At 46.1% G+C, this 288,358-nt stretch overlaps 1 protein-coding gene across 1 annotated transcript; it reads right to left on the bottom strand.

Moving 5' to 3' along the window:
• Positions 1–60,508: 60,508 nt before the first annotated feature.
• LOXL1 (lysyl oxidase like 1) lies at positions 60,509–229,744 on the bottom strand. The gene is made up of 7 exons (XM_069222225.1): positions 228,025–229,744; positions 112,155–112,263; positions 78,412–78,549; positions 73,599–73,755; positions 71,308–71,403; positions 67,937–68,052; positions 60,509–61,553 (listed from the first exon to the last, which is right to left on the bottom strand). The coding sequence occupies exons 1-7, from the start codon at positions 229,193–229,195 to the stop codon at positions 61,547–61,549; spliced, it is 1,794 nt and encodes a 597-aa protein (XP_069078326.1). The 5' UTR covers positions 229,196–229,744; the 3' UTR covers positions 60,509–61,546.
• Positions 229,745–288,358: the final 58,614 nt, after the last annotated feature.

Raw genomic sequence — 288,358 nt, forward strand, 5'->3', positions numbered from 1 at the left:
TACTTGACAGAGCCCAAGAGTGCTCCTTTCTCTGAGATGGAGGGAGTGTTAGCTGCTCCACTCTGGGGCATCTGATGAATAGCTCCAACGAAACATCAATGGACCAGAAAATCACAGACAAAATGGAAGTACTTCAAACCCAGCACGACTACTGGTTTCGACAGGTGACACATACATATCAAAACGAAATCAGGGTTTATAAAGCGCAACTACTTACCCATAAGGGTCTCAAGGTAGTAAGGGGTTAGGTTCTTAGCTTCAGTTGAAGAGCCAGGTTTAAAGGTCCTTCCTGAATTGGGGTAACGAATTTGACTGCCTGAGGTGCAGGGGCAGGGTGTTTAGCTCTTTGCCGCAAGGTAGGCGAAGGATCTCCCACTAGCCGAGGTCTTCTGTATGTGGGGTATGGTGGCTAGTGCTTGTTGAGAGAAGCTAAGAGGTCCGGTGGGGCAGTTGAAGGTGATGCAGTGGTTGAGGTAGGTGGGTCCTAGGTCATGGAGGGCCTTGTATGCGTAGACATGTAGCTTGAAGTTCATTCTCTTCTCAATAGGGAGCCAGTGGAGGTCTCTTAGGTGATTGGAGATATGTTTGCGCCGAGGAATGTCCAGAATGAGTCTGGTGGAGGCATTTTGGATGTGCTGTAATTTCTTGAGGTACTTCTGGGTGGTACCAACATAGAGGGCGTTATAGTTGAGTTTGCTGGTAACCAGGTCATGAGTTACAGTTTTGCGGGAGTCTGTTGGGATTCATTTGTAGATCTTCCGGAGAAGTCAGAGTGTGTGGAAGCAGGAGGATGCGACTGAGTAGACTTGGTGGGTCAAAGTGAGTGATGAGTCAAGGATGATGCTGAGGTTGCGTGCATGGTTAGTTGGGGTGGGGGTACCGAGGGTTGATGGCCACCAGGAGTCGTCCCAGGCTGGTGTCAATGGTCCCAGGATGAGGATCTCTGTCTTATCAGAGTTGAGCTTGAGGCAGCTGTCCTTCATCCAGGCGGCGACAGCATCCATTCCATTGTGGACATACTTATTGGCAGTAGTGAGGTTTTCTGTCAGTGAGATGATCAGCTGGGTATCGTCGGCGTAGGAGATGATGTTCAGTCCATGGTCCCTGACAATAGATGCAAGAAGAGCCATGTAGACGTTGAAGAGTGTAGGGCTCAGGGAGGAGCCTGGTGGAACTCTGCAGCTGATCTCCCTAGGTTCTGACAGGTAAGGCGGGAGTCTGACTCTCTGCGTTCTGCCAGACAAGAAGGAGCGTATTCATTGTAGGGCCTGTCGGAGTTCGGTTGCGATGGATGTGCTGGCCTTGCTGAAATGTGGTGTGGGTAGGGGTCCAGAGGAACTCCAGAATGGATGCTGCTCATGATGGTGCGGGCCTCATCTGTGGTGAGGGTGGCCCAGAGGTCAGGATCTGTAGTGGTTCGATGGGACGGATCTGGGGGTGTTGGAGTGCTTGGAGGGTCTTGGGTTAGAAGCTGTTGTATATGTCTTTGATTTTCCAGTGCAAGAAGTTGCCTAGCCTGTTGCAGAGGTCTTGAGATGGAGGGATGCTTGCTATTTCTGACTGGGGGTGGCAAATTATTTGACCACGGTGAAGAGCTCTTTGGTGTTGTGAGCGGTGGCACTGATGCGGTCCTGCAAGGCGGCTTTCCTGGTGACTCTGATGAGGTGGTGGTGGGATTTGGAGGCTGCTTTGAAAGCCTCGAAGTCTTCCGGGGACTTGCTGTTCCTCCATTTTTCTCTAGCTGTCTGCAAGTGCGCCTGGAGTATGGGGGAGAACCAGCTAGCCTACTTGAGGGTGGTGTTTAGCTGGGGTCTGAAGGAGAAGTGCTAGGGTGTTGATGCATTCGGAGATCCATTGGTTGAAGTTCCTTGCTGAGATGTTAGCGTCTGCGGTGGGGGCGACATGCTGAGGGTGTTTGAGAGCTGTTCCTCAGTGATACAGTTCCATTTTCTGCTTGGGTCTTCAAGCATGTGGAGGTGAATGGTCGGTGAGGTGATGGTGAAATGGATGCAATGGTGGTCAGTCCAGTGAAGTGTGGAGGTGTTATCGATAGTGATGTTGTTGCTGGTGGAAAAAATGACATCAAGCATTTGACCTGCGATGTGTGTTGGCGAGGTGACCAGTTGCCTTAGACCTATTGTGGCAAGGTTGTTGTAAATGGAAGCAGTGTTGGTATCGTCGCTGTTGTCAATGTGGTAGTTGAGGTCGCCTAGGAGGAAGTAGTTCGAGGAGGCGAGAGCGTGAGGAGAAATGATGAAGTTGACGATGGAGCTGCTGAAGCCTGGACGGGGCCTGAGTGGCCTGTAGATGAGGGTGCCGCAGAAGGTTGATGGGTGTGGTGTGTATCTGGAAATAGAGGTGCTCTATGAGGGGGGAGTGTTCTTTTGTTTCTTTTGCATTGGTTGTCAAGCGGAGGGAGGATTTGTGTATGATGGCAAGGCCGTCTGGGTGAGAAGGCCGGTCTTGTAGTCGTTGGGGATGGCGATGTCCGGTGCAGATGCTGGGTTTATCGAAGTTTCAGTGAGAAAGGTGAATATAGTCCAGTAGGTCCCAGATTTCTCTGGCATATTTGTGAAGGGAGCAAATGTTGAGGAAAATGCAGCTGAGACGCTGCGGGTTGGTGTTTGATGGCTCCACAGCAGGAATGTCTGGTGCTTGGTGTAGGACAAGGGTGCGGTGGCAGTGGAGGCAGGAGAACAGTCCACGAGTGTCGCTAGGGTGATGTGAGATGGCAGGCGGCAGATCTTCCTTTGTTCAGTGCTAGGAGGGTCTCTACGTTGTAGTGATGGAAGGTCAAAGGACCAGGATTCGAGACGCGGGGCGCGGTCCAGGTGTGGAGAAGGGCAGACCAGCTTGCCTTTGGAGTGCCATCAGTTTTGGTCGCACAGCGACCACCATTCAGAAGGGGAGGAAGGAGGGGGGTCGGGAGGCAGGAGGGTAGGAAAACGCTTTGCAGGGAGGGTGTGGGGCAGGGCCACGCGCAGCAGCAGCGCGGGGAGAGTGAAAGGAGAGAGAAAGAGACGAGAAAGAAAGAAAAGTGAAAATAAATGAAAATGACAGAAAAATAGGCAGAAGTAAAGAGAGACAGCAAGATACTTACATGCAGATGGCCACTAGACCACCAGGGATGAGGTGTAGGCAGAAGCCTGCGGGTGGAGGTGGGCTTCAAACTAAGAGTCAGACAGGCTCTCAGTTTGCTCGCAGCAGAGGCAGAAGCAGCAGCAAACAGGTGGAGCTGCACAGAGGAGGGCGAACAGACGCTGACCACGAGCAGTCGCCATTAAGAAAAGGAGGGAGGCTGGGGTCCTGTCGGGGGGAAAGCGAATCACCCCGCTGCACACAAGATTTTATCAGGATAGGAGTATGAGTACTTGTGTGGAAGGCTCCACTCACTAACTCCATGCAGAATCTGGCAGCAACAGCATCCCCTGTAATCACACTAGCTCATCACAATTGTTCTGATGATAGTGAAGATCCTGAGGCCCAGGGACACGTGCAAAGGCCAAAACCCACTATTAGGCCACATCATTCACGCAGACTGAATGTGTTGTCATTTTGCTCTTACAAGGCATTACTGTTGACCCAACAGTGCTTTCTGTCGTGCATGGTGTTGTTTTTGAGGCCAGCCTGTGTTGTGCGGGTGGGGGGGGGCTGTACTGAGCGCTCATGTATCCAGAAATGAATGAAGATTTGCACATATATGGCTATGTGCCATGGCAAGGTTGTTATTATCGATCAATCGGATCAGTGCTTTAAATGGGCCGGTATACACAGGTGCTGAGTACCGGCACTTCTGATTTTTTTTTATGAACTTTTCCAGAACTGAGGAGAGTACAGGTACACACTTGGGCATGCCGGATTTTTGGCAAAACAGTTTCTTGAGTATGCACGGTACACACTATCATGACAATTTGCGTGTGAGAAGCCACTTCTTTAAGCATGACTCATGACCTCACCCTCGACACTGCAGAGTGGCAGAAAAGAAGGGAATCCCCTTTGAAGAGAGCCATTCACCACGGTGCCCACATCTTCAGAAAATAGAGGACTGGACATTTTCAGGCAGGACCCCGTGAGGAATAAAGAATAGGTTTGTCGAGGAGGCCATCATCAGGCAGCCATCGTTAGCCAAATTTGTTGCAGGACTCCTTCCATCTGGGGTGGTTCCTCCTAAAAGGCAGAGGAGTTTCAGCCCCCCACCCCGCTGCGAATGCAGCAGGCAAACACAAATAAATAAAATGGTATAGTAATGCCATTTTAATTTGCCATGCCTCAGCGAGAGTGTGGGTTTGAATCCTGCTGGGTCTACAGTGCGCATGTCGAATTGCCGGCTGTCTTGCGACGGCCAGCCCGACATGCGCGCTGTAGGCCCAGCAATCCCAGTGCTGTGAAACAGCCACGGGATTGCTGGCACAGGCCCCCAGCCTCAAAATGAGTGCTGAGTTAGCCTGCGCTAACCAAACCTGGAGCTACTCTCATGCTGCAAACAGCATGAGAGCGGCTCCAGGATTGATTAGATTTATGTGACGCTGGGCAGGAATGAAATCCTTCTCTTTCCTGCTCGTGGACACCATATTGGAGGGAGAGAAGTGCTGCACCGGGAAAAGCTGCATTGGTGTTTCGTGCGCCATCACAACCCTCAATATTTTGCATTGCTAGCCACCACTGTTTCCATCAAGAGCTAGAAAGGACTGAGTGAGTCAGGAATGTATTCCTGCTCCAATGCGACCCTGATCTCTTGAACGCACATAAGGACTCCTACAGATCACATGAGGTCAGGGCTTTAAGGGGCTTTGAATTCGTCCAGCACTAGTGTCTGTATTCATGTCCCCTCCAGGTGGCTGTCACTCAAGGCCGGCTTTTGCCCCAAACTGGAAGTGAGGAGTGGGTGTTTAAAGGGAAAACGGGATAAAATAAGAAACAGGGAAAAGGCACTGACTAGACCATGGTGAAGGATGGTGACTTATTTTGACTGCAATACAGAGAAAAGAGAACAAAATACCCTCCCGGAGTGCAGTGGTGCAGTTGTTATCAACTGGTTGTTTTGAAAATATATATATATATATATCTATATATATATATGCTAATTTTAATGATGATTATATAGGTAAGTGTGTGAAGGAGGATGCGGTTGATGAAATATTGACAAAAGAAAATGTTGTGTTTAGAGGTGAGCAGAGAGAGTGACTTTGCACTTGTCTGTGGATGTGAAAGGCCACAGCGAAGGGGATGTGAAGCAAGGATTTTGAAGGACAGAGTAAAGGGAATTGTGAAGACAGAGATCATATGAGGGATAGAGGATTTCAGAAAACAGGTGTAACTGTCTACCAGTAAAAAGGGCAGATTGGTATTGATTGACACATTCCAAAGACCACTACCTATTCCAGACCTTACTATTGTCTAATTCAGTCTCACATTTCCAGAGTTGAAACATTTTCAATTTTAATTACTCATGACAAAATTAAACTGCCCACGATAGTCATAATTGTATGGCATCTGTTGCAAAGTCATCTTTTTGCCCTGTTCATCCCCATTTTTTTGTTGCTGACTGGTGCTGATGATAACTGACTCTGACTGTGCCCTGGACTCTGTTAGCCAGACCCAGGCCAGTGCTTTGTTAAAACACACACTTGTATTAGAATACACTAGGTATTAAGGTACCCTTTCAATTGTCCTGACAGACCCTGTAAGTCCCTAGTATATAATGGGGCAAGGGTGTACAATCTACCTATAATCCCCTATATAATAGGGCATGGAGATTAGAGGCCCAGCAGAATTTCTGAACTTGCATGTGTGCACTGCTGTGTGCTTCCTGTCCTTTTAAATACAGACCTGCCTTGCAGCCTGTCTTTAAAAGTTACATTCCTACCATTTGCATGACAGCCCCTGTAGGTCCCTAGTAAACAATGTGGCAAGGGGGGGTGCCAACTACCTATAAGACCCTCATACATAATAGGGCATGGAAGTAGAGACCCAGCAGAATTGCTGCCCTTTGCATGTGGGCACTAATGAAGGTTTTCTGTCATTTTAAAATGCAGCCTGACTCTGCAGACTGCATTTACATGGAAATGGTGTCCCAATTCGACTTTGGTGCTGTGGGCACTTTAAATGTGATGATCTACCTTATTTTCACATATTAGGTACCCCCAGGATCTCCCCTAGGTATCCCAGGGGTGGGGGGGGGTCATGTAACCATAAGCAGGGGTCTTATAAAAGATGTTTTATAAACCCAGGTAAGGGAAAACTGATCATTTCATTTCCCCCCACTATCGATATTGGCCTTCATAGGCTATCATTGCTATATGGTATTTTCATGGCAATAATAGTAAGGAAAAGCGCAGAAAAAGTAATTCAATGACTTAAAAGATTTGTTTTGATAAATCCAGCAATTTGACATTGGTGAATTTATCACAACTTGTACAGAAAATAAGTTATAAGGCTTTTCTTTCTGTAAGCCAAAATCCAGCCTTCTGACTGTCCCCTCTGATTGGTCAGTGCTAACAGGATTAGTAGAGCTGCTTGATTAAGTGATAAGTGGCTGTCCAGAGGAGAGCATATCTGGTGAAGGGCAGCTCGGGGGCTACAAAGGGAATACATGAGCAGGGGGAGGGGTAATAAAACATACAGCCTCAAAGGAGAGCAAGACAGGAGAGAATGCCAGATCACCTAGCCCCCACCTTCTGGACCCCTCAGCCAGATACTAGGCTTAAGGAAGGAATTTGCAGATGTTAGAAGGAGGAGAGCTATGGAAATGAGCCACACTGGAGGATGATTTAGTCAGCTCCTAGTTTCAGACATCATGGATTTTGGAATAATTGTGCTTTCTGAGGCAGGAAGATGCCACACTTTGCAGGAAGTGGTCATGCATCTGGGCGTCACTCTGCATTCTATTGGTTGGGCGCCCCCCTTCCTGATGCCCAGGAGCTGGGAATAAATATGTGAGAGGTGCTTAGCCTCTCAGATCTGCTGCCTGAAACTACAAGAGAAAGAAGGACTGCCCTGTTGGGATCTGGATATGCACGCTTGGCCTGCACTTCTAAGTGAACTGTGCCTGCTGCACAATCTGGTACTTCAGCCCTGGGGACGGTGCCTTGCTTCAAGAAGGACTCAGGAGTAGATTCCCTGCAGCTACAGGTTAACAGAGCTTCACCTGCATCATCCCCAACAAAAGTCCCCAGCCTGGAGTGCATCCGGTGGACTTTTAAGGATTTGGCCAGGTGCACTGAGGGAATTGTGGTCCAACTTTCCAAGGACCATCCAGGAGATTCCAGACCCTTGGATTTGTGTTTTGGACCTTCTGTACCTGCAAGGAGCACTTCAGGAAACGCCTCCTGAAGATTGGAAAAGTTTGGAGAATTTTAGTAAAATTGGCGCTTTGTGTTTCTAAGCACTAGTAAGTGTTTATTCTTCAAAAAATTCATATCTCCGGTTACAAGCACCCACCCGGAGATTCCAGACTCATGGATTTGTGTTTTGGACCTTTTGCACCTGCAAGGAGGACTTCAGAAACACCTCCTGAAGTTTGGAGAATTTTGGTAAAGTTGACACTTTGTGTTTCTAAGCGCTAGAAAGTGTTTATTCTTTTAAAATTCATATCTCTGGTTCCCTACATTGGATTTTTGTTGTTTTGGTGTCTATTTACTCATACACATATAACCTATTTTTATAAATTGGTGTGGGATTTTTAGTGTGTGTTTTGTCTCACATATTTACTGTATTGGTGTTTTTGAATGATTTACACTCTTGTCTCCTAAGTTAGGCCTGCCTGTTCGGTCATAGCTACTAAGGGTTGAGCAAGGGGCTAATTTACTGGGACCTGTACTGAACCTATATTTGGTTAGTGGCCTTAGTGCCAGGGGTACGTTCATAGTTACCACTGCCAATAACCCACTTTCCAACAGCATCACAATTCAATTTAGTTTTATGTGCCATTTGTGCAGAGACAATATGCACATATGTTAAATATTAAAGGAATCCTTTTGTATATATGTAAGGGCAACAAGTATACTCTAGATATAACAGGAATGTCTGTATCATGCACACCAAGAAAATCTGGATCCTATTAAATTGATTTACCATAGCTCGCCCCTAGCCACACCCGCTAGCCCGCCGCCTAATTTGGTGAGTTTATGTTTTTTCCATTTAAAGCACTGTATCGAATCCATACATTACAACCTTAGTAATTCTTCGTTATGTAAGATAGTAATTATATTTTCTTTACTCCTCAAAGTTTATCGTTCCATTTTACGATGGTCTTAAGCTTTGCGAACAAATATTTGAAAACGCGCCTTATAGTCCCCGGTTGTCGAGGATATTTTTGAGTATTGTTTAATCAAAACCACTAAAATGTTTAATACACAAGGGGCCAGATGTATCATCACGGCCCTTTGCGAGTCGGAAATAGCGATTTTTAAGAAATCGCTATTTCCGACTCACAAAGGGCCATGTATCACATTTGCGATTCGGTAATAGCGATTTCTTAAAAATCTCAAATGCTATTACCGAATCGCAAATTGCGATACCGGCCCCTTTCGCAGCTATGGGCCTGGTGGCCCATAGCTGCAAATTTTTTGCATTTCCAAAATTGCGATTTCTGAACCAGAAATCGCAATTTTGGAAATGCGAAAGCCCAGGGTGCTGGGGGCCTAAGGCCCCCTCTGCTGCACCCCAAAAATGTTTTGGGGGACATGTAAGGTGCACACATGCCAAAAGGGCATGTGTGCTTTACATATTCAATTTAAAAATGCATTTTAAATGCATTTTTAAATTTTGCACCAGGTTACCACCTGGTTTCATTTCATGGTATTTTGCATGTGCAAAATGCCATTCTGCGAAAAAAACGCAATTTGCGATTATTTGCAGCATCGCCTTGCGATGTGGATTTTTGCGAATCGCAAATTGCGACTCTCAAAACCAGGTCGCAACGCAAGAAATCGCAATTTGAGCGATTTCTTATTTGTGGTCTGCGAATGCCTTTCATGCATCGCAGACCACTTTTTTGCACTTGCAAACGGCCGAATTTTGCGATTCGCACCGTTTGCGAGTGCAAAAATATTTCATACATCTGGCCCAAAATCACTGTAGCCTGCACATCACTACGAGCACGGCCTAGCATTCTCCCGAAAGTCTAAAACACAGATGCTTACTCATGATGGCATCAGCCAGGGAAAAGCACGTCGAGGAGTTCTTCCTAACTTTTAAGATCCCGAAAACATTAAGGCCCGTATTTATACTCCGTTTGCGCCGAATTAGCGTCGTTTTTTTCGACGCAAATTCGGCGCAAAACTAACGCCACATTTATACTTTGGCGTTAGACCCGTCTAGCGCCAAAGTATGGGCAAATAGCGTCATTTTTTTGCGTGAACGCCTTCCTGGCGTTAATGAGATGCAAGGAAGGCGTTCCCGTCTAAAAAAATGACGGCGACGCAAATGCGTCGTATTTATACTCCCGGGCAAAAATCACGCCCGGGAGGTGGCGGGTCAAAAAACCTGCATTTGCGCCACTATTTAACGCCTGGGTCAGGGTAGGCGTTAAGGGGCCTGTGGGCTCAAAATGAGCCCACAGGTGCCCTCCCCTGCCCCCAGGGACCCCCCCTGCCACCCCTGCCCACCCCAGGAGGACACCCAAGGATGGAGGGACCCACCCCAGGGACATTCAGGTAAGTTCAGGTAAGTATAATTTTTTATATTTTTTAATATTTTTTGGGTGGCATAGGGGGGCCTTATTTGTGCCCCCCTACATGCCACTATGCCCAATGGCCATGCCCAGGGGACATAAGTCCCCTGGGCATGGCCATTGGGCAAGGGGGCATGACTCCTGTCTTTACTAAGACAGGAGTCATTTAAATGGCGTCTGGGCGTCGAAAATAATGGCGCAAATCGGGTTGAGGCGATTTTTTTGCCTCAACCTGACTTGCCCCATTTTAAGACGCCCTAACGCCATTTTCCCCCTACGCCGGCGCTGCCTGGTCTACGTGTTTTTTTTCCACGCACACCAGGCAGCGCCGGTCTGCTAGCGCCGGCTAATGCCATTCCATAAATACGGCGCCCGCATGGCGCTTCAGAATGGCGTTAGACGGCGCTAAATTTTTTGACGCTAAACTGCGTTAGCGCAGTTTAGCGTCAAAAAATATAAATATGGGACTAAGGGTCTGTGCCGAGCCAGACTGGCTCAGCCTACGCTAGCCACGCAACAAAGGCCCATATTTATACTTTTTGACGCTAAACTGCGCTAACGCAGTTTAGCGTCAAAAAATTTAGCGCCGTCTAACGCCATTCTGAAGCGCCATGCGGGCGCCGTATTTATGGAATGGCGTTAGCCGGCGCTAGCAGACCGGCGCTGCCTGGTGTGCGTGGAAAAAAACCACGTAGACCAGGCAGCGCCGGCGTAGGGGGAAAATGGCGTTAGGGCGTCTTAAAATGGGGCAAGTCAGGTTGAGGCAAAAAAATCGCCTCAACCCGATTTGCGCCATTATTTTCGACGCCCAGACGCCATTTAAATGACTCCTGTCTTAGTAAAGACAGGAGTCATGCCCCCTTGCCCAATGGCCATGCCCAGGGGACTTATGTCCCCTGGGCATGGTCATTGGGCATAGTGGCATGTAGGGGGGCACAAATAAGGCCCCCCTATGCCACCCAAAAAATATTAAAAAATATAAAAAATTATACTTACCTGAACTTACCTGAATGTCCCTGGGGTGGGTCCCTCCATCCTTGGGTGTCCTCCTGGGGTGGGCAGGGGTGGCAGGGGGGGTCCCTGGGGGCAGGGGAGGGCACCTGTGGGCTCATTTTGAGCCCACAGGCCCCTTAACGCCTACCCTGACCCAGGCGTTAAATAGTGGCGCAAATGCGGGGTTTTTTGACCCACCACCTCCCGGGCGTGATTTTTGCCCGGGAGTATAAATACGACGCATTTGCGTCGCCGTCATTTTTTTAGACGGGAACGCCTTCCTTGCATCTCATTAACGCAAGGAAGGCGTTCACGCAAAAAAATGACGCTATTTGCCCATACTTTGGCGCTAGACGGGTCTAACGCCAAAGTATAAATGTGGCGTTAGTTTTGCGCCGAATTTGCGTCGAAAAAAACGACTCTAATTCGGCGCAAACGGAGTATAAATACGGGCCAAAATCTCTTAAGCGAAGAGCACTAACCTTCGAACTGGCATAACCTCTCCCACACTTAGGCCCCAGTTAATGAAAGAAAATGACGATTTTTCTAATCTTCCTGTGAGACGGGCTATTTATTACAAGCTGCTGGCCCACAATCGCTTGGGAGCCATTGGGTTTGCACTGTCTATTCAACTAAAGAACAACTCAAAATACGTTGGCTGAGGGCTTATGTTTCACAGGGGTAGAAGAGACGGCCAGGGGATGCTGACAGGCGCTCCCCTCCCCTGAGTCTGGCTGTCACCGGCGGGCGTGGGGCCCAGACTGCACCTTGGCTTGCCTAGGACGCGTTCAGTACCTGCAGGAATGTTTGGAGCGGCTGCCACATTCCTGGCATGCCGGCTCCGTCTCTGCCGTGACCTGCTCCGTGGAGCCGGGCTTGCCGGAGAATTAGTTTCTGACCGGCTTCCTTCGCGTTTACGCGTCTGATCCTAGAGGGAACCGGTTCTCAGTTCTGGCAGAGAGACCTTGGATTGTGCTGGGGGTGGGGCGTACAGAGCACAAGACACAATCTGTTTGACAGACTGTTTCTTACATAAAGTGAATAGGTGACCTAATTTTGCCCATTATCATCTCTCGCAGGTGCTAACCCCTGACGCTGTGGCTTCTGCTGAAGGCCGGTCATTCCTCTGCAGATTTGATAGGTGGTGAACAGGGAGAGGCCGATGGTACAAGGAGGCTGTTCATTTTGGTGCTACTGATAGCGAATACGTCGAGATCCATGGACTTTATAGTAGTCTAGGCTGTGCTAGCGGTAGGGGGCAGGGAGGCTCTAAATAAAGCGGCCAGAACACCAGGGCCAGCTTTAGGCATGGGCAAGCTGAGCACCAGCCAAGGGCACCTTGCATGAGATGGCACATGGCACTTACCTATCAACTTAATTTTAATCTTAATTCCAGACATTGTTTTCTAGACTCTGTAAATATTTTTAACCTCCTTTAGTAACTATAGTCCCTCCATTGCTTATTCTCCCCCTCTTTCTTCTTACTGACCAGTGGCCCCTCACCTCTAATTTGGTGCAGATGATCAGGAAGGGCGCGAGTAAGCTTTCGCCCATGATGCTATATGAGCAATGCCGCCCTGTACAACACAGTCAGGGCCTCATTTACTAGAAAGTGGCACAGCGCAGCACTGCGCCAAAATTGGCACTTCAGAAACGCAGGGATGCGCCATATTTAAAACAATGCAGTGCACCCCTGTGTTTTCCCTAGCACTAGCACTAGAGTTGCAACTTTGGGCCCGTTTTGGGCTGATGCTATCTACATTGGGATTAATTGAGCTTGAGAAATCCTACTGACAATGAAGTTCTGGATCTTGCAAAAAGCATTGAACGATCTTTAATTTCCTCTAAAGTACTGAATCCTGAAGCCACCAAGCGTTTTATTGTTGGCTCCACTTCTGGACAGGATGTTAACTCACTATGTACAGTACAAAGTAAAGGAAAACCTCTTGGAGCAAAAGGAAATATAAAGAGAAGTCCCACAAGGTGTTAAAGATGCGATCAAAAAAACGCTTAAGCAATTTAGTAGGGTGTCCTGCCACAGGAAAACTGTGTGTTGCTTGTAAAATAGTGGGAAAGGTTCAGAGTGTATGCAGAAGCAGCAAAACACCTATTCGTATTAGCAGTGTGAATGTTGAAGTTGAATTGAATGCTGATTCTGTAAATAACTTTTTTACTATTGAATGCAATGCCATTACCACATCAGTCAAAGGACCCACATGTGATGCTATTATTGACAATGTGGTAGTACAAGTCATGGCAGATTCAGGGTCAGCGATCCCTACTTTACGTGATACTATTTTATTATTGTCGTGTAGGTTCTCATTATCCTAATGAGACTACTGGATTCGGGCGGCAGAATAACCTGTACTGCGGGGACTGAGTCTGATCCCACACCATGTGACACCTGATACAATCGAGTGATAACAACAGAGAAGTTAATTTAAGTCAGGAAATAAGTAGTGAAGACAGAAACAATGCCAACAATGATTCTTGTTCTCTTTCAAATACTAAATTGACAAGGTTGAGTATGATCAAACAATTCGAAGATTATGAAATGTGTTAATGTTCATTACTTATTTTTGCAGATGCTCAATTTTCTTGTTTTGCAGAAGAGTTGTTATCTTTGGTAGTTATTCAAATTTTTTTGTTGGGGGGAGAGGTGATGTAATTTATTGCATGTTCTTTTAGCAGCTTGAGCGTCATTTCCCACTCAAGCTGCTTGTGTTCTTTTGAAAAATGTTTATTTATAAATACGTCCCAAGATGGGATTCAGGCGGTTAACGGAGATTCGAGTATTTGGCCAGTGCGTCTGCGAATCGAAGCTGGCTGGTCACTTTCTGTCGTGGGCGAGTTTTGAGGAATAAACTTCCATATTTTCCAGCTGTTCCAGTTACATTATTTTTCATTTAATCTCTCTGAAGAGTTCAAAAGACCGATGGTCACGTATATGCTAATGTAAACTAAAGCAATGTAAACTAAAGCAGCTCTGCACACATACAGCCAAGGCTGGGTAACACCACTTTCGCATTCCCATATGATTGAGTTGATGCCAGAGCTGTAGGGCCTATTTTCTCCCCACATCCTTTCTGAAATCCTCCATCTGAACAATGTCACATGTCAACGTTTTCCTGTTCAGCACCAGGTTTTCACTCTCTGCTTCAGTACTTATGTCTTTTCACCAGTGCAAGAAATTAAGAGGATCCAGCCTGATCATGTATCTAGTAGCTAATACTGAGGTGATCGAGCCAGCATCAGTGAAACTTGCTGAATTTGTCCTGGTGTAATTTGCCAACACTGGGAATCATTGAGCAGCACAAATGTCCCCTTGGCCTGGCCATTGGGGCCAGCACCGTACAGGGGACCCCAAGACAGAGCCCACGAGTGGCATTGGACCACAAAAAAAAAAAATACTCACCCGGACTTATCTCCGGCTGTGTACCCCATCCGTGGGTGACCTCCTGGTGTGGGTAGGGGTGGGTGGGGGTGTCCCTGGGGACAGGAAAGGGCACCTGTGGGCAATTTCCATTGCCTCCGACTATGGAAATCTGCCTACAGGTCCCCTTACACCTGCCCAGACCCAGGCGTTAAATAATGGCACTAAGCAGGCTTAGCGCAATTATTTAAGGCCCTCCTCCTCCGTGCGTGATCTTTACACAAGAGGATAAATAAGGCGCTAGGGGCCTTAGAGGCATTTTTTGCCTGGGAACGTATACCTCGCATCTTATTGAGGCAAGGTAGGTTCCCGCAGGCAAAAAATGTCTTTAACTCCAATATTTTGGACATTTCTAGTGCCAAAATACAATATATGGAGTTAAGTTTGCACCAGATTTGCATAAAAAAAAATGACGCAAATCTGGCGCAAACAGTATAAATATGGGCCTAAATCATGCAAGTGTGTCAATCAATATAAAAGGAATGATACTTAAGACAAAGAGGTTTACAAAGGTGCATAAGTCACATATCACCTGCACTGGTATTCATTATATGTTAAGAGTGCATGGTCTGGAGAAACACAAAGTCAGGGTTTAAAACATCACAATGATTGGGGTCATCTATGCTAATTACACTTTATCAGTACCCTAAAGCACCCTTTCTAGCAACCCTAAAATGAGGAAAGATTGAGAAAAACAATAAGGTTCTAAACCTGTGCACTTCAGTTTTCCTGCAGACCTTGGATGCTATATTATCACTCCCTGTGCTACATTAGAAGGATTGCGATTTGTTAACTCTAAATAGCAAAAGGATCCCTAGGACAAAAGTAGTTACTGACTGTGCTATCAACATAAAAATACAAACCTGTGATCTGCACGTGACACGTTGTGCTTTGAAGAAGGTGCATTGATCCTCTAGCCTACTTTTTTAGGAGTCAAAACTGTGGCTACACAAAACACATAACTCCGGCAAGGTCATTAACAACCAGTTTAATCCTACTGTTGTAGTAGCCCCCGAAAACTTCTGGGAACATGCAGCCCAGGCTCAGCAGCAAGCTTTACAACCCAATCGTCTGAGTTTGGCTAACCTCAATGGTATTACAGTAAAGAGGATTTTTTAAAATGAGAGATTATGGTGGCTCACCTAAAATAGGGCAGTAATTAGTAGCACTTTTGTACGCTAAATGAAGCTGACTGCCCTGCGACCCTGGGGATGGAGTGAATGATACATATTTAAATTATGAGGCACGTGTCATCGCCTTGTGTGAGTCTGCAACACTAGTCTTGACTCTGCAGACTCTGCAGCCTCAGGGCAGGGGATAAGGACTGGTCTTGGAGGTGGGGGACGGGCGGCTGAGGAGGTGTTGTGGCAGGCCGAGAAATTGACAGGTATGGTGTGACTCAAGTATTAATTAAAGGTGGTGTCACCTCACTTCAAAAAGGGAAGCACACAGGGCTCAATCAAGCCCCAAAATTAGACACCTGCCAGTTGAGTTGTTAAACTGCACAACTGGGAAAAATGCTGCTCTAGAGAACACACAATTGAAATCATGCAGTTCTCTCCATGGTGTTGACTTGTGATTGTAGCTTCTTGAGAAAATTGTCTATGATGATCACAAGTGGTGTGGTATTTGTTAGAAATGGGGTCTCTAGATGGCAGTTGGTTTGCACCTTGTCCAAGTAGGGACCCTCACTCTAGTCAGGATAAGGGAGATACCCGCTCAGATAACCCCTGCTCACCCCCTTGGTAGCTTGGCACGAGCAGTCAGGCTTATCTCAGAAGCAATGTGTAAAGCATTTGCACATAACTACAAAAGGACACCACACCAGTTTTAGAAAAATAGCCAGTATTTATCTATATAAAACAAGACAAAATACGATAAAAATCCAACATACAGCAATAAAAATATGAATGCTGCAAGATGTACTTAACAATACAGTTCCTTGAAGTCGATAACTCCACCTGGGGCTATCACGGCGTCGTGAACAACAAAACCAAAAGTTCAGGCTGGCCTCGGTGTCGCGGGCCAGCTGCGGTGTCGGCAAGACCCACAAACAGTACCTTGGAGTCACAGGGCGGCGTGACCCTCGCGGTGAGCTCCAGAGAGTGCCGTCGGTTCCGGAGTCGGTGCAGGAGTCGTCGGGCCCTTGAAGTCATGCACCTCGGGGATCGAACTCCGGGCTGATGAAATCAGGTGCGCTGGCGGGGATGGCGTCGGGGCTGCGGTGCGAAGCGGAACAATGCGATGTGCGGTGCCCACAGGTCACGGTGCAGGCAACGGCTCATGATGGCGTCCAGCGGCGTCGGTGAGACCATGGCTGCGGTGTGAAGCGGGGCGGTGCAATGTGCGGTGTCCAAAGGTCACGGTGCAGGCAGCGGCGGCGTCGTTGCGGAAGCGCTGTCGTCGGTAGGCGCAAGCCAGCGGTGCGGGATGGGACGGTGCTTCGTGACCCTCACGAGCAGTGTCCACAGGCCACAGTGCAGGCAAGGATGCCTGGTGACGACACTGGAGCCGATGGTGCTGGCGTCGGTGGACCGGGGCTGCGGCGCGGGACGGGACGGTGCTTCGTGCTCCTCACGAGCGATGTCCACAGGCCACGGTGCAGGCAGCGCCGCCGGTGTCAGCAAGAGCGACGTCGTCGGGGATGCGCAGGCTGCGGTGTGAGCAGGTGACGCCGGAGTGCGGGGCCCTCAGGTCGCGGTGCAAGCAGCGGCTCGGTGAAGTCGTCCGATGACGCCGTCGGGGAGACCAGGGTCGCGGTGCGAAGCGGGGCAATGCGACTCCGTGCGGCATCGGCAGGTCACGGTGCAGGCCAGTGGCGTCGTTGGCGGCGTCGCAGTGGTTTCTCCTCTTGAACAGCACAAAACACACAGTTCCCAGTGCTGCAGGTCGAGGAAACTGATGCCTTTGGTGTCCCTGAGACTTCCAACAGGAGGCAAGCTCTACTCCAAGCCCTTGGAGAATTTTCTCAAGCAGGACACACAGCAAAGTTCACCCTTTGCACTCTTTTCAGGCAGAAGCAGCAACTGCAAGCAAGTCCAGCAAAGCAACACAGCAAAGGGACAGTACTCCTCTTTCAGCTCTTCTCCTGGGCAGAGGTTCCTCTTGATTCCCGAAAGATTCTATAAGTCTAGGATTTTGGGTCTGCTTCTTATACCCAGTTCTGCCTTTGAAGTTTCCAAACTTCAAAGCAAAGTCTCAAGTGTTGGCAAGATCCTTCCTTGTCCAGGCCAGGCCCCAGACACTCACCAGGGGGTCGGAGACAGCATTGTGGGAGAGCAGGCACAGTCCTTTCAGGTGAGAGTGACCACTCCTCCCCTCCCCTCCAGCACAGATGGCTAATCAAGATATGCAGGCTACACCCCATCCCCCTTTGTGTCACTGTCTAGAGGAGAGGTGTGAACAGCCCAACTGTCAAACTGACCCAGACGGGGAATCCACAAACAGGCAGAGTCACAGAATGGATTAAGCAAGAAAATGCCTACTTTCTAAAAGTGACATTTTCAAACGCACAAACTTAAAATCAACTTTACTAAAAGATGTATTTTTAAATTGTGAGCTCAGAGACCCCAAACTCCACATGTCCATCCGCTCTCAAAGGGAATCTACACTTTAATCAAATTTAAAGGTAGCCCCCATGTTAACCTATGAGAGGGACAGGCCTTGTAACAGTGAAAAACGAATTAAGCAATATTTCACTGTCAGAACATATAAAACACATTACTATGGGCCTGATTCTAACTTTGGAGGACGGTGTTAAACCGTCCCAAAAGTGGCGGATATACCACCTACCATATTACGAGTTCCATAGGATATAATGGACTCGTAATACGGTAGGTGGTATATCCGCCACTTTTGGGACGGTTTAACACCGTCCTCCAAAGTTAGAATCAGGCCCTATATGTCCTACCTTAACCATACACTGCACCCTGCCCTGGGGGCTACCTAGGGCCTACCTTAGGGGTGTCTTACATGTAAGAAAAGGGAAGGTTTAAGCCTGGCAAGTGGGTACACTTGCCAAGTCGAAGTTACAGTCAAAACTGCACCCACAGACACTGCAGTGGCAGGTCTGAGACATGATTACAGAGCTACTTATGTGGGTGGCACAACCAGTGCTGCAGGCCCACTAGTAGCATTTGATTTATAGGCCCTGGGCACCTCTAGTGCACTTTACTAGGGACTTACTAGTAAATCAAATATGCCAATTATGGATAAACCAGTCCACAGTACAATTTATATGGGGAGCACATGCACTTTAGCACTGATTAGCAGTGGTAAAGTGCGCAGAGACACTAAACTAGCAAAAACAGAGTCCAAAACCAGGAGGTCAGAAGGCAAAAAGACAGGGGAGACACGCCAAAAAGCTGCCAGGTCTAACACATGTCCCCTCCAGCTAAGAGTAGGGGGAACTACCCAATCCCTGGGGGGTCCTCCTCACTAAGGCTGAAGAACCTGGACAGACCATCAGCGTTGGCGTGTTCTGTGCCAGGGCGGTGTTCCACCATAAAGTCCATCCCCTGTAGGGAAATGGACCACCTCAACAGTTTTGGGTTCTCACCCCTCATCTGCATTAACCATCTGAGGGGCCTGTGGTCAGTCTGAATCAGGAAGTGAGACCCAAACAAGTAGGGTCTTAGCTTCTTCACTGCCCAGACCACAGCAAAAGCTTCCCTTTCAATTGCACTCCACCTCTGTTCCCTGGGGAGTAGTCTCCTGCTAAGGAAGACTACAGGCTGGTCTTGGCCCTCTTCGTTTAGCTGTGAAAGTACTGCTCCCAGACCATGCTCCAAAGCATCTGTCTGTACCACAAACTCCTTGGAGAAGTCAGGGGCCAGTAGCACTGGCGCCGTGCACATGGCCTCCTTCAGGGTGTCAAACGCGGTCTGGCACGCCTCAGTCCAGATCACCTGTCTAGGCTGCTTCTTGGAAGTCAGTTCTGTCAAGGGGGCAACAATGGTGCCATATCCCTTGACAAACCTCCTGTAGTACCCGGTGAGGCCTAAGAAGGCTCTCACCTCTGTCTGGGTCTTGGGGGGTGCCCAAGCCCGAATGGCATCAATTTTGGGTTGTAGGGGTGCCACCCGGCCACTCCCTACCTGGTGTCCTAAGTACACCACCGACCCCTGCCCTATCTGGCACTTACTGGCCTTGATAGTGAGGCCTACGGCTTGCAGTGCCTTCAACACTTCCCAGAGGTGGTGCAGGTAGTCCTCCCAACTGGAGCTGAAAACAGCAATGTCGTCAAGGTAAGCGGCACTGAAGTTTTCAAGCCCTGCCAGGACCTGATTGACCAACCTCTGGAAGGTGGCAGGGGCGTTCTTCAACCCGAAGGGCATGACACGGAACTGGAAGTGTCCCTCTGGTGTTGAGAACGCTGACCTCTCCTTGGCCCCTTCAGTTAGGGCAATCTGCCAGTACCCAGACGTTAAATCAAACGTGCTGAGGAACTTGGCTGCCCCCAACCGGTCTATGAGCTCATCAGCTCTGGGGATGGGGTGGGCGTCTGTTTTGGTGATGGTATTGAGACCCCGGTAGTCCACACAGAACCGAAGTTCTGGTGTGGCACCAGGTGCAGCAGGCTTGGGTACCAGAACCACTGGACTGGACCAAGGGCTGCTGGAGCGCTCAATCACCCCTAGAGCCAACATCTTGGAAAACTCCTCCTTGATGCTGACTTACACTCTGTCAGCCAACCTGTAAACCTTGTTTTTCACAGGCTGGCTGTCCCCAGTGCCCACATCATGCATGCATAGATGGGTGACCCCTGGAGTGAGTGAGAACAGAGTGGCAAAGTGTTCCAGTAACTGGCGACACACTCTGCTGTTCTAGAGTCAGAGAAGGGGAGAGGACCACGCCTTCTACTGACCCATCCTGCTCCTTGCTAGACAGGAGGTCAGGGAGAGGTTCACTCTCCTCTTCTGTCCCATCATCTGTAGCCAGAAGCATGGTTAACTCGGACCTCTCAAAGTGAGGTTTGAGGCGGTTCACATGTAGAACCCTCAAGGGGTTCCTAGGAGTCTGCAAGTCCATCAAGTAGGTGACGTCCCTCTTGCGCTCCTTCACCTCAAATGGCCCTGACCACCTGTCTTGTAGAGCACAAGGCTTTACTGGGGGCCATGACCCACACTTTTTGGCCAGGCTGAAAGTCAACCAGAGTGGTATTCTGGTCATACCAGTGTTTCATGTCCTCCTGGCTTGCCTCAAGGTTCTCTTGTGCGAGTTTCCTGAAGCGGGCGGTCTGGTTTCGGAAGGCCAGCACTAAATACATCCTGGGGTGGCTTCCTAGGAGCTTGCTCCCAGCCCTCTTTTACCAGACTCAGAGGTCCTCTGACCGGGTGCCCATACAACAGTTCAAAGGGGCTAAAGCCAACCCCCTTCTGTGGTACTTCCCGGTAGGCAAAGAGAAGGCATGGTAATAGGACGTCCCACTTATGCCTCATGGAGTCTGACAGACACCCAATCATGCCTTTCAGGGTTTGGTTGAATCTCTCAACCAACCCATTACTTTGGGGGCGGTAAGGGGTGGTGAATTTGTAGTTCACTCCACATTCCTTCCACATGGCTTTTATGTACATGGACATAAAGTTGTTACCCCGGTCAGATACCACCTCCTTGGGGAAACCCACTCGGGTAAAGATCCCCATCAGTGCCCTGGTCACAACGGGCGCTGTCACTGTCCTCGGAGGGATAGCTTCCGGGTACCGAGTGGCATGGTCCACCAAGACCAGGATGAACCTGTTGCCTAGGGCTGTCTTGGGGTCCAGACGCCCCACTATGTCAATGCCCACCCGCTCAAAAGGGGTGCTCACGACAGGAAAGGGTTGGAGGGGGGCCTTACATTTCCCTCCACTTTTGCCACTTGCTTGGCAAGTCTGACAGGATCTGCAGAATGCATCAGAATGTTTTCTCATCTGGGGCCAATGAAAGTGGGTGACAAGCCGGTCAAAGGTCTTGCCTTGCCCCAAATGTCCTGCCAGAGGCACATCATGAGCCAAACCCAGTAGGAAGGCTCTGAAGCGCTAGGGTACCACCAGCACACGGGCTGCCCCAGGTTCATCAACCTTAGGCTCGCTGTACAGGAGATCATTGTCCCAGTATATCAGGTGATCCTTGGGCTCAGCACCAGCTGCCTGGTCTTCGGCCTGCTGCCTAAGACCCATGAGAGTAGGGCACACCTTCTGCTCTGTGCAGAACTCCTCCCTGGTGGGACCCCCCCTCTTGCTGCCAATGGGTCAGCTCACGTAGGTCTCCCAGTTTAGCCACTTGTTCCCCTGTAGGTGCTGGGGCTTCCCCCTCAAAGTTAGCCTCCTCCCGGACTGGGGGAACTTCTGGGGCAGGTTTCCCACGCCCCTTGCCCTTTCTCGTGGCAGTCACCTGGGCCACTGTTTCAGGCTCCAGGTCTGTCTGATCACCCTGATTGTCTGCCATGGACCAAGTGGTCACGCATGCCCACTCTGGCAACCCCAACATCCCCAAGTGCGACCTGAGCTCCACCTCCTTCCACGCGGAAGTCTCCGGGTCGTTGCCCAGCAGACAGTCAACTGGCATGGTGGGACTCACAGCTACCCTCAAGGAACCTGAGACCCCTCCCCACTCAAAGGGAACCTGCGCCACCTTACATTGGCGCTCTGAGCTGTCCACTGAAACTACTTGGTGGAATACACCAGGGACTATGTGCTCTTCAGACACCAGGTGACACCGGACCGTGGTCACACTGGCTCCAGTATCTCTGAGAGCCTCTACCCTCTGCCCATTGATGGTCACCCACTGCCTGTATTTTTTTGTGTTATCAGGCATTAGGCTTCTCTGAACCATCTCACCGTCCACTAGTGAGACAAGGGTCATTTCTGTGGGATCCCCACACCCCCCTAGGACCACCTCCTCCCCAAGCGCTACACTGGCCAACCCCTTTGTCTGCCCACCGCTGGGTGGTGGTGTCCACTTGGGACACTTGGGATCTCCCTTCATGTAACCGTCCAGGTCACAAGCAAAGCACTTACGGTGCCCTGCCTCTGCAGGCTTTCCTGCAGAGGCCCATGGTTTCTTATCTCCTCGGGGTGGGATTTCTTACCCGGGTTACTAGATTGGGGCCCTTTGGAAGACTCCTTTTGTTTACCCTTGTCCCCCCACTCTGGTGCTGGGAACCCTGCCCACCTTTGGCAGAATCTCCCCCATATACCTTTTTGTGGACTCTGGTACTCACCCAGAGGTCCGCCTCCATAGCAAGCTTCCTGCGGTCAGTCAGCCTGCTATCAGTCAAGTGCTGGCGCAGCTCTGCAAAACACAGACTAGACAAGTGCTCCCACGCAATTAAGTTGTACAGCCCCTGAAAATCTGTCACATTACTGCCCTTCACCCAACCATCCAGTGCTCTGCACAACGAATCTACACACTCTAACCAGGTCTGGGACTCAGTTTTCTTACTCTGCCTAAACTGATCCCTGTACTTGTCAGGAGTGAGACCATACCGAGTGAGAAAGGCCTCCTTCATGTCAGCGTAGGTGAGGTTGTACCCCTTACCCAAAGCTAGCAAAGTGTCCCTCCCCTCCTCTGTGAAGTGGTTCCACAATCCTGCTCCCCAATTCTTCTCAGGGACCCCATTCATGTGAATGGAAGCCTCATATCCCTGAAACCACCTCTGTATGTCATCTCCCTTCTTGTATTCTCTCCCTTGGTTTTTAAGAATGTGCACAATTCTGTCTGACTGCACTGAGGAATTGCTGCCACCATCCTGGCTGGACCTGCTCCTCACATCCAGCTCTTTCACTTTAAGCTCATGGTCCAAAAGCATTTTTCTTTCCTCCAAGGTTCGCTGCTCCCTTTGAGCCTCCATTTTTAATCTCTCCAACTCAATCTGGTGCCTCCTGGCTTCCCTCCTGTCCTCCAGCTCCTCTGGAGGCAGCCCTTTTGATCCACCACTGCTTCTTGGCACAGGGGGTAACTCCCCCCCTGGCAGCTCCTGCACCCTCAGTACATCTTCCCTAAGATTTGTGTCAGTAGACTCTCCATTTGGATCCTCAGACTGCCCACTGGCAGTTCTGGCTGCTACCCAGGCCCTCAGTGCCTTCTGTAGCTCCTCCTTTTTGGTGAGGCCTCTGATCTGAACTTTGAGGTTTTTACAAGCTACCTTCAGTTCCTTCATAGAATAGGTTTCCAACCTATAATCCTCAAAAACCAAATCCTGGGATGCAACTGAAGATGCTCTTGATTGAGACATGATGTTGTTGGGGTTCACTTGAGCTCAAGATCAAAAATAGGTCAAAAAGAAGCAAATCAAAAACAAAAAGAATTGTATAGGCACGTAATGGTCTGCGATATGGTAGTAGTGTACACCAATCGCTGTAGGTCAGGTGCAAATGCAAGTCCTATCCTCACCGCTGACAACCAATGTTAGAAATGGGGTCTCTAGATGGCAGTTGGTTTGCACCTTGTCCAAGTAGGGACCCTCACTCTAGTCAGGATAAGGGAGATACCCGCTCAGATAACCCCTGCTCACCCCCTTGGTAGCTTGGCACGAGCAGTCAGGCTTATCTCAGAAGCAATGTGTAAAGCATTTGCACATAACACACAGTAATAAGTGAAAACACTACAAAAGGACACCACACCAGTTTTAGAAAAATAGCCAATATTTATCTATATAAAACAAGACCAAATACGATAAAAATCCAACATACAGTAATAAAAATATGAATGCTGCAAGATGTACTTAACAATACAGTTCCTTGAAGTCTATAACTCCACCTGGGGCTATCACGGCGTCGTGAACAACAAAACCAAAAGTTCAGGCTGGCCTCGGCGTCGCGGGCCAGCTGCGGTGTCGGGAAGACCCACAAACAGTACCTTGGATTCACAGGGCGTCGTGACCCTCGCGGTGAGCTCCGGAGAGCTGCATCGCCGGCGTCGGTTCCGGAGTCGGTGCAGGAGTCGTCGGGCCCTTGAAGTCACGCACCTCGGGGATCGAACTCCGGGCTGATGAAATCAGGTGCACTGGCGGGGATGGCGTTGGGGCTGCGGTGCGAAGCGGGACAATGCGACGTGCGGTGCCCACAGGTCACGGTGATGGCATCCAGTGGCGTCGGTGAGACCAGGGCTGCGGTGTGAAGCGGGGCGGTGCAATGTGCGGTGCCCACAGGTCACGGTGCAGGCAGCGGCGGCGTGTAGGAAAGTACCATCTTGCCTGGCATGTTACCCCCATATTTCACTGTAAATATGTTGTTTTAGTCTATTTGTCACTGGGACCCTGCCAGGCAGGGCCCCAGTGCTCATAAGTATGTGCCCGGTATGTGTTCCCTGTGTGATGCCTAACTGTCTCACTGAGGCTCTGCTAACCAGAACCTCAGTGGTTATGCTCTCTCTGCTTCCCAAATTTGTCACTAACAGGCTAATGACTAAATTTACCAATTCACATTGGCATACTGGTGCACCCATATAATTCCCTAGTATATGGTACTGAGGTACCCAGGGTATTGGGGTTCCAGGAGATCCATAATGGCTGCAGCATTTCTTTTGCCACCCATAGGGAGCTCTGACAATTCTTACACAGGCCTGCCAGTGCAGCCTGAGTGAAATAACGTCCACGTTAATTCACAGCCATTTACCACTGCACTTAAGTAACTTATAAGTCACCTATATGTCTAACCTTCACCTGGTGAAGGTTGGGTGCAAAGTTACTTAGTGTGAGGGCACCCTGGCACTAGCCAAGGTGCCCCCACATTGTTCAGGGCAAATTCTCCGGACTTTGTGAGTGCGGGGACACCATTACACGCGTGCACTGTACATAGGTCACTACCTATGTACAGCGTCACAATGGTAACGCCGAACATGGCCATGTAATATGTCTAAGATCATGGAATTGTCACCCCAATGCCATTCTGGCATTGGGGAGACAATTCCATGATCCCCCGGGTCTCTAGCACAGAACCCGGGTACTGCCAAACTGCCTTTCCGGGGTCTCCACTGCAGCTGCTGCCAACCCCTCAGACAGGTTTCTGCCCTCCTGGGGTCCAGGCAGTCCTGGCCCAGGAAGGCAGAACAAAGGACTTCCTCTGAGAGAGGGTGTAACACCCTCTCCCTTTGGAAATAGGTGTGAAGGCTGGGGAGAAGTAGTCTCCCCCAGCCTCTGGAAATGCTTTGATGGGCACGGATGGTGCCCATCTCTGCATAAGCCAGTCTACACCGGTTCAGGGATCCCCCAGCCCTGCTCTGGCGCGAAACTGGACAAAGGAAAGGGGAGTGACCACTCCCCTGACCTGCACCTCCCAGGGGAGGTGCCCAGAGCTCTTCCAGTGTGTCCCAGACCTCTGCCATATTGGAAACAGAGGTGTTTGTGGCACACTGGACTGCTCTGAGTGGCCAGTGCCAGCAGGTGACGTCATAGGCTCCTTCTGATAGGCTCTTACCTCTCTTGGTAGCCAATCCTCCTTCTTAGGTAGCCAAACCTTCTTTTCTGGCTATTTAGGGTCTCTGCTTTGGGGATCTCACCAGATAACGAATGCAAGAGCTCACCAGAGTTCCTCTGCATCTCACTCTTCACCTTCTGCCAATGGATCAACTGCTGACTGCTCAGGACGCCTGCAAAACCACAACAAAGTAGCAAGACGACTACTAGCAACCTTGTATCGCTTCATCCTGCCGTCTTTCTCGACTGTTTCCAGGTGGTGCATGCTCTGGGGGTAGCCTGCCTCCTCTCTGCACCAGGAGCTCTGAAGAAATCTCCCGTGGGTCGACGGAATCTTCCCCCTGCAACCACAGGCAACAAAAGACTGCATCACCGGTCCTCTGGGTGCCTTCTCATCATGACGAGCGTGGTCCCTGGAACTCAGCAACTCTGTGCAAGTGACTCCCACAGTCCAGTGACTCTTCAGTCCAAGTTTGGTGGGGGTAAGTCCTTGCCTCCCCACGCTAGACTGCATTGCTGGGTACCGTGTGATTTGCAGTTGCTCCGGCTCCTGTGCAGTGTTCCAGGATTTCCTTTGTGCACAGCCAAGCCTGGGTCCCCGACACTCTAACCTGCAGTGCACAACCTTCTGAGTTGTCCTCCGGCGTCGTGGGACTCCCTTTTGTGACTTCGGGTGGACTCCGGTTCACTTTTCTTCTAAGTGCCTGTTCAGGTACTTCTGCAGGTGCTGCCTGCTTCTGTGAGGGCTCCCTGACTTGCTGGGTGCCCCCTCTGTCTCCTCATCCAAGTAGCGACATCTTGGTCCCTCCTGGGCCACAGCAGCATCCAAAAGCCCTAACCGCGACCCTTGCAGCAAGCAAGGCTTGTTTGCAGTCTTTCTGCGTGGGAACACCTCTGCAAGCTTCTTCACGACGTGGGACATCCATCCTCCAAAGGGGAAGATCCTAGTCCTCTTTGTTCCTGCAGAACACCAAGCTTCTTCCAACAGGTGGCAGCTTCCTTGCACCCTCAGCTGGCATTTCCTGGGCTCCTGCCCACTCTCGACACTGTCACGAATCTTGGACTTGGTCCCCTTGTCTTACAGGTACTCAGGTCCGGAAATCCACTGTTGTTGCATTGCTGGTGTTTGTTCTCCTTGCAGAATCCCCCTATCACGACTTCTGTGCTCTCTGGGGGTTGTAGGTACACTTTACGCCTACCTTTCAGGGTATTGGGGTGGGCTATTTTTCTAACCCTCACTGTTTTCTTACAGTCCCAGCGACCCTCTACAAGCTCACATAGGTTTGTGGTCCATTCATGGTTCGCATTCCACTTTTGGAGTATTTGGTTTGTGTTGCCCCTATACCTATGTGCTCCTATTGCAATCTACTGTAACTTTACATTGCTTGCATTACTTCCTTTTGCTATTATCTGCATAATTTTGGTTTGTGTACATATATCTTGTGTATATTTCTCATCCTCATACTGAGGGTACTCACTGAGATACTTTTGGCATATTGTCATAAAAGGAAAATGTCACTTACCCTGTGTACATCTGTTCGTGGCATTAGTCGCTGCAGATTCACATGCTGTGCATAGTCCGCCGTCTGGTGTTGGGTCGGAGTGTTACAAGTTGTTTTTCTTCGAAGAAGTCTTTTCGAGTCACGAGACCGAGGGACTCCTCCCACTTCGGTTCCATTGCGCATGGGCGTCGACTCCATCTTAGATTGTTTTCCCCGCAGAGGGTGAGGTAGGAGTTGTGTATGCTAATAATAGTGCCCATGCAATGGAATAAATACGTATGTACAAAATGAAGGTTTAATGTAATATATTTACAAATGTACAAATGTTCAAGATCTACTTCTAAACGGCTGCAGATACACATGCTGTGCATAGACTAGTAAGCAGTTATCTCCCCAAAAGCGGTGGTTCAGCCTGTAGGAGTGGAAGTAGTTTGAAATAAAGTTCTTAGTACGGCTTGACCTACTGTGGCCTGTTGTGCAGATAACACATCTACACAGTAGTGTTTAGTAAATGTATGAGGCGTAGACCATGTTGCTGCCTTACATATTTCGGTCATTGGAATATTTCCTAGAAAGGCCATAGTAGCACCTTTCTTTCTGGTTGAGTGTGCCTTTGGTGTAATAGGCAGTTCTCTCTTTGCTTTAAGATAGCAGGTTTGGATGCACTTTACTATCCATCTGGCGATACCTTGTTTTGAAATTGGATTTCCTGTATGAGGTTTTTGGAAGGCAATAAATAGTTGTTTTGTCTTCCTAATTTCTTTTATCCTGTCAATGTAGTACATTAGCGCTCTCTTGATGTCTAATGTATGTAGTGCTCTTTCAGCTATTGAATCTGGCTGTGGGAAGAACACTGGTAATTCCACTGTTTGGTTTAAGTGGAACGGTGAGATAACCTTTGGTAAGAATTTTGGATTTGTTCTTAGAACGACCTTATTTTTGTGTATTTGAATAAATGGTTCTTGTATGGTAAACACCTGTATTTCACTTACTCTTCTTAGAGATGTGATGGCAATGACAAATGCAACTTTTCACGTTAAGTATTGCATTTCACAAGAATGCATGGGTTCGAAAGGTGGACCCATGAGCCTTGTCAAGACAATGTTGAGGTTCCATGAAGGAATAGGTGGTGTCCTTGGTGGTATAATTCTCTTTAGGCCCTCCATAAACGCTTTAATGACAGGTATTCTAAATAGGGAAGTTGAATGAGTAATCTGTAGGTAAGCAGATATTGCTGCGAGATGTATTTTTATGGAAGAGAAAGCTAGATTTGATTTTTGTAAATGTGGTAAATATCCTACTACATCTTTTGGAGATGCATGCAATGGTTGGACTTGATTATTATGGCAGTAACAAACAAATCTTTTCCATTTACTTGCATAGCAGTGTCTAGTGGATGGTCTTCTAGCTTGTTTTATGACCTCCATACACTCTTGTGTGAGGTTCAAGTGTCCAAATTCTAGGATTTCAGGAGCCAAATTGCTAGATTCAGCGATGCTGGGTTTGGATGCCTGATCTGTTGTTTGTGTTGTGTTAACAGATCTGGCCTGTTGGGTAGTTTGACATGAGGTACTACTGACAGGTCTAGTAGTGTGGTATACCAAGGTTGTCTTGCCCATGTTGGTGCTATTAGTATGAGTTTGAGTTTGTTTTGACTCAATCTGTTTACGAGATATGGTAGGAGAGGGAGAGGGGGAAAAGCGTACGCAAATATCCCTGACCAATTCATCCATAGAGCATTGCCTTGAGATTGCCGGTGTGGGTACCTGGATGCGAAGTTTTGGCATTTTGCGTTTTCTTTTGTTGCAAATAGATCTATTTGAGGTGTTCCCCAAATTTGGAAGTAAGTGTTCAGGATTTGGGGGTGAATTTCCCATTCGTGGACCTGTTGGTGATCCCGAGAGAGATTGTCTGCTAGCTGGTTCTGGATCCCTGGAATAAACTGTGCTATTAGGCGAATGTGGTTGTGAATTGCCCAATGCCATATTTTTTGTGTTAGGAGACACAACTGTGTCAAGTGTGTTCCCCCCTGTTTGTTTAAATAATACATTGTCGTCATGTTGTCTGTTTTGACAAGAATGTATTTGTGGGTTATCATTGGTTGGAATGCTTTCAACGCTAGAAATACTGCTAACAATTCTAGGTGATTTATATGAAACTTTCTTTGATGTACGTCCCATTGTCCTTGGATGCTGTGTTGATTGAGGTGTGCTCCCAACCCTGTCATGGAAGCATCTGTTGTTATCACGTACTGTGGCACTGGGTCATGGAAAGGCCGCCCTTTGTTTAAATTTGTACTGTTCCACCATAGAAGCGAGATGTATGTTTGGCGGTCTATCAACACCAGATCTAGAAGTTGACCCTGTGCATGTGACCATTGTGATGCTAGGCACTGTTGTAAGGGCCGCATGTGCAATCTTGCGTTTGGGACAATGGCTATGCATGAGGACATCATGCCTAGGAGTTTTAATACCATCTTTGCGTGTATCTTTTGTGTTGGATACATAGCTTGTATCACCTTGTGAAAATTTTTAACCCTTTGTGGACTTGGAGTGGCTATCCCTTTTGTTGTGTTGATTGTCGCTCCTAAGTATTGCTGTGTTTGACACGGCAAAAGGTGTGACTTTGCATAGTTGATGGAGAAACCCAGTTTGTAAAGGGTTTGTATAACATAATCTGTGTTGTGTGAACACTTTGTTAGCGAGTTGTTTTTGATTAACCAATCGTCTAGGTACGGGAACACGTGTATTTGCTGCCTCCTGATATGTGCAGCTACTACTGCTAGACATTTTGTAAAGACTCTTGGTGCTGTTGTTATTCCGAATGGCAACACTTTGAATTGGTAATGTATTCCTTTGAATACGAACCTTAGGTATTTCCTGTTCGAGGGATGTATCGGTATATGGAAATACGCGTCTTTTAGATCTAACGTTGTCATGTAGTCTTGCTGTTTCAGTAGTGGTATTACGTCTTGTAACGTAACCATGTGAAAGTGGTCTGATTTGATGTAGGTGTTTAGTGTTCTGAGATCTAATATTGGTCTCAGACTTTTGTCCTTTTTCGGTATTAGAAAGTACAGTGAGTAAACTCCTGTGTTCTTTTGTGTTTTTGGTACTAATTCTATTGCATCTTTTTGCAGTAATGCTTGAACTTCTAGTCCTAGAAGGTCTATATGCTGTTTTGACATATTGTGTGTTTTCGGTGGGACGTTTGGAGGGAGTTGGAGAAATTCTATGCAATAACCATGTTGGATAATTGCTAAGACCCAAGTGTCTGTTGTTATTTCCTCCCATGATTTGTGGAACTGGCTTAGTCTTCCTCCCACTGGTGTTGTGTGAAGGGATTGTGTGACCTGTGAGTCACTGTTTATTTTGAGGGGTTTTGGGACCCTGAAACTTTCCCCGGTTTCTTGGGAATTGGCCCCCTCTGTATTGGCCTCGAAAGCCACCCCTTTGATATTGTCCCTAGTAGGTAGGTGGTCTTGTTTGTGAGGTGCTGGCTTCTGTGGCTTGACCTCGAAACCCTCCTCTGAAAGTTGTTTTGCGAAATGTGCCAAATGTGCCTCTGCCCTGCGGGGAATAGAGTGCGCCCATGGCTTTGGCTGTGTCAATGTCCTTCTTTAATTTTTCAATTGCAGTGTCCACTTCTGGGCCAAACAATTGCTGTTCATTGAACGGCATATTGAGCACTGCCTGTTGTATCTCAGGTTTGAAGCCAGATGTGCGCAGCCATGCGTGCCTCCTTATTGTCACAGCAGTATTTATTGTTCTTGCAGCTGTATCTGCTGCATCCATAGAAGAACGTATTTGGTTGTTGGAGATATTTTGCCCCTCTTCAACCAATTGTTTCGCTCGTTTCTGGAATTCTTTGGGGAGGTGCTCGATGAGATGCTGCATCTCGTCCCAATGGGCCCTGTCGTATCGCGCTAGGAGTGCTTGCGAGTTGGCGATGCGCCACTGATTTGCAGCTTGTGCTGCAAACCTTTTCCCAGCTGCATCAAACTTGCGGCTCTCCTTGTCCGGAGGTGGTGCGTCGCCTGATGTCTGCGAGTTGGCTCTTTTACGAGCTGCTCCTACGACTACTGAATCTGGTGTCAGTTGTGATGTAATAAAAGCAGGGTCTGTGGGAGGTGCCTTGTATTTTTTCTCCACCCTTGGAGTTATTGCGCTGCTTTTAACAGGCTCCTTGAAAATCTGTTTAGCGTGCCTTAGCATTCCCGGGAGCATGGGAAGGCTTTGATAATGGCTGTGGGTGGAGGACAGGGTGTTAAAGAGGAAGTCATCCTCAATAGGCTCCGAATGTAGAGATACATTATGAAATTCGGCTGCCCTAGCTACCACCTGTGCATATGCTGTACTGTCCTCAGGTGGTGAGGGTTTAGTTGGGTACGACTCTGGTCTATTGTCCGATACTGGAGCATCATAGAGGTCCCATGCTGCCTGATCATCCTGGCTCATGGTGGTATGAGCTGGTGATTGTGGTGTAGTCTGTGCCGGTGATACATGAGTTGACTGTGGTGGAGAGGGTGGTGGAGTTACCCTTTTTACCACCTTTGCTTGTGGTGGCTTGTCTTGTTGCTGGAAGTCAAGTTTCCTTTTCCTTCTGATTGGGGGAAGAGTGCTGATTTTCCCTGTACCCCTTTGGATAAAGATCCGCTTTTGCGTGTGATCTACCTCTGTAGTTTGTAATTCCTCCTCAAATCTGTGTCTTTTTAGTTGGGAGGACAGTGATTGTTCCTCTGAGTAGGAACTGGTTTTTGGTTCGGTTGCCGGGTGTTTTGGCACCGAAACCGTGTCTTTAGTTGTTTTCGGCTCCGACGAGATCTTTCTCTTTTTCGGTGTCTTGGCCTCTCGGTGCCGACCATCTTCGGTGCCGCTATCTCTGTGCCGAGCAGCTTCGGTGCTGCTGTCTCTGTGTCGAGTAGCTTCGGTGCCACTATCTCCGTGTCGAGCCTTTTCTGCACCACTCTCTCGGTCCCGAGAGTGTTGCGTGCCTGTGTCTCGACCTGAGTCGGACGACTTCGGCACCAGCTCGCCCTTTTTCGGTGCCGATGGACGGTCACCTACTTTATGGGTTATGCCATGGCCCGTTGGCAGTGGCGTCCCCTGGGCTTTGTCTGTTTTCTCGTGTGATCTTTCTTTCGACGTCTTACTCACGGTTGGTTGATCGTCGACGTCGAATTCTTCGGAATCCGATTCGCGGATGGAGAAAGTTTCTTCTTCTTCCTCCTCCTCGAACCCTTGTTGTCCTGTCGGCGTGGAAGCCATCTGCAACCTCCTGGCTCTTCGGTCCCTGCGTTTTTCTCGACCGAAACGCGCGACAGGCCTCACACGACTCTTCCTTGTGCTTGGGGGACAGGCACAAGTTACAGACCAAGGGGGTCATTCTGACCCCGGCGGGCCGGGGTCGGCAGTAGCACCGCCAACAGGCTGGCGGTGCTCTGCCGGGCATTCTGACCGCGGCGGTACAGCCGCGGCCAGAAGCGGAAAGTCGGCGGTGTACCGCCGACTTTCCGCTGCCCATGGGAATCCGCCGCTGCGCCGCCATGGGGATTCCGACCCCCTCACCGCCATCCTGTTCCTGGCGGTGAGGGGTGTCGTGGTGCCCCTGGGGGCCCCTGCAGTGCCCATGCCAATGGCATGGGCACTGCAGGGGCCCCCGTAAGAGGGCCCCACTTTGAATTTCAGTGTCTGCTCAGCAGACACTGAAATTCGCGACGGGTGCTACTGCACCCGTCGCACATCCTCCACTGCGCCGGCTCCATTCAGAGCCGGCATCCTCATGGAGGGGTGTTTCCCACTGGGCTGGTGGGCGGCCTTTTGGCGGTCGCCCGCCAGCCCAGTGGGAAACCCAGAATACCCGCAGCGGTCTTTTGACCACGCAGCGGTATTCTGGCGGTTCCCTCCAGGCAGGCGGCTCCCGCCACCCGCCGGGGTCAGAATGACCCCCCAAATGTTGGTCTGTATAAGGATATTTACTGTGGCATTTAGGACAGAATCGGAACGGGGTCCGTTCCATCAGTGTCGATGTTGCACGCGGTCGGGCCGACCAGGCCCCGACGGGGGATCGAAAATACCCCGAAGGGTTACCGGAGCTCTTTAAGGCTCGGTGTCGATTTGCCCTAACTATCCCGATACCGAACGAAACAATACCGACGAATTTTCCGTTGATTCTGACTAACTTTCCGACCCGAAACACGGAGCGAAAAGGAACACGTCCGAACCCGATGGCGGAAAAAAAACAATCTAAGATGGAGTCGACGCCCATGCGCAATGGATCCGAAGTGGGAGGAGTCCCTCGGTCTCGTGACTCGAAAAGACTTCTTCGAAGAAAAACAACTTGTAACACTCCGACCCAACACCAGACGGCGGACTATGCACAGCATGTGTATCTGCAGCTACACATGCCACCGAACATAAAGTACCTTTATTTTTAGTATATCTGTGTATTGTGTTTTCTTATGATATTGTGCATATGACACCAGTGGTATAGTAGGAGCTTTACATGTCTCCTAGTTCAGCCTAAGCTGCTTTGCCATAGCTACCTTCTATCAGCCTAAGCTGCTAGAAACACCTCTTCTACACTAATAAGGGATAACTGGACCTGGCACAAGGTGTAAGTACCTCTGGTACCCACTACAAGCCAGCCTCCTACATTGGTTGTGCAGCGGTGGGATAAGTACTTGTAACTACTTACCACTTTGTCATTGTGTACTTTTCATAAGAGAATAAAATACAAAACAAGTTCAGTGTATGTACACTTAACCAAAAAGTTTTGCTTTTCTCCTCTGACACTTTCTACTAAGTGCTGAAAAGTACTCTAAAACGTCTAAAAAGTTTCTAAAAGTTTGAAAAAGTTTTTTTTCTCTGTTCTTTAAAAAGTTCTGAAACTTTTTTCTCACTGTCTCTAAACCTTCTTCTATCGTGTCTGATGTAGGGGCTGCTCTTAAAATGGTCAATACTACTTATGACAATTTAAATTTGAAGAGCCTAAGGAGTCTCTGCCTAGATAGAGGTTTAGTGATAGGAAAGAACCCTACAAGAGAATTTCTATATAACATGCTCATTGTGAATGATGAGTCCCTAGCAGGCACTTCAAATGAGAAGTTAATAGATAGCTCCCATTCTGACTCAGAGGAACTCCTTGAGGGAGGTGGGGAGGGTTCTGTTCCAAATCTGCCCCTTAGCAGACCACCTGCAATGCTGGTAGGAATAGAAGGTCCCATCATAGTAGGGATGTTTTGTTCCTGGATGCCAGGTTGTTAGAGTCCAAGCAGTTAGGGACAGATCTCCCTCTGTTGTTTCCAATTTATCCTCTGTGTCCAAGCATTCCCAAGCCACCCACCCTGAAGACAACATGTTAGAAAGGGAACTCAAAAAGTTGAGAGTGGAAGAGACCAGACTGAAGCTTAAACAGCAACAGCTGGCTCTAGACAGGGAATCCCTAGACATGGAGAAGGAGAGACAGAGATTGGGGTTTGGACCCCATAGTGGCAGCAATAGCAGTGTTCCTGATAGTAATCCTGTTAGAGAGCATGATTCCAGGAATCTGCACAAGATAGTTCCCCCTTACAAGGAGGGGGGTGACAACAAGTGGTTTGCTGCACTTGAGAGGGCCTGTATGGTACAGGGGGTCCCCCAAAGGCAGTGGGCTGCTATATTGTGGCTATCTTTCAATGGAAAGGGTAGGGATAGGCTCCTTACTATTAGAGAAAGTGACGCTAACAATTTTACAGTTTTGAAGGATGCACTCTTGGATGGATTTGGCTTAACCACTGAATAATACAGGATTAAGTTCAGAGACACCAGAAAAGAGTCCTCACAAGACTGGATAGACTTTGTTGACTGTTCAGTGAAGGCCTTGGAGGAGTGGTTACATGGCAGTAAAGTTTCTGACTATGAAAGCCTGTGTAATCTTATTCTGAGAGAGCATATTCTGAATAACTGTGTGTCTGACTTGTTACACCAATATCTAGTGGACTCAGATCTGACCTCTCCCCAAGAATTGGGAAAGAAGGCAGACAAATGGGTCAGAACAAGAGTGAACAGAAAAGTTCATACAGGGAGTGACAAGGATGGCAAGAAGAATGATGGTAAGTCTTTTGACAAGGGTGGGGACAAAAGTAAAACTGAGTCTTCATCAAGCCCACAAAAATCCTCTGGTGGGGGTGGCGGGTCCAAATCCTCTTCAAATCAAGTTAAAAGCCTTGGTGTTATTTGATTAAAGTCAAAGGCCATTGGACAACTGATGCCAGTTGTCCAAAGAAAAACACCAAACCTCCCACCACCACAACCCCTACAGCAAATTCTAGTGCCCCTAGTAATAGCAGTGGTGGTGGGAGCAAACCTACTAATAGCCAATCCAAGGGAGTAGCTGGGCTCACTTTTGGTAATTTAGTTGGGGTTGGTCTTGTTAGGGAGACCACAGAGGCTGTGTTAGTCTCTGAAGGTGCCATTGATTTGGCCACCTTGGTTGCTTGTCCCTTTAATATGGATAAGTACAAGCAACTTCCCCTAATAAATGGTGTTGAGGTTCAGGCCTACAGGGACACAGGTGCCAGTGTTACCATGGTAATAGAGAAACTGGTACACCCTGAACAACACCTACTTGGTCAACAGTACCAAGTGACAGACGCTCATAACAACACTCTTAGCCACCCCATGGCTGTTGTGAATCTCAACTGGGGGGGGGGGGGTACTGGTCCAAAGAAAGTTGTGGTTGCTTCAGATTTACCTGTAGACTGTCTACTAGGAAATGATTTAGAGACATCAGCTTGGGCAGAAGTGGAGTTGAGGGCTCATGCAGCAATGATGGGCATTCCTGGGCATATTTTTGCTTTGACAAGGGCTCAGGCCAAAAAGCAAAAAGGACAGGGTAACTTGGAGCCTGGAACAATGGACCAAGTGCTCCCTAAAGCTAGGGGTAGCAAGGGTAAATCCCTACCCACTATCCCTCCCTCTACAGATGATTCTCCTTCTGAGGAAGAAGAATATCCTCCCTGTGCAGAACCTTCACCAGATGAGCTGGCAGCAGACACTGCTGAACTTTTGGGTGGAGGGGGGCCTGCCAGGGAAGAGCTGAGTGTGGCACAGCAATCCTGTCCCACATTAGAGGGTCTCAGACAGCAAGCTGTCAAGCAGCAAAATGGGGATGTCAGTGACTCTTTTACTGGGAGGACAACCTCTTGTACACAGAGGCAAGGGACCCAAAACCTGGAGCAGCCAGGAGATTGGTCATTCCCCTGCAGTACAGAGAGTTCCTCCTAACTCTGGCACATGACATTCCTTTGGCTGGGCATTTGGGCGAGATCAAAACATGGGAAAGGCTTGTCCCCCTGTTTCACTGGCCTAGGATGTCAGAAGACACAAAAGATTTTTGTAAGTCTTGTGTGACCTGCCAAGCCAGTGGCAAGACTGGTGGCACACCAAAGGCTCCCCTTATTCCACTACCCGTGGTTGGGGTTCCCTTTGAAAGGGTAGGGGTTGACATAGTTGGCCCCCTTGACCCTCCTACTGCTTCAGGCAATAGGTTTATCTTGGTGGTTGTGGACCATGCCACAAGATATCCTGAAGCAATTCCTCTAAGGACCACTACAGCACCTGCAGTGGCAAAAGCCCTCCTGGGAATCTTTTCCAGGGTGGGTTTCCCAAAATAGGTTGTATCAGACAGGGGTAGCAACTTTATGTCTGCATACTTGAAGGCTATGTGGAAGGAATGTGGTGTAACCTACAAATTCATCACACCTTATCATCCACAGACTAATGGACTGGTAGAGAGGTTTAATAAAACTCTCAAAGGAATGATAATGGGACTCCCTGAAAAACTCAGGAGGAGATGGGATGTCCTGTTACCTTGCCTCCTTTTTGCTTACAGGGAGGTACCCCAGAAAGGAGTGGGCTTCAGTCCCTTTGAACTCCTCTTTGGGCTCCCTGTAAGAGGTCCACTAACACTTGTGAAGGAGGGTTGGGAACAACCTTTAAAAGCTCCCAAACAGGACATAGTGGACTATGTACTTGGCCTAAGATCCAGAATGGCTGAGTACATGAAAAAGGCCAGTAACAACCTTCAAGCCAGCCAAGAGCTCCAAAAGCAATGGCATGACCAGAAGGCTGTTCTGATTCAGTACCAACCAGGACAGAAGGTGTGGGTATTGGAGCCTGTGGCCCCAAGAGCACTCCAAGACAAATGGAGTGGACCCCATCTCATTGTTGAGAAAAAGGACGAGGTCACCTACTTGGTTGACCTGGGCACTGCCAGGAGTCCCCTTAGGGTGATTCATGTCAACCGCCTAAAACCCTACTATGACAGGGCTGATCTCACCCTGCTCATGGCAACAGATGAAGGACAGGAAGAAGAGAGTGACCATCTCCCTGATCTCTTCTCCTGCACTGAAGAGGATGCTCTAGTGGAGGGAGTAGTTTTGGCAGACTGTCTTACTGCAGAACAGAAAGACAACTGCATAAATCTCCTAGGACAGTTTTCTGAACTCTTTTCAACTGTGCCAGGCAACACATCTTGGTGTGAACACACAATTGATACTGGAGACAGCATGCCTATCAAAAGTAAAATCTATAGGCAGCCTGACCATGTCAGGGACTGCATAAAACAAGAGGTTCAGAAAATGCTTGATCTAGGAGTGGTTGAACCTTCTGAAAGCCCATGAGCGAGTCCTGTGGTGCTTGTACCAAAGCCTCACTCAAAAGATGGAAAAAGGGAGGTGAGGTTTTGTGTTGATTACAGAGGTCTCAACCAGGTAACAAAAACTGATGCTCACCCTATACCCAGGGCAGATGTGCTCATAGATACACTGGCATCTGCCAAGTATCTAAGCACCTTTGATTTGACTGCAGGGTATTGGCAGATCAAATTGGCTGAGGATGCTAAACCTAAAAATGTATTTTCAACTATAGGAGGGCACTACCAATTTACAGTGATGCCCTTTGGTTTGAAAAATGCACCTGCCACTTTTCAGAGGTTGGTGAACACAGTCCTGCAAGGGTTGGAGGCTTTTAGTGCAGCATATCTAGATGATATTGCTGTCTTTAGCTCCACCTGGGATGATCACCTGGTCCAACTTTGGAAAGTTTTGGAGGCCCTGCAAAAGGCAGGCCTCACTATCAAGGCTTCAAAGTGCCAGATAGGGCAGGGAAAGGTAGTTTATCTGGGACACCTGGTAGGTGGAGAGCAGATTGCACCACTTCAGGGGAAAATCCAGACAATCATGGATTGGGTTCCCCCTACAACACAGACCCAGGTGAGAGCCCTCCTAGGCCTCACTGGGTATTACAGGAGATTAATTAAAAACTATGGCTCCATAGCAGCCCCACTTAATGATCTCACCAGTAAAAAGATGCCTAAAAAGGTATTGTGGACAGATAGCTGACAGAAAGCTTTTTAGGAGCTCAAACAGGCCATGTGCTCTGCACCTGTCCTAAAAAGCCCATGTTACTCCAAGAAATTCATTGTTCAAACTGATGCATCTGAATTAGGGGTAGGGGCAGTCTTATCACAACTGAATTCTGAGGGCCAGGATCAACCAGTTGCTTTTATCAGCAGAAGGTTGACCCCTAGAGAAAAGCGTTGGTCTGCCATTGAGAGGGAGGCCTTTGCTGTTGTCTGGGCACTGAAAAAGGTGAGGCCATACCTGTTTGGCACTCACTTTATTGTTCAGACAGACCACAAACCTCTACTTTGGCTAAAACAAATGAAAGGTGAAAATCCTAAATTGGTGAGGTGGTCCATATCTCTACAGGGAATGGACTATACAGTGGAACATAGACCTGGGAGTACCCACTCCAATGCAGATGGACTCTCCAGGTATTTCCACTTAGACAATGAAGACTCATCAGGTCATGGCTAGTCTTATTGTCCTTCGTTTGGGGGGGGTTGTGTAGGAAAGTACCATCTTGGCTGGCATGTTGCCCCCATATTTCACTGTATATATGTTGTTTTAGTCTATGTGTCACTGGGACCCTGCCAGGCAGGGCCCCAGTGCTCATAAGTAAGTGCCCTGTATGTGTTCCCTGTGTGATGCCTAACTGTCTCACTGAGGCTCTGCTAACCAGAACCTCAGTGGTTATGCTCTCTCTGCTTTCCATATTTGTCACTAACAGGCTAGTGACTAAATTTACCAATTCACATTGGCATACTGGTACACCCATATAATTCCCTAGTATATGGTACTGAGGTACCCAGGGTATTGGGGTTCCAGGAGATCCCTATGGGCTGCAGCATTTCTTTTGTCACCCATAGGGAGCTCTGACAATTCTTACACAGGCCTGCCAGTGCAGCCTGAATGAAATAACGTCCACGTGAGAAGTGTGGCTCAATGGTTAGAGCGGCAGACCCTGAAGCAGAGATCTGGCTCAAGACCAGGGTTCAAGTCCCGCTTCGGCAGGTCTTGGGCTCAATTCCCCTTGACCAGATAATTCTCGCCTCGGTGCCTAATCTAATTCATGGGTCCCACTCTGCAACTCTGGGCAATAGCTTGCTTAATCTCCACAACGGCCCCAACAGCGCTTGGATGCCTGGCTTCACCCTGGGGGTGCTCAGGAGTGGGCGCCTCACAGGGAAAAGCCAGGAGGGGTTCCATAGCGGTATGAGTACAGCGCCTTGAGACCCTAACGGGTGAGTAGTGCGCTATACAAGTGCTAATTTACATTTACATTTACAGCCATTTACCACTGCACTTAAGTAACTTATAAGTCACCTATATGTCTAACCTTCACCTGGTGAAGGTTGGGTGCAAAGTTACTTAGTGTGAGGGCACCCTGACACTAGCCAAGGTGCCCCCACATCGTTCAGGGCAAATTCTCCGGACTTTGTGAGTGCGGGGACACCATTACACGCGTGCACTGTACATAGGTCACTACCATTGAACAGCGTCACAATGGTAACTCCGAACATGGCCATGTAACATTTGTAAGATCATGGAATTGTCACCCCAATGACATTCTGGCATTGGGGAGACAATTCCATGATCCCCCGGGTCTCTAGCACAGAACCCGGGTACTGCTAAACTGCCTTTCCGGGGTCTCCACTGCAGCTGCTGCTGCTGCCAACCCCTCAGACAGGTTTCTGCCCTCCTGGGGTCCAGGCAGCCCTGGCCCAGGAAGGCAGAACAAAGGACTTCCTCTGAGAGAGGGTTTTACACCCTCTCCCTTTGGAAATAGGTGTGAAGGCTGGGGAGAAGTAGCCTCCCCCAGCCTCTGGAAATGCTTTGATGGGCACGGATGGTGCCCATCTCTGCATAAGCCAGTCTACACCGGTTCAGGGATCCCCCAGCCCTGCTCTGGCGCGAAACTGGACAAAGGAAAGAGGAGTGACCACTCCCCTGACCTGCACCTCCCAGGGGAGGTGCCCAGAGCTCCTCCAGTGTGTCCCAGACCTCTGCCATCTTGGAAACAGAGGTGTTTGTGGCACACTGGACTGCTCTGAGTGGCCAGGGCCAGCAGGTGATGTCAGAGGCTCCTCCTGATAGGCTCTTACCTCTCTTGGTAGCCAATCCTCCTTCCTAGGTAGCCAAACCTCCTTTTCTGGCTATTTAGGGTCTCTGCTTTGGGGATCTCACCAGATAACGAATGCAAGAGCTCACCAGAGTTCCTCTGCATCTCCCTCTTCACCTTCTGCCAAAGGATCGACCGCTGACTGCTCATGACGCCTGCAAAACCGCAACAAAGTAGCAAGATGACTACTAGCAACCTTGTAGGCAACAAAAGACTGCATCACCGGTCCTCTGGGTGCCCTCTCAGCACGACGAGCGTGGTCCCTGGAACTCAGCAACTCTGTCCAAGTGACTCCCACAGTCCAGTGACTCTTCAGTCCAAGTTTGGTGGAGGTAAGTCTTTGCCTCCCCACGCTAGACTGCATTGCTGGGTACCACGTGATTTGCAGCTGCTCCAGCTCCCGTGCACTATTCCAGGATTTCCTTCGTGCACAGCCAAGCCTGGGTCCCCGACACTCTAACCTGCAGTGCACAACCTTCTGAGTTGTCCTCCGGCATCGTGGGACTTCCTTTTGTGACTTCGGGTGGACTCCGGTTCACTTTTCTTCTAAGTGCCTGTTCAGGTACTTCTGCGGGTGCTGCCTGCTTCTATGAGGGCACCTCGACTTGCTGGGCGCCCTGTCTGTCTCCTCATCCAAGTGGTGACATCCTGGTCCCTCCTGGGCCACAGCAGCATCCAAAAGCCCTATCCGCGACACTTGCAGCTAGCAAGGCTTGTTTGCGGTCTTTCTGCGTGGGAACACCTCTGCAAGCTTCTTCACGACGTGGGACATCCATCCTCCAAAGGGGAAGTTCCTAGTCCTCTTCGTTGTTGCAGAACACCAAGCTTCTTCCAACAGGTGGCAGCTTCCTTGCACCCTCAGCTGGCATTTCCTGGGCTCCTGCCCACTCTCGACACTGTCGCGACTCTTGGACTTGGTCCCCTTGTCTTACAGGTACTCAGGTCTGGAAATCCACTGTTGTTGCATTGCTGGTGTTTGTTCTCCTTGCAGAATCCCCCTATCACGACTTCTGTGCTCTCTGGGGGTTGCAGGTGCACTTTACGCCTACCTTTCAGGGTCTTGGGGAGGGCTATTTTTCTAACCCTCACTGTTTTCTTACAGTCCCAGTGACCCTCTACAAGCTCACAGAGGTTTGGGGTCCATTTGTGGTTCGCATTCCACTTTTGGAGTATATGGTTTGTGTTGCTCCTATACCTATGTGCTCCTATTGCAATCTACTGTAACTTTACATTGCTTGCATTACTTTCTTTTGCTATTATCTGCATAATTTTGGTTTGTGTACATATATCTTGTGTATATTTCTCATCCTCATACTGAGGGTACTCACTGAGATACTTTTGGCATATTGTCATAAAAATAAAGTACCTTTATTTTTAGTATATCTGTGTATTGTGTTTTCTTATGATATTGTGAATATGACACCAGTGGTACAGTAGGAACTTTACATGTCTCCTAGTTCAGCCTAAGCTGCTTTGCCATATCTACCTTCTATCAGCCTAAGGTGCTAGAAACACCTTTTTAACACTAATAAGGGATAACTGGACCTGGCACAAGGTGTAAGTACCTCTGGTACCCACTACAAGCCGGGCCAGCCTCCTACACGGCGTCATTGCGGAAGCGCTGTCGTCGGTAGGCCCAAGGCAGTGGTGCGGGATTGGACGGTGCTTCGTGACCCTCACGAGCAGTGTCCACAGGCCACGGTGCAGACAAGGATGCCTGGTGACGACACTGGAGCCGATGGTGCTGGCGTCGGTGGACCGGGGCTGCGGCGCGGGACGGGACGGTGCTTCGTGCTCCTCACGAGCGGTGTCCACAGGCCACGGTGCAGGCAGCGCCGCCGGTGTCAGCAGGAGCGACGTCGTCTGGGATGCCCAGGCTGCGGTGTGAGCAGGTGACGCCGGAGTGCGGGGCCCTCAGGTCGCGGTGCGAGCAGTGGCTCGGTGAAGTCGTCCGGTGACGGCGTTGGTGAGACCAGGGTCGCGGTGCGAAGCGGGGCAATGCGACTCCGTGCGGTGTCGGCAGGTCACGGTGCAGGCCAATGGCGTCGTTGGCGGCGTCGCAGTGGTTTCTCCTCTTGAACAGCACAAAACACACAGTTCCCAGTGCTGCAGGTCGAGGAAACTGAAGTCTTTGGTGTCCCTGAGACTTCCAACAGGAGGCAAGCTCTACTCCAAGCCCTTGGAGAATTTTCTCAAGCAGGACACACAGCAAAGTTCACCCTTTGCACTCTTTTCAGGCAGAAGCAGCAACTGCAAGCAAGTCCAGCAAAGCAACACAGCAACGGGACAGTACTCCTCCTTCAGCTCTTCTCCTGGGCAGAGGTTCCTCTTGATTCCCGAAAGATTCTAAAAGTCTAGGATTTTGGGTCTGCTTCTTATGCCCAGTTCTGCCTTTGAAGTTTCCAAACTTCAAAGCAAAGTCTCAAGTGTTTGCAAGATCCTACCTTGTCCAGGCCAGGCCCCAGACACTCACCAGGGGGTCGGAGACAGCATTGTGTGAGGGCAGGCACATTCCTTTCAGGTGTGAGTGACCACTCCTCCCCTCCCCTCCAGCACAGATTGCTAATCAAGATATGCAGGCTACACCCCAGCCCCCTTTGTGTCACTGTCTAGAGGAGAGGTGTGAACAGCCCAACTGTCAAACTGACCCAGACGGGGAATCCACAAACAGGCAGAGTCACAGAATGGATTAAGCAAGAAAATGCCTACTTTCTAAAAGTGGCATTTTCAAATGCACAAACTTAAAATCAACTTTACTAAAAGATGTATTTTTAAATTGTGAGCTCAGAGACCCCAAACTCCACATGTCCATCCACTCCCAAAGGGAATCTACACTTTAATCAAATTTAAAGGTAGCCCCCATGTTAACCTATGAGAGGGACAGGCCTTGCAACACTGAAAAACGAATTAAGCAATATTTCACTGTCAGGACATATAAAACACATTACTATATGTCCTACCTTAACCATACACTGCACCCTGCCCTTGGGGCTACCTAGGACCTACCTTAGGGGTGTCTTACATGTAAGAAAAGGGAAGGTTTAAGCCTGGCAAGTGGGTACACTTGCGAAGTCGAAGTTAAGTCAAAACTGCACACAGAGACACTGCAGTGGCAGGTCTGAGGCATGATTACAGAGCTACTTATGTGGGTGGCACAAACAGTGCTGCAGGCCCACTAGTAGCATTTGATTTATAGGCCCTGGGCACCTCTAGTGCACTTTACTAGGGACTTACTAGTAAATCAAATATGCCAATTATGGATAAACCAGTCCACAGTACAATTTACTTTAGCACTGATTAGCAGTGGTAAAGTGCGCAGAGACAATAAACCAGCAAAAACAGAGTCCAAAACCAGGAGGTCAGAAGGCAAAAAGACAGGGGAGACACGCCAAAAAGCTGCCAGGTCTAACAGTATTGTTGTGGATGGTGGACTTGCAATTGCCGATCTTGATTGAGTCCAACCACGACTGAGCTGCTAGTGATGACTGAGATGCAGAAATGGGATGGGGAGGAATTCAGTTTTGGTAAGGTTTAGCTTTGATCCCACTGCTGGGATTTTTCTGTAATTTGCAGGCTCCAGATTTGATTCTAGAGATGGGTAACATTTCAGAGAGGGGTAAGTCAGCCATTTGTCCTCTGCAGTCGTTTTAATGACTACCATTGTGGGTAAGTAAAACACTAATACCTGTAGCATGCAGCACACTGAAAATGCAAGCCTGTGGTGATAAGCAGTTTATTCTAGTCTGCATTATAATTATTAGTCCTGCTATGGGCTTGTGCTGAAGTGGGTGTCTGTGCCATCTTAAGGATTTGTGGGGCCCCGGGTAAGATGTATTTTGGGACCTCTTGTACAGAACAACTTTTAATTTATTATAATTTATAACCAATGTCAGCTCATTCAATCCCTGATACCAAACAATATTGAATTGTAGTAAACTTACGGACACACACAAACAGAAGAAAGCTCCAAACATTCCTCAAAGAAAGCCTGAACAAGCATTAATAAGGTGGCTCGATCTAGTTCGGTTTCCAGCATAATATGTTTTGTGGAATTATTGTCGACCAGCCCGTTCTTCTTATTGTAGGAAAGGCTTGTTAAGTATGACTTGGCGGATATGTAGTGGACTAGTGCATAATAATAATAATGTAAGGCAAATGCCCATAGCGCTTGATATTGTAGCTATAATTGCAGAAAAATCATAATCACAAATACATCCCCCTCGCAACTGCCATTTTAGTGGCAGCAGTGAAAATCAAAGCACTGCTCCGATAAATTTCACCATTACATTAGCTGAAATGTGGTAATATTCTTCATTATTTCTCTTTTCCTGACTTTTCCCTCCTCTTATTTTACCAGGAAGGTCCTTGGAAAGTGAGGGCTGTGGGCAGTTGCCCACTTTGCCTATGCCTTAGAATGTCTTTGGTGAGCGCAAGACTACTGTAAGCTCGATAGAGACCACCAGGACCTAAGTTGCGTCTGTAGAAAGGGCCAAATGAGACCATGCCACTGTTTAATTTACCCTCCCCTCCTTCCAGCGAGGCAAGGCCAATGCGGTCACACAGATGGTGTCCCCAGCACCCTTGGAATGTGCACATTGTGCTGTAGCAAACAGTGCGCATTCCAAGGGGGTTGGTTGTGGGGACCTGCAGCACTGCCTTTTCGCCAGCCTTTTCATGGCAGGGACCCTGCCTTGAAAAGACTGGTGGAAAGGGAACTCGTGATCAGCACAGCAGTGCTGAACCCAACACCACTGAGGCTGACCACAACTTTGACCACAACCAACCCATCGGGATCGATGATCCTGGCAGTGGTCGAACTGCCAGGGTCGTAATCTGGTGGTCAGACTGCCAGGACTGCGGTGGTCTGACTGCCACAGCGAGTTTGGCGGTCGCAAGACTGCCAAACTTGTAATTAGACCCTAAATCTGACTGCTTAAAAATCCAACGTTTTCATTGGTTTTGCACTGTTGATATTTGTTATTTAATGTTTAAATTATTTATGATGTTTTAACACATTTCATTAACTTTTTATTCTTATATTAGTTTTACATTTTAAATTACGTTTGATATGGTCTTATTATATATGTATGTTTGTTAATTTTTATTTTAAGTTATTGTTATTATTTTCAATACTTTAAAATAGTTATTTTTAATTATATGAATGTTTTGTACTTTAATATTTTTAATGAATGACATCTAATATTAAACATATGAACATTTCAATACACTTACCTTTTCTGTTTTTTGGCAATATTCTGTTCCGCAATATTTTCGACACAATATTTTGGGAGTTTACATACAAAGTATGCAAACTTGATATCTTAGTTGACAATATTTTTGAAACAATATTCTTGTGTCACTATATTTTTGTTAAACATATTTTGACATACACCCTATTAGTGATTTCAGTCTAAAAATGTGTGCCAATGTATACATAGGCTAGAGGAATTTAGTCGTAGGGTTGCAAAGATATAATTTCAAAGGAGGCTATGGATCTGTGCGGTGAGGTGTGGGCAAATGCACAAGTGCAATAATAGAGAGTAAGACAGTCAGTCATGCAACTGTGAGTAGGCTACACTCAAAGCAAGGCATGCAGAGGATGGAGGCTAATAACGAGGATCATTTGATAAAAAGAAAGTAGAGGAAACACTTAGTTTTAAGTGAAGTTCAATTGTACATGCAAGGTATTAGGAATATAAAATCATACAAACAAGTCTTTTTGAGATAATGTGCGGTCTGAGGACCTAATACAGAACAAAGTAACATTATTTGCATTTGATTTAGCATATTCTATTGTATCATCTGTACCAAGCTCACCAGTCCAACGTGGGACGCCCAATCACCATTCCAACTGGATAACATGCTGTTGGGATGAGAATGCTCACTGCATAGTGTACAGCCATGTTTCCCCTCCCCAAGTACCCAAATGTGAATATCTGGCGTCCTAGTTTTTGAATTTGACCAGAGCCACATGCTAATTTAGTGTGTGTGTTTGAAGGCCCGGGACTGTCCTGTGACATCAGTAAGATGACACAAAAAAAACGCTCTTATTTGGTGGACAATGGACTACTGCCCCTGTCATGGGTTTAGTATGTAACACAGAGGTGGCAGCATAGCATGTTTTGTGAAACAATACTTGTGACTACGGGAGAGGAGGTCTTCTGGCGCACGCCTGAAAAGTTCAGCTTCTATGTGCAAGTTACAGAAGCCTTGGAGAATAACTAAAATGTCATCCAACTGTATGTTTGACAAGATTACATAGGGATGGAGAGGTGTTCTGTTTTATGTGTGTGACTGGCCAGAATTTGGAAGACATAGAGGTAATCAGACCAAATGGGGTTTACTAGCAAGTAATCACAACATTAATGTTTCCTGCATTGGACTGTATGGATACTTTTGAGAGTAACAGCAAGAATCTCTCATTTTTTTGTTTTTTACTGAAACTATGGTAATTGATCCTCGTGCACAAAAATGTTAAGCTGAACACATACATGTTGACATTAGTTCCTGCGTGGTAGGCTGTTCAGCCATGACTGATACGGTACTCTGGCTAGCAACACTGGTTAGCCGTTTAATGGCACCAAGCTTGCAGGTCCGGGCATCTGTGCACTTGGCAGCCATAGATTTTTAGATGAGCCGGCCTTTTTAACATTTGTCGTTGTTCAAAATACATGAGGGACACATTGTGATGTAGTCCTTCTATTTCTAGTGTTAAATTAACAACAATGTACGTTTTCCTTGTTTGTATTGGGGTCGATAGAAATAGAACCTTTCTTACGTCCTGGCCTGCATAGTCAGGCCTAAACCTTCCTTTTTAATACTTGTAAGTCACCCCTACGTTAGGCCTTAAAAGTCCATAGGGCAGGGTACATGGTATTAAAAAAATGTAAGACGTATATATAATGTTTTTCATGTCCTGGAAGTGAAAAACGTCCAAAGTTGTTTTTCACTTTTACAACATAGGTTAACACTGGTTCACACAATTAGCTTTAATAAGTTCAGTTTGGGACTAGTTAGAAAAATGGTTATTTGCTCATTTTAATAGTAATTGTAATTTAAAATCCAACTTAATGGTTAGGCTGGAATTTATCTTACTATTTTGGAGATGACACGTCTAGAAAGTTTTCACTTTGCTGTGTAAAACCAAAAGGCTTTTCTGCCAGTGTACCTGACCTTTGATGACTGCCCTGTGGTGGATGTATATTTCTCCCAGACTGTGGACAGATGGTCCTGAAAACGGGAAGGGGCCTCCTCTCTTGATAGGATGGCTGGGGCTCTGCCCTGCCCCTTCTTAGGGCTTATAGGATGCCTACTTTGTCACTAGCAGATGAAGCTTACACCTAGGCCTGCCACCCCTTTGTCTCTCTAGTTAGGCAGGCACCAGACTTAGACAGGGTTAGAAAAACTTACCAGAACTGGGTTAGGGAGTGGACAAAGGCTTGTCCACCACCCACAGGCTGGCACTGGCCATAAAAGTGTACCTCACAGACCTTAGCCAAAGCTGATTGACATCAAGGCCTTCCTGGGCAAGGACTCTGATGTTCTCCTGCTCGGAGCTTTTCTGCCTTCGTTAATGACTGTCCCCCGGACCCTCCTCTTCAGCCACTCACTATCATCAAGCCCTACTTCGGATCCCCCTTGCAGCTTGCTCTGCTGCCAACCACTTTTTCTCCCCAACAGTTTCTTAGTCCAAAGGTGAATTTTCCGCCGGGATTAACCTGGTCACTGCATCTAACCCATGATTCATCGTGGTTGGCTTTAACTTCATGTCCATATAACGCCGGTTAGCACTTTATGCTTTTTGGCACTATTTTTAATTTATCTCCACTTTCACTTATTGGATTTTTGACATTTTAGTGTTCTTTTATTTATTAAAATGTACTCTATTTTTCTAAATTGTTTTGGGATTTTTCTTATGTTGTTTTCACTTTATCACAGTTGAGGGCTTCATAAATACTTTACACATTACCTCTAAGTTAAGCCTGACTCCTAGTAGTTCACCCTGATGAGGATCTCACCCTCCACAACTAATACTCCAATTTCTCAAAGGAAGGATTAAAGTAAAGGTCAAAGAGGCAGAGGGGCAACCACAATGCTTGGAGAGATAACAGGCCAAATGAGATGGTCCCTTGGATTATAAAATTGCTACTGCCCAATCAATTTGATAAACCATTTTCTTTTGTACAAGGATACACATATTCAAAATATCAAGGCAAATGCAATTATTAAATGGCCATTACACTGTTTGTAAACCACGCTTAAGAATACTTTATATCAATTTTCATTAGAACATCGGAATGCTCTGAGCTTCATTGAAGACAATGAAGTAGCTCAGGGCTATTAATGGCTGATATAAGTCTTCTGCTCCAATATTACAATGCCTATCTTTCAGTTTTTCCCTTTTTAATTTAGAACATTCTACTGAAAGTGGGTGAAATGTTCTAATAACCTTATAGCCATTGTGCCTTGGGTTGTAAAGGTTGTTAAAGGCCCACTCCCTTGTTATAATACCCTCGCCTGTGGCTCGAGCCTATAATTCAGGTCAGGGCCTTTAACAGTCAATATAATTCTCAGCAGGAGGCTATACAGCACTATGTGAAAGTAAGCTGAAACACATGGCCCACATTCTGTGAACAAAATAAACCTGGTGGAGGTAATATTTCTCTTGCATAGATCTATGACACAAATACATTACTAAATGCCCTAGATTTATGGCGTTCATGCTCTATCATTGTTGACTTGTCCCCTCCAGAAAAAACACTGTGGAACTTAAGTAGGAAGGCCAGTACATCTGAACATTATTAGGGTGACCCCTGTATTAACAGGAAAATAAGGACCACAAAATGTGCTCTCTACAAGTCACGAGTGATTTAGACTATGACTAGCCTCCTAAATCTGCAACTACTTTGGATGCTCCGGTGACCTGAGAAAATAAATGTCTTTGTATATATTAACTGTACAGATCCTAATAAACCCCATAAAAGGATTCCGATCACCTTATCAATAAGCTCTTGTGGACATACAGCTGGAGATTATGGACTACCAGGAAAAGCCAATTTTACAATTAGTGTTTTAGTTAAAGAGAAATCCAATTGTTAAACAAGTTGCAACAAACAGTATTCCATGGTGGCCTCATGGCCTGGCCTAACCACATGATACTTTCTGCTACTTGCAGCTTTTCAGACAACACCAAACTATATTTGGGAACTTTTAGTGCAGCTTTAAACAAGTTAGAGACAAAATCAAATAATCCATCATGCAGAGTGCTGTTGAGCTGATAGCAAAAGTTGACTTAATACATCATACAAAACCATAACGTCACCGTTTTGGTATGCAGGCATGGTATACATCTATGACATGTTCAGCCAGTCCTGTTTCCAGTCAGTTCTCTTTGCTTTGTGGTGCTGGTAGTTCAGGTTTGCAAAGTGACCTTGTGCATCATTGCACCCCTGCCATTACCCATGTGCATAATTTGATTAACTAAGTATTGAGGCCAGCTATGACTGGTGTTACTGCAAGATAACTGTCAATGGCCACTGTGAGCAGGATGGGTATTCATTATGAAAGGCTACATCGAGCAGGCCTCTGCTCTTCACTGGGTACTACACTGCAGTACGGACTTGTGCAGGGAGTGCCTGCTACAGGAGAGTCCAGAGGATTCAAAACACAAACTTTCCAGATGAGGATGGCGGGGTACCAGGGACAGCTCAGGTGATAAAGGAACGTACAGGTTGTGACTTCACACACAAAAACTTTGGGAAGACTGCCCCATGGGTCAGTAAATATGAAAGAAAATAGTGCCAAAGCTTTAGTCTTTTAAAAGCAAAGTGAGGTGAGCAACAATACGCTGGGGGAACAAAAACAGCAAGGGCAAGAGAGAGAAGAATAAAGCACATGTGAGGGGGGGGAGAACACTTGCAGTCTGGAGGATTGCCTAACCCAAAAGAAATAAATAGTGCTTGAAAAGCAAGCAGTGGAAGCACACAAGCCAGCAAATCAATAAAGATGGCAAAGAGGATATAAGAGATTGACAAGCTGGGGCACGAATCAGAAGCAGGTAAGTGAGAGAGACAGGAAAATCAACCAATGTTAAGCAATCAATGAGCTCCAAGCCACAATATGTCTTTCACACCTAGATAGTTGTGCTATCTGGTAGATCCGACCTAAACAATGTGCACCTTTAATTCTACCCACACCTTCAGTATATAACAACCTCTCATCTGAAGGCCATTATTACTATTTAGGCTATATTAAAACATTTTGGAAATAGCAAGTGTAGATACATGGTTGCACTTCTCATAATACAAGTGTGTTTAACCCCTTCGCTGCCAGGCCTTTTCCCCCTCCTGTGCCAAGCTTTTTTTTGCCTATTTGGAATAGTTCTCGCTTAGGCCCTCATAACATTTTGTCCACATAAGCTACCCACACCAAATTTGCGTCCTTTCTTTTTTTCCCCAACATCCTAGGGATTCTAGAGGTACCCAGACTTTGTGGGTTCCCCTGAAGGAGGCCAAGAAATTAGCCAAAGTACAGTGAACATTTTTTTTTTTTTTTTAAATGGGGAAAAAGGGCTGCAGAAGAAGGCTTGTGTTTTTTTCCCTGAAAATGGCATCAACAAAGGGTTTGCAGGGCTAAAATCACCAGCCTCCCAGCTTTCAGGAACAGGCAGACGTGAATCAGAAAACCCAATTTTTCAACACGATTTTGGCATTTTACTGGGACATACCCCATTTTTACGATTTTTTGTTCTTTCAGCCTCCTTCCAGTCAGTGACAGAAATGGGTGTGAAACCAATGCTGGATCCCAGACACCTAAACAGTTCTGAAAAGTAGACAAAATTCTGAATTCAGCAAGGGGTCCTACTAGTGTTTCCTACATAAAATAACAGCTGAAATAAAAGAATATTAAAATTGAGGTGAACAAAACAGCCATTTTTCTCTACGTTTTACTCTGTAACTTTTTCCTGCAATGTCAGATTCTTGAAAGCAATATACTGTTACGTCCGCTGGACTCTTCTGGTTGCGGGGATATATAGGGCTTGTAGGTTCATCTAGAACCCTAGGTACCCATAGCCAATAAATGAGCTGCACCTTGCAGTGGGTTTTCATTCTATACCAGGTATACAGCAATTCATTTGCATATAAATAGTCAAAAATAGGTATCAGGAAAACCTTTGTATTTCCAAAATGGGCACAAGATAAGGTGTTGAGGAGCAGTGGTTATTTGCATATCTCTGAATTCTGGGGCGCCCATACTAGCATGTGAATTACAAGGCATTTCTCAAGTAGACGTCTTTTTTACACACTGTCTTATATTTGGAAGGAAAAAATGTAGAGAAAAACAAGGGGCAATAACACTTGTTTTGCTATTCTATGTTCCCCCAAGTATCCCGATAAAAATGGTACCTCACTTGGGTGGGTAGGCATAGCGCCTGCAACAGGAAATGCTCCAAAACACAACGTGTAAACATCATATTTTTCTACAGAAAACAGAGGTGTTTTTTGCAAAGTGCCTACCTGTGGATTTTGGCCTCTAGCTCAGCCGGCACCTAGGGAAACCTACCAAACCTGTGCATTTTTTAAAACTAGAGACCTAGGGGAATCCAAGACGGGGTGACTTGTGGGGCTCTCACCAGAATCTGTTACCCAGAATCCTTTGCAAACCTCAAAATTTGGCTAAAAAAACACTTTTTCCTCACATTTCGGTGACAGAGAGTTCTGGAATCTGAGAGGAGCCACAAATTCCTTCCACCCAGCGTTCCCCAAAGTCTCCCGATAAAAATGGTACCTCACTTGTGCGGGTAGGCTTAGCGCCCGCGACAGGAAATGCTCCAAAACACAACGTGGACACATCACATTTTTTTACAGAAAACAGAGGTGTTTTTTGCAAAGTGCCTACCTGTGGATTTTGTCTTCTAGCTCAGCCAGCACTTAGGCAAACCTACCAAACCTGTGCATTTTTTAAAACTAGAGACATAGGGGAATCCAAGACGGGGTGACCTGTGGGGCTTTCACCAGGTTCGGTTACACAGAATCCTTTGCAAACCTTAAAATTTGGCTAAAAAATACCTTTTCCTCACATTTCGGTGACAGAGAGTTCTGCAATCTGAGGGGAGCCTCAAATTTCCTTCCACCCAGCGTTCCCCCAAGTCTCCCGATAAAAATGGTACCTCACTTGTGTGGGTAGGCCTAGTGCCTGCGACAGGAAATGCCCCAAAACACAAAGTGAACACGTCACATTTTCTCAAAGAAAACAGAGGTGTTTTTTGCAAAGTGCCTACCTGTGGATTTTGGCCTCTAGCTCAGCCAGCACCTAGGGAAACCTACAAAACATGGGCATTTCTGAAAATTAGACACCCGAGGGAGTCCAGGGAGGTGTGACTTGCGTGGATACCCCAGTGTTTTCTTACCCATAATCCTCGGCAAAACTCAAATTTAGCTAAAAAATCACATTTTTCCCACATTTCTGTGTGGGATCACTGCACCGGGACAAATTTCCTACCACCCAACGTTCCCCTCAGTCTCCCGGTAAAAATGATACCTCACTTGTGTAGGTGGGCCAAGTGCCTGTGACAGGGAAGAGCCAAAAACATGTCAAAATTGAGGGGGAACCAAAGCGGGTCCAAAAGGGCAGTTTGGAAAAAACATTTTTAGACTGACAAGTGGGGCTGAATTTCTATCGGTATAGATGAGACAATGCTGGGTGGTAGGAATTTTGTGGATTCCTGCAGATTCCGGTAGGTTCCATCACAAAAATGTGGGATTTCCAGCAAAGTTGGAGGTTTTCAGGGCATTGTGGGTAAGAAAATGGTGCAGGGTGCATGTGAAGCACACCACCCTGGACTCACCCAGATGTTTAGTTTTCAGATGTGTCTAGGTCTTGTGGATTTTTCTATATGGCAGTGTCCCAAAGTCCAAAAAGTGCAGCCCTCACCATTCCAAGTGGGACGATTTTGAGAGTTAGCCAAGCTCTCATGGCCCAAATGTAAAACCAAAACCCCAAATAATCAAATGTCCACTTGATATTTTAGTGTGCGGGGGAGAGCTGAAATACTGTTTCCCCCTTCAGTTGGGGTGGGGGCATAACCATGCCCATACTGGTTGGTAGCCACCACCCCACAATTTTTTTTTTTTGGATTCCCTGGCATTTAGTAGACTTCCTGCCCCCCGGGGTTGGATCGGGGGATATTTGCCCCATCTGCCCACTGGTGGGCAGAACAACTTTGGCCCCATTTATTTGCGGTGGGGGTATGGCCATACCCCCACCCTCTTATTTTGAAAAAAATCTTCCCTGGTCTCTGGTGGGCCAGGGGGGCAGATGGGCCTTCCAAAAATAAGCTGATCTGGCCCCAAGGGGGTAGATATGGCCAACAGTAATGTGCCCCCATGGGGATCGACCTTTGCCCAAGGGTCTGCCCCCCCCAAACAAAACACACACACCAATCCCTGGTCCCTAAGTGGTTTCTGTCCCACGGGGGCAGATCGGCCTAATAGAAATAGGCCGATGTACCCCCAAGGGGAGCAGAAATTACCTAAAATAAATTTGCCCCCCAAGGGGAGCGACCCTTGCCTAAGGGGTCGCTCCTCTTGCGTGAAATTGGCGCAAAAAAATAAAATCCCTGGTGCCTAGTGGATTCTGCCCCCCTTGGAGGCAGATCGGCCTAATAAAAATAGGCAGTTCTGCCCCCAAGGGGTGCAGAAATGTCCTAAAACAAACCCCCCCCAGGAGAGCGACCCTTGCCTAAGGGGTCACTACCCTCAAGTGAAACTGACAAAAAAACAAAACCCCGGTGTTTAGTGGTTCCTGCCCCCCTTGGGGGCAGATTAGCCTAATAGAAATAGGCCGATCTGCCCCAAGGGGGGCAGAAACGGCCTAGAATTAATTTTGCCCCCAGGGGAGTGACCCTTGCCTAAGGGTTCGCTCCCCACATATAACAAAAAAATAAAAAAAATACCTGGTGTCTAGGGGGTTTCTGCCCCCACAGCCAAAAAACAAATTGCCCCCCTGGAGGGCGGCCCTTGCCCAAGGGGCCGCTCCCCTTATGTGTACATATAAAAAAAAAAAAACCCTGGTGTCTAGTGGTTTGCCTAATAAATATAGGCAGAAATGGGCTAGAATTTTTTTTGCCCACAGGGGAGCGACCCTTGCCTAAGGGGTCGCTACCCACACATAAAAAAAAACACAAAAAAAAACAATCTCTGGTGTCTAGGGGGGTTTCTGCCCCCGGGGGGGGGGGCAGAAACAGCCCAAAAACTTATTTCCCCCTGGAGAGCGGCCCTTGCCCAAGGGCCCGCTCTCCTTATACAATAAACAAAATAAAATAAAAAATGTTATAAAAAATATCATGAGTGATGTAATATGTGGGGTAATAAACAGTGCATGGCTAACTAGAACTGGTGAATTTCTATGGTTTTTTGTGAGTAAATTCATATCCTAACTATAACTTCCCTATAACTTTTGTTTTTTTCAGTGAATTTCTATGATTTTTAATGTAAAGTAATTTTAATTACTATACGTTAATCCAACCAATGTAGTGCTGCGTGCGGCAGGGGTTGGCTGCAGGTCCAGGCATGTGGCCAGGCTCTGCGGCCAACCCACCATAACTACCTAACCCCGCACCATGCACAGCCTTTGGCCGTGCGTGGTGGGGGTGTGCTGCAATGCCTGACATGCAGCCAGGACCTGTAGCCAACACCCTATAACCTCCAAATCCCACATACATAAGTCTCTAGGTGGGTGTGTGAGTGTGTGCATGAGTACCTCAGTGGGTCTCTCAGTCGGTGCTTAGGTCTGTGAGTGGGTGCAAGAGTCTCTGAGTGGATTTGTGAGTGGATGCATGACTCTTTGAGTAGGTCTGTGAGTGGATGCATGACTGTCTCAGTGGGTCTGTGAGTAGGTACATGATTGAGTGGGTCTGTGATTGCGTGCATAAGTGTTTGAGTGGGTCTGTGAGTGGGTGCATGAGGGTCTGAGTGGGTCTGTGAGTGGGTGCGTGAGGGTCTGAGTGGGTGTATGAGTGAGCACTTAAGTGTCTAAGTGGATCTGTGAGTGGGTATGAGTGTCTGAGAGGTATGTGAGTGAGTACATGAGTCTCTGAGTGGTTCTGTGAGTGGGTGCATGAGTGTGTGTGTGGATGTGTCAGTAGTTCTGTGAGTGACTCACCACAAAGGAACCTCACATGCCCTTTTATCCAACAAGATTCTGCAGTATTGCACAAAATATCTACCCATGTGGAGTTCATTCTGCCTCCTTGGGTAAATGGCCAGGTCGTTTTCTACAGTACAGCTGCGTAATGGAGCACAAGGAAATGTCACTAGTGACCTTGTGTGTGTTTGGCAATGTGATTGTTCTTGGTGCGTCTTTCTCTAGAATTCTGTGATAACATGAATCATCCTATAGAGAGGCCAACAAAACTATTAAGACTTAAATCGCCACCAAACCAGGGTCCTTCCTGTTATCTGTATGACATAAGTGCTTCTTTGTTTTGTGGCGATGTCCTCATATTCTTTGGATTTAAGAACATGTCACCAGGATTGGCGGGAAATGCACTGGGGGCCCTTTGGTAAGCTGTCCATCATCCTGGCAAGAGGCAGGAAGACCTTTACATACTACTAAGGTAGACAGTGCGGGACCAAGCATGCGCAGCTTTCAGGTGATTTGAACATTTTCATACTCAGGGGGAACAGAGAGGACCATGGGGGGCCCATCCTTGTTCCCTCTGCGGATTTCGGCCCTGGGGACCTTATCACCCAAAAGCCCTCCACTATTCAATCGGGGGCATGTGGCCCCCCTCCTGCCAACCAATTTCAGCCCCATGGACCACATCCCTGGGGCCCACCACTATTACATGGAGAAGGGGGCCGTGCTGCAACCTTCCCTGGCCGATTTTGGCCCTAGGACCCCATCCCCTCAGGCCCAGCCATCTGTCCTAGGTGCCCCGCAGGACACCCAGTGTGTAATGGGACCGCAGGGGTGCCTGAAGACCCAACGCAGTTCCAGCCATCTCCTTGCCTCCTGCCGGAGCATGATTGCTTTTGCACACAGGGAGCTGCTAAACATGCAGCTTCCTGTGTGCAAAAGCAATTGTTTCATCTCTTTCCCTGCCTGCATAAGAAAGAGAGGAAACCTCTGCTTCCAGTGGGCTAGAGCACTTGCTCTCGCTCGCTGAAAGCCAAGTGTTTGCTCTAACTTGGCTGGAGCTGTCAAGATTCCTGCCAAGTAAGAGCAAACAGCTATGTCCTGGCGGTAGGCACCCCAGTGCATATCAGGAGCCGGCCCTGGGAGATGGCTCCCAGGGCCATTATTGGCTCCACGAGGGGGGCTGCGTGGCCCCCTCCAATGTTTAAATAGCCCTGGGAGGGGTGCTCCTGGGGCTGTGGCAGAGGGGAGGCCCGTGGGCCTCCTGCATTCATTTTACATTTGGCCACGGGGAGCAGGCGGACCCCTAGGCTGTGAAGGAGGCCATGTAGGCCTCCCCCATTTGAAATTAATGTTTTGGCCCAGGGAGATGATGGTCCCAGGGGCGTGGATGTGGCTGTGCACCCCCCCTTTGCATATTTCACTGTCATCGCCCCGCGGAGTTGGCGGTCCCTATGGCTAATACAAGCCCTAGGAGGGGGCTGTTAGACCTGCCATCCTGGCGTAGTCTCCCTTGTCTTTTTTGCCTCTGCTTCCTGTGTGCTGGACTTTGTTTTTGCTGGTTTTGGTACTCTTGGCACTTTACCACTGCTGACCAATGCTAAAGTGCAAGTGCTCCCTCTGTAAATTGCATGTGTAATTGGCTTTTCCATTATTGCCATATTATAGGTTCACGTTGATTTTGATGCCCAGCGATGATGTGTATGAAATCCAGCTGCAGGGTGATAGAAAGCCGCGCTACATGGGGTTTGTGTCATTTTCAGCAGCTGCAAGTGGGTGTTGCGTCGTTTGTCCAGCCATGATGCAGGTAATGCATCGATTTCCCAGCCGTCATGCAGGTGGTGCGTCAATTTCAGCCGCGAGGCGGATGGCGCATCGTTTTCACAGCTGTGTTGCAGGTGGTGCATAAAAATTTTCCCCACAAGGCTCCCTGTGCTTGGATTTCAGTCCTTGTTCTACCAGCTTCACCTTTCAAGGGCCCAGGGACTGGATATGGCACCACTTGGCAGGGCAGGAGTCTCAGCAGAGAGTCCAGGTGCTGGCAGAGGAAGCCGTTGACGGCCCTGAGCCTTTAAAACTGGAGGCAAGCTCAGTCCAAGCCCTTGGAGAGACTTCACAAGCAGGAATATACCACAACATCCAGTCTTTGTCCTCTTTCAGGCTGAAGCAGCAACTGCAGGCCAACCCTGCAAAGCACAGTCACAGGCAAAGGGGCAGTACTCCTCCTCCAGCTCTTCTCCTTGGCAGAGATTCCCCTTGGTTCCAGAAGTAATATGAAAATCAGGGGTATTGGGCCCACTACTTATACTCTTTTCTGCCTTTGAGGTAGGCAAAATTCAAAGGAAAGTCTCTGTTGTTCACAAGCTCCTGCCTTGCCCAGGCCTGGCCCTAGACACTCACCAGGGGGTTGGAGACTGCATTGTGTGAGGACATAAACAGCCCATTCAGGTGTAAGTGAGCAATCCTCCCTCCACTCCAGCCCATAAGGCCCATCGGGACATGTAGACTACACCCCAGCTCCCTTTGTGTCACTGTCTAGTGGAGATTCACACAGCCCAAGTGTCCGTCTGACCCAGACAGGGAATACACAAGCTGGCAGAGTCACAGAATGGTTATAGCAAGAAAATGCCCACTTTCTAAAAGTGGCATTTTCAAACTGACAATCTAAAAAACAGTTTTACCAAAAGATGTATTTTTAAATTGTGAGTTCTGAGACCCCCAAACTCCAACTTTCTATCTGCTACCAAAGGGAAACTGACTTAAAGGATATTTTAAGGCAGCCCCCATGTTAACCTGTGAGAGAGATAGGCCTTGAAACAGTGAAAACCGAATTTGGCAGTATTTTACTGTTAGGACATGTAAAACACATCAGTAAATATCACACCTTTAACATACAGTGTACCCTGCTCATGGGGCTACCTAGGGCCTATCTTATGGGAACGTTACATGTATAAAAAGGAAAGGTTAGGGCCTGGCAAGGGGGTACACTTGCAAGGTCTAATTTGCAGTTTAAAACTGCACACACAGACACTGCAGTGGCAGGTCTGAGCAATGTTTACAGGGCTACTCATGTGGGTGGCACAATGAGTACTGCAGGCCCCCTAGCGGCATTTGATTTACAGGCCCTGGGCACCTCTAGTGCACTTTACTAGAGATTTACTAGTAAATGAAATATGCCAATCATGGAAAGCCAACCAACAATACAGTTTACACAGAGAGCATGTGCACTTTAGTACTGGTTAGCAGTGGTAAAGTGTCCAGAGTCCTAAAGCCAACAACAGGCCAGAAAAAATAGGAGGAAGGCGAAAAAACATTGGGGATGACCCTGCAAAAAGGGCCAAGTCCAACAATATCTATATATAGTATAGATGTACACATGTACATTCAAAGATTTAAAAATTTTAAGCAAGTTTGAACTCATGTATTACTTCAAGCAGTTGCTACTTTGCAGTGAAAAACTGTTTGACAAATTGTGTGCGGCAAGGTGCTGTGTCTAATTCAACAGCTGTGGTGATGGGGCCCACAAGGGAAGGCGGACGGGACAACTGAAGCTGCGGCACGGCCCTGTCTAGCCCCCTCTTGAGACAACTACCTGCTTCAGACAGATGTGTGCAGTCTGGCACTCACAGGGTTAAAACTAGGTGGTGCCTTCACCCCTTCATCGATAAAATGCGGGCGTCTGAGCTAGGTGATGGCAAGATCAGTGGTTAAATAAGCAGTGGGCTGCCAAGATGACAGAGCGTCATATAAGTTCTGATAATCAATTATATTTTAGAAAACAAACTAACACAAACAGGGACACTTCCTAGGGACACTATCTAAGTTACCATAAGAAAAACTGCAACACGCAATAATATAAAAAATGTGTTTTTATATAGCACTTTGCAATGCTGCCTCTGTCCTTTGCTATTAGACCTATGAGGTCCATCAAAAGTGACGCATACTTTAAAAAAAAGAAAGAAACAAAAATGACTGTAAATGGGCGTTGTAAAATGAGAAGTGCGTTGTAAAATGAGTCGCTGGCTCACCATAGGTGAGCAAAACCGATAAGCTGTGTCAATGTTTGTTCTGACAGATTTCACCACTTTGCTGTTTATGTGCCTACAGTATTCATTTTGCATGTATAAAAGTTAACACATCTATCTGTGCACTTCTAAAGTGCTTCGAAATACATTTTGCGTAACAGGTGAATCGTTTGTCTCTGTGGTTTGGAAGTGCTTTAGAAAATATTTGGCCTGAAAAGTGCTGTCCTTGGCAGCTTGTAAAGTTCTTTGTATGATAAGTGACACATGCATCAGAGCTTGTTAAGTGCTTTGGGACAAAACTAGTACGATGGGACTGCTGGTGCCTAAGTACTTTGGAGCGCCGATTATATCAAAGTGATTGATGAACCACTCTTGATTCTTTTAAAGTGCTTTGGGATACTCGTTGTATGAAGGGTGGTATGCATGCCTAACTACCTTTAAAGCGCTTCTGTATACTTTGTATGAAGAGTGCCTGTAACGTGTGCAGGGGAACAGTTGTAGAAAGGGCGAGGCACTTATATCTGTAAAGTGCCTTTGGACACCGTTTGGATTGTCTTGAGCCTTTCTACAGGCCTTCCAAGCCCTTTACCTTACATCTTATCTATACCCATTCATAAAGTGCTTGGGGATCTGCTAGTAAGTACTGTGCTGTCTTTCACGGTGCATTTAATGTTAGGGCAGACTTACAGTGAACGTGTCTGGCAAACCATAAGTTTTAAGTGTCAAGGGTAGTGTTTTTGTGAAATTGGTTATGGTGTTTGCTTAATGCGCTGTGAAAAAAGTTCCTGTTCACCTCTTAGTGTGTCTGTAAGGAATAGAGTCTCTGTAGTGTTGAATTAGGTCAGTTGTGCTTTTGGATATATAGATCCAATAATTTTATTCAACCAAAATCATCAATACAACAGAAATAGACATGAAAAATGTTAGGAAAAAGTTACATATACAAATATTAACACAAACCTTTCAAGTTGAATAGACCCTATGTTACTTTAAACAGTATCCTAGTTTGAAGTAGTCTGGTCTCCTCGGCGTAAGGTTTCAAAGGAGGGCGGTTAGAGAGCCCCCATCTTCCTAACCTGCAGTCTTCAGTCACCAGAGAGATGGCCAGGATGGAGTGATCCTAAGGCCCCTGAGAGATTAGCAGGAATGAGTGGTCCTCAGCCCGGGCAGAGATGGGCAGAATGGGGTGGTCTTCAGGACGCAGATTAAAAGGATGGATAGATGAATAGTCCTCCCCCACAGATAGGCGGGAGTGGCCTTTGACCAAGGAGAGATGAGCAGAGTAGGTGTGCGCTTTAGGCTGCAGAGAGGTGGACAGGGTGGACTGGGCATTAGGCCGCAGAAAGGTGGGCAGGATGGGGTGGCTCTCAGGCTGCAGAGATGGCAAGTTGGAGTGGTCTTCAAGTCGCAAAGAGAGGGGGAGAATAATGGACTTCAGGCTACAGAGAAATGGGCAAGAGGCAGTGGTCCTCGATCTGAAGAAAGATGGGAAGAGTAGGGTGGTCCTCAGACCGAAGGGCAAGATAGAGTGGTCCTCAGCCCTAGCGAGACAGGCAGGAAGGAGCGTTCCTTAGGCTCCAGAGAGAGTATCAGGATGGAATGGTCCTTGGCTCCGACAGAGATAGGCAGAATAGGGTGCACTTCAAGCCACAGCGATATGGGCAAGATGAAATGGATCTCGGTTTGCAGAGATTGGCAGGATGAAGTGGTCCATGGCCCGCAGAATGTTGGGCAAGATAGAGTGGTTCTCGGTCCGCAGAGAGACAGGTATTAGAGTGGTCCTCAAGAGATGGGCAGCATGGAGTGTCCTCGGCCCGAAGAGAGACAGGGTGAAGTGGTCTTGTGAATACAGCTCAGCTTTTCCTTTCACTCACGGAGATCAAGACCTGCAAGAGAAAAATGTATAATGTGAAAGAAGATCGTGTCTGGTTCTATACTTTACACGTCTAGTTTGGCTACAGCCTGTCAGGTCAGGCACACCAGGCTTACAACTTACTTCTGCAAAAGACACACACTCATTATCAGTTTGTTAGAAAGGGGAAATTAGGGAGATAATTCATGTTTATATTTGGCTTACATAGTCCAGAGAGCTTAAAGGAGGGGTGGCTGCCACGTTTTCAAGTGCCAGAGTCATCCTAAGCCAAGCAAAGCACAGACTTGGGATGAGGCCTAGAAATGTGAAGGGAAACTCTGTCTGGCGCTTTGAATGAAATATCAACAGACAAAGAGGGTTCATGGGTAAGTGACTAAGTGCAGAGTGGAATCGTGCTCATGGCAACTTGTATAAGATCTTCGAAAAAGCAGTGTACTAGGGTTTTGTGCTAAAATCAAGGCATAAGACGATCTTGTGGTCCAGATTAGAGCATGGAAAGTTTCTGCATGAAAGCAATGTCCTAGGGGTCTGTGCTCTGCTCAGCGATAGGGTTTCATAGGGTCCTGTAACCTAGGGTAAATTTCCCTGAGCATCCGCAGCACAGAGTTCTGTCCCCAGGGAAGCATGTCTTGATGCATTAGGCCACACAGGCTTCTGTATATAGAAACATGTTCTGATGTGTCTCTGTTAGCACACTGTAGGTCTCTGCAAAACATTGAACTGGAACTTGAGCTCTGATTTAGAGTGTCTTTGCACTGTGTTTCTTGGTGTTTTATGATTTTTGTCACTGGAGTAGTGTGCATTTAGTCTCAAGCTCTTGTAGAGAATTTCAGAGGGCCCTTTGCTGCAGGGCTTGTTTTACAGTGTTAATGTACACTGGTGTAGCGAGACCTTGCATGTCACTGTGTGAGCACAAGTGTACTGGAGTGCCCTTGAGCAGAGTCTCCTAATGTGTTGTGGTCCTAAGCAGAATATTCTTCAATCAATCAATCAATTATAGATTTGTAGAGCGCAGCTAATCACCCATAGGGTCTCAAGGCACTGTTTGTGGGTGTGCTGCTCAGTCAAAGAGCCAGGTCTTGAAGTCCTTCCTGAACTGCTTCAGTGATGCGGTCTGCCTGAGCTTGAGAGGTAGCGTGTTCCATGTCCAGGCTGCTAGGTAGGAGAAGGATCTTCCTCCTGATGTGCTTTTCCAGATCTTGGAGACGGCTGCAAGGGCGAGCTGGGAGGAATGGAGATGTCTGTTGGGTACGTAGAAGGCGAGGCAGCGTTTGAGGTATGCAGGTCCTGTGTTGAGCAGTGCCTTGTAGGTGTAGAGAGGAGTCCAGGATGATGCCCAGGTTTCGTGCATGGTCTGTGGGGGTGTTTCCCAGAGCGGTGGGTCACCAGGAATCGTTCCAGGCAGAAGGGGTGGAGCCAATTACGAGGATCTCTGTCTTGTCCGAGTTGAGTTTGAGGCAGCTGGCCTCCATCCAGGCGGCGACTGCTCTCATCCTGTTGTAGAAATCTCTCTTGACCTTAGCAAAGTCCTTGCACAGAGAGGATCAGTTGGGTGTTGTCGGCGTAGGAGACTATGTTTAGCCCGTGTTGTTTGATGATCTTGGCAAGAGGAGCCATGTAGACGTTGAAAAGTGTCGGGCCGATTGAAGATCCTTGGGGCACTCCGCAGCATGTGTCTTTGGGTTCTGGTGAACGGCAGTAGTCTGACACTCTATATTCTTCCGGTGAGGAAGGACCTGATCCAATCCAGAGCTTCAGATCGGATGCCAGCGTTGCACAGTCTGTTGCAAAGGGTGGAGTGGGAGACAGTGTCAAATGCAGCGGAGAGGTCAAGAAGGATGAGTGAGTCTGTGCCTCAGCAGTCTAGTATGATGCTTATGTTTTCGGTGATTGCTAAAAGTGCGGTTTCAGTGCTGTGGTTGCTTCTGAATCCATATTGGGATGGATCTAGGATATGGTGTGTCTCGAGGAATTTGGTGAGTTGCTGGTTGGCGGCCTTCTTTGTTACCTTGGCTGGGAAAGGGAGCACAGGGATGGGTCTGTAGTTCTTCAGCTCCCTAGGATCAGCGGTTGGTTTCTTGAGTAGCGGGTTGATTTCAGCGTGCTTCCAGTCTGAGGGGAAGGTGGTGGTCTAGAATGATCAGTTGATAGTTCAGCAGAGTTCCGGTGCTATGGTGGTGCTGGCCAGGTTGAAGATATGATTAGGGCACGGATTTGAGGGTGCTCCACAGTGGATGGAGTTCGTCAGTCTTTAGGTGTCCTCTTTGGTGATGGGAGTCCAGGAGTTCAGTATCTGGTGAGGTGCTGGATTCGCGATGGTGAGTGGTGCTGGCGGGTTTTGGTACCTGAAGCCTTCGTAGATGTCCTGGATTTTTCAGTGAAAGTGAGGTCTTTGCAGAGGTCTTGGGAGGGAGGGATGGAAGAGGTGTCTGCCTCGGAGTTCATGAACTCTTTGATGATGGCGAAGAGTTGTTTGCTGTTGTGAGTGCTAGTGTTGAGGCGTACTTGAAAGGCATCTTTTTTGGCGGCTCTGATGTTCTGGTGGTGCGTGGTGACTGCATTCTTGTAGGCTGTGCGGTCTTTGGTTGATAGCTTATCCCCCATTTCCATTCCAGTCGTCTGTAGGAGCGCTTGGATTCCTGTAGGTTTGCTGTAAACCATTTAGGTGTTTTGCTTTGTTGATTTCCTGTTGTTTTACTTAGGCGGGCTATGCTGTTGACACAGTTCGATAGCCAGCGGTGTAGGTTGCGTGCAGCTTCATTTGTGTCCGCTGCGTCCGGTGGGAGGAAGTGGTTGAGAGCGTTGGCGAGTTGTGCTTCTGTGACTTTTCCCCAGCGTCTGCCAAGGGGCCGGAGGGCGTAGTGGTGTGCGGTGTTCTTTGTGTAGGTAAAGTGGGCACACTTGTGGTCTGTCCAATGGTGTTCGGAGGTGTGGGAGATGGTGATGTTGTCCCCTGCTGAGAAAACGGGGTTGAGTATGTGTGCCGCTCTGTGGGTGGGGACATTGACGAGTTGTTTGAGGCAGAGAGTTGTGAAGTTGTCCAGGAGGTTTGTGGTGTTGGGGTCATCGTGGGTATCAAGGTGGAAGTTGAGATTGTGGAGTAGGATGTAGTCAGAGGAGGTGAGCACTTGGGGGACGATGAGGTCAGTGATATCTTCGCAGAACTGGGGTCAGGGTCAAGGCAACCTGTAGATGAGGGTGCACGGAGGGAGGTGTTTGGGTTGGTCTGAATGTGGAAGTGTAGGTGCTTGTGTGTTGACTGAGACTGTGACTCGTTGGTGGTTGTCAGGCAGAGGTTGTTGTTGTCGACTTTGGCAATGTCTTCTCCAGGCCAGTTGGCTCTGTCCTTGTGGATGATTTTGTAGTTGCCCGGGATGGCCGTGGCGATGTCTGGGGCAACGGTGTGGGTGATCCATGTCTCCATGAGGAAGGCGACATCCGGGGCTGTTGAGTCAAGGAGGTCCCAGACTTCTACTGCGTGCTTGACAAGGGAGCGTGTGTTGAGGGGTATGCACTTGGGGTGGCGGTCCGTGCTTGGCGCGGGAGCAGGAGGTGGTCCTTGGAGGGTGCTGGAGATGGCAGGGGAAGAAAAAGGTCCATGAGTGTTGGTGGCAGGCTGAGGATCTTCTTGGGTTGAGGGTGCGTAGAGTCCTGGCGTTTAACCGGCTGATGAGGCGAGAACCAGGGTCCGTGGCGCTGGGCACGGTCCAGGCATGAATGGGTGAATATGAGTTTGCCTTAGGTGCGCCTTCGGCGCGCCAGCAGCGCCTTTAAGAAGGGGAAGTAGGCAGGGGGTCCGGTAAGCTGAGAGGCGGGAGGGCGGGAAAAGGGCTTCACTGGGGGTGGGGCTGTGGGGGCAGCAGCAGCGGGGGGGAAAATGCTGGCCAGAGAAGGGAGAAAAAAGAGACAAGGGGAGAAAAACGGAGTTTAAGACAGAAAAATAAAAACAGAAGTAAAGGCAGAAGTAAAAGGCAGAAGTAAAGTGAGACAGAAGATACTTCCATGGAGATGGCCACTAGGCCACCAGAGATGAGGTGCAGATGGGAGCCTGTGGGTGGAGGTGGGCGTCGAACGGAGAGTCAAGCAGGTTCTCAGTTGGCCCAAAGCAGAGGCAGCAACAGGTGTAGCTGGACAAGGGAGGGCAAAAGACGCTGACCAGGAGGTCGAGGCCCACCTCCACCCACAGGCTCCTGCCTCCACCTCATCCCTAGTGGCCTTGATTTTCGTGATGTGGGCAAGGTATGCTTATCCTTTTTGCTGTTGTTTCTTATGTCCTGTAGCACAGCATCATATAGCCTTGTGCCCCATAGCAATATGTACCCACAGCAATATGTAACAGATTTTTGTGTCCTAGACCAGAAGATCATACTGTATTACACACTTGGTTTTTAGGATTTGTACACTGATGCAGATTATCTAAATATTCTGCACTCTCAGTTCAGTGACATTCTCGTAGTGGTTCAGTGACCACATTCTTGTAGTGCGCTAGACCACAATATATTCTAGTGTTCTACTGCACAAGGGGTGCCCTCCTTTTGTATCTTGGTGCTGAAAATCCAAGGGAGTTGTGACTGGAGCCTGTATTATTGCCTGGACCAAAGCACCCTAAACCCCCATGCCTGGAAGCAGAGTATCCTAGTGTCTTATTCATTGATGAAGATAACCCCAGTGTATAGAGTTCTTAAGCGGGCTACTCTAAGGTTTTTATCGCCTGGTCCAAAGAATCACAGGACCTCATGCTCAGACATACAGGCCCTATTACGACCTTGGCGGGCGATTGGACCGCAGGGCGGCCGCCAATGCAGCCGCACTCCCGCTGCGGCCATTAGGAGATCCCCGCTGGGCCGCAACACAGGAGCCGGCTCCAAATGGAGCCGGCGGTGTTGCGGCCGTGCAACGGGTGCAGTTGCACCCATTGCGCTTTTCACTGTCTGCGTAGCAGACAGTGAAAAGCTGCATGGGGCCGTGTCAGGGGGCCCCTCGACTCCCCGCACCGCCAGCCTTTTCCTGGCGGTTCAAACCGACAGGAAAAGACTGGTGGTAGGGGGACTCATAATCCCCTGGGAAGTGCTGCTAGCAGCGCTGCCCTTGCGGATTAAATCCGCCGGGACCAATGTGGTGGGAAACCGCCGGTCCCAGCGGTGCGGCCGCAGTGCTTTCGCTGCGGTAGTAATACTGTGGATTTCACCGCCAGCTTGCTGGTGGTGAAATCTGCCACAACAACCCTGGCTGTCCAAGACCGCCAGGGTTGTAATGAGGGCCACAGTGTCCTAGGGTCATATTCCTGGGTGAAGAGTTCACTGGATGCTGAGTCCTGGAACAGGATACCCTAGCGTCTTAACGTCCTGCAGCAGACATCCAGCAAAGTTGGGATGTTCTGTGGTGTTTTCCTTGCCACAGAGCGCTGTATCCTAGAGCACGGTGTCTTAGGTTCTTCTGCCGATATTGGACAGAACCCTTCACATATTTATATTCCATTGGTCTTGTTGTAAAGTATCCAAATTTTGCCTCCAAGAAGTCAGCCTATCTTCCACTGTTTGAGAGTTTTCAATGTAGGGTTACTAACCTTTCCTCTTAAAAAGAACCATGTTGCACTGTGTTTTGATGGGTACGTAAATCAACACTGCAAGCTCCCCTCCAGGCCCTCGGCTCCTTGATAATGTTAATTATTGGCAGGTCTATGTGATTATACTGCTAAACATTTGTCTCATGCATGTGTAAGGTAAACAACTTCTAGATGTCCTGCAACCAATGAAGCAGAATCTATGAAAACCTCTAAAGAATTTTCCGAGTTCACTTGGTATCTGTATCATAGTGAGGTAACTGCAAACACCTGTAGCTGACTAATCTGTTAGCAGTGGGCTGGACTACAGAGAATTCTACAGCTCCTGCATAGAGATGCAAACAACATCCTCTCGTTTGACTCTAGAAGGTAACCCACATGACCACCTGGATGGCAATCAAGGAGCCTCAAGATGCCAGAAGGCCACATTTATTGCTTTTAGTATTGGGAGAGTCATCTGATTTCTGACACTGATATTTGACTCAACGTGTCTTTGGGAGCTTGTAAGGGGTCTGGTGTCTTCTTATAAATCCTATTTTTTGAGAATGGGATGTGGCATGATAAAACCACACTTACTTTTCATATGGGTACCTGCTGCCTGTAGTGATTGCCACACACCTAATGAGAAATGCGACCAGTTGGAGTGGGATTAACAGTTTAAAAGACAACCTGCACCAGTGTGAAAACTATAGGTAACAGAAAGATCAAAGCACAAACATATCCCTGATAATGCATGCATGCTAGCACTACTTGTTTCACTACCCCTAGACCATCGTCCACCCTCCAGCTCCAAGAAAAAATGAAAAGTGGATCAACCCCGCTTAGTATCTTACTGTGTGATTCGGCAGTTTGTGGTGGACACAAATCGGCCAGTGTAGTGGATGTTGCACCGCACCACGTTGTTGGTGAAGTCTGACTCAAGCACAAGGTACTTGGGGTTCACAACCACCTGAGGAAGACAGGAAAAATAACATTAAACATGACTGTGCCATAAATCACGTAATTTATTGTGCAATGTATACTCCTGTCTGGATGGCTCTAAGACAAAATACTGCCCATCTGAGGGGCATCTCAGAATATCTATTCCCCGTCCTGCTGTTGGAACTAATCCTACTATTTTTGGTGGTCAGTTACTTCCATGCCAGCCAATTATTCGAGAAAATCAAATTGGAGGAATGTGCTTTTTCAATTACTGAGAAACAATAGCATATACCCGGGGTCACTGGATCCAAGTACGCATGGACATCAATTTACAAGAATGCCAGGTTTAGAGAAAGTGTCATCACCTGTCCTTTGACCTCAGGTGATGTTGATGGTAGTGACATCAGAAGCCGTTTAACCTGGTGATATCACAGAAAGTGATATCATGTGACATTTGATACCCCCATGATCCCACAGGAGGTAGCACTGCAAGAATGTGGTTGGTGCCGTCTTGGAAAGGAAAGCATTTGACATGTGGCTAGTTACTTCAAAGTGATTTGAAAATCTGTAACAAATTCAAATGAAATGCTCTATAATCAAACAAATATTGCTCAAATCCTGTTGAAAATGCTCCTGTATACATTATCAATACTAGGGGTGTGCGTAACTCGTGTAAAATTACGCATAATGCTACGAGGAGCACAACCCAATATTTATTGTCATTATATTAGAGTAAAATGCATCCTGACACTATAAATCAGTGCTACATGCAACAGATCATGAACAGCAGCAGCCACTCACGCTAGCTTAGTTTGTTGTTTCTGTACTCCGGTGGTGGAGTTTTTGCTCCAAATTACTCTTAATTATGCGAGTGGGCGCAATCATGTCATTTTGGCAACTTTGCATCACAAGAGTAATTTAGAATTACCGAAATTACTCTAATTACTGCAGCTTTATTAAAATTTCGTCCAGGTCTACTCAATAACAGATAGGATATTTAAATCCAGAGTTGTGATAGTGCAGCAACCATGTAGAACATTTTAAATAGTATACAGCAGGCAGAATATTGATTTTACCAATGCATTGAGTGACACTCAAACTATGAATTTACGAAACTTCATGCCTCTTTCCACACTGTCTTGATAGTGATGCCATTAGTGAACCAAGAGCCAAATCAGTTGTCATGTGTACCCTATATCTGGCCTTGGTTGTTATTAGAAATGGATCATGTAGGCCTCTGTCAAGTGTGTTACTGTAGTCAAAGTAGGAGTTAAGTAGCGAGCTAACCATTGTAGGTGAAGTGATTTAGAGATAAAAAAAACGGTAGGGTATTTTGGAAGATTGTGGAATTCAGTATGGATCCCAGTTGGGTATTTAGGCTAAGATCCACACCCCAGAGCACTTCTGACTTATTAATCTTCATATGTATGTGTGCCTTTTCTCCAATTAAGGTAGGTGGGGGGCAGATAGAGGGTGGATTTTTTTGCAGATGGGGCTACCTCAAGACAATGTTTTATATCTTATATCCATTTATTTTCAGACTTGTTTTGTCCATCAGTACTCTATTGCCTGAAGGGCTTTTTTGTTGTTGTGAATTGGTTTTCTGTTTCTGTGACTGGGAATTGAAATGTGTGTCTTCTGCATATGATGGAAAGATGGATTTTAGTTTCTTTGTAAATCCACCATATAGGCCCTAAGAATGGCGGTTAATGCCGCCTAAGGGTGCCAAAAGTCCGTCACCACAGCTAACATCCGTCCTCCATAATATCACCACAGCTGGATTTCCACCACAAGAAGGGCAGAAATCTGGATGTGGCCATGCTGGCGGATGGTGTTAAGGTGGCGCTGCTACCACCAGCAGCGCCACGCCAGTAGACTGCCGGCAGCCCTATTATGAAAAATAATACGACCTGGCGGTGTTCTGCCAGAAGCCCCCTGGATGCAAGTAAGTGGGATGGCGGTGGGGGATGTGTGCATGAATGTGTGAGTGTGTGCGTGAATGCGAATGTGTGTGTAGTGTTGTTTGCGTGTGTGTGTGCATGTGTGCGAATGCGTGTACGAATGGAAATAGGAATGCATGTCTGCGTGTCAGTGTGAATGCGTGTATGGTTGTGTGCGTGTATGAATGGGTGCATGCATGTATGAATGCGTGTATGCCTGTGTGAGTGAGTGTGTGAATGCGTGGTGTGTGCCTGCGAGTGTGCGTGTATGGGGGGAGTGAAAGGGTGGAGCATGAATGGGGTTGGGGGTTGTCTGGGGAGTGTTAGGTGGGATGGTTGGGCCTCCTACCAGTGACAGGAAAGGAATTCCCTGTCACTGGTAGGGTCTACCACCATGGTTCATGAAAACCATGGTGGTAGGCAGCGTCAAAATGGCGCCGGCGGTACAGTAGCAGCCGCCGGGTTGGAGAGTGTTATCTCCGGCCCGGCGGCTGCTACCGCCATTGCGGTCGGTGTGGTATATTGGTGGGTTGGCTTCAGCCAATGTCATAATGTGGTGATATGTACCGCCAGCCTGTTGGGGGTTCTACTGCCACAATTCCACCGACTGCTGGGGTCATAATGACGCCCATAGTTTGTATAAATTAAGAATAGAGCTGGGGATTGAGGAAGACTTAAGGATACATTCACAAGTTCAATCTTTATTGGCTAGTCCAATTGACGTATGTGATTTTTCACAATAAACTATACATTGCCGATGGAAATAAAAAAGGAAATTCTTCTAGTTAAACAAAAATGCCAAATTAAACCAAACGAAGCAATTGCACAAAAAATATTCGGGAATAATACTACTGTGCAAATGCAACATGCAGCTTCCTGCATATCATCAATGTAGTGAGCTTAGCTGTCAACTGGGTCGGACTGCGGCAGAAAATAGATCCAACTACCAAAAACAAAAGTGACCCTCATTAGCGAATCAGATAACTGAAAGTGGCCCACGTTTACAGTACATGTCAGTGCAGTCTGAACTTGTAAAGAGACGTTGTAAGTGTGTTTAGAAAGGTATGGGAGTCTGCATGCATTTCTGCTTGCTAAAGACAAAATTTGTGGTAACATCAGAAAAATCAACACTAATTACCGGCCCACCAGACTATATAACAGTCTCACAAACAACCAAAATCTGCCCACACATTAACCTCTCAGACCAGGCCTTATAGCTCTGCTAGACTGCCATATGGACCAGTCTGACCCTGGCTGACCACCAAAGTAACTCAATCAAGAATAGAAAATAGAATTCTCAGTTTGTCATGGAGTCAACAGTAGACCACAGTTAACTACTGTACCTTCAAGATGTAGTTTCCAGGCTGGACATCAGTGATATCGATCCATTGACAGTCAATGTCAGCATTGTACGTGTCATAGCACCCGGGGCTCAGCCCCTGTGAGAGAAAAAAATGAAAAGTTGAAAAGTTTCTCCTTTTATAACTTTGAGCTGTGAATATAGCTTAGAATGTCAAGGAAACGTAGAATTCTACAATGTCTACATTCCCTGCACCCATGTATTAACATGCCTAGAAGAAGAGTATGACAAGGACCTTGAGGCTCTAACGTGTGTAGTAGCATGTCTTTTTGGGTGAGGTAGCTTGTAATTCTCTCCAGTTATGTATGTGATCTGTCTGAAAAGGAAATGGTCAGACTGCAAGCAAGGCACCTTGGCACATGAGTGTCCTCCGAAACCACCAGTGCTAAGGAGTAACTACCATGAACAGAAAACTGAAGATACTGCTTCAAATCCATAAGCGTTGTTTGAATGTCAAGTCACTGATGAACCAAAGAGGCAACAATGTGAAAACAGGAATGCATCTACAGGTCACCTTTGGCAATAAGCAAGGGAAATCAGATGTGTGTATGCCTTATCATACAAAGACAAAGGACAGTGAACTAAGTTTAGAATATATCTGGCAATCAAAATTAAGATTTCAGTGGACTATGTAACACTGGCAGCAGCAACCTCATCAGGCCCGACCTACAAATAATCAACAAGGAAAGCACAATATGCTGAGCATTCTCTTGCTGCACTTCCTAGCATCAAGATCTCCTCTCTCAGCCAGATCCATGCTCCATCCACCTGATCTTCAGAAAGAATCTGAAGTCCTTTCACTTCATATAACATCACACCTACAAATATCCCTTTGTACAACACACCCAAGCTGGTAATGTCTCTGATCCAACTTACATCCCGTCCCTCATCTTGATTTTCTGAACTCACCACCCCACCCTTACACCTCCACCCCTGTTGCTCAGTTAGGCTCATATTAGATCAATCATCTTGCATACATTCAAACATACCTAGATTAACACAAAAACTGACTAATTAGCTATTTAAGTATTACATTTCTCAATGAAAGATAATGTTTGTCTATAGACTTTTTTTAATTGAAATGTTGTTTTATAATGAAACTTAGCTCTCAATGAATTAATTTTCCACTCATCAACGGCCTGTCCTTAAGTTTACTGAATGGGAGTATAAGATTAATGCTTAAAGACACAAGTGTTCGGGTTAACCTCCTGGTTCAGATTCTTGATTCAATTTTTCATATGAGGGTTTTTTTTCCAGTGGAAGAATGAGACTGACACGTAGTGCCTCAACTGTTCAGGTTAACCTCCTGTTTGAGCCTCTGCATTTGATATTCAATAGGATGCTGCGCCTGCTGGGAATGGAAGGCTCCTGGTCTTCAAGCTGAATTACATGTATCTAAATGGTAACAGAAAAGGCTTTCATTTGGTTACTGGATGAAGTATTTGCATTGCAGCCTGCCAGGTCAATCTGTGTGACAATCCTTTGTAATATTATCTACAATAATTTCTTGTTAGCTCCTTTAGAGGCTAGGATAGGAAGCACATTTTGTATAGATGTGGCCATCACTTGGTATGTTTTTGTTGATTCTGTACACTTGACACACTCGCAGACACATACAGCCCATCCATCGCATTACCTATAAGCACTGAGGGACTTCCTTCATACACAAGATGTGCAAGGTGTGTTTTCAAACTAGAATTTCAATAATCCCATCAGGAAAGTGACAACGGTAAGCTGAACATACTGATACATCTTAATGGGGAAATGCAGTCTCATTAATTGAGCATGTGGCATGCTAGCCAGTCACAATACTGGAAAACCAATTACCTGAATGACATACACAGAGGTGATCTACAAATAGGTGCTAAGTAAAGGACATTTAGCAGGGTGTATGATGTGCAGGTTATTTAATAAAGGGTAAAAAAGTGTGTACCTGTTACCTGGAAATTGGACAAAATCCCTTTAAAGGGTGGCATTTGCAGGCACCCTGTCTGGCATCTGATAATCAGCACCATGAACCTGAAGTGTGATATGCTTTCCCTGTTGAGGGGCTTTACCCCAATGAGATGTGAAGGTCTCCTGTTTGGATATGTAATGTGCATGCTCTTTAAGTAGATACGATGTCCAAAGTACTATAATACTACATATGTTATGTGAATACCATTTGCCTGGGCGATAAATCAGCAGGCAACATCCCTATTTGTGAGAGGAGGTAGACCCTTGTGTGTGACATGCAGACGTCTCTGTAGGCTGGGCGCCTTGCAAGCCACTCACCTGTGTGTGTGATGTGCAGGCATAACGTTTCAAGTTTCCAAAGTCACAGGTAGTATCCTCTAGGCAGAAACTGGCCTTATGTCCTTCAGCGACCTTCCTCCCTGTTGTTGCATCAAGCAGATCGTAGTGGCTAAACTCGTCCATGCTGTGATAGTGCCTAGAAGATTGAAGATGGAACGTAACTGTACACAATAGGATCTCTACAATAAAATAATGATTATATAATAGCATAGGTGGAGCAGGATGTTTCCTTTTGCATAACAGCAGAAGGAAATATCCTGTACCATAGATTAAAACGTTATTTGGCACCGGAATTCTAGCATCATCATGGTGCTTTTCTACTCCTCTCTTCGAAGATTTCTCATGCCATACCCCTTAGCCCTCCTCTATGAGCAGTGGTATTTCAATCGGAACTCCAAGGGAAAATCTTATTTTGATCTGATTTGATTTGTAGTAGTAGTGCAGAATGGTGTAATAACGAACAAATTAAATACATTTTCACGCAAATTCCACTAAAACAAGAGCGACAAATATCCCCCCCCCAACTCCTCCTCCAGGAATGATACATTTCCAGTGAGATTAAGGGCCAGATGTACGAAATTCTGTCATTGCGACTCGCAAATTGTGAGTCTGAGCGACTCGCAATTTGCGAGTCGCAATGCCGGATGCAGGATGGTGTCCCTGACACCATCTGCGAGTCGCAAGGGGGTCGCAAAGGCCCACCTCATGAATATTAATGAGGTGGGTCGCAATTTGCGACTCCCTTGCGAGTCGCAGCACTCACAGGGATGGTGGCCTGCTGGAGACAGCAGACCACCATGTCTGTGACTGATTTTAAATAAAGCAGTTTTTAAAAGGAAAACGAGATGCATTACAAAATGAAAAATGAAACGTTTCAGTTTCATTTTTTCAGAGCAGGCAGTGGTCCATAGGACCACTGCCTGCTCTGATTTTTTTTTTACAAGGGCATTCACAATGGGGAAGGGGTCCCATAGGGACCCCTTCCCTTTTGCAAATGGGTTACCACCAGTGTGACACTGGTGGTAACTGCGATTGCTTTGCGACCGCGTTCGTGGTCACAAAGCAATCCCACATCGTGCTGCGACTCGCAAATAGGAAGGGGAACATCCCTTCCTAAGCCTTTCTACAGCTGGCCCTAAGTGCTACATTTTGCTTATTTTCATATTTGGAAACCCAAAACTATCGCCCATAAATATTTCAAAGCCAGGAGTAGAAGGACCCAAAGCAAAGGAGACATAAACGCAGGAGGCATCTTACATGCACATTATTTAGCGAATCCTCTATTTTTGGGCTTTACAACAAAGTTTCCATTTATTCATTATTTGTCTTTCCCAAAATACATTGGTTTATAAGAACAATATATTTTTTCTAGCAAGTGGGGCCGATGGAAGAGGCCACTGCTAATGCTGCTGTTGCAGCAAAGAGATTGTGTGGATGTAGGGACAGCAGTATAGAAGGTTGGTGTAAAAAGGCCACCATGCACTTTAAGTGATGTTGGTGAAACACAAACCCTTTCCAAGGGGATGTGTTTAGAATGTAAGTCCTTCAAAAAATCGCTTGCCAGATACTTGTAGACTGAAGTCCTAGAATAGCATCACTCAATGCGTGTCAGAAGTAGGGGGGCATTAGCTAAATAAGCATCACATACGCTTTTAACATGCCACCAGGTCTTTTGTGCAACACCCCTCTCCCACCTACAAATCACGTGCATAAAATGGACTAGGTGTATATGTGTGAAGGGCAGATGGAAATTTACCATGCACTTGCTGTGTGTGGGATGCGACACAGCAGAACAAATGTCACTTTTATAGCATACACTTTGTGTAAAAGGATATGCCATGGTTTAGCCACCATAACTTTAGAGAGTGGCAAATCACTGCTCACTTTGTGAGGGTGCTCTGCCTACCTACTTCCTGGATCTTTGAGAAGTGAAAAGGAAACAATGTTAATGCTACAGGCCACTGCATTGGTTGCTTTTCATCTAGAGGTCAACAACCCTCATACAATGAAGAGTCTGCAAATATGGGAACACATTTTAGTAAACTAGCACCAGAAACCAGCATTGACCATCCAAAACAACTCCCAAGAGCCAGCTCACGCTTCTCGCAACAGAATGGTTTACTAGGCAACAGTAAGTTGATCATTTATTAATTTATATCACTATTTATATAGCCTGAAGCACTACTATAGAACAGTGTTATCCAAGTGTGTTACAAAATGAAAATATAAATCAATAAACACTGTGACACTTAAGGATGCAACACAAAATGGCATGCGCATTCTGCATATCACTTCTTCATAAGGCTGTTATAAGTTGCTGCTAACGTAGTGCTATGAATAGGGCTGTTTACAGAGCAGTTAAGCTGCCAAGTGCAAAGCTAAGCCTTGCAGTTTCCAAGCAGACTTACTTCCCACTTGTAAATAACATAATACTTCTATGGCAAATGTCCAAATCCAAGCCATACAGTGACAATCTTCACAGACTTGGGATGTTAGCAGGTGGCGGATTACCTTTTTTAGGAGGCACACCCATCATCAAGTGTTTCCCTGTTTTCCTCTATGCATTATCTGGGACTAGCTCTTGACACTGGTTTGTTTTATGCATTGGGAGTAGCACTTCCTCTGAATGAGTTGCTTTGTTTGAGAGAGAGACAGCCCGAAAGAGAGAGAGAGAGGGAGAGAGAAAGTGTGTTTCCATACTGTGTTCATGATATGAGCTGTCAGTATAGTTTCAGTGATGTCTTCCTGTACCTGTCAGGTTTGTGGCAACCCTGTCTCAAAATGAATATTTAGGACATTGTATATGTGTCATATACAGTACTTCATTTTTAAAAGAATATGCGCCGAAGCACATAAACCTTGAGCCATGCTATTAAATGTCGACATGCCGAATAGTAAAGCTATGTAGTCTTGATTCCACCTCAGGCCTCTTTAATCCACTATCAGACATACACATTGCCAAGCTATCTCACTCTTGCAGGTTCCTGCTTTCTCACGTTTGCTTGTGTTTCTCTTCCTCCTTCTCTCATCTTTCTGTGTTTTTCACCCTCCTGCTCTGGGTTAAAGTCTGCTGAGAAAAAAAAAACATGCTGGTCCCCAAAAATGAGTGCCGGTGTACCCCACCTGCAACCATTAGCTCAAATTAAGCACTGATCATATGACCTCCATGGGAAACATTTCATGTCTGAAGAACATAGTTGTGCTCATGTTATGTTCCAATGGTCTTGGTGTTACCAACGGTCATGACTGTGATGTGGAAGAATGTGAGAGTTATTATGCGATGGGAGTGCCTAGTTGGTAGAATATATAATTGAGTGTGACCTGTGCATAGAGTATTGGATTTGGTGAAGGAGCAGAGAGGGATACTCCAGTCATGATCCTGTGGCTTGGTTTTGCATTTGGAAATGTAAATGAAGCAGAAGAGAGTGAGGTATGTAGAGTCATTATTGTCACTACTTGCCACCACCAACAGGCCGCTCGTTTAGTGAGCTAGGTGTCGGCTTATTGGTAGAGCCTGTGTAATGAGGAAACCCTGAATGGGTGGGGGAGTCAGATGCCTGTGAACAGTCAGTTCATCAGAACTCCAGGTGGTTGGGAACGCTTGTGTTTCTTGCGCAGAAAGAGTACCAGAGGTTGGGTGACACACCGTAGTCTGTGTAGGACTGACAATAGGGCCCCTACGTAGACTCTATTAGCGCAATCCAGTCAGGAGATGACTACGGGGTGTGATAGAGTGGACCCTATCAGGGAACCCAGTATATTGCAACTTAGAACGAATGGTCTCCACAGTGAAGAAGGAGGTTTTAATCACCTGACACATGGAGCAGAAGACAGATGTCAACCTTTATGGTCACTCTAACATTTCTACCATTGCTGGTGGTGATAAGATGAGAATCCCAGTTTGACTGATCATCGGGCTGGTGCATGCATCAGTTTCCACAGATGAGGATGTCTGTTTTGGAGAGCTGAACTGTAGATGGGTGCATTTGTCCACTTCTCAGAGGGAGGACTCTGGCACATAGAATGTGGAGTTAGAGATAGCAGTTGGAGTTAGGAGGAAAAAAACACCAAATGAATCAGGGCTGACTGCCACGAGGAAGGCCCTCTGACACTGAAGGTCCATAGGTAACATCTTTGGTCCATTCACGTCCTACCTACAAGAGGGCCGCAGACTGACCAACTTTACTACCCACACTGGGTGGGATGAGAGAAGTAGAGAGGGAGAAACCCCATTTCCAATTATGTTTTGCGCCTGAGTCACTGAGTGAGACACTTATGACTGAGAAAGCTCTACAAGGTTTGGGTACCAGCTGCCTGCGAGATTGACTCGTCTACAGAATTCTGGGGAAATCACCCTGAGATCTGGCAATAAAGGGACGTGGAGCCCCAATTAGCCTGATTTTTTTCATGTGAAGATCCTGGGATCAGAAAACACACTCACTAGCATTTCTTGTCTGTCCCCATGTCTCCTATATTTGCATGGGCTTTTGTAAACATCCCTCTTAATTAATTCCCCCCTTTGAATATGTGCATTTCATATCGTATTTGCATGCGGATTTAGCTAATAATAGAAGGCACATTTAATGTTCATTCAGTAGTAAAAAGGAAGCTTAGTAAGTCTCTGTTAGAGGCTCGAGAATCAGTTCAACATATTTACTGGCTCTATTCTTGCCATTAACATGTCACATTTAATAAGTCTGATACATAAAAAAGTATGCAACTCTCACTTTCAATTGTCATTCAGACACCATGGTTATGATACTCCTATACCTTTCCACCATCCCAAACTCACTGGTGACAGCTGTGCCACTCCCATGTATTGCGGGCCCGATTCGGGAGGAAGTCTGCAGTTCCTTGATTCTTCACACGCTGCGGGAATCTCAGTAGTACTCTGATGTCATAATCCGTGGACTCAGCAGTGTAGGCAGTGCTGCAGGAGTTAAAGAGAAGAGTTTAGAGTTGCTACAGGAATAAGAGTGAACCCCCTTGTCCTATATGTTTGGGAGGGGTGTTGTATGTCAGAATACTGTTCGAAAAATATTCAGGGAGAGAAATTTTGTGTTTTAACTATTATTGTCAAAACTGTAGCTCCACTGGGTTTACATTTTCTATTATTACCTATAACTGTAATATTTTTGTAAATGATATTTAGGATCCAATATTTCTTTCAAACAATATTTTGGATATCACAGTCTGGTGCTATTTCACTTTATCATTTCTACAACGTGGGAAAGGTAAGTACATCATTTTCAATGCCTATTCTCTACATTCATTACCGTAAGGGGTAAGTACCATCTCATTCTGCAAATATCTCAAACTTTCCTTTGCTAGCTCATAGTGGTCCTTTCTAACTATCTAGTCACTTAATTCAAATAAGTGAGACTGGTTCGCACATTCCACTATTACATGAATCCTTTATCTTATTTTTATTTGGCTGATCTCATATGCAATCTTTTTACATTCACTGAAACTTATTAGTGGCTAAAACAATACATTATGTTGAGAATCATAGAGCCTGACAATATAGGACATCAACACTGGTAATGCATGGTCCCCAAAAAGGTTGCAGGCGTAAAAGAGTAACTACTGAAGGACTGAATTATACTGAACTGTGAAAAAGCATAAAATAGGGAAACACTATTTAAAATAATACAAACTTAGGAATCGTCAATTAAGTGATACAATACATTGTTGCATTGACTTAAACATAAAGATCCAAATAATTGCACCACAGAGATTTAAATGTATCTTCATAGTCCTTGAGTCTGCACATAATATTTCGAAGATTGTCTGCTTAGTTAGGCCTGTAGTCCATTCAGTTACAGACAAATTTCAATTTCCAGACAATAATAATTATTATTATTATAAAATCCTTTTACCCACAAGAGCCATATCTGACCTATGAACGGATTTGAGTATATATTTAGAGCAAATTTTTTGTGCATGGCAATTATTAACGGCTTGACGGTCCTCCCATTGGAGGAGGCCTGGGACTACCGCACTGTGTGATCAAGTGTTTTGTCCAACTTCTCTAAATGCTGATGGAATGAAGGAGTCACTAGCTGCACCTTGAGTATCACTTGAGTAGACTAGCAAATGGGATCTTGGAAGTCCTGAGTAGAGACATTAGCTTAATGTACTTCTCCTACAATATAGTAGCCGCCACAGCTTTGCATCATATGTGAGTGCTGAGGGCAAAATAAGTATTGCGCAGGACCTTTTCATAAGGCTGCACCTCCTTCTGAAACTATAGCTCAAAAGATAGTCAGTAAAACAATGACTCAGAGGAAGTGCTTTGCCAGTATAAGAAGGACACACTCTTCTAAATCTCCAGCACTGCACAGCCTCTTCCAACTGACTGACCGACATTCTTTATTACAAGTTTCAGCCAAGACTATTACAAGCTGTAGAACAGTGTTCAGCTAATACCGGGGACAGGTGCCACTAGAGAATGTTACATTCTGAAAATGCACACCTTGGCAAAAAATGCAGCAAAATGGGGGGCGTGGTCTGGCCATGTATAGAGATGGCCGCCTAGGAGCTGAGCTCCGCGGGACGGCGGGCCTTGACCGAGGGCGGCGGCGCCGGGGGTGCACTGGTGGCCCCCCTACCATTTGTTAAGCAACGCCTGAGATGCTCCGTGAGTGCAGGGGGCGTACACTCTCCCCCGAGTGAACGGAGAGAGCAGCAGCACCACGGAGGCCTGCGGCGTGAGGAGAAGCCGCGGCATCGCGTACTGGTGAGCCCCGCTCCACAACACAGATGGAGCGGAGCACCTCGCCAATCCACAGATATCGGGGGTGGCGGGCGCTCGGGTGCCTCCCGCTTCCCCCCTTTCCCCCTCCTCCCCCGCCCTGCTGGGAGCCTGAAGAGCCCCCGCCCTGCGGGCACAACGGAAGAACTCGGGCGGCCCACGAGGAGCAACGACGGAGCCACGGGCCCTCCGCCCGGTTCGAAATCGGGATTTGTGGAGGCCTTGGGCCGAGGGCTACAGCGTCGGGGGTGCACTGGTGGCCCCCAATACCATCTATACAATAAGCGTCAGCGAGTGGTGACACCCGGGACATACCGGTGAGTGCGGGGGACGCATACTCTCCCTCGAACGCCAGGGGAGAACAGTGACTCCAAAGAGGCCTGCAGCGAGAGGAGAAGCCGCGGCCTCGCGTACCAGTGAGACCTGCTCCACGATCCAGAAGGGGCGCCTTGCCTCTTTGCAGATACTGGGGGCTGCTGGTGCCTAGGTGCCTCCCCGCTCACCCCCCCCTGCTCCACCCCGTTTGGAACTTGAGGAGCCCCCACCCTGCGGGCACAAAACTGAAACTCCAGCAGCCCAGGGGTGACAATGACGGCGCCGTGGCCCCCCCGCCTGGCTTGAAACAGAGACTTACAGAGGCCTCCTCGTGGAAACTGGATGCAATACTTCCCCCGAAGGCGTGAAGACACCAACTGTACCTACGCCTTGGCCCTCACCCACCCCCACATCCTCAACCAGCGCCCGCCCTGACCTTCTGCTGCACTGACCTCCCTCCCTCCCCAGAGGAGTGGGGGGCTGCGTGTGTCTACACTTGCGCCTGGACCTCTGCCTTGCTTCAGCATCTGGATGTCTGCCCATTGTGACTTTGCTAAGTGCTAGCGTTGTACCCTTTTGGAGGCATCGGCTGCCAGATACCCCCCCACCCTCTGCGCCTGCTGCACCACAGGCAGGCACCCTTCGGATCCCTACATACAAAGGGAAACCCGCAATGCCCGGGGGTAAGACGGCAAGCAAAACACTGGGTAAACCAGCCCGCCAACTACTCTTCTCCGAAGCCCTGCATCAACAGAAACACTCGCCCGCAGAGGACCTTCCACCCCCCCCCCCATACCAGTATGGCGGACGACACACAGGGTGTGAAAATGGACCGCATCTTACAGGAGATATCAGCGGTAAGCCGCAAGCTGGAGGGTACGGACGGCGCCATGGTCTCACTGACGGCGGAGACAAGATCAATGCGCTTGGATATAGCGGGCTTCCAGTCGCAAGTTTCTGGGCTAGATCAACGAGTGACAACAGTGGAAACTCAAATAGCCTCCTGGACCGACAGAGATCAAGAACTCCTGCACCTTCGCAGTAAACTGATAGACCTGGAAGACAGGAGTCACAGGAGCAATGTTCGCCTCCTTGGGTTCCCGGAAGGCATTGAAGGTGCAGACATATACTCCTACCTACGGGAGACGTTACCCAAACTCACAGATATAACATTTGATCCTTCCTTGGAATTTCAAAGGGCGCACAGACTAGGTCCCAAGAGACGAGACGGAAATGGCCGCCCCCGCCCAATAATAGTTTGCATGCTGCGCCACATGCAGGCCCGCCAACTGCTACAGGCAGCTCGAATGCAGAGACCATTCCGGTCTGACACCCTGGAAATCCGATTCACAGCTGACCTCTCCAAAGAGACTGCCGAACGCAGGAAGGCCTTCCTATCTTTCCGTACTCGCCTTCTTCACCTAGATGTGAAATTCAGCCTATTTGAGCCAGCCAGGATGTGGATCACCAAGAACTGAGAATCAATGAACTTCTACGACCCGGAGAACCTGAGAACATTCTTGGAGGGTCTCCAGGACCAGACACAATCGATGGACACGACGGCCCAGACCCCCCAGGACTTACGGGGCCTATTCTCGGAAGTCGCCCACTCGACATCCGCATCTGAATCTGGGGGAAGATTTACTACAGATCCCCAGGCCAGGGGGAGAGACCTAGAGAGACTCACAAAAAGTTACGATGAAAGGGGTCAAGTACTCCAGGCGGTGGCAATACACACACAGTTATCGGATAGAGACAAATCCCGCTCCCCCTTGAAGCCCATGCCGGCCCCCACCTGAGGACTGTGCCCTTAAAGATCCTCGCTATCGCTGGCCACAAGCTCTTATGGGAAATCCAAAGAGGCCCTGCTGTGGAGAAGACGAAGCAGAGTGATGAGTACCTGATTTTGTGACCTCATAGATACGTTATTATTAGGGGCCATTGCTCTGGATTGTATTTGTTTGTTTCTAATTGTCTTTGCTTGCTATTACGTGTTTCCGTATATCTCTTGGGGAATAAGGGACATGCCTTTTTCATTAACCTAACTCTCGTTCTATTTGTCTAAAGATACTAGACACCTCCTTAGAGTTGCCACATTATTCCCATTTGTTATCAATTTGTTATAACTTTGGTTATTTTTCAATGATTACTGTCCAATGCTCATTATACGTGGCAACGTATTGCCACAACTGGTTAATATACAATGGCAGTGCAGTACTCCACTTCACCCTTACCGAACCCGGCCCACCCACTTCCCCCACCCTTTCCGTTCCCCCTCCCCTCCCTCTCCTTCTTACTTAGACAAATGTGACACACGTTGTCCTCGCTGTTCTGTCCTCCTAAACGTGACCAAGGAAATGACCTCACCTCCAAACCCTTGAAGAACAATCCCCTTCCCCGCCCTCCGCTCCTCGCCCCCTTCCTACGGTACAACACCGACCTGCTCCCAGACCCAGGCTACTAAGGGAGTCTAACATACTTTCCGCGCTGTCCCTCCTCCCCCCTGTCCCCTTCTCCCCATGTTGCTCAAACCAGAGTGCGGACGGGAGATGCGGATTGGGGGGAGCCGGGGTGCAATGCAGACGTCGCCTCCGTCGACATGGGACCTGCCGGACGTGGCGTCAGAGCACTTTAGGCCTGGGTTTAGACTCGCAGGTTACAGCTCGAGAACGCCGGGGCTTGTGTCCCGATTTCCTAAATCTCTCTCTTCTTTTTGGCCTTGTCCACCTGTTTCCTCTTTTCTCTTATTCCCTTTTCTTCCTCCTTCTCCTCCTCTTCTCACCTATTTCCTCTCTCCTTTCCCTCCCGTCCCTTCCTCCCGCCCTTAGAGACAACACCAAATCAACACTCTCCCTTTTCCTTTTCCCCCTCCCTCTGCCTCACCCCTAGTGTCTCCACGCCCCTTTAGGCTTCTATAAGGCGCAGGGATGTCCGGCCCGAGCACATCGCCCTCGGTGCCTCTGCGGATTATATCATGGAATGTAAATGGCCTCACCCACTTCATAAAGCGGAAAAAAGTCCTATCCTATCTCAACTCCAAACAGGCTGATGTTGCCCTATTACAAGAGACCCACTTAGACAAACTGGAATCTGACAAACTACGACGAGACTGGGTGGAAACCGCTTTGTTCAGCTGCAACCCAACTCCACCTGGCACGGAGAACCCTCCAAGAAAATTCGTTGCGGCACTATTGTTGCGTAAGACTCTCCCCCATACAGTTACTAAATCGTGGACTGACCCAGAGGGTCGCTATGTATTTGCTAAACTAAAAATAGGCGACTCCTCACTGTGTGTGGGCTCCGTCTACGCACCAACTGGTCTGAAACGCCTCTTTTTCTTACAAATAAACCACCTACTGACTGAGATAGGGGCATCTCGCTACGTAATAGGGGGCGACTGGAACATAGATAGGGACGCAGTGCTGGACAGAACGGGACCCCTGGACGTAAGAAATAATGCTGATAGAGCCCTACAGTCCGATATACTATCGGACAATGGCCTAGTGGACCACTGGAGGCTAACCCACCCGAAAGACACAGAATTTACCTTCCTCTAACCGGTACACAGCACCCAATCCCGACTTGACTATTTTCTTCTATCCCACAACCTGGTGGCCCATACCCACGATGATTGCATACTAGAAGGTGGCCTTTCAGACCACTCACCAATTAGTGTCGCTATCCAACTGGGCCTGGTATCCCCGGGCTGCAAGCCCTGTAGATTTGCAGTTCACCAATATCGCTCCCCCCAGGGTAAGCTACAGCTACAGGACCACGCATCCGCCTTCGCCCAAGATAACCTGGGCACTGTTGATTCTAGCCGAATCATGTGGGCTGCAGCCAAAGCAACGATACGGGGACAGCTCATGCGGGACGCCGCGCTGGCAAACAGAGACAGAAAAGAGCAACAGACGGCACTGGAACTTGACATCCGTCTGCTCACTCGACAATACACCACCCACCCTTCCCTTTCAGGGCGCCGGAACCTAGAGCGTGCCCAAATGGCCCTTAATGAGCTGTACACCTCTCAACAGGTGAACAGGGCGAGAAAGCAGGACGTCTGCTAGCAGCCCAGCTCCGCCAGAAGACAGCTGCTCTTGCTATCCCGGCCATCCACGCCTCCTCTGGAGAAATACTAACACACCCGCAGGCAATAGCAAATGAAATTGCGTCTTTCTATAGGCGCCTTTACACACCAGAGACAACGTTCAGCCATGCCCAGATTTCAGCCTTTCTGGCGGGCATTGACTTGCTCTCCATGTCAGATGACGGATGCGGCCTCCTAGAAGGGGAAATAAGCAGACAGGAAATAGAGAGAGTCATCTCCGACCTCCCCTACCTCAAATCGCCTGGGGAAGATGGACTATTGTCGGAATTTTACAAATGGGTAGGGAGGGAGGCGATTGACATCATGCACGTGGCCCTGAATGAAGCCTGTACAGTGCAAGCCCTAGGGGCCATCTCCAACAATGCCATGATAGCCATTATACCAAAGCCCAGGAGAGATCCCTTGCTATGTGGCAGTTACCGGCCCATATCTCTCCTAAACGGTGATATCAAAATCCTAGCAAGTATTCTGGCAAATAGACTATGCAAAGTTATACCGTCCCTGATCCAACATACACAGGTGGGTTTTGTACCAGGCCGCACCTCTAGGAACCACCTGCGCACCCTATGCCATACCCTATGGTCCTCAAAGGACTTACCGGAGACAGCGCTGGCTTTGTCCCGGGACGCCGAAAAGGCGTTCGATCGGTTAGAGTGGCCCTATATGTTTGCGGCACTGGAGAGATTTGGCCTGGGAACCAGATTCATTTCAATGGTGCGGTTGCTATACGACCAGCCTCCGGCAAGAGTTAATTGCGGAGGCTTCCTCTCGGACCCCTTTCCTATCCGCAGCGGTACACAACAAGGATGCCCCCTCTCACTCCTCTTGTTCCTACTAGCAACGGAGCCCCTTGCTGCAGCCATCCGCTCCTCCACTTTCATAACAGGCCTCACGCTACCGAAAGGCATCTCTAAAATCTACTTATACGCCGAAGACGTCCTATTAACTCTCATGGACCTCGAACGCTCTCTACCAGCCCTGCTGGAGGTCATTAATAGATTTGCATCCCTCTCAGGCTACCGCATCAATTGGGATAAGAGCGAGGCGCTCCCCCTCTCACGCACTCCTAGGCTTCCGATTTCGCTGGACACCGAAACACCTCAAATACCTGGGAGTGCTAGTCAATCCGGGCCTGGTTCATATGGTGGCAGACAATATTGACCCTCTCATCGTACAGACGAAACTGCTAAATGGAACCAATTGGGCCTTTCCATGTGGGGTAGGGTACAGGCAGTCAGGATAGTCACAGTACCCCGCTTCACTTATATCTTGGGACTTCTCCCCTTACAGGTGTCCCTCTCTACACTGCGAAGCATAGATGCACTCATTAGATAATTTGTATGGGGCTCTATGCGACCACGCCTGGTGCCCGCCAAGCTCTTAGCCTGCCGCTCCCACGGGGCATGGGACTTCCGTCGGTAGAGCACTACTTGCTAGCACTACATCTGTCCCAATTGTCCCACACTTTGTCTGAAGTTCCGGATCCGCCACAGTGGGTAGCTTTGGAAAGACTACTTCTCTCCGCGAATGAGGGACTCACAGAGCCTTACCGCGATGACCTCCCATCCGCTAATTTGGTGAACCAGATTTTGAAAGTGACTCGGGCAGCCTGGCGTAGGGCCCATCATCTCCTCGGGGTCCACACACTCTTTCCTTAGGCTGAGGGAAGAATTGGATCTCCAGCCGAGCTAAGAGAGGAGATACTCCCAACTCAAGCACTGCCTGTACCAGGAGACCGATACTATCCGGCGAGGGTCCCAGCCTTCACCCATGGTGACCTACCTACAGAAATGGGGGCAACACAGGGGAGTTATGGCGGGTCTCTACAACCTAATTACCTGACAGCTCTATTCCCAACCTCTCCTAGATAAGCTATGCTTACAATGGCAAGCCCGATTACAACAGGCACTAGATCCGACAGACTGGGAGGACATTTTAGAGGCTTTGGACAGAGGCACCAGGGAGGCACGTTTAAAGTTCTGCCTCTTTAAGATTTTACAAGATTGGTATTGGTCCCCAGCGAAACTACACAAGGCAGGGCTTCTTCCACACCCAAAATGCTGGCGATGTCCAGAGACAGGCTGTGATCTGAAACACATCTTAATTGATTGCCCAACAGTCCGACCGCTGTGGGATGTGGTGGGCTCCACTCTGGCCGAATCCATGTTACTCCCGTCGCCACTCCCCCCCTCTCTCATACTCTTACAAGATACAACCTCCTTCCCAGACCTCTCTAGACCGCACAAAAGACTGCTGCACACGGCGCTTGCCACCGCAAAAATCTGTATCCTCCGCCATTGGCGGTCGGCGACCTCCCCAACCCCGGAAGAATGGATCACAGATATGACCCGCATTGCTATGCATGAATGAATTATCTATAACTTGCAAGACCAAGCTCAGTTTTCAACCAAGTGTGGACCTCCTTCCTCACCACAGGACGAACGTAGACCGTCCAAAGCTATTTGCCCCCCCCTTTTTTCTTTTCTTGCAGCTCCCAACAGCCTCTCCCCCTCCACTTTTCCCTCCTCCCCCATCCCCTTACCTCTTTCCCCTCTTCCTTTTTTGTCTCTTCTTATCAGTCCTTCTTTCCCCTTTCTCTTTTCCTCCTCTCTTAGTTTCCTTAGGGATTCAATCCTGGCCTTTCCTATTTCTTCCAGTATGCTCCTCTCGTAGTACCACCTTCGGGTCACTGGAGTACTAAGTATGAACTGCTCTGAGTGAAGACCGAAGCCCCAAGCCCCAATCGGTCTGCTATTTTGACATTACGCTGCCCCGGCACACTATTACCCTAATACCCTGATACTTTGACCTCCGATGTGACAGTACCTGACCTAAATTGGTGTTCTAAAGTACAAGCACGTCGCAACATGACCCCAACCCAGGTTTCAATAGAATGAGGAGTGACTTTTCTACCACTGGGTGGCCAGATGAGCTTGTACTTATATCCTCATCACCCTGTTAGTTTGATTACTCTTCCCCCCTTCGCCCTACCCGAATGTCCCAAAACCTGGTACTTTGCCTTTTTCCCCATCTTTTATCTTTTATCTTTTCTCCTGATTAATGTGTTATGTTTTCAAAACCTGATTGGCAACATTCCAATGTCTTATATACTTTTTACATTATTTGATTTATTATGTATCATTGTTCGTAGATGTTGGGACCTTGGTCCCTCTTGGGCTCTGTATCATTTTGCAGTGTTAACAATAAAATAATTTAAAAAAAAAATGCAGCAAAACAACTTAAGGGATCTTGAAGTGACATATCCTGCTCTGGGAGACATATTCTACCTCAAACCTTATCTTCGCCTCATCTCTGTTTTATCTAGGATTCCTATTTCCCCATTTTGAAGCTGTGAAACACACTTTCAGTGCCGTCTGTGGCCAGACCCTGATGTGATGAACAGAGATCCAAGAGATTTCCTAGCCCTAGCTATCATTTTCGACTTGGCCAAAACCACACATAGTCCATTTACATCTGAGAGTACTCCTTCCTCCTAATCACAATCAAATTAATCTTGATACACTTTCAGATTTTATGAGTGTTTTACATCATACCATAGATCTTTATGGAACTTTACTGAGTTCCTCTACAACGAAACTTAGGGTGACTTTTATTTTACAAATGTAATGTAGGTTTTATTGCTGACCACTTAGCAGTCGAATTAAATGGAACGGGCCCTGTCGAAAACTGTTAAGGTTCCCACCCCACCCAACCAACCATTCTCGCCATACTTTATATAAAGCTGAGGGATCTGCTAGGTCTGCTTAGCTGCCTACGCAGTTGGAAACAAATGCCTGCCATCCCAACTGGGATCAAGGATATTCTGTTAATGCACCTAATGAAATGCCATATTTATGGCAGGCCTCCCAACACATATTATTCCTAGCCATGTAAGGCATGGAAGACCCGCATAGGAAAATAATCATTATGCCTCATGCTCAGGGAGAACACTTCTAGCGCATCAGGGTCATTGATTTAGGTACATTTCAGAAACAAACCCCACTATGGAGGTTGTTTCTGAAATACAAAATAAAGGCTGACTCCTCACTGTGACATGGCATTAGCAGTACTATAAAAAGTGCTTACGCTATACCGGCAGATACACTTTTTCCCAAAACATCCCTGTGAAGCCGGTGGGGATCTCTAAATGAAATAGTAGTCCTCTGTTAGGCCAGCAGATGTGGGCCCATGTCACACTGGTAGGGTGTCTGGCCTCCTGCCACAGATTAAAACAAACAATCGTTTAATTCTGTTGTAGGTGCATTACACTGTGGTTCTTCATTTGTGCATATAGAGTACTCATGTTAAGCCTTGAGTGACGTGTTACCAAAAGGTGAGGTAGAGGGGCTTGCAGGTGGTTAGCTCCATTGTGTGTTTGTGAACAGCACTTCTACCTTGTTCTGGGAGATCAGCTAAGTCTATTACTCCTCTCTCCTTTCCCACTGCTATTATTTCACTGAATTACATTACTCAAAGATAGTCTCGAAGGCATAATGATTCCACATCTCCAGAATCCTCTGTTCCAATCCAAGGGGGTTGAAATCTTTACTCTCATCCTGGCACCATCATAGTTCATGCCTGATTCCCGAGAGGCAAATCCAATTTAACCACACATCTTTTTACACATACCACATTTTCAGGAGAAGAAAATCTAGAATCTCCTTTGACTATAATTCCTTGTAATCTGACACGCACCCAATCACCTTTCCTTACTTTATGTATCTCCCTTCCTTCACTGCCACATATCTTCTCTGAGCACCTTCTTGTTTTTTCATCACATTTATTCTCTTCTCTTCTGGCACTACCAAGTCATTCATCCAAGGACGAACCAATTTGTTTGCTGCCTCCCATCCTCTGAGCAACGCAATGAAAGACACTCCCATAACAACATTGGAAGTGGTGCGTAAAGCCCAAATCAATTCTCCCAATTCCTTTTTCCAGTCCAACGTATTTACTATTGTTAGCTAAAGATGTCTATCTGGTACAGGTACAGGCACAGCCTCAACAGGACTGGGCGTCGTTACTTGGGTTTTTATCACTCAATGTGCAAGACACACATTCTCTGACCCAATGTCCAATGTCCCTGTACCATGCCTGGCCACCAAAAAGTCTCCCTGATCCTTCTTTTCATAGCACTCATTCCTATATGGCCTTCATGAGCTAAATTCATCACCTTACCACACATGACTTGAGGTACAACAAGTCAATTTGCACATCTCAAAACACCCCCAACAAGGCTTAATTCCTGAAGAATTTCCTTTTAGACCTTTACTTCATCATCCACCTTAGTTTTAGGCCATCCATTATTCAACCACCCGCTCAATACTTGTAGAACTTTGGCCCTCATTACGACCTTGGCAGGAGGCTGAAGCCATTTGGAGATCCCCGCTGGGCGGAAACCTAGTTTCCGCCCGCCGGCCCAGCGGGGATCTCGGCTGCAACACAGGAGCCGGCTCCAAACGGAGCCGCCGGTGTTGCGGCCGTGCGACGGGTGCAGTTGCACCCGTCGCGCTTTTCACTGTCTGCATGCACGGGGCCCTGTCAGGGGGCCCCACGACTCCCCGTACCGCCAGCCTCTTCCTGGCGGTTCAAACCGCCAGAAAAGTCTGGCGGTAGGGGGACTCGTAATCCCCTGGGCAGCGCTGCTAGCAGCGCTGCCCTGGCGGATTACTACCGCCGGGGCCATTGTGGCGGGAAACCGCCAGCCCCGGCGGTGCGACCGCAGCGCTTCCGCCGTGGTCGTAATGACCTGGGAAGCACCGCCAGCCTGTTGGCGGTGCTTCCGTCATTACAGCCCTGGCGGTCTTGTACTGCTAGGGTTTTAATGACACCCTTTATCTTTTAGCACGGCTTCTTTCCATTCCTCCTCCATAACACATTCCTTCTCATCTATAATTGTACAAGCTACGACAGAAAAATCATCATCCACTTCTTCAGCATCAGATTTCATCGGAAGACAAGACAAACAGGCCTGCATTACGACTTTGGCGGACTTGCAAAAAGTCTGCCTAAGCCGCGGGTGCCACAGTACCGCCAGTGCTGGTGGTATTGGTGGCTCCTTATTATGACATTTCCGCTGGGCCAGCGGAAAAGTCACACCAACATTGCAGCCGGCTCATAATAGAGCTGGCGGCAATGCTGATGTGCATAGGGTACAGCAGGGCCCGTTTGGAATTTCACTGCCCGAAATTTGATCAGTGAAATGCGCGGTGGGGCTGTGCCTGGGGGCCCCTGAGTCCCCCTTACCGCCAGCCTTTCCATGGCGGTGTTTACTGCCATGGAAAGGCTGGCGGTTGGGGATTATGACCAACTGGCAGAAGCCTGGCGGTTAAGTGGAGGGGCCGGCGGTATGGCCGTGGCTAATGCGCCACGGTCATAATACACTGGCGCCAGTGCTGGTGGTATTGGTGGCTCCTTATTATGACATTTCCGCTGGGCCAGCGGAAAAGTCACACCAACATTGCAGCCGGCTCGTAATAGAGCCGGCGGCAATGTTGATGTGCATCGGGTGCAGCAGGGCCCGTCTGGCATTTCACTGCCCGAAATTTGGGCAGTGAAATGCGCGGTGGAGCTGTACCTGGGGGCCCCTGCACTGCCCATGCTAAAGGCATGGGCAGTGCAGGGGCCCCCAGGGGCTCCCTGAGCCCCCCTTACCACCAGCCTTTCCATGGCGGTGTTTACTGCCATGGACAGGCTGGCGGTTGGGGATTATGACCAACTGGCTGAAGCCTGGTGGTCAAGTGGAGGGGCTGGCGGTATGGCCGTGGCTAATGCGCCACGGTCATAATACAATGGTGGGACACCGCCAGCCTGTTGGCGGTGTTACCGCCAGTGTACCGCTGGCCGCCAGGGTCGTAATGACCCCCACAGTCTGCAAAAATGTTTCTAGCTCCTGGAATATATTCTATATTAAATTGAAATTCTTGCAACTTATAATGCCACTTGGCAATCCTTGGAGTTGCTTTAGAAGCTCCCTTGGTTGGCAATAGATTCACTAAAGGTTTGTGATCCATTCGCAACACAAATTCTGTACCCCATAAATATTTTCTGAAATAATTCACACCCCACAACATGCCAAAGCTTCCCGCTCAATGACTAAATATGTAGACTCAGCTCCTCTCAATGCTCATGAAGCAAAAATAACCTCTTCTCCTCTACCATTCCTGGATTGTATTAATACAGCCCCTATGCCAAATTGACTGACATCAGTCACCACAATACTTTGATCCCTCGTATCAAATGGTTTCAAGGGAACAGCCTCTGCAACATCGTGTTCCATCATAATATACTCGTAATCACACCCTTTTTTTCCATTCAAACTTGACATCTTCAACGACAATCGCATCTCCTTTGTTCGTTCAGCACATTTTGGAATGAAACATGCATAGAATTCCAACAGTCCAAAAAAGGACTTCAATTTATCTTTATTCTGCGGAGAAGGAAACTCTTTTATAGACTTAACCAGACTCTCTTTTGGTTCTACTCCCCTATCTGATCATTTGTGTTCCAAATATTCCACACTCTTCACACCAAAATTACATTTACTCACTTCCAATGTTACACCCTTTTCCATCAAAATCATCAACACCTTCAATAAGTTCTCATCATGTTCTTTAAGATTCTCTCCCCACACTAAAATATCATCCTGAAAACACCTTACTTTTTAAAAACCTTTAAACATAACTTCCATCACCCTTTGAAATACCGATGACGCTGACACCAACCCAAATGGCATGCGTTTGAACCTGTATGCCCCATTAGGTGTGATGAAGGATGTTAAATGACGTGAATCTTTGTGTAATACCACTTGATGATAAGCTGAAGACAAGTCGAGGGATGTAAATACTTTTGCTCCTTTTAAAGTGGATAACATCTCTGTAATATTAGGTAAAGGATGTCTATCCACCCAAATTCTCTTGTTGACATCTCGTTGGATTTCCTAGCTACAACCACTGGAGATAACCACTCAGAACCCTCTATAGGTTCAATGATGTTTTGATCACACAACCTCTGTAATGCGTTTGTTAATTCTTCCCTTATTGCAATTGGAACATGTCTAGGTTTGTGAACAACAGGCTCCACTCCTGCTTTTAGCTGAATACTGTGAGTGAATCCCTTAATTTTACCTAGAGTGTCAGTAAACACTTCCGAAAAATTCTCTGCCCAAGGACAGTCATTCACTGACACTGAACTAACTATGTCCTTACGCAGTAACACTTGTTCTGGGCTGTTAGGGTAAAAAATTATCTCTAACTTTCTTTGATCCAACCACCCCAATAAATGTCCAACATTGAGAGCCACATAGCCTGTTGACATTGTATTATTGCCTTTGAAATCCAGGGTTGCTTCAAGTTCACCTATGACATCAATAGATTTACCGTACACACGAAAGTACGGGGTTCTCTAAAAGCGGACGTCGCGGATATTAGCGTAGTCCTAGGTTGTATGTATTCCTATTTGGAAGGGTAACGTCAGTGGAATGTCAGTTGGAAATTACCGAGTGGAACAGCGAGGGGAGGGAAGAAGGGAATTTCCTTTTACGGACTAGGTGGTCTCACACACTATATAGTGTCATGCTTCATCATTTGACCACCTAGACCCACCCAGGTAGGACAGTGCCACCTGGGCGGACTCAACCTCACTGTTAAAGGAACAGGAGGGAGTGCGTAAATAAACTTGTTTCTGGAAAGATCGGGATCCAGCTAATTTACTGAAAAACTAAAAACACCTAAGCAGACACCTGTGAAGAGCAACAAATTTAATGGTGGTGTCTGTCTGGTGTAGTTAAAAAAGGGGGGTTGGGACACCTCTGTGAGGACAAGGACTCACAGGGTCACCTAACTAATTACTAGCCAACATGTTTCTGCCCTCAAAAGTGAGCCAATGAAGGTCTCGGGGCATTCGTCAGGGCCTAGGATCCCTACGTCTCACGTTGGAGGAAAATACTCTATGGGGAAATCAAAGAGTGAGAAAATGAAAAAGGAATGATCTACATTACCCAAGGAATTACCTTGAGGCGGCCTATGGGGAGAAAAACAATTAATTAGCACTCTGGTGGCACACAGCACTGCAAAACCAACCAACTACACACGTGTCAAGGGGATGCATTCATGCACGAAACACATATGTTCAAAAAAGGTAAAATACATGCGTGGAGTGACTGAGTGGGTATATCTACACAAGTGGACAGTCCTATCACTGCAGGGAATTATAGTTCTTACCCTTTTCTTAGAGGCAGCTAGCCTCTGGTATCCAGGAGGGGGAGTGTCCCCTTATAGTCACACACTAAGGGATAGAGATGAACATAAAGACGAAGTGAGGAGAGGAACAGAAGTAGGCAGAATAGATACAGAGGGAGCAATAGGGGGGGGGAAAAGCAAGTTCCCAGTAGGAACCCACTATTGCTGGTAGAAAAATACTGGTTAAGAGAAACCGAAGTGACTATAGACAAAAAAAGTAAGATTAAAAGCAATAAGGGCTTATCTGTGTTGCCTGTGATCCGGTATGCCACTCACTACATCAAAGGGGACGCTCGCCGTGCGCCTACTTCGTCCTCTCCTTGGACCGCTTGTGACAAGTGGCTGAGGGAGAACGGTCTATTTATGGCTGTAAGAAATTCCAGGTGCGCCCTGTTAGCGCGTAAATTGGAGTTCAATTAATGTTAATCACCGCCGCGGGCCTCTTTGCGTTACTAGCCTCGATATGATTGCCGTAATGGCGGGCGCACCGGCGAAGCCGGGGCGCCGGCATGAATGTGATCGAGTGCAGAGGCGGGCCTCTTTAGGTTGATGGCGCGATGTGCTTTGCCGCACCCGCGGGCTCCCCAGCAGTGCTGGGGCGCCGGCATGAATGCGGGCGAGTGCAAGGGTGGGGCCCGAGCCGGAAGATTCCGGCCCGAGCGCCACCAGCGGAAGGCTCGCGTTTACAGTGGCCGCTGGGAAATGTAGTTCCCAGCGGTCCCGTAGCCCAAAGGGCTAAGAAAAAAAAAAAAAAGAAAAGAAAAAACGAGGAAAAACGAGGGAAAGGATAAAGAAAAGGAAGGAGAGGGGGGGGGGAAAGGAGGGAAAAAGAGGGGGGGGAAAACGAAAGAAAGGGAGGAGGGAGAAGGGATATTGTAGAAGAAATGCAACCGGGGGGGGGGGGGGGGGGGGGGGGGGGGGGGAAAGGGGAAGAAAAAGATAGAGCAGAAGCGGACGGAAGGGAGGACTCATAAATTAGTCAGAGAAATCATTTATTGAGTGTGAACCAAGGGATCTCATCATTAAGACCATTGGTGTCCGTGTGTAATCTCCAGACCCAACGTTGTTCGGTCTGGAGCAATCTCTGTGTCATATTGGAGGACGATGGAGATAGTTGCTCAATGACCGTCCAGTGTAAGTCATCTGCCGAATGTTTTTCCAGAAGGAAGTGGTTGGTCAATTTAGTAGCCTCTCGTTTACAACGGATCGTACTCCTATGTTCACAGATTCTCGTGGCGACCTTTCTAGATGTCATTCCCACGTATTTAAGGTTACAGGGGCATCTAATCAAATATATCACGTTTTTGCTGTTACAGTTGGTTAGGGATCTTTGAGCCCATGGAGTCTTAAGGTCTAGGTCTATTGTGGTTGACTTTTTGGTGAAACAGCAGACACTGCAGTTGCCACATGGGTAATGTCCTCTTGGTGGTGGGAGGCCCCATAGTGGTTAGTGTCGTCAGGGAATTGTTTTTTTCTTCTTTGGGTCTGGTGTGGACAACCATGTCCCGTATGTTTGTGGCTCTTTTAAACGCATGTAGTGGCTGCTGAAAAGGTAAACCACCAGATATAAGGATTTTCCACTCATCATTGATGATTTTCTGAATCTTATTGGATAGTGGATTGAAGGTAGTCACACACACAATTTGTTCAGTGTCAGACGTCCTAGTGCGTGGTTGTAGTAGTTGGTCCCTATTATTATTCCCCGCTCTTTTGTATGCTCTCTTCACCAGATGTGTGGGATAATCCTTGGTTTGCAGCTTACTAACCAATTTCTCAGCGTGTTTGCGGTAGTTTGTGAGGGTGGAACAATTCCGTCGTAGACGTAAGAATTGACCAACCGGGAGATTCTCCCTCAGGGACCTTGGGTGGAAGCTTTTGAATTGGAGCAGGTTATTCCGATCTGTGGGTTTATAATAGACCTCTGTGGCTAGAGCCCCATTGCTTTCATAGATTGATAGGTCAAGAAATGCTAGTTGGTTGTCACCTATGGTCATGGTGAAGTTCAGGAAAGGGTTAGCTGTATTTAACCAATTTACAAAATTCATCGCCTCATCTCTAGTTCCTGTCCAGACCAATAGAATGTCATCTATATATCGTTTCCAGAGTTTAATCTGCTGGGAAAACGGGGTGGGTCTAGGTGGTCAAATGATGAAGCATGACACTATATAGTGTGTGAGACCACCTAGTCCGTAAAAGGAAATTCCCTTCTTCCCTCCCCTCGCTGTTCCACTCGGTAATTTCCAACTGACATTCCACTGACGTTACCCTTCCAAATAGGAATACATACAACCTAGGACTACGCTAATATCCGCGACGTCCGCTTTTAGAGAACCCCGTACTTTCGTGTGTACTTTGAATTATAGGGAGCTAAGTACGGAGTGTTCCTCCATAGTTATCCCCCCTCCTCCCTCTTCCTCTCTCCATGTGTAATGATAGTTGAGCAGCTGCTAGCTGCGAGAGTTCCCCCCCCTCTAGTGAGTAACTATTGCTCCTTTGTCCAGGACCACACACCAACACTAAGGTTGTTTGTCCTCTTCCCTTTCTTTTCCCCTCTCCCCCTACTGCCTCATATCAGGTGCTCTTTCTTCCCCAGTATGGCGGAAGGACTCTCCTTCAGTGATGAGGATCTGACAGCCATTCTGTCGGCCCCCTCACTTCTTGGGGATACCACCCTCTCCAAGAGTTTGTCCCAGCTGGGCGACTGGGATACACTAGTAGAACTAAAACGATCTCATGTCAAAACTATTCTCCACGGGGCCGTTCTGACTGAATACCTCCGGAGCAATACAGCACCAAACGGACTGTTGGTCACCAATGCCCCACGTATATTCCTTGAAGATCTAGAATTTAGAAAGGATTGGGCTTTGATAGCATGGAAGTGTACTAGAGATTGGCTCATCCTGATTATAAAAACAGCGACAAGGTTATCCGAGGCACTCCTAATTCAGATAAAAACGAGTGAGAATAACCTTAAATCAGGGATGAGCATTCTCTCCTTTAAAAAGAAACTAGAGGAGGTTAACAAAAATATGAACGAGCATAAGGAATATCTCACTCAGCGAAAGATTTCTAAATTCCAAAAAGATCTCGATCGGTTCTCCCACGAGAAGATATACCCTTATACCAAATCGGATTATGTAGCGAAAACTAACAACATATCCGACACCTCATCTGGTGGTAACACCAGTTCAGATAATGATAGTTCATCATCAGATAATTTGCGGCAACGTCGTGGACGACGTGGGCAACGCCGGGGAAGGTGGAATCACCCACCTATGTTACCCCCCTGCCCTCCATACCATAATCAACAATGGGGTTGGCCTTCCCAATATGGACTCCCACCTCAATACCAGACGCCCTTTTTCCAACACCCTGCACAATGGTCTTTTCCTGAGCCACCGCAGCCTTTTTTAGACAGAGGCAACGGGAGGGGAAAAGGAAAAAGGAAAGAGGTACATTGGAGGCCAAGAGAGGACACCCCAGAGAATACTGCACAAAGGGAACCCCTCCCAGGGACAAGCAAAACACTGTAACGAGCCTGACGGATAATCAAACAGATAACATTATCAATCTGAGTAACCGGGTTCTGAGTGAAATTGAAACTAAGGCACTAAACAAGGGCTTAAACTTTGTGCCCACGCCCAAAATTGACTTATTTAAAACCCGAACAGAACTAGCGGGTTTGTTTCGAAAGATACGCTTGAAAACGTTCTTCTTGGAGAAACATTACGAGGCTTCAGACAAAAACACTGGCCTACGCCCAAAGTCCACCTTCTGCCCAACCACGGGACAGATGCCCCCCGAGGTCCTGGCTTTTGAGAAATCAGTATCCCTAAAAGTCAACGCACTTACTGGGACCACCAAAAAAACATACCAGAATATGAGTACGGCCGAGCTTTCAGCTCTGAAAGGCCTGACATCTGACCCCATGATAATCATTAAACCAGCAGACAAAGGGGGAGCAACGGTAATTTCTCCACTTAAAATGTATAGAGATGAGTGCGAACGTCTGTTGGGTAACACCCACCATTATAAACGCTTATCTCGAGACCCCACACCTGATATTCAAGATGAAATTTCCTTTTTCGTGATGAAGGGCTTAGAGAACGACTGGATTACTCGACATGAGGCAGACTTCCTGATACAGGCTAACCCTAGGATTCCCTACTTTTATATTCTCCCTAAAATGCATAAAGGGAAAATTCCCCCACCAGGGAGACCTATTGTATCCGGGATCGGATCGGTTCTAGAACCCCTGTCTCAATTTGTGGATTTCTTCCTTCAGCCATTGGTCAGAAGAATTCCTACTTACCTAAAAGACACGACGGATGTGTTAGTCTTATTAGACTCTGTGGCTTTTGACACAACTAGAGAACTGTTGATCACCCTGGATGTAGAATCCCTATACACCAACATTCCCCAGGAGGCCACTCTGCAGGTCATTAGCGACCTTTTGGAAGCCAATAGAGGAGAGTCACGTACACCGCCTGACTTCATACTTGACTTGGCACATTTGGCTCTCACAAGGAACTACTTCAAGTTTGAGGATAACTTTTTCCTGCAAATACAGGGTACATCTATGGGTAGCACTTTCGCACCTAGCCTAGCATGTCTCTATGTTGATCACTTTGAGAGACAGGTAGTCAACCACGATGACAACCCGTTTTCCCAGCAGATTAAACTCTGGAAACGATATATAGATGACATTCTATTGGTCTGGACAGGAACTAGAGATGAGGCGATGAATTTTGTAAATTGGTTAAATACAGCTAACCCTTTCCTGAACTTCACCATGACCATAGGTGACAACCAACTAGCATTTCTTGACCTATCAATCTATGAAAGCAATGGGGCTCTAGCCACAGAGGTCTATTATAAACCCACAGATCGGAATAACCTGCTCCAATTCAAAAGCTTCCACCCAAGGTCCCTGAGGGAGAATCTCCCGGTTGGTCAATTCTTACGTCTACGACGGAATTGTTCCACCCTCACAAACTACCGCAAACACGCTGAGAAATTGGTTAGTAAGCTGCAAACCAAGGATTATCCCACACATCTGGTGAAGAGAGCATACAAAAGAGCGGGGAATAATAATAGGGACCAACTACTACAACCACGCACTAGGACGTCTGACACTGAACAAATTGTGTGTGTGACTACCTTCAATCCACTATCCAATAAGATTCAGAAAATCATCAATGATGAGTGGAAAATCCTTATATCTGGTGGTTTACCTTTTCAGCAGCCACTACATGCGTTTAAAAGAGCCACAAACATACGGGACATGGTTGTCCACACCAGACCCAAAGAAGAAAAAAACAATTCCCTGACGACACTAACCACACTATGGGGCCTCCCACCACCAAGAGGACATTACCCATGTGGCAACTGCAGTGTCTGCTGTTTCACCAAAAAGTCAACCACAATAGACCTAGACCTTAAGACTCCATGGGCTCAAAGATCCCTAACCAACTGTAACAGCAAAAACGTGATATATTTGATTAGATGCCCCTGTAACCTTAAATACGTGGGAATGACATCTAGAAAGGTCGCCACGAGAATCTGTGAACATAGGAGTACGATCCGTTGTAAACGAGAGGCTACTAAATTGACCAACCACTTCCTTCTGGAAAAACATTCGGCAGATGACTTACACTGGACGGTCATTGAGCAACTATCTCCATCGTCCTCCAATATGACACAGAGATTGCTCCAGACCGAACAACGTTGGGTCTGGAGATTACACACGGACACCAATGGTCTTAATGATGAGATCCCTTGGTTCACACTCAATAAATGATTTCTCTGACTAATTTATGAGTCCTCCCTTCCGTCCGCTTCTGCTCTATCTTTTTCTTCCCCTTTCCCCCCCCCCCCCCCCCCGGTTGCATTTCTTCTACAATATCCCTTCTCCCTCCTCCCTTTCTTTCGTTTTCCCCCCCCTCTTTTTCCCTCCTTTCCCCCCCCCCCTCTCCTTCCTTTTCTTTATCCTTTCCCTCGTTTTTCCTCGTTTTTTCTTTTTTTTTTTTTCTTAGCCCTTTGGGCTACGGGACCGCTGGGAACTACATTTCCCAGCGGCCACTGTAAACGCGAGCCTTCCGCTGGTGGCGCTCGGGCCGGAATCTTCCGGCTCGGGCCCCACCCTTGCACTCGCCCGCATTCATGCCGGCGCCCCAGCACTGCTGGGGCGCCCGCGGGTGCGGCAAAGCACATCGCGCCATCAACCTAAAGAGGCCCGCCTCTGCACTCGATCACATTCATGCCGGCGCCCCGGCTTCGCCGGTGCGCCCGCCATTACGGCAATCATATCGAGGCTAGTAACGCAAAGAGGCCCGCGGCGGTGATTAACATTAATTGAACTCCAATTTACGCGCTAACAGGGCGCACCTGGAATTTCTTACAGCCATAAATAGACCGTTCTCCCTCAGCCACTTGTCACAAGCGGTCCAAGGAGAGGACGAAGTAGGCGCACGGCGAGCGTCCCCTTTGATGTAGTGAGTGGCATACCGGATCACAGGCAACACAGATAAGCCCTTATTGCTTTTAATCTTACTTTTTTTGTCTATAGTCACTTCGGTTTCTCTTAACCAGTATTTTTCTACCAGCAATAGTGGGTTCCTACTGGGAACTTGCTTTCCCCCCCCCCTTATTGCTCCCTCTGTATCTATTCTGCCTACTTCTGTTCCTCTCCTCACTTCGTCTTTATGTTCATCTCTATCCCTTAGTGTGTGACTATAAGGGGACACTCCCCCTCCTGGATACCAGAGGCTAGCTGCCTCTAAGAAAAGGGTAAGAACTATAATTCCCTGCAGTGATAGGACTGTCCACTTGTGTAGATATACCCACTCAGTCACTCCACGCATGTATTTTACCTTTTTTGAACATATGTGTTTCGTGCATGAATGCATCCCCTTGACACGTGTGTAGTTGGTTGGTTTTGCAGTGCTGTGTGCCACCAGAGTGCTAATTAATTGTTTTTCTCCCCATAGGCCGCCTCAAGGTAATTCCTTGGGTAATGTAGATCATTCCTTTTTCATTTTCTCACTCTTTGATTTCCCCATAGAGTATTTTCCTCCAACGTGAGACGTAGGGATCCTAGGCCCTGACGAATGCCCCGAGACCTTCATTGGCTCACTTTTGAGGGCAGAAACATGTTGGCTAGTAATTAGTTAGGTGACCCTGTGAGTCCTTGTCCTCACAGAGGTGTCCCAACCCCCCTTTTTTAACTACACCAGACAGACACCACCATTAAATTTGTTGCTCTTCACAGGTGTCTGCTTAGGTGTTTTTAGTTTTTCAGTAGATTAGCTGGATCCCGATCTTTCCAGAAACAAGTTTATTTACGCACTCCCTCCTGTTCCTTTAACAGTGAGGTTGAGTCCGCCCAGGTGGCACTGTCCTACCTGGGTGGGTCTAGGTGGTCAAATGATGAAGCATGACACTATATAGTGTGTGAGACCACCTAGTCCGTAAAAGGAAATTCCCTTCTTCCCTCCCCTCGCTGTTCCACTCGGTAATTTCCAACTGACATTCCACTGACGTTACCCTTCCAAATAGGAATACATACAACCTAGGACTACGCTAATATCCGCGACGTCCGCTTTTAGAGAACCCCGTACTTTCGTGTGTACTTTGAATTATAGGGAGCTAAGTACGGAGTGTTCCTCCATAGTTATCCCCCCTCCTCCCTCTTCCTCTCTCCATGTGTAATGATAGTTGAGCAGCTGCTAGCTGCGAGAGTTCCCCCCCCTCTAGTGAGTAACTATTGCTCCTTTGTCCAGGACCACACACCAACACTAAGGTTGTTTGTCCTCTTCCCTTTCTTTTCCCCTCTCCCCCTACTGCCTCATATCAGGTGCTCTTTCTTCCCCAGTATGGCGGAAGGACTCTCCTTCAGTGATGAGGATCTGACAGCCATTCTGTCGGCCCCCTCACTTCTTGGGGATACCACCCTCTCCAAGAGTTTGTCCCAGCTGGGCGACTGGGATACACTAGTAGAACTAAAACGATCTCATGTCAAAACTATTCTCCACGGGGCCGTTCTGACTGAATACCTCCGGAGCAATACAGCACCAAACGGACTGTTGGTCACCAATGCCCCACGTATATTCCTTGAAGATCTAGAATTTAGAAAGGATTGGGCTTTGATAGCATGGAAGTGTACTAGAGATTGGCTCATCCTGATTATAAAAACAGCGACAAGGTTATCCGAGGCACTCCTAATTCAGATAAAAACGAGTGAGAATAACCTTAAATCAGGGATGAGCATTCTCTCCTTTAAAAAGAAACTAGAGGAGGTTAACAAAAATATGAACGAGCATAAGGAATATCTCACTCAGCGAAAGATTTCTAAATTCCAAAAAGATCTCGATCGGTTCTCCCACGAGAAGATATACCCTTATACCAAATCGGATTATGTAGCGAAAACTAACAACATATCCGACACCTCATCTGGTGGTAACACCAGTTCAGATAATGATAGTTCATCATCAGATAATTTGCGGCAACGTCGTGGACGACGTGGGCAACGCCGGGGAAGGTGGAATCACCCACCTATGTTACCCCCCTGCCCTCCATACCATAATCAACAATGGGGTTGGCCTTCCCAATATGGACTCCCACCTCAATACCAGGCGCCCTTTTTCCAACACCCTGCACAATGGTCTTTTCCTGAGCCACCGCAGCCTTTTTTAGACAGAGGCAACGGGAGGGGAAAAGGAAAAAGGAAAGAGGTACATTGGAGGCCAAGAGAGGACACCCCAGAGAATACTGCACAAAGGGAACCCCTCCCAGGGACAAGCAAAACACTGTAACGAGCCTGACGGATAATCAAACAGATAACATTATCAATCTGAGTAACCGGGTTCTGAGTGAAATTGAAACTAAGGCACTAAACAAGGGCTTAAACTTTGTGCCCACGCCCAAAATTGACTTATTTAAAACCCGAACAGAACTAGCGGGTTTGTTTCGAAAGATACGCTTGAAAACGTTCTTCTTGGAGAAACATTACGAGGCTTCAGACAAAAACACTGGCCTACGCCCAAAGTCCACCTTCTGCCCAACCACGGGACAGATGCCCCCCGAGGTCCTGGCTTTTGAGAAATCAGTATCCCTAAAAGTCAACGCACTTACTGGGACCACCAAAAAAACATACCAGAATATGAGTACGGCCGAGCTTTCAGCTCTGAAAGGCCTGACATCTGACCCCATGATAATCATTAAACCAGCAGACAAAGGGGGAGCAACGGTAATTTCTCCACTTAAAATGTATAGAGATGAGTGCGAACGTCTGTTGGGTAACACCCACCATTATAAACGCTTATCTCGAGACCCCACACCTGATATTCAAGATGAAATTTCCTTTTTCGTGATGAAGGGCTTAGAGAACGACTGGATTACTCGACATGAGGCAGACTTCCTGATACAGGCTAACCCTAGGATTCCCTACTTTTATATTCTCCTAAAATGCATAAAGGGAAAATTCCCCCACCAGGGAGACCTATTGTATCCGGGATCGGATCGGTTCTAGAACCCCTGTCTCAATTTGTGGATTTCTTCCTTCAGCCATTGGTCAGAAGAATTCCTACTTACCTAAAAGACACGACGGATGTGTTAGTCTTATTAGACTCTGTGGCTTTTGACACAACTAGAGAACTGTTGATAACCCTGGATGTAGAATCCCTATACACCAACATTCCCCAGGAGGCCACTCTGCAGGTCATTAGCGACCTTTTGGAAGCCAATAGAGGAGAGTCACGTACACCGCCTGACTTCATACTTGACTTGGCACATTTGGCTCTCACAAGGAACTACTTCAAGTTTGAGGATAACTTTTTCCTGCAAATACAGGGTACATCTATGGGTAGCACTTTCGCACCTAGCCTAGCATGTCTCTATGTTGATCACTTTGAGAGACAGGTAGTCAACCACGATGACAACCCGTTTTCCCAGCAGATTAAACTCTGGAAACGATATATAGATGACATTCTATTGGTCTGGACAGGAACTAGAGATGAGGCGATGAATTTTGTAAATTGGTTAAATACAGCTAACCCTTTCCTGAACTTCACCATGACCATAGGTGACAACCAACTAGCATTTCTTGACCTATCAATCTATGAAAGCAATGGGGCTCTAGCCACAGAGGTCTATTATAAACCCACAGATCGGAATAACCTGCTCCAATTCAAAAGCTTCCACCCAAGGTCCCTGAGGGAGAATCTCCCGGTTGGTCAATTCTTACGTCTACGACGGAATTGTTCCACCCTCACAAACTACCGCAAACACGCTGAGAAATTGGTTAGTAAGCTGCAAACCAAGGATTATCCCACACATCTGGTGAAGAGAGCATACAAAAGAGCGGGGAATAATAATAGGGACCAACTACTACAACCACGCACTAGGACGTCTGACACTGAACAAATTGTGTGTGTGACTACCTTCAATCCACTATCCAATAAGATTCAGAAAATCATCAATGATGAGTGGAAAATCCTTATATCTGGTGGTTTACCTTTTCAGCAGCCACTACATGCGTTTAAAAGAGCCACAAACATACGGGACATGGTTGTCCACACCAGACCCAAAGAAGAAAAAAACAATTCCCTGACGACACTAACCACACTATGGGGCCTCCCACCACCAAGAGGACATTACCCATGTGGCAACTGCAGTGTCTGCTGTTTCACCAAAAAGTCAACCACAATAGACCTAGACCTTAAGACTCCATGGGCTCAAAGATCCCTAACCAACTGTAACAGCAAAAACGTGATATATTTGATTAGATGCCCCTGTAACCTTAAATACGTGGGAATGACATCTAGAAAGGTCGCCACGAGAATCTGTGAACATAGGAGTACGATCCGTTGTAAACGAGAGGCTACTAAATTGACCAACCACTTCCTTCTGGAAAAACATTCGGCAGATGACTTACACTGGACGGTCATTGAGCAACTATCTCCATCGTCCTCCAATATGACACAGAGATTGCTCCAGACCGAACAACGTTGGGTCTGGAGATTACACACGGACACCAATGGTCTTAATGATGAGATCCCTTGGTTCACACTCAATAAATGATTTCTCTGACTAATTTATGAGTCCTCCCTTCCGTCCGCTTCTGCTCTATCTTTTTCTTCCCCTTTCCCCCCCCCCCCCCCCCCCGGTTGCATTTCTTCTACAATATCCCTTCTCCCTCCTCCCTTTCTTTCGTTTTCCCCCCCCTCTTTTTCCCTCCTTTCCCCCCCCCTCTCCTTCCTTTTCTTTATCCTTTCCCTCGTTTTTCCTCGTTTTTTCTTTTTTTTTTTTTTTCTTAGCCCTTTGGGCTACGGGACCGCTGGGAACTACATTTCCCAGCGGCCACTGTAAACGCGAGCCTTCCGCTGGTGGCGCTCGGGCCGGAATCTTCCGGCTCGGGCCCCACCCTTGCACTCGCCCGCATTCATGCCGGCGCCCCAGCACTGCTGGGGCGCCCGCGGGTGCGGCAAAGCACATCGCGCCATCAACCTAAAGAGGCCCGCCTCTGCACTCGATCACATTCATGCCGGCGCCCCGGCTTCGCCGGTGCGCCCGCCATTACGGCAATCATATCGAGGCTAGTAACGCAAAGAGGCCCGCGGCGGTGATTAACATTAATTGAACTCCAATTTACGCGCTAACAGGGCGCACCTGGAATTTCTTACAGCCATAAATAGACCGTTCTCCCTCAGCCACTTGTCACAAGCGGTCCAAGGAGAGGACGAAGTAGGCGCACGGCGAGCGTCCCCTTTGATGTAGTGAGTGGCATACCGGATCACAGGCAACACAGATAAGCCCTTATTGCTTTTAATCTTACTTTTTTTGTCTATAGTCACTTCGGTTTCTCTTAACCAGTATTTTTCTACCAGCAATAGTGGGTTCCTACTGGGAACTTGCTTTTCCCCCCCCCTATTGCTCCCTCTGTATCTATTCTGCCTACTTCTGTTCCTCTCCTCACTTCGTCTTTATGTTCATCTCTATCCCTTAGTGTGTGACTATAAGGGGACACTCCCCCTCCTGGATACCAGAGGCTAGCTGCCTCTAAGAAAAGGGTAAGAACTATAATTCCCTGCAGTGATAGGACTGTCCACTTGTGTAGATATACCCACTCAGTCACTCCACGCATGTATTTTACCTTTTTTGAACATATGTGTTTCGTGCATGAATGCATCCCCTTGACACGTGTGTAGTTGGTTGGTTTTGCAGTGCTGTGTGCCACCAGAGTGCTAATTAATTGTTTTTCTCCCCATAGGCCGCCTCAAGGTAATTCCTTGGGTAATGTAGATCATTCCTTTTTCATTTTCTCACTCTTTGATTTCCCCATAGAGTATTTTCCTCCAACGTGAGACGTAGGGATCCTAGGCCCTGACGAATGCCCCGAGACCTTCATTGGCTCACTTTTGAGGGCAGAAACATGTTGGCTAGTAATTAGTTAGGTGACCCTGTGAGTCCTTGTCCTCACAGAGGTGTCCCAACCCCCCTTTTTTAACTACACCAGACAGACACCACCATTAAATTTGTTGCTCTTCACAGGTGTCTGCTTAGGTGTTTTTAGTTTTTCAGTAGATTAGCTGGATCCCGATCTTTCCAGAAACAAGTTTATTTACGCACTCCCTCCTGTTCCTTTAACAGTGAGGTTGAGTCCGCCCAGGTGGCACTGTCCTACCTGGGTGGGTCTAGGTGGTCAAATGATGAAGCATGACACTATATAGTGTGTGAGACCACCTAGTCCGTAAAAGGAAATTCCCTTCTTCCCTCCCCTCGCTGTTCCACTCGGTAATTTCCAACTGACATTCCACTGACGTTACCCTTCCAAATAGGAATACATACAACCTAGGACTACGCTAATATCCGCGACGTCCGCTTTTAGAGAACCCCGTACTTTCGTGTGTACTTTGAATTATAGGGAGCTAAGTACGGAGTGTTCCTCCATAGTTATCCCCCCTCCTCCCTCTTCCTCTCTCCATGTGTAATGATCAATAGATTTACCCCCATAAGCTACTGGCTTAACTTTAGATTTCTTTAATTCACACTTTTGTGTCTTGCTCCATTCATTAGCATTGATTAATGTGAACAAAGAACCTGAGTCAGCCATCATGTCATACATAATCCGGTTGATCACGACGGAACACAAGGGTTTCTTAACAGAAAATTTCCATCACCATAGACACATTCTCTTTACTTTTGGTGCAGCTTATTTCTTCTTTTTGTTGTACTACAAACACCACACTGTCTTCATCTGAGTCACTTAAACACTTGCTAATACCCTCCTCTACAGCATTTACTGATTAGACATTTTTTAGATCTTTAACCCAATTGCCTTTGCATACTTTGATAAAATGACCTTTTTCCCTGCATTTGTTGCAGCATTTATCTGATGCCTGACACCATTGAGAATTTCCTAAATGTCTTTTGCTACCACAGTGATAACACTCCATAGATTTTCTTCTATTCTCGCTAGATGATGTTGCCTTTGTATCAATTTGTTTGCTATTATACTGCAATTGTACACTTTGTACTTCAGATTTCATACTCATCTGCTCCATAAATGTAGTTGTTGATTCAATGGTGCTAGCAATTTCTATAGCCTTTTCCAACAAGAGTTTATCTACGGTCAATAGTTTTTCCTGAATTTTCATGTTATTTGATTTTTCAACCACTTGATCACAAATTACTTCATTTTCAAACGTTTTAAAATCACACGTTAAAGCCAATACTGTTAAATCACTCACAAAGTTTTCTATTGACTCATTTGGCATTTGTTTTCTCCTATAAAACGTATGTCGCTCCATTATGATATATATTTTTTTTTTTAAACGCGTATCCAATGCTTTCATAGCTGACTCATATTCATCTAATTCATCACCTTCACCTGCAACCCAAACTTGTGGCAAATGTTTTAGCACCTTTCTCCCCTCCAATCCCAATGGATGTCTTAATAATGCCCATTTCTTCTTTTGTGTAAATACCTCCTCTTCAATAGCATATAAATATGCTTCGAAACGCTCCTTCCATTGCTTCCACTCAATAGGAGGTAAACCTGGGGATTCTAAAAATGGAACTGGAGGCATGACTGATTGTTGCATAGCTCTAATTTTAAATGCACTAACACGAAGAACACTAATAAACACTAAGAAGAAGTTAAGATTAATTAAACAGTTGAAATACTGAGAAAAGTTATGTTTTGCCATATAGTTGACAGTTTACTGGTGTGCGAATGACCATTAATACAGAGAGGCTCGCAGCTGAAGTTTGTTGAGCTTGGTGTGTGAATCACCGTTAAAACAGAGCGACTCGCAGGAAAGAACGCTTGCCAGCAGGCACAAAGACTTATTCAATGTACTAGTTTCTAGGGCAACAGTGAGTTCAGCGTGCACGACATAGACGGGGAAATGTCCAAACAATGTGTTGCGATGAGCCTGGAGTCACCCGTTACCAGGACAACGGTACGTAGAACGTGGATTGAGGAAATGTCAACAATCCTGCGTCATAGCGCACGCACAACAACAGATTTCTCTGGACAGCGTCTCGCGCTGAGTCTCGAGTGATGGGTTTGTGTTTTTGGAATTAATTATTTCGAAAAAGAAAAATCAACATTCCGGTACAGAACTCGATCCTACGAAATCCACTACCGATTTGCCGTAGATGGGACCAGGAAACACCTCCTTCGAATGCCACTCCACCGACAACCCCCAGCGTAAAAAACCATCGGGACAGAGAAGTGCCGAGAATGTTAGTGCTACATCCTGTACAATCTTGCAGGGTTTTCCACTCGTCGCCAATTGAAGTAACTAAGCACACAGAGAAAATATTGTTTGAAGATCCTTTACTTCCAAGTCACATGTCTTAACAGGGTGGACACAGAGCGGCAACTGCCAGTTAATTCCACAGCCCAGAGCATTACACAACACGTGTGTAATCAGTGCTTAATTTGTGCTGGTGTTAGCCGGTGCTTGACACTAGCACTTTTTCTAAACACTGCACGTATTTATGCACCACAATGTGGCACTGTGTGTTTATTTTACTTGTAAAAGTAGCACGTAGGTACTGCTGTCAATGGTATTCGACAGCACTGGTAGGAGTAAGGGTGACACCAGCGAAATACGTTGGTCCCCGGCACAAAATTTATTTTTGATGAATTAAGCACTGGTGTATGTACAACAGAATTTGATTTGGTGACAGAAAATATTGGTGAAACTCTCCTTTGGCATGGTTAGTTTCCTTACAAAGTTTAGCCCAATCCTGTCTAGGTTTTATAGTAAGATATCAGCCTGGATAAATGTCTAGATCTACACAGATAGAGTGCAGTTTTTGAGAAGATCATGCAGACATATAAAATGCTCATTACTCCATGCTTAATAATTTCATCTTCTGCTTCATATTTAAATGTGGCTTATGTCTGCTGACAACCCATAACTTTGAACTAATTGAAAACAAAAATGCTTTAATATGTTGCTTAAGAAGATAAATTATTTGCGACCATTACATCTGCTGTTGTTCGTCATAAGTGAGCTCTAAAGAAAAGCCTAAATTAATCCCTAATGTACTGTGCTTTTTTCCTGCATCTGTCAAAAACCCTCAGTCGTACAACTTAGAGCTCTTTCATCTACAGGAGAAAACATTCTTACTTATATTAGAGATTGCATTTTAAACTTTTTATTTCAAAGAACATAGGGGTTCATTCCGACCCTGGCGGGCTGCGGGCGCCGCCCGCCTGGCGGAAGCCTCCAAAAGACTGCACCGCGGTCAAATGACCGCGGGGGTCATTAGAACTTTCCTGCTGGGCCGGCGGGCGATCTCCAAAAGATCGCCCGCCGGCCCAGCGGGAAAGCGCCTGCAAAGAGGAAGCCGGCTCCGAATGGAGCCGGCGGATTTGCAGGGGTGCGACGGGTGCAGTGGCACCCGTCGCGATTTTCAGTGTCTGCAAAGCAGACACTGAAAATCTTTGTGGGGCCCTGTTAGGGGGCCCCACGACACCAGTTCCCGCCAGCCTCTTCCTGGCGGTGTAAACCGCCAGGAACAGGCTGCCGGGAAGGGGGTCGGAATCCTCATGGCGGCGCTGCAAGCAGCGCCGTCATGGAGGATTCCCTGGGCCAGGGGAAAACCGGCGGGAAACCGCCGGTTCCCCTTTTCTGACCGCGGCTTTACCGCCGCGGTCAGAATTGCCCGGGAAGCACCGCCAGCCTGTTGGCGGTGCTTCCTCTGCCCTCCACCCTGGCGGTTTGAAACTGCCAGGGTCGGAATGAGGGCCATAATCTTTGAAAATAAAGAAAGAACATTCATTTGGAAAAAATATTTTCGAAAGTCAGTGTCAAAAGAGTCAATTTAAATATTAAATATATGTTGTACAACTCTTTTTATAAAAAGATTGTGAAGAGTCTCTCAGATTAGAGTTAACTCTACTATCTGTATTAAATTCTTCTCGAAATTGAGATGTGCAAGGCTACATCATGGGGAGTCGTTCATACTTTTAGCTAGCGTTACTGTGGCTTGAGGCAGAGATGAAGCTGCCTTTCACAGAGGAGTCTTGTGAGAACGTTACGTCTTGGATACGTCAGTACTTCTTTTTCTTTAAAGGTCCTGATGAGAAAGTGAATTTAACTAATGGAAGAACATACATCTTGTTTCTAAGGTTTGTAGTGTATGTGCAGCACCACTTTGCCCTCATCAAAGTCTCCTTGGATGGGCAGTGGGAACTGTCACTGTGGCAGAAGAAAGTTTGGAAGAGTCAAAAATCATGAAGCTTTTGATGACAGCCTGGAATTTCATAGACTGACAATAATGTGTTTGTGCAGTAAAAAATCCCATGGAATGCAAATTAAATAATAATACACCTTTTAGCAAAAATGCTCGACTTGTTCCCTCTAAAAGTGGACGATCAGGTTGGGTGGATGAGGATTAAGGTGGTGATGGAAGGGAAGACAGTCATAATGTGGCTCCATTTCAAACAAGTATAGAGCAAGAGAATAGAACGTGATTCCTATCACTGCACTGCTGTTGTGAATTCTGAAGAACCGAGTAGAATGTGGGAGCTGCCCCACCACACCATTTGTACGGCATTTTCCCCCAGAGCAATAGACCTAGCAATTCTCCAATTACATGCCATAGATGCTTCTTTTAGGGCTGGTTACAGAGCATAATCTATAGGATTTTTACTAAGAGCAGGCCTAACATGCACTAGAAATAGACGCCAATATGAGAGGAAGAGAGAGTATTCTGTCAATTTGTTTCCTCCACTTCTTAGTCAGAAAGTTTTTTTGGGTAAATACTTTGTATATATCTGTACTAAATGTTGTGCTAGTAAGGATGTGAAAAATGAACTGGAGAAATACAGTGAGGTACAAATCAAATCATATTGTTACCTACCAGAAAGACCCACACACACTCCCAGCACTGCCACTGGGCAAACTCCTTCCCTCCCATGGCATAAAGAACACCGTCTCTTTCTCCACCCAGGAACTTATCATCCCCATCTCCCAGACTCCCCTAGCCGGTAACACAGGATCTTTCTCTTCCTTCAAAACAGGATCTGTATATCCTGCTTAGCAGCACCATTCATGCCCTCATGCTTCCATCCTCCAAAGAATGCTCTCAGTGTTTTTCCTTCTTATTAGCTCTCCAACGTCAGTAGCTTGGTCTTGTTTTTCATCTAAGAGCCCCTCCATTCCACCATCTGGACAAGGAAAGCTAGCAAAGAGTGTTCCATTACCAAAATACCAAATTAATCAACAGAAGTGCTCTCCAGTTTATCCCACCCTTCCAAAATACAACATTCAGTTGACGTTTCATCCATTAATGCACCCATAAAAATAAGCATCTGGAAACCTGCCTTTAAACCCCTTTCATTAAACTGTTTAGCCATGATAACAAGAAATCAGGAGAAATAAACATTCTATCCCTTTTGATAGCCTCTATAATCGGTGCAGAGGCAAAATATCAGCAAATCAAAACTGAGCACTAGGGAACCTTTGAAATGTTGTTTTCCCCTGTAGCTCTGGAACTGCCCACATAGCCTCTGGAATACCTTGCACTGGTGATGAACAGATGTCCGTGTTGCATGGAAAGACTAGTTTCTGGTCCCTAGCCAGTAGTCCGAACATTACCTGGCAAGACACTTCTCCTCAGCAGCACAGCGGAGGGAATAGAGATGGGCTCGTTGCACGTAAGTTGAAGCTTGGACATAGTTAGGATCTGGTACAAGGTCTGGGAGACCTGAGGAGAGAAAATAAACCAAGTTAACTCATTAGTAATCTCCATGGGAATCCAGAAAGGCATGTAATTTAAGGATATGGAGGTCTGAGTAATCTGCCCCTCCCATAACATTGTCATTTTATGACTAAGATGACAAATAAACAAATACACACGGAGACAGTACTTTATTCTCACTCACGGAAGTTAACCATCTGAGAGTTATTACAGACAATATGGACAGGGAGGCCAGCAATAATATGTATCGAGGAAAGCCAATGAAGCATGGGCTTGAAAATATAACTGCTTCTTTATCATAATCTGATGGATGCCTTGCTCACCATTTTGAGTCTTTAACTCGGGAAGATCATTTGAATCATTCCCACATTAGACTTTGACAAAGCTAAGATCTCTATGATTGCTCAGTGGGAGCACAATCACTTCCTCTTTCCTCTTTTCTACTTTTACAACAATCGAAAAGTATCTACTGGACTGACCATTATTATAGCACTTTAGACCACTTCTGAGGTCCAAATCAAACATTCTTTACCTGGGCTGAGAGCCTCATATGAGAGAAAGGCTGCAGCCTTAACTCTGACTCATACAATTGATATAAAAGACATCAATTTAGCTATATACTTGGCATGGGCAGTGCAGGGTATCCCCTGCCCAGGACCCTCGCAATGTTCAATGTCTACTTTGCAGACAGTGAACATTGCAAGAGTGATGGTGCAAACTGCGGGCTACAGCATTGCCTCCGGCTCAATTACAAGCCTAAGACAATGCTGTAGCCTGTTTCCCGCTAGGCCGGCAGGCGGAAACTGAGGTTTCCGGCCGCAGACTTAGCAGGACACTCATAATAACTCCCGCGGGGTGGTTGCCACAAAGGAGGTGGCCACCCTGTTGGGAGTTTGCTGGACCGGCTTTCCCATCCGCCAAACTCAAAATGAGGCCCAAAATGTTCTGGGACCCCATATTAACAAAAACAAATGTCCTAAGAGCTGCCATAGTTGGTCAAGGTTTAGCATCTTGGAATGAGGCAATTGTTGCACCAATTTATTAAGTTTTAAAAGTATAATTTTATTATATTTATGTGATACAGCCATGAAATATTCAACATTTAAATTACAGAGTACAGTAGAATATATAAAAAAACTCAATTTAAATTCACAATGAAAAGGAAGGGAAAAAGGGGATATACATGATATATGTATATTATAGTCTGGAGACGGGAACTTACCAAACTGCTATTGCTGAATTTTCCTATTAGATTCTACATCTAAAATCTTGGGCAGAGTACTCCTCGCCAGACTGAAAGCGTTCCTGGAGAAAAAAAATATCCTGTCCAAAGTGCAGTTTGACTTCTGCCCGGGTGTGGAAATGGTGGAGTATGTCTCAACCAATATCTTTGAGTAGGGAAATATGTCAAGGCCAAGAGGACAATAATACACATATGGCTTTTATGGACCTCTCTTGTCCCTTTGGCACACCAAATTGCTTCAAATTTTGGACCCTTATGGAGAAGCTAGAGGCTGAAAAGGCATTCATTGATTACTAAACTTTACACTAAGGGACATCTGACAGAGTCCGCTATAAGTCTAATGGCAAATGTTCCTCTTCAATTCAATACAAATATGGGGTACACCCAGGATGCATTTTGGCACATTTTCTCTTTTTAATTTACATCAATGGATTGGAGAAATGTTTGATGTATGTTTGAAAGCTATGCCTCACTGGGCAACACCCAGTCCAGGTGCTCCTATTTGCAGACAACATAGACCTTATATCAAGGACTGTGAATGGGCTACAAATCCTCCTAGACTCATTTAGGAGCTTTAGAGCAAACCTGATTTAAAAACAAATATTATTCATTATGAGATGTGGCACAAAGAACACCAAATTAAAAGTTAACTCTATAATGGGAGTCCAAGTTGCCTTAGTAAAATAAAATTACATACTTAGACATTCCATTACATAACATTTGCGAACTTTAGGAGTGAACTTAATTTAAAAACAAACTTATGAAAGTCATTCACTATGAGATGTGTCCCAAAGAATATCAAATAAAAGGCACTTTCTGTTTGAGTCTGCTTTGAAACTGAGGGTATTTTTAAATTTGAAAAGCACAGCAACTTCAGACGTCCATCTCAAGTGGAAGTTTCACTATAAGCCAGTGAAGGAAAAAACTCAAATCTACAGGAGCAAATGTATTTCAATGGGACAATATGGTGCAGGTGTACAGAACGTCATTAATGTTGAAACCCTACAGAGGGCAGAGAACAGATTTGAATGTAGTTCGCTAGATGTTCCTCAAGCCACTGGCACATTTATACAGGAGCTATAAAACATTTATAGTAAAAACAAAATAAACTCAGTTTGGGCACCGTGCACCTGTCCGGCCGACTCAGGCCAGCTGTTAGAAATGGGGTCTCTAATCGGCAGAGATATACACCCTTGTCCAAGTAGGGACCACAATCCTAGTCAGGGTAAGTCACACACATTCCAAATTATCCCGTGCCCACCTTCTGGTAGCTTGGCACTGAGCAGTCAGGCTTATCTTAGAAGGCAATGTGTAAAGTATTGTGAAATAAATCATACAGTAACACAGTGGAAACACTACAAAAATACACCACACAGGTTTAGAAAAATATATGGTTAAATTAAGATCAAAATGATAAAGATTCAATAAGCACAAGTTGAGATATCGCTTCTGCAAGATTAAAAAGAGTCTTAAATCTTAGAAATCAACAGTTGTCTCTTGGTTTCACAAAGTACCTGGTTTGCTTAAAAAATAACATGCATGGTGACCGCAGAGGGGGAGATGCGTGGAAAAATAGGGTGTGCATCGGAATTTCCGGCGGGGCACACACATTGCGTCGTTTCTTTCCACTATGCAAGGGGCTTTGCGTTGATTTCTGGTATGCAGTCTTGGTTCCTCACTGTGATGCCGAGATCTTTTTAATGCCCAGGGATGATGCGTGGAAATCCTGGGCATGTGGGACGAAGTCACAGGCATTGCGTTGATACGGTAGGTGATGTATCAAATTCTCTGTTGAATGGCAGGTGCTGTGTCAATTCTTCACTCGGGAAATCAGGCTGTGTCGTTCCAGTTCGCCTGTGCCCGATTTTCTCGTCGCAAGGCAGGTTGTGCATTGTTTCAGTCAGGATTGGCCAAAGGGCAGGCTGGGAGCCTGTGCCTGCAACAAGGGAGCAGAACAGAGCGGGTGGAGCGGCACGGAAAAAAGGTACGTTTTATTTTTTTATTGGGGCCAACCCCCACCCTCCCTGCCACACACAGCGCCGGCCTACCCCTTTTCCCTCAGCGAGCCGCGCCTGCATTTATATGCCCCTCTCAGGTTGCTACCTGGAAGATGTTATCAAAGTAATTTCACTCCTCCTATGGCTTAGAATTTGGGGGAAAGCCTGAAGCTTTTTCTTTTAGGATCAGTGCTTTAAATGGGCCGGTACTCTCCGGTACTGAGTACCGGCACTTTTTTATTTTGAGAGGGAGAGTACCGGCATATCTCAAGAAAATCGTAATACTTTTAATTGGAGAGTACCGGCACTTCTCAGAAACAAGCAGGTACTCTATTACAGAGTACCTGCACTTCTATTTTTCCATTTAAAGCACTGTTTAGGATGATACATAAAGATGGTCTAAACCTAGTTAATATGCTATAAACCTTTGGATCACTAATGTGAAGTAGGTTTTTAGTGGTCTGGGTGTTACTAATATTTTTACCAATCCTGAAAGTATTTATGTAAAATCTGTAGATGTTGCAGTTTTTTCAATAATGTGATAAGGTGCGTATTGTAAAGGGTCAGAAGATGCAGTCTGTTGATTTGTATTCCATTCTGAGGCTCATGACTGGCCTGGAATTCTATCTAATCTTAATTAGTAACACCTAATACCGATTCTCCCTTCCACGCCTTCATTTTTAACACCCGCCATTTTTTGTCTGTATTTCCCAACCAGGAAAGCTGGTTTACAAGTCTCCCTAAATGCACTTAAGATTATGGGCCTTATTACAATTTTGGAGGACGGTGTTAATCCGTCCCAAATGTGACGGATATACCACCTACCATATTACGATTTCCATAGGATATAATGGACTCGTAATACGGTAGGTGGTATATCCGTCACATTTGGGACGGATTAACACCGTCCTCCAAAGTTGTAATAAGGCCCTATGTTTCTTAACAAATAACTTGTCACTTTATGCTGTTCTGCACCCTGTGTAACCACTAGCAAAAGCGTTTTGTGGCCCCGGTTTTAGGAGCTGTCAATATTAGACAACATAAAATTGCCATAATTTCTTTACAACAGCTGGGGAAAATACAAGTTTGCTATGAGGTGATGAATTATATAAGATGCACTATAAATGTGAGGAAAAGATCTAGAGTTGCCAATTGCATGTAGGATTGTTGAATCGAAGACTTTTTTGTAACATCTAGATTAACTTATACTGATTGCTTACTTTAATGCTTGATTCTAATTTTAAAATGTATTACTTTTTAAACTTTTTATATTTTATCGATATGCACTTTTGTTTGTATTTTAGCCGAATAAAGAACGTTGATTGAGCAAAGGGATTAACTTGAAGCAAAAGCTATAAAACTATTAAAACAGTCCATCCACTGGGTGGAATGTTATACATTAACAAGAGAGAAACAATTAGACAAATACTGAACTGTTTAAGAGAAGAAAATGCAACCATTACTGGCCCTCTGCCACTCAACCGATGTCAAGGCAGCCTTCAATATTCCAATGTTCTAATCATTAATAACAAACAGCTATAAAGCTTGTTATTTACAAAGAACTATGAAAGAACCAAATCAAGGAAAAATATAATATTGTAGTCTAGACTACAAAATCACAAGTAAATGTCAGCATATGATTAAGTACTTTGCTTGTGGAGCTGCAGAGGGAACAAATCATATGTGAATCACACCAGTGCAAAGCCCAACAATGCAAAAATAAACAATTAGGATAGTCCAGGTTTCACCTACTTGCGAGTTCACAGGAAGCACATCCTCGAGACTGATTCTAAAGTGAAGGCTTTCGCTCACTTTCTTTCCTGCCAGTTCTTAATTCTGCTCTCAATCGTTGCCATTGGCACTTTCTGGAAGAGGATCAATTCTTGGGGAGCAACCAAGGCCCTACATCTATTGCCATTTTGAAAACAGACTGAAATAGAGCTAAAAGGGTGAAAGTATCGTGGTCTTTTATACACAGTTTAATTGTTAACTCTATGAAAGATTCAGGGACTTACCTATAAAGCACTAACTAATTCTATGAGAACGAATACATTGAGAGAATTCCATGACTTATAGCACAAATCAAATGCAGAGATAGTCCGCTGACTGATAACAAGAGGGATAACTATTAGTACAAACAATGGCATTTGCACAACAAATTCTACAGATACTGTACCAGTCAAAAATGACCTGGGAGACTCCAAGGACAGGGTGTTTTGTGCGGGGAGTGGCAGTATAAAACTGGATGACAATTAAAATGGAGCCTATTGTGAGTGATGAAAATCAAATGAAGGTAGAAATCCTCCAAAATAGAAACTAATAAGCAAGAACACTTTCTGTGCCCATCATTGTTACAAATAGTTCATTAAGAAGACATGATAGAAATTGGCATTTAGAATGAACTGTGTTGCCTACCTATACATGCTTTCTCCTCAGAGGGAGACCAAGCAACGTATGTGATTAGCAGGCACGTGTGTGCTCTGACGACAGACAAGGCGGACACTCCATCCTGTTTCACTTCCTATTGTCTTCTTCATCTTCTTTGCCATGGGGCTGCCTCTGGACCAAGTAATCTATCCAGTCACTTCCCATTGGACACTGGCCAGTGTCCTTCCTCTCTGGCTACGATGTTGAAGGTACTTCTTTTTCTTTCTGATTACTGTCTTCTTTCTTCGTGACATCTTCTTTCTTCGTTGCTGCTTCGTTCTTCTTGACCACTTCTTTCTTCACTGCCGTCTTCTTTCTTTGTGACGTCTTTTTTGTTCGCTGTTGTCTTCTTTCTTCATGACTTCTTTTTTCTTCATGACGTCTTCTTTCTCCGCTGTGCGTGACCCAGTGTCCTGCTTATGGGGCACTGCAAGCTGCGCTGCAACTTCCGTCTGCAAGCTTGGGTGGAAGCCGGTGTGTGGAATTTTATGCACTAATTGGGGACTTAAAGGTGTGCCCTGAGCTCGTTTAATCCCACTGCTTGTTTCTGATTCCAGTTCTCTCGTGGTGCCCTAGCGCACATGTGCACTATTTGTACTATATTTTATTGCTTTCCCATTTTGCACATCTTTGAAATAAACAAACACACACATAGAGTTTTTTGTCTCAATAAATAAAAGCTTTCTTTGAATTTCTGGGGCCGAATTACATGCACTGCCTCAATGGTATAAATGTTTACTGAGGCTCTATTTAGGAACGTATTACCTAAGTGCGCTATATAAAAATAACGCACAAAATAATATCAGTAAAGGCCATATATAATTTGGATAAGGTTGTACGAACATTCTTGGAGTGCTTAATTTGCACACGTATAGGCGCACCAGTATTTGGAGAGGCAGATGCTTGTAACTTTTCAACCCATGCAGATTTTGGTGCAAAGTTGCAATTAGACCAATTCTGCTTCACTATTTCTTTTTGGCTCAGTCAGTACTTTTTTTGCGCACCAATGATTACTCCGAATATTATCCCCATGTTGGCACAGACAAGCGCTGAATTTGGTGTTGGAAACCAGCATTACGTATGCCAAAAATGGCGCTACACAGCACACACATACAAAAAGTCGTGCACTCAGAAGTGGTGCCTTGGGAGAAAAGATCTAAGTTGTACGTTTTTATTGCGTTAAAATATTTCATTATTCATTTTGAAACCACATATTACGTATTACAGGAACAAAATGCTTAGGACAAGAAAATGCCAACTTTCTAAAAGTGGCATTCTCAGAATTGTGACTTAAAATTTACCGTTAAAGAGCATTTATAATTACAATGCTTTACACACCAAACATGACAGTTGTACCTGCTCCAAAGCAAAAGTTATCACTTATTAAACATTGTAAGGTAACCCAATGTTACCCTATGGGAGAGGTAGTCCTCACAGCAGTGAACAACAAATTTGTGAGTTGTTCACTACCAGGACATGTAAAACATAAGAGTACATATTTACATTTTAAATACAATACATCCTGCCCTTTGGACTGTTTAAGGACTGCCCTAAGGGTGACTTATATGTATTAAAAAGGGAGTTTTAGGCTTGGCTACAGGTTTATTTTTCCAAGTCCCATTAGCAGTTTAAAACTGCACACAGGCTACAATGGCTAGCATGAGACATATTTTAAGGGCCTACTTAGGTGGATGGCACAATATACACTGCAGATCCCCTGGTAATATTTAATTTACCGGCCCTGAGTGTATGGCATACCACTTTATTAGGGACGTAAAGGTAAATGAAATATGCCGGTCAGGTACAAGCCAACTTTACATTTATGTTCTACAGAGTGAGCACTAGCACTTTAGTGGTAGTTAACAGTGGTAAAGTTCAGAGAGTCCTAAGGCCAGCAAAAATGAATTTAGCAAAACAGGATAGGTGAAGGCAAAACGTTTGGGTTGACAGTGCAGAGAGGGCCAGACCTCATCTTAAAAAAAAAAAGTGACAGTAGTACACAGGAGAATAGGGTTAAGTTTTAAATAACAAAACAACTATTAAGTCCCTATTGCAGGGTCAGCGCTTGGTGCTGAATCTTCTTAAAAAGGAGTTGTAGAACTTGATGTATTGCCTTTGCTGGTTACAAGTTGTAGTATGCATAATTGAAGCATGCATGACTCCAGCTAAAAGAAAAGAAACTTTCAGAACTGAAACCTTAATAATGGAACCTGTGGAATTGAAAAATCAATACTGGAGCTTTTAGGACTGGAGTTTTTAGGGCTGCACTTTGCAAGGATGGAACATGCAGGATTTGAGTTCCTAGGGCTGCAGCTTGCAGAATTGGAGCTTGTAGCACTGGAGCTTCGAAGGGATGTAGCTTGCAGAACTGGAGCTTGTAGTGCTGGAGTTTCTGGGGGATGCAGCTTGCAGCACTGGTGCTTCTAAGGGATGTAGCTAGCAGGACTGGAGCTTGTATCGCAGGAGCTTCTAAGAAACTTGGCTAGCAGGACTCGAGTTTGCAGTGCTGGAGCTTATAAGGGATGTAGCTATCAGAACTGCAGTTTGTAGCTCTGGAGCTTCTAAGGGATATCACTAACAGAACTGGAGGTTGTAGTGCTGGGGCTTCTAAGTCATGTACCTTGCAGAGCTGGAGCTTGTAGCACTGGAAGCTTGCAGAATTTCAACTTGCAGCACTGGAATTTCTGAGGGATACAGCTTGCAGGACTGGCGCTTCTAAGGGATGCAGCTAGTAGAACTGGAGCTTGGAGCATTGGAGCTTCTAAGGGATTTGGCTAGCAGGAATGGAGCTTGTAGTGCTGGAGCTTCTAAGGGATGTATCCAGCAGGACTTCACTTTGTAGCTGTGGACGTTTTAAGGGATGTAGCTTGCAGAAATGGAGCTTGCAGTGCTGGAACTTCTAGGGACTGCAGCTTGAAGGACTGGAGCTTAAAGCACTGAAGCTTCTAAGGGATGTAGCTAGCAGGTCTGGAGCTTACAGTGCTGGAGCTTCTAAGAGATGTAGCCAGCAGGGCTGCAGTTTGTAGTGCTGGAGCTTCTAAGGGATGCAGCTTGCAGGTCTGGAACTTGTAGACCTGGATTTTCTAAGGGATGCAACTTACAGGACTAGAGCTTGTAGTGCTAGAGGTTCTAGGAGAAGTAACTTGCAGGACTGGAGCTTATAGTGCTGGAGCTTCTGAGGGATGCAGGTAGCAGGGCTGGAGTTTGTAGCGATGGAGCTTCTAAGGGATGTAGCTAGCAGGACAGAAGCTTAAAGAGCTATAGCTTCTAAGGGATTTAGCTAGCAGGACTGGAGCTTGTAGCACTGGAGCACTGGAGCTTCTAAGGGATGTAGCTAACAGGACTGGAGTCTGTAGCTTCTAGGGGATGTAGCTAGCAGGACTGGAGTTTGTAGCACTGGAGCTTGAATGTATAGTACTTATAGAAATGTAGTGCTGCTTCCTTTAGGACTCAAGCTACGAGGGCTTAAACTTTTAAGGATGCAGCCAGTGCTGCTGGAATAATTTTCAGAGTAAGGGCTGATGCCATCAGTGTTACACTGAAATCATAGGACTTGTGAGAAAAAAATCTAAGCGTTACACAAAGAAGTGCAGCAAATGGGCCACACCCATTCAGTAGGAGAGTAGTAACAGTGTGGTATGTAGGCAGTGGTGCATTTTAGAGCACACTGTTGCAAACATATTATAGTATGGTAGTGCACTGTCATTAACAGGCAGCATTTTTAAATTAAAATGGCCACTTAATTTTCACAGACATGCAGTTTTATTGATATAAGTATTTCATGCATTAACAGCAATGCGTGGAAACCCTGTTTCAGCGACTTATCATTCGCATATCACTAAGTAAATTATCTTGATTTGCTTCTGTCCTATTAAAAATCTTTTCCTCTATCACACTTCAGAATTACAAAAACAGTGCTTCATTTGTGCTTTCGTAACTGCTGGTGTATTTTGAAAAATGTGTGCAGTACATATACAGGTATTTAAATTGTATTGTGTTCGAAAAAATTGACATCCTACAGCCTTTCCTTTAATTAATCTACGTTTGCGTAAAAAAATCAGAATGGATGTACATCCATGTTTTGTACTCCTGCAAGATTGTCAGATAGTTTACTTTAAAAAATATTCTTACTTTGCAGTCAGAAAATTAAAAGTAAACACCAGTATACATGTTAGAAGAATAAGCAGCAATTTGTCAGAAGACAGTCTGGCATTTGACCTCTGGCTTTGAAAGAACAGTAAATGTAACATGATAAAGACAAAAGTAAAAGGCATCTTTACAGCTCATTCACCTTCTGAACTCCAGCATGGTTATTTCTAGGAGTGCTGCAGCACCCCTTACACCACACCCCTGCTTCAGCGCCTATGGTTGTAGCTTTCAGGGATGCAACTTTCATCCTCTGGGCTGGCGCTGCATGTTCAACAGCTTTTAAAACCAGAGCTTCTTGGCCTGCAGTTTGCAGGATTGGGACACAAACAGTTCACCGAAGCCTGTGGGTCTGTGCCACACTAAAATGATCGCTCTGCCTCCCGGGTGCATTGGAGGAAGGTAGCGCAGTCCAGATGATTGTACTACTTTGGGCTACATCTAGTAAAGGATGTAGCCCACAGGTTTTATAAGCGGCCATTTTAAGGGGCTAGCCACCATTTTAATGGTGAGCACACCCGGTGGTAGCCCCTCTATATTAGATTGCGCTGTATATTTTCCTGGTGCAGTATCTTTCTGTAGTAGACTTGTGCGGTTAGGCTGGTTATTTGATGCACTTTTGTGTAGTGAACATTAATTTGCGTACTTACCATGTTGACAGCTGATGAGAAGGAAGGGCCTGGTCCTTCGCATTTTGTAGAGCATTTGGAGCAGGGCAAAGCTGAAAGGCAAGGAGGTATTGATCCTCTAGCTCTAAGCAATTAGACCGCTCTGGCATCAGGAGGGCTTTGGAAGGGGAGAAGGGGGACATAGAGGGTTGGGAGAGGGAGAGTCAGATTACACAGGAAGTCAGAGTCTGGAAGAGCAGGGATGGGTAGATAGGGCCCCTTGGACCATGCAGGACTATATGTTAGGTCCATTGGTTTATAAAAGTGACAGGGGGTCCACTGTAGTAGAGGGTTTTGAGGGTCAAGGGTAGTCCAAAGGGACAGGGACAAGGCTTTCTGAAGGGGGAGAGGAGGCAGAGGAGAAGCATAGTATCTCAATGGCATCACATGTACGCTACCTTGTGTGGAGTGAGGAGGAGGAGGAAGAGGAAATAAATATGGTAGGGGTGTCAGAGTCTGGCTGAAACAAGCATACTCTCAGGAAAAAAGCTTGAATGGCTCCACAGAAGTTTGATAAATTGGTTCGGGAAGGTGAGGGTGAACAGGAGTTTTGTCAGTCAGGGGGCAGAGGGTGCTACACACCAGTCTCACCTTCTCTTTTACAGGTCTATGGTGGCGAGGGAGTTACTGACTCGGGAGAGCATTGCACAGCTCGCCAACCCCAAGGGGAAGAGTCCGCATGGCGCTGAGCGGCCAGCAGGGCATCATCATGGGATCCAGCAGTGAGCACCCCAAATAGGTCGGTAACAGCCTCATAGGGGGGCAAACAGTTGCGAGAGAGTGCATTCTATGGGAGGTGTCAGTCAGACATCAATGATGGTGTATGGTGGCTTGAGTGGGTATGGTACGGCCCCTCCAGACCCATCAATGGTCATTCCCAAATTCTAGGGTGGATTAAGAGGCTCCACATGGTGTGGCAGGTTTGAGTGGAATGTCCACAAGAGTAAAGAGCACAGAAGGAGGCCATGAAGTGCCACAAAGGGTGGCCAGTGGTAAGGGGTCAGCCCAGGGGAGGTGATTATGAAGAGGACAGCCCAGAAGAAGGGGAGATCGTGGAGGTTGTGAGCACAATAGGTGATGGTCAAGGAGATTTTTGAGAGCAGAGAGTGGGAGGGGGGCCATCTAACAGCTCTCTCAATATTGTCTTACAGAAAAAGGTGGTGCATTGCCAAGGGAGCAAAGAGCGGACGGCATCGCGGACACTGGCAAGCCAGCAGGCTTTGGTGCGGGTGCCGACCTTAATGCCAGGTAAGCAGGTATACAGGGTGAATGGTGGGTACAATGATGTTGCAAGGGGTAGAGGCCAACTGAGGTGACAGCATGGATAACTGGCACCTCCTGAAAGGCAGCTATATTAAAGACATGTGAGTGGGAACAGAACAGGGAGGCAGGCCTGAGCACAGTCAACAAGTAAAGAACTCTGAGGGACAGGTGGGCTTGGAGGGCGGAAAAAGGGAGTCTTCAAAGGGGCAATCGAAAGGAGCAAGTGGTGAGGCAGAGGTGGAAGAAGAAGGAAAAGGTAAGACTGGAGCAGAGGGTGAAGAAAGTAAAGAGGTCAAAGAAACTCCCATATATGGGGGTGACTAAGCCCTTGAGAGCACGCCTGATGTTAACCACAAAAAAAATCATTTAGAAAGGGGAGTATGTGGCGATCCTGAAACTGTTGCACAGGGAACTGAGGGCAAAAGAAGGGTCAAAGGAGGAGGAATATGAACTGGTGAAATGCCCATGGTGCCAGGGACTATTGAGGACTGGACATCCGCGTTCCTTATATATGCAAGCGTGTACTGTGAAAAATATCCACAGAGGAGCGTAGCCTTGTTTAAACATATGAATGTGATAAGAAATGCTCAACTCTCCTTTGGAGGTAACGCTTGGGCACAGTACGATGAGGAGTTTAGGGCTTGCATGGTCTGGAGGCCAAATGGGGAAACTAGACACCAATTTATGGCAGCAGACTGTGGGCACGGTGAAGTTTGGCAAGACGGTCTTTACGGTTAGCGGCCTTACAATTGTATACCGGCTCTTTCAGGCCTGTTCCATCCGGGGAGGGGTGGGGTCCACAACAGAAAGTCAAGGAGGAGTCCTGGGAGCCTGCTGGGGCTTTAACAAAGGCCTGTGCACAAGGGAGTCCTGAAAGTTTAGACACGAGTGCTCCAAGTGCAGGGGAAGACACTTCCTAGTACAATCCTATGGTACCCAGCAGGGATTGCAAGGGGGCAATCAGGGCAGAACACTGGTGCTGGGCAGCAGCAATCAGTTACACAAGGGTGGCAGCATGGTTCATAAGCAAGTTATACAGGTAGAGATGACAAGGGAAAGGGCTCAAACGCCAGTTAAAGTTGTATTGGCTGCAGCTATACCCCAAACAGGGTGATGGCGCGCGCTTGCCTGATGATTTCATGCAGGGCTTCAAACTAGGTTACGAAGGGCGAAGTGAGAGGCATTGGGCTGAGAATTTGAAATCCATAAAAGCACATCCACAAGCATTTAGGGAAAAACTTGACAAAGAAGTGAAGGAGGGCAAGATGGCAGAACCATTTCAGGAATGGCCAATGGAGAATTTGATCGCATCCCCCATAGGGGTAGTACCGAAGAAGCAGCCAGGACAATACAGGTTGATACAGCACTTATCATGGCCTGAAGTGGGTCCATGAATTACTTCATTATGGAGGAAGTCTTCTCAGTGTCGTACTCTTCAGTTGATGTTGCTATGGTCTTAGTGGAGCAGGCTGATCAAGGAGCACTCATGGTGAATTGTGACATTAAGTTGGCATTTCGGTTACTGCTGGTTCACCCGGTAGATTTTCAGCTCCTTGGCATTCAATTTGAAGGACAATGGTAGGTTGATAAGGCTGTACCTATGGGTTGCGCCATATCGTGCGCACTTTTTGAGTGCTTTAGCTAATTTCTGGAATGGCTTTTCACATATTGTAAGGGTCATAAAAAGGTGACATGTTACCTGGATAACTTCTTCTTTGTTGCGCCCTCAGGTTCTATGGACTGCCAGAGATTACTGGTAAGGTTTTAGGAGCTCCTGGACGATGAGGGGGTGTCTTTGGCTCCGGAAAAGACAGTGGTGGTTATTACGAGCCTGGCAGTCATGAGACTGCTTGGGCCGCGGTGGAGGTCGGACCGCCGGCAAAGCAGCGGTCTGGCCTCCACATTACGACTGTGGCGGAGCAGCCACAGTTGGACTGCTGACACAGCCAGGTTGCCACCAGCCGACAGCCTGGCGGTGCCAGTGGCCTCAATCTGCCAGGGCAGCGCTGTCCTGGGGGTTTCGAGTCCCTTTTCCGCCACCCTTTGCATAGCAGTAGCCCCGCCATGGAAAGGCTGGCAGAAAGTGGGTGCTGGGCCCCATGGACAGCCCCGTCGTGCTTTTCACTGGCCAAATTATGGGCAGCGAAAAGTGCAATGGGTGCTATCACACTCGACGCACCGCAACATTGCCGGCGGCTCATTATGAGCCAGCGTCAATGTTAAGGCCCTGTTCCCCACTAGACCAGCGGGCGGAAAAGTTGTTTCTGCCCGCCGACCCAGCAGGGAACCCTTAATAGGGCCAGCGGCCAGAAGATCGGCCTGGAGGTGTTCCGTGCGAATGAGTTTGGTGGGCGGCCCCCGCTGACCGCCAAACTCATAATGACCCCCAGTGTGTCCAAATACTTCCATTTCCTTCTTAGGGATGGAGCTTGACTCAGAATAAATGAAAGCCCGCTTGCCAGCTGAAAAGAAAGTGTCAATGCAATTTTTGTTGGATGCCATGCTGGCAAAACAAAAGGTCACAGTTGAGGAAGTACAAGTCTTTTAGGGCATTTGAATTTTGCTTGAAGGGTGGTGAGGACTGGAAGAATTTTATGTAGATGTTTGGGTTTAGCACTGTCAGGCCTGTCTTTGCTTCATCATCATTTAAGATTATCAGCAGATGTGAAGGAGGATTTTCACATGTGGTGCATATATCTTAAATCTTTTAATGGCATTTGTACCTATGCCCTGTTGGAGATTGAGTTGGAAACACAAATGTTTACAGACGCTTCGGAGGGATGGTTGGTTTCGGCATATACTGGCAAGGGAAATGGTGTGCACAGAGGAATGGTCCTCAGGGTGGATGGGAGGAGGCTGCTGTATTGCGTTCTCAGAACTTTTCCCATAGTGGTAGCGGTGTCCTTGTGGAGTAGTTTGCAACAACATATGATGGTACTGTTTCACGTGGATAATATGGCAGTGGTGCAGGTCATCAATAGAAAGTCAGTGAGGGACCCCCAGGTGCTTAAGTTACTGCGAGTATTTGTACTGGCATGTTTGCTGTATGATATACTGTTCAAGGCCAAATATGTTCCCGGTGTGGACAATGACATTGCGGATGCTTTGTCTCATTCACCGTGGGAGAGGTTTCATGGGCTTCCCACAGAGCCTGGAGGGCAACGGACTCTCATGCCACCACAGGTTTTGACAGTAAGAGAGAAAGGATGCTGCAGCTGGTGGTTGGATCCTTGGTGGGGTCAACAAAGAAGGCTTATGAGCAAGCCTGGGTGGATTTCCTTGAGTCGGAGCCAGTAAGGATATAGTGCATTTTATTTTGAGCCTTATAGGCAGGGGCCAGACACGGGTGACAATAATAAGTAAGCTGGCAGGTGTGGCTTTCATGGGCAAACTCTTATGGGGATATGCAGCATCAAGTGGGAATTGGGTACACACATTTTAAAGGGCTGGGCAAGGGAACAGGGATGGATGCATCCATTACAGAAGTCTTTGACACTCAAGTTATTAAGGAGGGTGGTTGCAGCATTGCCAGATGTTTGTCATTCTGCCCAGGAGACAGTCCTGTTCTCTATGTTGATGATATGGATGTTCTTCTGGGCTTTCAGGGTATCTGAATCCTTAGGGACTAAACGCAGCAAAGGTTTGTCATGGAAGATGCCTCCCTACAGTTGCAAGGGGTGTCTATTTTTCTTGGTTGTTCCAAGATGGATCGGAGGGTGCAAGATGCCAATGTGCTGCTACCCGCAGAGAAAAGGAAAGAGGTTTGCCCTTTGCAGTGGGGACTGAGACTTGAAGGACTGGCAGTACAAAGAATGGGTCTAGTTTTTATGCATTTGAATGGCAAGGCAGCCACTGCCTTTCAGTTGTTACAAATACTAAGGAAATCTTTGACGTGACTGGGGATTTCAGGGAAGTTTTTGGCACACACTCATTTAGGATTGGTGCAGCTCGGAGGCAGGGAGGAGGGGGTAGTCTCGGGAGGGTATCAAACTGTTGGGAAGGTGGTCTTTGGGTTGTTTTCAGAGATATAAGAGGCAGTCAAGCGGGGAGGGAGCAAGGATGTAATTCACGGCATCGCACTAACCTCCTTTTCTTTTGCAAGTTCAGTGCTGGGCCCTTTGTCTACCAAACTTAATGTGTGGATAGTTGGACATTCTTTCATGAGATGGGCAGCCAAGGATACCAAGATGTCTAATATTACTAACCTGGGTTTGGACAGAGCATCTTGTGTTGTTTCGTAGCATGGTAAAGGGGCATGAAATAGAAGGAACTGTTAACAGTTTTGAATAGCTTGAAATGGGGATCATTGAGCCCAGATATACTGCTGAGTCACTTGGATGAAAATAATTTGGTGCAAGAAAAAGGTTTAGCATTGGTGAAAGTTATGAAGTGGGACTTGAAAGAGATTAAAGAGCAGTGGTCTGGTTGTTTTTCGGTATGGAAGGAGTTTGTGCCTAGAAGAGTTTGGACAGCTGCTTTTAAAGCAGCGGCCATAGATAGGGATCATAGGAAGCTGAATAGGGAGATGAGGCGTTTTTGCAGGGACTTGGGTATCAGTTGTATAGCCCATCCAGAGTTGCGTTATGAGACTTGGGAGTTTTTTCGTAGTGATGGGGTACATTTATCGAAATCTGGCAAGAGGCTTTATCTACTTGAGATTATGGGATTTGTGGTAGTGCGGATGTTATGGGTTCAGTTTGTGGGAGTCTGGGGCTTGCAGGGGGGACAGAAAAAATCAGGGATGCTTTGTTTCTGGTGGTGGATGCTCCTAAAGTTTGTTGGGCTTTTACAGAAGGTCATTGTACTCAACAAACGGAAACCAGGCTCTAAGAGAAGGTCAACGAGTTTAAAACAGAAATGAGCAGGTCTCAAAAGTTATTCCACTGAGGGATTATTTAGTAATGTTCACAAATTTAAAGTTAAGCGGGGGAAGTTCAAGTGTTCTGATTACCAGAAGTCAGTAGTTCACGTTGTATGGGTTTGCAAGGTTAAAGGGGAGGCTGGGACTTTAGGGGTGGCGGTTAGGGGGATGCTCAATGAATAGTGAGGCCTGTAGTTTTGTAAGGCAGTATGTCAAGGGCGGTATGTGATGCACACCTGCTTCAATAAAGCCCCCCGTTTCACACACAAGATGGGGGTCTGTCTGTGCTCATTTCACCCATTAGGGTTTTGGGGGACAGCCGACCGTATGGTCAGTCTGTCCCCCTGAGGCACTGGGGGAAGGTAGCGCAGTCCAGATGACTGGACTACCTTGGGCTACATCAGGTAAAGTAGCACATAGGTTTTATAAGTGGCCATTTTAAGGGGCTAGCCACCATTTTTATGGTGGGCACACCCGATGGCAGCCTATCTATATTAGATTGTGCTGTATATTCCCCCTAGTTACCCCCCTAAGGTTCAAGATTAGATAAAAAGGATAAATTGGCCAGGGCGGCATTGTGGGAACAGGTGTGTATGGGTTTGGAATGTTGTAGTTCCTTGTTGCTTGAAAGAGGTGTAAGGTGAGGCGGATGCCCCCAAAGTTTGCGGGGCCTTTACAGAAGGTCACTGTACTGGACAAATTGTAACCAGGATCTAAGAGAGGAGGTATTAAGTTCAAAACAGAAAAATAGCAGATAGGTTATTTCACAGGGGGTTGTATTTAGTAATGTTTGAGAGTTTAAAGTTAAGAGGGGGAAGTTCAAGTGTTCTGATTCCTAGAAGTCAGTAGTTCATGGTATATGGTTTTGCAAGGTTAAAGGGGAGGGTGGGACTTAAGGGGGGGGGCAGTAGATGTTAGGGCTATGTTCAATGTATAGTGAGGCCTGTAGTTTTATAAGGCAGTATGCCAAGGGTGGTATTGTGATGCACACCTGGTTTAATAAAGCGGCCTTTTTCACACACAAGAAGTTGTCTGTCTCTGCTCATTTCAGCCAATGTTGCAAAGCAGAGGCGTCACTTTAACACCAATGCTTTCGCCAGCTAGGTAATGAACTGCCAGGTGTCGAATGAGAAATAAGCCAATGACCAGGAGGTCTTACATGTTCTTTTAAGTCACAGGTGCTTTCCAAATGCTAGACAGCCTGTCAGTACCGGCGCCCGAGGATGCCAAGGGCCGTAGTCCTGGGCCAAGGCTGCGCCTGCACATCGTCCACCAGCAGGTGCCCCAAGCTCTGTTTTCCTGGGGGGATGGGGAGGAGGGAGCTGTTTTGATTCCCAATCTCGCCTAAAGCACCCGCCATCAGTCATAGGGAAAAAATGAGGTCATAGCCAGTGGGTGGGAGCAGATAAATGAATGATCGGGGGAGGAGGGGGCGCCATGGTTCCATAAACAGATTGCAAAACTTTACTGTAAGTGTTCCAGCACTTCTAAAGAACATGGGGAGGGGGCAGACATGTTCACCCACTGCAAAGAGAGACCAGCCAAACACTGGCAGAGAGGCCCGTGTACTGCACGCCTCTGGCATCAAAATAGAGCCCACGTTGTACTCAATGAAAGCTGCGGTACGTGACGGCCTACGCGGGGGAGGGGATCCCTCAGTTTTTCCATGAGTACCCTAATCGGTCACAGCTGTGGTCACCTGAGCCCCCTGTTAAGCGCCCACGTTACCTACCTTTTATGCGGCATAGCCTGGGCGTTGCAAGCTTCCCACGCCTGTCTGGAATCCCGTCTCTTACATCATTTAAACAAGCTGCTTGTTAAAGACTCTCTTTTCGGGGACTGTTTGTTTTTCCATAAGCAGAACAATGTCTCTCTTCCACGGGTCCTGGTCCCTGGGTACATCACATCACCAGTTTGGACCGTGCTCCCTGCCTCTGCACTAGGTCAGAGCGAATGAGGAAAGGCCCATGTGGATATTCCGAGATAGGAGGGAGTGGGTGGACTTGTGTTCTATAACACTGAGCTGACCTCTTTGTGCAAGATCACTGCACAGTGCACGGCACTAGGCCCACGTGTTTTAGCCTTCACCACATTTCCGGGCAAATTTGTCATCTGATGCATTCTGGACCTTGGCATGTGCTCAAAATGTTCCCTTTCTTTCCTCCATGGCCGAATACAATCACACAATAACCTGATTAAACCCAATCAACAATTAAAGAGGGACGTGTTTACAAAACAAGGGAAACGTGTTTCTGTCAGAGTCAAAGCAAGGAAAAAATTGACAACTGAGACGAAAAATGTGAACGAAAAAGACGTGAGCGCTTGTGACGCAGACTGAAGGAGTTAAAATAATGAGTAGGATTCCATGTTTAGGCATTCCTCTGAGCGAATGTGGAAAGGGAAGCAAACGTACGTGCAAAGGACAGTGCTTCGAAGGTGGTATTTATCAATTTTCTAAGCGCTCTAGTTTATGTGTAAAAAAACGAGAGTAAACTCGAGACATGCGCGCGGGTGACAGAGCTCACGTTCGAGAGAACTAGGTGTTTGAGTATGTGTGTTAGAAAGTGCAGTGATTCCAGAGAGTCGACTGCAGTGTGACAATAGGATTGTGTGTTTGTGTGTGAGAAACAAACTGTTCTCAAAAGAGGGTGAAAAAACTGTGCGAGGGTGGAAGAGTATGACAGAATCTGTGAGGGGCAGAAACACCAGAGGGAATACCGCAGACCATAAGTGGCCACCCACATGGACGGAGATGTAGTTACTATCACCTGCCAGAAGAAGCTGCCACTAGTAATTAGCGCCAGCAGTAAATAACACCGATGACACTAACAGACTCTACGCATTTTAGCAGCATAATTTCTAGCTGCTAAGCACATTCCATCAGGTTTTAGTGGATACATATTTACCGCCAAAGCTAAAAATAACAACTTCAGCCAGAAATTATGTACAAATTGCACAGGAGTGACAGGAATCACGTTGCCAAAAAAAACACTTCCGTCTTTGGAAGGTTGGTGGGTGACAGCACTTAATTTACACTTCTGGGAGCAGCAACTAGATATAGTTTGGCCTTTTTTCAGTCCTGGTCAGAAAAGATCTTACTTGAGGTGTGTTTTAAATGGCCATCTTCTCGGTGGTATTCCCCCTGATTTTTGCCTTAGAACTCTTCACATTTCCCCCTGCTAACCATGGATAAAAGGCTTGTTCTCACACATTAACCATTATTAAATTGGTATACACCTCATAGGAACATTAACTTACCTATAAGGCCCTAGTATATGGATCAAAGGGTAAGGTAAATGTCATCAGTGGCCTGCAGTGACATTGTGTCATCCATTGCAGTGACACAGCAAACCCAGCCAAAACCTGCCCAAGGATTACCATTATAGCCTAGCAGATGAGGTCTTAAACTGCCTATTAGACCTATCAAAATAAACCCCTTTGACAGGCCTAAACCTTCATTTATTAATTATAAAATAGAATTAGTCACCCCTAAGGTAGGCCTTAGTTCTCAAAAAAGCAAGATGCATGGTATCTAAAAGTAGGGCATGCAACAGTTTAATGTTTCACACGTCCTGACAGTGAAAATGCCTAGAAGCTATTTCCATTGTAAAAAGGCTGTCTGCTTCCATAGGGGAAAACTGTTTTACATTACAGTATTTTATAATGCTAATTTGAGGTTGGTAACAGTTGGAAAAATAGTTAAACAAAATCCAAATTAATAGCAAAGTAACATTTTGTCTATTAAGGAAAAGATATTGTGGAAAAATCATCTTTTCCCTGCCTAAAGCCTGTAAGGCTGGTCCCCTATAGTGAGTGGAGAATTGCTACCAGGACACAGAAACAAGTCCGTGGATGTGGAGAAGTGTTGTCTTTCACTTGACAAGATGGCCTGCGGGCTCTGCCCAAGGACTTGGTGGACTTCAACGAAGGCCTACCTTGTCACAGGCATATGCAGCTCACACATAGGACTGCCAGTGCTATTGACAATCTAGTCAGACTGTACAAGGAATAGGATTTTCGGTTGACTGGTGTGTAAATCCTGGTCAAGTAGCAACCATAATCTCTGTCACGGTAAGGCACAAGCAAACCTCAAATTAATCTGCGCTCAGCCTCCTGGTAGCTTGGCACAGAGCAGTCAGGCTTAACTTAGAGGCACTGTGTAAAGTATCTGTGCAACACTTCAAACAGTAACACAGTAAAAACACACTTCAAAAGGAGCCGACAACAGAGTTATAAAAATAGAGTGTTTTTTAATAAATGAAACAAGATGAGAATGACAAATATCCAACTAGTAGAACCGGAGATACTGAATTTAAACGTTTTAGGTAATAATAAAGCCAAACTCATGAAGCGCCAACTGTGGATATCTGGTCACACCAGACCAGGACAAAGTCATTAGTTCAGGCCGACTGTGCTGGAGTGTGGACTAGTTACAGATACCCAGTTAGGCCCCCTGAATAAAAGTATTTTCAATCCTGGTTTGTAGTGTTGCATGGATCTGAGTTAAAGATGTGTCACACGGCTGAAGCAATGCATTGGTTCTGAGATGTGATGAGGCTTCAGTGTGAGGTCCTGTTGTGTCAGTCAACATTGAGGATCCTGGAGATGGGGCTTGTGATGCGAAGTCCGGTGTTGGGGATGTGACACGCAGTCAGGGCGATGTGTCAGTTCCAAAGAGGTGCGAGGCTGTGATGCGGAGTCCGGCATCATTGTTGCGGCTTCCGTTGACGACGAAAGTGAAGGCTGGTGCAGGGAAAGCGTTGCACAGCAGTGTTTCCAAAGGCAATGCAGATTGTGGTGGCGTTGCAAGTGTTCGTGACCATGCACTGGTGGTGTTGTGTCGGTTCTGCTTGGGTCTGTACTGTGCAGCAGAGGAGATGAATGGGTTCTGCTGGATCCACAGGCTGGAAGAGCACCATAGGCCCACTTCCAAGGGTCCAAGAGTGGGGTGGCACAACGTGGCAGGGCAGACACACAGATGGCAGAGGGAAAGTGCAGATGCAAGGTTGTTGGAAGCCTGTTATATGCCTGAGGCTTCAGATCAGGACAGCCAACTAGACTTTGGAGCCACTCTGTGTTCTAGGTTCAAGAGTTTCAGGTCCAGTCCTTTTCACCTAGACAAGAGGGCAGCAGCTACTAGGTCAGCACAGCAAATCAGGAGTCCAGCAGAGTGGCAGTCCTTTAGCAGCACAGCAGTCCGTCCTGGTAGAGTATTCACAGGTTCAGAAGTGCACTGAAGTGGTGGTGTCTGAGGTCAATGCAGAGTCGTTAGGTCCTATGTGTGGGGACAGGACACTGCCTATTCAGGTGTAAGTGAGGCTATGTCCAGCTCCTCTCTTCCATCCTGCCTGAGATGGCCCATCAAGTCACACCTAAGCTCCAACTGTGTGTGGCGGTCTTGCAATTTAAAATCAGATTTCACCATAAGTTAGGATTTTAAATTGTGATTCCAGATACACTAAACTTGAAGCGGTTATCTTTTCCCATTTGGAAATTACACTTATAAAATGTTTTAAGACAACTTGACTGTTATCCTAGGGGAGAGATAGGCCTTGCAGTATTGAAAAATGATTTCGAGAGCTCTGCCCTTCCAGGACATGTAAAACTTAAAAGTGCACTGGTGTGTGACTAGGACCAACCTTCAAAGCCGATTCACTGTGGGTTCATGGGTTTGAGTTTGCAGCATTGCAGTTCTTCTCCCAGGCAGCAAGTCCATTTCTGGGGAACCGCCATTTGGGAAATGTCAAACCATCTTCAGCTATAGCCTGTAACCTTGCCCCGCTGAGGAAATCCAACTCCCAGAAAACGCTTGAAGTCCAAACTTAGAATTCTTCACCGGACCGAGCCGCTGCCTGCATTTAATCGATGCCGAAGAACAATTGGCTTCACCAAGACCTCGGCCTACATCTCCCTATTGTCGAAAAGCTCCTCTTCTTGTAAGAGAGATTGAATCACTAGTGTGAGTAAAATGTGTAAATGATTCACAAAGATTGCACATGAGAAGAAAAGAATATAAGTTTGCTTTTTTATGTGAGAGGAAGAAAATGTTTCTGAGAGTCTGTGACTATGTTTAAAAGAAATCTTGTATGTGCATCTGTGTGTTCGTTTTTGTGACGGAGGGTATGAGTGAGAGAAAAATGTTTTCCATAACTGTCTTGCATCAATGCAAAGTGGAAAAATAAAACTGAGCAGACAAAAATTGGGTCAATGAAGGAATCAGAACTGGAATCACTCTTCTATATGCAACATAGAAATGCCCAAGGAAAAGCAGCAGACAGGCAATGGACATGGGGAAACACCACGAAGAAAGCCAAGCCTATTAAATGTTTGCTGAGTCACACATGTAGACAAACAGATTTACCTCAGTTTTACAGAGTCATCGACTTTTTCTGTTCCAAAAAGGAGCCGTGTGTTAATGGTGCTTGGTAAACTGCACCAGATTGTTGGCCACTCCTCTGCCTTTCAGCCAGGTTCGTGCAATACTAATAAGACAGATATACAAACCTGCCATTTGATCTGGTGCCATACCCAATAGTAATGCTGATCATATCAATGAACCTTAAATCACTACTGTAAATACATATAGAAGCATAAACCATTTGCCATTCATTATTCACAACAACAGCAATAACACAGGTTATGCGTAATCTTATCAAGTTGCTGCCAGTCGTGGCTCGCGCTAAGCAGCAGGGGCGGGGCAGCACATGCGGGTGGGGGAGAGAATTACATTAAATAAAAACTAAAAACAAAACAAAACAAACACTTCTCCTCCGCCGTGTGGCTCCTCTGTCCCTCGTCGAATGCAGACACAGGGCCCCAGCCTGCCCTGCGGCCAATCCTGACCTTGCTGGGCAGAGAGAGCCCTGTGCGCATGCGTGTTTGGTCGGCCCAAGATGGACGGCCAAACATACATGCGCAGTGAGGGGGAGTGCTGTGCATTCCCTGTCAGTGCAAGTCATCCCCGTGGCACCACCTCTTTTCCATAAAACTATCATAAACACAGTTTATGATCGTTTTTTTGAGAAAACGTTTGCAGCTGCCGCTGCTGGCAGGGGGTGACACTCCTCTGCACCTTATGGAGGAGCCACCCCTGGTTGCGGCCCATTGTTCAGACCATCGTATTCGAATGTAATCATCAAGTACAACACTAAGCTTAATGAGACACCTATAGTTAATGTGAATATGTTATATGTTCGGAGTTGTGGGTCCCATCCTACTCGTTATCAGCTTACACGAGCCAGATGCCTTTGGGCATGTGACTAGTAGAGAATGAGTGTGCATCAGTGTGTTAGAACAGTTTGTATGCCATTTGTGGGTAGTAGGTGTAAGATGCTCTTTCCCCAGTGCTGGATTTTACGAGACACACAAACACCTGTGAGGACAGGTGCACAATGAGGGCCAGTATCCATAACATTTAAGATAGTTTTCGGTATTTGAAAGTGTGTTTGTAAATGGTTTAGTGTAGATGATATGATGATGATAACCAAGAAATCTTGGTTGTATGTGACAGGGAGTGAGATTAGAATGTGTGCGTGAGAGTGACAATGACAGACTGGATGCGAGAGAATGCAGAACTGAATGTGTGAGAGACCTGTACGTGGAGATCAGAAAGATAAACTACAGATGATGGATGGGAGAATGTGCATTTAAGTTTAAACGAAGGTGTGACAGACAATGAATGTCTCAATTTAAATGTATGTGTATGTGTGCATAAGAATAAATACGAGAGAGAATAAGGAAGTGCCTTTCCAGTTTCATTCCACAGGCAGCGTTCCAACCAACACAGCCACACACAACACGCTTATGTTAAGACAGAGAAGAGAAATAATTCATAAATGGGGACTGACAGAAGAAGACCTACCCACAATAAGGGACACACAATACCCACTGATCACACTCACAGAGGTTTGATATATATGAACCTCATAAGAATAAATCAATTAGGACACAACAGCATATGACAGTCTGCATAACAGGACAGGCAACAGCTAGAGGCTATAGGAATGGATAACGCTGCACAGTAAACCATATATAAATATCATGATATCATGTAACAAACATGAGGTAAAATGGATGTCTGTAAGAGAGTATGCAAGAATAAACAGGAGTGTGTAGGGATTGCATGTGTAATAACATTGGCAAAGCCAACAGGTCTGGCGCTGTCCGCCAGCCTTTCGGCAATTCTTGTTTTCTCATCATTTTTGCAAAACGTTTTTGTTCGGGAAGCTGATGGGTGTTCATCAATTTGAAAAACAGTGACCAAAGGCACGAAAGGCAAGGAAGAAAGCAAGTAAGAAAGCAAAACGGGAGGAAAGAAAGCAAGTGCGAAAGCAAAACAGGAATAAAGAAAGCAAGAAATAAAAAAAATGAAAAGGAAGAAAAAAATGCAAGAGTGTTATACAGTTCCCGCTAAAAAGGTAGAACTATGTATTAAGGTGGCAGAACTTCAGGACAAGAGGACTGAGTCCATCTACACCATCAGAAATTGTCGACCAAATTCCTGCCTAGCTCACAGTGCCTTACCTGAACCCCCAGCCTTCCCAGGGTAACAGATAATTACAGCAACCTCAAACATGAAACTCTGACTCTCAAGGAAGATCTTAACCCTCTCGTTGTGTACTTATGCATGCCCAGGGTAAACACAAGAAAGATATGAATGAAGGTTTTCAAACATTTATTGAAATCATTGTATTCCTGCATAGAGAGAATGATCGGTTATTATTAGTCAGATGAAACAATGCATTATAACCAACTTACTCATCTGGTGAAAAGAATAAACAGTCAAGCCAGGAGAATCTTAGATCTATATGTTCATACCTATCACTACCTACACTCTACAAGCATAGCCGGTCTACCCTCTTCCTCTGCCTGGTCTACGAGGATAGCCTGACACCCTTATGCCTCGAGACCTTAGCCAGGGAGTAGTCTAGAGAGGAGTTTGGCAATCTTTCTCCGCAAGATGGAAGATCAGCGTCAGCAAAGCTGCATGTCAAACAAAGGATTCGTTCCAGGACAGTAGTGGCCGGAGTGCTCCTCTGACCACCCTAGGGGCAGTACACCGTTTATATAATCAAAGCCACACTGTGTTAGAGGCATAGCTCTGATGCAATGATATGTCTGAATGTTAGAAGCTGTCTCCGAGCTGATAACACAAGCACTAGGATCTTCTTTGTTCCTAGCTTTGAACAGAGTGAACTAATTACATGTTGAGAAGGCTAACTAAAAACAAGCAGCATGTACAATGTATTCTGGGAATAATATTATGCAAGCAATAAGTGTGTAAAATCTAATTGCTAAAAAACAATCTCAGCCTAAACTGTGTAAAATGTAAAATATAAGATTACGCTAAGATGGAGAACCAGAGTGGGCCCAAGAAAGTCTCATGGCACCCTCTCCTTGGCTGTTAAAAGACATAACTTCTAAAAAAAAAACTATACTAAAAAGGAATAAAATGTTAACCTCAACAAGCAAAGCACACAAACCTTTAAAAGCATGCCAACTGAAAACACAAAATAAATTAAAACAATTTGATAAAAACAAGGGCCAAATTTTAAAGTCAATGGAGGCTTCCAGAATGTCATCCAAGTTATCAGTATCAATGGGATCCAGGACGGACCCCACTTCAAAAGACGACAGAACCACTATGGCCTTGGTGATCAAATCAAAGGAACAAACATAGTCACTGCCCTCAGTTGATGCCTAGGTTGTTGCATGCTGTATTGTGTCCACAACAGAAGAGCCAGGAATAAGTATCTGAAGCCGCAGCATCCAATTCCAAAGGAAAGAATGGCTCATAGAAAGCATCTTGAAGCAATGAGTCTCATGGGAGAACACCGAAAATGAACCTTCAGCGGGCACATCTGCAGATCCATGTCCATAGATTGCACCAATTGTGTTACAAGACAGATGTCGAGTGCACGCTCTAAAGAGCACCACAGACAGCCGAAAACAGGCTGCACCCACTAGAACCACACTGGCCGAAAAGACAGGGAACGGTTTTCTTTGAGTTCCTTCAGCAGTGACAATCCAAAGTACTGTATCATGTGTTCACGACACAGCTGGACATGCTGTCATTCCATCATCATTTGGCCGCGAGGTGGGCCATTGATGGCAAAGCAACAAAAGTGGGATTAAAATACCACCATTTAGTAATAAATTTGGTATGCCACATAGTGCACTAAATAACAAAGTCTGTATAACAGACGGTATCACTTCAAAAACAATCTGGAACTTGTTGACAAATCCAGACGCAACCGCCTTAAAAAAGTGTACAACACCCGCAGTGTTGCACAAGTTCACCAAAATGTTGGGAAAAGTTTGTGCTCAACAGCGATTGTATTTCAGAGGACAACCTTGCAACTTGTAGTTCAAATAATTCACAGACAGTTGAAAGTGCCATGTTTATCTGAAACAATAAGGCCTTTAGTCTGCTCAGCTTGTCAAAATTAACATTAAAGGTTGGAATGGAAGGCCACAAGTTGGCTACTCTAATCTCATGCGATGGGAGGAAAGGGCACAATATTACAGCAGGTCATTATTTGAGAGAGCGAAACCACATTGCGACACCTGCTCTCATCCTATAACAGCCTTGATCATTCAAACATCAAATAACTTCCATTCGGAAGTAACTGAAATACTGGGTGAATCAAGGAAACTGGTAGTCCCTTCAAGTAATATGCCAGATTGGCCCCGGAAGCATTGCAATGTCTAACAAGTTAATTACCTTCAGTAATGCTGTATCTGGTAGAGACAATATCTGGCTGAATATTCTTTACCTTTGATTTCTCCACAGGCGTCAGACTAGATCCGCAAGATTTTTGTGAGTAGTACCCCTGGGTGTTGTTAAGTGGCGTAGATCAGCTCCGAGCGGGTGTCCCCAATCCCCGATATGACATTGCAGTTCCCATATTGGTGCCACCCCAGTGCACTGTTTTCAGCAGAGCAATAAATAAACTGACTATCTGTGCGTCATTACTATGGCCCTGAAAGAGGAGTCCCTGTCCCTAGATATCAGTTCGCAGAGCGGGAAAGATTGGTGGTTTGGTAAGGAATCTGCAACTAGATATTGTCTTTACCAGATTGAATAGATAGCCAAGCAATACCATCCCAGGAGATGGGTCTGCGAACCACCTTCATACTAGGATGTCCTACAGGACCGAATGGGCAAAGTGCCTGTCCCTACGGACCTGACTGTCCAAGCAATAGTGTTTGGTAAACATGTACAGAGATGCCCATGTTGCTGCCTGACAGGTGCCAAGGAATAGAACTTCGCATGCTAGCACAGTTGTCCCACCTTTAGGTTGGATAGAATGAGCATGCAAACCCTCAGGGGTTGCTTTTTGGCCAGTGTATAGCAGATCTTAAAACAGAGTGCAACCCATCTGGAGACGGTCCACTTCTGCACTGCCTGACCCTTATTCGCACCCACATAATCCACAAAGAATTGGTCATCCACCCAGAAGTTTTTTGTATGATCAAGGTAGAACGCCATAGCTCTTTTTGGGTCCAGGTGGTGGAGTCTTTCCTCTTCCTCAGAAGGATCTGGGGGTGCTTAAAACATAGGCAAGGTGCTGGATTGGCCTACATGAAAGGGCATAACCACTTTTGGCAGAAAGAAGGCCCTAGTGCGAAGCACCACTTTGTCAGGATACATGGAAAGGTAGGGCGGCTTAGATGACAATGCCTGCAGCTCACTCACTCTGCAGGCAGATGAAATGGCCACAAGGAAGGCTGTTTTCAAAGTGTGAAGCCTGTGAGTACAATTGTGGAGAGGCTCGAAAGAAGCGCACACCAGAAGCGTTGAAACTAAAATCAGATCACTCTGGAGCATAATGAGTGGGGAGGGAGGAATGAGGTGTGTAAGAGCTTTGAGGAACCTATGTACATTAGGGGACTGAAATAAAGAAGGATGATCAAGCAACCTAAAAAAAAGCAGAAATAGCAGACAAATAACCTTTAGGAGTGCCCATAGCAGAGCACTGCTGGGCCAGGGAAAGGATAACCAACAAGACTTCAGAAGGAGGTGCAAAAAGGGGGTCAACAGACTTGTCTGTGCAGCATGCCACAAATTTCGACCAATGACAGGCGGAGGGACACCTGGCTACCAAGATTACGTTACAGACTTCAGAAGGAAGGTAAAAAGCTGTTGACTGTCACTGCTCAATCTCCACGCAAGAAGGCAGAGAAGGGGGCAGAACCCTCCCCTGCTGCTGCAACAGAAGATCCTTCCGAAGGGGCAGCCTGATCAGAGGATTTATGCTCATATTCGGAAACTCGGGATACCAGACTCTTAGACCCTCATTACAACATTGGCGGTAAGTGGCGCTTACCGCCATGCTGACTGCCGCCAACAGACCGCTACCGCAGCGGTATACCATTACCCGTATTATGACCCACACATAGAAATCCACCACTATACAGACACACACAAGTCCGCCAGCCCAAAGGTCAGTGATAAACTGGCGGTACCAAAACCCACACCGTTATGCCAACAGAAATACGCCCACAGCATCATGACCCACAAATCACCGCGGCATTCAACCACGGTAAACCATTGGCAGTACACACGCTGTGCTCAAAATACACACACACTAACACAACACCACGTTGAACAATTGAAACTACACACACCTGACACATGTACACACACCACACCCACACACCAATATTAAACACACACACACTACCCACAACCCTTTACGACCCAAAGATTTTGGCAAGTGAGAGAGAGAGACAAGCCAGGAGCACCCACTGAATCTGAGCCACAAAACACCATCACCCATACACCATCCACGTACCTCACAGCACACACCCCAACACGTCATCCCACACACCCTCACACATACCACTCACACTACACCCATGGCACCACAAAGACACCCCAGGTTTTCAGAGCATGAGCTAAGGGTCATGGTGGAGGAAATCATCAGGGTAGAGCCACAGCTATTCGGATCACAGGTGCAGCAGACATCCATTGCAAGGAAGATGGAGCTATGGTGGAGAGTCATGGACAGGGTCAACTCCATGGGACAGCACCCAAGAACAAGGGATGACATCAGGAAGAGGTGGAACGACCTACAGGGGAAGGTGAGTTCTGTGGTTGCAAGATACCAGATAGCTGTACAGAGGACTGGCGGTGGACCCCCAATCCTCCCCCACAACTAACAACATGGGAGGAGCAAGTCTTGGCGATCATGCATCCTTAGGGCCTGGCGGGAGTAGCAGGAGGACTGGACTCTGGTAAGTCAACTCTTTACTACTTTATCCCCCACCCTACCTGCATGTCATCACAAACAACAACCCCTACCCACACCCCCCCCACCTCACATATACCCCACCATCACAACCCATCCATCCCAGTACCAAGCCCTGCATGCAACAACAATGCATGGACACCACTCACAGGCCTGCATGTACACCCATCACCACAGCATGCACACTAGTGACAATCACTTAGCCAAACCAATCACAACTCACACAAGCCAAAGGCACCTTGCTAATAACAACCACAGAGTGAAACATACCCATGCACAAGATGGCACACGCTGAAACAATAACACTGCATTTACATCCCCACAGGACCCCCACACAACGTCACCGGAGAGGAGGTGCCAGCCACATCCAGTCCCCCCACAGAAGAGGCCCACAGTGATGACAGCAGCTCTGCTCGTCTGGATCACGATGACCAACCTGGCCCATCAGGGACCTCTGGACAGTCGGTTACCCAGGCACAGTCCCAACACACCACAGAGCCTCCCCCTCAGGGAACACCACCACAGCACCCACCCAGTGAACTCATACCTCTGTCCCCAGGACACGTCAATCAGCAGTGTGTCCACCACTACAGGGACCCCAGGCAACTCCACAAACACAGGACGATCAGGGACCTGGGGTTAATGGCAGTGGGCACACAGTTCAGGGGACAGAGGCACAGGACAACAGGGAAGCTGGGAGGACTGCTGTGCAACAGGGGGAGGACAGGCCCAGGGAACTGACCCTCCACGAGGCACTCACCAACATCCTGGGAGCATACCACCATTCCCAGGAGACGATGGGCCAGATACTGGCCAAGTTGCAGGAGACCCAGCGGCTGCAGGAGGGACAGTACCTGGGGATCAGGGAGGACCTGAGGGACATCCACACCACCCTGGTCACCATTTCAGGGGTGCTGGCAGACATGGCCAGAACCATGAAGAAGGCAGTGGCACACCAACGGGCCCCTGACACTAGCCACACCGAAGAACAGCCCTCCACCTCCGCCGACACTAGTGGGCAGGAGGCCCGCCACAGGAACAACATGCCACCACCACCCCACCCCACCCTGTGCAGAAGGAGAGCCACCATGCAAATGGTCCCTGCGATCTAGCAGAAGCCAGAGAACATTCCCAAGACCGCAGCCAGGAAATAAGACTCTCCTGAATGTCACCCTTGTATCTCACTCGGTCACCCTATCCACCTTGAACTGCCATTGCTCCACTTCCTATGCCCCCTTGGACAATGCACCTGTGATACAAGCAGACTGAACTCTTCCCTGGACATTCCTCCATCAACAACCTAGCCCATTGCAATACCCCCTCCACTTATTAGCACCTCAATAAACACTGTTGGAACAAAATCTAATATGGAGTCTGTCAATTGTTTGACAAATGTATTAGTTTCACAAACTGTAAACATTGCAATTCAAATGTACTGTATTATTTACATAGGTATGACCTGTAGTGGGCAGCAGTAAACACACCAGGAGCCAGAGTGGTTCACCGAGATCTGAAAATAGAGATGCCAAAGGGTACAGTAAGTGGCCATAGAAATAGGGAATTCAGGCTGCCATGTTCAATGTCCAACACAAAACTACAATGGAAGGTGAAGTTACAGTGTCTTACCTGTGTGTCACTGGAAGTACTGTTGAATTAGTGTAGTTCTGTTGTCCACATCCTCTTCCTCTGCCTCCTTTTCATCACTGTCTACAGGCTCCACCGCTGCCACACGACTATCCCCAGGCTCATCCCCCTGCAGAAAAGGCACCTGGCGTCTCAAGGCCAGGTTGTGCAACATGCAACATGCAACGATGATCTGGCACACCTTCCTGGGAGAGTAGTACAGGGATCCACCTGTCAGATGGAGGCACCGTAATCTGGCCTTCAGGAGGCCAAAGGTTTGCTCAATGATCCTCTCTGTTCGCCTGTGTGCCTCATTGTAATGTTCCTCTGCCCTTGTCCTGGCATTCCTCACTGGGGTCAGTAGCCATGAGAGGTTGGGGTGACAAGAGTCACCTATATATTGAGGGATACCTGTTAGCCACACACTCACCCTTAGGGCCAACACCACACCCATATACCTACATCAACTGGATGGGGACCATGGACTCACCTATTAGCCACACCCAGTGCCTCTGGAGTTGAGACATCACATATGGGATGCTGCTATTCCTCAAGATAAAGGTATCATGCACAGAGCCAGGATACTTGGCATTGACATGGGAGATGTACTGGTCTGCCAAACTCACCATCTGCACATTCAAAGAGTGAAAGCTTTTTCTATTCCTGAACACTTGTTCACTTCTCCAGGGGGCGGGGGGGGGAGGGCAAATGCAATACGTGTACCATCAATGACACCAATGATGTTGGGGATATGTCCCAATGCATAGAAGTCAGCCTTCACTGTGGCCAAATCCTCCACCTGGGGGAATACGATGTAGCTGCGCATGTGTTTCACCAGGGCAGGCAACACTCTGGTCAGCACGTTTGAGAACACAGGCTGTGACATCCCTGATGCCACGGCCACTGTCGCTTGGAAGGAGCCACTTGCCAGGAAATGGAGCACTGACAGGACCTGCACTAGAGGGGGGATACCTATGGGGTGGCGGATAGCTGAGATCAGGTTTGGCTCCAATTGGGCACAGAGTTCTTGGATTGTGGTCCTATCAAGTCTGTAGGTGAGGATAATGTGCCTGTCCTCCATTGTCGCCAGGTCCACCAGGGGTCTCTACACAGGGGGATGTCTCCATCTCCTATTCATCCTCAGTGGTTGAACTCTATGGTGAAAAACGGTGAGCAGAGGTCACATTCACACATATTTCAACATTAATATGCAATTTTTACTTTACAGAAACTGTATGTGAACTCGTAAGTCAGTTGATGTGCCAATGTCTGCTGTGACGCAGTTAGGTGCAATGGCCTGTGCCCCCCTGAATTGGCGGCTGCCTGACCTGTGAGGAGGGATAAATGGAAATGAGGTAATTCCGCTGGCGTGCAGCTAATGGCCACCGCATAACACCGCATTGGTTATCATTGGGGCCTATGGGTTCCAGGAGCCAATGGCGTTGTACGCCGGCGGTGACGTTACGCACCGCCGTGGACATGACCGCCATTTTCTATCTGTGCACTCACTTGGTACCTGACCTTCAACAGGAGAGAACTTACACTGCAAGTGCTGCTGTGACCTGTGTCTGGAAGCGACAATGGCTCTAGTGTCTGGGGAAAGGGCCCCTGCCTTCACTTCGGAGGAGTTGGAGAGACTGGTGGATGGGGTCCTACCCCAGTACCCTTTACTCTATGGTCCTCCAGACAAACATGTGAGTACACTGTGAGCATGATGCGTGGGCCATGAATGCATGGATTGCTGTGTGTGTAAGCCTCTTGTTGGGGTGGGGTCCGAGGGGTCCCGGGCAGAGTGCTATATGTATGGTGGTCAGTGTATGTGCATAAGGGTATGGGGGGGATATGTTGGGCCATGAGTATAATGGTCCGAACGATATGACTAATACCTTTTCTGCTGTTTTTTTTTCTGCAGGTCAGTGCCCATCAGAAAAAGGGTATTTGGTGTGCCATTGCCAAGGAGGTGCGGACCCAAGGGGTCTTTGACAGGCAGAGCACCCACTGCCGCAAACAGTGGGAGGACCTGCACTGCTGGGCAAGGAAGGAAGACGGCGGAGGCCCAGCTGGGACTGGCCTCCCAATGAGGAAGGGGTGCCCATCGTACCCTGACCCCCCTGATGTTCCGCAACCTGGCCGTGGCCTATCCGGAGTTGGATGGGCGCTTGAAGGCATCACAGCAGCCACAAGGGGGTGAGTATAGATTCTCAATCATGACTTTGTGCGCGTTAAGGTATTACCTGAGTGGGGGATGTGGGCTGTGGGTGCCCCTAGGCCAGGGCGAACATGGCAGGGTACGTTCAATGATTGGCAAGCGCAGATGCACTCCAACCCCAGTAATGTTAGTGGGCATCTGGGCATCTACTACTGGGCAGGGTCCTCTGGGTTTCAGGTGTGCAGCTAATGGCATTGGCATGGGCTGGTGACTAGCATTGTATCTGGTAGTGCATGGCCTAGTGCATAGGGCTGTTCCCTGTGAGTTGAGTAAGCCAATGGTAGTGTTGTTGCTGTCATTGATCAAGTGTATCCTCTGTCTCCACCCCCTTTTTGTTTTTTTTCACCCTGTCCTTGTGTGCATTAGCATCATCTGGCGGAGGAGCAGAGGCACCGGCGACGGAGGGAGCTGCATTCCACATGGGCCTGGAGGCTGAATCCACCGACGGTGAGGGCACCAGTGGGACGGAGACAGGAGGAGACAGTACCGACAGCGACACCTCCTCCTATGGCAGCTCCCTGGCGGTGGCGGACACCTCTGTGCCCACCCCAACTACAGGTACAGCCACCACCCCCGTACCAGTACCGCCCTCAGCGTGTTTCCCGTGCCCGCTCACCCAGGAAGGTGGGCATCTCCTTTGCCCCAGGCACCTTAGGCCCTGCCCCAGTCAGCCCTGCTGCCCTCAGTGAGGAGGCTACTGACCTCCTGAGATCCCTCTCTGTTGGGCAGTTAACCATGCTGAATGCAATCCAGGGTGTGGCAAGGCATTTGCAACAAACAAATACATACCTGGAGGGCACTCACCCTGGCGTGGCGGCCCAACAGAGAGCATTCCAGGCTCTGGCCAACTCACTGATGGCAGCCATTGTCCCTGTCTCCAGCCTCCCCCACCAACTTCCTCTACCCAGTCCCAATCCCCTCAACCCCAGCCTATCCCAAGCACACCTTCAGACCAGCAATCACCCAAGTCCACACACACAAGTGGCTCAAGCAAACACAAGCATCACACTTTATCTCACAGGTACTCACACAAGCACCATCCAGATGCAGACACATCAACATCCAGTGCCTCCAGTGTGTCCCCCTCTTCCTCCTCGCCCACCTCCCTCCCGGTAGCGTCTCCACTCACACCTGCATGCACTACATCCTCATCCACTACCTCCATCACCAGCACCCCTATCACTACACGCCCCTCACTGGCAGTCACCACCCCCACATCCATGCTCATGCCCCCTGTGTCCTCTCCCACTGTGTCTGTGACCCCTCCTCCCAAAGTACACAAACGCAAGCACTCAGACACCCATCCACCTCACAACGGCATCCAGCCCAGGCACTTGCACCCAAACACAGCAGACTGACACCTCCTACAACCACTCCCTCTTCCTCCACACCCAAACCTTCACCCTCTTCCTGCCGCAGTGTCCCTAAGAAACTTTTGCTCGCCAACACTGCCCTATTCCCTACCCCTCCCCCCGGCCTTCACCTCGGGCCAGGGTGGCCAGAACCGAGCCCAGCACCTCAGCCACCCAATCCACGGCCACTGTGGTTTCTGCAGCAACTGCAGGTGTGAGAGGCTCCAAGGAGGTACCCGTCAGCCCAGCCAGTGTGCCAGCACCACCTGCCAAGGCCAAGAAGGCTCCGCCACCTAGCAAGGGCAAGAAGGGGACACCAGCCAGCAAGGGGAAGGCGGCACCACCAGCCAGCAAGGGCAAGGAAAAAACACCAGATGGCAGAAGCAAGGAGGCACCACCATCTGCCAAGGGCAGGAAGGGGCACCCAACACTAGCCATGGCACTTCAGCCGTCCAAGGCTGCAGGTGAAGGCCTGGAGGCTACCACCACCACTGCCAGCACCGCCACCTGCATCGAGGCCAGCACCGCCACCTGCACCGCAGCCAGCACCTCCACATGCACCGCTGCCAGCAGCACCACTGCCATCAGCAGCAGCCCCAGTGGGCAGCCATCCGAGGCTGTAGGTGAAGGTCTGGAGGCTACCAGCACCACTGCCAGCACTGCCACCTGCACCGCAGCCAGCACCGCCACCTGCATCGAGGCCAGCACCGCCACCTGCACCGCGGCCGGCACAGCCACATGCACTGCCGCCAGCAGCACCACTGCCAGCAGCAGCAGCCCCAGTGGGCAGCCGTCAGAGGGTGCAGGTGAAGGCCTGGAGGCTACCACCACCACTGCCACCATGCCACCTGCAGCACAACTGGCATCCACTGAGCAGCCGTCACCACCCACGAGCTGTGTGTAGTGGTGACTACATGGGCTGCAGTGCGTCCTGGCCCCTGCAACACCTGTCGGTGTGACACACAGGTGAGAGACTGTGACCTTGCCCCATCCAGGATGAAGCACACTGGGGACAAGGCCCCCTCCAGAACCAGTGGAGGAAGCCATCCACTCACCCCATCCTTTCCAGGATGAAGCACACAGGGCACAAGACCCCCTCCAGAATCAGTGGAGGAATCCATCCACTCACCCCCTCCTTGCCAGGATGAAGCACACTGGGCACAAGGCCCCCTCCAGAACCAGTGGAAGAGGCATCCACTAGAGAGACGGTGGCTTTGCACTCCCCAGGACCAAGCAGTGGGCAACCACCCACTAGAGAGACTGTGGCTTTGCACTCCCCAGGACCAAGCAGTGGGCAAACCACCCACTAGAGAGACTGTGGCTTTGCACTCCCCAGGACCAAGCGGTGGGCATGGAGCACCCTCCAGGCCAGTGGCATTGTACCATCTTCCGGCTGAGGGGCCCCCTCCCATTCCCCGTCCCCCTGAGGTTCAGGTGTGTTTTCGACCTGATGCCCCTGCAGTGTTCTCTCTGTTTTGAGGCAGGAGTCAAGTGTGGCCTTGGCCTATGTGTTATGGCCCAGTGGGCCACAGACATTTTGGAGTGGGCATTGTCCCTCCTTTTGTATATATTGTAAATACTGTTAATTGATTTAAGTACGTATTTTTCTGAAACTGTACTTATACTCATTTTAATCCATTCCTTTTGTCCTTGCTTTATTCCTGAGGTTTACGGGGTGTATATGTAATGTTGTTGCATCTGTTTGTGTGTATGGTGTTGGGGTAAGGGTGGGGGTGTTGCGTGTTTTGTGTGTGTGTGTGTGTGTCACTCTCTTTTTCCTCCCCCCCTTGTGTGCTAGGTGCAGTACTCACAGTGGTCATCTTTGCCGGCGTTGGTGTTCCTGGTATATGAGAAGGTACACCAGCATTGGGAAAAAGTGCAGCTCGGGCTCCATGGTGTCGTGGTTCTTCCTTGAGTGTCGAGAGGTGAGTCGTTTCCCTTCAGTGTTCTGTTTCCGGCGTGCTTTTGATGGCGTTGGTGCCGCCCGGAAAAGCTGGCGGATAGGCATGTTGTAATGCTGTGGGCGGTACATTGTCTTCCGCCTGGATGCTGGCGGTTACCGCTGCGGTGTTTGTTGCTTCCACCGTGGCAGTTGGTGTGTTAAAGTGGCTATTTGTGTTGGTGATTTCCGCCGTGGTCATGATTCCAAGGGTTTTTATCGCCGGCCTGTTGGCGGTGTTACCACCGCTTTATCACCGACCGCCAGGGTTGTAATGAGGGCCTTATGCCCAGTCCAGAGCCACAAGGATTACTTTGGCTCAGTCGTTCTTGATCTTCTTGAGAACTCTGGGCATAGGTAGCATGGGCGGAAGGGCGTACAGGGGGCCAGAGTTCCATATGAGACGAAAAGAGTCTCTGAGCGGCTGCTGCCTCGGAAACTCCAATACTTAAAACTGCTCTGCAGAGGCAAACAGATCTAACCAAGGCTCTCCCCACTGCTGAAAGAGACAGTGCACCACCTCAGGATGGAGATGCCATTCGTGAGCCACTAGCCGTTTTCAGCATTGTATGTCTGCTTTGGCTTTCAGGAATCCCGCCAAATGTTGAATCATCAGGTATATGCCCTGCTGTTCCAGTCACGTCCAGAGGTGCAGAGCCTCTACCCAAAGGGTCCACGACCCCACCCGACCTTTCTTGTTGCAGTACCAATTGGCAGTGGTGTTGTCTGTGAACACCCGCACCACCTTTCCCTTGACAGAGGGAAAAAACTCTTTCAATGCCAGCCGGATCACACAGAGCTCCAAGAGGTTGATGTGGAATTTGGATTTCTCCAGAAACAAGATGCCTTTGATCTCCACCTCTCTCAGATGGCCAATCCATCCCAGGAGTGACACATCTGTCACTACTGTCAGATGTGGTTGGGGTAGCGAGAGGGATCTGCCTGTGACCTAATTACAGTTTGTTAACCACCACTACAGATCTTTTGATGTCCCTCCAAGATCTGGACCTTGTGTTAGAGTTTCCCCTAATGCTGGATCCACTGGAACTTCAGGTTCCACTGCAGAGCCTGCATATGCCATCTGGCATCTGTCACCAGAATGATTCAGAAGGCCATAAAGACCAGCAGCCTCAGAGTCATTCTCACCAAAATCCAGGATAGAGGCTGAAACATCGGTATCTTAGCCTGAGTATCCGCCACTCACCACTTGTGTGGATAAGCCTGAAACTGAATTGTGTCCAGAACAGCTCAGATGAAAGGGAGCATCTGAGAGGGAGTCAGGTGTGACTTTGGCACATTTATAGTGAATTCCAGTGAATGCAGGAGGTCCCCCGTAGATGGAGATGGAAGACAACAGCCTGGGGTGAGCCCGCCTTCAACAGCCAGTCGTCGAGAGAAGGGAAGACTGAAACCCCTGACCTCCGCAGAAGAGCCTGTGGACAGGAAGGGCAGGGATATGAAAATAAGCATCCTGCAAGTCCAACACTACCATCCAGGCTCCTAGTTCCAGGGCAGCTAGGGCCTGAGCAAAGGTGAGCATTTTGAATTTCTCTTTCTTGTGGAAGAGATTAAAGGACCAAAGGTATAGGATAGGGTGGAGGCCCTTGTCCTTTTTGGGGACCAGAAAGTAGCAGGAAAAACAACCACAACCTACTTATGGCACAGGAACCCTTTCTATGGCTCCCTTGGCCAAGAGAGCCGTAACTTCCATGCAGAGAAGGCATCTGCTCTTAGGATTGTGGCATGGATGGAGGTGTAGTCTTGAAGGGGAGGGAATAGCCCATTTGGACTATCTTCAAAACCCACCTGTCTGACATGATTGATTGCCAGCAGAGCAGGTGATGGTAAACCCTGCTGCCAGCTGGCCCATGGTGAGGGGAGAGTCAGACTTGGAAGGTTTATAGGCTGCTACAGGAGGAGATTGGGAGCAGACTGTCCAGACCGCTGGGCGCCTGATCCACAAGGTTAGTGATCCCACGCCCTCATCTATGCATAGGGTGAGCAGTATGCGCAACATGGTGGCAGCCGGGAATAGATGCAGTTGGAGGCCCCTTTCATAGAAATGAAAAGGGCGAAAGGCAGACTAACGTGGTGGGGACCACTGCGAGGCCCAATGACCTGGCCGTAGCTCAAGAATCCTGAAAAGCACTTAAGCACTAGTCTGCCTTGTATCCCAAGAGATGAGTGCGATAACAAGGCCTGTCCATTAACAAAGTTTGGACATCCCCTGAAAAGCCAGATGTCCTCAGCTAGGCATGGCGCCTCAGGGCCTCTGACGATGAAACTGCTCTGCCCAACTAGTCAGTTGTGTCCAGTCCGCAACAGACTGAGAACTTCGCTGAGGCTCTCCCACAGGCAACAGCCTTAGAGAGTACAGCTCGGGCCTCCTCCGGGACCTGTGGCAGCACTTGTGCAACAGTGTCACACAGCGTGTGAGAATACCAGCTCCAAAAGGCCTGCAGTGTTCACAGACTGCAATGCAAGGCTTCTGGAAGAAAACATATTCTTCTCAAGTGAGTCCAGCCTTTTGGATTCCCTAACTAGGGGAGAGGAAGGGAACGTGCCCTGGGAGGTAGAGGCTTGGACTACCAAGCTCTCAGGAGAGAGGTATTACATCAAACATCTTTGGTCCCTCGGTGGGCGGCGATGGAGGCAGGCAATTGTCCTATTCGCAGGAGCCTGTTGCTGAGTATGGACCAGGTACCCTGTAGGACGTTCTGGAGGGCCTCATTAAATGGGAGGAAGGGTTCTGAGATGGAAGCTTCTGGTTGTAGCACCTATGTCAAGAGATAAGTCTTGATGGCCACCGAAGACAGTTAAAGTTCCAGTACCTCAGACGCTCTTCTCACCACCATAGTGAAGGAAGCTGGTTCTCTATATGGTGCACTAAAATGAAGTACGCCATGCAGATAGTTCAGTGAATCCCCAAAGGTTTGCAGAAGCAGAAACAGATAGGTCTAATGCTGTATTTGTGGTAGTGTGGGCGAGCAGTTAGGCTTTTCAAGGAGTCGTGTTAAGCATTTGTTGTACTCACATTGGCAATAAATGAAACACACTCTCAAAGAATAAATCAGAGACCTACGTAGAAAAATAACATTTGCTTTTATATATGCTTTGAATCAAAGAACTTCATTATATGGTAAGCCGTTTTTAAATTAAAAATACTTTTCAGTTTAAAAAATCGACAGTACAGTTTTGAGAGTCTTCAATGTTAACCTATGGGAGGAAAACAAGAATGCAGTTTTGCAGGTAAGTATTCGACTTAGAAATCCATTATCTGGGGTTTTAGGTCAACACCAGGCAAGGTTCAAAGCAGCACCACAAAAGCAAAGGGGCAGCCGGATGCAGGGGTCAAATTAGGGATCGGGTGCCCAATGTTAACCAATGGAGACTGGGGTTGAACGAAGATGCACTGCTCGCAGGTGAGTAAAGTGGTGTCAGGGGTCAATCCCCTGGAGATGAGGTAAGTACAAGGGGGGCCACCAGCACCAAACTTACACCCTCAGCGGCACAGGGAAAGCCGGGGGCAGAGTGCCAACACAGCATTGGGCGCTCAATGTTATCCAATAGAGATTGGGGGTGACAAAAGATGGGCTGCTCCCAGGTGAGTAAAGCAGTGCCAGGGGCCGATCTCCTGGGGTTGAGGCAAGCACTGGGGGACCACAAGGCAGCACCAAACTTACACCTTTAGCTGCACAGGGGAGGCCAGGTGCAGAGTGCCAACACAGCATCAGGCGCCCAATGCAAGTCAAGAGGAGGTCAGTTTAGAAGCAAGGCTGGAGGCTCGGGCCAGGAGGCTGAATGAAGAAAACCCACAGCTGCCCAGGTAAGTTTGAATGTTGAAGGACTCAGGGATACAGTCGGTCCAGCTCCCCAGGGTCCAGGGGCTCCGAATGCATGGGTGTCCTTTGATGTCAGAAAACAGATTACGAGGCGGTTGCGGTCAGGGGGAGTCTTCGGATTGAGGCTGCAGGCTTCGAGGCAGAGTCCGGCAGGGGTCAACCCACGGTGGTCTTGGGCTCAGAACCGCAGGGGAACCTTTACAGGAATGGTGGGCCACTCAGACTCGGGCAATGGGCATTGGCTGCAGCCGTGAGTCCGGGTGCGGTTTCTCGGTTCCTCAGGGCAGAGTTCTTTTTTTTTTAAGTTGGTTTCTTTTCGACTGGTCCACTGTCCACGGGAGATCTTTGAAGGCAGGCAGTCCTCCCAGGGCTTTGGAGGTTGCTGGGCTGCAGGACGGGTCATCTTTTTAGGCAGAATCATTAAAGGCTGCAGACAGGCCTGTAGGGCTGAGGCCAGTTAAGTTGGCATCTGCAGTCTTCTCTGCTGGTGCGATGCTGTAGTGTCTGGCTCTTATTAGGTGGTCAGGAATCTGAGTTCTAGGGTTCAGGGGTCCCACCTAAAAACTCAATTTAGGGGCATTACAGGGAGTGCTAGGCGGTAGTCAATGGGCTGACCCCCTTCATAATGACTACACCCTTCTTATGACCAGTTTCGCTGGGAAGTGGGCATAACCCGAATCCTAGTGGCCTAGTTCCTTCCAAACAAGATGGAGAAATTTAAAAAGCAGTGTCCACTTCAGCTCGGCTTCCTTAGGGTTGGGGTTGGCATAAAGTGGGCACCAAAGTGGGGACAGAATAGTTAGGTTGGTCATTTCCACCATCTGGAGAGACCTGGGTCACATTACAAAGGCGGCATGGCCTTTGAAGCTCCCCACCCTGGAACGTCCATCCTGTCTGGGAGGGGAGGTAACACCTTTGCCCAGTGCAAGCTTTTGTCTCTGGGCCTCGAGAGCACTGTCTCTCACCGTGGGGTCCAGAAACGCATCTGTGGTGGCTGAACTGGTCAGGACCAGTCAGTCAACACACTAGTAGCTGGTAGGTTTTCAGGGGGTATCTTTAAGTTACCCTCTGTGAGCATTTTGCAATAAAGTCATCACTGGGGTCAGTGAGGATTTATTATTCTGAGATGCTTGATATAAAAAATCCAGGATTCAGGGAACCCATCATGTAGCTGCGGTACTCATAATGACCAGTGCCCAGCACAAGCATTTAAAATGGCTTCCTTGTACACTTACTATGTCTAAGAATCAACAAAGACATAGCAGGGGCATATCTGCTCATGGGGCTATGCCCTCACAGAATGCACCCTACCTTAGGGCTGTAAGGCCTGCTAGAGAGGTGACTTACATATATTGCATGCAGTGTTTAGGGGACATGGCACACAAGATATGTGCCATGTCATGTTTTCAATTTTGGAAGTACCTTGTCACGCAGCCTGCAATGGCAGTCTGTATAAGGTTTGTGCTGGGTCCCTCAGAGTGGCACAAGTTGTGCTGCAGCTCTGATGGGCCCTCTTCAGTGCCCATGCCCTAGGTACCAGGGATACCATTTACTAGGGACTTATAGAGGACAGCAGGGCCTGGTCACTTTGGGATCAAATGACTAGGTGTCTTGTTTTAGGGAAGGAACACTGGCACTGGGGACCTGGTTAGCAGGAGCCCAGTGCACTTCAGTTGAAGTTGGATCTAAAAACTAGGCAAAAAGTGTAGGGGGATTACTGCAACCAGAGCTTAGCTCCCTACACAAAAAATAAGATGCTCCCTCCTCCGTAGCCACGGTTTGGGGAGAAAGCACACCAGTGTCTGGAGAAGTATCCAGTCTGCTGGCCTCACCGAAGTGTTCATGCCAGTCCGTAGGCTCATGGGGCTGGACTAGTGACCCTTCCCATTCATCCCCGAGGCCTAACCCATAGTAAAAGGGCTCAGGATCTTATCTAGCAGGCAAGGCTCCTGCTGGCATCGGAGACGGCATCGTAGGATGCCCATCCAGCTCTGTGTTGGGAGTCAGGGATCACAATGGGGAAAGCGCCGCCAGTGGGCGTGGATGGCACCAGGGGCATTGGCGTCGGGACCGGCATCAGAAAAGGTCGGGGTGGTACGACTGATGCCGGTCCACATCCAGGACTGGATCCTTGAGTGTCGCTCGGCGCAAAGGCCTTAGCCACTAGCGCAGAATCCAAAGGGGGCCCTTTCTGACTTTGCGGGGCCCAAAGGCCAGCAGGTGTCAGGCTGCCCAAATATGAGGCACACGGCTATGTAAAACTCTCTGAGTTGGGAAGAGGTCACTCTGGCTCCCAGAAACATGGGGAGGAGTAGGTTCCGCAGACCGAGGCCTACAGCGTCGACGCTCCCTCGACTCATCGGCTGACGGACAAGGATAAGTCGAAGAATGCTTCCACTTCCTGGACTTCTTCTTATGGCTCTGCTTACATTGTAAGCCCAAGGACTTGGAGTGGTACAACGACGATGGAGGACTCCACAACCAATCCCGGGACCTTCCTCTCGACCGAGATCTCGACTTGTGTGGAGTCGAGTGTCAGGCCGCCATCAGCTTCAGGGAGCGCTCCATCAAAGTCTTCGGATGCATGGCCCAACACTCGGAGCACAACTTCGGGTCGTAATCTCTCCAGGCACCAAAGAAACACGAGGTGCAGATCCGTCACGGACATCGCCCGATGACAGGATCCACAGGGCCTGAAGCTGGTCTTTCTGGAGGACATCCTCAATGCACCAGGAGAAGAACACTAAAAAAATGCTTGACAAAAAGTAGAACAAACCCAGTCAAAAAGTGACTGAGGTATCGCTCTCTTCTGGTGCAAGGAACTGCTATATTATATCTGGCGACGACGGACGCAGAAGGGATCGACGCCACCTAACGATGCACAGGAGTACTGCTCACAAACATCTTCCAGATCCAGTGTGACACCTTCGGAGAATTCAAAGGCAAGGAATATGCAACTATAAGTCTCTATCAGATACCTGTTTACAAGTCATGGAGTGGCTTAGAGAATTTTCACATTTGTTTCCACTCAAAAAGACCTATTTTCTCCATACACACATTTGTAATCAAAGGGTAATTCCCACACCTTATGAATGACAAACTCCCCCAAAGCATCATATCTGCCTACTGGAAAATCTTTCAAACATGATGTGAGTTGAAATGTTGAAACTGGCAATGAGATAACTCACTGAATTAGCCATACAGCTGATGTGAAAGGAAATTTCTATAATCAGCATTGTATAACCAGTACATTTCTTTGCCATTATTTGTGTTTACGTGTTAAATTAAAGGGCAAAAACAATTCTGTTGCATTAACATGCTTCCAGGCCACATAGTTTGATTTTAAAACCTGTAGTGTCCAGCTCAACTGCATAATCGATCTAAGCAGGCCTTGCCCATGTTGTAAAAAAGACATGTCATTCTGTATAATGTCAGTTGCAGATGATACATGTGATATTAAACGTGTAAATAAGTGGACAACATATTCATTTCATTATCAACAGCCAATGCTTTTTACAAATTAGCCTAATCAATTTGCCTTAAATGAGCAGCAGCTTCCATTTGAGAAAGCTTCCAATTTTCATTAAAGATGGCATAAAGAAACGTTTTGGAATGTGGTGACCTAGGACCTTATGAGAAATCCTGTAAATTCACGTAATCAGAAAGGAGGTAGAGAGGTGTTCCTTTATTGCAGAAAAAATGGAATGTGGTAACCATTAGTGGCATAACTTCCCCATACTATAAGTGGTGACTGCCTCTGAGTGCTGGGACTAGACTTAACAAGGGTCCAGCCTGGCTGCTTTAAAACCCTGTGAAGAGTTAAAAAAAGGTGCATGACAAACATCTGTGTCCACTGGCCACAATAACTACCTGTTAGAACCTGAAAGTGTAGAATTAAATGTACCATTCTGTACCCTGCCATTTAGCTGTTCTTCAGTGTAATTTACGTTGCCAATTTTCAAAACATGCAAAAGAGGGAATACTGGGCACATTCATTTCTTCAATCTTTGCTAAACCTAAGCAAGTAGTTTTCTGCACTGTGTCATTTGGATAAATCATATGTATTGGAATTAAGCAGGCTTCAAATAAGGAATCTATTCTCTGTATTTGCCAATGTTTTTTGTACCCCAGACTGATTTGAATTCAATTATTTAAATCAATTGTTTCCTTCCAATATTCATAGCCTCTAATTGCTAGTTGGGAAACAGATTAATTTAACTACATCAATTTTGTCTGGGTCAGCATGTTTTTCCTCACTTTGATAGGGATACATTTATAAAAATACGAAGCTTGATCTGAGGTATCAGGCCCAGAACAATATGAAAATTTGTCTGAATGTTTTGCGACTACCCACTGGGGGTGTCAGGCAGTGTTCCCACTGTTGGTTTCCCCTCTTTACGAATGACCACTATGGTGACTAGTCTCTGATTACCCTGTAAAGTGTCCCGCTGTTTGCTTTCCTTACACATGTTCAGAAGGTGGGGGTTAGCCTGGAGGCCAGCATTTTATATAATTCAATTGGAATTCCGTTGGGACCAATGGCCCCCCTGGAATGAAGCTCTCTCATGGCCCCCACCAGCTCCAGGAGCTCTCAATCTGTCTCAGAGAGGCGCAGCAGGCGGATGCAGCAGAGAAACTTCCAAGCTTTATCAGCCATTGTCAGTACAGCCAGGGAGTAAAGTTGAGGGTAATATGTGGTAAATGTTTCAGATATGTGCTGCCTCTGCCTTACCAAGTTACCTTCACTCGTCGTAAACTCCGGAACCCAGCATCTGGACTGCTCCCATTTGTCGAGCCACACCAATAGTTGTCTGCCTTATTTCCCACCTCATAGAGGCAGTGCTTTGTGGCGCAATGGATTGCCCTAGCAGCACCTGTGTGCTAGGTCCCAATATTCCCTCTGCTTTAAGGTCAGGGCCCATCTGTTGCCATGAAGAGGTGTTCCAGGGACTGGATCTCTCTTTCAAGCTCCCCCAGATTGAACCTCTTATCTTTCTTGAGCCCTGAAATGAGGAAAACCGCCTGGCCTCTGACCACAGTTTTATAAGCCTCCCAGAGAGTTTGTGCCAAGTGAACTTAGGTGTGGTTGTCTGTAAAGTAATGTTCCACAGGCCCTTCCGTATCATGGGTTTCTGCAGGTACCAGGGATTGATTGGACTGGCCCCCTGGCCTCATAGCATAAACTGAACACTGCCCATATTGGGGCGTGGTTCATTATCCCACATTGGTGATGTGTAGTGAGGTAGTCTATGTGAGCGATACTCCCAGGTGTGTCCGACTGAAAGGTGTACATCGATCAGTCCGAGAGCTGTTAGGAAGTCAGAGAGTGGGTCAACCCCACATTTCTGGGGGTCCATCGGTCATGGTCCTCACTGAGTGCCAAGTTAAAGCACCCCACCAGGAGCAGCACACCAAAAGGGAACTGGAGTGACAGGGTGCTTAGATCAGGGAAGTAGAGGCATACAGATGCAGTGGGACGTAAACCGAACAAACGTTGATTATCAGGCGCTCCCATCCCCTGACACGGCCACATATTTCTCCTACGGGTCTGTCTAAACACGTTGGTTGTAAATGGGGGTGACCGTTTCATCAAGATCCCCACTACCCGCAAGTCAGATGTATAACTGGCATTGGCCATAGTTCTGTATCGTTATCTATTGAGAACGCGATAGGTGGTGCCCATCATGTGGGTCTTCTGTAGGAGGACCACATCAGGTGCATGGCATTTAAGATAACGCAGTACTACCCCCCTCTTTATTTTATCTCCAAGTCAGTTTACATTCCAGGACATTATCCTCACGGATGCCTATCTTGCCATTGTGCCTGTTTCAAACCTTGGGTCTAGACCATCACAGGACCACGTAACGTCTCCTCTGGGCTTAGGACCGGGCCAAGGTGGTGAAGACAATCATGCACTCTAGCCCTGGCCTCCTTTGGCTTATGACGCCAGGCGGGCCACTCTGTAGCTAGGAAATCCTCTGGTGGTGTGGGCTTCTGCGGGCACCCCATCTTTGCCACTTCTGGCACCACTCCTACTCACTACCCTCTTCAGGGCAGCGTGGGGGGCCCAGGGGTGTCTCTCCTTACCATTAAGACCAGGGCCTACAAGGGTAGCTGCATCCTGCAGCACAGCCCTCTCGCTGCGTCCTTTCTGCTGTGGGGTAGGGGGACTCTGCCTCTCTCACTGCCCCCGCCGACAGGCTGGATCACCACAGTTGCTTGTCACTCGAGCCCAGGTACCAGGCCCTCAGCACACTTCATCTGGTCTCCTGCAGTCTGACTACACAAGGGCGCGGCTTCCCTTGTTGCCTTAGGCCACAGTGAGTTCCATGCCAGCTATAGTCATGCCAGAGACTTCTCAATGGAACAACGATCTCCCCTTAGGCCCAGCCACACACAGCAGTGGCGGATGGGTGGAAAAGCTCGAATGGTAGATCAGGTGATGGGGGGGTTAAAGATCCCAGGAGTTGGAGCTGCTTCAGTAAGTGACCATTTTGAGCGTTGGTTGGCCACGGCCCCCAGTTTGAATCACTTTTGTAATACAAACCAAGAGCAAAGGGTCAATAAATCTGCTTCTGTTTGTACCGCCCTAGAGCCGGCACTGGCTAGAACTCAGAGTGCACTGCAGCACCCCCAGAAAACTTGAAAGTGTTTAGATGGAGAATACACAATAAAGGCACCTTCAAAAGTTTTCTTCTGGCCACATCTATTGTATCTTCAAAGACAGGCTGCTGAATCTCAGGCAGTTTCTTCAGACAATCTGAAGCCAATAGTTTAAAAATGAAGACTTGTGTTTTAATTTCTAATTTTAACCTAATCTCACTGTGTAGCAGTGCATGAAAAGAGAAGGCTATAGCATGTCCAATACTTTACAACACACATGTACATAAAACAGCTGTTACCTTTTCAAAATAAACTTTAGAAGAATTTCAAATCATTCCAAAAACATGTGAACTACAGATAATATAAGGCCAGATTCACAAAGCTATTTTGTATGCAAGCCGTATGTAAATGGGAAATGGCTTGGCTTACAAGTGCAAATTCACTTTTGCTGAAAATGAATTTGCACACATAATGAGATTGCATAATACCATGCATTCATAATGTTATGTTAAAAATGTTTATGTTATGTTATGTTATGTTATGTTATGTTATGTTATGTTAAAAAGTTTTATATAGCGCCATACTACCTGGAGGCTTCATAGCGCCCAAGTATGGTAATACCTAAGTATGGTGTAATATTGCACATAGGTAAATCCTCTCCTGGGGGAGAAGTGGCAGGTCCAAGGCAGGGATGTCCTTAAAGTTTGGGAACAAACACAAACCTATAAATTTGTTGGAATTTCCAAAATTTTCCTCAACCCATTTCTATTCTTCAGAAATGTACCGCGGTCAATCACAACAGTAAATGTGTTTCCTAGGTGGGATGGAAAGAAAGCAAGTCCACCCCCACTAAACTTTGTATGGGTGTAGATAAAGTAGTTTCTAAACAAGTAAAAATATTTTTGCTCTGGGGAGCAAAAATATAAAATTGTAATTGCACTAATGAAATGCATTTTTGCATGCACAATTAAATGAACATGTTGAACTCTGCATGTGGGTGCTTGGACCGAATTGGGAATTCTTATACCTTTTTGCAGAAATACTCCTGAAAACCTGCAACTATCACAGAAGTGCTGCTGAAACCTTTGTGAATTTGAAAAATGTGTAACTCAAAAAAGTCAAAGAAGTACACGTACAGGTGAAGATGTTCAACTTTTTTCAGCATGAAAACCTCTGCCCTGAAATGTAAAGAGAACAGAGATTTTAGTGTTTTCATTTAACTTTGAATTTATTGCAAACTGCTGGATCCACAGAGGCTGGCAAATAACTTCCAAGGGTCCAGGACAGGGGTGGCACAACATGTCAGGGTAGACTCACAGACAGCAGAGTCCAGTTGCAGGTGCAAGGTTGTTGGACCCTTCTGTCCCTGAGGTTCAGGTCAGGAGACCAGCCAACTAGCCCTGAAGTGTAATGGGAACAGACATTTTAGTGTTTTCATCTAACTTAATTTATTGCAAACCGTTGGACCCACAGAGACTGGCAAAGAATCTTAGGCCCGCTTCCAAGGGTCTAGGAAAGGGGTGGCACAACTTGGCAGGGTAGTCTCACAGACAGCAGAGTCCAGGTGCAGGTGCAAGGTTGTTGGACCCTTTTGTTCCTGAGGTTTAGGTCAGGAGACCAGCCGACTAGCCCTTAGAGTCACTCTGGAGTTCTGGGTTCAAGAGATACAGGTCCAGTCCTTCTCATACAGGCAGGAGGGCAGCCACACAGCAAGGCACCGATCCAGCAGAGTGCAGTCCGGCAGAGTGGCAGTCCTTCAGCAGCACAGTAGTCCTTCTTCCTGGCAGAATATCCACAGGTCCAGAAGTGTACTGAACAATTGGTGTCTGAGGTCCAGTATTTATACCCAGTTATGCCTTTCTCTCTGTATTGATAAGCCCTTTGTGAGCGTGCTCAGGTAGAACATTTGTGTTGTGCAAGTGTGGTAGGTGACACCCTCTCTCCCTCTTCAAGTCAGGGTGGCCCATCCTGCTAACAACTATCTCCCCTTTGCCTCACTGTCTCGGATCAAGCAACAGAAAACACTGCCAGCTACACCATGTGACCCATGATCAGGCCACAGACACTAACGGACTAAATGGCTAAGACAGGAAAATACCAACTGTCTAAAAGTGCCATTTTCAAAATTATAAAATAAAATCCGATTTTGCCATAAGTTAGAATTTTTCATTACAATTCCAAAGATGCCACACATGAACTGAGTACCTGCTCCCATTTGAAAATTCCAGCTTATTAAGTGAACTAATGTAACTCCAATGTTAGCCTATGGGAAAGGTAGGCCTTGCAAGCACTGAAAAACAAATGTAAATGTTTTTCACTACCAGGACATACAAAATTTACAAGTATATTTCCTACCTTTTAAATACACTGTACCCTGCCCTCTGGGAGGAGTGCACCCTAGGGGTGACATATGTATAAAGAGGGAAGGTTTGCCCCTGGCATAAGATTTCTTTTGCCCAGTCAACATGGCACTTAATAACTGCACGCACAGGTTGCATTGGCAGGCCTGAGACTTGTTTAAAGAGCGAGATTCTTGAGTGGGTGGCACAATCAGTGCTGCAGGCCCACTAGTAACCTTTAATTTGCAGGCCCTGGGTACATGTAGTACCACTTTACTAGGGGCATAAAAGTAAATATGCCAATTGGGCATCAGCCAATTCTACCATGTTTTAAGGAGAGAACACAAGCACTTTAGTACTGGTTAGGAGTGGCATAGTGCACAGAGTCCTAAGGCGAACAAAAACAAATTCAGCAAAAAGTGGATGGCAATGGCAAAAAAGTTTGAGGGTGATCCTGTAGAGAAGACCAGGCAAACAGGTACTACTAAGAACAAAACAGATCAGTGCATTTATTTGAATTAATATTTCTGATAGCATGTCTGACACCATCTGGTTCATTTTACGTATGTATATGGCCAGTTACCATTGGAGGCTAGGATACAACCAGTTCGCTTGGAGGTGGAAGGCCAAGGTTCTCCATGTAATTATTTGTAACATGCCACACACTAAACTATGAAAGAAGGGTCCCGTCCAGTGGTTGTGTCTGGGGATTTAATTACACAAAGAGACGATTTTGATGCTGTATCATACCACACATTAACTATAAAGCTATGAAAAATTGTTTCAAAATATTCCACTTGGTCACCAAATAGAACCTCCATTCTCTTACTAAATTGTGTCCACTTAGAAAACTCTTAACTCTTATGCCCCCTAAAAACTGTTCCAGCACCACAGAGTGCACATGTGACTGCAGGGTAGTGTAAGAATGCACCCAGAGCAAGCTTAAACAGATCACTGGGCAAGCCTTATGTTTAGAGGTCTGGGAGGATGCCAACAATGTACATCCTTCAGCAAGAAAGGATGATGTAAGCAGTTATCTTTACAGGATGATTGATGAAGACTATTGAATTCTGATTTGTTATCCGGCAGGAGCCAGTGCTTAATTTGTAAATAAAAACGTGCAGGTGCCTAAACCTCTCCTTTGAACACGGGGCTGCTATAAATAAATGTGCGAGCACAGAATAATAAGGCAGCTTGAACTTAAAACAATCTCGGGCCTCTTTAATCCATTTACAGCCACTCCCTGCCCCTTCAGCTCACTCTCGGAGCTTTCTGCTTTCTCCCTTTGTGACGCTTTTAAGTTTTTCTCTTCCTCCGTCTTTCCCATATATGTCGTTTGGTAGCAGTAAATGCCTGATGCAGAAAAATAAATGCCAGCCCTAAAAAATAAGTGCTGGTGCCCCTCACCGGAAACCACCGGCTCAAATTAACTACCGGCAGGAGCACAAGTATATGGAGAATGCAATCTTTCATAAATTGTGTTAACCCTGACACTCAGAGAAGTTAGATGCTGTGCTCATGAACACTTGTCATGGGTTATGTTTTGTACTGAGATTTGATGTGTGTTCCACTAGATTTAGTGTTGTTGGAGGCAGAGAGCTCAACCTGGGGCCCAGAATACGCTAGAACCCAGATGGTAAATGGATTCGAGAGAGTGTTTGCTATAGGTCGGGGACAAGAGTTGGGCAGTCGTCCGAAGGGAAGCATTTTCGAGGCTGGGAAAGCATTATCTGCTCCCCTCCCACCGGAGGGGAGCAGGCACGGACCGGGCTGTGTGTTTGTCTTCAGCCCCTATTTCTCTCCACTCAGTTTTAGCATGTGCGGACCTGGTAAAACTGGGTTAAATGGTACAACTGGGTTAAATGTTTCCAGACACAGTAATTCCAGGTGCGGAAATACGAGGCCCCCCTAGTAAAATGGAGCAGTATCCCCCCGTTTCCCCCACATTGATACACCTCTGTCAACTCCAACATGAGGCCAATAGCTGGTGAGCAAAGCTCTGGAAATGACTGACAGATCGCAAGAATTTGCAAGGCGACAGTTTGTAATTCTTGTGTAGGATGTTAAGTGTACGAATGGCGCATACGTGACTGCAGCCAGGAAAGGGTTGCCTCGAACCCCACTTTGTAGTCACAATGGACCCTTCGCAGACTCCGGATTGGATTCTGTAGTGCTAACTTTGAAGTCCCAAGCTGTGTGGGAAGTGGAGCGTTGGAGCTGTTTTAAAGCCCACGTCTGGGGACTCGGTGTGTGACTACCCTGGTAGATCCCATATGGTTACGTGTTTGATAAAATTAAGATAGCACCTAACATAAGTGTTTGCCTTATAGAAATACAAGCCCTTGAGATGTTTGCATGAAGTGGAACTCATGCAATTGTTTTTTTTTTAAACTTGACCTATAGAGATGCTGTAACATAAATGCACGTACCAGGGAAGTATATGTTTTAGGTTATCAGTGGGCTAAGCTTGAATGAGATTTGGAGTATAAATTAGACACCTTTGCACATGTACATAGCAGGAAGTAAATGTGAATATAGACAGTGAAAGGGTTGTCTTGAATGTCTAACAAATAAACATATACATCAGATGTGGTCATTGGTGGCCGCACAGGTGATTACAAACTATGGTCCGGTCCAGGGGGCTTTAATGGATCTAGGGAAGCGAGCGTAGGCCCTGTTCCCCTACAAGTATGTATGATTGTGAGTGCAGGGTACTGTCAATCTTCAGCAGGTTCATTGTTATTCATAGCAAACCTGTGTTTGGATGTCTGGGAGGATGCAAAACAATTTATCTCCTTCCCGACGGACAGATGATGTAAGCTTTTACGATTCCAGGATGATAAATTGGGCTGTTGTGTGCTGATTCATTACTCAGCGGCAGTAGGAGTGTATCAATGATTAATTCTTCCAGTTTTACAGGATGCAGCTGTGGTGCTATTTGGAATCTTCTCGAGGTTTAGCCTTTCTGGCCTTTCCCTGTGCCATTGGCTACAGGGGCTAGGCATCACCCTTTCACGATCACCTTCCATGACCTGAGAGGTGAGAGGTTTACACTTTGCCAATATTGTCCAACAAGATATCAGGGCTTATGGAGGATACCAATACAGAAGGAAACCATGGCTAACAAGCCACACCATTTCCATGTGTGCATCAGCCACAGAGTATACAGGCAGGTGCATAAAAGGTGTGTTATTTTATGGATTTATAAGTTCACAGGCATAGTAGGCCTCACCTGCAGCTACTGTATATTCATGTTCAGCCTGCAGCTCCAACTGCCCTAGCAATAAACATGCTATAAAAGAGATCCTAGTGTAATGGATATTTGTGTTTGTGAGTTGCAGCATGTGTTGTTCTCTTTCTCTGTCTTTAGATCTTTAAGCAGAAGTGGTGTTGCATCGTCTATCTCGTGCTTCATGAATGTCTGTGGTTCTTCAAAAGATAATGCATTACCTGTGCATAGGGTATGCTTAAATAATACTCTATGTGCAATTCCAGGTTCATGTGAAGAATACTGTGGTGCATCTACATGCATAAGTGATCACGCTACCTCAGAAAATTGGATGAGACTATTGGGATGATTGGAAACGAAAGCTGAGGAGGGAAGATATTCTGCAGCCAGCTCTTAATTTGTAAAAGAATGCGTACCAGTGATCGTCCGGCGCTACTGAATGTCAGCGGACCGAATACCAAGACAACCTAGTATTCAGTCCACCTCATGCCTCTTTAATCCACTACCAGACACACCCTTCCCCTTTAAAGGGTTCCAGCTTTCTCCCTTTGCGAAGGTGTTTCCATCTTTCTCTCCACCTCCATTCTTTCAACTTTGTGTGTTTTTGTTTCTCTTGCTCTTGAGAAATGTCCGATCAGGAAAAATAAGTGTTGGTAGCCTCCACCAGCGACCTCTGGCTAAAATCAAGCACTTCCTATAGCCAGGAAGATGTATGTCTGTGTAACTCTAATTTTAGTGAACTCAAGGGAAGTAAATAAGGTTACACTTGAGACTAGCCAATTGCTGTACATGAGCTGCTGCAAGTTCAGAATTTGAAAGAAGATTGTATTTGTGAGACAAAGAAAGAGATAAAAGGCATGATTTAGATCTCGGCAGATGGAATACTCCTTCACAAACGTAACGGATATCCCGTCTGCCATACTATGATCCCCATAGGTTGTAATGGGATCATAATACAGTGGATTGGATATCCGTCACGCTTGTGACAGATGATTCCCCTACGCCAAGTTCTAAATCAGGCCCTTAGGCTTCAATTATGAGTTCTGTATTATTAGTGCAATAATTATCGCTCCTTATCAACAATGATACTCTGGTGAGCGGTATTTATCAGATACAATAAATAGCAGAATTTTCTAGAATCCCTATGAAAATGGGCAGATTCTGGTGGTTTCCATACCAAAGTACGCATGTCGCAGTATTTACTAGGCCTTTCTTATGCAATAAATATAATTAGACTTAACACTAAAATGTACAAACCCAAAATTCCAACACACATGCAAAAAGGTGTTGCATGGGTATCTGAATTTCAACAGGCACTCATAATCAGTATGTGTAAGAGGGAATGAATGAATTAACATATGCAGGCTTGTGAATAAGCATACCTGTAAAACAGCGCCTTTTGCATGTGTGTGTGTGCACATATGTGTATGTAAAAACAAGCATTGATAAATCCAATAGGTCTCACTTATGCAAAAGCTATTGGCTTTGCCAATATCACTTAGTCGCCATGTTGTACACCAGGTCTGCAGTTGTTCAGCCTGGCTAGAAGTGGTGTTAAGGAGACTGGCATGGAGTGTAGTGTCGTAAAGTGTCATGAAGTAGAGTGGGGTGTTATGGAGTGGCGTAGAAAAACGTGGAGTGGTGCAGAGTTGAGTAGCATGGAGTGGAGTGGCATGGAGTGGCATAGTGTTGTGGAGTGTTTTTGAGGAAGTAGAGTATTGTAGTTTGGAAGGGCGTAGAGTGTTGTAAAGTGGAGTGGGGTAGAGTGCACTAGAGTGTCATAGTGGAGTAGAGTGTTGTAGATTGGAGTGGCACAGAGTGTTGTTGAGTGGTATAGAGCAGAGTGGAGTGGCATAGTGGGTGTTGCAGAGTGCTGTAGAGTAGAGTGGTGTAGAGCAGAGCAGATTGTTGTAGAGTGGAGTCGCACAGAGAGGAGTAGTGTAGCAGAGTGGATTGGCATAGCGTGGCATAGAGTGGAGTACAGTGTCATAGAGTGGAGTGACATGTAGGGTCAGACTGGAGTGGAACAGAGTGGCATGGAGGGGCATGGAATGGAGTACAGGAATGCTGTGGAGTAGAGCAGTGAAGAGGAGTAAAGTAGTGAAGTGGAGTAGAGTGCCCTATCTTTGGAGTTCCCATTTTTATATTTATTTATCACAATGGAGAATGACAAGTGCTGTCTTTTCTGTCCATAGAATGTAGTGTCATAGAATATAGTGGAGTAAAGTGACATAGAGTGGAGCGGAGGGAGTTGCATAGAGGGTCGTAGAGTGGAGTAGTGTCATAGAGTGGCACAGAGTGGAATGGCATAGAGTGGAGTAGCGAGTCATAGACTGAAGTAGAGTTTAATGGAGGAGAGAATTTATAGAGTAGAGTGTTGTAGGGTGGAGTAGAGTGGCCTAGAGTGAAATGGTGTACTGGTGCAGAGTAGAGTGGAGTGGCATAGAGAGCAATGGCGTATAGTGGAGTGGCACGGGGGAGTGACGCAGAGTGGAGTAGAGTGTCATAGAATGGCACAGAGTGGAATGGCATAGAGTGGAGTAGCGAGTCATAGACTGAAGCAGAGTTTAATGGAGGAGAGAGTTTATAGAGTTTAGTGTTGTAGCGTGGAGTAGAGTGGCCTAGAGTGAAGTAGTGTAATTACAGTGGTGCAGAGTATATTGGCATAGACTACAGTGGCTTAGAGTGCATTGGTTTTGAGTAAAGTGGTGTAGAGTGCAGTGGCATAGAGTACTGGTGCAGAGGAGAGTGGAGTGGCATAGAGGGCAATGGCATATAGTGTAGTGGCACGGGAGAGTGACGCAGAGTGGAGTAGAGTGGCATAGAGTGCAGTGGCGTAGAGTAGATTGTTTCAGAGTGGAGTGAAGTTGTGCAAGGTAAAATGCAGTTGTGTAAGATACAGTGCAGAGGTGTAGCATAGAGTCCCATAGTGTGAAGTGGCATGGAGTGCAGTAGTGCAGAGTAAATTACAGCAGCGTAGAATGCAGTGGCTTAGGGTGCATTGTCGTAGAGATAAATGGTGCGGAGTAGAGTGCAATGGCATAGAGTTCAGTGGTGGAGAGTGCAGTCTTGCAGAGTAAGTGTCTTAGAGTAAAGTGGTGTAGAGTGCATTGGTGTGCATTGTATTGGCTTAGACTGCAGTGGTGTTGACTGCAGTGACAAAGAGTGGTGCAGAGTAGAGTGCTGTAGAGAGCAGCGGCATATAGTCCAGTGGTGCAGAGTAGAACAGAGTAGCGTCTCGTGCAGTGGAGTGGAGTGCAGTGGCGTAAAGTGTTGCAGAGTACAGGACAGAGGCGTAGAGTTCAGTGGTGTAGACTAGTTGGCATAGAGTGCAGTCCAAAAGAGTGCAATGGTTTTGAGTACATTGAGCACACTGAGAAGAGTGCAGTGGTTTGGAGTAGACTGGCATAGAAAGCACTAGCATAGAGTAGAGTGGTGTGGAGTGGTGCAGCATGGAGTAGAGTGGCATAAAGTGCAGTGGTGTAAAGTAGACTGTTTCAGAGTAGAGTGAAGTGTCAGAGAGTGACGTCCTGCAGGGCAGAGTGGAGTGGCATAGAGTGCACTGTTGTAGAGTGGAGTATTGCAAAGTAGAGTGGAGTGGCCTAGACTGGGGTGGTGTAGAGTTCAGTGGCGAAGAGTGCAGTGGTGCATAGTAGAGTGCACTAGCTTATAGTACAGTGGTGAAGAGTAGAGTACAGAGGAGTGGAGCAAAGTTGAGTAGAGTGCAGGGGTGTATATTGCAGTGGTGCACAGCAAATTTGAGTGGCATAAAGTCCAGTGCCATGGAGTGGCATAGAGTAGAGGGGTCTAGTGACATAGAGTGCAGTGGAACATGGTAGAGTGGTGCAGATTAGAGTGGTGCAGAGTAGAATGGCAGAAAATTAAGCGGCAGAGAGTGTAGTGTTATAGAGTAGAGTGTTGTAGAGTGCAGTGGCTTAGAGTAAAGTTGTGCAGGACACAGTGGCATAGAGTCCAGTGACATAGAGCTAGAGGAAATTATATCATTGTGTCCTGTAAAAAAAATTAAAACCAAAGCGGTAATTTGTTTTCAATATGTCCTCAATGCCAGATTGTCTTCGAGCGTCTGCACGTGTTGCAGAAATCTGAAGAGTGACATATAAGTGTGTGTGCAAAGGTTAGGGACAGGAGAAAGAGATGACTCCTAAAGTGCTATGAAATATTACTGATAGGGTTTGTGGTTTCAAAAGAACACATTGGCATAGGTTAACGGTGATAAGGCAAGAAGGTCAAATCTATTTTGATGAAAAAGTGCTCTGTGGCAGGGATAGTGTGTCTTGAGTTGTAGAAGCATTAATTACATATTTAGCTCTATTTTATTACAGAACAACAAATTATTATTGTATATTGATCTTATTTTTGGCATAAGGTGTTACTGCACACGGTAGATGTAATGTAATTAAGGCAAACTAAGTAATATATAGGCTAGAGCTGGAAAAGTAATAAACAGTGAGAGGCCTGTTTCTACTGCTTATGTGATTTAATTAGTTGAAGACAAGCCTGAAAGAGCATGTCTTTTTAATTGTTGTCCGTGGAGAAAGGGAATGCAGGATACAGTATGATTGTTGTTAGAGCATATGGTGAGGTGTAAGTAGACACGGTGTCTGGTCATGTGTTAAAATAACTTAATGGCAGATTGTGAAGCTTTGAAGTTGGAAAGATAGAGGGAGAGAGGTTTGGGGATGCATAGACCTGTGGGTGGGTGGAGGAAGGATTCTCAGAGTGGCTCTGTGATTGTGGTTCCTGTTAGTTTACATGTAGAAGGAAGGTTAATGTTACAACTTGCGCATTGGCGCATAAAAGCACAAAGGAGTCAAATTACCTTCCTGGAGCCAGTGGACGTGCTGCCTGAATGGAAGGTAGGACTTTGTAAAAGCATGGGGGAGTGAGGAGGGATGAGGTGAGTCTAGGGACAGAAGAGGAATGTGTAGATGGGTGAAATTAAGTTGTGGTTCATATTCATTGTGTTTTTGTTAGGCATGGTGCCACTGTACCTGCTGCACAAATGCAATGTCTGGTCTGGTAAGTGTAGTTCAGAATGACCAGTGAAGGGAGAGGTGTGTTGTTGGTGTGTGTGCCCCGAATCTGAGTGATAAGTTGCAGTGCTAGTAAACAATAGCCAGACCTTATATTTTAACATGGAGCTAGGGTCAAAATGTATATTCTGGTGTAGGCAGTGTGGCACCACATAGTGCAAGTAGAGGAATTGTGTACATTTTGTTTGTTTAAAATGTATACTGAAGCATTAGCGTGGGTTTAATGTTTCCATGATTTCTTATTGTCCTGGTGTCAGTGCACTTGCTGTTTGAAAATGAAGTAAGCTCCTGGAAGTGCATGTTCAAAAGATAGAGAAGAAAGAGGTGGTTTGAGATGCTTAGAAGAGCAGTGATGGGGTGTTGTTTATGAAGAACAACTTTGCCTTTTTGCCTATGCTGAACTTGTCCTGGTGTATTTAGCAGTGCCTGCAAGTTGTCTGCTTTCATTCAAGAAAAATGATTTCTGTGTTAAAAGCAGTAACGCACTTACCTATCTAGCTAAAATAAAAATCTGTCATCCGCATGTTACACAGTGCGCAATTTAATGGTTATGTTATAGCCTCGTACATGGAGCATAGGAGCAGCAGGTGCAGACTCTTGGGCAGAGTAATCTGCGTTCCTCTTCACTATAAACGATCTCAGTTTGAAGTCAGCCAAATGCAAAGTAAACACCAAGCTCCCTCTGAAGACACAGCTCGATATTCAACCTCTATTTTTGAATGCACAGCAAATGAGACAAGATAAGAACAAGATTTAAAGGCCAGTTTACAGAAAGTGAGTTCGAGGAAGAATACAGTAAACACGGTTTACGCAACAGGAGGGCCGAACTGAACCTGGAGAGCCTAGAGCAAATAAAGCCAGCAAATAGAAAGTCAGAAAATGTGAGTTATAAACCACAAAGCCAATGCTGTAGAATGCAATCATAGGTCAACTTTCTGAAAGTCCCCAAGATGGCTTTAGCACACCAGACAGCTATGCTGTCTGGTAGGCTGCGACCTAATGAATATGCAATATTATCAAAGTTCATGTGTTGGATTTAGGATTCATGGCAAAGAATTTGTATGCTGAGGTATTAAAATTCAAGTATGAATGATGGAATGAGTGCCTGTAAGAATAAGTGTTTCTGAGCGAGAGCAAGCGAAAAATGAGTTGGAAAATACTTTGCTAGGAAAACCCCAAAGATAGGACAATCTGATCCAGTACCTGCTGACTGACCACCCTTTGATTGATTTGGGATGCTATGCTTAGTAAATCCACCTTCATGAACTGCTCCCTGCTATTTAAACTACTGACAAACCAATATATCTATCTAAGGGTTGTCTCTTTAAATTGATTACTGGCTTAACACTGCCTGCTTAATCAAATACATTACTGCTGTCTTGTTATCTGTAAAGATCTGAAGTCAACATGTCTGTATCTTAACTGGAAATGCTCTTAAAGTCAACCGCTTAGTCATAGGAGGCTGATATGTAATGCTATCTCCCCCAATCAACCAATGAGCACTTACAGTCATATTGTTGAGGTAAGCACCCCAGCTTATGGGTAACAATCTGTAACTGGAGTAACTTGAGGCCAAAGTGAACACAATATCTCACAATTCAAAATATTAATGAGCACTATTCACCAAGAGAGAACAAGTCAAATTTGGAGTGAGCTGAATCATGGCTCTCAGATTGCTATACATCTGATTCCAATGGTACCTCAGTGTGAGAAAACAGGGCTGATTGCAGAGGCCCCATAACTTTTTGCCCCCATTTTCCTCTTTTTGCTGGTGTTTTCCTGACTTTGATGGTGCCCTGGGTACTGCTAACCAGTCCCAGGGCCTGTGCTCTGTGTAAAATGGATATGCAAATTAGGCTAATTATAATTGGCTAAGTTAACCTACCTATAAGTCCCTAGTATATGGTAGGGCATGTAGGTTTAGGGACCACAGCATAGGTGGTGCACACCTAGGTGCACTGCTGAGGTGCCCAGTGTCATTTTAAAAGCAAGCCTGCCTTGCTGGCTGCTTTTAAATTAAAGTTATATGCAAATTCGACTTTGGAATTAAAGGTACTTCCAAAGTCTTAAACTACCTTATTTTTACATATAAGTCACCCCTAAGGTGTGCCCTATGTGCCCCTAGGGCTGGGTGCCATGTAACTATAAGCAGGGACTTTATAAAAATAGATTTATAAGCCCTGGTGAGGTAAAAACAGCCAAATTCGTTTTTCCCTCATTGAAGTAAATGGCCTTCATAGGCTAGAATGGGCAGACTTTATTTTAAATTTTAAAGTCTCCTTAAATGTTACATACCAAGAATTTGGTATCAAATTAATTGTTGTAATAAATCCCACAACTTCCAGTTGTTGGATTTAATATAACTAGTTCAGGTAAAAACTTTAGACTTTACCTAAAAAGTTGCCAATTTCAGCTCTGCATTGTTTTTGCTGCTGTGCTCTGATTGGCCAGCCTGCAGCAGCTTCTGCCAGGCTACCTTGATGAGGTGTGAAGTGGCCTGACTTCACACAAAGGAATGTGCTTGGGGGAGAGAATCTCCCCTCAGCAGATGGTGAGGCAGGAAGGGGGAGGGCTGCCAAACTGGTCTTCAAAGGCAGAGAAGGACATTTGGAGCACCCAGCAACACCCCCACATCCTGCAACCCCAGACAATTAGGTGCCCCCTTGATTAGATTAGGAGAGGGCAGGAGAGGGGTGTGTTTATGATTTTTAGCCACACCAGTGGGTGGGCTCAGCCAGATGTTACCTCCAAAAATCAGATTCATCCATGTTGGATTTTTAGAGACTGTTGCCTTCTGGGATGGATTTTTGCCACACTTCCCAGGAAGTGGTCATCACAGGGGGACGACCCTGTCCCTGATTGGAGAACCAGGGCCCCCCTGCTTTTCACCCAGGAGCAAGGATAAAACTGGCAGACCTGCCCCCACACCTCAGATCCCCTCCAGAATTCAACAAGAAAGGAACTAAAGAAGAAGAAGGACTGCCCTGCTGGACCCCTGGCCTGCACCTGGAACCTGCACTCAGAAGGACTGCACCAGCTGCACACTTGGGCTTCACCACAAGAAGGACTTTGCCTGGCTTCAACTGGTTCAAGGAGGGACTCCCTGTTTGCTACAGGTGAAAAATTGCTAACCAGAGTCCCCTGCACCAACTCCTGAAGAAAGCGCCCAGCTGACCACTGTCCAGTGGCCAAAAAGGAGTTTGCGCCAGGTGCATTCTGGGAGTTGAAGTCCGCACCCCCCAAGGACCATCACAGAACTTCTGGACCCTTGGGGTGAGCTGTGGACCCCAAAAGAACCTTAAAAGAACATCTGGGTGAAGCCCCAGAAGTTTAGAAAAGATTTGCGAATTTTTGGAAAAAAGCTCCAGAGAGGGACCGACCCGCCGCGGAAATTCTAGCCGGCTTGCCTCACCCGCGACCCGGCCTGACTTCGTGGTTCGTCCCAGTAAAGAAAAACATCCAAAAAAGAGACTAAGTCCGAACGTAAAAGTCTCCACTGAGGAAACCCACATCGCGTATCCGGACAAGGGCTCCAGGAGGTCGGATTCAACTGGCAGGTTCGTCCCGGTGAAGAAAAACTTCAAAATAAAGACTAAGTCAGAAGGTAACTTTTTAACCGAGGCCTCCCGCGACCTGTAGCCGAGCAGGGCTCCATCGCGGTCGGCCTGAAAGTTTGACTTTGCCCCGGTCGAGGTGCAACCAGATGACCCGATTGGCGCTTTTTGTTTCTAAGCGCTAGAAAAGTAATAATTATTTAAAAATTCATATCTCCGGTTCCCCTGAACCGATTTTAATCGTTTTTGTGTCATTTTAAAGATAAAAATATAAACTATTTTTATAAATTGGTTTTGGATTTTTAAACTGTTTCCTGTGTTTTATTTAATTACTGTTTTGTGATATTTGAATGCTTTACACTTTGTCTCCTAAGTTAAGCCTTGACGCTCGTTGCCAAGCTACCAAGAGTTGAGCTGGGATTAATTTACTGAGACCTAACTGTACCTATGTGGAGGTTAGTGGCTTGTTGCTAGGTGTAGGTACCTACCTGCCCTACCAATAACCCATTTTCCAACATAATTGGAAGCAGCGACGGGATCCTGTACTTGTGTTCAATATCACATTACAGTTTTAGGTAAAACAAATTAAAAATCCTTTAAATTGTCCTAGTGCAAAAATTGTTTTTAATTTTTAATTTGGATTAATTTCAATTATTGAATGTTTGTAATTTTTCTAAATTCTTGTTTCCAATTTTTGCAAAAAGTTTTTGTTGACACAAAACTAGGGAACCATGGAGCTTGATCTGGCTAGCCTACCCACACTGACAGTAGTCCAGCTTAGGGGGCTGTGTATTGAAAGAGGGTTGCCTGCAACCACTGATCTCAGGAAGCAAATCCTGATCACATCCCTGACAGCATGGGCTGAGGCCCAAGAGGTAGAGTCAGAAGAAGCTCCAGAGGAGGGAGAAAGAAGGGAGAATGCAAGCTCTAACCACTCAGGGGAGGGAAGGCATCTGAGCCCAAGTGAGGATGAGGAAGAACGGTCCTCAGTAAATACAGTCACTAGGGGCAGATCCAAAGCTAGTGGTGGGAAGGGGGTCCTTTCAGGGGGAGAGAACCCATCCATCAGAGAAAGAGAGCTGGAGGCCCAGCTAGCATACATAGCTTTGGAAGCAGAGAAGCTGGCCCTAGAAAAGAAAAAGTGGGCATACAAAGAGAAAAGAGATGGAGGCAGCGATAAAGAAGCTGAGGTGTCCATGGGTGGGGGAGTTTGCCCCAGATTACCCAAGGGGGTAGTTCCTGCTTATGTAGAGGGGGATGACATAGATAAGTGGCTGGGGGCCTTTGAGAGGGCACTCCAAATGAGAAGGGTTAGGCCTCAATACTGGGGTTCCCTTTTGTGGGAGTTGGTCCCCAACTCAGGGAGGGAAAGGCTTCTGACCTTAAGGGGGAGGAGGCAGATTCATACCCTAGTATGAAGAGGTGCTTAGCCAAGAAGTTTGGTCTGACCCCAGAGCAATATAGAATGAAGTTCAGGGACACCCAGAAGGTCAGTACCCAGTCTTGGGTTGACTTTGTAGACACCTCACTAAAGGCACTAGAGGGCTGGATTATTGGCAACAAAGTAAATATTTATGAGGGGTTATACAATCTGATCATGAGAGAGCACATCTTGACCAATTGTATCCAAGAAAGGTTACGCCAGCATCTAGTGGACTCTAAGCAGACCAACCCTAGAGAGCTAGGGGAGGCAGCTGATGAGTGGTTGAGAACCAGGGTGGTTGTCAAGTCCCAGGGGGGAGACTCCAAGAAGGGGGGGACAGGTCCCCAAAAACCTAGGGAGGGAGGTGGTAAGGTCACCACAGAGACTCCCTCTGTACCCCAGAACCCTAAGAAGGAGGAGAGTAAATCCCACTCCCACTCTGACAAGCAGAGACAGGGAGACCCAGGGTTAAAAAAAACTCTTGGACAGTAGGGCTTGCTTTGACTGTCAGCAGACAGGTCACTTCAGAGGAGATGCAGCCTGTCCAAAGAAGGTGGTTAGCACTGGGCTGTCCAGTGTAGCCATAGAGGAGGATTCCTCAGATGATGAAGTCCTCCTAGCATTGAGCTGGGAGACAGGACCAGATGGTAAGCTGGTGATCCCTGAGGGTGGGAGTAGGCACTTCCACCACATTCAAGTGAATGGGATCCCTACCACTGGCCTGAGAGACACCTGTGCCAGTCACACTATAGTGAGTGACCGGTTAGTGACCCCAGACATGTATGTCCCAGGAAAGACAAAGAAAGTCAGGATAGCCACAGGGGAGGTCACCTCCAAACCTGTAGCCATAGTGCCCCTAGAGAGGGAGGGTATCCTTGACTGGATTAGGGTGGTAGTCAGTGCTGACCTTCCCCTAGATTGTATCCTGGGCAATGACCTCCCAGAGGTGAGTCTGGTCACAGATGGGGTGGTCGCCCAGGGCGCCCCCCCAAGCCAAAGTCCTGGGGAGTCAGTCCCTACAGTTAGGAGACAGGGGTCCCCAAGAAAAGGAAAGAAGAAAAGGAAGGGTAGGCCACTCTTAAAGAGAGTTCCAGGGAGCCAAAGGCCTTCTGCCCCAGTAAGGGGGAAGCCCAGAGTTGGCACTGGTGAGGCCTCCCCTGACCCTAAGGAAGTCCTGAGTAGTCAGGCAGCTGTCCAGATGCAGGGTGTTGCCCCTGCACTGACAGAAGGGAGAGTGGAAGGAGGGTGCCTGCCACAGGAGGTGGTAGCCCCCCACTCTAGACAGCAAGAGGGGTGCCAGGACCCCAAAGTTGCCCCTAAAGCAGCTCAGCCACCTGTCAGTGGAGAGCTTAGGGTGTGGTTCTGGGTACTGACAGCTGTCAGTAGCCTCTGTTGGGTGCTAGCCTTCCTGGCAGCACTGTACTTGGCCTGGGAGGCAGACCCCAGGGCCAATAGCAAAGTAGGCCCCCTGACCCTATTGGTCATGGTGGGGTTGCTCAAGTGTTGGGTGACCTCTTTGGGTAAGCTAGGTGTTGCCCTAGCAAAGTTTGGAGTAGGGGAGGTGGGCACCTCACTACCCAAGTTGGCAGAGAGAAAGAAGGAAGACCACCCTAGAGGGAAGTTTCAGTTTGAGTTGGGTCCTTTTACTGTTGGGATGGCTTCACTACCCATAGGGAGTGACCCTGACAGGAGGATATAAGGCAGAGTAGGCCCTGCAAAGGGACAGCCAGTTTTCTTCACTGTCTTCCTCGCCTAACAAGCCAGGAAGACTCTCCCAGGGTTGGGCTGAGTCTCCTGGGCGTGTGGGCTGGGGGGGGTGTTGTGTGAGAAAACAGGGCTGATTGCAGAGGCCCCATAACTTTTTGCCCCCATTTTCCTCTTTTTGCTGGTGTTTTCCTGACTTTGGTGGTGCCCTGGGTACTGCTAACCAGTCCCAGGGCCTGTGCTCTGTGTAAAATGGATATGCAAATTAGGCTAATTATAATTGGCTAAGTTAACCTACCTATAAGTCCCTAGTATATGGTAGGGCATGTAGGTTTAGGGACCACAGCATAGGTGGTGCACACCTAGGTGCACTGCTGAGGTGCCCAGTGTCATTTTAAAAGCAAGCCTGCCTTGCTGGCTGCTTTTAAATTAAAGTTATATGCAAATTCGACTTTGGAATTAAAGGTACTTTCAAAGTCTTAAACTACCTTATTTTTACATATAAGTCACCCCTAAGGTGTGCCCTATGTGCCCCTAGGGCTGGGTGCCATGTAACTATAAGCAGGGACTTTATAAAAATAGATTTATAAGCCCTGGTGAGGTAAAAACAGCCAAATTCGTTTTTCCCTCATTGAAGTAAATGGCCTTCATAGGCTAGAATGGGCAGACTTTATTTTAAATTTTAAAGTCTCCTTAAATGTTACATACCAAGAATTTGGTATCAAATTAATTGTTGTAATAAATCCCACAACTTCCAGTTGTTGGATTTAATATAACTAGTTCAGGTAAAAAGTTTAGACTTTACCTAAAAAGTTGCCAATTTCAGCTCTGCATTGTTTTTGCTGCTGTGCTCTGATTGGCCAGCCTGCAGCAGCTTCTGCCAGGTTACCTTGATGAGGTGTGAAGTGGCCTGACTTCACACAAAGGAATGTGCTTGGGGGAGAGAATCTCCCCTCAGCAGATGGTGAGGCAGGAAGGGGGAGGGCTGCCAAACTGGTCTTCAAAGGCAGAGAAGGACATTTGGAGCACCCAGCAACACCCCCACATCCTGCAACCCCAGACAATTAGGTGCCCCCTTGATTAGATTAGGAGAGGGCAGGAGAGGGGTGTGTTTATGATTTTTAGCCACACCAGTGGGTGGGCTCAGCCAGATGTAACCTCCAAAAATCAGATTCATCCATGTTGGATTTTTAGAGACTGTTGCCTTCTGGGATGGATTTTTGCCACACTTCCCAGGAAGTGGTCATCACAGGGGGACGACCCTGTCCCTGATTGGAGAACCAGGGCCCCCCTGCTTTTCACCCAGGAGCAAGGATAAAACTGGCAGACATGCCCCCACACCTCAGATCCCCTCCAGAATTCAACAAGAAAGGAACTAAAGAAGAAGAAGGACTGCCCTGCTGGACCCCTGGCCTGCACCTGGAACCTGCACTCAGAAGGACTGCACCAGCTGCACACTTGGGCTTCACCACAAGAAGGACTTTGCCTGGCTTCAACTGGTTCAAGGAGGGACTCCCTGTTTGCTACAGGTGAAAAATTGCTAACCAGAGTCCCCTGCACCAACTCCTGAAGAAAGCGACCAGCTGACCACTGTCCAGTGGCCAAAAAGGAGTTTGCGCCAGGTGCATTCTGGGAGTTGAAGTCCGCACCCCCCAAGGACCATCACAGAACTTCTGGACCCTTGGGGTGAGCTGTGGACCCCAAAAGAACCTTAAAAAAACATCTGGGTGAAGCCGCAGAAGTTTGGAAAAGATTTGAGAATTTTTGGAAAAAAGCTCCAGAGAGGGACCGACCCGCCACGGAAATTCTAGCCGGCTTGCCTCAACCGCGACCCGGCCTGACTTCGTGGTTCGTCCCAGTAAAGAAAAACATCCAAAAAAGAGACTAAATCCGAACGTAAAAGTCTCCACTGAGGAAACCCACATCGCGTATCCAGGCAAGGGCTCCAGGAGGTCGGATTCAACTGGCAGGTTCGTCCCGGTGAAGAAAAACTTCAAAATAAAGACTAAGTCAGAAGGTAACTTTTTAACCGAGGCCTCCCGCGACCTGTAGCCGAGCAGGGCTCCATCGCGGTCGGCCTGAAAGTTTGACTTTGCCCCGGTCGAGGTGCAACCAGATGACCCGATTGGCGCTTTTTGTTTCTAAGCGCTAGAAAAGTAATAATTCTTTAAAAATTCATATCTCCGGTTCCCCTGAACCGATTTTAATCGTTTTTGTGTCATTTGAAAGATAAAAATATAAACTATTTTTATAAATTGGTTTTGGATTTTTAAACTGTTTCCTGTGTTTTATTTAATTACTGTTTTGTGATATTTGAATGCTTTACACTTTGTCTCCCAAGTTAAGCCTTGACGCTCGTTGCCAAGCTACCAAGGGTTGAGCTGGGATTAATTTACTGAGACCTAACTGTACCTATGTGGAGGTTAGTGGCTTGTTGCTAGGTGTAGGTACCTACCTGCCCTACCAATAACCCATTTTCCAACATAATTGGAAGCAGCGACGGGATCCTGTACTTGTGTTCAATATCACGTTACAGTTTTAGGTAAAACAAATTAAAAATCCTTTAAATTGTCCTAGTGCAAAAATTGTTTTTAATTTTATTTTTAATTTGGATTAATTTCAATTATTGAATGTTTGTAATTTTTCTAAATTCTTGTTTCCAATTTTTGCAAAAAGTTTTTGTTGACACAAAACTAGGGAACCATGGAGCTTGATCTGGCTAGCCTACCCACACTGACAGTAGTCCAGCTTAGGGGGTTGTGTATTGAAAGAGGGTTGCCTGCAACCACTGATCTCAGGAAGCAAATCCTGATCACATCCCTGACAGCATGGGCTGAGGCCCAAGAGGTAGAGTCAGAAGAAGCTCCAGAGGAGGGAGGAAGAAGGGAGGATGCAAGCTCTAACCACTCAGGGGAGGGAAGGCATCTGAGCCCAAGTGAGGATGAGGAAGAACGGTCCTCAGTAAATACAGTCACTAGGGGCAGATCCAAAGCTAGTGGTGGGAAGGGGGTCCTTTCAGGGGGAGAGAACCCATCCATCAGAGAAAGAGAGCTGGAGGCCCAGCTAGCATACATAGCTTTGGAAGCAGAGAAGCTGGCCCTAGAAAAGAAAAAGTGGGCATACAAAGAGAAAAGAGATGGAGGCAGCGATAAAGAAGCTGAGGTGTCCATGGGTGGGGGAGTTTGCCCCAGATTACCCAAGGGGGTAGTTCCTGCTTATGTAGAGGGGGATGACATAGATAAGTGGCTGGGGGCCTTTGAGAGGGCACTCCAAATGAGAAGGGTTAGGCCTCAATACTGGGGTTCCCTTTTGTGGGAGTTGGTCCCCAACTCAGGGAGGGATAGGCTTCTGACCTTAAGGGGGGAGGAGGCAGATTCATACCCTAGTATGAAGAGGTGCTTAGCCAAGAAGTTTGGTCTGACCCCAGAGCAATATAGAATGAAGTTCAGGGACACCCAGAAGGTCAGTACCCAGTCTTGGGTTGACTTTGTAGACACCTCACTAAAGGCACTAGAGGGCTGGATTATTGGCAACAAAGTAAATACTTATGAGGGGTTATACAATCTGATCATGAGAGAGCACATCTTGACCAATTGTATCCAAGAAAGGTTACGCCAGCATCTAGTGGACTCTAAGCAGACCAACCCTAGAGAGCTAGGGGAGGCAGCTGATGAGTGGTTGAGAACCAGGGTGGTTGTCAAGTCCCAGGGGGGAGACTCCAAGAAGGGGGGGACAGGTCCCCAAAAACCTAGGGAGGGAGGTGGTAAGGTCACCACAGAGACTCCCTCTGTACCCCAGAACCCTAAGAAGGAGGAGAGTAAATCCCACTCCCACTCTGACAAGCAGAGACAGGGAGACCCAGGGTTAAAAAAAACTCTTGGACAGTAGGGCTTGCTTTGACTGTCAGCAGACAGGTCACTTCAGAGGAGATGCAGCCTGTCCAAAAAAGGTGGTTAGCACTGGGCTGTCCAGTGTAGCCATAGAGGAGGATTCCTCAGATGATGAAGTCCTCCTAGCATTGAGCTGGGAGACAGGACCAGATGGTAAGCTGGTGATCCCTGAGGGTGGGAGTAGGCACTTCCACCACATTCAAGTGAATGGGATCCCTACCTCTGGCCTGAGAGACACCTGTGCCAGTCACACTATAGTGAGTGACCGGTTAGTGACCCCAGACATGTATGTCCCAGGAAAGACAAAGAAAGTCAGGATAGCCACAGGGGAGGTCACCTCCAAACCTGTAGCCATAGTGCCCCTAGAGAGGGAGGGTATCCTTGACTGGATTAGGGTGGTAGTCAGTGCTGACCTTCCCCTAGATTGTATCCTGGGCAATGACCTCCCAGAGGTGAGTCTGGTCACAGATGGGGTGGTCGCCCAGGGCGCCCCCCCAAGCCAAAGTCCTGGGGAGTCAGTCCCTACAGTTAGGAGACAGGGGTCCCCAAGAAAAGGAAAGAAGAAAAGGAAGGGTAGGCCACTCTTAAAGAGAGTTCCAGGGAGCCAAAGGCCTTCTGCCCCAGTAAGGGGGAAGCCCAGAGTTGGCACTGGTGAGGCCTCCCCTGACCCTAAGGAAGTCCTGAGTAGTCAGGCAGCTGTCCAGATGCAGGGTGTTGCCCCTGCACTGACAGAAGGGAGAGTGGAAGGAGGGTGTCTGCCACAGGAGGTGGTAGCCCCCCACTCTAGACAGCAAGAGGGGTGCCAGGACCCCAAAGTTGCCCCTAAAGCAGCTCAGCCACCTGTCAGTGGAGAGCTTAGGGTGTGGCTTTGGGTACTGACAGCTGTCAGTAGCCTCTGCTGGGTGCTAGCCTTCCTGGCAGCACTGTACTTGGCCTGGGAGGCAGACCCCAGGGCCAATAGCAAAGTAGGCCCCCTGACCCTATTGGTCATGGTGGGGTTGCTCAAGTGTTGGGTGACCTCTTTGGGTAAGCTAGGTGTTGCCCTAGCAAAGTTTGGAGTAGGGGAGGTGGGCACCTCACTACCCAAGTTGGCAGAGAGAAAGAAGGAAGACCCCCCTAGAGGGAAGTTTCAGTTTGAGTTGGGTCCTTTTACTGTTGGGATGGCTTCACTACCCATAGGGAGTGACCCTGACAGGAGGATATAAGGCAGAGTAGGCCCTGCAAAGGGACAGCCAGTTTTCTTCACTGTCTTCCTCGCCTAACAAGCCAGGAAGACTCTCCCAGGGTTGGGCTGAGTCTCCTGGGCGTGTGGGCTGGGGGGGGGTTGTGTGAGAAAACAGGGCTGATTGCAGAGGCCCCATAACTTTTTGCCCCCATTTTCCTCTTTTTGCTGGTGTTTTCCTGACTTTGATGGTGCCCTGGGTACTGCTAACCAGTCCCAGGGCCTGTGCTCTGTGTAAAATGGATATGCAAATTAGGCTAATTATAATTGGCTAAGTTAACCTACCTATAAGTCCCTAGTATATGGTAGGGCATGTAGGTTTAGGGACCACAGCATAGGTGGTGCACACCTAGGTGCACTGCTGAGGTGCCCAGTGTCATTTTAAAAGCAAGCCTGCCTTGCTGGCTGCTTTTAAATTAAAGTTATATGCAAATTCGACTTTGGAATTAAAGGTACTTCCAAAGTCTTAAACTACCTTATTTTTACATATAAGTCACCCCTAAGGTGTGCCCTATGTGCCCCTAGGGCTGGGTGCCATGTAACTATAAGCAGGGACTTTATAAAAATAGATTTATAAGCCCTGGTGAGGTAAAAACAGCCAAATTCGTTTTTCCCTCATTGAAGTAAATGGCCTTCATAGGCTAGAATGGGCAGACTTTATTTTAAATTTTAAAGTCTCCTTAAATGTTACATACCAAGAATTTGGTATCAAATTAATTGTTGTAATAAATCCCACAACTTCCAGTTGTTGGATTTAATATAACTAGTTCAGGTAAAAACTTTAGACTTTACCTAAAAAGTTGCCAATTTCAGCTCTGCATTGTTTTTGCTGCTGTGCTCTGATTGGCCAGCCTGCAGCAGCTTCTGCCAGGCTACCTTGATGAGGTGTGAAGTGGCCTGACTTCACACAAAGGAATGTGCTTGGGGGAGAGAATCTCCCCTCAGCAGATGGTGAGGCAGGAAGGGGGAGGGCTGCCAAACTGGTCTTCAAAGGCAGAGAAGGACATTTGGAGCACCCAGCAACACCCCCCACATCCTGCAACCCCAGACAATTAGGTGCCCCCTTGATTAGATTAGGAGAGGGCAGGAGAGGGGTGTGTTTATGATTTTTAGCCACACCAGTGGGTGGGCTCAGCCAGATGTAACCTCCAAAAATCAGATTCATCCATGTTGGATTTTTAGAGACTGTTGCCTTCTGGGATGGATTTTTGCCACACTTCCCAGGAAGTGGTCATCACAGGGGGACGACCCTGTCCCTGATTGGAGAACCAGGGCCCCCCTGCTTTTCACCCAGGAGCAAGGATAAAACTGGCAGACCTGCCCCCACACCTCAGATCCCCTCCAGAATTCAACAAGAAAGGAACTAAAGAAGAAGAAGGACTGCCCTGCTGGACCCCTGGCCTGCACCTGGAACCTGCACTCAGAAGGACTGCACCAGCTGCACACTTGGGCTTCACCACAAGAAGGACTTTGCCTGGCTTCAACTGGTTCAAGGAGGGACTCCCTGTTTGCTACAGGTGAAAAATTGCTAACCAGAGTCCCCTGCACCAACTCCTGAAGAAAGCGACCAGCTGACCACTGTCCAGTGGCCAAAAAGGAGTTTGCGCCAGGTGCATTTTGGGAGTTGAAGTCCGCACCCCCCAAGGACCATCACAGAACTTCTGGACCCTTGGGGTGAGCTGTGGACCCCAAAAGAACCTTAAAAGAACATCTGGGTGAAGCCCCAGAAGTTTGGAAAAGATTTGAGAATTTTTGGAAAAAAGCTCCAGAGAGGGACCGACCCGCCGCGGAAATTCTAGCCGGCTTGCCTCAACCGCGACCCGGCCTGACTTCGTGGTTCGTCCCGGTAAAGAAAAACATCCAAAAAAGAGACTAAGGGCCAGATGTAGCAAATTTAAAATTTGCGAGGTGCAAAGTGCGAGTCCATGCGACTCGCACTTTGCACCTCGCAAATTGGTATGCAGTACGGTGTCTCAGACACCGACTGCAACTCGCTATGGGGTCGCAATGACCCACCTCAAGAATATTCATGAGGTGGGTCGCAAATTGCGGCCCCATAGCGAGTATAGGCACTCGCAAACATGGAGGCCTGCTGTCGTCAGCAGACCTCCATGTTCGTGACTGCTTTTAAATAAAGCAGTTTTTTTTTTTTTTAAAGTGTAGCCCGTTTTCCTTACAGGAAAACGAGCTGCACTTAAAAAAAAAACGAAACCCTTAGTTTCGGTATTTTTTCAGGGCAGGGAGTGGTCCCTTGGACCACTCCCTGCCCTGAAAAAATATTTGTGGGTCCAGTCACAAACTGGAAGGGGTCCCATGGGGACCCCTTCCAATTTGCGAGTGGGTTACCATCCACTTGAAGTGGATGGTAACTGCGATGCCATTTGCGACCGCGTATGCGGTCGCAAATGGTATTGCATACCACTCAGACTCGCAAATAGGAAGGGAACACCCCTTCCTATTTGCGAGTCGGAAATGCATATTGCGAGTCGGTACCGACTCGCAATATGCATTTCTGCATAGCAAAGAGGCATTTGCACCTCGCAAACGGCGATTTTCGCCGTTTGCGACGTGCAAATACTTTGCTACATCTGGCCCTAAGTCCGAACGTAAAAAGTTGACCGGGACCTCCCAGCCATCGTATCCGAGAAGGGCTCCATGGACGTCGGATCAAGATCCAGCTTTACCCCGGTCGAAGGATTTTCATCTCGAAAAAACGACTAAGTCCGAAGGTAAAAGTCTCCACCGAGGAAACCCACATCGCGTATCCGGACAAGGGCTCCAGGAGGTCGGATTCAACTGGCAGGTTCGTCCCGGTGAAGAAAAACTTCAAAATAAAGACTAAGTCAGAAGGTAACTTTTTAACCGAGGCCTCCCGCGACCTGTAGCCGAGCAGGGCTCCATCGCGGTCGGCCTGAAAGTTTGACTTTGCCCCGGTCGAGGTGCAACCAGATGACCCGATTGGCGCTTTTTGTTTCTAAGCACTAGAAAAGTAATAATTCTTTAAAAATTCATATCTCCGGTTCCCCTGAACCGATTTTAATCGTTTTTGTGTCATTTTAAAGATAAAAATATAAGCTATTTTTATAAATTGGTTTTGGATTTTTAAACTGTTTCCTGTGTTTTATTTAATTACTGTTTTGTGATATTTGAATGCTTTACACTTTGTCTCCTAAATTAAGCCTTGACGCTTGTTGCCAAGCTACCAAGGGTTGAGCTGGGATTAATTTACTGAGACCTAACTGTACCTATGTGGAGGTTAGTGGCTTGTTGCTAGGTGTAGGTACCTACCTGCCCTACCAATAACCCATTTTCCAACACTCAGTGTACACAGAAATGGGTGGCTTGCAGAATTAGAAATATAGAAGAAGCCATTTTGGCCAAAGACAGAGGAAAGAACATGCCCTCTACTGAAGTCTGGAGTAGAAACTGGAAACCAGATGCTTAGAGCAGACCCAGGCCAAGGCCTTGAATATGCTGCAACTACAGGAACATTCAGCACATAGCTTCTTTCTTGAGGAACACAGATAAATACATTTCAGTTCAGCTAATAAACAACACCATGAAATTAATTATACTTCACTTATTATCTGCAAAGGAAAAACAAAGAAAGGAAACAAACACATTCATGTAATTTCCTCTGTTACTGCAGGCTGACCTTGGACTAGTCTCTGACTAAGGGAATGCTTGCATCTGACACATATTGACTATCACACATATTCACTAAATGTTTTAAGTCAGTAAAAGGTGTGACTTTTCTTGTTCGTTGAAAAGCTAAGATTAAAAAAGGTTGGCTATAGAAGAAATGTTCATCAGAAAAATGTTATGACAGGACACCTTCACAAGCCAATCATCTGGATGAATGGTAAGTAAATATAACCATACAGTGCAGATTTTCTGTTATGCTACCATCATTTTTGTGAAGACCTGAGGAGCTGTAGTCACACCAAATTGTAGAGAAGTTAAATGGTATTCCACAGCAGCAGCGGCCACATAACTCAAGGGGAGATGGGAGGGGAGATTGGGATGGAGATGAGGTAAAAATAGAAAAGCACTTACTGTGCCTCCGTCCCTCCCGGCTCCTGCTACCTCGCGCTCCTCTTCTTCTGGTGTCCCACCATTCACTGCTAGGACACCGGTCTGTGACGGCTTTGCACAGCTAGAGAAGCTAGGACGTCAGCACAGGCTCCCCAGCAATCGTGGCGCTGCTTTCATGCAAAACCTTGTATGAAAGCAGCACCAGGCTTGGTCTGTACAGTTTCTCTGGCCCAGCTGTTAAACACAGCCAGGCTAGAGCCTCAGACAGCCGGCCATACACAAATGCGCACTTAGGTGCACTCTCCCCTCCTCCCCACTCCCAACTCCCGTGGCCCAGCCCCACCCCTCCCTGCACTGCTGGCTGTGCCAGCAGTAGAAAAATAAAACAATAGTAAACTATCATGTTATTTTTCTGCTTCTGGCACAGTCAGTGTAGCGACGCCCCTGGTAGTCCATGTCTCCTGCAATGAACTTCAAGATAAATGAAACACAGCAGCACTCCTCCTTCTAGACCTCCCTACAGCATCTGACACCATCTTACACATCATACTCGTACAAATCCTTTGCAAGGATGGAATTTGAGGCCTGGCACTACAATGGATCAGCTCCTTCTGCTCAGGATGCACTCATATGATTTGCAAGGTCCCATACTCATCGGATGCTTTCAATCTGATTAGCGTTCTCCCACAAGGTTCCTTTCGGAGCCCCACACTCCTCAACATCTACATGTCCCCCCATCGCCAGCATCATCCACTTCCAAGGATTCAGTATCATCTACTACATGGACAACACTCATCTCATCCTCTCTCTGTCAGAAGACACCTCCACCACCTAAGCCAACTTCATCAGATGCATGTCCTTGGTAGCAAACTGAATAAAAAGGAACTGCCCTAAACTCAAGAGAAACAAAATATAGGTGGTACTCTTTGACAAAGACACCTCTCTCTGTGCCCAGGGTTGGTGGCACAATGAGCTAGGTCCTTCTCCTCGCCCTTCCAGTTCTGCCAGGAACCTGTGTATCGTCAATGACAAATGTATCTCCATGTCAAATCAAATCGTTATGGTCACTTCTATTCGCTTAAATACTTTTAAACTACTTAGAAAAGTCTTCAACTGGATTCCTGTGGACACCCATGCAACCATCTGTGAAGCCCTAGTCATCAGCAAGCTCGACTACAGGACTTCAATCAATGTTGGCATCACTGCCCAACTCACCAAAAGGCTCCAAGGTGTTCAGAACTACAGCTGCAAGATTTATACTCAGATTCCCACACCGCACGCACATCTCCAAACAGTTCCAAGACCTTCACTGGCTCCCAAACCAAAAATGTACCCTTTTCAAACCCCTCACACACAACTATAAAGTAATATACAACCAAGGCCCAGCACAGCTTAACAACAGCATCCTCTTCCACAACCTAGCAAGACATCTTTGGTCTGCCAGCCTGATCCTCGCCCACATCCCATGCATCCACCGGGCCAGAGTCAGAGGCAGGCCTTGGCTCCTCCGTTAGGACAGAGGAGCATCCCCCCGCTAGCAGTAGCTACTGCAAATCCTTTAACAAACTAAACGATAATAACCCATGTATATTATTGTTTCATTTGTTAAAGGGATGGGGCGTTGGGGATTACAACGATGAGGGGAGTGCACTCCCCTCAATGCGCATGTATGTTTGGCTGCCCCGCGTACTGCTCCTGGTCAGAGGTTGAGTATACTTCAACCTCACCATCAACTCCTCAAATGAACTCCCTTATCACATCACAGATGTCAGTTCCATCCTTGAATTCCAGAAGAAACTGAAAACCTGCCACTGCTGATATGCCCCCCCCCCACAGGCCTTTCCCCTTCTTCAAATGCACCAGGGTACGCTACTGAGTGTAATGTGTGCCCTACAAATAGAAATAAATATAATATAAGAAGTAGTTCTTTAAAGGATTGACTCATATGCTCAGCGTCAGTAATAATCTCCCAATGTATAACATGCCAGTGAACATCAGTAAATGGAAAGCAGGGCTCCCTAGTGAAAAGACATTGTAGTCCAATGCATTCACTTTCTCTAAATTCTCTGTTTGGAGGTGCAGAAGGCATGATGTTCTGATCCCATTTGCAGGAAGATGCTTGTGCTACCGGGCTCTGAAGAGAAGATTGATGAGATAAATACAAAAGGTCCATTGATGCTGTTCTCTGTTTTCTACAGATTTTACCAAAGGGGCTGATTGCTGTTTGCCCCACACATAACGCACCCTATCCATTAAGGTCTTGTTAAATGACTAAATTCCATAGACAAGCAATTTGCCAGTAAAAATCTATGAACACAGATAAGTCTTTGGTTCTACTAAATTTAAGAAACTTGTCAGTCTCCCCTGCCTTTTTAATACCTACAGCACACTGCTATTATTCAGGAATGACAGACCATTCTACTGTCAATAATCTCCCTCTGATAATGTGTCTAGAACAGTGGTTGTTAACCTGTGGTCCCAGGACCCCTGGTGGTCCGCAATACCTACTTACCGGGTCTGTGACTGCTTGGACAATGTAATAATATTAACAGACTAATTAAGAGTAGATAAATAAAGAAGTAAAATTGAAAACTGAAAATGTTAAAACGTTCTGAAAAAGAAGGAATTTGAAGGTGGATGCTAAAAATTATGTTAGCAACCTCAGATTAATTTGCATGAGCAGTCAAGGGCATTGCACAGAATGTTGTATAGACAATCATTTGCATCAGCTGAATTTAAGAAAGCTTCAATCTTCCCATTAAAATCAAAGCATTCTTTTTTTTTAATGTGTTTATGAGTTGAATAAAATATTAAATCATTTGTACATTTGTTTGATGAATGCTTGTTTCAGTATTTGTATGTTTTATTTTGTGGTTCAAATCCTCAAAAGTGCTTTGGCCAGGGTCCCTGGTTACCAGTAATGACTTAATGAGGGTCCCGGATTTCAATAATGATTCAGTGAGGGTCACCAGATTCCAGTAATGATTAAGTGGGGCCAGAGAAGTCAAAAGCTTTAGAATCACTCCTCTAGACCACTGTCATGTAGCAAACCTACCAAAAAAGCAGTATTACTGTCTAAAGGAGGCACACAGTCCTCATGCTCATCAGCGGTATGGCCTGAAGGGTGAGGGAACTAACTATCTTGGGTCTGAACTCAAATCAAACAAGTCCTGAAACTTTGAAAAAGTCTCCCTTGGGGTTATCTTTGTAGTCTGCAGGGATTCCTTTTCCTTTAAATAATGTTAAGTACTGTTCTGTTTTAGCCGTAAACGTATACAGATTCTTTTGAGTTACAGATTCCGGCTGTGAAATAGAAATCAGTGGCAAAAGAGACAGAGGCATTATTGGCTTTGGCTACAAAGCGGTCTTAACAGTATGAGTCAGTATTGGCCTTGACCAGAGCACCTGAGATAGTTCAGTATGATGAAGCATAAACATGAAAATAAGTCAGGAGTGAAATCACCAACATCGATAGAGGAACCATTACCAACAACCTAGCATCCACTTTGGTGTCTGAAAGAGATGCCTCACAGGGTGTAGCATCAAAATCTTCAACATGGCTTGCTTGAAAGCCTGCATTTGGCAAGCAGAAGCACTGGCTGGAGGGGAGCTTTTAAAACTTCTTGTGTTTAGTGAAGTAGTCCTGGAATTGGAACCAAAATACTTAAGAGGCAACCTCATCCTGCTCTATTTCAAAGCCATGTATTGGTTTGCCTTCCTCTCACAGACAGCTTGTTTCATGAGTGTGCAGATAGTGCTCTGGGATACTGTGTCAACGACCTAGTTATCACAAGAATGTATGTATGTATGTATGTATGTATGTATATATGTGTGTATATGGGATGTATATAGTGAAAACCTAGCCAAAAGGCAGTGGACAATTGTAATGGATTTAAAGAAAAGAGACAGTTACCATATGATTGGATGGTGGATTTTTACCACATCATGATGTTGTGTTCTTTACATAGGTGTGTCTCTTTCCTAAAGTGGAGCAGGGTTGGGGCAGTCATAATGGATGATGGAATGTTGTTCAAGATCCTAGGTACATGGATACAAAAGGCTTGCTGCCATGTTTTGTGCACTTCTTTGACTCCATTCAGATGGCGTCCTTGCTGTGAGTGTGCAAAGACAACTGAAGGTGGCGAACTTGTTAGTCAGATAGGCAGGGGTGCGGTCTGTGACAGCTTTGTGCAGTTGCGCAACAGCTAGAGAAGCCTGATGATTTAGAAGGAGACATACGGCCAGATACCGAATTCTCAATTTGCAAAGAAGTCGCTTTGCATTCTGAAAATGTATTTTGCCTGTAACAGATTTTGAGATTTTGAGAATCATAGGTTTTGCAATTGCATAAAAGACTTTTTAAATCAATTGCTTTTAACAAACCTAAGAAGCCCAAAAAAATAATGCGAACATTCGGTGGCTAGGGATCCCTGCATTGGCTGAGGCATGCAAAAATGGGAACTAACGTCAAAAGCATCTGTAATCTTTATATAGGGTCGTTGCATAACTTCCATTGAAGTCTCCAGATGGCCTGGATGAAGCTGGACAAGGCCACCTGCTGCTGCTGCTGATTGAACATGGAAAAAGTGGTCTTGATTCAGTCTGGCACCTGTAGAGACGTTCAAAAGTACTTCACATGCTTGTGAGAAAACATTAGTTTTAAGAAGTAGGGTCTGATTTAGGTCTTGGCAGAGGGAATACTCCATCACAAAACCGTGACGGATATCCCGTCCGGCGTCTTACGATCCCTATAGGATATAATGGGATCGTAATACCAAGTACGGGATATCCGCCATGTTTGTAAAGGAGTATTCCCCTCCACCAAGGCCTAAATCAGGCCTTTAATCTAAATATATTGATCATTACTTCATAGTATGCTAGGCTGTGCACATGCGATTTGTTTAAAATGAAGATTGACTATCAGGGGAAACCTTTGATGCTTAGATGAATGAATAGAGTCCAAAGGTCCATAGGCTCTGTCATAATGAAAATATATCCTATCTGTGATTTTCAGGTATCTCTGATGTATAAGTAGGAAAGATATGTTGGGTTTAGTATTAAGAACACATATTATTACTAATGAGCATTTCACCAAAATTCCAGGTGTAACACGAGTCAAATCAGACATCCTTTGGTCCTTGATATTGTAAAGTTGAAAAAATATCATATTTGCTGCTGAAAGTTTGTAGGAAGAATTAAAAGTGTGAACTTCAGAACCTAAGCCCTGCTTACTTTCTCTTTCCGAAGATAGGGCCAGATTTAGGAACCGTTTTGCATGGCACAAACTGCGAAATTCGCAGTTTGCGCCATGCAAAACAGGCATCGCGATGCACAGTCCCATTTTGCGAGTCGGTACTGACTCGCAAAATGGGAATGCAACTCGCAAATAGGAAGGGGTGTTCCCCTTCCTATTTGCAGGTCGCACCGCGATGCAGAATTGCTTTGTGACCGCGAACGTGGTCGTAAAGCAATTCGCAGTTAGCACCCATGTGAAGTGGGTGCTAACTCATTCGCAAAAGGGAAGGGGTCCCTATGGGACCCCTTCTCTTTTGTGAATGTCACCAAAAATATTTTTTCGGAGCAGGCAGTGGTCCAATGGACCACTGCCTACTCTGAAAAAATGTAACCAAATGGTTTCATTTTACCGAGTGTATTGCAACTCGTTTCCTTTAAGGAAACCGGGCTGCAATACAAAAAAAACTGCTTTATTAAAAAAGCAGTCACAGACATGGTGGTCTGCTGTCTCCAGCAGGCCACCATCCCTGTGAGTGCAGGGAATCGCAAGGGGGTCGCAAATTGCAACCCACCTCATTAGTATTAATGAGGTGGATCTTTGCGACCCCCTTGCGATTCGCAGATGGTGTCAGGGACACCATTCTGCATATGGTTTTGCGAGTCGCAAATTGCGAGTGGCTCCGACTCGCAATTTGCGACTCGCAAAACCATTACTACCTACATCGGGCCCCTACTTCCTTGATACGTGATACCAGGTGGAACACAAGTACTGCCAAAGGTACAAAATGACACTGACTACTCTTTGCTACCACTAATTGACGCCCATGGCAGTAACAGCTGAGAGACAGCAGAGTAAAAACCTTCCTCGTGCAACTGACTGCAGCCCTGTTTGCGTGCAGTTTCGCTGTTCTTAAAGTTACTCAACATTCTCTGGGCCGTCGCTAGGAGGACTGTTGGGGCTACACAAAACATCTGATTTGAATAAATAAACCGTGGGTCCTGTAAATGTAGCATACTTGCATGCAGTACTGGAAGGAAACATACCTAAAACTCTTTCAGTCGCAATGAATTTATTTTGCATTTCATGATCTCATTCAACAGAAATGCGGTGGTGAGTGCAGTTGTTGACAAAGGGTCTTGAAACTTCGCCAGAACCTGCTGTTAATCATTCTGCGGCATTAGCCATGCTAACTTATCACAAGCAGACCCCCTTGACAGCCCTGCTCTGGTAATATGAGAGGTTTATCATTTTTTCCTTTCCTTCTGAAATGGTTTCCACATTTTTCTAGCAAATCTACATTGTGTTCCACAAACATCTTCCAGAGCACAATTTTCAACATCAGTTTTAAGGTGTTTGCATTCGTAACTAGGACTGTGGTGTTGGAGGGTGACATTTCCCTGATCTTGAGTCACAGAATCAGAATCAACTCACATTTTCCTCCGCAGGTCATACTTGCCACTGCATACAATGCACCAGTTTCCCTGGACCATGGACGGAAATGAAAGCAGACAGGTGGTTTATGAAAATGGGTCTGCAAAGCGACAACGTTGTAGGATTTCACCCAACCTCACCTGCGTGAAGGTTGCCCACCCAAAGCCCACAAGATGGGATTTTCTTATTGCAGAATCCCCCCCTTCAAAGCAAGAAATATTCAGCTTCTGGCCCACATGTATGGACGAGACTGGGAGGTGGGCACCAGCAGGTGGAGTTGGGGCTGAGGCTGGAATAGAGGGCTCAGGCTACTATTGTGGGGGGCCTTGGGCTGTGAGATCTAGCTCACAAGGACCATGTCAAGGAGTAGGAACAGGAAAAATGAAGGAGGGAACTTGCTTGGATGTGGGGCCAGCTACAGCAGCCCACACACCACACTTCACTTTCCCAGGAAGAGTTTCCTGTGGTCACAAAGGGCTGCCATTTCTAGAACTCGACTACTAGACAGTTCAAACTGTTTGCAAGAGCTGGGTTAGAGATCGCCCATTACTTACCATTATTTGGCTTTATTGTCACGCTAATTTGCTTGCTTCTTAATCATTAGGTTGTGTGGGCTTTACTTCCTCTTCTTGTATATGTCCCTCCCCTGTATCATGGTCTCATTACTTGTGTCCTTCTACTGCTTACTTTTCAGGCACTACTTTTTTGTTTTAGCAAAGCACCCTATGAAAGTATGTGTTTTCCAGCTGTCCCCATCGTTTACTTCTCTTCCTCCCTCCACTGTACTCCATATTGCTCTCTCTCGCTTGTGTGCTTCTCAACCATACCCCTTTGTGATGCACTCAACCTCATGGGCTTCTCCTTCCCATGTTGTTTTCTCAAACATTCACGTTTATCTCTAGCTTCATGTTACGCTTTATTGCCTATGTACTTCTTTTGACACCCACACTCTATGTTGCTCTCCGCCCCTCTGTATTGCTTCCACTTGCACCCTCCATGTTGCTTCCCTCCATTTGCGGCCTCTGTTGCTTCTGATCGTGTTGCTTCCCCTAACCCATGCCCTCATTATTGCTTCACTACAGTTGCCTTAAAAAAAGCTTTTACAATTTGTTTTGTAATTTACTGATCCAAATCAGCATGCCTGGTTCATGCACCTACAAAACGGAAGTACCCAATTCGTCAAAGGCTGTATTCTTCTTTTCTACTCTTTAGCCATGCTGCACCTCTGTCGCGAAAAAAAAATATATGCAAAGGCAATAGGTCCCAAATGCGAGACCTGATGGAAATGCCAATATCTGTTTAGGATTGGCTACAGACAGGTATAGCTACTATACAGGTGATAGCAAAAAAGAAACTACAGAGGGAATATAATGAGTGGCTTAAGTGATAATTTGCTTTGTTTTATTCTAATGGTGAGGGTGCTAAAAATGCAATTGCTCTCTGCAATCACTCAAAGGAGCTTCCCTGACACAAACTGCGACCCTTGGCACCGCCTGTCACAGGAGGAACCAGAACAGCAACAGTAGCTGTTACCACAGCAGGGACCACAGCTACCACCAATACAATTGCCATAACAACCACCACCACAGTAACAACAGCTGAAAGTTCTACATGAAACCACAGCAGTGGTCACCAAGGACCACAATTGCCACCACAGTGTAGACCAGAGCAGTGACCAAAGTTGTAATCATAGCACTAACCAAAACGGACACCTCAGCAGTAACAAGAGCAGCAATAATATCTTCTTCCATAGGAGAGGCTTCAAGACCAACAACAACCAAAGATGGCAAACACAGCAAAGGCCTCATTGATGACAAAAGTTGCCTGCACAGCTGTAAAGCAGTCACACCCGTCACCATGATGGGGACAACAGCACTGACCACAGCTTTAAACACAGCAGCTACTACCAGGCAGTGGCAACAGCAGTGACAACAGCTTCCCGGGGACAAGGTGGGGGAAGGAAAGACAATAGCCGATCCAGCCACAATTAGCATAGAGACGTTTGGACTCCCAGTAGGAGGTTGACTCGGAGGTCTGCAACACACAGAGGGAGGCTCACTGGGGCTGCTCGCTAGACACCGCTGTGCCCAGCCCAGCCACACAGTCCAATGTTACCAAATAGCTACCAACTTCAGCACCTCTGGAACAGAGGTGGACCATCAGGGCGTGTTGACTTGAGTCGCCCTCCACGGTTCTGATTGCACACAAAGAGTTACTAGGTCCGCACCACCTGTACAAGCTTGCATTTGCACCAGGTGTTTTCGATCCTGCGTGAAAAGTGCTCAGTGATATACCGCTACAAAAATGAGGCACAACATCAGGGACCCAATGACCTATGTCCCCCCCTGACAATACTATCACTCCAAAGACAATTCCCAATGTGGTAACTCCACGGAAAGAGGCCATAGTGTGGTGCATGATGACGTGAACTGCACCACACAGAACGTAAATCCATATGGAATGAGGCAAAACATCCAGCGCTTGATGACTTGAGTCGGTCTAGACATTCCGGTCACACAAGGAATTTTGCTTCCATACCTCCCTGGAATGAGGCACTGAGTCTGGTACGCAATGACTTTAGTCGCACCAGACTCCCTGGTCACACACTTTGACGCAAGTACAGCCGTGCCATAAGAGGCAGAGTATAGCACAACTCGGTTGCACCCCACCTCTCAGGGTCTCCACCTTTAAACTGGGCACAGCACGTAATGCGCGTGCAGCAGAGGGTCACATGAGAGAAATGCAATGCACTCGACAACAGCGGTTCCCGCATGGTCCCGCACTGTGTGATACCGTTCACACCACAAGATGTTTCAGCATGCAGTGGTGCCCACGAAGAAGCGTCACTCACCTGAAGTGCGGGTAGTACTTGGAAAGCTCCGCAACAGGCAATTTGGGTCTCCAGGCACAATACTTAGTTCACGCTTATGGCGTTGCTGCCAAGTGAAGTCGAGCATACGATGTAGACACAGAAGAGGGCACCTCTCTTCAGATGATACCAGCAGATGAGGTAAGTCCTCGCAGGTCTTTAATGTGCCTGAGACCTCCACAGAGATCATGGGGCAGGCCAACCTGCCCTCCTAGAGGACACTTTGGGTTACTACACAGTGGCAGGCAGTCAGTTCAGGCTAGCCACAATAATGGAAGGGTGCGCAGTTCCCTTCCTCGTACAGTTATCCTCCTGTGCACAACTGATTCCCCTAGACATGCACACCATGTAATCCAGCAGTACTGGTCCTGCTTCTCCGTAGATGCCACCACAAGGGGCAAGTGCGCCTTTACTGGCCTACACTATCAGGCTCAGCTCCTATATTCGACTACGCAAGTATGCACACCCTGGCAAGTGATGCCAGATACAGTATCTATTTAGGAAACCACGCGTGTGCCAGTATGCATACACATTTTACTTCCATGTGGATGGAAGGATGGCGCCAACACTTTCACAGGTGAAGAGTTCACTTGAAAACACAATGCATGACCAGCAATGTCACAGTTAAAGGAAAACCCATGTTTATGAGCTCAAAGCAATTTATAGTCTTAAGCACACATGCACATATTCTGTTGTCTCAGTAATTTACAAACATGATTGGAGAATGGGAGCAGGAGCTTGAATTAGCATAGGGTATGCAAAGACTGATAAGAGATCTTGGGAGCAGAGCGATAAAGCACACACACACCTGCAGTCAAGAGTAGTAAATAGTTAGTTAGTGAAGTATTTTGAGAACTGTAATAAAGAATGCGTAAGAAATAGGTTAAAGGTGTAAGGGACACTAGCAATGTAATTTTGCAACAATTATGCAATTGCTAAACTTGCTGATTAACCTTTTGTAATAAGTATTGTTTATACTGCTATTTAAGTGGCTGCCTGTGAAGCAGCAAATTGAGACCAGTGGTTTACCTGTATGGAGATAGCTACTCTCTGTGCCACAACAGTAAAAGTCTGTGTTTTGCCTTGCCAAGAGGTCTCATCTTTTTAATCTTAATATTCCCCACAGCACAATTTTTGGCACAGACAGTTCTGCAGATGCTCCCACAGCAACCTGTTCCCTGCCTCACGGCAACACAGGTATATGCATATGGCTCTACCCTGCCACTTCCACTGGCTGGTGTGTTTACAACAGAAGTGACCCATGGGTCCCGAACAACCCGAGCCAAGGCCTATATCACAAAAGAGGGGTTGGGAATGCTGATCAGCTGCTATGTGCCAGAACGCCTCCAACTAGTGACTTCTGCTTTTAGTGTCTACTCCTTCCACATGAAGGCCCTGTTGGAAGCGTTTGGAACACTGTTTGAGCCACTTGTTGCTTCAAGGACCACATGGTACACCTCAAGCTGACAAGACAATTAAACCGGTTGCTCTGAGGCATCGCCGCAACACTTTCCACCCACATTCCATAGTTGAGGAAGGACTCCCAAAGCAGGAACAAGCTCACATTATTGACAAAGGTGAATGTCTCACTCCATGGGTATCCCCAATAGTTGTGGCCTGGAAACCTAAGCAACCGGTGAAGGTCAGAATATGTGTGGATACGTGACAACCCAATATGGCATTCAGATGGGAGAGACATTTAACTCCCACAGTAGACAATATTTTGGCAGAAGTTCCTGGGTCCAAGTGGTTTTCTAAAATGGATCTGAAGGTCGGATATCATCAGCTAATGCTGGTGCCCAAATCCAGAGTAATCATCACGTTTTCCACTCAGATGGGCTTGGAGAAATACAAACGCCTCAGCTTTGGGATGTCTAGTGCTGCTGAAGTACTCCAGAATACAAGGAGGGAAGTGCTCGTAGGACTTCTAGGTGTCATTAATGCCATCCTAGTGCATGCTCCCATGCCAGAAGAACACCTAAACAGGCTGAGGGCTATGTTTTGGCGGCTGTCGATGAATAGCCTCACTCTCCATTGCAATAAGAATGTATTCTTTGAGAAAGAGATTTTTTTTTTGGGTACTGTTTCTCTGAGGATGGGGTAATGCCAGAACCTGTGAAGGTCAAAGACATCCGATCAGTACCTGCCCCTTGAAGTGTCACAGGAATATACAACTTTCTAGGAATGTTGACTTACTGTGGTAGTTTTATTCAGAATTTCACCACCCTCTCTGGGCTGCTCACGGAGCAGACCAAAGCCAACACTGTCTGGGAGTGGGGCCCTGACCAAGAAAAGGTTTTTCAAGCAACCAAACAAGTTCTATCAGAACACACAACTTTGGCCTACTTTGATCCCTGTCACGAATCAGAGGTGTCAGTGGATGCCAACTCCACTGGATTAGGGGTGGTGCTGTCACAGAAACAGGATAACAGAGAATGGGCCCCAACAGCCTTTGTCAGTCATGCCTTGACAGACACGGAGCAGCACTATTTGCACATTGAAAAGGAGGCCAAAGGTATTTTTGGGAGTGCTCCCTTTTTCACATATACCTTTATGGCCATCCATTTGTAGTACACACTGACCACAAGCCCCTTATTCCTTTGTTCACTGGATCTTCCTCCACGCTGCCTCCAAGAATCGAGTAATGGATTGTTCAGTTGCAAGAATACTGTTTTACCATAGAGTACCAACTGGGGACACAGAGCACGGAGGACTATCTATCCAGACATGCAAGACTGGCCACCACTGTTGGGGAGTCAGAAGCTGAAGCAGTCGAACAATACGTAAAGCTTGTGGTGGAACAGTCCTGTCTGCTTCTAATGATCCCAGAAGAGATTGTGGATGCCACAAAGTTGGATGAATGCCTTCAGTTAGCTTTGTCAGCAGTGGTGTCAGGGAATTGGAAGATGTTGATGCGGGATTTGTCCGACTGCCGAAGCTCGAGAGGCTTGACTCTCACTACATCACATCAGCCATGAACTGGTGGCCTCTCCTGAAGGCTGACTGTTGAGAGGCCTGAGGTTAGTGATTCTTGGATGCTTACAAAAACAGGTGGTGGATGTAGCACATACTGCTCACCAAGGGTTGGTCAAGACAAAAGCCCGACTTCGGTGCAAAGTTTGGTTCCCAGGGCTTGATGAACTGGTCGAACAGACACTGTAACACCACCCGCTGTGTCAGGCCCCTGGACCCGCAGACTCACCTGTGCCCATTCTTACTAAAGACACTGTTCCTCTTTCATGGCACAAAGCTAGTGTTGATTTTGGAAGTTTACCTGATAGTCAGCATATGCTGGTTGTAATCAATGACTTTTCAAAATATCTCAAGATGGACATCCTTGACTCTCTGACCACTGCCCAGACTATGCCCTGCTTGGAGAAAATCATGCCTACTCAGGGGATGCAGAGTGAACTTCGTACAGACAATGGGCTCCCATTCTCCTTCCAGGAGTTCTCAGAGTACTTGAAATTAAGAGCCATTTCACATTGGAAGGTAACTCCCAAATAGCCTCAGGCAAACAGAGAGACTGAACGCTTCTTGAGGGTGCTGCCAAGAGTACAGGCTCACCCCACATGCCACCACAAGGGTAAGCCCCAGTACATTATGCATGATTACGATTGTGGGGAAACACCATCCTTCACATCATGGAGGCATCTGTGGCCAAGGATGGAGTGACTAATGCACTGTGCCAGTTCAAAGGGTGAAATGACTAAATGTTGGTGAAGTGGAAGGCCAGAAATCTTCAAGTGGGTGAGCTGGTACTTATCCGAGATTGACATCCGAGGAGCAGGTTTCGGCTACCATTTGAAGTTGATCCATGGAAAGTCAGTGCAGAGTGAGGGAGAATGTTTACGGTAAAAAGAGGAGATGAATTTGTCACCAGGAATGTGGGTTTCACATTCCACTGCACTTAGCATCACGGGCTGGTCAGCTGTCGTCCAGGTGGATGATACTAGGGATGAAGAGGACATTTCTTTGGAGTCTATGGAAAGTCCCTCTGAAGATGCCACAGGAGGTCTAGCAGAATACTGCGGTCAAGGTCTGATCCATCATTCAGCTGGATGTCCAGAGAACACCACAGGAGGCAATGTGAGTGAGGGTGTGAGATGAAGAGACACGCGACGGCAAGTAGAGCTGAGTGAGAACAGTGCTGTGGTTCTTTGAAAGGAGATGCCTTGATACCATCTCAGACCACATCCAGTTGGCTCATTAAGATTCGAAGATTTTGTACTGAAATCATCCTGATTGGGATGTTAGGTCGATCAGCACTCTTTGCTGAGTTTGGATCCTGGGACTGTGTTTTTGCTATTATGACCAGACTGGGATCAGTGTTATTGGGGTGCATGTTTAGAGTGTCTTTTAGCTTTTGTGTTTTTGTTGGTGTTTTTGTTTCTGGCTAAGGAAGAATGTTATGTTGGGACCAGGTTGGACCCACTTTGTTTATCATCTCAGTGGTGTTTTGTTATAAACCCCTCTGCACAGACAAGGTCATGGTTTGGACTGTGACATGCAGGGAGCGTACAATCAAAAGAGGAGAGGCCCGGACCTCGTGGTATTTCCACTACACTATCTCCTTGTGTCCTGTGTGTCATTTTGCTGACGGTTCGTATTTAAGGAGGTCTATGCTGAGGCATTGCTTAAGGGCACTGGTGTACATCTATCACTATATTTTCCTTGCATGTTTTTACTAAGTTGAATGCATGCATTCCTTCTGGTCTCTGTTGATCAGCTCCAAGACTCCCCTAAGGGTGTATATGTGCTTTAGAAAAATCACAAATGTCTGCATCCGGGTCTGGTGGCTTAGTGGACTAATGCATTCACTGTAGGGGCCTGTGTTTGACCTCATGGTCACAGGTTCAAATCCCAGCAAATTCACTCAGCCTTTCATCCAAAATTCTGAGGTCGATAAAATGAGTACCATTGAGTTGGGTAACAATAAACATCTGTTATTCAGTGCCAAGATGCCTATGGGTGAAGGTGCGCTTTACAAATACACACGTTAGTTGTAGATTACAAGTCTTAAATGTTTGTGTTACTTGTATTGAGGTCTCAAACGGGCATCCCCCTTCCTAGGAATTTACAATGGAATAGCTCATTTGGTTTGTGACCTCAACTGCAGTTGCAAACCATTGATTAGATACTGACAGCCAGAATTGGGTAGTTCCCATTCACATTGTGGAAGCTGTCCATGAATGTGTGCCATGTTGCCTGCTCCCCCTAAAGCCTTCTGCTTCATAAGGGATTTGTGTTTATCTACAGCACCAGACCGAGGCTTCAGTTTCAGTATTTTGCAAATGCCAATGCAGGAATGAGGTCCTTTTGAGCCTCCATTCCCACATTTACAGACATTTGATAGGATTCATTATGGAGTCCTGCCCCATTAGTAAGCATGGGACAGGAGTTTTGTGAATCCTACTGAATGTGATTTTTTGTGATGTAATAAATGAGTGGGTCGGTTGCTGTACAAATAAACTCTTAGGTCTCGAACCTGTGACTATGCAAAATCAGTGGCTGCTTTGTGATCAGAGAAAAGTAAATTGCCCCCATGTATTTTAGAAACAAATCTAGAGAAGGAGGGAAAAGCATTGTTCAGGGTTACAAGGGATCTCCGTCAGCACAAACCAAAAAACTAAAAATATAAGAAAGAGTAGGGAGCTGATTTATTTTCCACATAGATTATCAAAAACGTAAAACAGCTGCAAAATGAAACAGAAAGATTCTGAAATACAAAAACATCATAAAGCTGATATTTTGAAATGAATAACACATTTGAAACCATTTATTTCAAAATAAATGGAACGTCACAGCCTACTCCATGAACAGCGTGGCAAATGTTCGTAAGAGTTTTCCACACATTTTATCCCCATACAGAAAAGAAAAAATATCTACAAATGCACTATGTATTCACTTTGGGTTTGACCACAAATGAATTCCTAAAAGTGGTAATTTACTCAATGCAAAACTGCAACTAATTTGGTGATAGTTTGCTACTACACAGACATTTCCATTAACACTAAGGGGGTCATTACAACCTTGGCGAGGTTGCGGGCGCCAGAATACCGCCATTGCTGGCGGTATGGCCGGCTCCCTATTTTGACTTTTCCGCTGGCCCATCGGACGGTAACAGAGTCTGGCCCAGCGGAAAAGTCACATCAACATTGCCGCTGGCTCGTAATTGAGCCGGCGGCAATGCTGATGTGCAGCGGGTGCAGTAGCACCCGTTGCGCATTTCACTGCCCGAAATTCAGGCAGTGAAATGCGCGACGGGGCTCTGCCTGTGGGCCCCTGCACTGCCCATGCCAAGTGCATGGGCAGTGCAGGGGCCCCCAGGGGACCCCTGAGTCCCCTTACCGCCAGCCACTTCCTGCGGTGCAAACTGCCAGAAACAGGCTGGCGGTAGGGGAGTCATAATCCCCAGGGCAGCGCTGCTTGCAGTGCTGCCCTGGTGGATTATCACCGCCGGGGCTGAAATGGCAGTATACCGCCGGCCCCGGCGGTGCGACCGCGGCGCTACCAGCGAGGTCCAAATACGCCGGGAGGAACCGCCTGCCTGTTGGCGGTGCTCCCGTTGTTTTGGCCCTGGCGGTCAAAGACCGCCAGGGTCATAATGACCCCCTAAATCTAATCACGAGTAACATTTGCAATGCATAAATATTCACAACAAACGTTTGCCATTCATAAATACACTAGGTCTTTCCTTCTAGCCCTACTCATGCATAGCATTCTCATGTTGAACTCATTCATGCATTAGGTCAGGGAATTATAAAAGCTTAGTGTTCATTCTGTTTCCTCTTTTCTCCAGAAAATATGTTTCAAATGCAGGCTACGCACCCTCAATTTTGAATTAAGGACTTCAGTTTACCACCACATTTTTCACCACAATTCCGCCTGGTCAAGCTAGGTGTAAATTATGAATTCAGAATACTGCAGTAAACGTAGGTGTATATCTTTTAAAATAGAAAATAGTTGGGAAATCTTCAACTGTGCTGAAGTATTAATGAGTTGTACCTTCACAAATGATGTTTGAAAAATATATTTAAAAGAGAAGGTAGATGAGTTTTGGTGGCGTGCCATTTTTTTGTAAAGGTAATTTCTCCACTACCAAAAATGTCCAATATTAGCATTCCAAATTTCTTTATGCCACTGTTTATGCATTTACCCGAATGCTATGATAAAAACTGGAATCTGTCATTTTACCAACGAGAATAAGAAGAAAGCTATTTTAGGGGTAGACTGAAATGCAGAAAGTGTCTGAATATGAAATTAAACTTTTTGGAAGCTCATGTTGATTTTTTCAGTTTGTTGATTAAAAAAACCCTGATCTTCACAGCATTTAATCTTCCCTCTTCGAATATCTTCACCCACTATCCCATTGTACCACTAAGGGAATACCTTTTTCCAAAGTTATGAGGATGCTAAACATGTCACTCACCCTGAACTGTCCCTTGCACCGTGAACCGACTTTGCAGCTCTTAAGGGCCACCAAGCATGAAGAAGAGTTGACAGGCCCCTGACATATTAGTTGCTCGAATATAAACAATAAACTGTTCAAGTGAACACCATATGACAGATGCTCACCGCAACACGTGATACATATTCTTGTGTAATTTACTAAGGTAACAACTAGAAATGAAGGCAGTATTAAATATAACGCTGATCAACTGCATGCTAGAGAAATGAGAAGCGTTGGATGACAAAATACATCCAAGCTCACTTTGGTGAGAGCAACCAGGTGCCTTGTAAATAATTATGAGATTGTCATTCTGATTTTAGCTTTCGGAAATGAATTTGAATCGTTGCATGGTATCTTGCAGCTGTGGCTTTGGTGGAGATGAAGGTCTGCTGAGAGGTTGGTGCACTATCTTGCTATAAGATGGTTTTCAGAGTGGAGAAGAGGGGCCGGTAAGGTATTATAGGCAGAGGAAGCAAGGTAGCCGATAATCTCAAATTTTAGAGGTGTTTAGAATGGCAAAATATAAGCCATTCAATGTTGAATTGCAGAAATCTCTGCCTGGAGGTTGGAGGCAGGGAGAGGAATGCACAAAAGATATGTGTATTATCTTCACAGAAGTAATACAAGTGAGCAGGGACATACATTTGACAAGAGAGGTTTTGTAAAGAGAGGGAGCAAGCAAGCATTGAACCTTGAGGAACTCTCATTGATACAGATGAGTTAGAGTAAAGCAAGGAATGCCACATTTTGAAAGGTAACAACAGAGACCATTCAGTGATGCCTAGGGAGTTAGAGTCATCAGCATTCTTGATTGGTCGACTGCGTGTTGCAGAGGGGCTGCAGAGTATTAACAAAAAGAAGAGTTAGTTCTGAGCAAAAGTAATGACTCAGAACATATGTCACACTGGAACACAGAAACATCATTAAAGAGAGTTTGCAGTGGGTTTAGAGATGAATAAGTCTATTAAACACTACTCTTTCAAGTATTTTAAAGATAATTCCAGAAAAATAAAGGGGCAGCTGTAAGCTTCTTAAGCAGTTACAGAGAAAGGAAGGGACAGCTGGGGGCTACGTAAGTAGTGTATGAGTAAACAAATTGAAACACTGGGAATATACCTTTTTAAACCTTAGCAAGATCCACCTGAAAATCGTACATACAAGTGTAAATGCCTAGGGACTGTAACCGAGAAAGTAAATTACATTTGAAAGTTGCTGAGTGTTGGCCAGAAGGCAATATATGTGCATGTGTTATATTAGATTTAAACAAATGCCATCTGGTGGACTTAGATAACTTTTTGGTTCTCAGAATCCACCAGGGGAACCTGGCTGGAAGCTGTAACTCAGCAGGCGTTACAGAACGCTGAATAACTTTACTGTGTGGTACCATTGATCCAGTTCTCAGAATGGCAAATGTTTTGAAAGGGTAAGATCTGTTTTTCTTGCCTGCTTAGCAGGTGTCATCCCTGGGCAAGCTTTAGAACCTCATCCCAGAACACTGGATGTGGGAAAAAGTCCCAATTTTCTTCAACTACTGAGTAAGTTCGATTTATTAACCCCTGCGGCCTTCAGACCCTCATGACAGTCTTATACACACCAGGTATCTTTGCAGCTAAAGCTAGTGCAGCTTTCAATCCTCAGGGGCCTGTTGCAGTCAAGAGTCCTTCTGCTTATTGTATCATTAGAACTGGCAAACAGGAGCAGGAGTTAGGAGTCCTGGAGCTTCATCTTCCAACGATTAGGCAGAGTAGCCCTTCTTCAATATTTATGCAGTGCACTAACCAGTGACTGGAGAAATGTGTATTCTCTCATATTCTCTCACACTAGCCCCACCCACTCTTAATAGCACTTCTTCTTTACTGAAAAAATTCCCTGAAATCCTACATCCAAAGTGGCCATCCCCTCCCTCCATCTAGATGGGGCTCTGGTCCTTTTCTAGCCACTTCCTTTTACAGATGAGGTGCCCTCCTCTCTGCCTGGATTGGTTTTCCCTACCGCTCAGGCTGGAGCCAGAAAATACAGGATGGCCTTATGAATGAGTCAGAACAGTTCTCGCCTGCCCTGCTTGGCCTCATCAAGTCAAAAGAAGTAGTGTTAAAATTATCCTTTGTTTTCTCAAATGTTACTGTCTCCCTCCCATACAGTTAAACCCTATCAGAGCAGTTGTTAACAGAACTCCAGTCATCCTTGGCCCAGAGGCCAAGCCATTGTCTCCTGGGAACTGGGTTATTAAGTCCTCACCAGGAATTTGCATTGGGCCTTTGGACAAGGGCTGAGAGACAAACATGTTCTAAACCAGTTCCCTCTCAGACAGCAGAAAGTCAGCTTTTTATATTTTCACCATTGTATTAGTTTTTTTAGAATGTGTAAAAAAAAAACATTTGAATAATCATTTCCCAGTTAGAGATCAAAAAGAATAATTTTATTAACATTCACGCATGTTCAAGGAAAATAGCATTATGTACACTGTTAAAACAGCAATAGTTCACTGTGAGGGCATACAAATCTCAATATATAGTATACCACAGTTTTATATATTAAGCACCTGTCCTTTGAACCTTGAACGCATGATGCATATAATATACAGAAAAATGCTTTCATATGTGGCTTAGGCACTTTCCCTTGACATGTGTACATGCAGTGCTTTTGAATTCAGTGCCCAGACAGAGCGCAAAGGTGTGATATACAGAGAAGCCCACGGATTACATTTAACTTTGACACAACTGGTGCAATATCTGTGCAAGCTTACAACACCTTTACTGGGAAGTTAAATATATGGATTGGGTGAAATCAATTTTTGCACTACCATTTTAGGTGCAGCGAACACTCACTGTGGCATAAATAGTTATCAGTATACCATAAATAGGCAAAAAACTAAACATGGGAGACCCTTCAGAAATGTTTGAGTTCTAAAGGGTTCCACAGGGATCACTATTTGGTCAAAACTTCTGCAATGCATACATTATTTATATTATACGTAGCTGGGATAGGATTACATTAAGCTCTGCCAAAAGTTTGTTGCTCTAGTGGAGGCAGACAAAATGATGAGTGACTTGAAAAGGTTAGAGGCATGGTTTGAGAGGTGACAATAGTGGCAACCATCATGTACGTAGGGTAATTAAATTATAAGACCGGACAGAGGATGGTGGCAAGGTTTTGATGGTCACCAAACAGGAAATATGTTTTTACTATTGCTTGGAAGAGGTTAAGCAATATGAAACAGCAAATCTGGGATTAACATAAAGGCACTAACAAAATGTAAAACCTCATAAGGCAAAGCTGTTTTGTGGAGTGTCTCTAAAAGGCCAATTATTTACAGCATAATAAAGAAAGGCAGAGGTTGTGCCTGAGAATCCAACTCAGCCTCAGGAAAATGAACACACTTTGGAAGAGCCAGCTTTTGTCGTACAACTCCAACAAGACTGCTGGATTAGGGGCAGCAGCACCACCATTTGGGATGACTGAGTCAATCCCACACAGTCTTGGCAGTTGTTGGCCTAACCCTTTCGGCTAGCTAGCAGCACCTCACCCAAATCTGAAAGAAAAGGTGATTTGTGGCAGCCTGAAAAATGACACTGTATGGCTTTTCAGAGGAAGCTGTGGTTGGCAAGTCTCACCCCTTTCTCTCATTAGCAAAATGTCTCATACACATAAATATGCCAAAGAAATAGATGCAAGGTGGTTTTCAATACATTGAAAAGACTGCATTCTACAATAAAATATATGAGCTGCAATTATTAGGGCAATAAAACATAAAAGAATTAGAATGGTGGTGACCAGCGAGAAGAAAATAAACAGCCCCAACATATTGAAATAACATACATAGATGAATTCTACCTAACCCCTAACTCCTAAACGAGAGAATAGCGGTGATAGCCTAATCTGTCCGTACTTAATCCATGAGAGGAGCACCCACCCCGATTACCTGAAAGATAGAGATCTTCCCTCTGTCTGATGTGTCAGTTGTAGAGACAGGGCTAAAGTCAGCAATGAAATGGCATGCAGCGTGAACAGAATCCTGGCTGGAATGACCCCGCTGTTGTCCCTTGGCCTATACAGTATTTTTATAAGAAACATATTTGTGTCCTGTGGAAAAGGCCTGAAGTGGGCATGTGCCTAAGTGTCGGACTGTTTACAAACTCTTGTGGCGACAACTGCTAACTGGATTATCGAGTACTGTTATTGTCAACCTTGGACAGGGGTACATGGTGAAATGTTGTGCACAGAATAATAATAACAATGCTTTTGGAGAATCACAAAGTTACAGCTGATTAGAAACTAAAACATCCCCATTGAAAGCAGGCTAACTAAAAATGAATAAAACTGATTATGGGGAGACTAGTGGTATCGTTAATCTGGAAGGTTAGGACAGCTAAGGTTCTGGAAAAAAGTTCTGTCATTCTCCATTCTTGAGGTAAAGCAACCTTCCTCTAGCACTAGCAACACTATCCTTAACAAAAAAAGAAAGTCTTGACTCCCACACTCAGGGCCATTCCCATGCATATATTTTATGGGACACTTCAGCTGCCTTCAGCACCATCAATCATCAGGTGAATTGAAGACGTTATCTACATATTCAATCATCAGAGGAAATGTGTTGACTTTGTTTAAGTCATTCTTATAAAACCCCTCCCATTCAGTAAAACTGGGTCCATTACACTGCCCAACTGCCAATATTTACTATGGCATGCCTTGGGGCTCTGTATTGCCATCAGCACCTTTCAACGTTTATGTGGTCATTCTGACTGACCCCTATAAAATTGGTACAAAGACCCAGACAACCTTAACCATTGATCACTCTGCCTCTCCTGGTTCCACATTTGGATGCAGGATAAGTAGCCCTTGTGAGAAAACAGAAACCCTACTGCGGGGTCCTCTAATTTCTCCCCCCTTTATTTTACCTCGCCCTGTGAAACTAGGTTCCAATAAATAAAGCTCATAACGTGGGAACACTGTTTAATAGTGATCTAGCATCTGCACCCCTGCCCCCAAAATTAAATGTGATGAACAAAACCGAATTCTACCATTTATATCTGGTAAAAAAAAAACTGGTATGCTGATGTTCCACTTCTTTAATAAAATCTGCCTAGTTCTCACCGTGGTAGCATCCAACTAGAAAATGTACCACTCTTAAAATTCCAGTTATCTGCAGCCCATCATTATACACTTTGAAATGTCATTACCATATCACTCCAGCCTTGAAATCCCTTCATTTGACTCCCAGTTGTAAAATAAAGCAGCCTTCAAAACTCCCTGCCTGGTACATAAGGCTTCCATAGTCAACCACTTACCAACTATAAAGCACTTTTTTATTTGTGCCCTACCTACTGGCCACAAGCACTTGGTCTGCCAACAGATGACTTCTGACTACCGACTCACTTGAGGCAAGAGATGTGATGGGAGAACTTTTCATATTCAGTGTTACTCCCTGTGGAGTTTCCTATAGCTACAACTGAGATTGGGAAACTACTTCAAATTATGAAAATCCCTGGAGACTTATCTATTCCCCCTAGCTTTTGGATAAATCAATCTTTCTTCAAGACATTCCTCCTCAGTTGGGCCTCAAAGTCCTGGCTGGTCAGATGCCTGACACCAGCATGCCTTTTTTAACATTGTCTTTCAGAACTATGTTTTTTTCCAAGGCTCTGTCATTTTCTGGGATACATTTGATGACAGAGGTATGGATGGCTAAGTGGAAGGACTATGTTGTTCCATCACCAGTTTGTAATAAGTGCAAGCTTCCAACTGGATAATTTTTATATGCACCTCACCCATAAGTATTCAGAAGTGAGTGGGTAGCAAAGTTTTATAAATTGCTAAAATAAATAAATGAACATGTTCAATCCATTTACAAAGTAAACAAGATAAGGGCACTGTATATAAGTCAGGTGGAGTAGAATTTCCATGTGAAATTCTGCTCTGTCTGATCGCGACTGGTCCAGTGCTCCCTCGCGCAATTTTCATGGGTATGGGTACACCAGGACTAACTTTACACCTACCAAACTTTAGCTTGTAAAATCATGTGTGGTCTCAGCTGCAACAACAGCCAGGCCTTTGCTCCTTCCCCACCCAACTACCAGGATACTTCTTCTTCTCTAACCCCTCCCCTCCCCATCACTCTGCCACCACCCTCGCTTCTGCACAGAAATCACAGCTCTCATTTACCACCTATTCAAACCAGATGGTGAATGGGAGGGTAAAGCACGTGGGATCGGGATTTTTTTGAGTTTTTATGGGTGGTAAAACTGGGTCTACACAGTTATTTCACATTCCACTGGGTTTAACTTGTATTTGGACTGTACCGATAGGGAGTTCCTGCATGTCTATGGTAATTACGTGAGCGGAGGTTGCACCCCATTGGTACTGTGCAACTTGTAACTGGAGCATAAGTGGGCCATCTCGGATGACAAGGAGCTGCCAGGGTTATCTGAGTTGTCCCAAGAACAACAAATTGAGTTGAACTATCTTTCAACAAGCATTGGCAAAGCCAATAAGTGTTGCCTTTGTTTTTTCTTTTGTATTCTATCTTACTAACTGGATTATAAATATTAGAAAAAGGTTATAATGTTTGTTTTGAATTTGCTAAAGCATTAATATTTGTTTATGTTGTGATGTTGAATTAATATCCCACGTAATCTGTACCTTATTTAATATGGCATCGTATTAGAGTATAGTAATGTGTAGTCTGTAAAGTGCAACTGCACCGGCTTCAACATTCAAATCATGACCCTTTTAACTGCAAGGTAACCGCACTTGTGACTGCCTATTTAGAAGTAAAATTCAGTAATAATTTGTGTTTAGTGGGGTTCCTAGAGCTTTTGGGTGTGGTGCCACTGCACCTGCTGCACCATTCAAATCGTGACCCTAAGGTCTGCAAATTAGCTGCACCTGTGACTGCGTGTTTAGTAGTAAAATACAGCAATATTTGATGTTTAGAAGAGTTCTGCCAACTTTTAGGCCTGGTGCCACTGCACCTGCTGCACCATTCAAATCATGACCCAATTGCCTGCAAGGTAACTGCACTTGTGGCTGCCTGTTTAGTAGAAAACTATAGCAGTATTTGGTGTTCAGATGAGTTCCTAGAGCTTTTGGTCCCAGTGTCACTGCACCTGCTGCACCACTAAAATCATGAATATTGTGCTTGCAACGTAACTGCATTTGTGACAGCCTGTTCAGTAGTAAAATTGACCAATAATCTGTGTTTAGTGGAGTTCTGACACCCTATCGTCCCTTTGCCACTGTACCTGCTGCACCATTCAAATCATGGCCCTAATGCCTCAAAGATAACTGCACTTGTGATTGCCTGTTAATAAGTGACTGCGAAAATAACAATTCAAAATAAAACATTGCCCAATTATACAAATGACTTTTCATTAAAAATGAGTGAGTGGTAATTTAAGAAACGAACCCACAAATAACTTTAATATTTACAACTCTTATTCATCAGAAATGTAATTATTAAGTAATGAAAAACACAACATGAGCCCACTCGCTGCTTGCTTTACATCTGCACTCAATACTTCATTGCAAGATGGCTGACATGTTTACACACATTTCAACGCGACTTGACTTGCTTTCAGTTCATCTTTTCGCATACAAACAATAACAAGTAATCAATCACCAAAAAACAGAAGGTGTACTGGCCATGCGCCACACGATGGCAAAAGCAGAATACAAGAGCATGAAGTGGCCTGCTAACCAATAAAAAGCAAGTAAATTCAGGCAACATTGGAGCGACATTTGAATGAACAAACAGTTAGTTCAGGCAAGTTAGGGGTGATGTAGTCCCTTTAAAGAATTTTTTTTTAGTAATATAAGACTTTGCAAGCACTGTGCAGACGAAACCTAAAAAGGGAGGATTAACTCTTTCAGATTTACAATTGTACCTATAAATTGTTCATCTGAAGAAAGTAGGACATTTACAGGATTCCTGGATGAGTGACACACGCAATGTTACATCATTTTTGTAGCAACATTTTCTAAATAGTGCTCTGCTCAAAAGCGTTATATAAATGTCCTTTGAGAATCTGAACTTGATACTGGACACAGTTGCAATGTTTTTAAAGGATGGAAAACATTGTTACATTGTGTGCTTAGTCAAGTGCTAATGATGATGCACGATCGCAAGCTGCTCAGGTCCCAACATATATCTATGTCTTTGGTCCTCAGAGGCTAGAGGAAAGTAGTGCTCACTCGTGATCTTTGATGTTTCATAATCTTGTATTACACATTGGATGAAAAATGTCTGCTATTTTTCTACTTTTGCCTGCAAGTAAACAGAATTGTAGAACCAAGTGTGTGTACTGAGTCTTCCCTTCAGTTAAGGACTGTCCATATGTAGCTAAGTTCACTCTCTAGCTGGAATTAAGGAGTTAAATAAGAGAGTAAATGGGATTACTCACAAATGGCCCTGTGATTAAACCCGATTTTCCACCATCCATTGTTAGAGGAAGTGAGATCCCTGGTTAACCGCACCCAGTGTTCCTGCCATCTTCCAGGACCGATTTAATTATAGCTGCAGCGCAGACGCACACAGTGGTTGTGCCAAACGGCAAGCCTGTTTGCACCTGGACCATGTCCAGAGCCAGGGACCCTGGTTCTCCCCTTGCCCACCTCAAACCTGCTGCTTTCTTCCGTGCTTTTAACCCACGTGGCCAGTCTTCACACTGTTGCCACACCACACCGCACCACACAACACACAAAGTGAGTTTACATGCGCCTCCTGCAAGTTCTCATGAACCCTACCACACCCTACACCCACCACTCCCACTTCAACAGCACCCAGCACTCCTCATGCTCACAGTCACACAAATAAGCTACCCATTTACACTCATACAGAGCAAATACCATACACACACAACATGACGCACTCACATGTATGGTTCTTAACACCAACTGGCTTGCCAGAGATAAGCAACCTACTGCACGACCACGCTCCAGATCTACTCTTTCTCACAGAAACAAGGCTAAACCCAACCTCGACAACAATCTCACTACAGCCATCCCCGCTGGCTACAAGACTGCCAGGAAATACCATCAGCACAAACCTGAAGATGGAGTCATCATCATTTTCAAAGATACTATGTGCTGCACCACCTATAGGGACACCCCATCAGCTACATGAAACACCTTATATTCAAGACACGTATAACAACCAAATTCTCCCTGGGCGTAACCCTTGTTTACATATCACCAGGACCTCTCACCAGTTTTACCAGCGACATCACAGACTTCACCACGCTCCTCATCATCAACACCAGTACCTTCATCTTCCTCAGGAACCTTAACTTTGATCTAGAAGACCACACCAACCCAAACTCTACAGCCCTTCTAGAAAAACCTTGGAACCCATGGCCACGTCCACTTCATGTGTTTGTCCTTCCCTTGCTGGAACGTGGCCTAAGCCCTGCTTCCTTGCTCCTTCGGCTGCTCATGCTTCCGGTCCAGGCTAGTTTTTTCTTTTAGTTGTGCATGTTCTTGTAGGGATATCTTCCTGTGTTCATTCTACCCACTCTAACTTATTGCTTGCCACCTTCAACCCTCCTTTCCCTCTCCATATTAATTTTAAAAAGCGAAAAGTGGTGGCCAATGCTGACCCTGTCATACGCTTTTTCCTTTACTGTAAAACATTAAAGCTGACCTCCATTTCTTGTGATTTCATATAATATTTTTTCTGTGCCTTCTGTGCAAACATGTGGTTAGGGAAGAAGAAATGCCTTACTGGAAGTTTAAACTTGCCCCATCATTTACATGGTACAGACGGTTTTTGTTACTTCCTGGATATCGCATACAGTACTGCTAGGCCAGCTCCATCTGACAAAACCTTTTATTTATATGCAAATATTCAGCAACGTATCAGATAAAAGGGAAAGCTTGCCATTTACATTACAACAGTAACAGGCCATTGGGCTTGCAAATAATTTCTTATCAACACCGGAGGCTACCATTATGCATTTAACCTTTTAATGCCATTCCTGCAGCATCTTTAAAGAACTTCCACAAACAATTAACTTCAATCTAGACCAAGAACACTGTAGTTTATAAATTATTCTTTCATGGAACACTCCTCTTTTAAATGCTGCTCCTGGAAAGAGAAGCACCTAGAATATGCTGTGTTATTTGATATGTATATTGGTTGAATTATTTATTAGTCAACTGATTATGTTTTATGAACTCAGCTTCAAATTTATAAAGGTATGTTCTAGGATTAAGGAATGTAATGTAAGAGTGCTTTTTTTAGGATGAGTTATTTTAATTTCTGGCATTTTGTATACTTCCCTGATTAAGCATTAAATCTAGGAGCAGCGGCATGAGGCCACAGCATAACGCAGGAGCGAGTGTTTTACTTCGCAAAAGTGTTTGCATTACCTGCTTTGAAAGCCCGCGTGGGTTGGCCTCTGAGACTTGAGCGCTATTCCCCGACACAGTGGAGACAGCGGAGGGCTCGAGCAAAGCGACTGACAGCGAGCGCCAATGGCGCAGATTTAAAACTAAGAGAATGTCAATTTAAGTCTCGAAAGAAATCTCACGTTTATGTGGGGAATTTTGAATAAGTCAGAATAATAAAAAAATGATCAAAAACCTGCACATTGGTAAAATATTGTTTAAATCAGAAGCAGACTGTTACAATTATTATTTTTTCTGAGGGGAAGGTGGAGATTATATTGGAGTGCTAGCAAATTATTTATAAAGGGATTATTAGTGTTTTATTAGTAGAAAGATAGTGTGGTGAGATTCAATATATAGATTAGTATATAGTGTAGTGAGAGTTTACTTAATTAGTTTGGCATACCGTATATATTAGTTTTTTTATATTTAAGTTGTTTCTAATTTCAATATGAATTATGGATTCAGAGTAAAGAAGCTGTCTGGATATTTCTGGAGCTAAGATTAGTGAGGAGATGATTGGGAAATTGATTCAACATGGGCTGAGGACACAAGTTAAGGAGACACTAAATAATATTATAAAAAATAAGAAAAGAAAAGATTTGGAGTCAGGAGAGGAACTGAAAGGTGAGAAAAGAGGTAAAAACTAAAAACGAGCAAACATTTGGATGACATATCTGCTGGGCAACATGTCTAAAAACATTGACAAAGCTTAGGCAAGACCTATTGGCCTTGTCAGTGTTTAATTATTGATTGTGTTAGAAAGGTTTGTGGGATCTTGCCACTCAGAAGTACTTAGGAATGATACAGCTTCAATATTAATGAATGCAATAAGATCAGGATATATGAAAGGGTAGGGTACAAGTGTGTGCGTGTTATAAACCATAAACAACTTCTTACGTTTGAAAATGGAGGATACTTTATTGAAATTGGTTGACAAAAGTAAATGGTTATGTCAATGAAAATTCTGAGAAACCCTGCAGAAGAGCCCAGTTGTATTGGTCTATTCATACAGTTTCTAAATCATGTAAATTTAATTGCAAGAATAATTCCACTGGCAATTGGAACAGCATATTCCATTCTATTGGCTAATAACTAGAAGCACCTAAGCGGCTATTGCTATTGCTTTTGTTCGGCTCCCAAACTCTGGAATACTTTGCCTGAAGAAATCAGGTGAATCCATCCCAACTTCAACCAATTCCACATTCCTGCAGTGGTGGCCGGTAAGTTTGGCAGGGAGTGGGTAGGCCACACAGGCCTGCATATACTTACTTACACCCATGCATTCACAAACACAAACATACACATTCACAACACTCACAACAAATTCATACATTTATATATACTCAAATACATGCACCAAATATTCCAAATCATAAAACATACCTGCCCTGCAGGTCTCCTAAAAGAAAGCCTAAAAGGTCGGAGGAGGTTTGGGACTGTTGCCTTCTCTCATTGGCAGACCTTAAGTCAGCCAGTGAGGTGAGACAGCAGTCCCTCGCTGGTCTCAGAGTAGGATGGGGACAGAGATACTTGCTAACCCCACCACACTGATTGACACTAGGCCCTGGGCACTCCACGGCTTTAAACTGAAGCGCCCAGGTCTGAGGCAATCAGTGATGTTATGCTTCGTCATGAGCGGGCAGGCCCCGAGGCACTGGTGACAGGCTAAGGAGCTTATGCCCACAGGGCTGCAAAATCCTCAGCCTGGCAAAGTTCAACTCAGGTGGCCACGAGCCTGCACATTTCACATTTCTGGTCCCTGGCTGTCTGACCAGAACAAGAGGAGGCCGTCCTGACTACTATATTTAAATTTAGTGGAGAGTCACTGTCCTGGTAACAATCAGTAGACACAATCTCCACTCAAACCTCACCACAAACCCTCAACTGTTATTGCATTTGTAATTAGTATATTGATGACATAGTATGGTTTCTCAAAGTTGGGCGGGCTATATAAATATCAAACATAATTAACAAAATAAATAGATACATAGAAATTCGGCACAAAGCCATGATACGTTGCAATTCAGGTGCGGAAATGACTTGTGTTACAAGTGTAAATTCTTGTTTGGTGTTCAGAAAAAGTGAATTAACACTCACAAAGCAGTTTCCTCACACATGTCTTCAGTAGGGTGCAGCTTGAGTCCCTTGGCACAGTTAGCCTGGGACACTTCGCAATTAGGGCGCCGGACTGAGAAAAGCAAAAAGGTGATCGGTAGATGGCTTGAGTTAATCTCACAATTAAATGGACAATTGCTGAACACTCTAAAGTCTAAACATTTATGTGTATTTGCATATTTTTGCATCCCCACCTTGAATACAGTCAGAGATTTACTGCTTTCAGGCAATACACAGGATGGAAGTGTGAAGCTTTCAGGGGAAGTTGTTTCTTCATGGGAAAAATAATCACATTTCTTCATGAGAAATCACATTTTCCCTGAGGTGAAAAAATAAATTAGTAAGTTTCGTTTGCATTGACAGAATTACTTTTAATTCTGAGGATCGGACATATAACTGCCACCCCATCTACAGGGGCAATACATGCCCCAGTAAGAAATGATGCTGTGTGCTCCATATTGAGGAATTGATCATAACAACTGCACTTCAGGCTCTGAAGTCCATCATCAGAAAGGAACTTGAGGGACTTGAGGTAATCACAGAGTGGAACTAAGCTCCCAACATGGCAAAGCAACATATGTTAGGGTTTTTATCAATTCCTACTGCCATGGGGAACTGCATTTGTCTTTTCGATTAGCTGAATTACTAAGCACGTTACAAATATTTGCAGTTCCAGAATAAAGCTTTGAATGGTACTTAATGACAAAAGATGGAGGCACAGACAGAAAAATGGAGCAAGAGAAAAAATTACAAAGTATGTGATGGAAAGGGACAGAAAGAAAGAATATGAGCTAGGGGGTTCGGGTAGAGAAATACAGAAAATTGGAGAGAGGAGGTTGTGAAAAATAAAAGAGAGAGAGGGGTAGGAGGAAGAGAGGCGTAAACTATTCCAGGTGTCTTTCTCAGAACCTGAGAACTTCTGAATGGTAAAAAGCAGTGCCTAATTTGTCAGAAAAAAATGCATGGACCTGAAATGTTTCGTAGGGATACACCAATGGAACTGCATAATGCTCTGTTTAACAAATACCAACCTGGGCTATTTGTTTATTACACCTCAAATCGTCTGTCAGAAGCTTTTTTGGGGGCCACTGTGCAAATTTTGTTTTATTATGCAATGCACAGAGCACATCATAATTATTAAAAGATGTAAAGTTGAAAAACAGTATTTTGTACCACCTCCTTGTGTGGCCGCTTTAGCTGCAACATGAACAGACGAAATATTTTTAAATAATAACAAAGAAGGCCTGACGTAGGCCTTCTTTGTTATTATTTAAAAATATTTCGTAACACAAACGTGGGCCTCATAATGGCCAAGGCATGGGACAAACAGCCCCTGCTGCCCTGCCCATGTGATGGCCCTGTCTCAGGTCTCTTTCTTCCACCTCCCTAAGCGTCCTACTTACATCTCCTTCCTCCATATCTTTTTCATCTCCGTTTACTCATTTATGTTTTTCTATCTGTCTCCCTTTTCCGCCTTTCACTCTCATGCAGCGGATCAAAATCTGATAATGAATTACAAGTCCTTGTTCCCTAAAATGCATGGCAGTGGCCACCACCTTCACAGATATGGCACTGGTGGACACATTTACAAGCACTTTGAGCTCTCTCTATTGAGCGCTATGGTTGATTCATTCTTTGCGTATGGCAAGAAAAAGTCTGTTGCCCCAGTCTATGATGAAGGGCGTCTGAAAAAGAAATATGGGCGATGCAACAATGCACCATTTTCAAAGGTGAATGGAAAGTATTTAAAGCATATATGTTTGTGTAATTGAAAGGAGTTTAGAGAGCATGAAGCAAGCGGTAGGCCAGGGAGCAAGTTACAAAGGGCTGCCAGAAAATGCAATGGGCATAAACAGCCAAGAAAAAAAGATTGGGAGAGTGGAGCTTCAGGAGGTTGACCACAAACTGGAGAGAGATGAATTTGGATGCGATGCTGTGGTGGGTGGTAGGTTGGGCAACAGCCCAACAAAAAGCAGAAGCAAGAGGCGACGTTTCATGTGACTCATAGAGGTTTGGAGAATCTGACAGGCCTGGAGGAGACTTCCCAAAAGTCGGAAGGAACAAATTGGTTAGCCACAGTCTCAAGGGAGACAAAACAAGTTGACCGCTGTCAACATGCTGGAGGATTAAGTGAGGACTGACAAAACAAGCATGTGCAATGCAACGGGTCTCGCGTTTGCTCGTGTTAGAGCTGATAGCATTGTAAACTCCTAACCCGACTTTTCACTGGTAATGAAACCTATCGGCAAAAGTGCATTTATGTACGTAACCCAAAAAAGTGCAATTAACTGTGTACCAGGGCTGATATTATGTAAAGCGCTCGACTTCTGCCAAGCGAGATCGCGCTGGGAAAATAGAGAAAAAGTAGTCCATGAGCCGGACAGAAAACAGCGAGCCTCGCATGTTTTCTGTACTTGGTCGATGCGCTCGAGGAGGGCTAACCACCGGAAAAGGCATGACGTGTGCATGCCTTCCACTAATGAAATCAAGCACATTCTAACAGGCAAGCCCACAAGCCAATGACGGACACTGACGTGACGTGGACAGGGCTCCGAGCCCTTTTTAATTACTAAAGCGTCTCGCTTATGCACAATAGTGTCTAACTACAAGCTGGATTAAGACTTGAAAGATGGGCCCAAAATAGAAAAAAGAAGAGGTAGTTAGCCACGAGCTAGAGAAAACGGCTGACAATAAGTTGGAAAGGAAGGAACAGACTAGCTACTAATGGCACTTAGTGCACTTTGAAAAAGGAGTGGATTACATAAGTGCCACGAAACCGCATAGAACGAGCCCAAATTTCTCTAGAAAATTCCCCAAAGGAAATGTGAAAACAATCGCCTGCAGATCTGGTGGTGTATTTTGAAGCATACTTACGGCATACATTGACTAAAAATCAAGAGGTTCTGAAGAAGCAATAATGAAATATTTCAATAGTTTCCATGTGTGCTAGTCAAGCCCCTGATCATCCTTCTGAAGACAACTTGAAAGACTCCGTGGTAAAGCAAATTATATTTTGCAGCACAATTTTCCTACAATTTAAGCTACTGCACCATTGATATTACAGGCAGTAAAACTATATGGTAACACAATTTCAAACGGCCTATCATTTTTCAAAATGCAATGCCCTTCTTCTTCACTTCTACATGTTACATCCTTTCATTTGTCACCCCACAACTCCCAATGAGATTATTATAATACGTTCATGATTGAGAAGCTACTTGAAATGAGTAGGGTGGACAATAATAAAAAGCACATCTCAAAATCAAAGACATCAATTGCAGAGTAAAGCAAACTCTACAGGCTCTTACTAAAGTGTTAGTGCTCGATTCGAAGAGTTCTGACAGTATTACTGATCTAACACTAATCGTATATTCTCAGGTCTCTCACAGCAGTAGTAATACTATCAATAAACACTGTCAGTATGGATGAAGAAATACCTTTACAGGAATCAAAAGACAGCATCTGCAGCTGAAAGTACTTTCTGGTACCGAAGAACCAAGGACAGCAGTAAGTTCAAGAACACAGGATTAATTGTCACTCAGTGTAGGTTTTAATTACAAGTATACTAGTTTTGCTATCCAGTGCAGACTTTTCATTTCGGACTAATGCATTGTTGCCTCAAAAAAGCTTGCCATTTTCATGAACAAAACTCTGTTATTTTCTCAAAAGTACAGTTTTTCGGTTTTTATTAAATAATTGTAGGGTCACCAGTCATCTACTTGTCATTTCTATCGTACTCTCAGGGACTATTTTCAAACATGGAGAGATTTTGACTATCATGACCATTTTTCATCATCATATTCTACGTTAGCCATCATTTTGCACGGATTTCCACCGCTTTTATGCCAGGGAGAGACAATGTTATGAAAAGAATGCCCCGAGTAAGTCCAGCATGTGCCACTATTAGAGCAGGAACACGCAAAATACTATCAAGTATGCCAACAGTATGTTATTGATGGTCCACTATTATACCAAGGATAGCCAGAATGTTGTCAGACTTACCCTCACTATTTCAGAAATGGGTGACTATTATGCCATGGATAGCCAGGCTGTTGTCAGGAACGACTACAGCTTGTCAATTATGGGCCATTATTATCCCAAGGCTGGACAAACTATTGTTAACAAATGCAATAATATAGGTAAATATGCCACTATATTACCTCTGATAACGGAATTACATATTCTTTACTGTTTTGTTTATTAATTTAGTGGTTCCCAACTTGTGGTCCGGGGACCACCGGGCGTCCGCAAAGCTTCCTCAGGGGTCCGCAACAGCTTAGAAAATTAATATCAACAGAATAATAAAGCGTATATAAATAAAGTGGCTAAATGTACAATTGAACATTTCAAAACATACTGTATATGTCGAGGAATTTGAAATTGGAAGCTAAAAATTAAATTAGTATCCTCAGGTTGCTTTGTGGAAGTAGTGCTGGTGTATCAAACAGAATATAGTATGGACAAGGTTTGGCTTCAATTGAATTTAGAAAAGCTCCAACCTTCCTATTAATTTTTTTATTTTTTGTATTTCAATTGTTTGCAAATAAAATAAAATGTCATAACATTTGTGTATGTGTTTGATGGAATGCTTGTTTCTGTATTTTTGTGTATGCTTTGCGGTTCAAATCATCGACAATGTTTAGGCCTGAGTCCCCAGCTTCCAGTAATGACTCAATGGGGTGTCCCCGGATTCCAATAATGATTCAGTGGGGGTCCCCGGGTTCCAGTAATGATAAAGTCCACTGAAGTCAAAAGGTTCGGAATCACTATATTATTTGGTTTATTACAGCAACTTTATCCAAGGCTCTTTATATACGGATAAAAATAATGGTAAAATTCAGTAGTGCTACTTGATTCTCGATTCTGCTGTGATAAGCAGGCATTCCATTAAAGGTTTCTTGAAAACAGGGCAGAAGTCCCATTCAACGGGGTGGGGATTTGAATGTGGTACACTCTCCATTACTGGATAGAATGTCAGATATTTGTAGGCACCCCACGAAAGCGGAAACGGTTCTGTGCCATATAATTCAGACGTATGACTAGATAGATGCTTGGAGGGCTCTTCATCCATCTAAAAGGGAACACACATATTACCTGTACATGACAAGTCTTCTCGCTTAGATTTATGGCTATCATCTCAGACCTTCCTAGCTAAGATCCACGCTGTTAGTATTCTTCAAAGGAAGCCACTGACCACTTGCCAGTCCTACTTGTCTTGGAAGACCGTCCACAACCCTGGTACTTCATAAGTTGTGGCTGAAGGGGCTGCAGCGGGTCTCAGTGTTCTGCTTTGAGATGAAAGCTAATATCCTGCGATATTTTGATCTGAATTAGCCTATTGTCAAGACCCTATAGGAGGCCTTTAAGGTTTATATCCACGAGGCCTATATCTAAAAAAAGGCAGGCATCCTCTGGGAAATACTCTACCTAGGGAAACATGCTCAAGTCCGCCAAAGTCCCGCCGTCAGAATACCGCTGCGCGGTCAAAAGACCGCCGCGGTAATTCTGAGTTTCCCGCTGGGCTGGCGGGCGACCGCCAGAAGGCCGCCCGCCAGCCCAGCGGGAAACCCCCTTCCATGTGGATGCCGGCTCCGAAAGGAGCCGGCGGAGTGAAAGGGGTGCGACGGGAAGAGGGTGAAGCCATGAACTTCTTAACTCCCTGATAAATGTTGAAGATATAAGAGCAGACATGAAGGATCTCCGCAGTAGTAAATCTCTGTGTCAGACGACTTCCCAGAAGAATTTTACAAGGAATTCACTAACCTATTGGCCCCTTGGCTACTTGTATACAATGATACTCTTACTAATGGTTGCCTCCCTCCTTTGATGAAGTAATAATGGTGTTGCCTACGCATGTCAGGGACACGATGTTGTGTGCCTCCTACAGGTCATTATTCCTACTAAATTTAAATTTTTTTTTTTTGCATATGTTCTTGCCAAACGCCTGCAGACCCTTGGTGCTGCCCGTCTAGTCTGGCTTCATCCCTCAAAGATCCACAGCTTTTAACCTGGTTACGCAGATGACTATCTTCCATCTGGTGGACCTGCATCTGCCAGCCAAAGTTCTGCTTTTAGATGCCGGGAAGAAGTTTGATGCTTTGGAGTGGCCCTTTATGCACAAGGTCTTGCGCCAACTGGGACTGGAAGCCTAGCTTATGAAAATGATCACCCTACTTTATAGCGCCTCCTCGGACATGTTCAAAATCACCAATCAATAATCTGGTTTGATATTGGTTGGATAAGGGCAACAACTTCCTATAAGAATGTGTGGCTGCATCTCTTAGATTAAAAAGGATATTATATCAACATTTTTTTCATCTTTTTGTGAACATTCCTGTTTGCCTCCCACTGGAATTTTTCAATGAGTTATAACAGGAACTTACATGCTTGACAAGGGGGTTGGGGAGGGGGGGAACCTCATACACAATGGTCTGTACTCAGTCAGTGAAGGATGGGGGGGCCTGTCAGTCCCTAACCTCTATATTTACTATCTTGAGGCCCAAGTCCATTAGCTAAAATACTTGTTGCAACAGCGGCCATTGATGAAATACGTACACTGGTGCTTCCCGCCTTCTTGCTATATATTAGTTGTAGAGCCTCACATCTGAGAGATGACATTAGGGGGGTGGAGGTGACAGCACATGATGGGACATAGCACACTGCTTCTACTGTGAAATCACCTACTTACTCTCCATTAATACCCGCTATCCACAATCCATTACTTCCCTAAACGCTGAAACCTAGGGCTGGAACATTTCTAACAACAATAGGCATACGAGTAGCGGATGATCTGTTCCACAAGGGCACGCTCATGTCTCTTCAAGAATATAGGAGAAGAGGGAGAGGTCACGCCTTGCTGCCCGGTTCTATCATCAATTGTGATTAGCAACAAGGATTCACAATCCTTACTAACTACATACAGAATGCAGATCCTGACAAGCGCCTTAACCCGTTAGCTGCACAAAGTGAGAAAGGGAGTTTGGTTTTACGCTCTCTGACAAGTTATGGTCCCAATGTTGCACACAAGTCAAAAAACTATCCTTTATCTACAGGCCTAAACTATTACATTTTAAGTATTTGCAACGCTATTAATACACCCCAAAATATATGGCTGAATTTCCTCCGCACGTAAACGTTACTTGAAAAAAATGCTGCCAGATGGACTTAGGTGTTATGCACATGGTATGTGCATGTCCTAAACTATTCAGTTACGGTACACAAGTCCTCACAGTATTGCAAGCAACGATCACCATTCCACATGCACTGACTCCGCAGCTGGCACTGCTTGGTGCCACGGCCAGGATCCCTGCTGATTTCAGGAGATTTATCAGCATGGCCCAATTGCTCACCAAGAGGTGGGTGATGATGTTCTGTAGGAGTGGATGGGTCCCAAAGACCGGGCAATGGATTCAAAGACATGATTTATTGCTAAGGTCCAATAGACATTTATGCTGAGGGACTCTATCCCAGATCAAGACTCAAAGACTTCCGGGGGGGCATTATAATCGCATTTACTTGCACAAGAAACAACCACGCACCTATGAGAATCTACATCCTACATTACTGTTTCAATGGCTATGTGTCTATATATAAATGCATAACATTGTACTTTTGCTCCTGAGCTGTCCATATTTTACCACCTCTATTGTCAACCTCCTCTAATGTTACTATATGCCATTAATTATGCGCTATTTGTTGTCACCAGTGATACTGTACCGTTGTAATTATTCAATAAAATTTAAAAAAAGAATACAGGGCAGGCGCAAAGTGAATGAAGATGGTGAGGTTACTCCAGTGGTAAAGTGCAAGGAGAGTGAAGGAACAATAGGTTGAAGAGCCTCAAGGAGGTTGTGGAATGAGAAGGAATTGCAAAGCAGAATGAAGAGTGTGAGATGGAGTGTATGCAGATATGATAAGGTGGAACAAGTAAGTGTAAACATATAAAAACAATTCAGAGATAACAGAAACTGAGCGGATTAGCAATTGGAAGCCACCATAGCTGAGCTAGTTAGGAAGTTATGTGGTTCCAGGGTTTAAAAGAGAAAGAATTAATGTACAATTCACACACATTTTCACATATACACACAAGCATTCTTTCTCTCTGTTTCACTTATGTTTTCTCTGTTTCACTAGGAATGATTATGGCTCCCTGCTCCCCATGTCCATGATTGGCTCCTCCTCATTTAGCATTGTCCTTCAGTGCAGACAACAACGTTGATGGCAAAAGTCATTGTTGGACCCTGAAAATTTGCCGCATGGGAATAGGTCTGCAGAGAGATGAGGCCCAGGTACCCTACCACCTACACTGAAATGCTGGCTGCTACCCAGAGAGGTGGGGTCTAGCAGGCTAGGTTTGCAGTAGAGAGGATTGGCAAGAGAAGGCAGGGAGTGGTAAGGGCTGGAACATCTGAAGACAAGAATGGCTACTTTGCGTCTCCCAGATCCTGCCTCTTAGATCTCGCCTTCCTCTCTGACTGGCTGATTTTCTAAAGCTTCTGCCACTAAGAAAATGTGAATGAAGATGGTGCTGGGCTGCCATCATGCTTCAGTTTAAGAGGCTATCACACCCTGAGCATGGGAAACTCTGACATGTTTGATAACAGCAACCTGCCCTCACCATTGCCACTGGAACACATTAGGGGTGTGAGATTGTGGTATAGGTGAAGGTGCCTACTCTTGCATGCTCAGTGTCTGTCTCAGTACAGCTCTGCTGTTGTTCTTCAACACTCAGCAGTGGGAGAGCAGCAGATCCTTCTGCCAATCCCCTCCTTCTTCATCCTGGGCTGGTGGGCCTTTGCTCCAAATGTTCCAGTGACCGAGACAACTCCGATGACCAAATGCTGAGGGGGGGAGGTGGCTACTTCGTGGAGAAGATATGGTAGGAGGCTGACAATGGCAGGGGGAATAAAGGCTGGCCACAACCTGAAGACAGACATTAATGAAGAACAAAATAGGAACGAGAGATAAGGAGTCTGGGCACAAGATTGGAGAGTAAAACGAGGCTGACTAGCACTGGATAAAGAATGACGTTGTCCACAATTCAACTGAAAAGTGGTGGCTGAGTGACCACAGTTGGAGGTATGGTGAAATTCTTACTAGGAGCTAGAGCTTAAGGGGATAACTTCCCACAGCCGGAAGGAGAAGTCTGTCCACAAGATGGTGGGAAAGGAGGAGGATGACCCCACAGTGAAGGTGGAATATAACATTGCCCAAAATCTAAATTGAGAGATGGAGGCTGATTGATCATAGACATGTAGGGGCTGACCACAAGATAAAAAGTGTGAATGAGACTATGCACAAGCTGGAAGAAGAACAAAAAATCCTGGCCATAAAATTACATAAATCAGGGGTGACTAAACTGGAAAGATGCAAGACTGACACAAGCCGGAAAATGGAAGAAAAAGATTCAGGTTGTCAGGAGCTGGAGGTAAGGGGGTGAGCACAAAGTGAATATTTTGAAGGTAAGATAACAGCTAACCACAAACCACAAAATGGAGGGAGTTTATGCCTCTGGCCACAAACCTGAGTGGGAAATGCTTGAATGGCCCTTCAGAAGGCTGATTACTATCTGGGCAGAGGTGGAAGTTAGAAATAAACTTGGCCAACAGACTGACCGCATCAAGCTACTTCAAGGGAGGTTGTGAAACCAGTGTGCGCATCAACGGAGATCAGCGTGTTCAGTTCTGAAGCTCTGATTTACAGACGTTTAGATGCAGATTGGAGACAGTTTAAACACAGGTTAAGAAATTGGTGCATGGTTTAAACCGCAAGTCCCATTTGAGAGACTTAAGAATCTAAACGTGTGCACATGAGAGCAGAGGCTACATACATTACGTCCCAAATGTAAAGTCTTTCGATTATATGGGTTTAGGAAGAAGAAAATCATGCATCATTAACGAAAAGCTGCGGTGGCATAGACAGGCGGGAAATCATTCCTATTTAATAAGTTGTTCCTTTCACGTGATTGTGTCTGGGATTTAACAAATGCTGAGTGACTCGTCCTGTTGTATCGAAGAGTGGCATAATAACAGTGAAGGGGCTTGTGTGGCTTAACACCACAAACAGGATTGTTTCTAAGCAGTGTCAGGCTGAACAGAATAGATGTGTTTTAATAAAGTTGTATGCAGCCTGTTCCTAAGTGCACTCAAATCTGACATGGAATGGTAGTGAGGCCTAAGAAGAGTGACTGGCAAGAACACACAACTGTGGTTGTACTAGACCATTTATGGCCATCCTGCTTGTGCAGCAGCTCACACAACTCTCAGCATTTGAGGGGTTCCAAGAAGTAACATCATGCATGAGAATAATATGTTCTCTGGATGATCCAAAAGGTCTTTGAATGATAGGTGTCTCGCAGAGCCACAGATAGACATGTGGGAGAATCCCACCTGAAAAGGACACAGTGTGTGATATTTATTGACCCCAGACTGGCTGTGCTCCATCCTTCCACACTCTAGGAATTGCTGCTCTTTATGGGCTGAAAATGCTCTTGCAAGCAAGGCACCTTGGAGCCTGTCATGAAAATGGAGCAGTAAACTAGCTCAAAAAGATGCCATAATAATAGTTACATAACTTATATTGCACACTCTACAACTTGATTTGTTTTCAATGCACCGATCACCAGTGCTAATTATTACATAGCTCAATGCATCCACTTTATGAACCTTGAAACAATGAAAGGATGAATGGACCCCTCACAATTCAAACCTGTGGCCTACAGGGTACGCACAGATCTCTGCCACAGATGCATTAGTCCGCAGAGATATCTTACCGCCTTGATTTACTGGCTTTACCTGTAAGTAATGGTTTAGCAGTAAGGAGCACTTTACTTCCAATCAGTGCAAATTCCTGCAATAGTCCTTGATGTTATGGGTTTTGGGAGGGCGGTTTAATGAGATAGGCTCCGCTCCTTTAGGGTGTACAGACACAGTTTAGGTGTAGAGGTTTGGAACAGCTGGAATACTGTACTCAACTCTGATACTCAGGGTGGTCTGTCAGCTAGCGAAGCCTAATTGTTCTGGGTATGCAGGCACTCAGTGCTAGGCTCTTACTGACTGGTGTCTCTAAGTGACCAATGCCCCCTGCCTTTGTGGGGCGCTGGCACACTGCACTTAGCTCTGGTCCTGAGGGTGCATTGTCAGTGAGCAAGTAGCTCTTCCTCCCAGGTCAGAAGGCACTGCAATAGGCTCTGGTGTCGAGAAAGCTTATATACATATAGGGTTTCAGAAAGGCCAGCTCCCTGCATAAAATGTGTGTGAAATCACTGAATTAAGACCATGCGGCGCAAAGGTTTCTTAGTGAAAGAAATGTCATGTCTCTGAGGTGATCATACCTAATGCAATAAGGTAGACTATACTGTGTTGTTCATGTTTTGTCAGTGGCAGACATTCACTGCTTCCGAGGTGTGCACACTGCATGCAACTTTGGAATGGGCAGCAGCGCGCTCATATTTCTCAATTCCACGAGTGAGAACCTATAAAGCCTTTACTTCTTTGCATTCAGGCACTTGCAATCATCATGCATTAACTCCCAAGACTACAACTACCTGAATGCAAAGCAATAAAACCCAGCCTGCATAAGCTGCTCGAGCACCAGCTGTGGAAACTCGAGAGAATGCCCATGCTTATGAGGGCAGCAAACACATTGCTTGAGGCTATGGCTCAGGGATGTATGTGTTAGTGAGAGTAATCTTGTAATCCCGATGGGGGCTTTAATTTGTGTTACTTGCCCCGCTTGAATTACTGGCCACTCTTAATGAGAGCCTAAGGGAGTGCCATCTGTTGCAGGGAAAACGTTCATTTACACCCTTCTCCATCCTTGCACTTATTGCCACAACAGCCTCCTCCTGGACTTCAGAGCAACGTCCCACCTTGCTAGCCAATCCCCCACTCAAACACACTAGCTGCGTAGAAAGTTCCACAACAAAACTGCCCGGAAAATTGTTGACCTGGGCGAGCAGGCGTGAAGCCTCTGCGCCTTAAAGACAGCCTTCTGGTTCACTTCTCCCACACACATCACGATTTATGTAAGCCACCATATACACAAGGTCTATTGGTTTACTTTAATGTATATCTATATACATCTCTTGAAGTGTATTTTGCCGGTAAATACATTTAAAAACGCACGCTATATAAAAACTGAGTCAATAACATAGGGAGTTGTTAACCTGGTGAGAGACACTGCCTCTAAACTGTGGAGATTCGACCTTGGGAGTTCCAGTTATACATTATATAGTTCACTTTGGGCAGATAGCGAGGTTATTTTTCACAACACCTATGCAGACCTAGAACTTCTCCACTGCACCACTTTCATAGGGAGGGGTGTACTGAGGGGGGACCATCTTCAAAAGGAAGGGATTTCTTTTAGCATCCACCTTAAATGAAATTAGATTCACAACTTACCCCTTCCATTTTGGTTGGGTCTGAAGACGCTGCCCGCGTTGGTCCTTGGCTGCTGTGGTGCCTGGTTATCCTGCCCAGCTTGAGCCAATTCTGGGCTCCTGGCTGGCAAATAAGGCTCTGGTCTCGGCACCACCGGATAAGGTTCTTGCCTCGGCAAGGCAGGGTATGAGTCCTGCCTGGGAGCCACAGGGTAGGTGTCTTGCCTTGGTACAACAGGGTAAGGATCCAGGCTGCGGAAAGGTGGATATGGCTCCACGTTACGGGGTGGCACGTATGGCTCAGCTGGTCCATATCCAAGAGGCTGGTACTGTCCAAACCTGGGGTCAGGTTGTTGATCCAAACCGGCGTCCTGCCTGGGCTGGACCACATCGGTGCTACCACCCTGGAAGAGACTGTGGGTGTACCGCCGATCCAGTCCATCAGCAGGCTGTGGTGGTTGAGGAGGGGATTGGTATGGCACCTGTGGCTGCTCCTGTGGAAGATAAAACCCCTGGGTTCTGTAGCCACCTTGATCTTCTCCAAAGTTATCAAACCGTGGCTGAGGTGGTACGGGATAGATACCTGCACTGCCCCCAGTTCTGAAGTAAGAATAGCTCTCATCATAGCTTGGAGGCACCTGGGGGTCATAGGTTTCATACTGGTTGAAGAATGGTGGTTGAGGGAGGGCAGGCTGCATGAAGGATGGCTGGCCGACCGAGGTCCTTGAGAATGAGGAAGAGGAAGAGGATGATGATGACGAGGAACCAGTCTGGCGCTGACGACCTAAGGATGGCCTGAAACGCTGGCCTGCAGTATTCTCTCGCGTTGCCCCATCTCTCCAGTTGTCTGGCACCTGACCAAATCCGAAAGGATGCCGCGTCTGCCCCCGCACTGTGTCAGACCCAGTGCGGACTGGCTGTGAGGGAGCCTGCCGCCTTGTGTTCCCTGGCACCCTTCGACTTTGTCCAGTAGCACTGTCTGCCAGCAGGACCCTGGGTGGGGTCTCGTCCCTGGCCCGGCCTGCAGCAGGCACATACTCAGAGCCACTGTTGAGTAGACTGTACCGCCTACCGTTGTTCTCCCACTGGATCATCTGCCTCCACCGGCCATTGTCCCCATGGCTCTCTTGGCCCTGCACCAATAAGAGGAACCCTAGCCCCAGGCAAGTCTGCAGTGCCAACTGAGATTTCATTGCTCTAGCTTCTTAGCAGTCCTTCAGATGAATTCCTTGCAGATTCCCCAAAAATCCTTTGGAACGAGGACCAAATTTCTTGCTCACACGGTTGGATCTCCCCTCTACTTCGGATGAAGAATGAATATTCCCCTCCTAGCAATTTTCTATCCCAAAATGGATCCCCCCTCTTCTTCTTCTTTCCAGGGACACCTTTTCTTCCTCCCTAAGACAGTTGCCTCTTCTTTTGTTGTTTCTCTCTGACACTAGTTCTTCCCTCCCAGCCTTTTCCTGGCAGCAGCATCTCCCGTTGGCATGTCAGAAGAACAGAATTCTATAGCCGTAAGAAAAAAGGGGAAACCCACGCCACGGAATGTTGCCGAGGAAAAGCTGCTGTGGATGTCTTCTGAGTGAAGAGGTTTCTGTGTCGAACAAGGTTTCGTTTTTTTTCTCGTTCGCGTGTTCTTCGCGTTGCCAGGATGTCCTGTGCAGGGATTGGAGGGCGCCCTTCGTCTAACTCTCTCTCCGCTGTTCCTCTCACTACCCGTTTAGTTTGTCCTGGCTCTGAATGAATAAGCAACAAGTCTGTGTTAAGTTTTGGAGGGCTGCGCTGCGGGCAGCCTGGCAGTTGTCCCCCAAGGTCCTAGACACCACCCGGTTTCGAACGCCCTACAGATTCCCGGCAAAACAGTTGCTTATGTCGAACGACGTTAAACATTTTCGTACTCTCTCATGTGCTCACCGCCACATGACCTCAGATCCCCATTGACATCAAAGGAAAGATTCTTAACAAAACGGGTAAACATTTCTCCAAAAAGCAGATTTACTGGCATATGTTTTAAAACTAGATGCATATATTTATCTGAAGTGAATATAAAATATTTTAAATCACACTGTGACTGAGCAAAGTACACTGTTTCAAAATTATTGCTTGTAGGAGAGGCTATATAAATGTACTTAACAGGGTCGTAGCTTGGTCAGTAAATTGTGTGTGTGTGGGGGGATGGGGGTGTATGCATCAGATTTTCCAACAATCGGGTAGGCATATAGGGCCAGATGTAGCAAGCAGTTTTGCCCATTCTGTGTCTATGGGAAAATGTGTTTGTACATATGGCCCATAATGTTATAATACAATTTGCGACAAGGAGGATGCACGAGAGGTGCATAAGGGGCATTGGAAAGGGAGGAGTGTGGATTTGGTAGGAGTACTAAGTGAGACAAAACATAATATTTGTAAAATAACTAACATTTCTTAGGCTTTTCAAAACTGAAATAGGGAGAGTGTGTGTGCGTTTTTGTCTGCGTGTATGTAAAAAACCCTGGTGAAGTCACAGACTCCTCATTATACCCCTGCACCCAACTATTTAACAGAAAATGCATTTATTAGGGGGAACACCCCCCATGCCCTCACCCCCTGGCAAAGCTACGCCCTTGGTACTTAGTCAGATATCAGATAGATGAAGCCCATGACCAACTCACTGAATTTCTGTGAACACGACGTTCAGGAAGAAAGTTCACATACTGGGATTACATGCAGCAGTTGTTTGCACCCTTTCTCAAATGTTAAAAATGAAAGTACAAGCCCCAGAATGCACATGGTCTGCGACTATATGAACTGAGCAGTCACTTCAAGGCGAAGTTGTTTGCCCGCTGTCACTTCATGGAGTTGTGTAGAGTAATCCAAATAGCATTCCATAATGGGATCCAGGAGACAAAACCATGCACTTTTACTTTGGCATCCATCTTTTGGCCAACATGCATTTATTTAAGACAATTTGTGCTACCATAATTGAGTTTGGTAATGTTTTACTGTCTATTCATATATTGCATTGTTTAAGTAAAGAATGTGGGGCATGGTTTGTAAATATGGCGGCACTGCCTTTCATACAAATATTTGGTGTAAAGAAGTTTAGGTTTTCCTTTATTTGTCTATGGAAACCAAGATATCCTTGGCCAAAACAAGATGATCACCAAGACTTTGCACTCAGCTTCAAGGTCAAATTTTCAATTAGAGGAATCGGGAGCCAGTAAATAGGAAACCCTGTGTTTATGGCCAAGACAGAGAATCATCACCAACATTCGTGTCCAGTACTTTGAAAAGGCATATTAACGCAGCAGTCTTATAGTGCTATCTTGCAGACAGTGATGGCAAATTAATACAGAGGGTTAGAAAAATGATTGTTTTCAGTATATCAATGGTGCTCCAGTAAGCAACATGCTATTTTGCAAAGATCCGAGTGCTGGAAATCCTTGCTCTATTCCTGCCCCCTTACAACTGGCTCTTCGAAATGGCATGTTAACAGAATTAGCACGGCATTGTTTTGGGTCGTTGACAAGTCCCACAGAATGGCGCCTGGAGAGCACACTCTACAAATTGAAAGGGTGCCCAAAACAAAAATCGCAAAATTTGGGATCGGTGGCTACTAAGATGCAAAGACTCAGAGGATGTGAACTGAGGAGGTTGGCCTTGGTATGCGCTATCCTTGTCTGTACGCAGTCCAAGATATTTTTTTGTTTGCATAGCGATACTGATTCCTTATGCCACTACTTTATTGGCATATCATTTTTTATGTACAAAGCAATAAACATATGGATTTAAAAATAACTAGGGTGGAAAAGACCAGTGAAGACAGAAAGCATCAGCACTCAAACACATTTTCCCTTTGTAATACGTGTACTGAAGAGAGATGCGTGGCAAGAGAGTCTGTCGAAAGGCCTGTGATCCAATTAATCTTTATTAGCCCTCTAGATCTGGCTCATATAGGATGATTTATATAGGTCTTGATGTCTGCCTGAAAGGCAAGAGTAAGCCCACGAGGTTTATTTGGAAACTCTGCACCCTTGTACTAAAGTGGCCAGGTCTTTCCTGGACATTTTGGCGGTTTCCTTCCTGGAACAGGCTTGATGCATTTCTCATCAACGAATAATGTAGTTTCCTTCTTTCATTATGTTGCATTACCTTTAGTAACACCCAAATCTTTATGAATATTTTGGTGAAGGTATAACCATAACAATGAAAACAGGTATACTGCCATTCCTTGGTACCATACGTAACCTGTCTCTGTGTGTTAAGAGACGCTATTAATTCCTATAAAAGACCCCTCACCCACCAACCTAGTTGGTAGCATGCTTCATCAAGCATCCAGGGTGCCTAGCGCATTCAGCATGTGCTTTCACGCCTAATTACAGCACAGCAGGTCAATTACTAGGATTTTGTGCACCTCAAAAGTCTTTTGTGCATAAACTGAAAAAAGGGCGTGGTTTAAAATTGTCTAAAGGGCACCCACATACTAGTGTACCTTTATTGATGGTGCGCTCTGGCAAGATTAAAAACAGTGTATGATGTGTATGGACACCTAATGTACTCCTACATCTGGTTTACGGTCAACATGCTTCAGCCAATACTTTACGTGCCCCTGGGGGCCAATATGGCTTTCTTCAGGACCTACTCTCTCACTGCACCAGCTCACTAAGACTGGTGCCAGCACCTTTTACTGTTTACTAACAGATTGTTTGTTTGGTGAAGACCTGACACCAAAAGGAAAATGGTAAACTATTTCTCATGGTATTATCCTCTAGAGAAAAATTGGAATAAATGACAAAAACCTGCTTGCATATGGTTTACTCTTATCCAGCACCCGCGTTCAGAAACGTGGACCAAAGGAGGTGGCATGGTACAATAAATCATGTAGGGAAGCCGAATCAAAGCTTTAGCAGTCAAATCCAAGTATGGGATCAACCTGGTGAGGTGTAGATCTCCATATAGGTGTGAATTAGCAAAGGCCAAAAGGGAATGGGAAAAATCTTTCTGGGACAATATGCTTGGGGCACTAACAGCTAAAGATAACAAATCATTTTGGAAATCAGCTGCAGTTTGCCCAAAGTGACATAAGAGAAAACTGGAGTATTGTGTTCAAGCCCAAGTAACTTATATTCAGGTAGTAACGATCAAGCCCAGGATATTGTAGACTCCTTTTTGGATTATGAATACAATAATCGAACCAATCCAAGCAATATAGAATTTGATCTTAAAGAAACTTTAGTGGCAATCAATTCTTGTCATGAAGCCAGAGCTCCAGAGCCTGACAAGATCCTAAATTATTTATATATGGCCAAAGAGGAAGTATGGGGTCGGTACATTAATCTTCATTCCAATGCAATCCTGTCTGATATGGAGATTCCTCTCTCTTGGAAAATCGCAGAGATTATACTGATCTGCAAAAAAGTGGCATCGCTCTGATCGACACTATCCAAAAGATGTTTTGTAAACAAAGGCTTACCTATTTGCAGGAGTGGATCCAGGAACAGGTGGTGTAATCAGAATTCCAGTTGGGCTTTAGGAGCAACATTAGCACTATAGATCAGGTCTTATATTTTACAGGTATTTTGGAAGACATTGGTAATCAACAAGGGCAAGTTGTTGATTTGCGAGCCGCCTTTGACCTGGTCCCTGCAGGCTGTAAGAGCAATGTTAGCAGTATTGATCAGGTCACCTGTTTTACGGGATTTTTTAGAAGACGTTGGCATTCAACAAGGGTAAATTGTGTGTTGCTTTTGTTGATTTGTGAGCCGCCTTCGACCTGGTCACTAGACCTAAGCTATGGCAGGTCCTTGATGAAATCGAATTTATTGAGCATTCTGGTGCAGCTACACTCAGAAAACTATACCCAAGAGAGGTGGGGTGAAATAAGCAGGTTAGCCCTTTAGGATAAAACGCGGAGTCAGACAGGGCAGTGTTCTAGCCTCGACTCTGTTCTCACTGTGTATTAATGTGGTAGTGGAGTACCCAAGTAAAGATGGGCGTGATTCCCCTAAGGTGGGCGGACAGAGGGTGCCACTCCTACTTTTTGCGGACAACACCCTGATACTTTCAAAATCTCCCCAGGGGCTCCAACAGTCGTTATACAACTTCAAAACATTTTGTATTGAGAAGGGTTTGGAATTGAACAGCTCAAAAACAAAATTTATAGTATTCAGCATGGCAGGGCATAAGAGCTGCAAGAGGAATATGTCAGCGGGCAGTAATTCAGTTGATCAGGTGCCCTATTTTGATTACCTTAATGTGATGCTAGTGCCAAATCTAAACTGGGCCCACTAACTTCAGAAATCGCATACCGTTTTATTACAGCACAGACGTAGTATAGCAAAAATCCATAGGCAAACATTTCTAGACGTGTTGCACCACTTCTAGCGATTTATAACTTAAAGGCTCTAGGCACTTCTCTATATGGTTCCGAAATTTGGGGATTTGTGAACACTAAAATCTTAACAACAGCAGAAAATAAGTACATTAGACCTCTACTGGGATTGCCAGCTAGTAGGTCAATGACTCCAATGTACTTGAATCTGGCGCAAAGATGTATTTTCCAGAAACTCGACTGTAGACTTCTGATCTATTGGTGGACCACAGTAGCTTTAAGCCCATAGCGGGTGGGCCTAAAAGATCCTATTTCTCCTGCATGTGTCCAAAAATTCCTGTGGTTAAATTCTGTAAGACTGCTATTGGGAAAGCTGGGTATGGAGAAATTCAGGGCTTCACATGAAGATATGTGGTCAATTTCCAAATTAGGGCTAAAAGAAACATACTGCGAATTAATAACCATACCAACTATAACAGATTGCAGAGATTCTTCGACACCAGAAATTCTGGACGTAAAACTGTTCCCGTGCTACAAGTCTACAGTAGGTGAAATCACTCCCCCTTTGGCCCGTAAACTGCTTTTACACTATAGGTATAGGACTCTCCGAACAAAATAATTCTGCAGTAACTGGTCGAGAGGCATACCTGGGGGTGATTTTTGCTCTGCCTGTGCAGAAGCGTGGAATCATTAACGAATAGTCTATTTTTTTGCTCAGCAGGCCGGTATCAGAGAGCAAAATGGGTAGCCCCTCTATGGAGGAAGCTGGGCACTGGTCAGTTCAATGAGGCCTTTAGAATCTTCCGCACAGACATATGCATATTTGTGGTTTACTCTATTGCCAGACTCCTTTTGTCAGCTTTGATCTGGTGTTGTATATGCACCCAAGCTAGCAAACAGCTGATGTAGTCTGGTATGGCAGTGAGTATGTACATTTGTTGTAACAAAAAGAGTCTCCTGCTGGTCCTAGCAGATTTTTCTCCTTATGGTTAAATTTCCTTTCCTCCATGACTCTCCATAGCGTAAGGTATACATTGACCTCACTGCGATTATGGTGCTTTGGGATCCTATGCGAGACATATGTTATAGCACTTTATTACTCCTTGTATACTTATGACCATGATAATGAATTGTTCATGCACTTGCACTTTTATGGTTTTAAGTGGAACCACTCTCTCAATCTGCACTTGTATACAATGATATTTGTACTTTTAATATGTATGCTTGTTGGAAATGGCCTTTCTGCAGGGTCACCCCAAACTTTTTGCCTTCCTCCCCCTCTTTTTCTGACCTCATTTTTGTTGTCTTTAGGAATGCGTACTTTACCACTGCTAATCAGTGCTAAAGCGCATGTACTCTCTCCCTAAAACATGGTGACATTGGCTTATACCCAATTGGTATACTTAATTTACTTGTAAGTCCCTAGTCAAGTGCACTGCATGTGCCCAGGGCCTGTAAATGAAATGCTACTAGTGGGCCTGCAGCACTGGATGTGCCACCCACATAAGTAGCCCCTTAACCATGTCTCAGACCTGCCATTGCAGGGCCTGTGTGTGCAGTTTCACTGCCAATTCGACTTGCCAATTAAAAGTGCTTGTCATGCTTTAAAATCATCTTTTTCTACATATAAGCCACACCTAAGGTAGGCCCTAGGTAACCAATGGGGCAGGGTGTTATGTAGGTAAAAGGCAGGACAGGAACATGTGTGTTCTATATGTCCTGGTAGTGTAAAACTGCTAAATTAGTTTTCCACTACTGTGAGGCCTGCTTCTTTCATAGGATAACATTGGGACTACCCTCTTAAACTGTGTCAGTGGTAGATTCTGATTAGAAAGAGGTAAACAGGTCATATTTAGTATAAACAGAATAGCAATTCAATGCTGGTGAAGTAGTTGGATTTCATATTACTATATTAGAAATGCCGCTTTTAGACAGTGAGCATTTCTCTGCACTTAAATCCTTCTGTGCCTTGCAATCCATGTCTGGCTGGGATGGTTGACAGCTCCCTTGGGCATTTCACCCAGACAACCATAAACACAAGATGCTCAGTCACACCTGCACACATCTGCATACTGAATGGGTCTTCCTGGGCTGGAAGGGTGGAGGGCCTGACACTTACAATTCAAAGGACAGTGGCCTGCCCTCACACATTGGACTGCCAAACCCCTACTGGGACACTGGTAGACAGGATTGTGCTGAAAGGGGACCTTGTGCACTTCTAAGCCACTCTTTGAAGTCTCCCCCACTTCAAAGGCACATTTAGGTATATAAACTGGATCCCTGACCCTACCAACTTGGACACTTGTTAACAAGATACTTCCTGGGAAAGAAACTCTGAACCAGAACCTGCAACCCACCAAGAGAAGCTGCCTGGCTGCCCAAATGACTCACCTGGGCTGCTTTGCTGTAAAGGACTGTTGCGTTGCTGTTGCCCTGCTGCCTTGCTGGCCTCTGGCTCTGCTGAGAAGTGCTTTCCAAGGGCTTGGATTGAGCTTGCCTCCTGTTGTTGAAATCTCAGGGCCAAAAATACTTCATTTTCTGCAAAGAAATCCTTGTGTGCCGAAAATTAGATGCACAGCCTCCTGGCAATGATGCACAGCCTGCACAGCATCGAGAAAATTGCTGCACAGCCGAACCGGAACAACACAGCCCCAGATCTCAAGTGAAGATCGACGCAGCACCTGTGTTGCGACCGGAAATTCTACGCACAGCCCACTGAATCAACGCACTGCCAAGCCAAAATTATGCTGCACAACTTCTGCAACGGAGAATCGATGCAACGCCTGCCGTGCGCCAGAAAATACGACGCATTGGGCTACTGGAACGACACAAGCCTGTGACTCGCCCCGCACACCCAGGATTTCCACGCATTGTCCCTGGGTGCAATGAAGATTCCCACACCGTAGTGAGGAACCCGGACCGCATGCCGAAAAAATAACACAAGTCCTGTGTTGCGGGAAACGAAACAACACATCGTCAGTGGGCGCGGGAAAATCTGTTGCACACCCTATTTTTTTCCACACAACTTCCTCCTCTGCGATCCTCGTGCGTGTAATTTTTTGACACACACCAGGTACTTTGAAAAACCAAGCATTAATTGTCTGTTTCTCATCCAAAGACTCTTTTACAGGTTTTGAAATTCATATTTCAACATGTGCTTATTGCGAATCTTGTTCGTTTTTACCTTACTCTACTTAGATAAATACCATATATTTTTCTAAACCTTTATGGTGTATTTTGTGGGTGTTTATGCTGAGTTATTGCATGCTTTATTGCACAAATACTTTACACATTGCCTTCTAAGTTAAGCCTGACTGCTCAGTACCAAGCTACCAGAGGATGAGCATAGGATATTTTTTATTGTGTGTGACTTACCCTGATTAGACTGAGGGTCCTTGCTTGGACAGGGGGTAACCTAACTGCCAACCAAATACCCCATTTCTAACAATGCCTCATTGTGAATATCAAATTCTGAGATCTTAAATTGGACATATGTCATATCACTTTATTACTTGTTTTATATATTTAGGTTCAACGGTAAAGCATTTCTCATCAGGTTGCATTTTTACGGTTTTAAGTGGAACCAGCCCTCTCTGAATCTGCATGTATTAACGATGATATTATATTTTAATATGTATCTCATAATTTAATAAAAAAATCCTGCAGCGGGAGGTTAGTAGTGTTTTCAGAATCATCAGTGACTATTTGGCTAACAATTGTATTGCATAAACTACTGGATTTTAGAATTGTTAAATCTCGGTCCTTTTCCAAGCAATTTCATTTGTGTATTATGTGAGTGCCACATGTGGCAAACTATGTACTACTGGCCTTTGGTCCTTGGTTTTGCTTATTTTTATAATAATGTGATGATTTTATATTTTATGATCCTGGAGATCGAAATAATGTTATTATGAATGAATGAAATCAGGAGTAAAGCAGCATGTGGGTTCTGTGACAAAGACATCTGACCTTGCAAATGTTTTCACATTAAGTGTTCTATCAACAAATGCCACATAGATATATTTTGTTCTAGATTTCTTACAGAGCCAAGCAACAGTAACAGCTTTTCAATATTTAACAGAACTATGTAATTATTTTTCGCAGTGTAATTGCAACCCGTTTATGTTTTTGTAATCAATTATCTCACACTGTCTGTTTTCTTTACCAAGCAGTTTGTTTTTGTTGTATGCCGCATATCTCATAACATGGCCTAACAAAACACCAATTTATAATTCCATTTGTTCGTCTTTGTCATGGAAAGGAAAGAAGCAAGGGGCTACAGCGAGGGAGCTTTCAGAAACATTGCTGTGCTCTGAGTTGTAATCTGAGAACGGAATGCTTACATCAGTATTTGATGTTGGCAAAACCACGCACTGAAATGCTTTACATGCGTTTTTCGAAAATATATGTATTGCTCTAATGAAACATCGACCTCTAATTAACATAGCAATTGTATGCTTCATACTCCATTTTGTTTGTGACATTTGCTACCAATATTCTGTATCATGTGGGCAAGCTCGCATTTTCATGTCTCAGTAAAATAATTTGAATGTATTTTCACAGGTATGGCAACTATCTTCCCAAGAATAATAAACTGTCAATTGATCAGTTTAACTGTGCCATTTTAACAGAATTACACAAAATGTAGCAATACTTGTTCTAGTTCAAGTGGTGTCCAGAAGCTGCATGTTGTAGAATTATGAGAGATTTACAAAATGTATTTCCTTGAAACAGTTTCACGCTATTTATTTCTGATCGGTTTATTCTGTGGGAACTGTGTACAAGTGTTTGAATGTATGAGATCCCTTGTTTAGACCTCTATAGATGTACAGTCATTTTGGATGTGCAGCGGGAAACTTTCTTATTAACCTTAGGAGCCGACTACATGCTTAATTGCTCTTCAATTTTATAGTCTGTATTTTGCTGACCAGAACTTTACTGTGTTCTTTTGTTGAATCTGTACTGTAACTAAACTTGGCACTCTTATTTGTTTAAAAATGTTTTTATTTGTTTTGATGATACAAAATAACAACTCACCACTATGCGTTAGCACAGTCAACATAAATCACACGTAAATGACATAGCATACTTGGGTAGAGGACCACAAAAACCCAGATGACAACATCGCAAAAGTGCAGATCTCACCATCCACAGACCACCCTTCTACTTCCCACCTCCCTTAGTCTTTGGCCCATGCCCCTAGTGACACCAGATATCCGGAGCCTCAGACCAAGCCAAAGTATTCTCTCCACAGTCTGTACACTTTTTGAAATTAATTTGGGCAACCCCTTGCATCATAAACCACCCTCTCTATCTCCATGCAGTGCATCATACCAGTGACCAATTGGTCCACTTTGGGAGAGGGGGGGCTGCCTCACCCCTTGGCAATATCTTGTTTCACCATATATAAGAACAGCTGTTTCCTGGGAAGATCCATATCATTGGGGTTACCAATATAAAGAATTGCGGAGTGAATCGGAACTGTACCTCCAAAATAGAGGTCAATTTTGAGGCCACAATCTGCAATTAGGATTGTATGTGGGGTAATTCTCAAATCGTGTGGATGAAGAAACCCCCTACACATCACAAACAGTTGGGGTCTGTGCCCTACAGATCTTAAATAGTTGCCATCTGTGATAATAGACTTTGTAAAGGATCTTCAGCTGTATCAGCCACAGACTTGTTTTTATTGCTAACTCCCTAGGGCCACCTAGTCCATGTCCTCCATTGAGACCAGACATGCCTCCCATTTGCCCCAGAGAGGTCGGAGATTGCTATTGATGAGAGTGGTGTACATGTATGAAATAGCCTTTGTGGTTAACGCTTTCAAGTGTATTCTGTTTTCCTCTGGACTCTGTCCTCCAATGCGGCCCCTTCACACCCTCAGTAATGTAGTGCATATTAAAATAATAGGTATGTAAAAAATTGAGGATCTCATAGCTCATACTCCTCCTGTAGATCACGAAAGGTCTTCATACTTTCCCTTCCTGCTAAGACTCTTGGCATTACCTATGAGATCCCAAGGCTTCATCCTGGTCTACGCAGATGGCGCAACTAACAGCCCACCCACAAGGGGGTCTCTTAAGACAACTTTGCCTTTCTAACCCACAAGAGCCATTGCTTTATCAAAGGCCTTGAAGCAGGCCTTTGTGGGTCCCAGAATAAGGAACCTGAGGGTCTTCCATAAATGTAGTGAATATGGGACTTCCCTTCCATCAGGTGTCTCTCCAGCTGCAGTGCATGGCTCCATTCGTTAATTACCTGCAGCTGTGCAGCCCAATAGTACATCCTGAGATCTGGTAGTGCAATGCTGTAGTTGTACACCAACTTGTCTAAAGTAGAGAGCGCAATACAAGGGGTCCTGTCATTCCACAGGAGGGAACGCACTGTTGACTCTACTCTGATAAACGCCCTGTTCAGGCACCAACCAATGGGAATTCTGAAGCACATACAAGAATTTGGGCAATGTGATCATTTAAAAAAGGGCACCCTTGTCCATAAGTGAGAGAAGCAACCGACTCCAGTGGTCAATGTCTCTCAAAACCTCTTCGAGATACCTCCAACCTCCGCTTCAGAAACTGGACAAAGCTGCATGTGATATCAATCCCAGGTACCAACAACCTTCTACAGAGTCCTCCGCTTCCAGGGGGATTACCACTGCAGGGGGGCAACAACCCAGTGTATACAGGATGGATTTATCCCAGTTAATTTTGTAGCCCACACAACATTTGAAGTTTTTGAGAACTGACAAAACTACTGGCAGGGAGGTCTCGGCTCTGCCAGGTAGAGCAGAAAGTCGTCAGTGTAAAGAGACATCTTCTCTGGTTCACCAGTCACCTCTATGAAACCCACTAAGTCTGCTCTACATTGCACCCAGCTCACCACTGGTGCCAAACACAGAGTGAACATGAGCAGTGACAGGGGGCAACCTTGCAGCATCCCCCCTCTAGCCATAACTTTCTTAAGGTGGCACCATTCACTCTTAACCTCACCAATGGGTGACAATAAAACAATCTAATGTAGCTACAATAGTTCAGGCCCAATCCCAGTCTCAGCAGGACCAGAAAAATGTATTGCCAACTGATGGAATCGAAGGATTTATCCGTGCCCAACTATAACAGGGCCAGGGTATTGTTGAAATAATCTAGCCAACTGTGGAGACATCAGAGGTTCTGCTGGATAGCCCGTCCCGGCAAAAATCCTGACTGGTCCCCATGCAACGGGGCAGAGAGGGCCCTCGCCAGGCGGAGAACCAGTATTTTTGTCAATATCTTAATCCCTGTGTTTAAGAGGGAAATTTGTCTGTGGGGAGCACATTGAGAGGGAGGCCTCCCCAGTTTAGGCAGGCCTATTATGATGGCCAGCATGGGTCTGGCGAGAGCTGCCGCCCCTTTCTGAACCTCCATCAACATAGCAAGTAGGTGTGGCCAAACCACCAACAGAGTGTGCTTGTAAAAGTCCATCGTTATACCGTTAAGGCCAGGTGTATTTTCTGCCTGCATTAAATTCAATGGTTCCGACAACCCTTTGATCGAGATGTCTTGCTCCAGATATGCTTGTCATCTTACCGTATGTAAGTGAGGGGTAGTTCAGCCATAAAGGCTTCCGTATCCTTCTCAGAAGTGGACCATCTCCTGCCGCTCAAGAATCTCACTGTCTGTGGCTACAGGAGAGCCGCTGGGTGCCTCTAGTTCACCCACCCATCTACCTGCAGCCTCTGTTCTGCTAAGCCTTGCCTGAAGGCCCACCTTGTCGCCCACCTCAAACAGTTTCCATTGGATCACCAGGAATATTTGTTTCACAGAGTCAAGTGTGAGGGCATGATATGTAGCACAGAGGGTCTCCAGGCAATGCAATGTTGCATGATCCTTGGTAGTTTAGTGTAGCAGTTCTGCTGCCTGAATTCTCTGTTGAAGCGCTATGAGGCCCTCATACCTACATCATTTCTTGCATGATATTGTCGGGCCTGCAAACCAGAATATGTTCCAGAACCCACAATTGGCATTTAGGAAAGTGTGCGTCTAAGCAAATCACCAGCACTTGCATAGGCCAATGATTGCTGTTGCCTTTTGAGAAATGTTTACTTGAACCAATGTTTGTTTTAGAACTCATGTAGGAATCTGGGGCATGTGTCAACATGTTGCCTGAGCTTGTGGCAACGTCATGACTGGGTGTGGCCAGGTGACTCAGACTGGGTGTGGCCGAGTGCAGCAGGTATTTAAAGCCACACTAGTCTTGAGGTGATTGCTTGCTGTCAGAGGTCTGCAGATGCAGAGTGGGATTCTTTGCTCCTCCGTGCTTGTTCCTGGGTTGTCTATTCCACAGCCCAGAGTTGTGGATGCCGATCTTAGAAAAGAAGAGATCAAGAAGATTACCATCATAAAAGGCCGTAACGCGCTGCACACGCTTGAAAGGCTTCTTACGGGTTACCTTTGATAGTTGATTGCTGGATGTTCAAATGGGCAGCGTGCACTTGAAGGGAATGTTATCAGTGTCCTTAGTTACTTTAATACTTTTTGTCTGCCGAATAATAACACTCATTGTTGTTAACTTGAAATGACAGTACAGATTTGAGCGCATGTTGAACAATTGTTATTTTAACAATGTACTATGGACGTTTGTTATAGTTGAGTTTTATGTAGCATTTTTGTGATACCAATCATTGCCTATAATGAAGAACACTCAGTGCTTGGCACACAACAGTTTCAAAATGTGAATCAAAGGTCTGTTATTTCCCTGTTCAATTGTCACTGTGATGTAACAGTGATGACACCAATTACATACTAAAGTGAGCTTTAGTATAATACCCTATGCTCTCTGAACATTTGCGCTGATTAATCCCTGAATATTTGAGAAATCTAAATAGTTAAGAATGTATTTTCATTCTTTGTTGGCTGATATATGTCTATGATTGTGAGTCTGACTGTGTTTTAGAAAGTCTCATCAATACCCAACAAGCAAGACGTACACTGAATTTCTGGAACACTTTAGGTAGGTCTTCCAGTGGGGCCACATTGACGTGGGAACAAGGTGGGAAAACATGTAGATAGTACAGAAGGCTAAACATTGTATCTGGTTGCAGATTCCATACTGTTCCTTGAAGATCCCTAGAGAGAGGGGAGAGCCAGCAAAAGCGGGAAAGGGGACCATGACAGGTACACCTAGTTTGTGGGAATTGGTGAAGAGTAGTTTTAGTATATCGGTTACACAAAGTGTTATTTGACTTAATGTTGAATTCATCATAGGGGATATCTGCTCTTCGTAGACCAACACTAACCATCCTGATCCTACCAGGCGACTCTATGTTTCTCTCTCTCATCCATCCCCTTTCCCCCCGAACGTTCCCATGCAGATCACATAACAGTAAGTGGGAGGCACGCAATGTGTGGTGTAGTTGGGAACAAGCAACTTGGGTCAGCATTGTGTCTCCGTAGGACGAACAGGTTAGTGCTTGACAGATGTTTTCGGCCTTGTCCCAAAGAACCATTTTGTAGACCTCCCACAACACCACGTGTGAGTGCACTCTGCCGACATATTCTTCAAAGCAGAAAAAGGACTCCCTGTGCTGTTCTGTCACTACTTTGTTGTCTTTCAAGTTCCAACTGGTCAGCTTCCATACACACCCTCCACCTCGTCTCACTGAACCCAATGCAACTTAGAGTAGTCCATGGGCGGAGATACAATTGGGCAAGTAGCCATCTTCAATGGTGGCTGGACATTCCACCAGATATAATCAATGCCAAAGGGGCACTAGCAGCCGCATCAGTGTGCCATTGTCATGTTTTGCCCCCTCCTATCCAGCTATCACTGCTCTCCATGTTCACAGTTAGCTCCTGGGAGAAAAAATTTGACTGAGGGGAGATAGGGTCCTCCTCGCCATCTCCCTCCCCCACTTCTTGCGTCTACCCTCCAGGGCCTGGCTTCAGGCCCACTTGTCGCAAGGGGTCTGCTTGGGTCTTTGCTAGCACTGCTAAGACTGTACTTCCGGTGGCATTAACAAAACAAAACAACAAACTTCTCCAACCAAAGGACCTTGTACTTCCCCATTAACTAACTACCCCCACCCCACACTTCTAAAATGGAAGTATCTGTTGCCCGATAACTCAGAGCTCATGCCAACAACATTTAAGCATACAACAACAATGCAGGGGTGGGCCACAGACTCATCAGACTTCCCTTCCTTCGATAGTGCCTTTTTTGCTGCACTCAACTATGATTCATACTTGCGTCATCTCATATGCCTCTTTGAATCCATGCATGGTCAATCATCTCCAACCTCTAACCCCTCCTCTCTCCCACTGCCAGTTAGTCAACAGGGGTAGCCAACAACAAGGGGATGGGGTGGGTGGGAAATCACTTCTTTATTTCCGAAGTTCCCAGGCATTTCCCGTTGTTCCGTGGAGCTGGACCAGTCTCCTCTGAATGATCCAACTCTGACATGGAGGACTCTCTTTGTCCATGTATTTTGGTGGACATCAATCATGTTCCTCTGCTCTTTCCTTTCCTCCCAGTCTGCTGAGGCAGTGCTAGCCTCCAAGAGTCTGTTCCCATGGGCTCCTGTTTGGCCTTTGATGCTTGCCTTTCATCATCTTCAAGTATATCAGTGGGATAAGAAGGCATGGTGGGGGAGGGGGTAAATCTTCCCTCTACAGCATGGACCTCACAGGTGTCTTTATTTCCCTCTTGCTGTGCATGGCCCATCTCACTTATTGATACAGTGTTTAGGCACCTGCCATCTGGCTATCATTACTGTCTAGGGCCACTGTCCAGCTGCTGTGGCATTTACCATTCTCAGGGGAAGAGGGAGGGGGAGACTCCATCACTAGGCCCCATGCCTCCCAAGTCTGTCTCGTGGTGTACCAGTGTTGTTGTCTCAGCACCTTTAATGCTAGCTCTCCTCCAAGTGTAGGAGGGTGGTAGCCTTTCTAGAGCGAAGGCCCTCTGGTTCTTCTCACGTGCGCCTCTCTCAAAAGCACAGCCTTGCTCAGCCCCCAGGCCATTGCCATTCTCTGCAGCCACACCTCCTGAGAGACCAACCAGATTGCCTTGCCTCCCCACCACGGGAGGGACAACAGCGGCTGGAGTCTTACCGAGAGTGTTGCAGTAGCCTTTGCTGAATCTCTCATTCTACCACTGGCCGGCCGCCATATTGAGGCCCTCTTGCAGGCCAGGCCACATGTCAGTCTTCAGTTTGGCCCCCTGGTCTCCACCACAGTGAATGGTGGGGCCCCTCACAAGTTCATCAGATTCAGTAGGCTGTTTGTGAAACCTGGCAATACTCCGGGGGACATCGCACACCAGTTGTTACGGTTGATCGAAGGTTTTGAGTGGGAGGTTTACTGCTCACTGATTGCCATCTTCCGCTGCTGGCCACGCCTCTCCAGCATTCTGACTTCTTGGTTAATAGATTTTGACTTAGCTTGATTTTTGTATTACTTAAAATACAAAGGCAAGTCTGATGGCTGAATGATCACTATAAATGATAGTAGAATAGCATGGAAAACACAAGAATCAGAGTTCAATGCTTTAGTGCAGCCACAGAAAAGTAGTACTAATCCCCTTTACATCTAACCGGAGAAGGGACTTGACAGACGAAGATATCAGTACAGAGTAGCTATCTTTTAAGAATGTAAGATAATATTCTGGTGTGGTGGAAGGAGTGAGCTAGGTTGGTCCAACAATAATAAGTCAGACACCATGTTTTATAATTTGATTCTAGGGCAGGTGAAAGCTAGAGGAGTTTTTTAAGGCTGAGGAACGTTAAATTTTTTGAGGTTATCCATCAGGCTATGTCCAGTGGCTTGTGTATATCCAGGGAGCTAAAGAAATATTCAGGAAGACTTTTGAGCAGTGTTGACATACTTAACGTGAAATTAACCAATGAGTCAATCACAGCATTGCTTAGATTTTTCTCAGTGAAGGAGAGGTGTAGCTCTCTTTTTGATTCTTCTAGCGATGGTTCCGTGTAGGAAATGCCTCTTTTTGCATGCTCACACCCACATTTTTGATCTGATGCTGCTGGTTTTTTTACTCTGACAGTGCACTGAGGCTAGCTACCTAGACCTCAGTGCCAGTATTCTAACTCATTATAAGGTGTATGTCGAACTGGCTTCCTCCAATTAGAACAGACTTAGGCCCTCATTATGACATTGGTGGCAAATGCCGCCTACCGCCATGACGACGGCCGCCAACATATCGTCGCCGTGGCTACCAGCCGCCAACCGCATTATGACCGTAGGCAGAATTCTGCCAGAAGGCTGGCAGAATTCTGTCGACGGTCATGGTGGTGGACGGCAGTAAGGTGGCGCTGCTGCCAGCAGCAGCGCCACGCCAGAAAAACACTGCCTACTGTATCATGTTCCATTATACGGCCTGGTGGTGTTTTGCTGGCGTACGCTGCTGCTGGCAGCAGCGCTGCTTCCCGTCTTCTGCCGGAGGACCCCCTGCAAGCAGGTAAGTCAGGTTCTCTGACAGGAGAGGGGGGTGGGGGGTGTTGCGTGCGTGTGTGGGGGTGTTGTGTGTGTGTGGGGGTCTGTTTTTGTATGCGTGCATGTGGGTGTGAGTCGCATGGAATGCGTGCATGAATAACTGAATGTGAGTGTACGTGTCTGTTGTGTGTTGTGAATGCGTGTGTGCGACAATGTATATTAGTGTGTGTTGCGTTGTGTGGGTAAGTATGTGTGCATGCGTGGGTGGATGTGGTATGCATGTGTGTATGAGTGTGTATGTGTGTATGTGTGCGCGTGTGGGTGTGTGGATGGCGGGCGGCGGGGTGGGGTGGGGGAGGGCTCTGGGGAGGGGGAGGGGATGGCGGAGACCCATATCAGTGCCAGGGAAGGAATTCCCTGGCACTTATAGTGCCTACCGCCATGGTTTTTGTGGTGGTAAGATTGCCACGAAAACCATGGCAGTAGGTGGGGTCATAATTCCGAGGGTGGGATTGTGACGGCCGCCAGGCTGGAGACCGAAGTCTCCAGCCCGGCAGCTGTTACCACCCTGGCGGACGGAGTGGTACATTGGCGTTTTGGCTTGAGCCAAACCGCCTATGTCATTATTTGGGAAAAGGTACCGCCAGCCTTTTGGTAGTACCTTTCCCCAAAATACCGCCGTCCGCCAGGGTCGTAATGACCCCCTTACTTATAAGTCCCTAGTATATTGTATCCAGGGTAACCAGGGCAAGTAAGGCAGTAAGGCAGAGTGTCCACCCAGGACGGCAGCACTTATTGCACCACTCTGTGTGTGCAAAGTATAAAATGTCTCCCAGTCTGCCACTGGGGACTGGAATGGCCGTATTAAAACTACGAGTTGGACTTAGCAATCTCAACCAGTGGCAAAGCTTCCACTTCCCTTAACAATGCATGTAAGACTCCCCTAAGGACAGCCTAGCGAGCCCATGATATGGAGCTGTATATGATTAGGTGAAATAGGTATTTTTATATATGTCTGACAGCGAAACTTCCACATTGTAATTTTTGCTGTGAAATAGTCAATAGCCCCATTGGCTAACACAGAGTTACCGGCTGACCACTCAGCCCTGTTAACATCTGAATGGGACTACTGAAATGGGTACTTCAAGGTATCAAATTAATTATGGCATTAACCCCAACTTGATGCCCAATTCGAATTTCATGTCATTTTAATGAAAATTTAAGTTCTAAAAAGTTGTCACTATGTGGCCCAGTTTGTCCAGTGTCCTCATACAGTCACTGGCAACCACACAGCTTTATACCCTCCTGAGAAGTCATGTGAATGACTTGCAGGCTTAGCAAAAATAGCAGCATGCTATAGGGTGATGTGTCACCTCCACTTCACAGGAAGCCATTCAAGGTGTTTGCCTAAAAGGCAAGCTTGAAAGTTGCCTTTGGTGGGCAAATGGCAATCACACTCCTGAGTGGCTGCCCTTTGTTCAGGTAAACAGGCTGGCAGCAGGGACATAGAGGGGACACCAGTGCCCAAACTGCTTTTTCTGTGGTGGTTTCTAGTGTGGACTCCCAAGCTCTTACCATTCGAGGAAGGGGTCAGACATCTTGAGAGTGGGCAGAATAGTGCACTCTGACATTGTTTGAAGCCACACATAGCCAGAAAGTCATCACAAGACAGGAGGGGACCTATAGTCATTGGATAGTGACCGCATTATCCCCTCAGGTCCCTTTCTGGGCATAAATATAACACCCCTGGCACCCTGAACCTCACATCATGCCGTAATTGGAGAAAGGAACAAAGAAGGACTGCCCTGCTACCCCCAGATTCAGAAAATAGAGGATGCACTATCTACTGGACTGCACCTGCTGCACCTCGGGCTAGCGAAGAAAGGACTGTGTTTGTGGCTCCCAGGCATCAGGAAAAGCAGCTCCCAAGCTCCAAATCAAAGTAGTTACTTTAAAGGTCGGTCTGCTGACACCTGGAACCAGCATCAGTGCCATCAAAGCTGAATTAGACCACCTTGCCAAGTCAGTAGCCACCTCTGGAGAACTACCACTGACTGCCTCAGGGCTCCCCAAGAGACCGATCCTTGACAGCCAAAAGTTGCCCTTGAGTCTGCCAGACCCAGGAGTGTCATTTGAGTCCAGATTGGTCACCTGAGAAGGACTCCAGACTCCACTAGATGATATCACTGTGGGTGGAAAATGGTAGCCCAGCTGCACCTGATCTTCTACTGGCTCATAGAGAACTTCAAGGGACTCCAACGTTTGTGGCCAAAGTCCCCATGCCTGACCCACAGACCGAGGAATAACTACAAAGGCACCCTCATCAACTGCACAAGATGCTTGGGCATCTCCCATCTCATGCATCTGCAGCATCAGGACCACTCTATTGAAGACTGTGGCGGTCATGTTGTAAAGTTTGGAACTGGACTGGAAAACATTTTGGTGGCTAGATAACTGTCCCAGTACTCCTTTTTGGTCCCTAGACCTTTTTTTTATCTGTCGGGTTTGGTCATCCAAGTCAGGTGGAAGTAGCCAAACTTTTCAAACGTTTACATTTTTTACTGGTGCCGATGCCTGTTTGCAGTTAAACTGTGATTTAAATGTTCCCTAAAAATGTGTATCTCCAGAACTCTCTGGTGCACTTTGCTCTTCTTAGTCTCTAAAAAGTCTTAAAAATATAATCTATGTTTATAAATTGGTGTTGCATTTCTTTCGTGCTGTATGGCCTTGTTTTTGTCCTATTGGGTACTGTTAAATGCTTTACACTGGTGCCTTTGTTTAAGCCCTGCTGCTCGAATCCACATCTATTCAGGGTTCAGCTTAAGGTTTTACAAATCCTGACTGGATGCAAGACAGATTTTGCAAGTGTATTACATGGAAAGGCCACGCAGCCATACCATATAATACACCCAAATCCTCACATTCACCTGTCAGAGCATTTGGGGCAATGCCCTACATGATAGAGGTAGACTGGCAGACAGGCTTGCTGCTCTTCTGTTGCTGAGCCTGGCCTTAGAAGAACAGCAGAGCAGTGTGCAAAGTCACACGTTAGACATACAATGGTGGGCGACTTGAGTTTCTCCCAGTCTTACAGGTGTTCTGTGTGTCTGTGAGGTAGTTGAGATGGCTGGCAAGTATTGGCAGAAGTTTCCATTTTTCTGGTGCTGAGGAGGAGAAATGGGCTTGCCCTGTGCCCTGTCAGGAGCTGATCCCAAACTCCAGGTGCCCACTGCTACTTCTCATTGGCTGATTCTCTGGAGGGCCAGCCAACAGGAGGAAGAGGCATGGCTTGGGAGGCAAAGAGTTTAACACGTTCATTGATGCATGCAAGTGCCCAACTCTCTAATGCTTAGCTCCTCAGTCCACCCTCTTCTGTTCCTGGCTTATAAGCTCTCGGCCTGTCTCTGCAGCCCATGTCCCCCTTTATATGAACAGGCACAAACCACTCTGGTTTCAGAGGCGGAGAGATGTAGCTATTAGCTCTTTGCCTCATGAGTCCTGCTGAAGCATTGTATCAAGAGGCTGCTTGGCATCAGGGCCTATAGCTCCTTCATCTTGCCACCTGCTGTGTGACCACTTCAACCAAGGGACGTTAAGACTGATGAAGCTAAGAGGCTAGGACCATGAACTGTGGAGGTGCCAGGATAATTGACTATTGTGACACCATTTTGTCAGTCTCTATCGTTGACATATTATGAGCATAGTTGGTAGATTCTGGCTATCCCTGGCATAGGAGTGTACAACCACCAGCAAATGGAGCATTCCATACTTGTGCATGGGATCATAATGGTCCATGTGTGACATACTGTGGGCAATCTTAATGAAAATGTGGATAATGCTCGCTGATACCTGACTGTTAGAAATGGGGACTTTGGTTGACAGTCAGGTTACCCCCTGTTAAAGCAAGGACCCTCACTCTAGTCAGGGTAAAAGATAATCACCCTCAGCTAACCCCTGCTTACCCCTTTGGAAGCTTGGCAGAGCAGTAGGCTTAACTTCAGAGTGCTAGGTGTAAAGTATTTGTACCAACCACACAGTAACTTAATGAAAACACTACAAAATGACACAACACCAGTTTAGAAAAATAGGAAATATTTATCTAAACAAAACAAGACCAAAACGACAAAAATCCAACATACACAAATCAAGTTATGAATTTTTACAGATTAAACTAAAAAATAGCGCTTAGAAACACAAAATGCTTCGATGAGGTGTTAACACGGCGTCCTGCAGAGTCGTTCCCAACAAGCTGACACCAGCGGTGCTGGACACGGAGTCGCGTAGACCCCCAAGTACAGTACTTTTGGTGAAGAGTGAAAACAAGTCGATGCGCAAAGTCGGGGATTGCGGCGTCTGTGCGAAAGTTGAATCCACGCACTTCGAGCGGCATCGGTCACGACGTGGTGCGGCGACTTCCACAGAGTCGCGGACTTCAGTGGGGCTGCAGCGGCGTCGGGCCTGCGAAGATCGTCGCGTTCCAGCGAAGGTCACGGCGTCGGGTGCAGGCCGCGTCACCGGATTCAGCAGCGGCGTCGGTCCGAAGTCGTCCAAAGTCGATTTCCTTGGATTTCCACCAGCTTTCCTTTCAAGGGCCCAGGAACTGGATAGGGCTCCACTTGTCAGAGCAGGCGTCTCTCCAGAGACTCCAGGTGCTGGCAGAGAGAAGTCTTTGCTGTTCCTGAGACTTCAAACAACAGGAGGCAAGCTCTAAATCAAGCCCTTGGAGATTTCTTCCCAAGATGGAAGGCACACAAAGTCCAGTCTTTGCCCTCTTACTCTTGCAGAAGCAGCAACTGCAGGATAGCTCCACAAAACACAGTCACAGGCAGGTCAGAACTTCTCCTCAGCTTTTCAGCTCTTCTCCAGGCAGAGGTTCCTCTTGTTTCCAGAAGTGTTCTAAAGTCTGTGGTTTTGGGTGCCCTTCTTATACCCAATTTCTCCTTTGAAGTAGGCCTACTTCAAAGTAATGTCTCTTTTGAATGTGAAATCCTGCCTTGCCAAAGCCATGCCCCAGACACTCATCAGGCGGTCGGAGACGGCATTGTGTGAGGACAGGCACAGCCCTTTCAGGTGTAAGTGACCACTCCTCCCCTCCCTCCTAGCACCGATGGCTCATCAGGAAATGCAGACTACACCCCAGCTCCTTTTGTTTCACTGTCTAGTGTGAGGTGCAACCAGCCCAACTGTCAAACTGACCCAGACAGGGAATCTACAAACAGGCAGAGTCACAGAAATGGTATAAGCAAGAAAATGCTCACTTTCTAAAAGTGGCATTTTCAAACGCACAATCTTAAAATCAACTTCACTAAAAGATGTATTTTTAAATTGTGAGCTCAGAGAGCCCAAACTCCACATGTCCATCCACTCTACACTTTAATCAGAGTTAAAGGTAGCCCCCATGTTAACCTATGCGAGGGACAGGCCTTGCAACAGTTAAAAACAAATGTAGCAATATTTCACTGTCAGGACATATAAAACACATTACTATATGTCCTACCATAATCATACACTGCACCCTGCCCTTGGGGCTACCTAGGGCCTACCGTAGGGGTGCCTTACATGTAATAAAAGGAAAGGTTTAGGCCTGGCAAGTGGGTACACTTGCCAAGTCGAATTTACAGTTAAAACTGCACACACAGACACTGCAGTGGCAGGTCTGAGACAAGATTACAGAGCTACTCATGTGTGTGGCACAACCAGTGCTGCAGGCCCACTAGTAGCATTTGACTTACAGGTCCTGGCACCTCTAGTGCACTTTACTAGGGACTTACTAGTAAATCAAATATGCCAATCATGGATAAACCAATTACATACACATTCTGTAAAGGAGCACTTGCACTTTAGCACTGGTTAGCAGTGGTAAAGTGCCCAGAGTAACAAAAACAGCAAAATCAGAGTCCAGAACACATCAACAACCTGGGGAACAGAGGCAAAAAGTTAAAGGAGACCATGCCAAGGATGAAAAGTCTAACACTGACTTAGGGCCTCATTAGGAGGCGGGCGGTTTTAAGACCGCCAGCTTCGCAGTGGCAGTCAGGACCGCTGCTTCTGTGGCGGTCCGTGTGCCACAATAAGACCCTGATGGTCAGACCTCCAGGGTTCCGCCGTCTCCACTGGGATTGGTGATCCCGACGGGTTGACGGCTGGTGGAGGTCGTAATCCACCCGGGCAGCACTGCATGCACCTCTGCCCTGCGGATTACGACCTTGTTCTCCGCCAGCCTTTCTGTCATGAAAAGGCTGGCTGGGAACCGGTGCAGGGGGCCACAGGGGGTCCATGCATTGCTTATGGTCTTGGCATGGACAGTGCAGGTGTCCCCCTGACCAGAACCCTTGCAATGTTCACTGTCTGCTGTGTAGACAGTGAACACTGCAAGGGTGCTGGTGCACCCTTCAGGCGACAGCATTGCCGCTGGCTCAATTTCAAGCCGGAGACAATGCTGCTGCTTGTTTCTCGCTAGACTGACAGGCGGAAACCTCAGATTCCGCCTGTCAGCCCAGCGTGAAACTCCTAATAGGTCCAGCAAGAAGATCGCCACTACGGCAAAAGCGACCCTGTAGGTAGTTTGCGGACAGGTTATCCCATCCGTCAAACTCATAATTAGGCCCTTATTACTTGCCTTCATGATATTATGACTGTCAGAAATGGGATTTTGATTGGCAGTCAGGTTGCCCCCTGTCCAAGCAAGGACCCTCACTATAGTCATGGTAAAGGAGAAACACACCCAGTTAACCCCTGTTCACCCCCCGGTAGCTTGGCACAAGCAAAAAGGCTTAACCCAGAGGTAAAGTATTTGTACCAACACACACAGTAATACAGTGAAACACTACAAAATGGACACCACACAGGTTTAGAAAAATTGAAAATATTTATCTAAATAAAACAAGACCAAATACGATGAAAATCCACAATACACAATTAAAAATATCACTTTTGCAATCAAAAACCCAAAAATAGTGCCTAGAGGCACAAATGCTGCAATCTGATGTCAAAACAGCATTGTGACGGAGTTGTTTCCCACAATGCGACGCCAGTTGTGCTGTTTACGTAGTCACACGGAACCCCAGGTACAGTACCTGAGCAAAACGTGTGGAAAACAGGTCGATGCACTGAGTCGGGGAGCAAGGCGTTGCTGGGTCCGATGCGGCATCGGTTCCGGTGCTGCGGAGCAAAGGAGCAGAGGCATCAGGAAAGGCGTTGGGTCCTTGCGGTGGAGGTGAGGCGGCGTCGGTTGCTAGGAGTTGGTCCTTGGGCACCTCCAGCAAAGTCAAAGTCTGGCGAAGTCACGATGCTGCAGGGCGACCTCACGGGGTCGTGATCATGTCACAGGTGCTCCGATGGAATCAGGTGTCACAAATGTTGGTTTACGACACTCCAGTTCTTGAGTTTGTGCGAACGTCAGTGGCTGCAGCGATGTGGGGCCAACATTGACGGTGGGGTCGTAGCTCCTCAGCGAGGTCCATGGATACGATTGTAGGCAGCATTGTGGGTTTCGTGCCGCAGCGTCCTTAGCAAAGTTGCACAGAGTCGTCCGGTGTAGTTTCGCAGGATTTGACCAGAAATTCACTTTTAGGGGTCCAGGAACTGGAATGGCACCCTCTGGCAAGCTAGAATCCACAGCATGTAGAATCAAAGACTGGTTGGTGAAGCCTTTGCTGTCCCCGAAACTTCAAAAACAGAAGGCAAGCTCAGTCCAAGCCCTTGGAGCTACCTCTCAAGCAGGAATGCACAACAAAGTCCAGTCTTTGTCCCCTTTCACATGCAGAAGCAGCAACTGCAGGATTGCCCAAAAAAGCACAGTCACGGGCAAGGGCAGCACTTCTTCTCAGCTCTTCTCCTGGCAGAGGTTCCTCTTGAATCCCTGAAGTAATCTGAGGTCTGGGATTTTGTGTCCACTACATATACTCCTTTGTGCTTTTATAGAAGGCAAACATCAAATGACAGTCTCTGTTGTTCACAAGATCCTGCCTTGCCCAGGCCTGGCCCCAGACACACACCAGGGGGTTTGAGGCTGCATTGTGTGAGGTCAAGCACAGCCAATTCAGGTATAAGTATCAGCTTGTCCCTCCACTCTAAGCCAGATGACCCATCAGGATATGCAGGCTGCACCCCACCCCCCTTTGTGTCACTGTCTAGAGGGAAAGAGGGAATTCACAACAGCCCAACTGTCAGCCTGACCAAGACGTGGAATACACAAGCAGGCAGAGGCACAGAATGGTTTAAGCAAGGAAATGCCCACTTTCTAAAAGTGACATTTTCAAACTGACAATTTAAATTGTGAGTTCAGAGACCCCAAACTCCTAATCTCTATCTGCTCTCAAAGGGAAACTACACTTAAAAGATATTTAAAGGCAGCCCCCCTGTTAACCTAAGAGAGGGATAGACTTTGTAACAGTCATGTTGGCCAAAGCAGTATGGCCACAAACAGGCTGGCGGATAAGACCGCCAAATTATGACATTGGTAGTGATGCATACAGAATCTCGCCAAAACACCACCAATACCGTCAAATCTATCAGACCGCTGCAGTTGATTGGAGCGACCACCAGCCCGGCGGAGGCCATGTTTCCGCCGGTTTCATTACGAGGTTGCACACCGCCAAGATTTTCGCTGCTGTCGGACCTCTACTGAACACAAGGCAGAAACAAACAGTATAAAAGGAGACACTCACCTTCAGGATGCCATAGTCGTCTGGAGCCTCCATGGAACCACATGCTTGCAGAAAGACAACGAAATCATCGCCAACGAGGAAGAAAAAACGTAAGTACACACACTCACCTGTGACATTTGTAAAATTTATAAATTTGAACTGTTACATAACATACCATAGAGAGGGAGATGTGAGGGCTATATTCACACGTAATAGTACAGTGACACATACACTCACATTCAGAAAACACATACATCCACACATACACAGCACACACACTACAGCCAGCATACACACACATCTGTGATGAAACACACTTAATTACACCATCATGCAACCTAACAATCGACATACACACAGTACACCGAACCTATTATGACATGCACAATACACGCAGACTCAGTCTAAAGACACAAAGCTACACAGAACTACAACCAACACATATCAACACTAACATACCACCATGACAATAACATTTCAACTACATACACATACCAATCTGTTAGACCTGGCTTCCTTGGCGTGTTTTCCCCTGTCTTTTTGCCTCTGCTTCCTGTGTTTTTGACTGTGTTCTGAACTTTATTTTGCTGGTCTTGGTATTCTGGGCACTTTACCACTGCTGTCCAGTGCTAAGGTGCAAGTGCTCTCTGTGTAAACTGTATCTGTAATTGGCTTTTCCATGATTACCATATTTGATTTACTAGTAAGTCTTTTGTAAAGTACACTAGAGGTGCCCAGGGCCTGTAAATCAAATGCTACTAGTGGGCCAGCAATACTGATTGTGCCACCCACATGTTTAGCCCTGTAAACATGGCTCAGACCTGTCACTGCAGTGCCTGTGGGTGCAGTATTAAACTGCCAATTCGACCTGGCAAGTGTACTCACTTGCCAGGCCAAAACGTTCCTTTTTACATGTAAGGCACCCCTACGGTAGGCCCTAGGTAGCCCCATGGACAGGGTGCAGTGTATGTTAAGGGTAGGACATTTACTGATGTGTTTTACACGTCCTGACAGTGCAATACTGCCAAACTCGATTTTCACTGTTGCAAGGCCTTTCTTTCTCATCGATTTACATGGGGACTGCCTTTAAATATCTTTTAAAAGCAGTTCCCCATTGGGAGCAGATCGAGATATGGAGTTTGGGGTCAATGAAATCATAATGTAAAAATATATCTTTTGGTAAAGTTGGTTTTCAGATTGTCAGTTTGAAAATGCCGCTTTTAGAAAGTGGGCATTTTCTTGCATAACCATTCTGTGCCTCTTCCTGCTTGTGGAATCCACGTCTTGATCAGAGTGACAGTTGAGATATTTGTGAATTCTCTCTAAATAGTGACACAAAAGGAGCTGGGGTGTAGCCTGCATATCCTTATGAGTCTTCTGGGCTAGAGTGGGGAGAGAGAAGCTGACACTTACACCTGAAAGGACTGTGTCTGTCCTCACAAAATGCAGTCTCCAACCCTCTGGTGTGTTTCTGGGGCCAGGCATGGGCAAGGCAGGATCTTGTGAACAGAGACTTTCCTTTGAGGTTTTCCTACTTCAAAGGCAGAAATGTGTATACATAGTGGACAGAAAACCCTAGACTTTTAGATTACTTTTGGATCAAGAGCTGGGGGAAGAGTACTGCCCATTTGACTGTGAATGTGCTTTGCTGGGTTGGTCTGCAGTTGCTGTTTCTACCTGAGGACAAAGACTGGACTTTGCTGTGTTTTCCTGCATGTAAAGTGACTCAAATGGCTTTGATTGGGTTTGCCCCCTGTTCTGAATCCTCAGGACCATCAAAGACTTCCTCTGCTAGCACCTGGACTCTCTTGCTGAGACTCCTACCCTGCAAAGTGGTGCCCAATCCAGCCCCTGGGCCCTTGAAAGGATAAGCTGGTGGAACCAAGACTGAAATCCACACACAGGAGTCGAGCGGGAGAAAAAATTACGCAGCACCTGCTTCGTCGCTGAAAAATCCATGCACCACCTACATTGCAGGTGGGAAATCGATGCAGCACCTTCTTGTGGCTGCCAAAATCAATGCTTCACCCACGCAGTGTCGCTCTTCACCACCGTGTACCAGGATTTTGCATGTATCGTCACTGGGCATCAAAACCACAGTGAACTTGCGCGCACCCGAGGTTGCCCATCCGGAAATCGACACATTGGCTACCCGACGGGAGAAGAAACAATGCACAGCCTCACTTGTGAGTCAGGAATCTATGCGTTACTGACTTTTCCGATGCACGCTCACCTGTGCGGCTTTATTTTTGACGCAAACCAGGTACTTTGTATAAAAACAATGCATCTACTGATTTCTATGGATTAAGACTCTTTTTTACTTAAACAAATTAAAACCTTGCTTGTGTATGTTGGATATTTGTCGTTTTGGAATTGTTTGATTTAGATAAATATTGTCTATTTTTTTTAACTGCCATTGTGTCCCTTTTGTAGTGTTTTCAATGTATAACTGTGTGTGTTTGTACAAATACTTTACACATTGCCTTTGAGATAAGCCTGTCTGCTTTGGGGTTGAGCAGGGGTTATCTGAGGAGTGTAACTCCCTTACCGACTAGAGTGAGGGTCCCTGCTTGGACAGAGTGCAAACTGACTGCCAACCAGAGACCCCATTTCTAACAGCATCACACAAAACACACCCTATCCCTGTGGGATAAAAACACTACACACAACCTCACAGACTGTTCAGACAATACCGGAAGCATCAAGCAGCACACACACACACATACTGCCACACAAACAATGTCAGCCAGGAACAACTCAAACGAGGAAAGAAAATGCAGGACAAAGATATAACCAGGAAACCAGCAATTGGGTAGTTTACATTTTGGAAAAAAATTAATTTAATAAGATTGTCCAAAGCCATAGACCAGTCCATTGTACTTAAAAACAGCACCAAAGGCACTAAATGGTGCCCTTACTTGACTCCTGACTGCCATGTAACCTCCAAAGGTAGGGGCATCAAGGGGGCGGGCAGGCACCTCAGGGATCGTTGGGGGTGGTGGAGAGAGTGGGGTGTTTGGGCTTAGATCTGGAAACGGGGGGTTAAGGCTTTGGCTTGGGAGAGGTCAGATCTTTTTGGGAGTGGTGGACTTCTTTTTGGCAAGGGGGGCATGGGGGTATGGGGGGTCTTGGATGTAGAAGGGATGGCCTTGGGAGGGAAACAGTTCTTTTAGGGGGAAGGAGGTGGAAAAAGGTCAAACTCAGAAAGGACAACTTTTTTTGACACACCGGGATGGTCTCCAGAAGGGGGTTGGATGTGGAGGGTCATTGAGTGGTTGTCTGATGTTTATGTGTGGATGTCTTGGCTGCAAGTTTGTGGGAGGTGTGCTTGTGGGAGGTGGGTGCCTGATGGGTGTGTGAGTGAGGGCGTTTATGTGTCGTCGGCTGAGGGGGGGATGGAGGTACTAGGGGATACCGTGGTGGGTGGGTGGCTGTCTGTTGCAGTGGTTACTGCAGGTATGGTGAATGTGCTGCATGTAGGCATGTCAGTGGTTGTGGTGTCTGTGGGTGTGGTGACTGGGGTGGATGCCTGCAGGCCTGCTGGGTTGCTGTCTGTGGGTAGGATAGGTGTAGTGGCTGGATCACTGAATGTTGGTGTGATACTGCAGGTGTGTCAGGTGTTCTGTCTGTGATGCTGGGGCTGGTGGGGGTGTCAGGGCAGGTCATGACTGTTGCTGTGTCTGCAGGTGGATGCTGTCTGTGTGTGTGTCTGTGGTGTGTCTTGTGGCGCTTATGTTTGTCTGCACTACACTTGGATGTTGAGGTTGATGCATGCCTATCTGTTTGTGTGCTTTGGCTGGGTCGGGGAAGGGGGGATTTGGACTGGGAAGAGGAAGCTGGATGGTAGACAAGGGGTGACTGGCTGCATTCATTGTGGAGGCCAGAGCCTGAAATGATCTCTGTAGGCCAGCATGTGCACCATGAATGCCCTCCAGGAATGCATTGTTTTATTGGATTTGAGTTACCAGTTCCTGGATGGCATTCACGGTGGTCAACTGACCCACATAGATTGACCTCAGGCAGTCAATAGCCTTCTCACTGAGGGCAGCAGGGCTAATAGGGGCTAGGGCAGGGGTGCCTGAGGCAAATGAGACACCCACCCTCTGGGATGGGTGGGCACGGCCAACTGGGTGGGGAGCTACAGGAAGGGCAGTGATAGAATGGGGGTGACGGACAGAGATGGTAATGGGGTGGTCCCAGATGAGTCAACCACCACTAGGAATTGGCCACTGGAGGATGATTCCAACGAAGATGTAGTGGATCCAGTCTCCCCCGTGGTACTCCCCTCACCCTCTGGGCCCCTTGCTGTTGGTATTCTCGTGACTGGAGGTCCCATGGCCAGAAGCTTCCCCACTCAGCTGTGTCCTGTCTCCTTCGCCTGCCGGTGCTGTTGCTGAAAAACAGAAAGTCAGGTATGGTCATCACATTCGCAAGATATCACTTCCATCATACAGTACACATACGTCTCATTACATCCTGTTCACCAACACCCCCAGGTAGTGCCGGTAATGTGCCAACATCATGTCACCACCAAATATGATGTATGTCTCTCAATATAAACATTGTTAAAACACTAGCCAAGCTACCTAACTGACACCTACAATACCACTAATGAAGTTGACCAATCACACTGACCATACCATGACAAGGTGACTTTGCCACATGATACAGGTTCCCTATCCACTACAACATAGTCAAGCAGCAATCAAGCAATAGTTTAGGAACGTGAAACTGCTTATCACTTATCAAAAAAACATACTCACCTCATACAAATATTTTACTCTGATGTCATGTACCAGGCTGCGGCACATGTTGTAAAGTAAAGGCAAGCAAGCATAGTGTAGACAAGCCATACCTTCTTGATTTCACATACTTACAACCATACATATGCAAACCTGTAACAACTCAAATTGTCATACATTTAAATTTTTGGTTAAGGAGTCAGAACACGTCACCCACACATGCACCAATAGTGATGTATCAAGGATTGAAAATACAATGTGGACCAAGTCATCTAGGTCATTGGTCCTCTGAAAACAAACTTTAGCAGTCATGTAAGGGCCAAGTAAGCTCAGACTTATGTTCCACACTCAACCACAACATGTCAAAAAGAGTGTACTTTACATATGGACTACTATACTGTGCAGAAAGATGACAATCATACCTACTTAATCATGCAATTATTCCATCAATGGGCCACTGACTGAGTGGGTACATCACTACACACACATCAGACATGGCAAGCCTTATATATGTCTGTGGAGGATTGTCAGGGCCAAAGCACATGTGTTGCTAACATGACAGGTAAACCTACCATGATGCAAGCCACAATCCTAGATACACTTACAATACTACACACATGTGTATGTGAACTTCCACACCTGCACCACATATGTGTCATTGCAATATTAGGTTCCCAAACAGCCAGGACTCAATTGCCACATCCTTCATAGAAACAGCAAGTAGACATAACTATTTCCAATGTTGATTCATTATTGAACCTTTCAATGGATACATGATACATATCTGTCTATAATTTAACTGTGAATAGGCTACCATTACCTATGTGTCATGCCTACAACAGTATACCCAAGGACAAGGCTGCGTGGCCACTTTCCACTGACAGAACATTAGCAACGTAGTAATATTCCTAGCCACTGATACCAATATATGTGTGCCCATAGAAATGTTGCAACACTTCAATGGCATCCAACCTGCATGTTGTCTACGCTGATGAGACTTCACAAATATCTTTATACATCCCTCACTTACCAAGGGGGATTACCTTGTAACAGGTGTAAAGATGTTAACCTTGCATGTCATGTGACATGTTAGATGGACATCAAAGCATCACATGCTGTGCCACTTATCAGAAAGCATTAGAAAACCAGAGATAACTTGAATATGTCTGACTCTATGTTGCACATAGACATGGATCTGGAGACATTGCAGAAGACAGAGATTAAGGACCTACACACCTTACCACCATGACATTGGGAGGATTGACCTGTTGGTGGGTATTAACAATTACCAGATTAGAAAATGCTGTATAGTGGTACACATATGACACACCCATATGTGCACCATAATATGCTATTATACTGAGGGGACAACATAGTTGACTAACATGCCTCTAAGTACATTTGTATGTGCACACCTGTGTGCTATAGATGGCTACGGTACATCAATGTGACACTTTGCACTTACCACATTGTCAAAGCCAACATTCTGTTCCCTCACTCAACCACCTTGCAAAGGAACAAAATTGTCAGGTCTGTACTTAACCCCTTCTGACTGCTGTGCTGCCTTCAAATGCCCATCCATTTCAGCACAAGGCCACCTCCAAAATGCGGGCCAGTAGGAGTGTCATGGTCTGACGAGCACCCCGTCCTCGCTGGGAGGACGTCCCCAGCTGCGCCTCTGAGGTCTTCCGGGCCAAACGTCTCAGGTCCTCAAATCTCTTTCAACAGTGGGTGCTTCGCCAGCTATGGACCCAAGGATCCGCACTTTCTTGGCGATGGCACGCCAAGTCCCCTTCCTCTGATGGGCATTGACCTGCATGCATGGCATAGATAAAAAGTATGTCATTTTCACATGCACCATACTAAAACAGGCAGGGGTACTAAGTAGTTAGTACAACAAGCCAAAGACAGACTGTCTTTAACATCCCCTCCACTGATAGATGAGCATATGCAGTCAAGCGAGATATGAGGTGGAAACAGGCAGACAACATGCATCTCCAGCACCAGCTGTCATGTTATCACATATGACCAGACAGTAAACACATTTGCAAATATGGTAATTCAGGAGAAGTCTGGTATACCAACTCCCCTAACCTTGTGCAACAAGCACAAGGTGGGTCAGGGAACATACATCAAACACTCCCCAAAATGTCTCAGGACTCAATATTTGTTACCAAACATAAGTACATGACCAGGAACTCATCCCATTCTGTCACAACTTTGGCACCCCTACAGACTTTAAGGACACAGTTAGAAACATTGCCCCTTAACCTTTGCTTAGTATAACAAAGTATAGTTGAGCTGTCAGAAGCTTACCAATGAAATCAACCTTCCACAGAAGCAGACACCTTTTTCCGAACTACCTCCTACAGATGAGTGTTCAGACCTTAAATGGTTATCTGAACCTCGTATCCACAAGGGGGAAATAGGAATGGAATAGAAAAAGAGAGACCACCTCCAGATCCAGTTCCTGTCATAGTTTTCCCATTTGTAGATGTAAGGTTGTGTGTGTACGCCTGTAAACTAGCACCTTTCTTCCCTGGGGTAATTTCTTTAGGGAAGGACCTGCAGTCGGGTAATAAGAGCATAAGAGTAGTAAATTCCTAGAGTGCAGTCTACTATTCAGTCATTCTCATTCACCCAATTTAATCGCTTTCCTAACCTGGATCTCTGAAAGACTAGCCTCTCCCTTAGTAGAACAAATTTTATCTCAAAATATTATTTTCTCCAGAAGTCAGAGGCTAAATCTGAAAATTCTCTGAAGTAACAGTTCAAAAAGTTAATTAATATACAATATACAATTGTCTGTACTGAAATAGGAACTTCTCCAGTTCAGGAATTCTCAACTGCTGTCTCAAGAAAATACAGTTTCAGTTCAAAGGATTGTTTCCAAAACTGGTAAGTCTGCAAGGCAAAGAGTTAATATATATATATATATATCTATATATATCTATATATATATATATATAAAATGAGAAATAGTCTGGAATAAATATGGATAGGTTCCTTACTGCCCTTGCATGGAGTTCTGTTGTGCGAAAACGAGTCTTCCTCAGAATACTGGTTGCAAGTTGCTGAAAAAAGCTCCAAGAAATAGAATTTTTCTGCTCAATGCTAGAAGAATCTTCAAAAGAGGCGAAGTGCCACAGGAACACTGCTCACTCTGCTCAGAATTGTGCAGCTCCTAGAGAGAGCGTGCTGGAGGAAAGCTACAGAGCGGAGCTAAAGCAGGAACACTTGAGCGCTAACCTCGCAAAGCGCTGTAGCCGCCATCGTGAGTGTCAGTTAAACCGGTGGAGGTTAGTTCTAAGAAGAGTGTCTGCAAGAGCCACCGGGGATGAGGACGCTACTGCAACCAACGTAGGTACTGGGAAAAGGGGAATAGTTTTTTCTGAGAGGGGAACTTAACCACGCTGGCAATAGTTTTCCTGACATGAACTAATGAAACATTTGTGCACATGGTGCACTTACCTGCTCCTCTGGTGCACCATAGAGCTGTTCATACAGGGGTAGGACCTCCTCCACCAGCTTCTCCAGCTCCTTGGGTGAGAAGGCAGTGACCCTATCACCTGTAGGATGCGGCATGATTGCTCCCAGAGACAGTACCACAGCAGCCCAAGTCGTGGAGGTCTTGCTGGCAGCAGAATCAGGAGTTAAGTGAGAAATGAAGTATGAAATGGTGGTCACGTCCGCAACGTAAGAGACCGTCACGGTGGGCGGACATCTCCAGTGGCCCAAGACTGCCAAAGGCAGCAATGTGTTCCAGTGGCATTATCCACTGCGGTAGTATTCACCTACTACCATGACGACTTCTGCTGACAGACATAGGCCATTTCTTAATGTCCAGTAGAGTAGGTCAAGCGGCTGCCTTTTCAAGGTCCTTAGATGGTTGGAAAAGTTAAATTAAAGATGTGTCACAAGGTCAGAAACATATCTACACCATCATTTTTAGTGCTGGCTTTGAGCAACCATGTATTTTAAATCCGAATTAATAGACGTTCTAATATTCATGATATGTGAGTAATGTATCATTAGTGGCATAGTCTGCACGCTCATGGAAATTGGATAGATGGTATTTGTGTCTATTATATGTGAAACATGGTAAAAATGTCATTATCACTGGGACTTTCAGTGACATGCGTATCCATTTCCAAGACATAATTGAGGTAAGGAGATGACATTGCAGCAATAAGTCATTATTCCCCTAGGTATGTCTTGTGTACCATGTATTTACTACTTCATACGGCTTGTCCAAACACCATGTGTGACATATGTATTTTCACACTTACAATGGACACAATGACTGATAGACATACCTTCTTATATTCCTTCATCTAGATACCATGGAATGAGAAGGGTCAGACATCCTCCAGTGTACCGTTCCACTAGCAGACCTGCAGACCATGGAGGATCGACATGTCATCCAGATCTACCGTCTGGATAGACAGACAATTTTGGATCTCTGTCGTCACTGTACAAGTTATGTCAGTGTAGCACTTCCTGGCAACAGGCTCTTTTCAAAATACCATGGCCCTAACTGCAAGGATGTCACAGCGTACATTCAGTTTGGCCTGGAAGGATGTCCTCTCAGCACTGTTGAAACACCTGGAAAGCTACATCCGATTTCCACAACATGAAGATTTGGCCCGTGTGAAGGCTGATTTTTATGGTTTGGCACATATCCCACATGAGGTGGGGGCCACTGATGGTACCTATGTAACATTGGTTCCCCCAAATGGCAATGAACAGGTGTATCGGAACTGGAAGATCTTCCACTCCACAAATGTCCTAGTAGTCTGTTTGACGGACCTCTATATTTTCCATGTATGTGTAAAGTGCCCGGGTTCAGTTCATGATGCCTTTATCATGCGTAACAGCAATATCCCACTGCTGATGACACAACAGTACACAAGGAGGGCCTGGCTGGTTGGTAAGTCATATATGTGAGGTGTGTCAGTATCTTATGTCTGCTGCCAAATGTAAGGATGTCCAAGATTTATCTTTGCACACATGTAACGATTCCTTACAGGGGATTCTGGCTACCCAAACCATCCCTGGTTGTTGACGCCAGTGTGGTACCCAAAGACGCCAGTGAAAGTTCGCTTCAATGAGGCCAACAGAAGGACAAGGCATGTCGTGGAACTGACTTTTGGGCTCCTAAAGGCTAGATTTTGTTGCATTGATAAGTCTGGTGGAGCCCTCCTCTACTCATCTGCCAAAGTGTGTCAAATCATTGTTGCCTGCTGCATGCTCCACAACCTTGCCCTGAGATGTCTGATCCCATATATGCCAGATGAGGGGGAGCCAGCAGTTCCAGCGGGTGAGAATGCAGAAATGCCATGTTAGGATGAATGTGATGAGGATGAAGGTGGAAAGATCCAGGCAGATCTCATAAATCAGTAGTTCAACTGACTGTAGGTAAGTGTTGTTCTATAAAATCCTTGACTTAGTGGGTTATTGGGGGCCTTAGAGATGTTTGAGAAGAGTTTTTGATTGACCAGCAGACAGCTCATTAGTTGCTTAGCAGTACATAGCTCAGGTATGCATGCAAAAGTGTACATGGAGTTGTGACTATTGTGATGATCTCCTTTGTTAATGTTTGTCACACTGCACAATCAGTGTTACTATTGTATTTAGGACATGTCTTTATAGGTCTTCATTACCATTACCTGCCTATACCTTTTGTATTACATTCCTACTTTGCAGATTTCTTCACATGGTTATCCTCATGTGGTCAATTCTGAACTGTGTCACAGGCAGGTGGGATTCACAAGTCTGACATGTGAAGTGAACATGGATAGATCCAGGTGCTGTATGGCATCATATTGGTGATGTCTGAGTTCCATGCCCAATCTGTCAGGACAGTGGGGTGGTGGTGTTCTGTTCCACACAATAGACTTGTATGCCATGTTATCTGGGTCCAATGGTGTCATGTGTGTGGTCTTGAGTCACTGGCACATGTCATCCGGAGAAATCCATAACCTCAAACTTCTCATTGGTTTGATAATGATGCTATTTAACTTGTATGTAGCTGTCACTGTGTTTCCTCAGTGCAGGTCACTGTGCATGTGTGTCAAAACTGACATAGTGAGTAGCATGTCTACAGATACCTGATCATGCTAAGTAGAAGGTTCCAGGACTGGGGACAGTTGTACTGACCTCTGTCTGTCTTATGGGGTATGGTAATTCGGGAGGTATGGTATGGGTATGTAATAAGGCTTTAGCTGATGACACATTGAACCAATCTATTTGCCTAATTGGATAGACAAAGACTGACATGCACCTAACTTCATTAGTCTGAGGGGTGCTTGTTATTCACATCTATGCTGAAGCATTACATTGTGAAGCTCTATTGCACTGCATGATATTTGGCATGTTGTCAATCTATGTGCAGGAAAATTCAATAATTGGGAATGTTAGTGTGTCCATTTGTATAAGTTAGTGTGTCCATTTGTATAATTGTACATATATCTGACCCAGATTTAACAGTACATGTGAAATGGGACTTAACAGATTTGGTACATATGTGAATATCACGTGTAAGCAACGCATTTCACAGTTAACTGTTCAATATAGCTGAAAGATGGCTCTCAAACATGATATGTGGTTTAGTTGTTTTTATTTACAAGTGCATAGGAAAATTAAAGGAATGGGTTCAAATCATAAAGTGCAAACAGTGAAGGGGTCAGTCATGGTGGATGTAATCATCAGGGTAGCTGCTAGAACATTTGGAGTCTCAAGTCTAGTGTTCTTGTGCCATTTGAGAATAGAGAGTGGTTGTAAAACAGTCAACAAGGTGTATCTGTGACACACAAGGGGAACCAATGAGTAGAGGATAATTTCCTGGCAGTGGTTGAAGTCTTGGCATCTGCTCCTTCTGGATGTTTTAGTGGACGTCCACATTTCTGGGGGAGTTCTTCAGTTACAGAGGCTGGGATGTCTGAGGCATGTCCTTTCCCATGCAGAGCCTCCATTCCACTGGCTGCCACAGGTGTGGAAGGGGCTCATGTTACATGGCCAATGGAAGGGGTCTGCTGTTGTTGACCAGGTATTAATGCCTGTTAGCACCCCTGTTAGGGAGGCCATGTTGGCATTATGGGCCTTCCACTTTTGCTTGACTTCCTGGTGATTATCCCTCTCCAGCTGCTTTATCTCCCCCATTATGGCAAGTACCTGGCCCATCACGCCTTGGGACTGTTGGTTAGTTCCCAAGACTTGGGAGATGGTGTCCTGGCCAGTAGTATCTCTAGGACCCTCAATCCACTGGCCCAAACCATCCCTCTCACGCACCCTACCCCCACGTGCTTGTGCCCTTGGTACAGTTTGCCCAATATCACTGCTGCCAAGTCCTTCATTATCAGGGTTTTTTAGTGGTGACTCCGGTACCTGTAATGGGGGGCACATGATGGTTGTAACTGTCCTTGAAACACAGGTTTGTGGGTGAATGGTTGCTTGGGATGTAGATGCAACTGGGCTGAGAGGAGTCGATGAAGGCAGGGTGAGGCTGACAGTTGTAGACTGACCAGGTGTCCCAGATGGGCCAGAGTCATCATCAGTGTCCTCACATCCAGGGATGTTCTCCTCACTGAGGGCTTCATCCAGGGGGAAGTGGTTGTCTCAGGTGTCCTCTCCATGGTCACAATGGGTAGGGGACCTGCTGAAAAAGTGGAACAGACTGTTCCAGATTGTAATGCATCATGTGGTATCAAACTTTGGCAGGTAGATATGCTTTGAGCCATGTACAGAAAGGCTGTGCTTGATCCCCTGATAGGCAGTGACACCTGCTTTCAAATCTGGGGTACAGCTATATGGGATACATGGAATTCCTATATTAAATACCTTGCTACACGATATCAGATTAGCTTGGCAGTTGGATGTCTGTTGATAGACTAATATATTGTCTGCTGTATAGCTTTATATTGTTCATGTTACCTCCCAGTTAGAAGTAGCTCAGTATTGAGTCACCAGACAGCTACAGAATGTAAAGTGGAAACTGACCTGTCCATCAGCTTAGAAATAACCATTCTACCTGGCCATATATATCAAGTTACACCTAGTACAGCACACTGCAGATACGTGTTTGCCACATCTCAATTTATCTGGCAATAGAGGTTTGTAAAACTTGGGCTCCAAATAGGTGTGGCTCTACTCTGATGATTTCATCCACCATGACCCTCACCTCATTGTCTGTGAAGCGGGGATGTTTTTGTGGGGACATGGTAGTGATGGAGGACACGGAAATGGGTGATGAGGTGTGGGTGCTGTGTTGGGTGCTGTGTTGTGAGTGGGTGACGAGTGGTGTCTGATGTGTGGAGAAAAACATGTGTGATATGTATGATGTGCAGTGTGTGGGATGAGTGGTTTTTGGAGTACTGAGCGGTGCCTATTATATGGTTCCTAATTTCTGTGTGCAGCCTCTATCTTGCTGTGTATGGCGTTTTTGATGCAAAGGATTGTGGGGTGTGAAGGGGTGTGTTTAATAGTGGATTTTGTAGGTGTTTCTGGTGTGTGGATGTGTGTCAGGTCTGTGGAATTCAAACTATCCAATGTGATGTAGAGTATTACTGTGTAGACCGCCGACCGCCGCGGTTTGCACCGCCATTGGTTTTTCACCAGGGAAGAACTGCTATTGTGATTTGCGGGTAATAATTGATTAGAAGGATTTTTGATGGGTTGGCAGTGCTGGTGGTGGAACTGCCTCTTCCTCTCCCTCCAGAGTCCTGGCGGTGTATGAAATTTGGCTGGGTTTAGGAAGTCTTGCCTGTGCAACTCGTAATGCAGCGGTCTGTGTGACCGCCAACACGGTGGTCTTGCCAAAAGACTGCCAAACTCGTAATGAGGCCTTTTGTCATACAACCAGGGAAAATCCCACCATTGAGAAAGACATGTATGGTATTTGAGAATGATGATAAATGGCCATAAAGGGTAAACCTTGTCCATGAGTGACAGTAGTACATGTGAATGTTTGCTGAGCATGACAAGTTATTTCAGGATGATTTATTACCAGTGAAAATCTGAAACTTTGGGATAATAATATACTGTTTTAAAATGAAAAGGACACACTTGTGTTTGTGGAAATATGTTTATTTATTCAAAATGAAACCGACATTACGTGGTGAATTATTTATATTTTCAGAAAGTGTCAAGCTAATGATTCATAAAAAAATGAATGAATTCAGACATAGATTTAAAGCTCATCTTTGAAGGATAATTTAAACTGAGTTCAGGAGGGTTATTGTTGATTTTGGTTCCTTAGTACCATTTAACACTTACTGCTATGACTGGTATTTCACGAGTTTTGTAAAGCTGTGTTATTATGTGTATTTATGAAGTTTTATTGTAAGTGATTAGTCCAATTTGTGGCCTGAAGAAGGCGAATGGTGTAACCAGTCTGCCTTCTGATTCTATTAGCATTATGGAGTTTAAACTAGCATTATTGAATTGGCCTGTTGATTTTTCTGGCTCTGCTGTTTGTACCTTCTGATTGCAACGTTTGCATAACTCTAGATTTTAACGCCAATTCTTGAAGTTTGCACACATTTACAAAATATCATCAGCAATATTCACACTTGCAGAACTCAAATACCTATGCATGGAAAGTAAGAGCAGTTTTTCTTATCCAGTTTAATGACATTCAGGGTCTCATTTACAAGGCCCTAGCGGCACACTGCACCACTGGAGCATCATTTTTTTATGCTCCGGTAGTGGAGTGTGCCAGATCATATTTACAAAGCCATACAAAGCCACCTTGCATGGCTTTTCATGGCCTTGTAAATATGAACCCCTTTCACGCATAACACTGTGTGAAAGGGGAGTTCCATGGGTGTTGCTGTGGGTGTTCCTATGAAAAACCAATGGAACCTGAAGGAATCTGATGCATTCCCAGATTTACAAGTCTGGAAATGCGTTAGATTCCTATGCCAACTCAGGGGTTGCAAAAGAATAATGCAACGGGTAGAAATATCTTTATTTCTTCTGTTTTTCTACTCTTTGTATGTGTGCTGCAGAAAGCACACATGGAAAGAGGAAAGCACCTCTCCACATCTCCACAGCGCAGGCACCCTTGCACCATAGTGCAAAGGTGGCTGCATTGGTGCAGGGCAGCAATTCTCACACCAGCCCAGGGGGAGAGGACAGAAATGTGCATTTCTGCTCTCTCCCGGTGGCAAAGGGCTGAGCAGCAAGACACTTGCTGCGCCACCTTGCTCCTTGGGCCTTGTAAATGAGGCCCTCAATTTACGAATGTCTGAATAATGGAAAGCTGAGTCTGCCTCGCCATAAGTCAAACACACAACTATCACTTCAGATGTCAATGGCAAGCCTTAACGTGCTCAACCACCTTGCCTGTTAGGCAGCAGTGTTTGGAATTACCTGATAAACGTAAATGTTTGTCAGTCGGATTATACACACATTCCAGTGTGCTCACTGAAAGTATTTTAATGCAATATTTGTGTGCCACCAAGTGCTGTTAACAGGATAGTGCATATTTCACACATCAGCACATCGGTGTTTGTATTTATACTTGCTGACAAATGAGTAGCCACAAGTCACGAGTCTGTAGGTATGCAGCACTTACGTACTCAAAAATATTATTGTCATGTCTTCCAAAAAGGAAATTGGCAAACACTTACATGATGTGTAACCTGGAATGGCAGGTGACTTCTACACTGATGAAGTGTCAATAGTTGCAATTGTGTTCAATTGATCTGGCATTAATGAACATATATTGCCAGACGTTCAAAGCTTTTTAGCAGTTGCAAACAGTCTGATTCACAGACAGCTAAAAAGCTTTTTGGTATGTTCCAATACAAAATTGCGATACAGTAATCTGCTACTGAATCGCAGTTTGGCATTGTGATTTGGTATTAGGAAGGGGCGTGTTTAGGGCTGCATTTAAAATAAAGGTTGCTTTATTTAAAATTATTCACAGACATGGTGGTCTGCTGACTCTGGTAGGCCACCATTCCTGTGATTTTTGTGTTTCCCAGTGGGTTGCAAAAGGAGACTTACCTCATGAGGTAGGTCTACTTGTGACCTCCAGAGAGTTTCAAACATTTGAAATTGCCATTTCCTAATTGTAATTCACAGAGAATTGCAATTAGGAACTCAAAATTCCAAACGTTCGTACATGAGGCCCCTAGTTCGCTGTACCTTGCTCATGATGGAAATATGACATAGCATAGAACTTCTGGTCCACGTCTTGCCAACTCTACACAAACAGTGGCATGGTAGCATATCACTACATGTTACGATACAGTGGTGTTTGTTTATTTTACACCAAAATTCTGAAGCAAAATTGGAAATTTTCGTCCTACGTGAAATAGAAAACAGATTTTTGATCTTACCCAACTATGTGCATCCCTGTCTCCTCTTATCCATTTCCTGCTCTAGGATGTACCTGGGTGGGGCATCCTGTAGCAGGAAATGGGGGATGTAGGAGAGTGCATCCTCCTATGACCACAGGCAGGTGATGGGGATAGTAGCATTTGTGGGAAGTGAGGGAGGGGGGTATTCTTGGTTTCGGTGAGTGGTTGTGGAGTCAGGAATCCGCAGGGCTGTACTAGGGGGAACATTTTTCGTAACACAGGTTTGGGGACAACTTCAGATCTGCGCCATTTGTTCGATTTCTTCTAGAGGCCTTCAGAGGCAACAGGCACAGCTCCATATTGCACAAAGGACTGCTAACACCATTCCTCATTTTTTATAAATCTAGAGGCGATGCGCATTTTGAGTAGTTCATATAGTTTAAAGAAATTTGCAATTATGTGAGTTTTTTTTTTACTTTGCGCACCCCTTTACAGATATCAAGCCTGTCTACCTGCAAGACGCCCAGTGTAATGCCACTGGTCTGCTAAAAAGTGGGCAGAATATGCAGTGCATGAGTTGGCTTTAAATGGGCATAACAACAAGCAGTTAATGATGTTAGGAACCTACCCGCCTCATCCCTACACATGCCCAATATTATAATTATCGAAAATAATCATCATAAAATCTGTTTGCTTACCCTTCGTTTCCTTTGTCACCTGTTTATCAGAACTATATCAATGATGCCTAGTCCTTGCCTTCTAGACAATCTCTGACAGTGTTTCATATTGCCCTTCATGTTTCACCTGCATATATGTATGTAGAGGTAGAGGTAGAGGAATTTATATGGTGCATCAATGAAGTGCCACATTTAAGGGCAAGAGCACAAGAATACATTTCAAAATGCTAATGTGACCACCAAGATTGTCAGTGCCTAAAGGGTGAGGTGGTAGCATTCTGTAAAGAGGTGTGTATTACGTCTCTTTCTGCTTTGTAGATGGACTTCTTTAGATCATGTGCACAGAGAAGAGAGGTCCTGTCTTCTGGCCTTTTCTTTATTGCATTTCTTTGACTTGAGTCTAGAATGTGTTGGTTTCTTGCATGCTGTTGTCCACCCATGTGAGCGAGTTTTAGTGCCATTTAAATAGGGGTGTTGTTTCTCAGGACATTACTGGTGAAACAGCTGCTTTAAGATGATTCGGATCTGGAATGGGAGCCAATGAAGTTTCTTCCATCCAGGACAGAGAAGCCCAAAATCTACACTACAAGATTGCTCAGACTATCTCATGGATGAATCCAAGAGATTTTGGACTTGCTGGAAAAGATGCCTTTAAGGGACAGGTTGGATGGTTGGGCTATAGTTTTAGGTTTGCTTAGAGCTATTGGAAAACATGAGCTAATATGTCTTTGTTGGTGTAGATACTCAGCATCCACTTCTAAATTTATTCAGGGCAGGATTTATGTTGGTGAGTAGTGAACATTTGAAGCAGAGTTATGTGTTCTTGGTATATTGGTAGACTTTGATTAAGTAGTTGGTAACTAGGAACTCAGGGGGTCATTCCGACCCTGGCGGGCCGGGGACCACGGAAGCACCGCCAACAGGCTGGCGGTGCTTCCCAGCCCATTCTGACCGCGCCGGTAAAGCCGCGGTCAGAAAAGGGGATCCGGCGGTTTCCCGCCGGATTTCCCCTGCATGGGCTGAATCTCCATGGCGGCGCTGCAAGCAGCGCCGCCATGGAGATTCCGACCCCCTTCCCGCCATCCTGTTTCTGGCGGTTTTTACCGCCAGGAACAGGATGGCGGGAACGGGTGTCGTGGGGCCCCTGCACTGCCCATGCCACTGGCATGGGCAGTGCAGGGCCCCCCTAACAGGGACCCATAAAGATTTTCACTGTCTGCTTAGCAGACAGTGAAAATCGTGACGGGTGCAACTGCACCCGTCGCACCCCTGCAACTCCGCCGGCTCCATTCGGAGCCGGCTTCCTTGTTGCAGGGCCTTTCCCGCTGGGTCGGCGGGCGCTCTTTTGGCGGTCGCCCGCCGGCCCAGTGGGAAAGCCAGAATGGCCGCCGCGGTCTTTTGACCGCGGAGCGGCCATATGGCGGTAACCGCGTGGCGGGCGGCGCCGCGGTCAGAATGACCGCCTCAATGTGGTTCAGTGTAGTTCTTATAGATGATGGGGATGGATTCCTGTGGTGTGCCGCAGCAGGCAGGGAGTTTCAGAGACTTTGCCTATCTATATTAGCTGGTGGCAGTTGGCGACGTTAAGGGTGTACCATTGTAGGACCGTGTGAGTGAACTCATGTGATTAGCCAGGGTAGGAATCAATGTTTGGTAATCAAGTGTGTCGAAAGCTACAGAGATATTGAACAGATTTAAGAGGGAGAAGCCATTGTTGTCTTTGAAAAGGAAGATGCCAATGACTACGTGTAGGGAAGCTGTTGCTGCACTGCCGTGTAGTCTGAAGCCAGATCCTTAAGCCTTTAGGAGAGTATTCTTAAAGATCCTTTTTCCACTGAGAGGAATGTGAATGATGGGTCAGCACTGGGTGAGGTCTTCTGTGTTCAGCATAGTTATTTTCAGGAGGTAAAGGATCTGATCAATGTATATATTGCCTGGGGGTGCTCCTTGCTAGAGGAAAGCATTGATGAGTTTAAACAGGGTTAAAGCCTTCTCTGTGTAAAAAGATGGATTACCATGTAATGGCGTTTTCATATGCGGTGCCCGTTAGTATGATGAGAATGTCAATATGCTGGGTATACTAGAGGAAGAAGGCTCTCCACTTGGTGGTTGAATGATGAACAACTGTGGTAAAAATTGCTGTCAGTTGTGTATTGTTTATGTCAGACCTCGTCGCATTTTACTGATCTTCTTGGAGCAAAAGTGATTAGTGGTGTTGCACTTGTCAACTGATTGTGCAACTGAAGGGCTTGGGGATGAGTTGATGCTGTGCTTGCCAGCCTTAAAGAGAGCCTTGCTTCTGTTGGGCACTTGCAGGATCATAGTTTTACAGAAGATTTCTTTGGATGAGGTGATGAGGGATCTGCATGCTGAACAAAGTGCATGAGTGTCAGGAAGCAGGGAGGTGCTGCTTACTGCTCCTTGTAGTCCATGTGTGGGGAAGCAGTACTTTGTAGCTGCTTGTGTTGATTGCCTTTCAGCACTGTCTGGATTCAGGCTGGGCATATGCACTGCTGAGGAGTGTGTCGGCAGTAAACTACGATTCCCAGCAGCCAATTCACTCTTGCTAGAAAGATGGTGGCCATCTTGGATCTTTAGGCAGAATTTTCTTGTGGTACACCTGGACCTTGCAAATGGATCTTGTGCTTCAATTGGCAAGGCCTACTGTTTCCCAAAGGATTGTTCTAGGGTCATTTGTGATTACTTAGATTATCTTGAAGTGGTATGTTGTTGACAAATGACTTTTCAACTATTTCATAAGCATGTATAAGACCTCTTAAGAATGCACTTCAGTTATTTAAACTCTTAATACTGGGTCGTTGTTCTCCTAAAGGTTCCTGTGAGGAAACCAAAAAGGACTATTAAGACGACTTAAACACATAGGCATGTGAATCTATTTATGAATGTTGTGTACAAGGTATTGCATTTCCAGGATGTGTTTATATTGCTAAGAATAGGGAACAACAGGTTGTTAATGGTATTCTTTTGTTTTTAGTTCTTCAGTTCTATAGAACATATAATAACAAATCTTGAAGTAGTGATTAAAAATATAAGTAGAGGTGCTAGTACAACTGTGTTTTCAAGTTACCTATGTCTGTGTGTTTATTTCTCAGGAATTCACAGTTTCCCATCGAAGTACAGAAAATTGGTTATACAGAGATATTTCTATGGTATATCCACTACAATTACAGTTATGCTCAGTATTCTAATTACAAGTTACTTAAGACATCTCTTTACCTTTAGAGATCAACTATTTCCCCAGACCTCTTGGATGCCAGGTGTGACAAAGAAGAGTGTGGAGCCTTGTGTCCCTGTTTTTTTTCTCTTAGCCCATTCCGCTTTCTCCACTTTTACTACTGGTCTTCTCATCCTTCTCTATGTCGTTATTGGTGGGAAAATGAGGGATGGAAAAGAGCATCTCTCGGACAAGGTTAGTGAACCTGACATTTAGTTGGTTAATGTTGGCATGTGGATTAACCCGTTTCCATTTCATTTCTTGAATATATATGGTACCGTGTTTTTCAGAGAAATCTTGGATGTGCCATGGCACAGAGGAAATTGCATGAGGTACAATGGTCATCAAAAGAAGTCAGAGAGTGGCTCAGCTTTCCTGTATGAGCATTCATTATGGGGAATTTCAATGATGACATTTTAATTACATTTGTAATAAAACTTGCATTCCTTCAGAGAAATCAGCCTGTTTCGGTGCATATATGATTGTGTGCCAACTCCAGCTTCCAAGTCAGTCATTGTTGTCTTCTTTGTGTTTTTGGTGTAGTACTTTGCCATATGACCTGATTAGCATTTACCATCTTGGGAAGCTAACTGTGTATTTCAGAGTTTGTGATTCAGCACTCGTAGCTGATTTGATCATTTTGTTCCTTGGGCATTTTAGTGATGCTCCCAATGAAGTAGTATGTCAGATTTCCTATTTGTCGTTGCAAGCCCATTAACAAGTTAATTTTCTGACTCCTAGACTAAATTTAGGATTGTGCAATTCCACAAATTTATATATGTATACTTCCGTATGCACATTCACGCGTTTTCTTTGGTGAATCAATTGAATCTAGGACTGTGCTCCTTTCTGACTTGGGTAATTTCGTTCTCAACTGGCTTCATGAATTCATAGGGTTTTGTCAGATTTGATTAGAGGAAAATGTGGCTTTGATTAGGTAGAGAGCAATGTGGGCCAGACCAGCTTCAGTGACACACTAGACACAAGAGCTTAAATAGCAAGCAGTGAGGAAATCCATAATGTCCAATACATTTATGGCTTCCAAGAAGTAATATGTAATATGTGGCACCTTCACAGTACTTGCCTTTTAACCCGAAAGAACGTTAAAATAATTGCTGTGATATTTGATAGAGAAATAAAATGAAAAGATTAAAATGAAACTACTCGTCTCAGGATGCAATCTGCCTTTGGCTTCAAACACCTGACATGTGGCCACTCTGCAGCTATACAGGTATTTAAATGAGGACACAGAATAAAGATCCATATTAACGAGGGAGAATCTCTAACGCGAAGACTAGAGGACCATAGGATGCATATGATAACAAACAGTACAGTATGTTTTCAAGCAATCTGTTTAAAAGATGAAAAGATGCTCCTTTGGTACATGCGAGGTTTCAAATGAAAACCTTTGAATTTATTTCCGTTTTTGTTTTCTGTATCAGAAACTGTTAATTACTCTTGCACGGTTTTTGCAGGACAGAGGGTTTCAGTATGAAGTTTAAGTGCCTTGCGCCATCTGCGGGCCTGTTTGTGGACTACAGTAAAGCAAACGTGTACATAACAATTAACAGCAGCAAACGAAATAAACTTTGTCAAAACCATCTGTTCTGTCTTGAATGTGTGTGCAAACGCTTGCGAGCAGTACAGCTTGGAAGGTATGAGTTTGCTTTCGTGTGACATTTCAAGGGTTCAGTTGGGTTACGCGTGACATTCTACTGCGTGACACTTCGTTCGAGTGACACTTTCACATGAGTAAATAAAAGCAATGACCAGTAGTTAAGTACTTCCTCTTTGAGTTTTCTGTAACTGTCTGCAGACATACACAAAAATGAACATACGACTAACGCAAGCTAGACCTATTGGCGCTGCTAATGCTTGTTAGTATTATTAGATAACTTAGTCATAAGAACTATTTTGTTGTGAATAATTAGAATTGTGAATATTTCGATTCTGAGCAAATTAGACTGTAAATAAAACATTACTAAACCTTTGGAAGAGGTAGAGGTCTTCGGTGTGCCTCAATCTCTCCCGGTGGCATCAGAAAACTGGAGGGGGACCCTCCTCAAAGAACAGGGAGAGGGCCCCCTCCGGACTCACTCAGGTCAGGCACTGTGCTGAGGAGACTCCCGGGGGCTTTCTTCCCCCGCACCCCCCCTTCCCTACACTGCAGGGGCTGCGGTGGTCTTTGTTACACCACTTATCACTCCTGATCTTCCCTTCACACTTTCCTCTGCAGTTTCTCCCTATGTTAGCCACTTACACCATTTTTATCCTCCATTCTTTCTGAAATCCTCCATCTGCATATCTCAAGTTATCTCCTTCCACTTCCCCACTGTCTCTTCACTGTCTTCTGTCACATTCTTCGTGCCACTCTCTTTTTTTAGCTTGATGTTATCAGTATTTCATCTGCTGTGAACCACCTTTACACTCAATCACATAAAATGGAAATTACAAATGGCTCATGTGTGACTGTGCGCTCTGCAGAGAGGCTACGGATTGGATGGGGGTATAGTCGCAACAACTTTGACCTACCAAAAGGCACTGTGAGAAGCTGTCACCACCTTAAGAAAATACCGAAATACACCTCCTCGAAAAAGCATATACTCTTAGAGAATTCAAATGAAGAAAAATGCGGCCTGTAAAGAGGGACTGCATGACTGGCATGGACTACACCATCTGTTTGTGTACAGTGGAGACAGCCCAATAATTAGATAAGCATGTGGTTTGAACATAGATATGAGCCACCAACAGGCACTGTGAGAAAATCTATGTGTCTCAATCCTCAAGGCCATGGGTCTTGATTGTGCTCAGTCGTGCACACCCATCTATTAGATGACACTCAAGGGCATATCAGGGCATATTTACAAGCCCCTAGCACCTCCTTGTGCCTCATTAGCGTATTTTTTTTATGTTAATGTGGCGTTAAGGAGGCATTTTTGAATGCATTGCACCAATGTAACCCCCTTGTGCCACATTATGCCTGCATCAGGCATAATATGTGCAAGGGGGCATTCTGGCGCTAGAAGGCCCACAAAAATGGTGTAGTGAAATTTACAACATTTCACTGTGCCATTTTTGGTGTCATTTTTAACGTCTGCTTAAAGCAGGTGTTAAGGTCTCCTTGCACTTTGTTGCACTAGCATCAACATTTTTGCAATTAGTGTAGCAAAGCGCCACAATAGCATGAACAATTCTGACGCTATTGTCCTAATGACCGCCATAGTGCACTATATTGTAAACATGGCACAACCATGGTGTTGTTAGGTGGGGCAGGGGCGAAGCAAGAAAACTGGAGCATCAGTGCTGATGTGCCAGTTTCTTGTATATATGCACCTCAGTTTACAGTTTATACACATGACAAATATCTCAAGTTACATGGAAATAAACTACAGACACACATTTGGCAAAAGCAAATACTTTTAGGAATGCAAGATGAAGCAAATGAGAAATGTAAACACCACTGCATGACTGCCATGAATTACCTGATTTAAGTGTTGAGAATTTATTTCTGGCCAAGAAACCCAGCTGCTGCCCTGGCTACACAGCCCAGGCTGCTGCTACGTGACTGCCCTGTCAGAGCCAGACTCTGAAACCTGGGGGCCCGAGGAGAACACCGAGTTTCTCAATGTTGCCAGGCCTGGTTGCACAGAGTATTTGCCTGAGCACAGGTCCTGGGATCAGCATTCATCTTCACCCGTTGCTTTTGGGAGCTGCGTGCTGTTCAGTGTGTGCGTCTCTGGGGAGACACGGTGATGTTGCCTCTGAATGTGCCAGGCATATAAATTATAGCAAGCCAGGCCAAGAACAGGTTTCCATTGAAACCAGAGTCACCTTTTCTCTGAGCCTGGCTCACACTGCCTGGGGTACTGCAGAAAGGTTAAGCAATTGAGGCATGCTGAACTCAAAGCACCTCGAGCGATGCTCAGAGGAGCTACAAAAGGGTGAGAATGCATTTTAGTGTGGTAATGTGGGGACACCCACTAAAATGTATTACAATAACCCCCGATGCGTGTTACTTGGTAGGGCTAGAACAGAAGCATGCACTCAGACTATTTGTGTTGTGCCTCTGTGTAAACCTCTGGACTGGAGCACGGGCTTGGGAGCACAGCAATGCGGCACAAATAGTCTATCATACTTTTGCACATTGGTGTCTTCATGCGTTAGTAGACTAAAGACAAATCTAGTTGTTTGGTAATGCTTCTTAGTTTTGCAAGATATCCTAAAGCAAAGGGTGTGCTTAGACGCGGGTTTCTTAATCATATTACAAAATAAGCATTTGCAATGCAATAGGTCTTGCGTTTGCTCGAGTTAGAGGTGTACATTTCTAACTGGAACTTTCTTGCCACAGAAACTGGAAATAAAAAGTAAAACAGTTGAGATAAGCAGGCCAATTCAAAGCGCCGCCGTGAGAGTGAAGGATAGAGACAAAAGGTAAAAGAAGTTTGCTCGCAGTCAAAGTTATCGGCAATAGTGCAATTATCCATGTAACAAGGTCGGTGGCCAAGGCGGTGACAAAACCGTCCTAGGAGGGACGAATGTAAAGCTGTTAACAACGAAAACAAAGGGTTTTTGAAAGGCAAGCCCTTGAACGAGTGATAGTGATGACGGTGGTTAAAAGCCCAGATGCATACCAGCACGTTTGAAAAGCAGCGCTTGCGCGCTGCTATGCTCCACCTAAAAATGACTGTTCCCAGAACCTGTATGTCTATTAGATCCGTAGAAAGATTAACCTCCAATCCTCCTGCAGCTGACAGGCAATCTTGGTGTACTTAGCTAGGCAACTGCCCCATCTGCACAACAAAGAACTTATGTTAGCATCTAAGCAGTTTACCCAACCACCACCACAGAAGCATGGACAGCACTTATTTCCGGTACAACCTAGATGGTGCCATACTGCAGTCTATGCAGTGCAGGTGGTTACCAAACTAGAAGAAGGAAGCATTCACCGGCACTGAGATAACTTCCTCAGATAGGACTTAGGTCAGTGGGAATAAAGGATGGAGAAGGGGAGGAGTGACAAGGGAAGATCTGAATGCCAGATATTGTGTAACCACCTAGGTGTCACATCTGAAAGACAAAGACAAGAAGCAGATATGGAAAAGAGTGAGGGGGAAGGAAATTAAGAGTATCAGTTCCTAAACGTTTAGGAAGTGGAAAATTAGATTCAGTCACTGCCAGGAGTGTCGTCAAACTCCTTCTTTGGCAGATACAACAGGGTGGGGGTGTTCTTGATGGGTCTCTTATTCCTGCAGCACTGCAGACAAAGGGTCATAAGTAACATGAAAGGGTGGAAGGATGAGAAAGTAAAATGGTGGATGGATAGATACATGGATGAATGAGTGAGAGGCTGGATGTACGGATGGATGAGTGAAATGCAGGAAGGATGGACGAATGAAGAGAGAACAGATGGATGGATGAGTGGATGAAAGGATGGTTGGATGAGTGAAAGGCTAAATTGATGGAGGTTACTGGATGAATGGATGGATGGATTAAAAGACTGGATGGATGGACAGAGTAAAAGGGTGGGTGGACGGATAAATGAAATGATGAATGAATGTAAGACGAATGAGTGAAACAATGAATGGGTGAGTGAAAGGGAGGGTAGATGGCTGGCTGGCTGAAAGGGTGGAAAGATGGATAAGTGAAAGGATGGATGGATAAGTGAATGAAAGGGTGAATGGATGAGCGAGAGAAAGTTTGGGTGGGTGAGTGAAAGAGTAAATTGATTGATGGATGAGTTAATGGATGGAATGGCCAAAGGATGGATGACTGAATGAAAGGTTGGATGATAAGTGAAAGGGAGGATGGATGGAGTGAAAGGGTGAATGGATTGAAAAGGTGGATGGATGAGCAAAAATGATTGAAAGAAAGATGGTTGACTGAATGGATAAGAGGTTTGATATGTGAAAGGTTCGATTATTGAGTGAAAGTATGGATGGATGGATGGATGGATTTGGATATGGAGGGACGGACAGTTGGCTGAAAGGACAGAATAGTGACAGACTGAATGATGGTTGGAAAATTGAATGGATGATAGAATGTTAAGGTGAAATGGTGGATTTCAGTGAGAAGAGGAAAGAATGAAATGATGAACAAATAGATTCGTTGATGGAAGAGACAAGCAAGCTCTTCTGGGGAGGATCGCAATGACTTGCTTGGTACCATAAAAACTTTGGTACAACGTTGGGGTATTTTAATTTTCTGGCTACTCCCTTGACCACTGCTGATTATTTATCTGAGTATAACTGACAGGGACTAGTTACAAACTGACTCTTTTAAGTACAGCAATAGATAATGGGACATGGGAAAATGAATATCATGACATACATAAATCTGAATGGACAATTCAACTACATAAAAAGGAAGAAAGTAGAGTATTACTGGCTGCCTTCACAAACAGCAAGATTAAAACGAAAGAGAGACTTGGTGGGCAAAACAATCATGAGCAGATGGAGTCATGTAGGCTTGGTAATTAATGAAGGGAGTGAGTTGGAGGGGCCATCTGAAAGCATTGGTTACTCCCCTGTGTCTATAGGATGAGAACAGTGTACATCAAAAAATTGTTCAGGGGAAACATTTCGTAGTTTTCTTCACATACTTAGCTACCAGAGACAAATCTGTTGTCGTTGGAACCCTATCCAGGATAGTGTTAGACATTGGGTGATCACAACCCTACCCTTAACTGATCAACCCTTCCTTATAGAGGGAAGTCACAGGGCCTGAGGTATCCTAAGGGACATCAAGACTTGGAGCTGTGATGCTCATTGAACATTAAATGCCAAAAATACATATTGTATTGTGCATGTGCGTATTTTGCACCTGCAGGGACACTTCCCTTATATCCTGGACATTGCTAAACTGATTGAGAAAATGCAAAAACCTGAAAGTTTGCATATTTAGGGACTTTTCACACTGGGACGAGCACAGGGGGAACAAACATTAATGTTTGTACAATGCCACTGGGACAGTGACACTGAGATTGACACAGGGACACTAGGATACCGATGCTTGAGCACAACAGTAGGACAGTAATGTGACACAAGGCACTAATATAAGGGAACTGACTTGAAATACACAATACTTGAGTGATGATCTTTACTTGTTGGCATAGATCATTGATTATTGACATGGGTCACTGACAAATGGTTACTGATAAGAGGACACTGATATGGAGACCTTGACATAGGAATACAGAACAGGCATTAATACTGATGCTGGGACGCTGATATTTGGCAAATGCGCATTGAAACTGCCTGGGCACACAAGGGCACACACTAAAACTGGGGCAATTATAACAGTGACACAAAGACACTGTAACTAACATGGGAACATTGACAATGGGATGCTGACATTGACTCTTAGACAATGCCTCTGAAGAGTGAGCTGACAAAGGGATATTGGCACTTGGACACTGACACATGGACACAGACACTGGGACATTGCTAGATGATGAAATAAGGGCACAGAGATTGATATTACAACACTACATACAGGGAGATTTTGACCTACATGCACTATCACTGAAATGGAACACACCCAGGAAGACTGTCCACAAACACTAATGCTGAGTCACTGACACAAGCACTAGGACACTGGCATAGGAACACTACGAAAAATGGATCCTGACTCTAAGAATAGGACGTGGCACACACCCAAGGCACGAGTATGGAGGCGCTGGTTTCTGGCACTAAAACACCAGCACTGACACAGGAATACTGATAGGGGAATACTCACACAGGGATAATGTCACTTGTACACTGACAGAGAAACCAAGGGATATTGACACTTGAACACTTTCATGGATGTTAGGAAGTCCATCACTGTCACTAGGAAATAAATACAGTATCTGTGAGAGACTACATCAGTGAGGCAGATATTGAGCTGGGGATATTGTCACTGGGACATGGACACAGGGACTATGAAACAAGCAATATTATGTGTAGACATGAGAATAATGACAATGATATGGAGCATTGACATGTGGACACTGGCTTAGAGGCATTGGCAGAATTACATTGTGACTGACACAAACCTTGGGAGAGTGATATTGCAACAATGACACTTGGACATGGTAATACAGAGACACTGACTTAAACACTGAAACACAGAAGGTCACAGGCACTGGGGAAAGAGAACACAAGGGCCCTAATGCTTGGATACAAAGGAAAGAAAACAGACTGAGAGACCACGGACCTGGACCATTAACGTACAAACAAGCAAGTCTACAGTCTTAACTAATCAACATTCATTTACGGCCCTCATCACCAAGAGTGCATAAACTTGGCAACTGTTGAAGATTAGCAATACTTCCCAAACTTTATTCTTGAGACAATAAGACAGCCGAACAGCCTCCAGACACAGTGACTCTCAGCCCTGCACAAATTAATCAGAACCACCCACTCTGCCCGTGAGTTACCAGAATAGACCTTTTTGGTTTTCAGCACTGGGGTAAGGCCACATGCTTTTTGCTATCACAGTACATGGGAATTTCCATCTGGCTCGGCCTGCTGCATGTGGAGGTCGTCATACATCAGGTACATTGACAAATACCAATGCTTTGTTATTTTAATTCCACCTCAATCCTCTTTTTCCACCACCCAACACTTCTTGTCTATTTTTCTTTCTCTTGCATGTACTTGTTTATCTCTTCTTTCCCCCTATATCATTCTTTCCCTATATTTCTTTTCCAACATTTTTCTCAGCTTTTGCTACTCTTTCATTTGGTCTGGGTCAAAGCCTGATGATAAAAATAAGCCTGTGTGTTCACAAATGTGCATGAGTGATAATGAGCACGGGGTCCGGGATGATCACTGGGAGCTACCTGGCTAGTCTGCTCTTCTTTGAGTAATGAAAGTCAGCCCATTACCACTCTCACTTCCTGAGCCATACTCATGCTCAACTAACACCCTATGTCTACCTTGTCTACGTGTCCTGCTGACTGTTCCATTAAGGTCCTGCATGGAGAAGACTGGTGCAGGTAATACAGCTTTGCCAATGTGTTTAGAACTGCCTTTAAAATTAATTTAACTTTTTACAATGGCTGTTAGTAAATATGCCCAAAAATGCATCACGGGCCACACATTCCCTTAGGGCAGTGGTCTCCAAACGTTTTAATGCCGTGCCCCCCCCCCAGTTGAAAAATAAAAATCATTGGGGCCCTCCTCAGAATTTTTCACAATTATTTTGTAAAAATGGCCATGTTTAAATATGTCTTGACCTATTTAAACATTGCAGTTAAGTACTGTTACCTTTTAAAAAATGCAATAACATGCTTCCGCTTAAAACAAAGGCCTGTTATCTGTATAATGCTTCTTTTGGACAGAGTCTAGCGCCCCGCTTGGGATCAGCTGAGGACCCCCTGGAGGGACCCACCCCCCAGTTTGAAGACCTCTACCTTAGAGTAACTTAAAAGATAACACACTACCTCTTACATAATTGCAATTTCAAATGTGTTCTGTTTAGTTTTCATTCATTGTATTGGCTGGGAATGCTTCCACAGCCCCATTTGACAAATTCCCAGTATCCATGGCTTGCTCTGCATTAAAAGACATTGGCCCTCATTCTGACCTTGGCGGTCTTTTCGCGAGACCGCCGAGTTACCGCCGCGGTGAAGACCGCCGACCGCGGCGGTATGCCGCTGTGCGCATTCTGACCGCTGGGAGCGTTCCGCCGGAAAACCGCCAGCAGCCACACTGGCGGTCGGCGGGAAAGTGGAGACTGGTCAACCTCCACCGCCACGCCAGCAGAACACCGCCCACAGAATTACGACCCACATGTCTGTGTGGCGGTCTTCTGTTGGCGGTCTTCTCTTGGCGGTCACCTCCCCATGACTCCTGTCACCTCCCGGAGGACCAACGCACAAGGTAAGTTGATTGTCCGTGAGGGGAGGGGGTGGGGGGGTGTTGTGTGATGTGTGCGTGCATGGGGGTGTGCGTGTGAGTGTGTAGAGGGGGTGTGTAAGTGCGTGCATGCGGGCGGGGAGTGCTGCTGTGCCTATGGGCAATGTGTGTAGTTCGGCGGGTGCGCATGTCGGCATGTATGTGTGCGGGTATGTGTCCCCGTTGTGTATGTGTGTGTGTAGGGGGTGTGTATATGTGCATGTTGGGGGTGTGTGCATGTCGGGGTGCGTGTATGTGCATGTCGGGGTGGGGTGGGGAGGGGGTTCGTACCACCTCTGGGGGGTGGCAGTGGGGTGGAGGGTGTGGGGGGAGGACTCGGGGGGGTAGTGGGGGGGTGGGGGAGACCCCTATCAGTGCCAGGGAAGGAATTCCCTGGCCCCGATAGTGCCTACCGCCATGGTTCGCATGGCGGGTCCTGAACGCCAGAAACCGCGGCGGTAAGCAGGGTCATGATACCGTTGGCGGTCTTGGGTCGACCGCCGGACCGGAGTGCGCAGACTCCAGCCCCTCGGTCATGACCGCCGTGGCTGTCGGAGTGGGGAAGTGGCGGTCGGTCGCGGCGGTGACCGCCGCGGTCAGAATGCCATTTTTAATACCGCCGGTCTGTTCGCGGTCCGACCGCCGCCTCTCCGCCGACCGCCAAGGTCAGAATGAGGGCCATTGTTTCCTACTGTGGCCCATATTTAAGAAAAAGAGGTGCATCATAGCTGATGCGCCACTTTTTCTGCACCCCGCCCCCCTTATCGGCACCTAACAACACCATGGTTGTGCTGTATTTATGATGCAGCGCACCATGGTGGTCATTAGCACAATAGCGTCAACATTTTTGATGCTATTGTGACGCTTTGCTACACAAGCATCAAAAAGTTTGACGCTAATTAAGCAAAGTGCAATGAGGCCCATAGGTTTCTATGGGAGAGTCATTTTAACACCTGCACTGAGCAAGCGTTAAAAATGACGCCAAAAATAACGCAATTAAATCTGTTAAATTTCACTGTGCCATTTTTGCAGGCCTTCTAGTGCCTGACTGCCCCCGTGCATACATAATGTTGTACAAGGGTTTACAAAGTAGTGCAATGCATGCATTGCGCCACTTTGTAAATATGGCACGTGGATAAAGCCATATTATAGCCGCCATAGTGTAAAAAAATGACGTTATGGCAGTGCTAAGGTGGATCTAGGGGCGCTTAAATATACCCCTATATTTCACAAATAGTGGTAAAGGTAACATAATACTAACACTTGAAAAATATTGCAAATTATTCAGCATTCTTTAAATTCTCACCATATGGTGGCATTTATTAAAATATATTATGGAGGTTCCGCCTTCTGTCTTTCTCCACTTCTTCTCGCTACCTGCTGTTCTCTCCTCTTCCATCTCCTTCCTTTCCATCACCCATTTTCATTCTACATCCTTTAATTCCTTTTTGAGGTTGAGCGTTAGCGTTCGGCCTGCTGTATACTAAAGTATACAATAGAGTGAGTTCCAGCATTTTGATTTGTTAGTTGCAGTGTCCTTCAAAAATCCTTGCTTGCTAGTGGTTAGTTCTGCCGCTTTGTCCTGCCTTTTTTCACTTTGGGAGCAGCACAAAGTACTCTGTAATTGCGCTATGTCCTGTTTATCTCTTCTGTAAGGGATTTTTTTTGGCATTTGCCTGTTTCACCTGAACAGTTTGGGTGCTTGTTCAGTCCCTCCTCCCCACCAGCTCCCTCTGTAAACATAAACCAACACCAGAGGGGGGCTTTTCCAGGGCCAGCTCGCCCTCGCTCTCGTTATTTTCAGTCTGTGTGGCAAGAAAAGTCCACTCAGTAATTTACAATTGCTCTAACTCGAGCAAACACGAGAGCATTGCATTCCAAATGCTTGGTATTTTTTGTTATTGTTTCCTGCTCATTCGGCACCCGTTGCTGATCTCAGCTGCTCGTGTTGAGTTTCGGCTTCACCCTCTGTGCACAGTGCATCTTCCAGTTCAATTAATCTCCCTTTGCCATGACACCCCCACCTTCTGCCCCTCGCTGCTTGTTTTTACTGTCATCATTGTTCAGCTCTTGCTCGCCAGGAAGCGTAGAGGCTTTATTCCCGCAGGGTCACTGAGATTCTTTGCTGACGGTGGGGTTTGGTTACAGCACAAGCATTTTCAATGCTACTGGTCTCGCATTTGCTCGAGTTAGAGCTATTAGCTTTGTAAACTCCTAACCAGACTTTTCTTGCCACACAAATGAAAAATATGCAGCGCAATCGCGATATGTAAACCCCAGCGCGATCGCGCTGCGTTTTCTTTTCATTTGTCTCCTTCACGCACTTTAAATGGGCTCCCTTTTGTGAAATTGTATTACTTTTCATTTTCAGGTTATGTGGAAAAAATAAGTCAGTTAGTTTACAACACTAGTAGCTCTAGCTTGTCTATTTTGGAAGAATTGTATTAACTGCAATTTTATTGTGGTTCGGTGTTCTACATTAAGATGACATATTTCCCGAGACCGTGCACCCACTATCAAACAACCAGGGCAGTTGCATATGCAGGGGGCCAGGGACCTGGTGCAAAAAAGTTAAGGTATCCATTTGCCATTTTGTTGAGGACATGGGTTTCAAAGAGAGGTAATCAAGATGCAGTAGCCCACTCCAGCTCCTGAGTCCCCGTGCCACTACACCCGCTGCACTGTTGATATATATGTGCCACTTCCGCAGGGCCTTCCTGAAAACGGCAGTTAAGCGCTTCAGTGGGACACTACATACTGAAGGAGAATGGATTGTGTAAACTAGAAAATGTGTCTCTGTTTTGCCCGCAGCGTTTGTTTTTTAACACTGACCGACTCTACGAAGTTTTGAAAGCGTGAACGTTTGAAACGAAAACACAAAACAGTTTTGATGAAACAGAAAAAAGATTTTGTTAGAACAGAAAAGCACTCTTGAAAAGGTTTGGTGGGCTAGAGTGAAACATGGGAAGACACACAAATTATAAGTGTTTAACATTATTATTGATGTTTTAAATGTAATATTGAACTTGCAAGACGTCCACTCGTTTCAATCCTTGGTGCAGATCAATAGGTAAAGATACGTTTTTAGCACAAAATCTTTCACAGAATAGCAAGCAACAAGTGTAAATGTCA

This window comes from Pleurodeles waltl, chromosome 3_1 (assembly GCF_031143425.1).
Source record: "Pleurodeles waltl isolate 20211129_DDA chromosome 3_1, aPleWal1.hap1.20221129, whole genome shotgun sequence".
Taxonomy (NCBI): domain Eukaryota; kingdom Metazoa; phylum Chordata; class Amphibia; order Caudata; family Salamandridae; genus Pleurodeles; species Pleurodeles waltl.

Bases quoted from the DNA above. Each gene is read 5' to 3' on its own strand.
- LOXL1 (XM_069222225.1), bottom strand. From the start codon at position 229,195: ATGAAATCTCAGTTGGCACTGCAGACTTGCCTGGGGCTAGGGTTCCTC. The intron at 78,550-112,154 runs GTAATGTTCGGA...TAACTCCTGCAG, and splicing joins GAGGAGAAGTGTCTTGCCAG to CACTGCCTACACTGCTGAGT. The intron at 68,053-71,307 runs GTACAGTAGTTA...TGTCTTCCTCAG, and splicing joins CTGGAAACTACATCTTGAAG to GTGGTTGTGAACCCCAAGTA.